A 282,391-nucleotide genomic window follows, 5' to 3' on the forward strand; every position below is an offset into this window, starting at 1 on the left:
GGCCAACCGGGAGAGGGAGCAGACCTCTGTGCTGCCTTGGGACCCGAAGAAACGTTTCCAGGTGCAAGAGGCTCTCTCGGCTTTGGAAGGAAAGAGAAGTTGATGACTAGCTGCTACCTGGGAGGGGTGGGTGGGGGAACCCACCAGGAGATGTGTGGAATAAAGTATTTCTTTAACCCACTGAGCCACCCAGGTGCCCCTGGAATAAAGTATTTCTTAAAGGAAACACTTTGGCCTTGACTTATTCTCAGGTCCGGAACAGGCAGGCCGCCTCCCTGGGTGATACCACTGCAGCTCACCAGCCTCCTGCCTCAGCTGACATCTTAAAGAAGCCTCCATCCGAGAAAGGCAAAGCTCTGATAGGAGGTTGTATCCCGAAGGCCACAGGTAGACTTGGTCTTTTCAGCTTGACTTCAAGAAAGGGCGCCCGTCGCTCTCTGCTCTCTGCTGAGCCAGACCCAATCTTGCTAAGCTTCTTGCTTTTCCAGAAATCCTGAACCTCTGCAGAGGTTGTATCCTGAAACATGAGGACACCATCCAGACCGGCCCCACTCCTCTCCCTGGGGCTAATCCAACCAACATCATCCCTTCGATCCCCATCAAGAACCTGACACTTCCCGGGCCAGGCCTGGGCTGGAGGCCAGCCCTCCTCTCTATTCAGTGAAGTCTCTCCCCCCCAGGGTCAGCAGATTCTGGAGCCTCTGCGCCCCGACCAACCACCTGAATGAGCCCCATGTCCTTGCGTGTAAGAGCTTGTCTACATCATGAATGTGCGGCGCTGCCAAACTTGGCACCCTAACTTCTTCCCCTTGGTTTGCCCTCCCCACCTAATTCCCCAGCTCCAAAAGTCAGCTGGCCTTTTAACCCAGAGTCATTCTTCCCCCTGCCACTTTACTATGAAAAATCTCCAAACACCAAAAAGTTGAATTCTCTGCTGCAGACCCCTAATCATCTGATACTCACAGCTATCCTTGACATTCTCTTGTGCTTGTCTTTGCTTACTATCTTTCTGTCTGTCCAACCCTCTCTCAATCTGTCAATCCATTTTCGTATTTGGACCCATTTCAGAGTGAACTGCAGGCATTAGCGTATCTCTCAAAATGTGTTTTTTCTTTAAATCACGTCCTGAGGGTTGCCTGGGTGGCTCCTTTGGTTAAACATCTGCCTTCCGTTCAGGTCAGGATCTCAGGGTCCTGGGATCGAGCCCCGCATCAGGCTCTCTGCTCGGCAGGGAGTCTGCTTCCCCCTCTCTCTCTGCCTGCCTCTCTGCCTACTTGTGATCTCTCGCTCTGTCAAATAAATAAACAAAATCTTAAAAAAAAAAAAAAAAAAACCCAATGGTGCTTCCTCCAGTCAGGTCTCCCTGACCACCTCCAGTTGGGAGCTGGTCCCTCAGCTTCTGTGCTTCTCCTGTTACATGATACATATGTATCATGAAAAAGAATACGAATATACATATGAAATGTGGATTTGAAAACGAAATGTATACCTAGGGATCCCCAAGTCCCTCTGGCTACTGAGCAGAAGAGGGATTTTGGAAAGCAGTCTTATTGGCAGAGATGTGGTCACCCCCAGAGATAACAGGAAAGGCCACTCCCAATGATGATCTGTATCTTGTGATATTCTCACCCACGTGTAGCTCTAAGCAGCTTCGTGTCCAGGAAACACAGGCCAAGAATCTAGGATGTCTCATTTTTCATTTTTTTTATTGGGGTAAGGTATACATAACAAAATTCACCATTTTAGCCATTCCGAAGTGTACAGTTGAGCGACATTTCGTACATCTACACAGTTGAGCAACCAGCACGGCCCTCCATCTCCACAACATTCTTGTCTCAAACGGGAACTCCTTATCCCTTACACACTCCCTTTGCCCCCTTCCCCCCACCCTGGCGACCGCCAGCTACTTTGTCTCCGTCCGTGCATTTGCCCACCCTAGGTACTTCCTGTGAGTGGAATCACACAGTATTTGTCTCTCTGTGGCTGGCTTCTTACGCTCAGCACAAGTTCCACAAGGTTCTTCCCTGTTACCGCAGGTGTCCGAACATCTGTCCTTTTTTGGGCTGGATAACATTCCATGGAACATATGCACTCCTGTCTTAGTCCGTTCGGGCTTCTATGACAAAATACCACAGATTTGGGGGCTTATAAATAACAGAATTTCATAGCTTACAGTTCTGGAGGCTAGAAATCCAAGATCAGGGTGACACCATGGCCAGTTGAGAGACCTCTTCTGGGTCGCAAACATCTCACTGTGTTCAGAAAGGGCAGGGAGCTCTCTTGGGGCCTCTTCTAAGATCATTAGTCGCCTTCATGAAGGTTCCACCCTCCTGACCTAAGGACCTCCCAGAGGACCCACCTCCCAATGCCATCACTGCCGGCTTTAGGATTCCAACTAATGAATGGGGGGCATGGCCAGACACAGACTTCAGACCACAGCGCCCACATTCTGTTCATCCATCCATCCATCTATTCATCCATTGGTAGTCACTTGGGTTTCTTCCACCTTCTGGCTTTTGGGAATAACGCTGGCTGTGAGCATGGGGGTGCAAAGACATCTCTGAGTCCCTCCTTTCACTCCTCTGGGGGTAGCTGCGCAGACGTGGAATTGTGCACCGGATGACAATTCTCTCCATCACTTGGGGAAGCCGTGGTACTGTTTTCCACAGGGCCTACACCATCCTACCTTCCCACCAACAGGGCACGAGGATTCAGTTTTCTCCGTATCCTCCCCAACACGTACCAGCTTTTCTGTTCATTTTTACAGTCGCCATCCTTACAGGTCAAGCCTAGAAGCAATTTGAACTCAGAAGTCATTGCACCTTTTTGCTTGCATCCCTTCAACAGGGTGTCAGGGACTGGCAGCCTTGTCCAAGCGCGCCGTTAAATTTTCAATTCCTGGGCGTCCTGCTTCTCCTGCCCACCCAGCATCTCCTGCGCCTTCGGGCCTTCCTTCCGCCAGTTTGGGCTTTATCCTGCTACCCCCCACCTGGAGGTAGAGGTGCTGAGACCCTGGGGAAGGCCCCACATTCATACCCAGAGGAGGGACAGTGTCAGACAACCAGCTTCGTCCAGAGGAGGGGACACCTGCTTCATCACCTCCTCTCCTCTGCCTTCGGTCCACTCCTTCTGTCCCCTTCCCCGAACCTCCCGCAGCTGCCTTTCAGGAGCAAACACTCCTCGAGGCAGGGCGACGCCGTGCAAAGGGCCAGAAGATCTGCAGACCTGCGGTCAAACCCTCAGTTTCAGCTCCACTTCAGACCAGCCAGCCGGGGATGGATAAGGGGCTGGTGGGGAAGCAGAGGGGCTGCTGGGAGTCCCACCTCCAGCCCTGACTCCTCCCAGGTAAGCGGGCTCCGCCTCTCTGAGCCTCAGTTTCCTCTTCTGTAAAATGGGGTGTTTGTTTCCCGAGACGGCTGGTTAGTGGCTGAAAAACAACACACACTTGTTCTCTCACAGTTCTGGAGATCACAAGTCTGAGACGGGTCTCGCTGGGCCAAAGTCAGGGTGTTGCGAAGCCTGTGGTCCTTTGGGAGGCTCAGAGGGAAAGTCTGTTCGCTTGTGTTTTCCCGTGTGGAGGGGCCCCTTTCTCTTATCAGAGCCAGTGAGGTGTCCTCTTCAGCGCTGACACTGAGCCTCCTGTCCCCTCTTTGACTTCTCAGGATCCCGGGGTTACAACAGGGCTTACCTGGATATCCAGGACCTCCTCCCTAGTTTCAGGGCAGCTGAAACACAACCTTAATGCCCCCTGCTCCCTTCCTCGCCCTTGCTGTAACAGAACCAAGTCACAGGGTTAGGACGTGGCCACCATCCGGAAGCCACTATTCCGCCTCCCACGGGGGATGGCACCTACTACCCCCCCCCACCAGGATAAATGAACTAAGCCATGTCACAGCACATGTCGCAAAGTAAGCCCCCGTCCACATTCACCAGTGGCATTGGTTAGAACGTGGGCGATTTCTCCCCAAGGGAGAAGAAAAGCTGCACGATCACGAGCTGAGTCTCCATTTTCTTATCTGGGAAATGGATGAGTCTCCTGCCTCTGTGGGGGGCTGAGCTGTCTGTACTCATCAGGAGTGGCTTCCTGGGGCTTAGCTCAGTGCAGCACGCAGCTGGGGTTCAGAGGGTGGTGAATGCTGAGCATTTTTCTCCGGAGTTGACCATCTGCAGAGAAGTTGGTCCGTGAAGCCTCATTCCTTGGGTTTCGCCTTCGTGCTTTCTCCTGGGGTCAGCTCAGCCCCCGCACAGGTGGGGCTCGGGTTGGGATTAGGGCTCTGGCTTAGAGCTTGTGACCTTAGGACCTTGGTGTTTCCGCCTTGATTCTATACATACGTGGCCCTGTTTGCCTGCAGTAAGGAGTAGGGGATAGACTCAAGTAAAGGCTTCTCAGCCATCTCCTTGGGGTGACCCGGCTACTGAGGCTTCGCCCTCCACTGAGGGCGGTGGGGGTGGGGGGAGTGATGTGCTCATTGGCCAGGCTTGGGTTACAGGTCCACCTTGGAGCCAAGCCGTGGAGGGAGTCTCTCCCTGTCACCTGCCTGTTTTCCCCAGAGGGGACCTGGTCCCCCTTCCCTGTCATCCTTCTAATCTTCCTTCATGCTCATTGTCACACGTGCATGGACCCGTCTCCCCAGGGAGTGTGCAAGCCACTCCCCAGAAGGGCTTAAGAATTGACTCCTAATGAATGCATCCTTCTGCTGTTATCTTGGGTGGCAAGACATTCCTTTATTCCCCCAAGCCTCAGTTTCTTCATCTGCAAAATGGATGCAGTAACGAAGCCAGGTGTCTGGTAGGGCATAAGGAGGGTCGAAGGAGCTAATTTTCAGGAGGGTGTGGTGCTGAAAAGGGTGCATTTGCTCCCACCTTGTTACGTCCTGTGACTCCGGGAACGCACCAGAGGCGGCGCCATGGAGCTCTGACTCTGGAGTTTGGCACGCAGGGCCTCAGTCCTGCCTCCTTGGTTGGTCTGAGCCTCTTTTTTCTGAGCAATAAATGGGGTTTGCGTCCCTGCCTAGGGATGCCTATTAAGAGCCTGGCACTGAGGGCTGGTGAATGATGGCTGTGCTGATTTTCCCGATAATGACAATCTCCAAGGGGAACCTGGCATCAGATCCCTGGGTTCAGTGTTGCTGTGGTGTTGCCTCTCTGGGCCTCAGTTTCCCTGTCTGTAAATGGCACCTCAGCTGTGAGCGGTGAGTGACAAACAGCGCTTTTGTCCTTCACCTCCGCCCACGCCTCCCTCTGAGCCACAGAGCTGCGGTTCAGCCTTTACTGACAAAAGACAGTTATTCAACGCTACTCTCTGAGAGTCTTGGCGTCTCCTGAACACGGGGTCTTCATTGGCAACAACTCAAACATCTTAACTTGTCGAGGGTCACATCCCACAAAGCCACTGAGCCGTCCTGCTCAGATGGCCAGCACCAGGCTGTGTCTAAAGGTGATGGCTGCTTGGCAGAAAGTTCCAGAACTAGGTAGCAAGTACTTCAAGATGGTCCTTTAAGACAAGCCCCAGCCTTGAGCCCTCCAGGCGGCTGTCTGGTGAAGAGTCTGGTCCTCGGGTTTGGGGATGCCCAGACACAGGAGCCGGACATCCAGCTGGTCAAGAGGGGACAGTGGTCCGAACCACCACTGCACTTCTCGGCATCGATGGGGCTGGAGGGTCCTTCTCTTTTACCTTCTCTTTTCCCGGGCCCGCTCTCCTATCCCTCCCACCCACAGTCTGCAGAATCCACCACTTGTGAAATCAGTAATTGGTAATGAGAGAAAAAAAAAAAGAAAGAAGGAAAGAAAACCACATAAAAACAGCCGTAGGGCAAGGAAGAGGCAAGCAGGTGCCAATAAACACACCACCTGGCAGCTTGGTCAGCCCTCTCACCAAGTGGGGCAAGCTCTACATGGTCCCCTTTGCTTTTTTTTCCATCAGTGTCTTAAATCCCAGCACGAATGGCCCCTGCCATCCTTCCCATTCCCATCCCAGTCTCCCCTTCGGAAGCCCCCAAGCCTGGAGCGAGGTACACTCCTGTCCTCTTGCGCGCATGTGGGAAGCAATCTGGATCATGACCAAGCAGTCAGAAACGTCTCTGGTCTCTGATTTAGAAAAAGAGGATGTCCCATAGTATCCCAAGAGCTTCTTGTTCTAAAAAAGCAGCCCAAGGCTCTAAGAGCCCGTTGACGCCATGAGCCCCTGGAGAAATTTAGGAGGAAGGGTTGCCGGGAGGCAGGCAGGGACCGGGGACTCTCATTCCGGGGCCGGGGTCCAATCGATGCTGCAGAGGGGCTCCAATAAATATAAATAAAGGTACACGGGGGCCCAGGGCCCAGCATGGCGCAGGATCTGTTGTGTGCAATGGTCTGCAGGAAAAGCAGGGCTGGAGGGTGGGGGGCGCATGCCTGTCCCGGAGTTCAGCCCGGGCCCGGCCGAGGGGAGCTGACGGTTCTGCTGGTTCTGCTCCTGGCCTCGGGAGGCCCAAGTGGATGCTTAGCCCCAGAGGAATGACTTCAAGGGCCTCCCCGCCAGAGAGTTCCCATGGCGCACCAATGCGTCCCATCTCAAAGGCGGGCTGCAGGTCCTCTCAGGAGCCCAGCGCGGGTGCAGGCTCCAGAAATCTCGTTCTCAGAAGTCACTCTCTGGGAGGAGCGTTGTGGGGGGGACGTCATTGAGGTCAGGGGAAGCTGGTGTGCCTGTCCATTCTCCTCTGTCCTTCTGACCTGAGTGGGGGGTGTTTGCCCAGAAGGCCTCCTGTGGGGGAGTGAGAGGGCCAGGGGCGCCAACAGGTGGAAGAGGCCTCACTTCCTGGTACACCGGGCTCCGGGGAGCTCTCTGTTAGGGGCTGGGGTGGGGGCAGGCAAGGCCATCACCTCAAAGCAGGGCTATGGGTTTGTTCCCTGGGGCGCCCAGGTACTGGGAGGAGGAGGTGGTGGCTGACGCGGTCACGCTGTCTGGGGTTGAGTACGAGGCATAGAGACCCGTCACCTGCAAGTCTGGGAAGGACTGGTCGCTCCCACCGGAGACGGGGGTCAGGCCCGAAGCCCCCAGCTCACAGCCAAGGGGAGAGTCTCCGAAGGCCCCCAGGGTGTCCAGGCTGAAGCCCCCATCCTTCATCTCCTCCCAGAGGTTCCCTTTCAAAGACAAAGGCATTTGGATGAGCTGGCTTCAGGACAGACGGACCCGAGATCGAGTCCTGTCTTAAGGAATAGGCAAAGACCGTGTGTAGGGTTCAAAGTCAGCGATTGCAGGGGAGGGGGCATGGAGAAGACAAGTTCCAGCCCCAGCCCGCCCCCTTCCCACTGGGCATCCCGGGGAGTGTCGCTTCTGAGCCTCAGGCTCCTTGGGATGAGTGGAGACAATCAGAGACTTCATCCCCCTCCCCCCACCCCCATTATCCTCCCAAGGTTTCAACAGGGGAATGTGTAGAAACATGGACTCTCCCTCAGGGTTCCCACCATGGCCCAGCCTGGGGACAAAACAAAAATTTCCCTACATAATAATCCAGGGGGACAGGCAGGGAGGGCAGAATATACCCTTTCACAGCTGTAAATAACACCCTCACTAGCTAACTCACAAACCTGCTAACCAGTCCATTCCCTCTCTAGACAGAGAACTCCCAGAGGGCAGGGGCAGGGAGGAGTCCTCGGCCCTTGGCTGGAGCACGGTAGGAGCTCCCGTGTTGTGAACAGACAAATCATAAGACACTTCCCTTGTCCGTGCAGGCATTCGATCAGCTCCTATATGCCAAGCACGACCGAGGGGCAGGCAGTGGGTCAGAGCGTGACCTGGCCTATGGCTGACACACACACACTGAAGTGGTTACTGAGTAAAAGTTGGGGGTCAGACAGCCCTGGGTGGAGGTACCGCTCTGCCCCTTACTAGCCGGGTGACCCTCAGGCCAGCGACCTCACTTCTTTGTCTCATCTCCTCAGCAGCAGAATAGGGACAGGAAATGGCAGTGGCCTGCCAGGACCATTGCATGGTGGGACTGGGGTGACGGCTAGGGCATATAGTAAGCACTCATGAAACGCTTGCCATAATTCACCAGCATGAGGCGCTTGGGAAGTACTTGTCCAAGGAATGAGCTGAGGGGTAAATGCAGACGGACCTCCTCTCGCTTGCCCGGCCCCGTCTTTCTGGCCCTGCAGCTTCTCCCACTCCTACCAACCCCTTCTGTCCCGCCCTACCCCTATTCCTGTAGCCTCACCCTGCAGAGCGAAGTCCATGATGCTGGGGTCCAGGGCGTCCACCTCGGTGCTCATGTCAGTGCTGACGTTGATGAAGTCCACGGGGGCCCTTCCCAGGGCAGGATGGGGCAGGGGGCTGGGGCTCAGGTCCGGCAGGGCATGCAGGGGTGGGGTCTGTGCTGGGGCTGGAGAATCTGGGGCCAGATGTGCCTGGGGCTGGACCTGGTGGTGCAGGGGGACTGACTGCAAGGACAGGGTCACCAGGGGCTGGGGTGGGAGCTGGGAGACAGCCAGGCAGCCATGGGCCATGGCCACCGTGGAGGCGTGAGTCAGCACAGTGGTCTCGGGATTGCCAGGCCGTCTGCAGCTTTCTGGTCGGTCCGAGATCAGTTTGTCCAGCTCCTCTGCAGGCAAGGGAGAGGTCCCTCAGCAGCCGGCCTGCAGTTCCCAGGCCCCCGTGTTAGCATGCCTGTAACCCTAGCAATTCCCTTAGATTCTCTGAACCTCGGTCTCTTCATCTATGAGAGGGCACCGTACACTCTGCACAGTGCTGTTGGGGAAATGTCATGAAATCACAGATTGCATAGGGTCTTTGAGGAATGAGGGAGCCTCACATGACAACGGTACGTCCTCTCTTTGGGACAGTGCTTTAGCTCAAGGACGTCCGTGAAGCTAACAGCTCTGCAAGAGGAAGCAAGGCAGAGAGGACAGGTCCCACGACACTGGGACAAAATGTATGAACGCACAAGGGGTCCTAGCCGCTCCCTGCTACTAAAGAGACATTAGGTGTTACTGTGGGTTGAAAATTGGATCCTCCTTGATGCTGTTGGTTATAAGCAAGAGAGATGATTACTCTGAAATTATATCTGGTTGGTGGCTTGAGTCTCCTTAAATGTCACACCAGTTTGAGACTGGACCACCAGGGTTCCGGGACCTATCTAAGATGGCACACATTTTAGAAAAGAGGACACTTATGGGCTCCCACATGGCTCAGTGGGTTAAGTGTCTGCCTTTGGCTCAGGTCATGGTCCCAGGGTCCTGGGACTGAGCCCCTTGTCAGGTTCCTTGCTCCGCAGAGAGTCTGCTTCTCCCTCTGCCCCTCCCCCCTGCTCATGCTCTCCCTCTCTCTTGCATGTGCTCTCTCTCTTTCAAATCTTTAAAATAACTTTGTCTGTAAACCTTTTGTTGGAATTTTTGATATCCTCAGCATACATTACCAGAAGTAAAATAACTGGACCAAAAAAGTAGGGAACAGTTTGCAGGGTTTTTATATATTATTTTGCCTTGGAAAAGTTTAACTGAGAATCTCACCTATCCTACTATGAAGGTGCCTGTTTCTCCACATCTTAGCCCACACTGGGTGTTATTATTTTATTATTTTATTGTTTTGAAACTTGGTGCCAAGGCAGTAGGCACAGTAAGAAAGTGATGTCCTCCCATGGTTGCTTAGTTTGGCATTTCTCTGTGAGAAACTAGGGGCTGTGTTGGGAGACTGAACAGCTTTCCATAGGCCTCTGATCAGACCCCTCCATGGACTTGCCCCGGGGAGGCATGTTTCCCGGGAGGAAAGGAGGAAAGTCCACCAGGCGCCCATGTCCCCACCAGCGAGGCCAGGACCTATGGGCAGGGACATGTGTTGCGGGTGGCAGTGGGGGTGTCTAGGCCTCACCGGGATTGGCCATGCTCCGGTGGATGGCAGCAAGGTCCTTCCTCTTCCACTTGTACATCTCCTCCTCCATCTTGTCGATGCGGGCCAGGTTAAGGGCCCACAGGCAGCCCTTGCGTGAGGAGCCGCTCATCTTGTTCTCTACCTTCTCGAAGCACTTGTTCAGGGACAGGTTGTGTCTCACCGAGTTCTTCCAGCCGTCGGGAGCCGTCTGTGGGGAGAGATGGACACACAGATGTTCTCAGAGACCTCCCTGTAAGCCCTTCCTCTCCAGGGGCATCTCAGACACAGGCCTCGAGGGGCAAGGCATGGCAGTGGTGGGGTAAAGTGAGTCTGAAGCCCGGCCTTGAGTTAGGAAGACAAGAGAGACTGGTGGGGACTGTGGCTCACCAGGAGGGCCACGCCCTTTTAAAGGGGCAGCCGCATATGAGCTCCAGCCAACAGTTACTATGTGAGAACAAGCCCAGGGATGCCAAATCATCCCCTCCTCCTCTCCTCCTTAGGAAGCAAGTGAGGAAGAGGATGCTATCATGCGGATAACTGACCAAGTATATTCAGTCGTGTTTCAATGCTCATACTTAATTGTTAGGAAATCAGATACTACGGTGCAGCTCACATTCTAGCCCCTGCCCCCCGCACTCGCACACACCACCATCTGCAATATTTCTGCGAGGGACACTGTCCAAGTCAGGGATCCTGCAGCTTGGTACCCTTTGACCTCCTGCTCCTTATTTCCCTTTGATGCCAACAAAAATAATGTTCGTGATGCCCAGTCACACGCCAGGAGCTGCCCCAGCCCTTTACCTGCAGAGGCCTCACTCCCCTGGCCAGCTGGCTACCATTCTCCCCATCTTACAGATGAGCAAACCGAGGCTCGGAGAAGCAACAGCTCTTGCCACGTCTGTGTTATGCATCAGAGTGTTTCAGGGAGTCTGTGAGGAATCACTAAGCTGACCTCGCCATCCTCTGCCCTCCCCCACTCCAGGATGCCCGGTGAACTCCGTCTCTGGGCAGAGTCCGGCTCCAAGGCCCCCTCTTCCTTCTGGGCTTCTTTGGCCATGCCTGTGTGAATGCACAGATGTCTATGGGCGTCACTGGTGACCTAAGACAGTGACCCATTTTGGTCTGGGGCCGTGTGAGGGAGAGGCCAGAGCAGCTGGCCTCTTAACACCCCTACACTCCACTGGGGCCCCTCACCTTGAAGTAGGGGAAGTGCTCCTTCATGAAGCTGTAGATCTCACTCACGGGCAGGCTGCCTGTCTTGCTGTTCTTCAAGGCCATGGCGATCAGACAGCTGGAGGCGAAGGGTGGGGCAGGCCAGGGGTAAAGGGGTCTCAGGCTGACAGCCCAAGGTCCCCTCTGCCAGGAAGTCTGCCCTGCTTGATCTCACCAGTACCAGCCCTTCCATACTCAAATAGTGTTAGCTCTGGTACCTTTCCATGGCCCTAGGTCTTGCCCACCCCTTGCCCTTCTCCTTGACCCGGAGCTCAGACAGTGGTACCAGTCTGAGAAAACTCTTTTCCTCTCTTTATTCCTTCCCCATAGTGAATGTCTGTGGGCCTTTAGACTTAACTAGGCTGCTTACCACCCATCCCCCACTCTTGCAGGGTACACAATATTATTTTGATGGCTTTTTACATCAGAGGGAATTAAGGCTCAGAGAGGCCAAGCCGCTTCCCCGAGGCCGCGTGGTTTGGGAATGAGAGAACAGAGCATCGGGCTCTGGGTCTGGAGTGGGTTCTCCACCCTGGGAGCTGATCCTTCCTAGAGCACGTCCCTTCTGGGGGCTCCCTACTCGCCAAAAGCTCCCCCCGCCCCCGCTTGCAAGTCTGAGCTGTCCTAAAGGCAGCCGTAGCCCCTCTCCTCCCCTACCCACCCCCACAGCTGCGGCCCATCCCGGACCTCACCTGTATGAGTAGATGGGCTTGGGGTAGTGTTTGGGGTGCAGTTCCTGAGATGAATGGACAGCCATGTGGGGCTGGGGGTACGGAGACCGTGCTCCAAATGGGGAGCCATACAGGCTCACGGGAGGGCACTTCCCACAGCCAGAGCAGGGAAGCGTGGCAGAGAGAGAAGGTAAGAAAGGACATAAGCCACTCACAGGAACACTACCCCACCCCAGGCTTGCTTTTTAGGAGATGCTATTTAGCAAGATGTGAAGTCACCGGCCCCAGGAGACAATCCTGTCTCTCTCTGCTCCTTGTGGGGGTTTTCGGGAACCCAGTGAACAACTCCATGGGCATGGCGAAAGCTATCCCTGTGTTGCAGGGGAGTAAACTGAGGCTCAGAGAGGTTCCCGGCCAGCCCAATGCAGGGAGGTGTGTCTCTGAGTCTAGGACCCTTCTCCCAGCCCCTGGTACCTGCTGCGGGCCTGCAGGGAGCGGTAACTGTGTCTGGGGGGTGGACGAGTACAGCTGTGGCGAGTCCTGCAGGCCGGATGAGGGCTGGCCCCCCACAGGGATCTGGCTCACCTGCAGGGGCCCCAAGAGGAAATAGAGGAGGTTAGGGTGAGGGTGGGTCAGCCCTGCCCTGGAGGACCCCCGCTCGAGCTCCCTGACCCCCGCGGTGATGCTTACAGTGGCTCCATGATTGGCTATGGGGCCCAGGCTGAGCATGCCTGGGGGGGCCACGCCAGCCGGGCCATGGAGCAGGGCACCTGCAGTAGCTCCCACGTGCAGGTCAGCCACCCTGGCCAAGGCACCTGCAAAAGGGAAGCACGGAGAGGCTGCTGGGCTGGAAGGATGGGGTCCGCGGGCAGAGCGGCTCCATCCCTGGACACCGCCAGAGGACAGAGCCCCCACCCCCACCCTTGGGACCAGGTGCATGGCAGGTGCTTGGCAAATCACCACTCAGAGTGCAGTGCTGAGCCGTGGGTTCCTACCAGCTGTGTGACCTGGGGCTTGCCTCAGTTTCCTCATCTGTGCAGGGGAGCTCCCGAGATCACCTACATATGAAGTTGTTGTGGGGGTTTCAGGGAGGTCATGTCTATACAGTGCTTATCACGTTGTTGGCTACACGACCACATCTCGGTAAACAGGAGTCAGTAACTAATAATAACGATGATGTCATTAGTATCTCCGTTCTTGTCCATTGTGAAGCCCAAACATCAACTCATTGTTCATCTCTCCTCCTCAGAATCATATCTTGGTTCCCAGGGCCACCAGGCTTCGCTCTGAATGCCTTTGTGCCTCCTCTACCCTCTGCCAAGCCCTGCCCCTAAGCTAGCGGATGTCCTCACGCCTGCATGCCAGCCACCCAGTCCTGGGCCCGGGAAAGACACTGCTCCTCACCACCATTCTGCTTTAGGGCTACCTTCTAGATTAAACCAAGCTGACCTGCAAGATGATCCTGCCCTGGGGCCACCTCTTCCAGGAAGCCTTTGGGGTTCCTCGGCTCTCTTCTGAGTCCTGGCCACCACCTGGGCTCATCCGTGGTGCCTTTGGTCTGTCTGCCCTGCCCTCTCTTGGACCAGACCCTCTGCTCCCTGAGAACTAGGACCACATCTTGTATGACCCATAGAGACAGGAGCGTGGGAGGGGTGTAGCCGCCCAGGGGAGAAGGGACGGGCTTCCTTCTTTCATGCTTCCCATCTCTTGCGTGCCATACAACACCTACTGTGTGTCCAAGGCACTTTTGGCATTGAATCTTTTCAACACCCCAGAAGGGCAGCTCTGCTATCCTTTTGTTGCAGATAAGAAAATAAGTCAGAGGGGAAAGTACTTGCCCAAGGTCACGGATCTGGAGGTTCTAGATCAGGGTTTGGCAAACCCTGATCCAGCAAAGATCCAGCCTGTGCCATGTTTTTGTAAATAAAGTTTTATTCGTACACAGCTATGCCTGTTCATTTACATTGTCTGGGGCTGGGCTTGTACTATAGGGACCCTATGGCCTACGGAGTCTAGATATTGACTACATGGCCCTTTACAGAAAGAGTTTGCAAACCCCTGCTACAGACGTTTTGGCCAAGAACAATTTGTTCAATGAAATAACTATTCCTAGACCCTAATTTGTCATCTATTGGCACTTTTAATGTACCTTGATGATTGTTTTCAACACTTCCTGTGTCGCTATTTTGTCCACTTGCTATCACAGCAGCTAGCTGCCATTTATTGAGCACCAACTGTGTGCCAGGACTGTCAGCACCTTCCAACGTATCCTCTCTCTGAAGATTGGAGTTCTGTAGGCTTCTTCAGTAAGGGGCCAGATAGCAAATATTTGAGGCTTTGCCGGCCGTATGGCCTCTGTCTTTGGTTTTTTTTACAACCCTTGAAGAATGCAAAACCATTCTGAACACAAGGGCAATACAAAAAACGGGCTGCAGGTTGCAGGCTGCCTTTGGCCTGCGGGCTGTAGTTTGCCAACTGCTTCAGCTGTTCACAAGCGGGGAAGGGGCAGAGAAGGGGCTGTCTTTATTCGTCACTGAACCCTGAGCTCACCCACAGCCTGGCACATGCTGGTGAGCACACGAATGCTCCCATCCCTCCGAAGAAGGTGTCATCAGGCATGTTTTGCAAATGCAGTAAGAGGCGCAGAGAGTGAGAGACCTGGTCACAGTCACCCAGCTGCTGGGGGGCAGTTCTGGGCTGCGCCCCTCCCACCACCACCCCAGCGCCACGCCTCTCCCCACCCCCCCACCCCACCCTTGTGCCTACCTGGGTGTGGGGGCGGCGCACCGGGGCCACCCAGGTCCATGCGGCCACTCGCCATCTGCTGTAGCCGTGGCACGTCCACCGCTGTGAGCCATGACAGGGACTGCAGGTCCCCAGGAAGGTCATCATCACTGCAGGTAGCCAGGAGCCTACAGGGAGGGGCAGGAGCTCGGGCGGGGCGGGGAGCTCAGGTCGGCTCCTGGCAGGGTAGGGGGGGCACCCCTCCACCTCTGGAATCATCCCTAGCCCCTCTCCTCCCTGAGCCACCCTCATGTGTCCATCTCTTGGGCTAGGCGTGGTCCCCGGATCCCCACTTTGGCAGCCAGATCCCACATCCTCAAATCATGCCTGTGTTTACTGTATCTTATCTTAGCCCCTACCTAGCCCCCAAATAATAAACACTAATGTTTGTTGAACACTTACTATGTGCCAGACACCATATCAAATCCTTCATGGGTGGTAAGTCATTGAACACTCCTCACCCCATGAGGCAAACGGTAGTGGTAGTATTCCCATTTTACAGATGGGGAAACTGAGGTGAGGAGCTCGGTGTTCAACAGGCACAGTCCTTTTCAATCCTGTTCAATCCCTGCAGCAGCCCTGAGAGGTCGGATACGCCCACAGGTCCCTCTTGTATTTGGGGAAACTGAGGTTTAGAGCACTGAGTCGCTTGCCCAAAGCTACACATAACAGGAAGTGGTGGGGCTGGGACCCAGGCAGCCAGGCCTGAAGCCCAAGCTCTTCACCATGCCCCCAGCAGTCCCTGGAGACCCCCTATAGGACCGATGTCCACCACCCCTCTACAGACTCTCCACAGAAAGAGAAAGGCTACCCACTGGGAATGGCAGGCAGGTCCCCCCAGTGTGGGGTAAACAGGCCTCCCCAGCACCCCTAAAGTCATGCTTGCCACACGGCTCCAAGGGCCCTGGGCTCCCACGACAGTGTCTTGTCCACGGGATAAGGTGGCTGCAAACTGGCCCAGAGCCCAGGCCAGACCCACCAGGCCACCAGGCCAGGGCCCTTCTGGAGTGTGGCCCAGAGGTCCCCAGTCCACATTCTGAGAGCCACGGTTTAAGAAAAGTCTCAGGGCTTCCTAGAAAGGGGGGAGAGAGAGAGCAGCGCAGCCTCCAGCCTTTTCCCGTGTGGGGCAGGGGACCCACCATGGGGCATCCATCTCAGCGCCCCACCCCGGGCCGCCCTCCAGCTGGAGGGCTCTCCCCGCGCTGTCCCGCTGTCCCTCCTCGCCTTTTCTCTCCCCCCTCCTTCCCACCTCGCCCGTGCTCGCTCTCTCTCCTTCTGTTTTAGGGCCACAATTAGCGTTGCCATGGCCACAACTGCTCCTTGGTGCGGGGCCTGGGCCCTCAGCCCACCAGGCTGGCATCAGGTGACCGTCAGGCTGCCCCAGCCATTGGCTGCCTTGTAGGAAAACAGGGCCTGGAAACGATTTGAAAACCCGGCCGGCCGTGTCAGCAGCAGCAGTTGGCCTGGCTGCTGTCCCCCGGCGGCCCATTGTGCGACAAACGACTGTTGCCCCCGTGGCACGTGGCCCCCATTGTCCTAGGGTCTCTGTGCCATTGTCGTTGTGGCCCCCCACCCCACCCCCGGCTGCCACTCCTGCAGCCTGCTCGTAACTCATCTGGAGAGGGACAGCCACAGCCCAGGCCTAGGCGATGCCATCTGTCCCCTCAGGCCCGTGGAGACCATGGGGTGAGACTGAGGGGCAGGGCCTGGTGTGCCGCCCACCGCATGCATGGGGGTGTCTGGCCGGTCCCCATCCACCCCAGGACTGGCCGACCTCCCAGCGTCTGGTAGTGCGAGCCCTGCTCCTGCTCCCTTACCTGCTGTAGCTCCCCAATGCCCCTGCTGCTCTGTCTGGCTCTGGGGCAGCAGGAAGGAATGGAGGTGAGCTGCTGCTGGCAGGTTTCTGAAGCCAGAGCCCCACCAAAGCCCCCTGAGTGGTGTTGGGGTGGGGCTTGTAAACAAACTGGCTTTCTGGGTGCAAGCAGGGTCTCTGCCGGCCGGTGACTGACAGATCGTCCACAGAGTGGTTAAGAGCTCGGGCTCTGGCTTCCAATCCTAGTCTTCACTTACCTGTGTACCAGGGCCACTGACTTGATCTCTGTGAGCCTCAGTTTTTCATCTGCAAAATAGGGCTAATAACACTTCCTTTCTCCTAGGGTGTCAGGGGGATTCAGCAGTGATCACACGGAAAGCCCTTGGAATGGTGTCTGACTCAGCTGCCATCAAGATTCATTCATACCAGTATTAATGTTACTATTAGCCAGGTCCCCAGAGAACTGGAAATCTGTGGAAGCTTTGGGCTCTGTGGTCTCAAGGACCCGCCTCTGTTGCTGCAACCACCAGCGGCTCCTGTGTGTTGAGCACTGCCTATATGCTCTCTCCCCATTCTGCAGACAGAGAGAGAAACTGAGACCCCCAAGCAGTCACTTAAATGCCTAAGAGCCTGTTTCCCCACGAAGGGAGGATCGCAGAAGGTTAACGATGCTGCTGAGCTCGTGGAGAGGGGGTGGAGGGGGTGGGGGGGTAAATGGTGCTATTCTGACTGTGCTTTTACGGGTTTTTTGGTCCTGCTGTTTGTGTGCCCCCACCCCGGCTCCCCATTCCTTCAGCATCACCCCCCGCACACACACACACCTGTGAGGAGCACAAGCAGCCTCCTGCGGCCACCCAGTGTCTGTTCCACCCACCCTCCCCACCCTGGGACCCCCGAGCATGGTCCCACCGCCATGTCTTAGCAATTCACCCTGCAAGGAGTGCCCCTCTTTCGCTTCCTTCCCCCCACACCCTTCAAAACGGTGCCCATCCCTGGAGGCTCACTGCACATTGTCTTCTGGCCTCTTACTGCGAAAGCGCCTTCCGACATCATCTAATCTCACCACACATTTGACCCATGGGGAAACGGAGGTTAGAAGGGAAACATTTTGCTTCTGATTCATAGTCCAGAGAAAGACCAAGGCTAGGGCTCCGGGCTGTCCGTGTGGGCTCATTCCAGCCCAAGAGTGACTTGTCATCCAGGAAGTCTTGGCCACCCCAACCCCAAGCTCAGGGACCCCTCCGCATCCTGGCTGCTCTCTGCACCTTGCCAGGGCCAGTGAGTTTGCACTGCTGTCTCTCTGCCCCTGCCCCCGCTGTCGGATCACTGAGGGCTTAAATGCCTTCTTGTCTGGTTGAAATAAGCTCAAGCCCAGGCCACCAACCCAGAGAATGGTGCGACAGTGGCTGTCATGTCCAGAACTTTTAACACCCACAGAGCCAGCCTCTGCCTCCCTGAGTCCTTGCAAGAGCCTCCGACAGAGATGGGGAGCAGGCAGCCCCACTATACAGATGGGGAAACTGAGGCGACCCAGGACTTGAACCCAGGTCTGTCTGCTGCAGTCTGAGGCTGTTCCTGTGGTAGGACAGGCAGAGAATCAGAGGGCCCCTGGGAGTGATGCTCCCCTGCCCCATGAACTTGGGGCTCACAAGTGAGGCTGTGGATACCAGCATTGCCTAGGACCTGATTTGAATGCAGAGTTCAAGAACCAGCCCAGAGCCTGGGGTCCCACCCATGAGCTGTGAGGCTGGGAAGCCACATTTGGCACCTCCCGGCAAAGCTCCAGGGGAAGGACAGCTCCAGGGTGGTGTGACAGGATCTTGGGCGGGCACAGTGCAAGCTTTGACTAGACAAATCTGGGTTCAAGTCCTGGTGACCCCTAGCTGTGAGACCTCAGACAAGCCACTTCTGGTCCCTGAGTCTCCATTTTCTCATCTGGAAAATGGGAGTATAACTGTCTCTATCTCCTTGGGTGGTTTCAAGGAGCCCACGGGCCAGTGTGTATTCCACCTTGAACCCAGGCCTGGTCCCCATTCTCCCTTTGGGGTCGGTGGCCAGGCCCCGCTCCCCCTGCTGGGCCTCCCTCCTGCCCGTGCCTAACACTGGCATTCCTCACCTCCGCCCGTCTCCTGCCATGGACATGGATGCCCCGAAGCTCTGTGGTGGGGGTCTGCTGGCCCTGAAGCCTGGCTCACTTCCCTCATCCCCCGTATTCAGACCTCTTCCCCGTGCACCCCAGGAACCGGGAGGCAGTGCGCCAGGCCCTAAATAGGTCCCGTTCCCATTGCCCAGCCCACGTCCTTACCCATCTGTCTCCTCCACTCCCTGCAGAGGCGAGTCAGCCCTCTGTCCACAGTGCTGGTGCTGTGTGAAGCACCTGCCACCTGTCCCTCACCAAGGCTAGAGTTCCCTTGTTAAAGATGCCCCGGTGAGCCCCATTACTACTCTCTTCTAGCACTTCCTTGTAAATGGCATAAACCACAGGGTCATCAGCTGGTGTCACCTGAGAAAGACTTCTTGGTTCGAGAACTACTCTGGCTTCCCGCCTCAGCTGTCCCACCTGTAAGATGGGTCAAGGGGTAATGACAGCACCGATTCCTTGTACCCACCCCCAGAGCTGGGGTGGTGGTGTATAGGGGACATGGTTTTTGTGGGACATGCACCATCAGTGAGGGTCTGGGATTCCTCCCTGGGGGATGTGTATGTGTGACCTTCTACCAGTCTCCTGAGTGGGTTTCCCCTCTGCTGGGAGAAGACAGGACATTTGTAATTCAAAGGAAAAGGCAAAATCCAGCCCTACCATCCTGGAGGTCTCCCTAGACCCCTCTTGCTCACTCTCTCTAGGTCTATCTTTTCAGTCTCTGGGTCAGGAGGTATTTCCAAAGAGGACAGGGGCTGTACCCCACCCCCAGCTCTCAGGCACCCCCAGTTCTGGCAGGGAGGAGGCCAGGACCAGGGCTAGGACCAGGGCTGAGTCCACAGCTGGGGGCAGGAGCCCCTAGAAGAACCTGATGCTGAAGCAGGGAACCTTATACCCCCTGAGGGAGGAGCTGTACCCCCAGAGCCCAGTACAGAGCCAGGCACACAGCAGGTATTCAATAAGTCCTCACGGATTGGACAAATGAACAAATAGACCCAGCCTTCTAGATGTCCCCATTCCCACTGCCCCCCTGCCCTCCAGGGCCAGGCAGGGGTGAAAGGCCCAGCTTAATTTTATTTAATTTTATAAAAGCCTATGGAAATGGCTTGGGGTGGGCAAGTCCCTGCTGTGTGCCCAGCCCGATCAGGCAGGTGTGGTTACTGTTACCGCCTTCCCATTTACCAGATGGGGACACTGAGGCCAGGGAGAAACAGGCCTGTCTACGGCCCCCCAGATGAGGACTGGGCTGGTTACAGCCCCATTGTCCTCTCTCCCTGCCCCATAAGGAACAGTTAAAGAAATATTTTCTGTGGATACTAGAAAATTCTAGCACTGTGCTATCCATAGGAAGCCACACGTGACTATTTAAATTTACTAAAATTAGGTACAGATTTCGCTTCTTCATCATACCAGCCACATTTCAAGGGTTCAATGGCCACACATGGCCAGTGCCTGCTGTATTGGACAGCATGGAATTGGAACATTTCCATCACCGCAGAAAGTTCTTACAAGACAGTGGTGGTCTGGAACATTCTTTTCAGTCATGACGGAAAAATCTGTGGTGTTTCCACATTGCCTTAAAATTGGAAATTTGATTAAGGTTTGGAAATTTCAGGAGCTGATTTCATGGAATTTTTGTTTTAGTATATTTCATTATAAAAAACTCCCCCACTTTACCTCCCACCAGGGAGGAAGTTATAGGGAGAGCTCTGTAAAAATGGGGGCCTTGTACTAAGGCAGCTCACAAAGTAGTGAGCTCTCTTTCATGGGGGGCATTCAAGCAGGAGTTGAGGGATGACCGGTCAGGCCCCTACTGGATGAAAGATGAGCCCAAGCCTCCTCCAAGTTCCCTTTGATGCCAAGACCCTATAGCTCATGGGAGCAGCCTGCATGTAAAGTCTCTGCTCACATTTCCAAAGTTCTATCATCTTGGGGAAGTGCCTCTTCCTCTCTTGGCCTCAGTTTCCCCACCTGTTATGCAACAGTGTCAGAGTAGACAATGGTTAGGGGAAGGCATGAACCCCAAGGTGGGTGGACCAGGGTCTGAACATTCCTGGCTGTGTGTTGGTCACCTGCTCTGGGGCTCAGTGTATAAAACAGGAATAGTAAAGACATCTACCCAAAAGTGATGGGCAAGAATGTCACCCTAGTTCATCAGCATCAGACCAGATGAAACATCAAGTTTTCCGCTGAAAAGTCAGGTTTAACTATTCAGTTCAGGGGTCCCAAAGGTGATCCCGGACAGGACTTCCCTTCTCAAACCAACTGGGGCATTTATCATCAACAGGGGGGTCCCTCCTCATTAACAAGTGGAGAGCTTTTGGGGCAAAATGAAAATAAAAAGACCTATCTGGCTCCCCAGGGTCCCCTGAATTCAGTAACAGCTCCCCACCACACACAGGGACGTATCCCTCCTTTCCTTATTAGAACCCCCCACCACACACACCCCTGAGGGGGGGTGTCGTCACCCCTGTTCATAGATAGGAGAGGTGAGGCCGATCCAGGAGAATTTGCCTCCGCAACCTCTGGCCAATGGCCTCAGGTACTCGCTCCAGCACTTTTCCCTGGGCCTCAGTTTCCCCATCTGGAACACCATGGGTCTGAGCCCTTTCCATCTCAGTGGGGCTGCCACTGGGATGGACACACAGCCTACAGGGCCACTCGGGGTAGACTGCAGAGGGAGTGGAGGATGCGGGAGGCTGTGGTTAGACCCTGGTTAGGAGCCAGGTGGTAGCCCGGGGAATAGTCTATCAGCAGTGTACTCATCTGGCCGACATTTTCCAAGAGCCTACTATGTGCTGAATTTTACGTGTCTCATCTGTGTGCCCTTGTGAGTTTGCTCATCGGAAGTCCCAAGCCTTCTGCAATACACTCTGAGCCTATCCCAGCTACCACCTCCCCACCTCCCCACCCCTGTTGCCTTTTCTGGGGCATTTCAAAGTAGGGATGACGAGTGTCGGCTCTGGGGTCAGCCAGGCCTAGATTTGAATCCCACCCAGCTACTTAGTAGCTCTGAGACTGGTCTGTAGGAGTCTACCTCTCTGGGGCTCAGTTTGCTCATCTGTACCATGGGGTGCTAACGTCTGTGCCCATTCTCACAGAGTGTTTGTTGCGGGGTGGGGGATGTGTGTTCCCAGCCCACCTGTGTGCACTGCATGGCAGTGTTTGCATGATTATAACCGTCTTCTAAAAAGCGAGAATCCAGCAGAGTGGGATCTAATGTAGAATACTAGCAGAGTGTCCCTGCACTCCTGAAATATTCCCTGAACTCCAACTCGCTGTGCTGGGTGGCAAGCACACAGAAGGGCCTCTGTCCAAGGAGATAACTTTCTAAGTGACCCAGGATGGAGGGTCGGTCCCCTAGCGTGCCTACCTCCCTGCCAGCCCTCTTTGGTCTGCACCTCCCTCAACTCTCAAAAGTCTGCGGGATGGCTCCTTAGCAAACCCATTTCTCAGATGGGATCACTGAGGCTCAGAGAGGCGAAGGGATAGCCCTCAGCCACACAGCATGGAAGCAAAAGAGCTGGGGCTTAAACCACCCACCCCGGAGCCTCTTTGCTTGGTCTCTCTGCCAGTTTAGCTGAAATAAATCAAGCTGTGGGCAGGAAGAGTGAGTCAGTATCCTCATTTTTAGAAGGATCAGATGGGCGCCTCTGTGGCGACCCTGGGCAAAGCGAGGCACCACTGGAGTCCGTGGCTATCATTCTATATGGACCAGGGGACCAACCTGATGACATTAATTAATAATGTCCTTAATTAATCAGCCGTGTCGCTGGAGGGATGGGAGCTGAGCCAAGAGGGCAGGGCACTGCAGGGGTGAGTCTGGGGACACCTGGATTCCAGGCCTGGCCCTACTCCTAACAGAGGTCCTTGTGCAGGTAACTCAATGCCTGTGAGATTCCACTTCCGCATGTGTGGACAAGAGGGGGGAATAGGGCCTGCTACTTGGTTCAGGGCAAACCACAGGAAGGGTATGGAACAACATTTGGCTCAAGGGCTAGACAACTATTTGTGGAGTGAATGGATTCAACACCTAGCAGTCAGAGTAGACTTTCAAAAGAGACGTGAGAACGTGGCCCTGTCCTTAAAACCCGTTAGGGGAGTAAGGGTCCAGGTACTCACCGTGGTCTGGCCTGGCCGCCTCCCACCCCCGCCTTCCCCTCCTGCCCTCATCTCCTCCGTTCTAGCAAACCTGTCTATCCTTGAGTTCCTCAAACATTCTAAGTGCTCTTTGCACATGCTGTTCCCTCTGCCCGGAATGCTATTCCATGCAGTCATTCGCAGCTGGCTCCTCCTCATGCTACTTAGCACAGCACAAATCTTTCCTCCTCTGAGAGGTTCCCCTGGCCACTCACACCCTGGGGCTTCTTCCTGTATGAGTCTGCAGAACATTAAGCATTTTTCAAGTATTCATTTATGTATGTTTCCAGTCTTTCCACGCTGAGAGGGTAAGGACTAGGAGGCCCTATGTTTTGTTCAGCACAGGGCCTGGCACCCTATGGGCATTTATTACCTCTTCACTAAAATAAGAGAAGGTGGAAGGATACCCCAGCCCAGCCGCCCAGCTCAACTAGAACGTGACTTGCATTGCCCAGTCTCTAGCCATTTCCTGCCTGGCTTAGCCATACCCCCACCCCAGGAAGCCTCCCAGACCCGTGCAGCATCTCCCAGTCTTTCCATTCCCTGGAATGATTAGAGCCTTAAAGTCTACATAGCATAGACCCCTGAGATCACCCATTAATTTTACTCAGGCATTGCCAAGCCCCGCCTTCCAGACACTAAACTCCCGGATGTCAGGGATGACTTTGTCTTATACCTGATTACAGTCCCAGAGTGACCAGCACAGCTTTCATTCTTTGACAAATATTTATCTCCTCTCCCCCGAGGTGAGCTGGACACCTGCCAGCCTGTTGCTATAAAAGTAAAACTCCGTGGAGCCCTTGCTAAGGGACTTGGCCATGCCTGCAGTGGGCCACCTGTACTGGGGGAAGGATTACCGTTTCTGCGGAGATTTTCACTTACAGAGCTCCAGTGCAAAGCCCGCAGTGAACTCTGTTTCCTATATCGGGGTTCCTTACTGTTAATACAGTAATTGTGCCATGGAAGGAAACAACCTTTTACGAGCCAAATCCCATCTCAACAAAGCTATGTGACCTTGGGCGAATCACGTCGCCCCTCTGCACCTTGATTTTCCCATCTATAAAATGGAATCATTCTCCTAATAATTTCCACCATGGAGGACAGCTGTGAGGATAAGATCAGAGAAGGTAGAAGAGAGCCCAGCACATGGCAGGTGCTCAGACAACGTTCCTTCTTTCCTCTCCTCTGGCTTTGCATGGTCCCTAGGAGGGGTTCCCACAGCAAATACTGTCTTTGGAGAAACAGGTTACCATCCCAGCGGAGCAGAAGACAGAGGCACATTCAGCCCTGGGACATCACTTCCGCTCTGATTACAACACGGAGGTTTTACCTGCCTCCTGGAGATGTGGTTGGTAGGAAATTGTTACATTACCACAAACTGTTCCTGTTTCCAATCCAAGCTTTACACAAAAGGGACTAAGCATCTCATGGTGGTGTTTATTTAGCTAACGTAGCTTTTGAAATCTTTTGTAACCGTTTACAGGAAAAAGAAAACCAAATGCAGTTTAGCAAGCTTGGGAATTCCGGGCCAAGAGTAAGCTTAGTATGAAATGATTTGATTAGGAGCCTGGAAAAGAGAATCTTTCCTTTCTAGAACTTGGCTGGGACTTGCTTGGTGGGAGGGTGGGCAGTGGGTTTGTGCATGTGTGTGCCCATGTTTCTTGGGGTGGAACCCAAGACCCCAAAGGAAGCCTGGACCCCCAGGAAGGCTACCTCTCTTTTCCTTGCCTGCAAGGTAGCCCGAGGAGCTTCTGGTCACCCGGAAAGAGATGGGGTGTACAGATGTGGGGACTGTCACTGCCCCTGACAGATGGAGCCCCCACCCTCCCTCCTGCAAGGAGGTCACAACCCATGGGCAGAGCCACACTGATGGGGGGAACCCCCCACCACACACACACGCAGCTCAGCAGGGGACTTGAGAGGAAAAGCAGGTAGCGTCTGCCCACCCTGGTCCACACGGCAGGGTCCTGTCATCATTTGAGTATAAACCTCCCTGCCTTTCTGTGGATGTGTTCTTACATGCCACTGAGTAAGCTAGCCATCTCCCAATGAATATTTATTAGGCATCCATTCTGTGCCAGCACTGTGGTTCAGAGATGAGAAAACCACTGTCCAAAGAGAGGAAGGGTTTTGTGCACATCTTAGAGGGGGATATGGCTCTGAGAGAAGGTGAGGGTCCAAGGAGCCAGCAGTCTACCTTCGTTTTCTGGGGCCTCAGTTGCCCAATCTGTAAAAGGAGGTGGCTGGACCTGACCTCTAGGATAAGTTCTTGAAGTTGGGGCAGGGGGTGGAAACCTGCTGTTCTGCGCCTTCCTGAATGTATGCCTCTGGACTCAGTCTCCTTGTCTTTGAATTGGGATCATGCCAGCACCTAATTTCATGGTTGTTATATGAAGACTGAAGGGGATGGGGAGCTTCCTAAGGAGTTTCATGGGTTTATGGCACACAGTAGGTGCTTAGGAAGTCGTTATTTTGCAGAACCGTACTTCCCTCCCAGCCCGGAGCCAAAGGGGAACAGGCTAACTTGCATCTAACATAAGCCGTTGCTGTCGTCCGTGGGGTCAGGGCTGGCCCTTGTCCTGGCCCCAGGCCCCAGCGTCACAGGCAGAGAGCCTGCTGCCAATTTGCTGTCTAAGCCCAGCCACTGACTCCCCGACAGCTCTCAGGGGGTGAGGTGGTGGGGGGGGCAGGGCAGCTTCCAGCTGCTGTCCCCCGGCCCCACCCCCTCCATCCCCACACGCAGCCATTGAAAGCTAACGGCCAAAGGCAGCCCTTGGGGATGGAGGGCTGTGTGGAGGGCTGCAAGGGGGCTGGGAACAGGCTGGACCAGCAGCCTGAGTGGTCCTTGGAGCCATTCCCTGGAGACACAAGAGAGGCAATGAGAAGCCCATAAACTTCTCCTTGGCTATTATTCAGGGAGAAAAATGGGAGTGGTTGGAAGGGGCCAGAGAGGTACTACGTGATCATCGAAGCTCTCCTCCATGAGAAAGCACTCTATTCCAGGTCTGGCCGAACTCCTTTTTGGCAGAAAAGTCACTGCAGAATCCTTGCAATAACCTTGCAGCTTCTCTCGTTGCTCCATTTCACAGATGAAGAGAGTGAGGCACAGAGAGGGATAGTGACTTGTCCGGGGTCACACAACGGCAAAATGGCAGAGCAACTTATTCTGTTCCAGCCCTTTCATTCTTCACCAGTGGGACATGAGAGTGGAGTGGAGGTGGGGGTGACAATACCCTCTGGGTGAGACAGCCTCTGGTTCAACCACCACTTTACCCATAACTGTGTCATCATGTAAAGCCACTTTAACAGGTCAAGCCTTGGTTTCCTCATCTGCAAACCGGGCACAGGCAGGCTACACTCATGGGGATGGCTGTGGCGCAGGTAGTGAAGGCTTAAGAGACCACCAGCTGCAATTCTTTTTATTACTACCCTGCCTTCCAGGCATGCTCGCTGAGGAACACAAGAAAGTCCTGGATCCACGCAAACAGGAAAGGCAGGATGCCCAGGCAACTCTGGATGGGGGGCTGAGGCTGGACTGCTCCTTGCTCTACTGGCCCCAGCCCTGCCAGCTGGTCAGGGAACTAGGTAGGTACTGAGAGTCCCCCCCCACCCCCCACCCCCGTAAGCTTATTGCCTGCTCTCTGCTCTTTCTGGACACAAGCAGCTTGCCCAGTGCCCCCAGACAGTTTGTGAGCTGGGCTAGCCAAGACACAGGGGACTGAGACCCCAAGGGTTAGAGCAGGTGGGAGTCCCTGTTGGGCAGTACCTGGGAGAAGATGAGGGTCCAAGGAACTCCCTAGACCCCCTCTCTTGCAGAAAGCCAGCCTCGTTGATGGAACTAAGTCATAAGAACAAGAGCACCTGCTGGTTCTGTGTCTCTTGCCCTATAAAACGGACTCAGTCCTTCCAGCAGCCACAGGAGGGACATGCCCTCATTGTGCTCACTTGAAAGGTGAGGAAACTCGACTTGTCCAAAGCTGGCTTTTGAACTTGCACACACATCCGACTCCAGAGCAGCTCCTGTTCTCATCCCAATTCCCTAACTCTGGGGCTTTTACAGAGTGCCTTAGGCAACAATAAGGCTCTATGGTACTAGGGAAGCACTGGCTTCCCTCACCTCCCAATGCCGGCTTCCAGCTGGGAGGACAGAGGGAGAGCCACCCCCAGACCTGGAGTGCCTCCTGTGGGCCAGACAATTTCATAGATATTGCACTTAAAATCAGTGAGAGGTAACTTTTATGAGCCCGGCTGTGCAGACAAATGAAGGTTCAGAAGGGAAATTGCCCAGGATCATGCAACTGGCAAGTGGCTGAGCTAGAAATTGTGTTTAATCTTTCTAATAACTCCATGCGGTGGGTACTATTTCTAGTCCCATTTTATGGATGAAGGAAACTCAGACTGCTCTACACAGCCAGAAGAGCTGGGATCATAATTGATTTCACAGCCCAAGCTCCTAACACCCTCAGGCTGCCCCTGGTCCACCTGCCATGATTTAAACCCGTTCAGGGCTGGAAAGAAGCCTAGAGGTCCGTGGTTGTGTGCTTTCCTGCTTTCCATTAAAGATTTTATTTCATTGCTCCAAGCCTCAGTTCTTCACTTGTACAGTGGAGGCTAATCAGAGCAGTTCCCAAGCTGGGCATACAGTAGGTGCTCAAAGAGTGCTGCATGCCTGGAGTCCATCTGGGGTCCTGGACCTGCACATGGTAAGCTCTCAGCAAATAGCTGTTTGCATTTGCGTCTTCATTTGGATCTCAGAAGGCAGCCTCCAGGCCCACAGCCCTGAGGAAGAACCTCCCTCTAATTGGGGGCCTTGGTCCGCCCCAGAGGGCACTGCTGGGGAGTTGCAGTGGCCCCCAGGAGGCCAGACAGCCCCTGGGTAAACAGGGCTGATCCGAGGTGACAGCCTGCTCTTCCCAGGCCAGGCCCTGTCCTGTCCCTACTCCATAATCTGGGCCATGCCCCCTGAACCCGTGAACATGCCTGCCATGATGGGTGGGGCACTGGGAACCAGTTCAGGCCTCCTGGGCTCAAGGGAGAGTGGCTGGGAGGAGACTCCAGATCATTCCTTTTTCTCTCTCTCTTTGCTATGTGACCTTGCACAAACCCTTTCTCCCTTCTTGGCCTCAGTCTCCCCAGCTGAAAAGCAGGGAACTGGACTGGCTGACCCCCTAGGGGCTGTTTGAGCTCTGAGGTTTGAAGACAAAAGGGCAAAGGCTCTGCGGAGCTTTCCCCCACCCAATTGTACCTTGCTTCATCCTGTCTCAAGAAATCGTTTATTTTGGCCTCAGACTCCACCAAATTTATTCCTCAAATACATGAGACCCAGGAGAGACCTTAATTTAAGAGCATCATTTAACTGACAAGCAAATGAGGCCCAGCTAAGAATTCAGGAGTTCCCACTCACAACTTTTCCAGCATCCAAAGAGGATGTAAGCCAGTTCCTCCCACCACCACGAACCCCCCAAAGCTTTTGGGGGGCATTTCCTGGAGCCCCTTTTGGGCCATTGTAGGGAAAGCAATCTATTGTCTTAACATTCACCAGGATGCCCTGTCTCTCACCCAGGAGGGGACCTCCCTTGGAGGAGACAAAAGGTTGGGCTTTGAGAGGTCCCATTTCCCCAGGCCACAAGCCCAGACACCCTCAGAGAGGCCAATTTTGAGACTGAGATCTTCTCCCTCTCTTGCAAAATCACAGAATTTAATGTAACAATAGTTCTTGGGCAGAAACCATAAACATTAGCACAGAAACACTTTACACAATTTGAAAATATAGCGACTTAGTTATTGCTGAAGCAACCCTCACCTGTACTCCTGCGGAGAGGGGTGGTGGTTTTGCCCTGAGTTTCGAATAATTCCTGACATCATGGATGAGATGTCACTTTCTATCATCTCCTCGGGGAAAAGACAAGAAGGGGAAAAAAAAAAACAAAAAACAAAAAACAAAAACTCCCATCAGTGACAATGTGGACAGGGTAGAAACCCGGTTTTCCCACAGTTCTGAAGGATGGAACTCAAACAACTAGCAGAACACTTCAAAAAGAAAAAAAAAAAAAAAGTGGTACTAGAGGATTTCTGGACATCACAGGTCACTTTCCCAGGGCAAGTCTACAGGGTTTCCAGAAGCAAAGGAAGAGAATGGAATGGAATTGCAGGTTCTTTCAAATTCGTGGGGGAAGGGGAGGAAGACTCTAGAATCCAAATGTCAAGTCTTGGAAAATGTCGACTAGCAAAATAGGAATCAGAAAAAACAGATTCCCTCCCAGCCTATTTTCAACCGCAGCTCTGTTACAATCACTTTGAAAATAAAAACATTTTTCAAAAAAAGGACAGCTTGATGTGTCCTGTATGTATCTCTGGGGGAACCAAATTCCCACTAGCAAAGGGAATAATCCCCGCTGGGCTCTCGCCCTTGAAATGCCTACAGAAATGCCACATACCCTGGCTGGAAAATCAGTCCAACCCCCACCCGCACCCTAGCCCCCTCCCCCCGCCACACAGAAACACAGTCTAAAAAACAAAACAAAACAAAACTTCCCTGAGTTTCTCAAACTTCAATCCTGAAACCAACGCAGAAACCCACCAAAAGACTCTCAGTTCCGCCCCAAAAGTCACTCAGGGACTCCCGGGAAGGAAAAAAGGGGAGCAGAGAGAGGTAGTCCCCACGGCCCCTGCACCCGGGTCTCCACCCTGGAAATGCAATGCAGGGCACTGCCCCGGAGGAGGGAGCAAAGCCGACCCTGCAAGGTGGTACCTGGCGCGGATCCTCGCCGGGCCGCCGCTGCAGGCGCTCCTGGGGAGGGCGGGGGTTTTGGAGGGGGGCTCCCTCGCGCTCGCCCCTCGCGTTCCGCAATTTGGCCGCCGTCGCGGCTCGAACCGTTTTTAAATTTCCCTCTCTGGAGCTGTCCAGCTCAGAGCATGCGCAGTAGCCGTGCAGGGGGCTTTTTTTCCCCAAGGGTCAGTTACAGGGCAGGGTCAAGGGGATTGCAGCGGGTGTTTCCCAGCAGCCGCGAGCCTTGCACGCCCCGGGGCTCCGGGTAGGGTGGGATGGGGTGGGGTGGGGCGGGGCGGTGTGCAGGGGTGGGGACACCCCTCTTCAAACTTTGCCAGCGGTGGCAGCAACTGCATGCTCGCGAGCAAGCTTTGAGGAGCAGTGGGAGGGTGATTTCGGCCAAAAGAATTAAGTTGCAAAAGGAGGCCGGGTGCCTTAAAACTTGCACTCCGTCACCTCCCCAGGGGGAAAGGAGGTGGGTGGGCGGAGAGCTCTGCCGAGACCTCCCCTCTCCCCCTAAGCGGGGACCGGCCAGGAGGCCGAGTCCGGGCTCCAGGTAGACGCGGATTCCGGCCACCTGTCCCTTTAAGAAAGTTGCGCCCGCGGGTTGGCGGGCGGGGGCTGAGGGGCCGGGAGCGCTCGCGCTGGGCGCCTCCACCTGCCGGGGCCGCGGGGGAGGGAGGACGGGCACAGCGCGGGGGCCGGGGGTGGAGGGCGCCGGGTTCTGCGCGCCGCGCGCCCCCAACCCCCGCCCCGCGTGGAGAGTGAGTCGGCCCGGAGCGCGCGCGGCTGCTTCGGGGCGGCGAGCCGAGCCTGCCGAGCCGTTGGGGACTGCGGCCCGCCGGTGCGCCCGCGCTCCCGCCTTCCCCGCCGCCGGGCCCGCGCCGCCGGCAGCCCCGCCCCGCCCGGCGCCCGCCGCGGGAAAGGTGGCGCGGACCGCGGGCGGCGGGCGGGACGCTCGCGGACAAAGGTCCCCGCAGCCCCCTGCTAGGGGCTGGAGTTAGCTCTATCCCCTAAGAAAGTCTACGTTTCCGGCGCTCGCGCTCTTCCAGCCTCCGCTGGAAGAATTTGCCCGAGTCACGACATTCATCATCGTCACGGTCACCCTTGATTGAGTTCCTTACAGGTTTCTGTCCCTTCGTTTATTCTGCACTCCAGCCCTTTGGGAGACAGGACGGTCCCCTTTGTGCCTATGGCGAACCCGAAGCTCTGAGCTGTCCCTGGTGGGCAGGGGCGGGCACGGCCAGGACCTGGCAGAACTAGGATTCGAACCCAGAGTGCCGAGACGCCATGGCTCCAGCCCTTGCACGTGGGCACAAGTTTGTGCCGCCCTGGCCGAGCCGGGCCCCAGGCCCGGCATCCAGTGCTTCTTGAATATATATCCCGCAGCGGGCCGCGTCTCCAGATCCGTGGTTGGGAAGGCTTTCCTAACTGGCGCTTGCGTCCAGGAAGGAGCCAGGTCTCCCTAGGCTGGATGAACCTGGATTTCATTTCTCATTCAAGTGGGCTGTGACCTTGGCGCTGGTCCACGTCCTTCTGAATGGTTTTCTTTTAGCACCTGGGCGCCCTTACTCCATTCTTCTCTGCCAGGAGTAAATAGATCAGCTTGCATTCTCTAGGGGGAAAGAGTGGAGTTTACAGATGTTAGTTAAGGTCACGGTCCTGAAACACTAAGTTTTCATTTCTCTCCGACCTATATAGATTCACGTTTTGCATTTTGCTTGCTTCTAAAGGTCGTTGACTTCGCTTTGAGTATCCCTTAGTGACCTATAATTCGTGACCAATAATTAATTTGAAGGTTAAGTTGTAAGAATTCAAAGTATTCAAGTTTCTTTCTGTTAATCCTTAATGGAGTTGTATGTAAATGGAGGTGACCTCACAACCTCCTTTTGAGATGACAGCCCTTTTCACTAAGGTAGAATTTTTTATCTTTAGAGCAGTTTGGAAAGTCTTCTGCAAGTTGACAGATTTAGTAAAGCTTTTTAAGTAAAAGGCATCAGTCATGCACTATGGAAAAGACAGGAAGGGACCCTTCATTAAAAGACCAAAAAAAAAAGAGAGAGAGAGAGATTCAGGGTCCTCTGGGCAGTCCTCAAAAACCTCCCTTTTCCTTGGAGAATTTGGCTGCTCTGCCTGGACTTTTGGCTGGGAATGGTGGCTATTTTACTAAAGATTGACATTTTAAGTTCTTAGCTTCAGGAATGGTTGTTGAAAATATTGCCTCTCCAACACCTACAGTTGAGTGCATGGGTAACTTAGCAGAAACCCTTCTTTTGTTACATTAATGCATTTTCCCCTTTTATAAATATATGGCATTTCTCAAGCCTGTTGAATTATAAGAGTCACCTGGGTGGAAATTAAAACCATAACAGGGAAGAGCTGGGGAATCTATGTTCAACAAGTGTCCCACGTGATTCTGCGATGAAGTAAGTGTGGGCACCTGTAGTAGGTGATAGGCCAACGCCCTTCTTTAAATGAAAGGGCATGAAATTCACTGGTGTCCATGGTGTTTTAGCTCCTTATCATTTGCTTCTGCGTCCGGAGCGTCTTAGATCACTCCTGACTTTGCAAACATATCTGCTTCTCTGCTAGGAGATTTCCGAAAGGCTCAACAGACACCCCGTTCACCAGACCCCTGATTTTTACAGAAAATCTGCGGGAGAGAACAAACAACAGGTATCTGGCTTTTCTGCTTACTCTCTGGGTTGATGTAGTGGAAAATGCTGTCATCTGGGCCTCTGATAAATTTTGATAGCTCAGCAGTACAGTCAGTTTTCCAGTCTGCTCGGAGTTAAGGTGCCTATGGCTATGTGCAAAATATTTGTTTATGAGGTTAATGACCTGCTTAAAACCAACTCGCTCATACCTGGGAGGACCAGTTTCTTGTGTGCACTATATGATTTAGTGTTTGTTTTAAAGGATTAAAAACTATTAATTCACTCAACAGGTTTAATGCGGCTTCTGTTTGCTCAAGCAGCCTGATCTTTTCTGTTATGGGGCCCTGACCATTTCTTCTTTAATCCCTCAATTTTGACTTTCACTTTGCTTATTGTTCGGAGTTTCCGACAGTAGGGAGAGAAAGGAAACATGGTCAGGATTACACAGTTTGTAGCAATCATCATTTCTCTTTCTTCCACTCTGACTGTGGTTCACTCTCTGAACCACAGGACCATCTATGAAGAAGAAAGCTCAAGGTGTTTTGTTTTCTTCGTCTCGTAAATGATTATACCACAAATAGATCCTTGAGACCACCGTGTCCTGAGCTGCGTCTGGAACGTAGTTGACAATCTGGAGATTTTCAGGCTTTAAAAAGTGTTGTCACCCCCCCCCACTCTCCCGCCCTGTCCATTGTTAGAAACTAGTCAAGTGGCATTTTCTTATCAGAAAGTTCTCAACAGAAAACATACCCAGTCTTTACTCCCCTAGGCTCGAGGCCACACTTAAAAAGTCACTTCTGATGATTTCCTAAGAGGTGGGTTCTTCAGCACTGTGAAGCCACTGTTCCATATCTGAATGCCGTTTTTGAAGATGGGAGCACAGAATTTGTTGTTTTCGTGTGAAACATGAAAGTACGCTAGTCATTGATCTCTGCTCCTGTTAGCCTGATTGATATGTGTATTATGGTTCTCTTTGGGAGCGCGTTCATAGAGGAACTGCTGGTTATAATTTTGTCCGGCATCTCATTTAATAAAAGGACGCCAAACCCTCCAGTGTTTCCAGAAAGGGAATACTATGACGTTTTCCTATCTGTGTGATCTCCTGCCTCTGCCCACACCCAGTTCCACCACTGTCCCGTCCTACTCTTCAGAAAGGTTGTTAGTAACTAAGAAATACATATTATGCCTGTTAGTGTGACTGTCAAATGTGCATCAAGCAAGTTGTAGGAGCTTTGCTCCGTGTTTCTGCTCTTGCCTTTAAAAAAAAAAAAAAAAGATTTTATTTATTTAACAGAGATCACAAGTAGGCAGAGGGTGTGTGGGGGGGTGAGGGAGCAGGCTCCCTGCTGAGCAGAGAGCCCGATGTGGGGCTCGATCCCAGGACCCTGGGATCATGACCTGCGCCGAAGGCAGAGGCTTTAACCCACTGAGCCACCCAGGGGCCCTGGCTTAATGTTTCTAAAGGTACTTCTTGTTCAGTAGCTGCATTCTTCTGGAAAAAAGTGAGGAATCGGTTGAGTTGCTCTGGGGGGGAGGTCTCAAATTTTGAAAAGCCAAGTCTGAATGTAGCTGTTCTCTAGTGATCTGAAGGGCTAGACACAGACTTATTCTGGCTTCCAGGGAGCATTTCCATTATGGGCCCTCCAGACCGTGCTGTGTTGGGTATGAAGATATATTTAAGGTCTTTGCCTTCTGCCCCAATCCATAATCGTACCGAATAAGCCCCTACCTTCATTCCATGAGTAAATCCCCCTGGACAATCACCATTTGGGGAAAGCTGTGTTGTCCCTAAATTCCAGAATTGATTTAATCTGGCCACTTGGTGGCTCCTGTGGCAGTTACTCATTGTGCCTGTCCCATTGCTCTCACCACTAGACCTATGTTACAGGTGCAGTTAACCTGCAATCCTACATGATATGTTTTGTCTTTTTCTAATGGTGTCTATCAGAGATCCTGAACCAGTGGTGTGCAAGCCACATTCAGCCACTGACAGGCTTCGTTTGGCTCAAGGACTTTAAAAACCAATAAAAATTTGAAAAAATTAAAAAAAAACCCCAAACCACTTGAATTAGAAGCCAGCATTTAAAAATCCTTCCAGCTGGGATTTCCAGCTTTTCTTGACAAATCAGAAAAGTTGGCCACATGAAGCCAACAAGCCCATGAGGTAGTCATCGGCTGGGACTGAACGTAGCTGCCCCCAGTTAGAGGGATGGCTCTATGCTCTTCAATTTGCCACAGGTCTGACCACTCCTTATTGCTCAACCGTAACGTCTAGGTCTTTACCATTTGACTTTGAATATGTTTTTTTTTTGTTATTTTTCTTAGAGTGAAGACAAAAACAAAATGTGTGTGTCCGTGCGCGTATGCACCCACGTTGCCATTAAAACCTGAGGAGGATTATCAGTAGCTAATAAAAATAATCTACCCTTTTTCTGCACTTCCTCTCCTCAGCAATGTGCTTTGCCCATCCAGCTCAGTCCTTACAGTACTGTGTCCTTAGCATTACTGCACGCATAGGAGAGATGAGGCACTCACTTTGATTTGGTTTACTTGATCTGTTCAGTCTGACCACACCAGGGGATGGGGAAGAAGTTGTTTATGGAACCCTCCCTTGTACTTTCCTGCACTAAGTGGCTTCTCATGGGCAGCGTATTTTAGGCCTCTCTTCTTAGGATGCATGGCTTGGGACAAAGCGGGTCCCAGTGGTAAGGACACAGCTACATGCCAGGGAATTGCTGGTCTTCACACTGGCCCCATAGAGGCCATACACTCCATTTATAGGCTAGATAAAAAGACATGGAATTGAGCACACTGGAAAGCGCAATGTACAGACCGCTTTATAACTCCTTTAAATAACCGTATCTAAAAAAAAATAAAAATAACCGTATCTAACTTCTCAACCGTCTGAACCCAAACGGAATATTTAGGACCCCCCCCCCCCCACAAAAGTATAGGAAAAATGAATTTGATATATTTGTTTTAATCTGATGGAAAGGCTTCATCCTTAGGAAAATAGTTGAAAATATTTGGAATCCTCACTTTGGTTAAACTTATTTCAAATACATACTCATTTGGGGGGTAATATATTTTGAAATGGACAGATACAACATTTGGAGTAATACCTTTTGTATAATTAAGACATGGGCGGGGAGTGTGCCTTTTTAAAAGGAATATTCTGCATGCTTCACGCCAGCTCTTTTTAATACTACAGACTGATTTGGGAGGGAGGGGGTTGATCTTCCTGTGGGCAAAAAAGACCTTTAATAGTTCATTGTTCAACAGAGAATCCAAGCTCCAGTTTTTTCACTGCAAGCGGCTCTCTCTTGCAAACACCAAACAACCCTGAATGGTTTTAAAGGATGGTTCAGGGAACTCCAAGTACCACTATTTCATGTTTAGATCCTGTTCCCCAGTAACAAAAAACAGCATTCTCACTTACTAAAAGCCCCTTCCCAAGGCTCTGGACTGTTGTTTGTTTCCTTCTTTCTTTTTTTCCCCCCCATATCTCTCCCCACTTGTGTCTAAAGCGAAGTGATTGTAAAACAGAATGACACATACACTTGTTCAAATATAGCACTTTGTAGACACTCTCTGCTTTTTATTGCAAGGTAACAATCCCAGCTGTTTGTTTTAGAAATGGTAATGTTGTATCATTGTAACAAATTATACTTAAAAATCATTTAGTGTGAAATTGCAGATTAATCCCATAGGGATGGGGTAGTAACAATCACCCAACCCTTTGGAGCATACAGATGGTGAATCTGGGATTTACAATAGGAACAATCACTGATTACATGCATGGGTATAACGGACAAAAAGACCTCTGCAGCTTTAGCTTGGAGAATACGGTGGAGGTCCTAGCGCCTGACTTGTTTGGGACTCTCCGTTCCAAAGAATGCCTGTTCGATCACCTAGCCTGTGTGAGATTCTGCAGCGCACCCTCTGTGCTTTGAAACCTACCAAGTGTTGTCTCCCTGGGCTTCCCTTCAACCCTTCTAAATTCCATTAGAATTTGTTGAAAGAGCGATTTCACAGTAGGGTGTGCAGCGGGAATTTGGCAGATGTGCCCAGGCAAGAAAGCTCATTATCAGAACCAGTACCTGCTGCTCCGGGAAGAAATTTGTTCTGCATGTGGACTGGGGGCCAGGGAGGGCTCTGCACTTCAGAAATGAATCTGTCCCCGAAATGGAAAGCACCCCTAAGTACAGTGCCCCAGAGTTTGAAACCCCTTTGGCAGAGCTCCTGACTGTGAACCCCATGACATGCATGCTAAGAAAACAGGGTACGTGTACACATAGTATGAGTACTGTGACTACGGACCATGGTACAGTAAACGACCACCCAGTCATATGCCTGGGACTCTGAACTGATTCAGCGACTAACCCCGATCTCTTTGAAACTACAGATTTGAAAACAACTCAGTAAATTTTAAAAATGAAAATGGCCATCACAATGGCAATTTAGATTCATATGCAACTTCTAGATCCATGCCTAGAAGTCCCCTCCCACATCTCAACTTTGATTTTTATTTTTTTGTTTGTTTTTTTTCAACTTTGATTTTTAAATGCAAAAGTAAGAAATATTCCTATTAAAAAAGAACAAGTTGGGGGTGGGGGGGGGGGACAAGTTGTCTCAGAAGAAAACCAAAAAGCTGGATGCTTCAAAGAATTTAATACAATTGTCTTGGCTTTCTAGGGCTTGTTTCTCCAAAACAAAACCCCTTTACCCGAATGAGTGTTTTATCTCAAATATTCTTTATTAAGACATTGTTTTGTCAACAGTGCTCGGAGCAAACGGAGCAAACGGGAGTGGAGTCTAAGTGGTTGTTGTCTTTGTCTAGAGAAACCGTTTTTGCTTTTAGGCAAATGGACCCCAGATTGGTTTTATTGCTTTTCCTGAACCCAGGGATTTGTGGCCCCGATGGGCTAGCTGAGTGCTAATGACCATGTGCTCTCTATCGGACCCATTAATGACTCTCCCAGGAGGGTGTTACAGCCCCATCTTGAGGGGACGCTTGTAAGCGTCTCAGGATAATTCCAGAGGTGATTTGCAACTGGCTCTTATTTTAGTCTTGACTCCTAGGAGCTGGGTTGGAGAACAGCTTGTTAAGAATGACCAGTGTGACCTTTGTCACAGTAGGAATATGGAGGCAAGGCTCATTCCTTGGAGAAAGTCTGTTTTATCAGCTTTGAGACCCCTTATGGCATCCGATATCAAGGATCTGGTTGGTGATACCCTCCTTTAAAAAGGAAGGATTGGCTGGGGGGCCTGGGTCACTCAATAGTTCATCAACAGACTCTTGATTTCAGCTGAGGTTGTGCTCTCAGGGTCTTGAGATCGAGCCCTGGGTCAGCCTCCATGCCCAGTGTGGAGCTGCTTGAGAATCCCTCCCTCCCTCCCTCTCCCTTGGCTCCACCCTTCCCCCTCCCACCTACCCCCCCACACACACCCGTCCCGTTTGTGCACGTATCGAGTGCTTTTCTCTTTCTCTTTACAAAAAGGGGCGGTGGGGTGGGGGGAAGGGGTTAAGGAGGTCACATGTGATGAGCACTGGGCGTTACACACAACTAATGAATTGCTGCACACCACATCCAAAACTAATGATGTGCTATATGTTAGCTAACTGAACATGGTAAAAAAATAGAGAAAAATGGAGGGGGAAAAAAAAAGGAAGGATTGGCCAAAGCTGAGAAACTTTGATTTTTAACCCACAGTGTAAGCTAAATATCCATGAGTACATTCCGATATAAATGATGGAAGACATAGATAAATGTATGAGAGACAAATATTCCTTTCAGAAGAATCCCAATTACTGTACACAGATGACCTCCATCTCCTGGAGGTGGGGTACAATTTCCCACTTCCCCTTCACTGTTGAGCTGGTCTTAGCGACCCGCCCTCCAACTTGCAGGATTTAGAGAGGGAAATAGTAACTTGACAGTGGAGCAGCCTGGCACATAGATGACCTTGACCAAGTGATGAAGGTTAATGTTGGCTGTGATGCCCTGGGGATCCCATGCACCCCCTGATAGGATGTGATGGGATGAGAAGGCACTTCGCCCCGTCCTACAAAACCTGTAACTTCAGACTACTCATTAGAACATTAGAAAATCCCAAACTGAGGCTCATTCTACAAAATACCAGATCAGTACCCTTCGAAACTGTCATGGTCCTGAAAAACAGCAGAAGTATGAGAAACTGTCCCAGACCAAAGGGGACTGCATAGGACATGGTAACTAAGGCTGCGTGGTATCCTGGGTTGGATCCTAGAGGAAGAAAAGGACATAGTGGGGGGGAGGGGATAAAATCTGAATCAATTCTGGAGTCTATTTATAAAAATGTACCACCATGGCTCTGACAAATGCACCTTTGTAATGTGAAAGGATGGGGGGGGGGTACTAGGGAGGTTATATGGGAGGTCTCTGTATCATTGCAATTTTTCTGTAAATGTAAAATGTTTCCAAAACCATTCATTTGAAATCAAGTAAATGACACCTCGCTGTTTGTAGCCGTAGGATGTCGATAGCTGAGAGGTGGACGCACCCTGAGTGCCCAGTAGTGGAGAAGTGGATTAATACGGTGTGGTTGCACAAGGGAACACTCAGCCTTAAGAAGGAAGAAAATTTAAAAAAAAAAATTTTTTTTTTAAAAGTTTAAAAAAAAAAAAAAAGAAGGAAGAAAATTCCAACACGGGCTACATCCAGGAAAAACCCTGAGGACATTTTCCTAAATAAGCCCAGTCACAAAAACATAAATGATGTAGGATTCCTCTTCTATGCTAGATCCCTCTTCTAGTCCGCTTCTAACCTAGAATAGTCCAATTCACAGTGACAGAAAACAGAATGGTGTTTGTTGGGGGCCGGGGGTGGGGGCAGGAATGGAGGGTTACTGTTTCATGGGCATAGAATTTCCATTTTGAAAGACGAAAAAGTTCTAAAGATTTGTTGCACAATGATGCAAATGTCCTTAGCACCACCGAACTGGAGCAAACATAATATGGTAAATTTTATGTTCTATGTTTACCTCAATTTAAGTTTGTTTGCTTTTTTAATCAAGGAAATGCATAGGAGAGCTACAAACTAGGAAAGCATTTCCTTATCATAAAAAAAGGCTCGTGGTTGGGTTCTTAGCCTTGGTACTATGGACATTTGTGCTTGATGATTTTTTTTTTTTTTTTAAGATTTTATTTCTGGAAGAGAGAGAGGGCAAGGGGAGGAGTAGAGGGAGAGGGACAAGCAGACTCTGCACTGAACGCAGATCCCACGACTCTGAGATCAGGACCTGAGCTGAAACCAAGAGTCAGACATTTAACTGACTGAGCCATTGAGGCTCCCCTCAATGATTCTTCGGGGTGGGGGGCGTCCTGTAAATTGTAGGATGTTTAGCCATATCGCTGGCCTCCCTACCACATGCCCTTAGCATGCCTCCCCCTATTAGGACAACCAAAAATGTCCTCAGACATTAATGTCCCCTGGGTTTCAGGAAGCAACTTGTCTTGGCCAAGAACCACTGGTCTACTGAAAGACTAGGGAAGAAAGGAAACAGATTAAAAAGAAAATTGTCTAGAGCGCCTGGGTGGCTCAGTGGGTTAAGCCTCTGCCTTTGGCTCAGGTCATGATCTCAGGGTCCTGGGATCAAGCCCCGCATTGGGCTCTCTGATTAGCGGGGAGCCTGTTTCCCCCTCTCTCTGCCTACTTGTGATCTCTCTCTCCCTGTCAAATAAATAAAATCTTTAAAAAAAAAAAAAAAAAGTAAAGAAAATTTTCTAGACCTTCACTGTCCAATATGGTAATCACTAGCCATATGGGGCTCTTTAAAATTTAACAATTTATTTTTTTTAAGATTTTATTTATTTATTTGGCAGACAGAGATCACAAGTAGGCAGAGAGGCAGGCAGAGAGAGAGAGGAAGGGAAGCAGGCTCCCTGCTAAGCAGAGAGCCCGATGCGGGGCTCGATCCCAGGACCCTGGGATCATGACCTGAGCTGAAGGCAGAGGCTTTAACCCACTGAGCCACCCAGGTGCCCCAAAATTTAACAATTTAAAGGAAAGTTGCCATACTAGCCCCATCTCAAGTGCTTGTTGGTCCCATTGTGGCTCATGGCTACCATATTGGCCATCACATGGTAAATGGTAAAGACCATTACCATCCTCACAGAAAGTTCTATCTAGATGTTTAGTTCAGTCACTGTATTTCTCCTGTCACCTGTCTGGTAGGTGTACTCCTTTTTAACGTCCTTTCCAGGCTGTCAGTGTGGGTGATGTTGCGAGCGAACGACAGAGCAGATCTGCCATTAGTCAGGCCAGTAACTGTTATCAAAGCTGCCCCTTGTTACTGCCCTAGGGACAGTGAATGGGGGACCAAAATTAAGTAACTTGTGAGAAGAACATACCTACCTGTTGGTGGTCCCAGTAAACACCTCTTAGAGCTCCTTTGTTTTTTGCCTCTTAAAAATCTAACAGCACCCATCAGCTGAAGACCATCCTGGTCAGCAATCCCTCCCACTTCTGACGATCTTGGTGTCTTCCCCAAGCAGTGGGACCTAAGGAGCAGACAAGCTGATGGAAGCCAAGGTCCCTTTGGCCCTGAAGATGAAGGGTAGAAGGATCGTGCACACAGTTAGAGCTTACATTATATGAGCACATTGAAAGGGTTTCTGGAATCTTCTACTATAGGTCTACTCTCCTTTCTTAGGCAAGTAAAAACTAGCTGTTCATATTCAAACACACCTTTAGGTCTCAGAATCGGGAGATGCAGACTTCCTCCTTCTCTTTCCCAAGACCTTTGAGGTCACAAAAATAGACACAGTAGCATTAGGCAGGGTCTTTCAGTGAGAAGATAGTTCTGTGAGATCTGACACTTGGTGAGGTTCTTGTGTGGTCTAAGTATGAGGGGAGTCCGTTAACTGTTTTTCTTTACAAAAAAAAAAAAAATTTCTCCTTTGGTTCTTGGGGATAGGATGAAGTCATTCTTGAATGCTCTATCTCATTCCTTGTTGGTGTTTTAAAACTCAGATGTGAAGTCACTGTCACCTTATTTATCCGTCAGATTCTGGAAAGGATTGGGCTCCTGGTGGGAGAGGAGGGTAGACGAATGGGGTGTTTGGTGTAAGGTGTTCATACACCTTTGGCTGATTTTATTTTTAAGTTACAAATTAGGATTTTAAAAAATATTTGAAGCGTACAACATCATACTGGTGACAAGAACCAAGAAGTAAATAGAAATTAGTCAGCCTTGAAGACATTACACTAAGTGGAGTAAGCCAGTCACAGAGCAACGAATACTGCATGGTTTTACATATGAGATCCCTAAGACAGTCAACCTTGTAGGAATAGTAGACCGGTGGTTGCCAGGGGTGGGAGGAGGGGGACATGGGGACTTGACTCACCAGATGTAAAGGTTGAAGTACATAAAGACGTTCTACAGCTCAGTACAACATAGTGCCTGTAGTTAACTGTTAAGAGTGGGGACTTCCTGTTAAAGGTTCTTACTGCAAGAAAAGTAAATGTTAGGGGCACCTGGGTGGCTCAGTCATTAAGCGTCAGCCTTTGGCTCAGGTCATGATCCCAGGGTCCTGAGATCAAGCCCCATATCGGGCTCTCTGCTCCTCGGGGAACCCGTTTCTCCCTCTCCCGGCTCCCCTTGCTTATGTTCCCTCTCTCGCTATCTCTGTCATAAATAAAATAACATATTTACTTTACTTTTTTTTTTTAATGTTACAGACTAACAGGAAAAAAATTCGCCAAAGAATACAAACCATTGTTGTTGTTGTTGTTGTTGTTGTTTCTAGTTTAAGGTATAACTGACAAAGTTGTAAGATACTTGAATGTATAGCATGATGATTTGACATGCCTGTATTTTGTGCACAGTTCCTCCCATCATGTTAATTGACCTGTCAATCATCTCACCTATTTTTTATATATGTGAGAACATTTAAGTTGTCCTCTCAGCAAATTTTAATTATACAACAGTGTTACCAACTATAGTCACCACATTTCACATTAGATTCTCAGACCTTACTCATTTTATAAGTGAAAATTGATACGTTTTGACCAACCTCTCCATATTCCAAGCCCCTCAGACCCTGGCAACCACTTTTCTACTGTTGTGTTGAGTTTGGCTTTTCTAGATAGCATGTAGAAGTGATACCATGCCTTATTTGTCCTTCTCTGGATAACTGCGCTTAGCATGATGTCCTCCAGGTTCATCCATGCTGTTGCAAATGGCAGGATTTCCTTCTTTTCTGAGGCTGAATAATATTTCATTGTGTGTGTGTGTGTGTGTGTGTGTGTGTGTGTGTGTGTGTGTGTGTGTATACACCCCCCCAAACACACACCCCACATCTTCTTTATCCATTCATCCATTGACAGACACTCGGATAGTTCCCGTACCTTGGCTATCGTGAAGAATGACACAATGAACACAGGAGTGTAGGAACCACTTCAAGATTGTGATTTTGTTTCCTTTGGATATATACCCACGAGTGGGCTTGCTGGATCCTATGGTAGTTCTACTATGTTCTTGAGGAGACGTCATACTATTTCCCACAGTGGCTGCACCAATTTATGTTCTCAGCAGCAGTGTACAAGGGTCCCATTCTCTCTACATTCTCATCAACCTTTGCTATTCCTTGTCTTCTTGATGATAGACATCCTACAGGTATGAAGTGATCTCACTGGGGTTTTGATTTGCATTTCCCTGATGCTCGCTCATGTTGAACAACTTTTCATGTACCTGTTGACCATTTGTATGTCTTCTTTGGAAAAATGACCATATAAGTCCTGTGTCCATTTTTTTTTTTTCATTTTTTTCTTTTCTTTTCTTTCTTTCTTTTTTCTCTTCTTTTCTTTCTTTGTTTCTTTTTGCTATTGAGTTGTATGGGTTCTTTGGATATTTCAGATAAGATCCCCTTATTGAACATAGTTTGCAAGTATTTTTTTCCCATTCTGTAGGTGGACTTTTAACTTTGTTAATGGTTTCCTTTGCTGTGCAGAAACTTTTTAGTTTGATGTAGTCCCAGATGTTTTTCTTCTTAATACCTTGCTTTTGGGGTCAAATTCAAAAAATCATGCTAAGACCAACATCAGGGAGCTGATCCCCTCTTTTCTTCTAGGAGTGTTATGGTTTCATGTCTTTAATCCATTTTTAGTTGATTTTCGTGTATGGTGTAAGATAGTGGTCCAGTTCATTTGCATGTGGCTATCCAGTTTTCCTAATACCATTCATTAAAGAGAGTATCATTTATTATATATTCTTGGCTCTATTATTGTTCATTAATTGGCTCCTTTTTCATTAATTGATATACTTATGAGTTTATTTCTGGTCTCTCTGTTCCATTAACCTGTGTCTGTTTTTATGCCATTACCATGCTGTCGATTACTAGAGCTTTGCAATGTAGTTTGAAATCTGGAAGTGGAATACCTTCTGGCTTTTTTTTTTTTTTTTTTATTGTTTCTCTATATTGCCTGGGCTATTGAGGATTTTTTGGGGTTTTTTTTGTTTTGTTTTGTTTCTTTTTTTGTTGTTGTTGTTCATACAACTTTTTAAAAAGATTTTCTTTATTTTAGAGTGAGAGCAAGAGCGAGCACAAGCAGGGAGGGGAGTAGAGGGAGAGGGACAAGCAGACTCTGTGCTGAGTGTGCGGTCTGGTGCAGGGCTCGATCCCAGAACCTTGAGATCAAGACCTGAGCCAAAATCAGGAATCCGACACTTAACTGACTGAGACACCCAGATGCCCCCGGTTCATACAAATTTTAGGATTTTTTTTTCATATCTATGAAAAATGGCATTGGAATTTTGATAAGGATGGTATTGAACCTATAGATTCCTTTAGGTTATAGGGACATTTTAATGATATTCTTTTTTTTTAAGATTTTATTTATTTATTTGACAGAGATCACAAGTAGGCAGAGAGGCAGGCAGAGAGAGAAGAAGGGAAGCCGGCTCCTTCCTGAGCAGAGAGCCTGATGCGGGGCTCAATCCCAGGACTCTGAGATCATGACCTGAGCTGAAGGCAGAGGCTTTAACCCACTGAGCCACCCAGGCACCTCTATTTTAACAATATTCTAATCCATGAATGTGGAATTCACTTCCACTTACTAGTGTTCAACTTCTTTTAATATCTTAAATTTTTTGGCATACTGATAGATCTTTTACTTCCTTGGTTACACTTATTCATAAGTATTTTATTCTTTTTGATGCTACTTGAAGTTGAATTGTTTTCTTAATTTTTCTTCTAGTTCATTGTTGCCAAGGAGTTTTACAGAGAAAGGCTTTAAATCTCTTAAGGTCTGGAAGGAAGACAGGAATAAATATAGGGAGAGATTTTTCATGGATGAGATAATTTTTTTAACTGGTGGTAGATATACATAAAATTTACCATCTTAATCATTTCTAAGTATACAATTATGCAGCATTCAGTATATTCACAGTGTTGTGCAAACATCACCAACATTCATCTCCAAAATGGAATCATTTTCTCAAATGGAAACTCTGTCCCCATCACATGCTAACTCCCATCTCCTATCTCCCCAGCCCCTGGTAAGCACTCTTCTTTCTGTACCCATTTTACTACTCCAGGAATCTCCTATAAGTGGGATCATTCAGGATTTGTCCATTTGTAACTTATTTTGCTTAGCATGATGTCTTTAAGATTCATCTGTATTATGGCATTTGTCAGACTTTTCTTCCCTTCCTTTTTAAAAAAATTTTTTAAAGATTTTTATTTATTTATTTGACAGACCGAGATCACAAGGAGGCAGAGAGGCAGGCGGAGAGAGAGGCAGGGAAGCAGGCTCCCTGCCGAGCAGAGAGCCTGATGTGGGGCTCGATCCCAGGACCCTGAGATCATGACCTGAGCCGAAGGCAGAGGTTTTAACCCACTGAGCCACCCAGGCGCCCCCTTCCCTTCCTTATTGAGGCTGAATAGTGTTCCATTGCACATGTATATAAATATATATTCACTCGTTCTATTGTCTGTGTTCACATACATACATATACCATATTTTATTTATCTGTTGATAGACACTCGGGTTATTTCTACCTTTTGGCTCTTGCAAGAAATATTATTATGAACATGGGTGTATAAGTAGCTGAGTCCATGAGTCCCTGTGTTCAGTTCTTTTGAGTATACTCTTAGGAGTGGAATTCCTGGATCATATGGCAGGAAACTGCTCTTTAAGACCCTGAGTACAGGATGTGGGCTAGTCTGCTCGGGCTGCTATGACAAAACACCGTGGACTGAGTGGCTTACAGAACAGACTTATTTTTCACTGTTCTGGAGCTAGGGAAGTCTAATCAAGGTGCCAAAAGATTTGGTTCTTGACGAAGACTTTTATAGGTCATCTTCTTGCTATGTGCTCACACAGCCTTTCATTCTTGTTCTTCTTATGAGGGTACAAATCTCACCATGGATGTTGCATTCTGGTGAACTCTTCTAAACCCAGTTTCCTCCCCAGAAGTGTTAACCTCCAGATATCATCACCTTGGGGATTAGGGCTCCAACACAGAGACTTGGGAAGGACACAAGCATATGGTCTAGAGTCAAATCCTTCTAGATTTTTATCCTAAATCTTTCACAACTTTCTCCCCTTAACTTATTTAATGGAAATTAACACCTGGGTTACATTCTCTTTGAGGACTATCTGTGTCCTTGAACTTCATCAGTTTGCTTGATGCTGAAAGGAATAACTTAATTACAACAGCATGTTTAACCAGTTACAGATAGGTTCGGGAACAAATAAAGGTGATACTTAAGCATTCAGTTCAACCTGTGGGGACAGAGGCCGGGAGGCCAGTTTCTCACACTTCACACAATGAATGTTGGTCACCTGGAGATCTTATTCAAAGGCAGGTTCTGGTTTGGTAAGTCTACAATGAGGCCTGAGATTGTACAGTTTGGAGTGCTCCCAGTTGGTGTTGACGCTGCTGGTTCGCAGATCTTTAGGCAGCAATGTTCTAGAAGGTCTCTTGCTGTTTGTTTTTTTAATTATTTGACAGAGAGAGAGGGATCACAAGTAGGCAGAGAGGCAGGCAGAGTGAGACAGAGCGGGAAGCAGGCTCCCTGCTGAGCAGAGAGCCCGATGTGGGGCTCGATCCCAGGACCCTGAGATCATGACCTGAGCTGAAGGCAGAGGCTCAACTCACTGAGCCACCCAGGCGCCCCTCTTGCTGTTTATGAGAATTCATCAGAGGTGGGTTTCCTCTCTGTGTTCATCAGGGTTGAGAAAGCAATGGTTAATTTAGGTGGAGGTCAGTAAGAGAATATATTTCTCATGGTTTTAGTTAATCCCGGGGAGTAATAAGCCATCCCAAACTTAGTGGCATAAAACCTCCTCCCTTTCTTGTTCTCACTGATTCTATGGGTAATGAATCCCAGCTGGTCTTGTCTTTGCTCCTTGATGTCTGGGACCTCAGCTGGGAAGACTGGAGGGTTGGGGTTGGGAGTGACTTGACAGCTGGGCTCAAAGTGTCTGAAGACTCATTCACTCTGAAGTCTGGCTCCTTGCTGGCATAGATGGAAGGACAAGACCCTACCATTCAGAGGGTCTGTATGTGGCCTCTCCACATAGCTAGGCTTCCTCACAGCATGGCAGCCCTGGGGCAGCCAGACTGTCAATGGCAACTGTGTCTTTGACCTAGCCCCAGAAGCCACACAGCGTCCCTTCTGCCACATTCTGTTGGTTAGAAGTGAGTCACAGGCCCATCTAAATTCAAGAGAGAGAATTAAACTCCATCTTTTATAGAGGAATGGAAAGATCTAGAAGAGCAGGTGGAATGGGACCTATTGTGGTGACTAGTTTTAGAAAGAAATCTAATCTGCCAAACCTATTTTTAAAACTTTTTTCTCTTCTAGATTAAAATATTTTTGACAAAATACACCTTTTCAGTACATCTCTTTGATATTAAAATCATTTTACTAGCAGTTAAAATCTTGCTCGGGGACCCAAGAGTGGATGATGGATTTACACTGAAGTCTTACCAAATGTATCACCCTGAGAGCACCTGGGATCTCCTCCCTTAAGGCGTGCTTGCTTTCCTCTTCTTCTTTTTTTTTTTTTTTCCTTTTAAAGATTTTATTCATTTATTTGACAGAGTACATGCACACAAGCAGGGGAAGCAGCAGTAGAGGGAGGGGGGAAGCAGGCTCCTTGCCAAGCAGAGACCCCAACTTAGAGCTCAATCCCAGGACCTTGGGATCATGACCCCAGCCGAAGGCAGACGCCCAACCCACTGAGCCACCCAGGTGCCCCCTCCTTTAAGGCTTTCACGAGACCATTGCATCCTTGATAACTATTCTTCATTCTTATATCACGGGCCTGTCCAGACAGGACCTCAGATGACACAGAAGTGCTATCAGCTTGCGGTGGCCTTTACAAAGAGGTCAGTCTGAGTCCTTGGGTACAACTTGCTTGTGTGCTTGTACCTATCCAAGTGTTCTCCTCTTCCACCAGGTGAGCAGTTCCATCACTGACCAGTTGCCCAGGTCCCCCGCAGTTTGTAACCCCAGCACTACTTCTGGCTGCCTCGACCCCCTATCCAATCCCATCTCTCTGTCTTGGTCTCACTACTTCCATTCCCAGGCTAATGAGTCTAGTTGACAGTAATGTTAATTTCACTTCTTTGTTGTGGCCAGTGTGCCAGGTTATGTAAGATGTTGTTGTTAGGGGAAACTGGATGAAGGATCTGAGGAAACCCTCTATTGTTTTTGCAACGTTTCTGTAAATCTATAAATCTTCCAAATTGTGTGTGTATGCATGTGTGTATGTGTGTGTGCCCCACATAAGCACAAACACGCGGACATACATGAAGTCAACCACAGTTCTTGGTGCTTTTTAAAAACAATCATTTAGGGCGCCTGGGTGGCTCAGTGGGTTAAGCCGCTGCCTTCGGCTCAGGTCATGATCTCAGGGTCCTGGGATCGAGTCCCACATCGGGCTCTCTGCTCAGCAGGAAGCCTGCTTCCCTCTCTCTCTCTCTCTGCCTGCCTCTCCATCTACTTGTGATCTCTCTCTGTCAAATAAATAAATAAAATCTTTAAAAAAAAAAAAAACAATCATTTAAATAACATAGTTATTCTTAGAAAGTTTTAATACTGGGGCTCCTGGGTGGTTCAGTGGTTAGACATCTGCCTTCGGCTCAGGTCCTGATCCCAGGGTCCTGGGTTCGAGCCCTGCATCAGGCTCCCTGCTTGGTGGGAAGCCTGCTTCTCTCTCTCCCACTCCCCCTGCTGGAGTTCCCTCTCTCACTGTGTCTCTGTCACATAAATAAATAAAATCTTAAAAAAAAAAACTTTTAATACTAAAAGACACAATGTTTGGCAAGCAATGTATCTCCGAATGTAGCAGATTATAAGTGGCTGATGGATGAACGTCTGTTGATGGATGAACGTCTTATGGGGTTATTCTACTTCCTTATTTAATAACTGGATTCGTAAGGGCTTCTTAAGCCTGAGTGACCCATCCTTTGTTGGCAGGCCTGGCCCAATGACCCCTACCAAGGCCCCTGTCCCAATTCGTCTATCAGAGAAAAATGAATCTATTTCGGGAGCTATCAGTCCTCATTATCTCTAATTGGGTCTGGCGGCTGGAGACGGGCCTCATTATTTTTAATTGGGGCCCATCCTTCTAGAACAAAACGCCACCCAGTTGTATGCAGATCATGGGGGTATATGTGCTTACAAGTTCAAAGTGAAATTGCATTGTGGGATTTCCAGGAAATCACAGTATTTTCTGTCCTTTTGTTTCACCTAGATTTATAGTCGTAGTCGTGGCTTGTTAAACCAAAAATAACAATTGAATGGGGACTGTCTGTGTTTGTGTCAGAGGGGTTTTATTGCTGTTGTTAGCACGTGCGTCACTGTAATAGAAGTTTTTCTTTCTAAATTAATGAATATTATAATGCTGGATATAATTTGGCAGATTGCTCATTTGAGTATCATTTAAATGCTGCTTTAGGCATGGTGTTATGCCATGGATAAATTTGCCTTGTTTCAAGGGACTCCTATTTGCTCATTCTAATTTACTACCAAACAGATAATCCTTTATGTATCCCATGCTTCTGTGTGTCATTGTTATCCTGCTAAATCATCAGTCAGTTGTTTCCTACCTTCCTAAAGTAGGAAGTCCATATTAGAAAATCCAGAAGTGTCCTCTGGCACCAGTACTGATTTCTTTTTTTTTTTTTTTTTTTTTTTTTTTTTTTTTTTTTTTTTTGGAGTTTTTGGAGTTTTTGGAGTTTTTGGCTGCCCCAGCTTTCAAAATATTTAAACGATCCAAGAGGGCAAATAATTTTTTCTTTCTTTTCTTTTTTTTTTTTTGACGAGCTCCAACGCCTTCCAAAGGCTCTCAGAGGACTTGTGGCCACTGGAGGTAGACGCTCTGAGGTCCAGCCTGGGTCCTATCCCCTGAGAGAGTGCGCCTGGTTGGGTGGGGCTCTCTCCCATCCTCAGAGGCCTTAGCAAATATTCAGGCAAAAATCTGGGCCCTCCTTAGAGCCAAGAGCTGTAAGCAAAGCAGACCACCCTGGAAGGAGGATTTTAGGAGCAGTTTCTCCCTCCTTTGCTTCCTCAGGGATACTTTTTAGACCTTTCAGAAAAGAAAGGCCGGGGCAGGCCTTCCATGGAATGTGAAAGGATCAATATGGCCGGGGCAGTTCTTCCAGTCCCCATGCAGTGATTTCCCCGCCCACACCCGGTTTTATGATGAGCTCCTGGGTTAGCTGGAGGTAAGGGCCTTTGCTATTAATGCTTTTCCATAACCTGGTAGGGATTTCTGCCACCCTCTCATGTCTAAGAGTCCTTCTGAAATCTCTCTTCATCTCAACTAGATAGTCCAACGAGGTGCTACGACTTTCAGCGACAAAATTACCCTGTGAAGTAGAGAGACTCACCACAGATCTTCCTGGGGTACTCTTGAGCAGCTAGGTACTTATTTCCCACTTTTTAAAAAACAAAAATAATCTGTCTTATGACCCCCTTTGTTATGTGGATACTCAGTGACTATTTAGCAATGAGGAGGAAAGTAGATTGGTGGTTAAGGTCTACAAGCATGGGCACTGTTGTCCCTGGATGGAGGCAGAACGTGTTCCAAAAATAAGTTTACTGGGCCCCTGACCACCTCCTGAAGGGGGAAATTTGTCCCCATTATGGAGTGTCAAGGCATGTGTGCATGTGACCTCATGAACCCTCATACCAATCCTGGGAAGTAAACCTTATCCACGTTTTTGCAAATGAGAAAACATGGCTCAGAAAGGTTAAGCAGTTAGCAAAGCCAGAACTAGATCCATTTAAAAACATCAGCCGAGGCTACTGTACGTCTCACCATCTCCAGCTGCCTCCAGCTGTCTCAGCAGCAAACAGCCACATTTCCTTCTCTTCTAATATTTAGTATCTTTGTTAGTTCTGTGGTGAATCTCTCCCGTGTTTGTTGCTGTTCTTTTGTTTCTTTAAATAACAGCTTTATTGAGATACAATTCACATACCATTAAAATATATTTATTTTACTCGTATTATTTATTTTCTAAGTACTCTCTACCCCTAACCTGGGGCTCAAACTCATGACCCCAGGATCACGAACTGCATACTCTATCATCGGCGTGATTCAGATATCCCCAAAATAGGTATTTTTAAAGTGTACCATTCAGTGAGTTTTAATGTATATACAAAGTCATGCAGCCATCACCACTATTGCAGAACATTTTTGTCACCTCAAAAAGAAATCTTGTACTCGTTAGCAATCAATCCCCTTTTGTGTCTTCTTTCAGTCCCCGGCAACCACTAATCTATTTCGTTTCTATGGGTTTGCCTATTCCAGACACCTCACATAAGTTTTATGTTTTGTGTTTATTTCATTGAGCACGAAGTTTCCAAGGTTTATCCATGTTGTAGCAGGTGTCAGGGCTTCATTCTTCTTTGTAGCTCAGTAATATTTCATTGCATGTATATATCCTCTTTGTTTATCCAAGTATCACTTGATGGACATTTTTTTTTTCATGCTGTGTAACTTAGTCCACGATTCCTACATGGTCTTTGGGAGGTTGGCTGGATTAGGAGACTTTGTGGCAAATGAAAACATTTCTTACAGCTTATGTATAAATTCCTTTGCTTTTTTGGACAATATTGTACAGAATTGCTCTTTTTATAGTGTAAAAGGGGTCAATCACAAATTGATTATAACAATTATAATTAATTTGTTATTATATAACAAACAGTTATATAAACTCACCAGTATTCTGCAATACATTTTTTTTTCAGTCCACATCTGTTTTTTTTTGTTTGTTTTTGTTTTTTTTTTTCAAATAAGCTTTGAATCACAACATGGCTGGGACTAGGGGGAGGCAAGTGAGGCACTTGCCTCATGTGCAGAATTTAAGGGATCACCAAAAAAATTCAAGATAATATTTTAATGCATTATTTTCTAAAAATCACAATGCAAAGATCCATGATGAATAAAAAATACTAAAAATTTAAATATAGTATTTCTGTGTACCATACAGTATGAATAAGTTTATTATTGGTAATATGCTACTTCTGAATAGTAACCAGACCTTAGAGAACTTTGGGTCAAAAATTCAGTATCTTGAGACTTCTGTGCTGATGCTGCCTGGTTACTATGAAGACCAGGATATAAGCGAGAATATTTGGAAAAGCACATCTCAGATATAGTTTTGCATGTTGGGATTGGGTGGAAAGGAGAAAAGAGAAAAAAAATTTTTTTCCTGAAATAACAAAGAGAAGGGCAAAGAACATTACAACAGTTAAAACAGGTAAGAGTTTATTTCTTTGGAAATACAATATGATTACCCTTGTAAGCATCAGAAACCTGTAAAACAAACTTGGAAGAAGAAGAAAGAATGGTTTTACATATTTTTTTGAATGTTAAATCCTATTTGCAAGAATAAGAAAAGTGCAAGAATTAATAGAAAGAAGACCGTGTCCCCTTTGCCCAGGTTCATCTATCGTTAACTGCTTATCCCATTTGTTTAATCATTTGTGCTTCCTTTACTCTAAGTCACTTTCTTTCTGGCATTTTCCCCCCATTCCAGTGCAGGAGTCGCTGTAGGGTCAGGGTTTACATTTAGCTGTCAGGTCTTCAGCCTCCTTATTTTTTCAACCTTTTCCCCCGTGCCCCCCTTTTTTCTTCTTTCCCCCTTTAGCCTCTTTTAACTAGAACCTTTTCTCTTTCTTTATTGACATTTTGAGGGGACCTGGATGGCTCAGTCAATTGAGCATCTGACTCTTGGGTTTGGCTCACATCATGATCTCAGGGTTGGGAGATGAAACCTCACTCTGGACTCTGTGCTCAGTGCTGAGTCTGCTTGAGACACTCTTCCTTTGCTGCTCTCCCAGCTAGCACTCCCTTTCTCTCTCTCACTCTCTCTTAAATGAATGAATGAATGAATCAATCAATCAAATCTTAAAATATTGACCTTTTGGAAGAATGCAGTCCCTGTCCATTTTATTACTAGAACATTCCTCGTGTTGTGCTCATTCCCTCACAATTCAATTCTGGCTGTGCATTCTTGGCCACAATGTTGCAGAGGTGATACCGCATCCATCTTAAGGAATCCCACCTGGAGTCTCCTAATGTCCATTTGCCCTCATTGGTGATGCTCACTTTTTTTTTTTTAAAGATTTTTATTTATTTATTTGACAGACAGAAATCACAAGTAGGCAGAGAGAGAGATTGGAGGAAGCAGGCTCCCCGCCGAGCAGAGAGCCTGATGTAGGGCTCGATCCCAGGAGAGCTGTCTGAGCTCTCCACCGTATAATTACCGTCTTCCTCCTTTCGGCTAATATGCTGTCTGCGGGAAGATACATTGCACCTCACTGAAGTTTTTCCCCTGGATTCAGTAGTCTTTGAGGATTCTAACTTGATCCCTTCTTTTCTAAGATGGTTGTAAAATGCTAATTTAACTCTTTTTAAGAGCCCAAAGACAATAGAACAGAAGAGAGAGAAAAAGAAACCTTTTGTTTTAAATATATCAGGACTGCTAAATGAGAGCCACCATACTTTCCAAGCATTCAGAGCAGCGGTTAAGAATACTGGATCGGATATCTGCCTACTAACACCACTGACTAGCTCTGTGACTTTGGGCAAGTTACTTGGTTTCTCAGATCTAAAGCTTGCCCCTCTGCAAAGTGAAGTTATTAATACTTGACTCAAGAAGATCCTAACAAGGTGTGATAATTAATTTTTGGTGTCCACTTGCCTAAGCTAAGGAATGCCCGGATAGCTGGTGAAGCATTAATTTCTGGATGTGTCTGTGTGACGCTTCCGGAAGAGTTTAGTATTTGAGTTGGTAGACTTGAGTAAAGTGGGCCTCATGTAATCAATCTACTGGGGGTCTGAATAGAACCTTGACCACCTATCACCTTTTTCTTCTTTAATCCTCTCCTTAGGGGCACCTGGGTGGCTTAGTGGGTTAAGCCTCCGCCTTCGGCTCAGGTCATGATCTCAGGGTCCTGGGATCAAGCCCCGCTTCGGGCTCTCTGCTCGGCGGGGAGCCTGCTTCCCTCTCTCTCTCTCTCTCTGCCTACTTGTGATCTCTCTCTCTCTGTGTCAAATAAATAAATAAAATATTTTAAAAAATCCTCTCCTTAAAGCATCTTACATTTGTGATTTGTCTCTTTCTGGAGGATACATTCTAAAAGCAAAGGGACATACACACGGTGGTTCGGGAAATGCCAAGTCAAAGAATGAACGATTGAGCTAAAGATTGTGATCCCAATACAGTCCGCTCATTATTCACTTGGCTGGTGAACTTCAGCTTTTTCAAACTCCATTAACACCTCATTTACTGGGGTTTGATAGTAGGAGAGACCACATTCTGAGATCTGGGAATCTAGAATCGACAGCACTCGCTAAGCTTATAAATTAGGATACTGCTGAAATGGAGACCTCCAAAGGGCGGAGCCTTCAAGATGATAGAAGCTGTTTCTCTCAATAGCCCAGAGATGAGTGAGTAGCCCAGTGTGGCTGGGTGCTTCTGTCCTACAGGGCCATCCAGGGTCCCAGGCTGCTTCCGTTGTCTTCTTCCTTCTCCCCGGGGCTGTCCTTGTTTGCATGGTCAGAGCTTACCACCAGGTCTGTAATCCAACCCATGGGAAGGGGAAGGGTGGAGGAGGAGACCACACAATTTCCTCTTTAGGAAACTGATGCAGAATGTGGACACCTCGCTTCTGCTCACGTTCCATTGGTGAGTCACATAGTTACTCCTAAGTGCAAGGGAGGTTAGGAAATACAGTTTCTATCTGGCCAGCCATGTGCCTGCCTAACAGCTGGGGAAGGATTCTCTAGTCCTCACATAGAGTCCCTGCTGTTTGCAACATGAAGAGAAAAGAGAGATGTGCTTTCTACATTTGAAAAACCTTACAGAGGACCACAGTAGACTGACTACAACGGACATGCCTAGCCAACCATTTGGTCCTAGGTATCCTGTGTTCCACCCAAATCTAGACATTTGCTGATTTTTCTGCCATTCTTTTTTTTTTTTTTTTTGGAGTGCTGGAAAGTATTTCTTACCCCATCCTTCAAAGACCATCTCCAGTATCCCCTCCTGTACAAAGGCTCCAAATGGATCTTGTTTACAGAAAGCCCCTTGCTCATGTCTTTCTCTTGGCCTGGTATATTGGTTACTAGTATTCATTTTTTTTTTTTTAAAGATTTTATTTATTTATTTGACAGACAAGTAGGTGGAGAGACAGGCAGAGAGCGAGAGAAGAGGAAGCAGGCTTCCCGCCGAGCAGAGAACCCAATGCGGGGCTCAGTCCAAGGACCCCGAGATCATGACCTGAGCCGAAGGCAGAGGCTTAACCCACTGAGCCATCCAGGTGCCCCGGTTGCTAGTATTCTTGTCCCCTCTGACCACATCTACATTTTACGCTTTCCAGTGGGTATTTCTGTGTCTTGTATCCCTGTACAGCAGGTGCTTACAAATAGGAGTGCCTGATATCGTGCGCCACCTTGGGCTCCATGGGCTAATTACTTCATTCAATCCAAAGACAACCCTTTGGGGAGGGAGGGAATACCGTTTTTTTCCCATTTCATGGATGCAAAAACTAAGTCTTAGCCAAATTAAGACACTTTCCCAAAGTCACCAGTCAAGGAAGCAGTGAAGACAGATCTCTCTCCCTACTTATTGGATTCTGAAACTCTTGGGCCTCTTACCCTATAGGCTTCCCTGACTGACTGATTGATCGATTAACTGATTTCCATTTTTTCTTTCCTTCTTTCCTTCCTTCCTTCCTAGATTCCATTAATTTATTTTGAGAGAGAGAGAGAATAAGCAAGTGCGGGGAGGGGTAGAGAGAGAATTTTAAGCAGGCGCCATCCACACTCAGTGCAGAGCCTGACATGGGGCTTGATCCTATGACCCTGAGATATGACAGGAACCAACTGAGATCCCCAGGCACCCCCTCCTTGATTTCTTGTAATGCATTGGATAACACTGTGTGCATGTGTGCACGTAGATATAGGTATGTGCACTGGGTTGGGGGGCAGGAGTGTTCCTGCTGTAGTACTTTTGTTTACAGGAGGCTTATATATTTTTCCATAAAAGGGTGGTTTGTTCCTAGCACCTCATGGCTTCTTCTGTAAATTTTTAGGCGGAAAGAAGGGCTTCCTATTAAAAAGTTAATGTTCTCACCTGGAGCCATTGTTGGCACATCAAAGTCTAGAGTGTTTAGTGTAGCAAAGGCCTTGATGAGCAAAATTCTAGACTAAAAGCCATTGAGAAAGAGACTTCAAATCAAGCTTAACTGTACTCAAGTAGAAAACAAATTTTGAAAAATCCTAAATGTCAAAGGGCGAAGAACAAACAGAGTTGGTTATTTGCAAACCATGTCAAAGGGCCAAATTCCTTAAGGTATAAAGAGTTCTTACAAATCAATTAGAAAAATCCATAATCCAAAAAGGAGTTGGGGGAGAGGGGGGGAGAGGAGAGAGATGTCGGATTAAAGATAAAGAAATTCATATGGATTTTAGGCATGTGAAAAGAGGCTTAACCTTCCTTACAATTAAAGAAATGTTCCTTTTTATCCCTCAGGTGACAAGCAAGACTTTTGGTAATACAAAGCAAGACACATTGTGATGGAAAGAACCTGCTCCTTTGGGCCCTGTTGGTAATGTAAACTTGTGCATTCTTGATTTGGGGTAGTGTGGCAATGTTGAGCAAAATACCAGTAACCTGTAAACCTTCACTTCACAGTTTCACTTAGGAAGTCAGTATTACTCTGCAGTTTTCCTCAAAATATTTGCACAAATATTTGTGCTTCAAAGTTAGATGTGTGATAAGTAATATAACAGCCTATAACAAAAGACTTATAACAGCCTCAATACTCACCTCCACTTCTGGGTCAATATTTTATCTTATTTTTAAAAGATCTATTTATTTTAGAGAGCGTGTGCAAGCTGGGGGAGAGGGAGAGGGAGAATCTCAAGCAGACACCCCGCTGAGCATGGAACTGGGTGCGGGGCTCCATCCCAGGGGCCTGAGATCATGACCTGAGCTGAAATCAAGAGTTAGATGCTTAACCGACTGAGCCACCTGGGTGCCCCCAGGGTCAGTATTTTATGGTGACTCAGCACAACAGGAACTCACGGGGCCATGAAAAAGAATGCACGACCGTATGGTTACATACGTGGAAGCTATCTGGCACCAGCAGAGGTCACTTCTATCATCTTCCTCTTCTACACAACAGAATTCTATTCTCTAGTAATCATGAAATGAAACAAATTTACAGAATTGTCAGAAAACTACATGAAAAGCAACTTGTTTCATTGAACGTTGTATATACAAATCATGCCAGTAAAACATTTCAAAATTAAAATATTACAGTTCAAAATAGGAAAAGAAGTAATGGATTGGTATTTTATTTATTTGACAGGCAGATCACAAGTAGGCAGAGAAGCAGGCAGAGAGAGAGAGGAAGGGAAGCAGGCTCCCTGCTGAGCAGAGAGCCCGTTGTGGGCCTCGATCCAGGACCCTGGGGTCACCACCTGAGCCGAAGGCAGAGGCTTTAACCCACTGAGCCACCCAGGCGCCCCGCAGCTGGTTGGATTGGTATTTTATAATTAATGGATCTTTGGACCAAAGGGGGTAAAAGTTCTACTGGCCTCTTTGTCACAATAATGAATATACACTTTACATTATGTTTTTAAGCTTTTACTACTACATATTTGTCAACTTCAATAGTGCTCTTTTTTTCATATGCATGTTCAGTAGATATAAAGCAACAGATATACAAACAGGGAAAGTTTTTTTTTAAGATTTTATTTATTTATTTGGCAGAGAAAGAGATCACAAGTAGGCAGAGAGACAGGCAGAGAGAGAGGGGGAAGCAGGCTCCCTGCTGAGTGGAGAGTCCGATTCGGGGCTGGATCCCAGGACCCTGAGACCATGACCTAAGGCAGAGGCTTAACCCACTGAGCCACCCAGGTGCCCCAAGATTTTATTTTTGAGTAATCTCTACACCAGCCCGGGGCTTGAACCCACAACCCCAAGATCAAGGGTTGCACATTCCGCTGACTGAACCAGCCAGGCAAGCCCAAGAAGGAAAAATCTTAAATAAAAGGGTAAATTTGGTAGAGAATCACAAAAACTCTTTTTCACAATACATCCCAGAAATGGCAGTGTTATCCATGTCTTTGTATCTTCAGGTCCATTCTTGTAACTTTCAGATGGCTCCATAGTTGAAAATTTCCCCCAAAACAGTTCATTAGGGTTCCTCACATTTAGTAAAAACTTCTGAAGTTTTCCTTCTACAGAAATCAGAGGATGACCACACACCTTGGAAATCTCCAAGTTCTATGTAGAATTCAATGCCTTTTAAGGGGTAATCCACAAAATAGGCTAATTTGAGGCTTACAAATACATTATGAAAACACAGCAGAAATAGTGGGGCTGTAATCATTTAAGACTTAGCTGAACAAAAGAGGCTTTCACGGATGCACTGTTCTATCCCTGACATTGCCTAGAATTGCCGGAGTCTCGGGACGATACAGAAGCAGACTAACTTTTAGCTGGTTTTATTATGATTTGTAAATACCCTATATATAGCCACCTGGGCCAGTGTGCCATTCCCAGTTCCCCACCAGTCTGCCTCTGGAAGTGGACTGGGACCACAGGATGACCCCCAAGAGTGGGTAAGGGAAGCCACACAAGCCAGGAGCACAGTACGTCTACATTGTATGTTCCCGGTCGGGCATCTTTAAGTGAGACATGCTCTTCCATATGCCTGGCATAGTTAAGCATGGAACAGCTCTGGGAGAACATAGAAGAATGACTCTGTGTCAAGAAGTCTGGGAAACTAAGGGGTGGGGTGGGAGATAGTCTCTGTCTCTCTGGTGACTTCTATTCATTGAGAGACCTACCTGGGTCTCAGTGGAGAGGTCAAGAGCATCTTCACGTTTCTCTAGCACAGCTCACTGAGAGTCCTGACTTCCGTGTTCTCAGACTGCTCTGAAATGTAGGTGACGAATCCAAGATCAGCAGCGGCTGTAATGTAATCCCTAAGGAGGTCCGGTTTCCAGTTCTTATCGCTTGCAAGCCACCCCATGTGCCGCAGGTGGGCAGCCATAGGGTCCAGTCCCTGCCTCCTATGATGAATTATTAATACTGCCCGCCCAGTGATCTAGAATTGCATCATAGCTGCTGCTATGCATTGCAGGATCATAAGCCAACAGGGAGGAAGTTTTGAATGGCTCAAGCGGAATAAGGCTCTCTCCTTGCAGGATGGCATCCAAGGTAATGTGACTGGGAGGCAGCCTCACTCCCGTACCTTCTCTTCTATCTGGAGCTGTGGAAACAACAGTAGCAGTCGGGTCTCCAGGATGGATGGAGCGAGAATGGGCTCACGGTTAAGATTCTAAATTTATTTGGCGATTGTGTTGAGGTGATCGGTAGATGTCCCACTTATATTGTTTGGGGAGGGCGATCATTTTGGACAGAAGGGTGGGGTGTTACCAATTCATTGGAGATTGCCCTAACAGCAGAGCTCTCGATAATTCTTTCTGTGATCATGGAAATGGTCTGTATTCTCAACGTCCAATGCAGTAGCTGCTGGCCATATGTGACTACTATGCTGGGGAACTGAATTTTAAATTTCATTTAATTTTAATTACTTCGAATAGCCACATATGTGTTGGGCAGCACAGATAGAACCTTAAAGAATAGGTATATACCTATAAAATCCTGGGGAATAATGACCCTCACATGTGAGACTATCCCAGGTACATTGTGTTTACTTTTAGATGTGCTATCCCCAAATTGTCTCAGGGAACAATCATCCTAAGAAGTTTAAACTGAGCTATTTTCCTAGGCACGTAGACAATGACAATAATTCTTCTGGGGCAGTGGAAGACAAAAGTTGAATATCAAGCCTACTGGCTTTTTCCAGGAGTTCATTAAGAGGTTAAAGATGTAGAAGGACAAGTTTTTTTCCTGATCTTTCTTTTTTTTTCTTTTGCTTGATCATCTCTAGTTAATTGTCCATTTGGAAGCATTATCTATTGGAAGGATAATTTCTCCTTTTCCAGACAGCCAAAAAGGTCACAGAAGCATTTATATATGTAGCTAGAATAATTTAGTAGCCAGCCACAGACTTCTCATGCACAATGAGGAAACTCTAGCCATAGCCTGTCATCGATCCATTCAGCCAATCCATTTCTATAGCACTTAATACCGTTGCCTTGGCAACCGGTAACTCCAAATGGCACTGCCCTTGACCAGAAATGTACTTGAACTCCCAGAGGTCCAGATTTTACCTGCCATTCCTACATTATGTCTCAGAATAGTAACTCTGGGAAACATGATTCAAGGGAAGAAATAATTTGGTTCATTGGAGAGCAGTATTCACTGTGGAGTGGGTCTCACAGAAATATAGCCAGTAGGTCTATCCTCAAGCAAGGTGTCATGTAGCATTTCCCATTGTCATGGCAGTATAAAATTCATGTAGAAGTATACACACAGATTCTGCCATATGTGTGTATATATATATATATATAAAATGAAGGCGAGTTATCCTTCCTTCACTTGTGAATTAATTCCCACATTCCTTTGGTAAACATTTGAGTGGAAATACTACTTCATAATAAAAACAAGCCAACAATTGATACTTCCGACATCTTGGATGAATCTCAAAGGCATTATGCTGTGTGAAGGAAAGACAGTCTCAAAAGGTTATATACTCCGTGACTCTGTTATATAGCCTTCTTGAAATAACATGATTACAGAGCTGAGAAACAGAGCATGGGTTGCCAGGAGTTGGAGAAACTGGTTGGAAGGACTTTAGGAAATGGAGCAATTCTGTGTCTTGATTGTCATTGTGGTTACACAAAGACACGCATGGGATAAAATTATATAGAAGCACATGACATGACTGCACATAAAAGTTAGTGAAGTCAGAATGAAGTCTGAAGATTGTCCTAGTGTTGGTTTCCTGGTACTAGAGTTATTGTTAACTTGGGGGGAAGCTGGAGGAAGGGTACGTGGGAACTTTCTGTACTAGTTTTGTAATTTCTTGTGAGTCTATAATTATTTCCAAATAAAAAGTTTCTTTAGAGCCTGATTTGGAAATATTAGGGATGGAGCCATTAGAAATGACCTCTGAAGGAGTTGGGCTTGATTAACCAAACAACATGAATGCTAATGTTGACTGAGCACTTGGTCCATACCACTCAAGTGAGTGTCATCCACATGTTGGCATTTTCAGGTCACGGGTTAATTTATTCAAAAGCTCAATTCATGCAAATCATCTGGGCAGTTGCCTCTTTCCTCCAAGTTAGTTGAATTGTAGGAACTTGTCGTTTAGTCAGAAATCAGGAAGCTCCCCTGCCAAGTAATGAGGAAGTGACTCGTGATTTCCAGCCATGTTCCATGTTTGTACAGAATGGATTCCACCATGTTTCTTTCATTCTTTTTAAAGTCTTTGTTTTAAAGTCTGGGTTCTCCAATATATGTATTGCTACTCTGGCTTTCTTTCGGCATCCATCCATAAATGTTTCACCATTCCCTCACTTTCAATCTGTAGGTGTCTCTAGGTTTAGAAAGAGTCTCTTGTAGGCAACACATAGGTCCTGTTTTGTTTTTGTTGTTGTTTTTTATCTATTCCAACACTTTGTCTTTTGGTTGGAGCATTTAGTCCATATACATTCAAAGTAATTATTGATAGAGGGGTGCCTGTGTGGCTCAGTCATTTAAGCATCTGACTACTGATTTCAGCTCAGGTCATGATCTCAGGGTCATGGGATTGAGTCTCCATGTCATGCGCTCGCTTGCTCTCTCTCTCAAATATATATTTCTTGCCATTTTATTACTTGTCTTGTCATTGTTTCTGGAGGTTTTCTCTGATCCTTTCTTGTCTTTGCCACTTTGATCTCTCCTCTGCTGTTTTATGATGGAATGTTCTGAATATATCTGCGAAGTCCATCTGGCCCAGCGTGCCATTGTTTCCTTGTAGATTTTCTGTTTAAATGTACTGTCCATTGATGTAAATGGAATGTTGAAGTCTCCTGTTATTATCAGTTCCTTTATGTTTGTTAGTTTATATATTTGGGTGCTTTCATGTTAGCTGTATAAATATTTACAATTGTGATATCTTCCTATTGGATTATCCCCTTTATGATAATATAATGCCTTTCTTTGTCTGTTTTGACACACCATGCTTCAAATAATAAGAACTTTGCCATAGTTCAAATATATTTTGGTGACTATACGTTTTTACAACTAGAACACACCAGAGACAATTGCATGGGTAGTTTTTTAATTAAATGCATGGGTAACTTTTTAAATAAATAAAAAATTATTAATTTTAAAATAATTACACTCACAAGGTTGCAAAAATAGCACAGAGAGGTCCCATGTACACTTCCTCCAGGGTCCCTCAATGGTTACATCTTATATAACTATCGTACAATGTCGTGCAGGATAAATGATGTTGGGTAGCGACATGCCATTTTAGCACATCTGCGGATTTGCTAAACAAAAGCCACAATTAAGAGTAATCCTTTTCGGGCGCCTGGGTGGCTCAGTGGATTAAAGCCTCTGCCTTCGGCTCAGGTCATGATCCCAGGGTCCTGGGATCGAGTCCCGCATCGGGCTCTCTGCTCAGCGGGGAGCCTGCTTCCTCCTCTCTCTCTGCCTGCCTCTCTGCCTACTTGTGTTCTCTGTCAAATAAATAAATAAAAATCTTAAAAAAAAAAAAAAGAGTAATCCTTTTCACCCTGGTTATCTTAGGTGCTAATTCACTGAGCTCCTTATGCCTAGGATAGACTCATTTCCCTGTCTGGGTGGGAGGCGGTGTCACTAGAAGACAGGTAAAGTAATATGTTGGATTCAGAGAATAGTTGGGTTCAATAAGCTGTTGGCTCTTATTTCTGATGTCTGCATTTAAAATTTTGCAACTTATTTTGGTACAGCTTATTTTTTTTAACATCTTAATTTAATTTTATTTTTTTCAGTGTTCCAAATTCATAGCTTATGCACCATACCCAGTGCTCCATGTAATACGTACCCTTCTGATACCCAAGACCAGGCTCTCCCAACCTGCCACCTCCTTACCCTCCAAAATACTCAGTTTGTTTCTCAGAGTCCACAGTCTCTCATGGTTCGTCTTTCCTCTGATTTTCCCCAATTCATATTTTTCCCTTCCTTCTCCTGATGTGCCCCATGTTATTCCTTATGTTCCACAAGTAAGTGAAATCATACGATAATTGACTCTCTCTGCTTGACTGATTTCACTCCGCATAATCTCCAGTCCTGTCTATGTTGATACAAAAGTTGGGTATTCGTCCTTTCTGATGACTGCGTAATATTCTATTGCATATATGGACCAAATCTTCTTTATCCAATTATCTGTTGAAGGGTGTCTCGGCTCTGTCCACAGTTTGGCGACTGTGGCCATTGCTGCTATGAACATTGGGGTACAGATGACCCTTCTTTTTTTTTTTTTAAGATTTTATTTATTTGGCAGAGATCACAAGCAGGCAGAGAGGCAGGCAGAGGAGGGGGAGAAGCAGGCTCCATGCTGAGCAGAGAGCCTGATGTGTGGCTCGATCCCAGGACCCTAAGATCATGACCTGAGCTAAAGGCAGAGGCTTAACCCACTGAGCCACCCAGGTGCCCCCAGACGACCCTTCTTTTCACTATGTCTGTATCTTTGGGGTAAATACCTAGTAGGGCAATTGCAGGGTCATAGGGTAGCTCTATTTTTAATTTCTTAAGGAATCTCCACACTGTTTTCCAAAGTGGCTACACCAACTTGCATTCCCACCAACAATGTAAGAGGATCCCCCTTTCTCCACATCCTCGCCAACACTTGTTTTTTACTATCTTGTTAATTTCGGCCATTCTAACTGGTGTAAGGTGGTATCTCAATGTGGTTTTGATTTTAATTTCCCTGATGGCTAATCATGATGATCATTTCCTCCTGTGTCTGTTGGCCATTTGTATGTCTTCTTTGGAGATGTGTCTGTTCATGTCTTCTGCCCATTTTTTGACATGATTATCTGTTTTGTGTATGTTAAGTTTTAGGAGTTCTTTATAGATCTTGGATATCAGCCCTTTTTCTGTAGTGTCATTTGCAAATATCTTCTCCCATTCAGTATGGTTTATTTTTAAAGCAAAACTTCATCTAAACAAAGCTGGTGTGGGATGTGTGTGTGTGTGTGTGTGTGTGTGTGTGTGTGTGTATTACTACTATAAAAACTCTTCTGGGGTACCTGGGTGGCTCGGTTGGTTAAGCGTCTGCCTTTGATCTCAGGGTCCTGGGATAGAGTCCCTCGGACTCCCCTCCCTGCTCAGCAGGGAGCCTGCTTCTCCTTCTCCCTCTGCCTCTTCCCTCTGCTTGTGCTTTCTCTCTCAAATAAATAAAATATTTTTAAAAAGAGAGAGAGAAAGAAAGAAAAACTCTGGAGTGTCTGGGTTCCTCAATCTGTAGGTAAAGCATGTGACTCTTGATCTCTGGGTTGTAAGTTGGAGCCCCATGTTGGATGTAGAGATTACTTAAAAGCAAAATCTTAGGGGCCCCTGGGTGGCTCAGTCATTAAGCATCTGCCTTCAGCTCAGGTCATAATCCAGGTCCTGGGGTGGAGTCCTACATCAGGCTCTCTACTCAGCAGGAAGCCTGCTTCTCCCTCTCCCACTCCCCCTGCTTGTGTTCCCTCTCTCGCTGTGTCTCTCTCTGTCAAATAAATAACATTTTTTAAAAATATTTTAAAAGCCACTCAACATTTTAATCTGATCATGGGCTTCTTAAGTTAACAATACAGACTCAACAGTCAACAGTTCCAAGAGTTTCAGCTGATTTGATTCAATGATTTCATTTTGTTTCTGCATAAACCAAGCATCTCACACAGAGGATCCCATGGTGGTCAGAGAAGCTGGTTCTAATTATGCTGTTTTTCATCACTGTCAGAGATGGTGAAACTCTATTTTGCCTCCCATTTAGTTCTCTAGATATTCAGGATTCTGTTAGATGAGATTTGCCCTCTTTCTTTGCTTTGGAATTTTACAACCGAACAGAACAAGAAGTTACTCTCAGTAGAACACAGGAAATGAAGGGTCATTATCATCTTTTCAGATGTCAGTGTCTTGTTACTGACGTCTGGCTCTGTTCCTAATCCCACTTTTAATTGAGTCTTTAAAAAAGATGATATTTATTGTTTTAACTTTTAATGAGGGCATCAGGGAAGGGCAGAGAGAATCTCAAGCTTGCTCCATACTGAGCGTGGAGCCCAACGTGGGGCTCCATCTCATAACCCCGAGATCATGACCTGCGCCAAAATCAAGAGTCAGATGCTTAACCGACATAGCTGCCCAGGTGCCCCAATCATGTCATTTTTAAAAGAGAAAAAAATCATGTATAAAACCTTATCCCAGTATTTTTACATACACACAAGCCTGGGGTGAGGAAGACTAGAAAGGAATATTCCAAAGTGAAAACAGTGGTAATTTCTGAATGGTGATGATTTTTATTCTCTTTTTTCCAGAATGTTTAAAATGAATATGTATTTCTTTTATAATCAGACAGAAAAAAGATACCATTTTAAAGAGCTATATCCATGGGGGACATTTAGTAGATGTTTATTTAATAAGTATATTTTTCATTCTCCTTTCCCTACTTAAGCTCATCATGAACCTATGTCAACAAGCAAATCCAGAAAAGGCTTTTTTTTCTTGAGTGTAGTTGACACATAGTTTACATTAGTTTCATGTATAGGATATAGTGGTTCGACAAGTATGTATATTGCACATTATGCTATCACCACAGGTGACAGCTACCATCTGTCCCCATGTGTTCCTACCCCGATGTCATGGACTCTGTTCCTTATGCTGTGCCCTTTATTCCTGCGACTTACTCGTTCTATAACTGGAAGCCTGTATCTCCCCAGAAAAGTAAATTTTAAAAAAACTTTACATATGTATCTTTATTTCATGTATATTTGTCCCTAGGGGGTACCTGTTACATGCTGTCTTTCTCCCCCTTTGCTATAAGAAGCCCTAGAAATCCCAGCCCAAAGACACCCAGAGTACAATTTGCTGGGGTATGTGCATAAGAATTCTACCCTTTATGGAGTGAACGTCTCCAATAAGTTTATCCAGCCCATTGTTAAAGAGCTTGTACATACGTTTCTTTTTTTTTATTAAAATTTTGGGACAGGAAAGGTATGTTTCTTTGGAAAGTGGAAACCGAAAGACTGGCAGTATCATTTGGGTTTTGGTATCTACCTACCCTTTGCTTTTATAGATTTGAGATGGGTCCATTTTGGTCCACCTCCCCAGAAGGAAAAAGGGGGGGGGGCAAGTCCAGTATCACAAAAGGGAAATGACTTGGCTGGCATTGGACATGGAGGAAGAAGGGTTGTAAAGTCTCCAATGAATTCCAGTCGTAGGAAAAGAGGACCAATTGAACTTGCAGTTTGTGGAAGCAATAATAACCTTTTCAGGTGCTGTTGATAGAGCTGGTGTACAGAGCACGCTGGAAGGAATAGGGTTCTAAGTATGGTCCTGGCCTTCCTGGACCTATTCACTGGGATGGCTTGGGCTACTTGTTAAACATCCATGTTCCTGTGCCCACACTCTGGGTTTTCCCAGGCTTCGCCTGGTGATCCTCTGCCATATCCAAGTTGGAGAACCACTGCCAGTCTCCACTGACAGTGATTTCTAAACTTGCTGGAAGTCCTAGCTGTTTTCACCAGAGTGTTATTTAAGCACAGATGTCAGAATGGGGACTAGTTAAAAGACCACATAGAAATGGTCTGCTGTGGGACATTTGTTAATTTCCTCATTGTCCCCAAAAGGACGTGGACTGAGATGGAGCAGGGCGGGGAGGGGGGTTGCTGGGGGATATCCTGGGAAAATTCCAAGCCACACTTTTGCATTCCTTGATCCAATTAGGTTTTAGTGTAATCCACGGTCAATATCCAATTTCTGCTAAATGTTTTTAAGGCTCCCAGACCATGAAGTATCTTTTGTTCCAGGGGAAGCTAGCTGAGGATGCCAGGAAGATTCTTAAGGCAAGAAAATGCCTCTTATACAATTTGGTCTCTAAACTCAGGAAACAGGATTTCTAGGTACATCCATGGACTTCAGGAAAGGCAAAAAATATCAAATAAATATTCTCAAATAAATATCCTCTGCTTAAAACTGCTGTGTTGCAGCATTATTAACAACAGCCAAAACATGGAAGCAATCTAGGTGTTGATCGATGGATGAATGGATAAAGAAAGTGTGTGTGTGTGTGTGTGTGTGTGTGTGTTGTTATTCAACCGTAAGAAGATTTTACCGTTTGTGACAACATTGATGGCATTACGCTAAGTGAAACAAGTCAAATAAAGACAAATATTGTATGATGTCACTCATATGTAGACCCTTAAAACAATGGCAAAACCAAGCATACAGATACAGAGAACAGATTGTTGGTTGCTAGAGGTTGGGGCTGGGTGAAATGGGTGAGGGGGGTCAAAAGGAACAAACTTCCAGTGATAAAATAAATAAATCCTAAGGTTGTAATAGATAGCATAGTGACTATAGTTAATAATACTATATTGTATATTTGAAAGTTGTTAAGAGTAAATCTTTAAAATTTCTCATCACAAAAAAGCATTTTGTAAATGTGGTGATGGATATTAACTAGACTTTTCATGATCCTTTCATAGTGGATACAACCATTGAACTATGTTGCACATCTGAGATTAATACAATATTTCATGTCCATTACATTTCAATTGAAAAATGTATATACCAGGGAAAAACTCTGCTATGAATCTTCCAAAATTTTTTTTTCTGACATGTATTTTAACTTCTAGTTGGGAGTTTAGCGAGTGACATATAGGTCTCGCATTTGGTATTTTCTTAGCGTAGTTAGCCTGGAAGATATGGTCTGTACTGTAACTGCAGATGTTTTCTCCACCTGCAACTCCCATGGGGCAATTAAGAACCCGTGAACTGCTCCATTTTTAATTAGGAGACCGTCTAATCCCTAAGGTAATTTAGGAGCATTATTCTGTTTGCTGATATTCATAATTATACTCAGTAGTGATTAAGAGGCTGCAGTTGGATAATAAAGCGCCAACAGTCCTCTTGTCCTGAGATGAAAAGACAGTCCCCCACTTCAACTGTTGAACTGTCACTGTCGAACAAATCAGAGACCTAAAACCCTGCGGTGTTATAACGCTTTTGTCGCTCAAGTTCGATCCTTGTCCGTTCCACAGCTAAGACCCCTCGAATCAAAATATTGGACTACGCTCTCTTAAGGGGCATTTGATTTAAATTTTAGCTGCCACCGAGGATGGTCATCCAGAATTTGGGGACAGCACCTTCAGAAGGGCTTCTTTTGAGAGCTAGATACGCCTGCCTGTCCGGGGAGCGGACACTCGTCAAGTTCTATGCTTGAAACTGCTACCTGCTGTTTGCAGTGAATTTCTGGTTTCTGTTTGGGAAGGGAACGTCTCCACTCAAGTTCTAAATGACGTCATTTGGCAAGATGGTCGGGCACCACAAAAGTGGAGCTGCTGGGAATCCAGAAAACCTTAACTAAGAAGTATCACACCTCCCGATCTGAGCGATGTATCAACAAACCATTGAACACTGGGAAGTGTTCTATTTGAAATTCCACTTTGATTCCCTTGGTGCGTGCAGTTTTGTTTTGTCTTTGTTCTTTAACTACCATTGATTCAGAGGTCTGGCTCCTAAGGAAAAGAGAAACGTGTGCCAGCCAAGAGACAGTGTGGAAATCCGAAACCTTGTTCTGTAAAGGTCCAGATAGTAAGTATTTCAGGTTTTGTGGGCCCCACAGTCTCTGTTGCAAGGATTCATCCCTCTTGGGAGCCACAGGCCTATATACAGAAACAGTGAGTGTGGCTGTGTTCCAATAAATGACGCTGAAATTGGAATTTCATGTAAGTTTCTCATGTCACGAAATATTATGTTCTTGATTTCCCATCACCCCATCCCCTGACCATTTAAAAATATGAAAACTGGGGCACCTGGGTGACTCAGTCATTAAGCATCTGCCTTCAGCTCAGGTCAGGATCCCAGGGTCCTGGGATTGAGCCCCCATCAGGCTCCCCTGCTTGGCAGGAAGCCTGCATCTCCCTCTCCCACTCCCCCTGCTTGTGGTCCTCTCTCGCTGTGTCTTTCTCTGTCAAACACATAAATTAAAAAATCTTTAAAAATATTTTTAAAATGTAAAAACCATCAGTAGCTTGTAACCAAAACAGGCAGCTGTCTGGGCTTGGCCCACAGGGCATGGTTTGCTCTCCTTAGACGCAGAACATCAAAACCAGTTTCTTGTTTTTAGAATTCCATTCACTGCTGGTGAAGCTTCTGCATACTGGCTTCGTTATGAATTTTGCTTTCTTCCTGAGTCCCCACTGATACCATCCATCACATCCTTGCTGTTGGACTGTGACTGGACCCAGTTTCTTTCCATAGCACATCATGATCATCCGAAGCAAGCTTGATGTTCAAACTTCAGGATTGCTGTGATAGGAAAAAGGATAGTAATCCAGGGACATGAGCCATTTTTGATCATCAGGGAAAGCCAATGCCTATTTGAGCCTGCTGGTTTCTTTTTTTTTTTTTTTATAGATTTTTATTTATTTATGACAGAGAGAGAGATCACAAGTAGGCAGAGAGGCAGGCAGAGAGAGAGGAGGAAGCAGACTCCCTGCTGAGCAGAGAGCCCGATGTGGGGCTCGATCCCAGGACCCTGAGATCATGACCCGAGCCGAAGGCAGCGGCTTAATCCACTGAGCCACCCAGGCGCCCCGAGCCTGCTGGTTTCTTATGGAAACCAACAAGGAGCATGTTAACAGGTGGCACGTACCCCCTGCTTTGTGGAAGCACGCCTAGGTACTGTCCACCCTGCAGTATGGGCAGAGTAGAAATGGCACGAGCAGGGCTGAGGTCTGTACCTATCCCTGTACAAGGAGCTACATCTGTACCTCTCATGAGACTTGCGAGATGGGTTTTCTCCCCGTCGGTGTTAGCAAAGGATCCCCCCGTGTTCCACTATTTTACCCTGTTGAGAACAACGAAGAGAATGGCTCTGTGATAAGTATTTCCCAGCCTTTTCCAGGAACAGGCTTCTGTTCGTGAAATCTGCAAATGGAGACATTACAGGAACACACATCCAACCCCTCGGGAGTTGACATGCGATCACTTTGCTGATGGAGCAAAGGTTTCAAACTGCGGTTATTAAAGATGGTTTTCGGTGTCCGCCTGGGAGATGGCCCTTCACTACGGGAGGGTGGGGGAGGTGGTTGGGGAGCTCCCCCACCAACCAGCCGAACTGCAGACCGGATTTCTGGCCTGAACCCAGACGTTAGAGCGCCTCATAGCTCCTAGGGAACCTGACAGGCAATTGTATTATGAAAGCTGACGTGCTGAATGGACCGCTTTTAACGATATTCTTTACCTGTCTCTTTGTGTTAAAGGGGGAGCAAGCAAAGGAGCAGAGTGGAGAGTCGGGGAAGGCGGGAGGGGGATGGCAGGTGGAAAAAAGTATTGGTGGTTTCATGTGCGGAGCTGATGTAGACGGGGTAACAAGAAAGGGTTGCACAGAACAAGTCTCTTTTGTTCCCTGTCATCTTTAAATGAGTGTCAAAGTAGGCAGGGGGGCCTTTGACCGTTAACCGCACAATTTAGCTGGCCTGTTGTGTCCTGTGGGCTCCACCTCCTTGGCGTTTCTCAGATTAGAAAAGAAGGCCCCAGCCCCTTATAAATGGGCCATCTCTTGTTCTTTGTGTCCAGACTGCCCAGTGTGAAATCCACAGTGACGTTAAATGTTTTCTAATGAATAATTCCTGAAAGGAAATGGAGGACTATATGTGTAATGGATTGTAGCGCATTAAAATGTTTTATTTTGCGCACAAAAATGTTGTCCTTCACAAGCACCGTGATTGTTGCAAAAAGGCCTTTGTGACGGACCTGTTTCAATGGATTATCTGCAAGCGTTTCCATCCCAAATGGGAATCAAAGGCTGCCTTTGGCAAACGAATGTTTTTCAAGATGGCAGCCATGAAACACAGTTAGTATTTAAATTTGCGGGTTTTAAAGGGATGTTTGAACTCGGGAGATTTTCTCACTTACTCCCCCCCCCTTTTGATTTGAGAAAGTGAAGCGGCTCCCCCCTGGACCTCTGTCCTGTTCTGGCGGCCGAATGGTCAGCCTTTGCAAGATCCTTGGAGCCTATTTCTTAGAGACGAGCAAGAGGTCCCAGGAATGGGTGGTGGGCACTTTTTCTTCAGCAGAACTTCATTTTTTTTTTTCCTCCTTCTTCTGGATGTGTGCGGGCAAATATGAGATGGCAGAGAATTTCAAATGACATCTTGTTGTGATCTTAAGTTCCTGGTGGGTTTCACTGGGAAAGATACTGGGATTTGACTGGTTCTTCGGTGTCTAAGTACAGAGACCCTTGGGTTTGTGCATTAACTCTGGTTTATACCAGAACTGATGGGGGTTTCTGGGCTTCTTGAATTGGTTTGTTGTCTACTTCAGTTTCAGGGCTACCTTGTTGCTAGTTGGTCATCCACCCTGGCAAGGGTCTGCCCTCTCCTGGTCTTGTCTCTGGAACTTTACTAGCAGGGAGCTAGAGACAGAACAGCTGCCCTTTGCTGATGCTGACAGACTCAGCTTCTGTGAAAGGTTTAGTCCAACTTTTTGGTTATCTCTCTTCCTAGGGGAGAGGGTAATTGTGCTTGTCCCCCCAGAAAAAGCCTCCTTGGCCCTCGTGGAGAATATGTGGAGTGGAGCCAAAAACATCCACCATTGAGCTTCTCTCCACGAGCACGACGGTAATGGAATATCCTCAGAGGAAAGAAACCAATAAGCGTTTCGCTTCTGTGAATTACAGATGTCAACAGAAGGAGGTCTTGACTGCAAGACTCTGCCCCAAATCCTTGCTGATTTTTAAGCTCCAGACATGGGACTAGCACAGGGTTCTGTGTTGGAGAAGAAATAGAAACAAAAAGTGACACTTCTGGAAAGGACCACAGAGAGCCGATCTAGTCGCCTTTCCAACACATGAACATAATTCCCATCTACTGATTTGTTCTCTTTTGACTTATCCTGTACATCTGCCATCTCTATAAGCTTAACTGGATTTCCACACAACACAAGACCTCTCAGCAGTTTGGCTTCCCCACCTACACTTTTATAGAGAACAAGTGAAAAATGAAAGCCCGGAATTCTTCACAGGGACTGCTGTGGTGCCATATTCTTTTCCTTGGGAGGAGATGCAACAGAATTAGGACCTGTGATGTTTTTTTGTTTTTTTTTTTTAAAGATTTTATTTATTTGACAGAGATCACAAGTAGGCAGAGAGACAGGCAGAGAGAGAGAAAGGAGGAAGCAGGCTCCCTGCTGAGCAGAGAGTCCGACGTGGGGCTCGATCCCAGGACCCTAGGATCATGTCCTGAGCCGAAGACAGAGGCTTCAACCCACTGAGCCACCCAGGCGCCCCAGGACCTGTGATGTTTTTAAAAGGCTTCTTATTGTGGGATATAACCCACCTACAGAAGAGTGCATAAAATAAAGTGCCGTGTAATTATTAGAAGGTACACACCGACCTAGAACATTCTAGTACTCCAGAAACCCTTCATGTGCCTCTTTCATGCCGTTTTCTTCATACCCACTTAAAGATAACCACTATTGGGATTTCCATGATCAGTTTTTGAATCATTTACTGAGCATTTGCAAATAACACTTACAGCCTTTGAGAAAAATCAGACTAATTTCACAAAGTGGAAGCCTCTAGATGGGCATTGCTGGCACGGAAATGAGCAGATATGTCTTAATGTGCATTATGGAAAAACCTAGCAACCCCAATACATCACTGCTTAGATACGATCACTTAGGACAAGATAAAAGTAGACCTTGTTAATCCCACCTCAGTGCATGTGCACACACAGAAATTCAAATGGAAGTGTACAGGCTTCATTAATAATTGTGTTTTTTTGTTTTTTGTTTTGTTTTGTCTTGGCGGGGGGTGGATGGCTTTCTGTTTGAGTTTGGAAAGAGAAAGCAGATTTCCAATGGCATCTATTGGTCAGCTACTAAAGGCTTTGTAATTCGTCCATGAGAATGCGAGCTTTTACCCCAATACTCCAAATCACCAAATAATTTTTGAGAATATCAGGGTAAGCCGTGGGTCCTTGGTTATTTCATTGAGGGAGGGCCTGGCTCCATTGACATTTACTGAACCCTGTATTCAATGTATGGTTTTACAGTTTGAGCTCTAGTTTGAGTCAAAACTTCCTCTTTTTTCCGAGTTTAAATTTTATTATTAAAAAAAAAACAACAACCAAAAAACCAAAAGAAAGGGAAAAAACCAAAAAAAACTCTATCCACTATGTTGTGTTTGGTTTCGTTGGTTACAAGCAACAGAAACCGTTCTCACTTATTCCAAAAAGGAAGTACTTTTTTTCTTGATCTGAGATGCAAGCGGTGAAGGTGGTGTGTCCCCAGCACACATCACACGGTCACTGTGGTCTTTGTAAAGCCTCTTTGCTGATTTGTTCTGCTGTGTTCATCTCCGCTGTTTACAGCCTCCCCAGCCCCAAGTGCACTTGGTTTGCATCTTTAAGTATGGCTAAATTCATGTGCAGTATACAGCTTTGCTTTTTGTTTTTTGTTTTTTTAAGATTAAGGTATTTGTTGGAGAATGTATCAGTGGGAAGGGGGCAGAGGGAGAGAGAGAATCCACAAGCAGACTCCTCGCTGAGTGTGGAGCCCAACATGGGGCTCTGTCCCAGGACCCTGAGATCATGACCTGAGCCAAAACCAAGAGTCAGAGCACTTAACTGACTGAGCCAGCCAGGGCGCCCCCGTGTGGTTTTGTTTTGCATGTGAGTTAGCCGCCCGTGAGTTAAATGGTACATTTTTTTTCCCTTCATAAGCATTTAATACCTTTCCACAATGCTGCGACACTCTTACGCAGGGTGCCTCTCCCATGTTTGCCCAGTCCCTAGTGGAAGACACTGAAGTTACTTCCAAACCGAGATGTCAGCAATGGCCATTTTTCTACTTTACATGCTTGGGATCAAGATCTAAGTGCCTGGAGAGTGCAGGTGGGAGGTCTGAGATGTGTCTTCCACCTCCTCCTGGCTAGAGATGGGTGCATCTTGTTGGACTGTCCCACCTGAGACCTTCCAGTTGGAAGAGGATGTACCCCCGGGGGAAGTCAAAGGAGGAGGTACAGGTGCTGCGAGGGCAAACACAGTTGTCTAGCATCACAGTGGGGAAAAAGAAACAAGAGTTTTCTCGGGCTCAGTGTGTGACCAGTCGGTGGGGAAAGTAGATAGACATTAGAAATGGGAATCCATTATCTGCACATACCACCTTCCCCCCATGACTGTGTCTCATCCCTGTCCCAGTCCCGTCCGGGTCCATAAGCACCCATAAGCATACAGATTTTGTAATCATAGTGTGCGAGAACACTTGTATTCTGTTGCCCTCTTTGTAAGCATTATTTTAATGTAGGACAATGTTGCCTTCTAAGGGCTAGTGAAAATTTACAACACTGCCTGTCATGCATTTGGTTCAATTTCATCTCAGCCTTGCCAGTATTGTGTATTATCATTTCCTTTGCCATTTTATAGTAATAACATGGTGCTTTTGTAGTTTTAATTTGTATGAATTTGATACCATGTGGAAGGACCAAAAGACTATCTTCAGCCAGTGTTCCAGGAACTGAACTGGTAGAAGCAATAATACAGCTCAACATGGGGCATGTTTCCTTATTCTAATTTTGTTGCCAAACTGAAAATGTTTCTCAGACAGATGATGGTATCTAGGCAAAACCAAAGTAGACCAAGCTTCTGTCTAGAAAGATGGTTTGGGGATGTTCCTCTGAGTACTTTTCTTCCATCTCTTCCTCCCCTGGGGCATCTGGAGCCTCCTTGGAGATGGTGAGCTTGGAGCCGGATGCAGGTGTCCAGAGTCAAGTGCTTGGTATGAATCCTGCCTCCCTCATTTACCGCCCTCCCCGCCCCCGGGTCCTGGATAGTTTAGCACAAGTTTTCCCTTTAGAACAATCGAGGTATCAAGGTACCAGCATTTATCTCCTAGGAGTGAGCTTTATGAGAACTAAAGGAGATGAGACCATCAAATGATTGAGGCTGTGGGCCTAGGGCCAACACATGGGGAGCATTTGTGACCCATCAGCCATGATAGGAGAGGAATGAACTGCCTCTATGGGCCTCCCCATTATCCCAGACGTGAGGGGGAAAACTGCATTTTCATACCCATTTTGTTGAAGGGGTAGTTGGGGGGATCTTTCTGATGCATGTTTGCTAATCTGGCTCTGCAAATTGTCTTTTAATCTAGCAGATCCTCCATTGTAAAAACTTCCTACTGGTCCTCTTGCGTAAAAAAAAAACAAAAACAAAAAAACAAGTTGCAACTGGCAAGATGCCCATGACAAATGGTCTGTGACACCAGAAACTAAAAATAACCTAATGTCCATCTGTATGAATGTCAGTTCCTCAAGGACAAGGCTATTTTTCTGGCCTGTTCATTGAAGCATCCCAAGTGAAGCCTCTAGAACAGGACTTGACACCAAAAAAAATGAGTTTCGTGAATGTTGGTGGATAATTGACGATAGCAAACGATGAGTGTGCAGCCACTGAAAAAATAAGGTCCTTCCCGTGGATATTCAAAGCTTTCTAGATGAATTAAGTGAGGAAAAAGCAAGAGGCAAAATTCTGTGTAGTATGTGGTTCTGTCTGCATAAACAGAAACATGTTACAGATGTGCCAGTGTTCAAGAAGGACACCAGTAAACCTTTGGGGAGAGGGACTGAGGTTTTAAAAAGATGAGGATGTCTTATTTATTTGGGGGGACAGACGTTTAAAAAATTGAGTGACCCAGGTGCCCTGTATTTGTACAATCAGTTTAGCATTCGACTCCTGATTTCGGCTCAAGTCATGACCTCAGGGTCATGAGATTGAGCCCCACATCAGGCTCGTCTGCTTGAGATTCTCTGTTCCTCTGCCCCTCCCTCCACTGGCACATGGGCACACACTTTCTCTCAAATAAGTATCTTTTAAAAAATTGTACAGTTATATTAATTTATGATAGTTTCCCTGTCCTCGTGGTGAAAAGTATGGCCAGATCTAAGGGAACTGGTGTATTATGGAACAATTAGTGTCTGTCCCTTTCTAGGACTGTTGATCCATGTCTTTGCATCTGTGTGGGCTAGCACGGCCAGCATCACTATGTTCATAACCTTGCAATTTCAACACCTCCATGGTGAAAAGAATGGAGTCGCTTAGATGCTCCTGGCTGGATTCTGTCTCCTCGTTTAGGTCCATTCACCTTCCCAGGGAAGAGCCATGCCCTGGCACACCCGTGACCAGTTCAGTTCACCTCTTCAGCTGGAATGGGAAGGGAGCAGATTCCCCTGGAAGAGACTGCACGTGCGGAGGCAATCCTTGTCAGCCCTACCATGCTGAGTTTCAAAGGGGGCAATGTCATTGTCAAAGTCATGCAGCAGTGGCGCTAGCCTCTAGACTGGTCCAAAGCCTGAGTCCTTTCTGCAACCTGTCATTTCTGTTTCGACTCTTACCAAGGGAGGAAAATAACTTCTATGGGATGAGTTGTCGTGGGTATTTCAAGAGATGGGTATTTGTAAAAAAAAAAAAAAAAAAAAAAAAAAAAAAAGCCCAGGGGCGCCTGGGTGGCTCAGTGGGTTAAAGCCTCTGCCTTCGGCTCGGGTCATGATCCCAGGGTCCTGGGATCGAGCCCCACATCGGGCTCTCTGCTCAGCAGGGAGCCTGCTTCCTCCTCTCTCTCTCTGCCTGCCTCTCTGCCTACTTGTGATCTCTCTCTGTCAAATAAATAAAATCTTTAAAAAAAAAAAAAAGCCCAGTTACTATGTACTGTGCATAGCACATGGTCAGTAAATAGAAAGGGCTATTACCCACATCCATATTATGTTTTATTGGCAGGAGGAATAAATTTGGGTAAACCAATGTTGATTACCTTTTTTTTAAAACTATGATATCTCCGAGACCAATGGCTTTCACTGCAATGAGGTCTTTTTGAATTCTTAGATTGTTTTTTTTTTTTAAGATTTATTTATTTGAGAGAACGAGTGAGAGAGCACAAGCAGGGGAACGGAAGAGGAAGAGGGAGAAGCAGACTCCCCACTGAGCAAGGAGTTTGATGTGGGTGGGGCTTGATCACAGGACCCTGGGATCATGACCTGAACCGAAAGCAGACCTTAACCAACTGAGCCACCCAGGCACCCTCTAGGTTGTTTCAAATCAACGCAAGGTACAGGGCTGGCATAAAATTCTAATTCACGCAACAAATTTCCTGAGTGCCTTTTAGGTGGCGAGAACTGAACTAGAACCACAACGAACAAGGTTGACTCTAGAGAGACTTCTAGAAAGGGTCAGCCTAAGATCAAGAAATCATGTAATTAACTGCAAGTTGTAGAAAGTCCTATGAAAATGGAATGCAGAGATCTTGGATATTAGGGACATTTACTTATTTATAACTTTTGTTTTTGAATAGATAATACAGATACAACATATAAAATCCAAAAGGCACAGACAGGTATACAATGTAACTTAAGCCTCTTTCCCCAGAAGGAGTCCCTGTTGCTAATCTCTTGAACATCTTTCAGGGAGATGTCATGAATTTATAAGGGCATATGTATTTCTTAAAAATTGTGGCATTCTGGGGCGCCTGGGTGGCTCAGTGGGTTAAGCCACTGCCTTCGGCTCAGGTCATGATCTCAGGGTCCTGGGATCGAGTCCCACATCGGGCTCTCTGCTCAGCAAGAAGCCTGCTTCCCTCTCTCTCTCTGCCTGCCTCTCCGTCTACTTGTGATCTCTCTCTGTCAAATAAATAAATAAAATCTTTAAAAAAAAAAATTGTGGCATTCTTTTCAGGAGATTCTTTACCTCTATAGTATTCCATTGTATTGGCTATATCATAATTTAATTTACTTGTTCCTTATTAGTGGAAATTTAGATTTTGTCTAATAAGGATAGAGAGCTTATTTATTAGGATAAACACCTAGAATGAAATTACTGCCTCAAAGAAAAAATTTTAAAATGTATTTTCTAATTACATTTCATAGAGGCTTTACGATATAGAAACCCTCTTTTAAAAATTTTTTTTTATTTGAGGGAGAGCATGAGCAAGAGAGAGCACAAGCCAGGGGAGCAGCAGAGGGAGTGGGAGAAGCAGACTCCCCTATGAGCATGGAGCCTGATGCGGGACTCAATCCCAGGACCCCAGGATCATGACCTGAGCTGAAGACAGATGCTTAACTGACTGAGCCACCCTGATGCCAATATTTCTTTGCTATACTCTCACCAAGAGCATGTTCTCAAACTTCTACTTATCGGATTGTGGAAAATGAAAAATGATATCTCAATGCACTTTAATAGAATTTTCCTTTGAAGTTCAGGGGGTTTTTTTCCCTTGTGTTTGAAAGACAAATCTTCCTTTTCTTTGATGTAAATTGTTTATCCTTTTCTATTTTTGATGTGTAAGTGTGTGTTTTTAGGAGGTTTTAGACTTACTGATTTATAGAAGCTCTTTATATCTTAAGGAATCTAGTCATTTGTCTAGTATGCAGGTTGCGAATTTTTTTTCTGAAATTCTTTTTGTCCTTTGGGCTTACAACATTTTTTCTAAGCAGAGATTTTTCTATGTAGTTGAACTGACCAATCTTTTTCTATCTCTCTATGTGGCTTCCTGAGGTTTCTAAAATTATACTCAGAAGAACATTTCTTGCTTTACCTATATTTTTTCAAGTATTTTTCTTTTTTAGTTTTCTTTCTTTTTTTTTTTTTTTTTTTTTTTTTTTTTTTTTTTTTAAAGACTTTATTTATTTATTTGACAGAGAGAGATCACAAGTAGACGGAGAGGCAGGCAGAGAGAGAGAGAAGCAGGCTTCCCGCTGAGCAGAGAGCCCGATGCGGGACTCGATCCCAGGACCCTGAGATCATGACCTGAGCCGAAGGCAGTGGCTTAACCCACTGAGCCACCCAGGCGCCCTAGTTTTCTTTCTTAATGTTTGAATCTTTGATTCATCTGGAATTTATTTTGGCATAAAGTATGAGGTAGATATCCAACCTTTTTTTTAAATAACATTACCCAGTGTCCTAACACTAATTTTGAAAGTTAGGTTAATAAGGTCTAATTTAGGGGCACCTGGGTGGCTCAGTGGGTTAAGCCTCTGTCTTTGGCTCAGGTCATGATCTCAGGGTCCTGGGATCAAACCCCACATCAGGATCTTTGCTTGGCAGGGAGGCTGCTTTCCCCTCCCTCTCTGCCTCCTTTTCCACCTACTTGTGATCTCTCTGTCAAATAAATAAATAAAATCTTTTAATTTATTTTATTTATTTTAATAAAGGTATAATTTATGTGCAGTAAAATTCATCCTTCTTAGACAAGCAGCTCTCTGAGTTTTCACGATTGGATAATGCCATTTGTTGAATAATTGATTTTCTCCCCACACATTTGAAATGCTACCTTAAGCTTTTATTTTTATTATTTTATTTATTTTATTTTATTTTTACCTTAAGCTTTTAATAAACCCACCCTTAATTTTGGGATAGGCTCTAGCTTTTCTATTCAGTTACACTGAATTGATTATCTATTCATGTGTAGTCATACACTATTAGATTAGTGTGACTTTATGTTTTAATATCTGTTTAGGCTGGTATTTTCCCATTAATCTTTTTGTGTATTTCAGAAATTTTCTGGATAGTCTTACTTACTTTTTCAAGATGAACTTTAGACTTAATTTTAGTACCCCAAGGATCATGGCAGTCAGTTTTAAGTAATCTCTATGCCCAATATGGGGCTTGAACTGAGGACCCCAAGATCAAGAGCCACATGCTCTTCCAACTGAGCCAGCCAGGCCCCCCTGGCAGTAATTTCAGTGGGATTTATTTATTTTATAGATGAACTTGGTGGAACTGAGATCTTTGTGATGTTGAATCTTCTTACATAACGTGGTGTGGTTTTCCATTTGTTTAAATCTTTTGTCATCTTCTGGAAGGTGTCAAAATTATTTTTATATAAACCTGACATGTTTGTTGGTAAGATCATTTCTAGGTTTCCTCTCTCTTGTGATATTTTAAGTAGCATTCTTTTGTCCATTACATCTTCTAACTAGTAAGTATCTGGTCGTGCTGAAGCTGTTGATTTCTGATGATTAGCTTTGTATATGGCTTGGATTTATATATTATGTATAATTTTTGGTCGATATTCTTGGGTTTTCCATATAAGCACTCAGACAACCTGCAAATACTTTAATTTCTTTTTCTCCAATATTTCTATTTCTTTTCTTCTTTTGTCTAATTGCACTGGTTAGTACTTCCAGAACAATCTTAAAAAGGCTGATGGGGCGCCTGGGTGGCTCAGTGGGTTCAAGCCTCTGCTTCCAGCTCAGGTCATGATCCTAGGGTCCTGGGATCGAGCCCCACATCGGGCTCTCTGCTCCGCCGAGAGCCTGCTTCCTCCTCTCTCTCCCTGCCTGCCTCTCTTGCCTACTTGTAATCTCTGTTTGTCAAATAAATAAAATAAAATCTTTAAAAAAAAAAAAAAGGATGATAGAGGACATGTGTCTTTTTCCTTGTTTTAATAGGTATGCTTCTATATTTACCATCGAGTATGCTGCTAGCTTAAAAAAAAGTGTATCAAGTATCTATTGCTTTTGATAAATGCAATTATCGAGAATGAAAGCTGAATTTTATCCAATGCCTTTTAAAATCAATGGATAGGTGTAATCTTTCACTCTTGACCTACTGATATAGAAAATCCATTATGTGTCTATTTTTAGATCTATAATCTATTATTTATTAATCTAGTACTTATTTTTCACTAATATATTTTCCAATGTTGAATTCTTTTTTTTAAAGATTTTGTTTATTTATTTGACAGAGAGATCACAAGTAGGCAGAGAGGCAGGCAGAGAGAGAGGGGGAAGCAGACTCCCTGCTGAGCAGAGAGCTCGATGCGGGGCTCCATCCCAGGACCCTGAAATCATGACCTGAGCCGAAGACAGAGGCTTAACCCACTGAGCCACCCGGGCGCCCCCAATGTTGAATTCTTATGACAACTGATTTTATTAATAAATTATCTAATACTGAATTTCCAGAATAAATCTGACTTGGTCATGTTTTACTGTTTCTTTATTATTTTTTAAAGGATGTCACTTTTTAAAAAAGATTTTATTTATTTGAGAGAGATGGGCAGACGGGAAGGAAAAGAGTGAGCATTCCGAGCAGACTCTGTATCGAATGCAGAGCCTGACTCATGGGCTCAGTCTCATGACCCTGAGATCATGACCTGAACCAAACCCAAGAAGCGGCTGCTTAACCCACTGAGTCATTCAGTCAGTTATTCCTACCCTTATTCCTTTATTATTTTATTAGGTTTGGTTTGCTAATCACTTATTGAGGACTTCATGTGGATATACCTAAGTGAGATTGGTCTAGTTTTATATTTCCATTAGAAAATATTCATGGTGGGGCGCCTGGGTGGCTCAGTGGGTTAAAGCCGCTGCCTTCGGCTCAGGTCATGATCCCAGGGTCCTGGGATCGAGCCCCGCATCGGGCTCTCTGCTCAGCAGGGAGCCTGCTTCCCTTCCTTTCTCTCTGCCTGCCTCTCTGCCTACTTGTGATCTGTCTGTCAAATAAATAAATAAAATCTTTAAAAAAGAAAATATTCGTGGAGAAGAGTAAATTCAATATATGCATAACTTAAACAATACTAAACACCTGGATGTCTCTACCCAGTGTGATACATGAAGCACAGTCCTTGGTTTTCTTGGTAGTTTTACCACCTAGGTCCGTATCCTCAAACAGTATATTGCTTGATTTTACTTGTTTGGGACACGGGTTACAAGAGAATCAAACTGTCTCTGTATTCTTCTGTGACTTGCTTTCTTTGAGCAAGGCTTGTTTTGAGATTAACCCACGCTGACGAGCATCATGGTGATTCATTCACTTTCACAGCTGTGTATAGCGTAATGGTTGAGTGAAACATCTTTGTTGAATCTTCCTACCCAAGGTTTGGCATGTATTTTTTTCTAGTTATTAATGTCTTCTCTGGGGTCCTTCTACAGTGTGTTAAAAACAACATGGATTCTGGAGTCTGGCTGTTGAGGTTTGAACCTTGGTGGACATCTACTAGTTTGTTACGCAGCAAGTTATTTGATCGCCCTCTGCCTCAGTTTCCCCACCTATAAAGTGAGAGCGCAAGTACCTATTACCTCCTAAATTTGTTGAAAGGTTTCACAAGAATTCATATATGAAAAGCACTTGAGACAGTGGCTAGTGCATTATAACTCTGTCAGATCTGACGACGCCACCAGACAACAGCTGTAATAATGTATTCTATTAATTGGGAATGTTACAAATGCTGCTGGGCACCTCTTGGGCTAGTCCCGCACTACACATAAACAAGGGGAATGAAGTTGCTTGATGACAGGAGATATGTCTTAAAACTTACCCGGCTATGTTAAATGGTTTTCCAAAGTAGTTGTGCCAATTTGCACTCCTACCCGTGGAGTGTGAGAGTTTCTGTTGCCCCATATCCTTTGGAGGAACTGCCAGGCTGTTTTTGCACAGTGCCTTGTGCCCTTTACCTTCCCGCCAACAGTGGGTGAGGTTCCAGTTTCCCCACTTGCTCACCAACCCTTGTTCTTGCCCGACGTTTTGATTGTAGCCATCCTGGTGGGCGTGAAGTGGTATCTCATTGTGGTTTTGGGTTTCCTCTTTCATCTCTTTGATTTTTTTTTTATTGACATGTCATCGATATGTAATGTTACATCAGTTCCGGATGTGCAACAGGTAATGGGACAATTGTGCTCTGCTTACCCCAAATGTAGCTCACAGCTGTCACCATACGACACTGTTACGATACCGTTGCCCAGACCCCCAGATTCATCTGACTGAACCTCACGCTCCCTCTCCTCCATTTTGCCCAGCCCCTCATCCCCTTTCTTTCATTTCTCTTAATACACAAATTCCCTTGTGCTTTTCTTGAAAAACACGTTGAAACTGGATGGTTTGTCCTATAGAGTTTCCCAGCCTGGGTTTAGGTGACTGTGTCCTACAGCATGGCTCGAAGTGTTTCTCATTCTTTGTTATCCTTCAAATGGGAAGGTAGTTGTAGGCATGTGCTATTGAAATTAATTGAAATTAAATTTCAATTCCTCAGTCTCACTCATCATTTTTCTTTTTTTTTTTAAAGATTTTATTTATTTATTTGACAGACAGAGATCACAAGTAGGCAGAGAGGCAGGCAGAGAGAGAAGGGGAAGCAGGCTCCCTGCTGAGCAGAGAGCCTGACGTGGGGCTCGATCCCAGGACCCTGGGATCATGACCTGAGCCGAAGGCAGAGGCTTTAACCCACTGAGCCACCCAGGGGCCCCATCATCATTTTTCTTTTTTAAAAGATTTTTATTTCTTTTTTTGAGAGAGAGAGAGCGCGAGCACTTGGACAGGGGCAGGGCAGAGGGAGAGGGAGAAGCAGACTCCCCGCTAAGCAGGGATCCCAATGACATGGGGCTCCATCCCAGGTCCCTGGGATCACAACCTGAGCCAAAGTCATCTCCTGAACCAACTGAGCCACTTCGTTGCCCCTCACTCATCATATCTCAAATGCTGAGGGGCCACGTGTGGCTGCTGTATTGGACAATGAAGCTGTGTATAGAACATTTCTGTCATCTCAGAGTGTTCTGTTGGGAGTGTTGACCCAGATGCTTGGTCAGACTCAGCTTTGTAGGACATAAATCCTTTGAGATTTGCCTTATGGGCTAGGCTGTGGTCATTTTTTATAAATATTCTATGTGCTTTTGAAACAAAATATAATACTCTGTAACGTTCTGGTGCAGTGCTATACTTGTGGTTGTTAATTGTGTTGTTCAGATTTTCTGTGTCCTACAGAGTTGTTGTTTTGTTTTGTTTTGTTTTGCCATAGTTTTCTGTTGGTTTCTGAGAAAAGTTAGTTAAGCTCTTCCTCGGTGGGACTATTTGAATAGTACATACATGCAATGGAGTACTTTGCAAATCTAAAAAGGAAAGAGGAGTGTCATTATAAACAACTTTGAAGTGGTCACCAGGAGATTTCCTAGTGAAAGACAAACTGGAAACGTGGAAAGTAGAATTTGCAACTATTTGCAAAAGAATGGAGGGAAACAAATCTACATGTGTTGCTAATACTTAAGAAAGAGTTTTAGCATTTTAATAATTTCTAAATGATTATTTACAGAAGATAGAAGGGAATAGGGCTGAAGGGACAGTGATAGGAGATAGTTCTTTGAATATGCTTTATTTTGTTCTAGGGAATCATCTAAAAATGTTTACATAGGGGCACCTGTGGGGCTCAGTGGGTTAAGCCTCTGTCTTTGGCTCAGGTCATGATCTCAGGGTCCTGGGATCGAGTCCCGCATCGGGCTCTTTGCTCAGCAGGGAGCCTGCTTCCCTCTCTCCCTCTCTGCCTGCCTCTTTGTCTACTTGTGATCTCTCTCTGTCAAATAAATAAATAAAATCTTAAAAAAAAAAAAAAATTCCACCTCCTTCTCACATTCCAAACCTTAGAGTAGTGGCCAGAACAGGTGGCAGAGTTGAACGTGCAAGAGCCATGACTCACAGTCAAAGTGCTGTTCTCCCAGTGGAAAAACCCTTTCCTGTATGTATATGAGTCAGGATCAGCAGCTGTCCGCTGCAGTAACAAACAGTCTGCAATTCTCAGAAGTTTGCCATAACAGGAATTTATTCCTTGCTTACACAAAGCCCACTATGGGTCTTGATGATTTTATTTTTTTGAAAGAGAGCGAGCAAGCATGGTGGGGGTTAGAGAGGGAGAGAGAGAGAGAGAGAAAATCCCAAGCAGGCTCCACACTCCGCATGGAACCCAATGTGGGGCCCGATCTCATGACCCTGAGATCGTGACCTGAGCTGAAATCAAGAGTCCGATGCTCAACCGACTGCATCACCCAGATGCTCCTGAGTCTTGATGATTCTTTAGAAGATCTTTCTTCCCTAGGATGACCCAGGAATCTAGGCTACATTGATTTTGGAGCTCGTCCATTCAACAAGCTAAATCTTCAGTCACTGCAGCCTCAAAGGAGTCCAGATAATCCAACGGAGGAGCTGGCCCAGATGTCACTTCTGTTCACAACCTGTTGGCCAAAAATAGTCATGTGAGTCCCCCTAAGTACAGGGGGAAATGTCAGGAAATGCATGGAATGTGTGGCAGGCGTTTTGGTCTCTGTCACAGCATTTAGCCATCTTGATATGCGCAGTGGCCCCTCCCACCCATGCGTACACACACTAGGTCAAGTGCTAGGTCATGTAGAAGGTGATAGGGTCAGGTCACCCTTGAGTGTATGAGGCTTCCAAAATAATGGTCCTGGTGGAAGCATCTCCTTGACCCTCCAACCTATGGATAAGTGAAATATCTAAACCTTCCGGGACAAAGGGTGGCTGGCTGGCTTTTGGCTAGTGTCCCACCGGACTGAGTACGTGCAATAGGATTTCATGTAAAAGTCTCAACCTCTGACTTTTCTTGAATAATTGGAAGGCCTGGCAACCCAGCCATACATTCTTCTCTGGTGTCACCTAGCAGAGCCGAGGAGTGGCTACATAGCCCAGATGCCTATTCATTCCCTCGTCTAAGTGGGTCCCCACTACCCTTTTAAGATATCTGGAAATGAACTAGATAAAAGGAACCAAAAGTCCAGCCCGAAGTGGATAGAGGGTGCTTTGGTCCGTTCATGTTAAAAATCACTATCCCATCCCTTCATCTTTGAGGTTTTGTCGGATCTTTTTGGGCTGCAAGTCACATAAAGCCCTAGGGACCGATGACAGGGCTCACTCTGGCAAGCACACACCTACCTCTAGGAGTGGGATTAAGAAAGCTTTTTAATTTCCACACCCACCGCCTGTGGAGATCAGACTGTGGTGATGTTTGTGGGCACAGCTCCAGACATGATTTCAGACTCCAGCCCACTCCCCATTCAATAGGGGGTCGCCAACTACTAGCCAGCACATTTTTTTCCACTTTATTTTCTTATTTCTAATAATCGTATTAGCAATACTAATGAGGCTAGAAGCAAGGGCTCACAGAGCTGACATTGTGTCTGGCGCTGTTCCAAGTGCTTTCCATGGTCTGTTCAGACCAACAATTCTGTGAAGTAGGTACAATTATGTTTCCATTTTATAGACATGAAACAGAGATGGGGCCTTGGAGAGGTAGACTTTCCCAAGGTTGTACCACCAGGAAGCAACAGAGGTGGGATTTAAGCCCTGGGTAGGCTCAAGTTCCGGAGTCCTTGTGGGTAATCACGATGCTAGACTGCCTCTTACACACACACACACACACACACACTTTAAGATGGGGATATTCAGAATCACTAAAAATATTCTTTGATCTACATGCATTGTTTCCATCTTTAGAGAGCAGGTGCTTGTTCTAACTCCGTTTGACTAGTGTAGAGAGACACCTGGTGGCCATTCTGGTTTTTTAAACTTTTTATTATGCAAAATTTGAAATACATACAAAGTAAACAGAACAGTACAATAAATCCCCCTGACACCCATCACCCAGCCTCAACAATTATTACCATTCTGCCATTCTGTATCCGTTTAGACATCCACCCACTCTCCATCCCCTTCCCACTTGCTCATTTTTTGTGGTCCTTTGTAAGATAACATTTACATATGTGGAAATATACAAAATCTTAACAAGATATCTTGACCAAGAGACACACCCATGTAGCTCACAGTCCTATCGAGACAAAGAATGTTTCCATCACTCTGCAAATGTCCTTTGTCAGACAGTCTCGCCAACCAGGCAACAATTGTTTGGATTTTTCATCACAGATTAGTTTTGCTTCTAGAATTTCATATAAATGGAACTGTAGGGCATGCCCTCTTTTGTGCCTGAGTTCTTTCACTCAGCATAACATCTCTGAGAGTCATCTGTGTCGTGCGTCCCAGTCATTTCTCTTTTAGCGCTGTACCCATTCTATTGTACAGATTCCACATCCATTCTCCTCCAGCTGATGGAAATCTGGATTGTTTCCAGTTTGGGGCCATTATGAATCAAGTGGCTGTAAACCTTTATGTTCAAGTCTCTTTGTGACTATATGTTTACATTTCCCTTATGTAAATAGTCAGGAAGGGAACTGCTGAATCAAAGGACAGGGGCACGGTTAACTTTATTAGAAACTGCCAGACCTTTCCCCCAAGTGATTCTATCATTCTGTATTCCCACCAGCAATGTAGGAGTCCTCCATCTGTTCCACATCCTCGCTCATGGTTGCTGTTGTCAGTCTCTTTCATTCGAACTGCTCTGGGGTTCTCTCACTGCGGTTCTAACTCTCATTTGCCTGATGACTAATGACATTGAGCATTTTCACACTTAGTTACCATTTGTCTATCTTCCATCATGAAGTGTCCATTCAAGTACTCTGCCCAGTCTTTACTGGGTTTGATTTTTTTGTTATTAAGCCGTAGGAGTCTTTTATTCTGGATACAAATCCTTTGCAGGGATATATCTTGTGAATGTTTTCTGCCAGTCCGTGGCTTGCCTATTTGTTCTCTTAATGGTGTCTTTTGGGAGAAGTTTTATATTTGATGAAGTCAGATTTCCTTTTCTTTTATAGTTATTTCTTCCCATGTCATAAGAAAACTTTACCTTCCTCTGGTTGCTGAGATATTCCCCTCTGTTTTCTCCCTGGAGCTTCATAGATGATGCATTTACATTCAGGTCTAAGATTCATCTCAAGTTTTGTATATATACAAGTAAAATGTTATAAAATAACATGTATAACATATACATGTTTTTATCAATTTATATCTTCATTTATTATGAAATAGGAATTTCTTATATATAAAATTTATATATAAACAGTAAGTTTTCTCTATATAGTTTCATGTGTCAGTTTATACAGTATATAGATATATAAAAGTTCTATGTAGTTTTACATATATAAATTTATACATTATATAGATATAGAGTACTACATATTGTTTTACATATTTAAGTTTATACAGTATACAGATATATTTAAAAATTCTATAGTTTTATGTATATAAGTTTACATAATATATAAATTTATTAAATCATGAACATACATTTTTAAGCTATATTATTAAAGTGCATTATTTTATAACTTATTGTATAATAAAAATATAAAAATATATTATGAGGTAGGGATTGAAATGAAATGTATTTCATTACAATATCTGGTTATTCTTGCGCTATTGAAAAGATTTTCTTTTCCTGTAAAGAATTGTTTTGGTACCTTTGTTGAAAGTCAACCAAGGGGTGCCTGGGAGGCTCAGTGGGGTAAGCCTCTGCCTTCAGCTCAGGTCATGATCTCAGGTTCCTGGAATTGAGCCCTGCATCGGGCTCTCTGCTCAGCAGAGAAGCAGAGAAGCTCTGCTTCTGCCTCTCTCTCTCTGCCGGCCTCTCTGCCTACTTGTGATTTCTGTCTGTCAAATAAATAAAATTAAAAAAAAAAAAAAAAGCCAATCGACACATGGTCTTGATTACTTCAAGGGAAGATGCGCGAGTCCTCCGGCTTTGTTTTCCTTTTTCAAAGCTGCTTCAGCTATTCTAGATGCTCTGCATACCCAAAGATAGCAGGTGTCAAGTTCCTTCCTGTCTCTCAGATCCAGATACATACTTCAGTCCTTGCTTTGTGATAACAAACTGGCCTCCTTAAGCGTTTCTCCTGGAAGGGAGCATATTAATCTTGGTCACTAGAGGGCGCTGGAGGGACACTGCGATAGCCAGAGGTTTGTCTTCCTGACTTCCTTTTCTATGTTTTGCTTGTTCCTTTCCCCTGCACAGCCATCTGTGCAGCACTATGTGGGTGGGGGGCATGCGTTGACTGTGTGTCCAGGGCACAGTCCCTCAGTGCCCTTGCAGCCTGGGCCAGGTCACTGCCTTGCGCACTCATCCCAACACAGACCTCACCCCCCCCCCCCCCCCGTGGCCCCCACTCTCTGTACACCCTCAGTTTCTAGCCTCAGCTTGCCGGACACCTAGGGAGCTGTTTCCCGCAGCCCTCCTGACTCAGTCAAGCACCAGGTCTCCTGCCCAGTGCTGATCTGATTCCCTTTGCACCCCTGTGCCCTCCTAGGAGGGTGGTTCTGGCGCCTGGTAACAGAGGACCAGTTCTGCAGTGAGAGTCTCCACCATCCAGTGGGCCTGCAACCACTCCTTTTCCAGGGAGGTCTGAAGCCCAGCCTTGGGGAGAGGACCCTCCAGTTTTGTCCTTCCTTGAGTACTCCCCAGTAACAAGAAATTCCCATTCCAGCCAAACTCCTCATCATTCATGTCAGAATTACACAGCAAGTTTGGGCAACTAACATCCAGTTGAGAAGGTGATGGTGAGGAAAGCAGGCTCTGGGGCCAAGCTGTCTAGGTTTGTATCCTGACTCTGCCTTTTGGCAGGACGTATGCATGTTTTTTAATGTCTCTGGCCTCAGTTTCCACATCTGTTAAATGGGCACAGTAATAGCACATAACTTCATAAGGTTAGAATGAGGGTTAAAGGAGATAATAGAGGCAGGTACATAGCGTAGTATCTAACAGGGAGCTGTTGATGTTACTGTAATGCTTTTACTACCATCCCCCTTGTATCTCTAACCAATGGTAAACTCTTAACAGAGAACAAATCTAATCTCCATGCTCTACCGTCCCCAGGGTTGGGTATCTTGCTATGCCCATATTAGATGAGCAATAGGAACTACAGAGTAAGTGAGCCGCTGAGGAATGTTCTGTTTGCTGCAGAAAGAAGAAGTGAGGAGGAAGCACATTCGTCTGCACATGGAAGGCGCGCTAACCGCCAGGGACAAGGTCGGGGTGCAGGATTTTGTGCTGTTGGATGCCTACACCAGCGAATCTGCTTTTCTGGACAATCTTCGCAAGCGTTTCAGCGAGAACCTCATCTATGTAACGTAGCCCATTTCTCAGCTGTTCTCCTAGACTGGTGGTTCCCCCACCCCCACTCCGCCCCACCCCCGCCTCTCTTCACGGCCTCAATGATAGCGAAGAGTATACCTCTATTAGGTCAGCCTCTAAAGGGACGGGTGAAGGGACAACTGCCAGATGCATCCCGATCCTTCGTGTTAGGCTTTTAGGTTTGCCAGTGACAGAGACCCAGTTTAAACAGGTCTGACCCCCAAGATGCAATCTACCTACCTATGTCACTTTAGGGACCAGAAACAGATCTAGGGTCTTAGGGTGATGAGTCTTGAAGAGCCTCGAGGACTCTTTCTCCATCCCGCTTCTCTGCACCCTTTTGCAATGGTCTCTTTCTGGGGCCGACTCTGAAAGGTGGCAAGGTGGCAAAGTGGCCCCCAGGACCAGGCTGATGTTGGTACAGAGGCGATAGCAAGTCTTCCCCAGAGACACAGATATTGGTTGGCTCTGATTGGCCCATTTTAGGTCATGTGCCTATCTCTGAACCAATCCTCCCGTAGCAAGGATGAGGAATGTTCTGATTGGCCAGGCTATTTACCCAGGCCCAGCCCTGGAAGTGAGGGACGAGGCAGGTGTGGACCTTACTGTAGGATGGGGCTGGGGAAGGTTCTTCAAAGGAATCTGCTGGAAGAAGGAGGTCTAGATACGAGACAGGCAAACGTAAGAGATGTCTACCGCATCCCATGAATCTTCAAGAGTCAAGACTGCAACATTTTACCAGAACTGTTCTTAGCTTGGTCTGGTTCCTTCTAGGGGCGGTCAGTTTTTAACTTCCCCATTAATCACCCCCCCACACACTTTGATCTGATTGGTCGGTTTTCAGGTAAATTCCTTTAGCGTAAACTCCACAGTGTGTGTGTGTGTGTGTGTGTGTGTGTGTGTGTGTGTGTGTGAGAGAGAGAGAGAGAGAGATGGGGTGTTATTAAATGCAATTAACTTTACTAAAATCTTACTAGCTTTTACTAAGAGTAAATTAGACAACCAAACCCAATCTAAAAATATTTGTCTTGCACCTATTTTGTTTTTAACGGTGACTGTGACTTAATCTGCAGTTGGAACCAAGGTTACTAGGAGAAATAAGCAAAGGGCTTTTCACAGTATATATTTTTAATTGTGGAAATAGATTTTATACATAAGCAAAGGAGAAAGAACGTGGTGTGGAGAAGTATACATGGGACTGTAGGATCATCGTGAATAAATTGTTTCCAGTTTGAACAGAGAGACTCTTCAGAAACTATATTCTATCCTGAAAGATTTCTACTGCTGGAAGCAATGCTGAATTTTCATCAAAATACAGTATTCTTATCTGTTCCCATTCTCTAACTTGATCCTAGAGATTAGAAATATTGGTGAGAATGATTTCAGGCATAATTAGTGTAATCTTGGGAACCTCCAAACTGCAGACTCTGGAATGAAAATCCAGAACAAACTCAGAATCGGAAAACTACAGATGCATTTTCAAAGGAGCCCACACATTTACTGTTTTCTCTTTCCAAGGTTAGAGTTTTGTGTCTTCATAACTGTGTTGGTCCTATTACAAATGGAAGCCCTTGAAAAACTTGACTCATAATAGAATCCCACACTGAAATCCAGGGAAATAGATGTGAGTGTTGGGAGTGCCCCCCCCCCCCGATACCCCTGGGATGCATACCCACCCTGCTTTTATTCAGTGGCCAGCGAGACCTCAGCGACATGTAAACATAAATCAGAGCGCGGCGGCCCCTTCTGAAAGCTCTCCATACAGTCTGAAGCGGGTATTTCACATCAGTAGGGAGAGTGATATCTGCACCATGCACTGCATTTGGAATAAATCCCCAGTTCTTCATGCCCTGTGTCATTGGAACTTGCTCCCTCTCGGACATCATATCTTACCATTTCCATTCTCCCCTCCCACACTGGCCTCTAGGACAGTCAGCCTGTCACATTTGTCCCTTTTCCTCCTTTTTTTTCCCATGAGTGGCTCCTCATCTTTCAAGTCCCAGCTCAGAGTCCCCTTCTTAGAGAAGACTGCCCTAAGCCCAAGAGCTAAGGTGGCCTTCCTTGGTCATTCGCGTTCTCATTACCCTAGGAACACCTTTCTTACCATCCTAATTGAAGCTGTCTTGATCCCTTGGTTGGTTGTCTGGGCCCCCACCCCCACCCCGTGCACACACATGGAAACTTCATGACAGCAGAGACACTGCCTGTCTTATTTATTATTTTATATCCCCAGCATGGAATGAATGTGTGGGGGGTCATAGCATGTGATGGTCTTTTGCTAAAGCTGTTTGCACCCCGGGATTCCTCACTAGTGCTTTGGTCTGTTCCTCTAGACCTATATTGGGACCCTCCTTGTGTCTGTGAACCCATACCAGGAGCTTGGAATCTACACTGTGAGCCAGATGGAACTTTATCAAGGGGTCAATTTCTTTGAACTGCCACCACATGTGTAAGTAGCATGTACGAGCGTCACCAATAGTGTTTCCCTATCTCTTTCCTTCCTCTTTTTCTTTTATCTCTCCCTCCTTCCTACTCACACATCCATCCACCCATCCATCCATCCATCCATCCATCCATCCATCCACTCACTCACCCATTCATTCATCCAAATCCTTGATGAATGCTCATTAGGTTTTATACCTCACTTAAACAGCTGCCTTCTTGTGAACTGTCTTTCAGTGCAGTAGAAAACATCAAATCATGGTTGACTCTCAGCTTAAATATCATGAGGGGTGGAATCTTTTGCACCTGCTGAGAGATCCAAGAGTGAGGCTTTGGAGGTGTCTTTTCTGTAAAGAGGTTTGCTACAGTGCCATCTACTGGTGTTTGAGTGTCATGACAGCTAAGGAGCATCCCTGCTGGTAGTAGGGCTTCAGATCCTGTCCCATCTATATGTGACTGGGGCTTTGCTGAAATCTCAGTTCTCCCTGGTTGACTGCTGGACTAATATTTAGGCTCTCCCTCCATTTTTCTTGGTGACTCATCTGTTCACCTCCTAAGGGATTTATAAACCTTTTTGCATCACTACTACCAACAATGTCCAAAATAACCAGCTTTCAAACTCAGCCACATGGGAATATTAGTGTCTCTGGAGATTAGTGTCTTCATCTTTGCAGATAAAGCCCTTATAATAGTTTTATGTCTCGTTCTGTAGATATCCCCGAGCTTTTAAGATTGTTTCAGTTTCTTGTCTCTATACTCTTACTACAGAAGGTTTTGAGGGAAAGAAGAAACACGAGATCTTCGTATATCCACCGAGTGTTTAAAATACTTAGATGGGATGTTATTTCCACCTACAGCTAATAGCACGTCTCCTGGGGATGTAAATTAATATCTGGTTTGTTCTTATAAGAAATGTTGGATTTTTTTCCAAATAAATCCATCCCACTATTAAGAAATGTCCACTATTATTCACATTCTCCGTTTTAACTCAGCTGTTTGAGTACTGACTTCTGGAATACTTTATGCATGATCAGTCAATGGGTCATGGTGAGAGTTTGGTATCTGAAGTCAGGGTTTTGTACCCCTTGTCTGGATGTGGTTTCCTGAGGCAGGGAGCTCTGATGATATCACAGGTGAGGGAAGCAACGGCATGGTCCCTTCCTGGTCCTTCCATTTCTGCCCCACTCCTCCAGCTATGCCATAGCTGACAACGCATACCGTATGATGTGCTCTGAGCTAAACAACCACTTCATCCTCATTTCTGGAGAGAGCGGGGCAGGGAAAACAGAGGCCTCCAAGAAGATTCTGCAGTATTTTGCTGTGACCTGCCCAATGACCGAGTCACTCCAAATAGCCCGTGACAGACTGCTGCTCTCCAATCCTGTGTTGGAGGTAAGTGATCTTTGAGGATTTGTGGAGGGGAAGTTCTAGGGAGGTCACTAAGTAAGGAGACTTACTTAAGGAGACCTCTGCCTGGGCAGATCATCATCTGGGTGTTAAGCAGAGGTGTCTCAAGGGCAGGATCATGGTTAAGGACATAACTTTGACGTCCAGCAGGCATGGCTGCTGATCCCAGGGCCACCGTGTGCCAGCAAGCTTCAGCAAATCACTGCACATCCCAGATTCTGTTTGCCTTTCTGTAGAATGGGTCTATTCGTAGTTTCTACCTCTTAGGAGTATTTGAGGGTAAAACAAGCTGGATGGATACAAAGCACCCAGCAGAATTAGTAGTCACTAAAGTCATTAATATTTTCTTATTTAACTGGAGTCATCTTGATGATTCCGCCATTGCAATTCACTGACTTGCTGGACGATTTCAAACAGGTTATTTTATTGTGGGTTTTTGTTGCCCTTCATGGTAAAGATGTTTGTGGCCGAAGGAATTTTCCCAATGGACCTATGGTCTGAACAATTCACCTCTTCAATATAAAAAGGGGTCTGGTACTATAGCTTCTGGAAGAGCAAGGACGTAGTTTCCTTGATATCTGCCCGTAGTCATGCCTAGACTGGATGCCAGAGAGAAGACACATTTCCCTCCTCTCTAGCTCCATCCCAGGATTTGACATCAAATCCTCTATACTTAGTGGTTTCTTCTTAGAAGATAAAGAATGGCTTTCATCCCTCGCCCCCCTTCTCCCCTCCATTTTCATAATCATGGCATTTGGGGGTAGGAAGTTGATGAGCACGGTGGACTCAAGTGAACTTTCATCGCAGTTTGGTTCAGTCTGTCCCTGTCTCCCTCACTTTGTATTCCAAGGCTTTTGGAAATGCCAAAACACTCCGGAATGACAACTCCAGCAGATTTGGAAAATACATGGACATACAGTTTGACTATAAGGTACAGTGAAGTTCCTATTACTGGTTCATGGGGACCCCTTAACCGGCCAGTGACAGCAGCCTGACCCAAGGTTCCTCAAGGGAGGAAGGGCTTTAGTGGTTCAAATAAGTAAAAACTCCAGGCTTAGTGCTATTTTGGGAGATACAAATAAAGACCACAATGAGATACTATGTCCTACTTTCTAGGGTGGGGGCAAAACTTAAGAAGTCTGGTGATACTAGCTGTTGGTGGAGATGTGGACCGTTAGGAACTCTAACCTGTTGCCAGTGGGGAGTACATGGGTGCAACCCATTTGGAAAATCGTACACTGTCTCATGGAAGTTGAAATCCGCATAAGCCATTCCTCTCCTGGAGATATTCCTGTAGATCTGCAAGCATGCCCACAAGAGCCCTGCTCATCATGGTAAAAGGACTGGGAACAGCCAACGCACCCAGAGGGTTGAGTGTCCATCAACGCAATGGCAGGTTGCCCACCCAGGGAAGCATCGCATAGCAGCAAGAACAGATGAATGGCAGCTAGCTGCACAGAACACGGTCGAGTCTTAGGAATGTCCTGTGTGTCGGGGTGAGGCCCGAGAACAAGCCCATGCAAACAATGTATTATTTGGGCATACATAATTAGATGGCATAGGTGGGCAAACGTTTTTGGATAGGGCCAGGTGGTCTGTGTTTTAGACTTTGTGGACCCTATCGTTTCGGTCACAAGTACTCGGCTCTGTTGTTGTGGTATGGAAGAAACCAAAGACCACACATAACGGGAGAGTATGGTCGTATGTTGCACAGAGCTTAAATAGGGCTGATGCAGGTAGGGGGCGGGTGGACAGAGTTCTCAAGGACATAGAATTCCCGGTGACAAAGCGCGTCACTTGGACCAGAGAATAGTCGCTGGAGGGGCGTAGAGTGGAGTGATGCAAGACTGGCTAAGGTTTTCCCGGAGGCCTGTACGTGGACTTCTGGCGAAGTGTGCCTAGACTTTGGAAAAAATGGAATAGTTATGTCTGTTTTAAAGCTTCTTACTGATATTCAACACACATGCTAAAAAGGACACAAATCGTGAGTACAGCTTGATGAGTTTTACTTGTGTGTATCTCCCTTTGATAACCACTACTTAGATCAAGAGAGAAAAATTTCTAGGGGCACCTGAGTGGCTCAGTTGGTTAAGCATCTGCCTTTGGCTCAGGTCGTGATCTTGGGGTCGTGGGATTGAGTCCCACGTCCGGCTCCTTGCTCAGCCAGGAGTCTGCTTCTCCCTCTGTCTCTGCCTGCCACTCCCCCTGCTTGTGCTCCCTCTCTTTCTGTCAAATAAATGAATAAAATCTATTAAGAAGAAGATGTACAAATTTCTAGTGCCTAGAAGAATCTCCTGCTTTTCTCTGAAAGTGCCTGCCTTCCCAGAAGTTACCAACTGTTCCAACCTCTATAATCAGATGAATTTGGCTGGTTCTTGAGCCTCATGTAGATGGAATTATGCAGTATGTTCTAGTTTGTGTCTGGCTGCTTTCCATCAGCATTCTACCTGCCAGTTTCATTCGTGTCACTTTGTGTAGCAGCTGGTCATTCTTGGCTTATGTGACCTCTTCACTATCTGTTAACCTGTTGATGGACATTTGGCTTTTCTGATTTGGGGCTATCAAAGAGTGCTCTGAACATCCTTGCACGTGTCCTTGAGTAGATATTGGTGGTCACTTATGTTGGGTGCTTGCCTGGAAGTAGCATTGCTGGGCTCTCACCAGCGATGTTAGGACAGTGCATGACAGTTCTCATGGCCAGCAGGGTTCTCTGTACCCTAATCAACATTTGATATTGCCAGTCCTCTTGGTTTGAGACATTCTGATCAAGTGCAGTGGTTTTCTGCTTTATGTTCGTATTTCCCTAATTATAAATGAAGTCCAGATAACTGGCCAATTAAAAATTTGGCGCTAAAGCCTTTTGCCCACTTTTAAGTAGGTTGTTTTTCTCATTTTGCTTTGCAGGAGTTCTATATATGTTCTGGAATACAAATCCTCTGCTGGAATATTCTTAAAAATAGTGTGGGGGCACCTGGATGGCTCAGTCGGTTAAGCAGCTGCCTTCAGTTCAGGTCACGATCCCAGAGTCCCGGGATGGAGTCCCATGTCAGGTTCCCTAATCAGCAGGGAGTCTGCTTCTCCCTCTCCCTCTGCCACTCCCCCTGCTTGGACTCTCTCTCACACACACATAAATAAAATTTTTAAAAATAAATATAATATATATTTATATATATAATATATATATTATATATATTGTATATATATAATATATATAAAAATATAATATAATATAATAAAAATAAATAAAAGTGTGCTATTGGCACATATAAACAGGGTATATAAACAGGCCAGTGGACCAGAATGGGGTCTGCAAAGTCCTCCACATAAGATATGGTCCCCTAGCTTATGACCGAGGCCCACTGTGACTGAATAGGGATAGGAGTGCCTTGCTGGTAAATAGTGCTATCATTTGAAAATCCATGTGAATAAGAAGAACTTTGACCCTCTACCTCACTCCATATACAAAATTTCAAGCACCAATTTCAAAACCTGAATGGTAAAATAATCCCACTTCTAGACAGAAGTACAGAAAATCTCTCTCATGACCTCAGGGTAGGCAAACATGTTTTTTAAAAAGAGGCCAGAAAACGCTAGGCTTAGAAGAACCATCATTCGAATTCAGAATTTCCCTGCCTCAGAAGACACCAGCAAGGGAATGGCTTAGTTATTATTGTCATTGTGCCTTTTTTGCTCTGTTCTCAAGGGCATTCCCGTAGGTGGGCATATCATCAGTTACCTGATAGAAAAGTCTCGAGTCGTCTATCAAAACCAGGGCGAGAGGAACTTCCACATCTTCTATCAGCTGCTGGATGGTGGTGAAGAGGAGCTCCTTGCATACCTGGGACTTGAGCGGGACCCCCGGCTGTACAAATACCTCTCACAGGTTGGAAGCACCTGGCTTGGGTGGCCCTTTGGAGGCAGCAATCAAGGGTGTTAGTGGGAGCTTCTGTGGGATGGCCAAGAACTTTCTCATTACCACTCTGGAGGTATCCTACAGACTGGTTTATGGACACTTACCATAACCCCTCTGTTTATGCCTGGCAGGTAGATGGTAGATCATCTTGGTAAAGTAACCGATCTCTAGGTGAGGGGTTCTCAGCACTGGCTGAAATTAGAATCACCAGAGGAGGTTTATCAATACACATGCACACACACGCACACTCTCTCTCTCACACATCTCTGGCCCCTACCCTCCAGCGATCCAGATCTAATTGGTCTGGGGTGGGATGGGAACCTCAGGGTTGTGTTATACACTCCCCCATGATTTGGTGTAATTAAGTGAATCCTCTGTGATTCTAAGTCACAGCGGGAGTGAGAACTGCTGGTCTAAGTGTGAAGGTAACTTGCTGTCCACCCATGTCCACAGCCCGTGCTGCATCCTGCTTTCAAAACTAATTAGGAAAAGGCCCTCCTCCTCCTCGCCTCCCATCCTGAGACTTGTTGGCTGCAAAATGAACATACTTCCTTACAGAAAGCATTCAGGCCATTCCTAGGATCCAGCGCTGTGAAAGGGGCTTTCAGAATGTAACCTCTCCCCCAACCATTACTCTTTCTGCAGCCAGCAAGAAGACTGGGGAAGGTCTAGATTGTTCAGCACCTACCAATCTTTGACGCCACTAGCACCTTTCTCCCCTGAGATCTTTGGATTTTTCTCTTCTTTACTGGGCCTGGCTTTGAATGGAGGTCTCTTGGCAGAGTGCCAGTGGGGACATCACTTGAGAAAGAGAACGAGGTCTTAGGAAGTGAATCTTGTAAAAGAAGGACCAACATTTCATAGTAAGTCATGGAGAAAGAATAGGCATGACTGAAATTTATCTTGAAAAATGAGGCGATATAATGAAGACAAAAGAATCCTATAATCTCCTTTTACAAACTTTGTCCTGATTGTTAGAATGAAGAGTAACTCAAATTTGATTTTTTTTTTTTTTTGAGGACCAAATTTTTCTAACAAAGCTGTGTGGTAGCGTCACACTTGACTTTCTATAGCCTGATCAGAGAGGGTCAATCTATAAAAAGTATTTGTGGGCTTCATTCTTTTACCCAAGGGCTTCTCCTAACCCTTTGATATTCAAATCATTCCCTTTTGGGATGTATCTTGTCTTCATCCTTGCAGATATTTTTCTGGTTCTGTTTCATTTGGCCAGATCTTCATGCCACGGCAGCTTTGGAAATGGTTCAAGGGATGCACCAGTATTATTTTGTTCAATTTTGTGTTCTCTCATAACTTTGACAGACTTCCTGACTTTGCTTGGCAGTATACCCATACTACTTCTGAACTTCTAGGTGTCCTGCAGGGACTGACCTAAGCTGGCCCCATCCTGGTGGGGGTGGGAACAGACGCTGGTTGAACAGGGAGGGGGGAGGGATATTTGGGAAGTTGCAGATTTAACAGTGATCTGTTCACTGGTGAATATTTTCATGCTACGGCCCCTCTGGTTTCCCTGTGTAACAGGAAAATCTTTGAAGATGACAGATCTTCAGATAGCCAGGAATCCAGGGATACCCTGTACTATAAAAGCAAAAAACAAACAAACCAAAAAAAAAAAAAAAAACCACGCAAAAAACCCCTCATCTAGATGTCTTCCCTTTAAATTGTGACATTTGGTGGTGTGTGTCTTATCTAAAAGACAACTTCTAAAGTGGTGGAACATCTCATCACATCTCTGCTGGGGATTGAATCCGTCAGCTGTCTCTCTCTAAATGCCAAACTTTTGTTTTCTCTAGTGAGGGTCTCTTTTCACTTCGTCCCACCCTGTAGTTTCTGCTGGAGGTTGTAAGAGCATCAAGATGCTTTCTGAATTTCAGGGCTGTCCTTTCCCTGCATATTTTAGCAGATGTTTCTTGAGACAAGCATCTTCTATTTATTTGGCAAATATGACAAGGAAAACTAAAACACACACATACACACACACACACACATATTCAAAGAGATATACCACTAATGTGTACCTTTCAAAGTTTTCCCAGGATAAAGATGAAATTCTAAATAAGTTTGAAAAAAGCAAATCACCCTCTGCTAGCTGATTAGCGAAACCTACCTTTTTATGATTTAGAACATTCTAGAACTACTAGCTCTTGTGTGCTTATAGAAAAAAAAAAACAACCTCCAATTCAAGGCTAGGTATGGGCATGGCTCACTGCCCCTATAAAAATGACATTAAGCAACCCAATTCTATGTCAACAGGGTCATTGTGCCAAAGAGTCATCTATTAATGACAAGAACGACTGGAAAACTGTTTCCAGTGCCTTTTCTGTCATCGATTTTACTGAAGATGACCTCGAGGTATGAGCTCCAAGGGCAGAACTGCTGGTCCGTGGGTCTGGGATTGACAAAACATTGCTGGTATCTTGGTGGCCACCTAGTGGGCTTGCCAGATTCAGCCAATAAAAATCCAGCACGCCTAGCTGCATTTTAATGGTCACCATCATTTGGAGGCACCATTTGGGACCAAAATTAGTCATTGCTTGTCTGAAATTCCAATGTTAAACTGTACATTCTGCATTTCATCGGGCAGACGAAAGACTTCCCGGTGCTGTATGCGAAGAGGAGGTCATGTTTCTTCCTTCTCTCAAATCTAATCTCAAATACTTAAGATGCCCTAGAACAGCAGGATTGTATCTTATTTACACTTCTATTTTTGAACAAACTGGAGCAAATTGTAAGCTTTATAAACATTGTGTTTTTACATCCTTTTTTTTTTGATGGCTAAAACTATTCTTTCAAGGGCCAGAATTATAATTTTAAAATATCATATTTATGTAAATATATATATCTTGGATCATGGCATTTGCATAGGAAATGGCTTATTGGTGGGGAGGGGGTAGGGAAGATAGAAAATAGAAGTGTCTTATCCTGGAGAATGGGCAAAGCTTCCTCTCCACCCTGTGCTGAAGCTCTCTACCCCTCTTTCCTTAACATCTGAGGTAGGTAAGAGGCTGATTTCAGGGGAAGGAGGAAATCAGCTTGGTTCTGTGAGCTCAGGACTGAAATTGGGACGGGGGTGGTTTTCCTTGTGATGACGTCTCCTGTGATGGCATTCACCAGTTAGGTTGCTGCCCCTCTTTCCCCCTTCTCCTCGCCCTTTCCAACGTTCTAGAATCTCTTTGGAATTATTGCCAGCGTCCTACACCTAGGAAACATTTGTTTCGAAGAGAATCACCAAGGCTGTGCCACCATACCAGACACCCATGAGATCAAATGGATTGCCAAGGTGACGTTCCACTTTTGAAGAGTAGAGGGAAGGCCTGGCCCTTTTTGGAGATGGAAGGGCAGGACGGGGGAGCTTGAGGCAGCTGGATGCCTAGGTCCCAAGTGGCTAATACCATGTCCATCTGGCTGGTACTGCCCAGGAAAATTAAAGAGCATGGGACAAGTGAGGGAGGGGGTAAAACCAGCTGGACATGAGATAGTACGTGATCTGTTTTGCATTTAATCAAGCTTATCAGTTAGAGCATATAATCCTGGGCCTGGAAATCACACCAGTTCTTTACACATTGGCAAAAATCAAATCCAATCACTGAATGGCATTTTGGTTTCCACTTTTTCAGCTCCTGGGAGTCCACCCCTCCATCCTTCTGGAAGCTCTCACCCACAGAAAGATTGAAGCCAAAACTGAGGAGGTAACAATGTCTCTAGGTGGAAATGGACCTGCCCTTCCTCCTAGGGCTGCTGCCTGCCTCATGCAAGAGGAGGAGGATGGTCCTGGAGGAGGCCAGACCCCAGCCTTCCAGCTTCTTCTGGGGCCTCCTGCCTCAGCCTCCCCATCCCGAACTATTACACCAAACTCCCATGCCTCCCTTTCACCATGCCTTTCCTCCATGAAGTCTTTGCACGTGCTATTCCCTCTGCTGGAACACTGTTCCCTGTGCTTCTCCCAACACCTTCTCATCCTTCAGTTCCTGGAGTCACATCCTCAAAGAGCCTTCCTGATCATCCCACGCCCTCCTAAAACACCATAGGTATCTCCTCACTTTGCTCTCAGCTTGCAACATGACTGTGTGCAGCAATGTCCCATCCCCCAACTGTGAACCCACAGAGGCTGGAATTATCTGTCTGGGTCAGAGCTGTATCTCAGCAGCTCCATGCCTGGCACGTATTGGGCTCCTGCCTGAACGCTTGCAAGTGGGGTGGTGTCTTCCCCTAGCACCTATCCTTCACTGGCCGTCATTAAAGGCTAATTTGAAAACTCAGAAAGGGATGGGCTTTTTTTTTTTTTTAAGCCTCTGTAATGATGCCCCTGTTGTTGTTCTCAGGTAATATGCCCATTGACACTAGAACTCTCTGTCTACGCTAGAGATGCAATGGCCAAGGCCGTTTACGGAAGAACATTTACTTGGCTGGTCAACAAAATCAACTCTTCCTTAGTGAACAAGGTTTGTCCACACATTTTTAGATGACTCACTCTCGGTAACATGGAAATGTTTTATGACTGACATCATCACTCTAAAGAATTTGTGAGCATCGGCCATCGGCCTCCTGATGGCCAGGGGTGGTGTCCTTCAGCATCTACATTTCCAGCACACAGCAGGCTCACAAAAATGCCCACTGAGGGCTCCTGGGTGGCTCAGGGGGTTAAGCCTCTGCCTTCAGCTCAGGTCATGATCTCAGGGTCCTGGGATCGAGTCCCGCATCGGGCTCTCTGCTTGGCAGGGAGCCTGCGTCGTCCTCTCTCTCTCTCTACCTGCCTCTCTGCCTGCTTGTTATCTCTCTGTGTCAAATAAATAAATAAATAAAATCTTTTTAAAAAATGCCTGCTGAATGATTGTGTCTCAAAGTGGGAATGCATGGTATTTGCAGTACACCAGATGGCTTTTAGTGTACATGGAAAGTTTTGACTTTAACAGTAGTATGTTTTAACATGTGTAAGAAAATAATAAAAGTCTTTCCAACTCACCCTAAGTGGACTTATTTAAGTAATAAGGGGGAGTTTATTCAAAGCTAGAAATTAAGGAAAGGGTACTGGGGCACAGACATAGATGTAAAACTCCAGGAGGTAGTATGTAAAGGACAGATTTGGAAGGCCTTGGCTCAAGACACCATACCGGATGTTAAATTGTGGCCCTTTCAGAAAAAAGCAGTCATATTCTCATTAAATATCCATCCTGTCTGACAGCTCTTGGTCCTGTGTTTAAAATGGTATTCAAACCACCCATCCTCTCTCCTGGATAAACATCTCCTTTGCTGCTGTCTCTAGAGGTCTCTTTCTTTGGGATTGACGTGGGCTCGGGAGACTGAGAAGGGCTGAAGCAAGGTTGTGAATCAGAAGGGGAAGGTCTCACATCTTGGGTGGCAGACATCGAAGCCGCAGTGGGATGCTGGCAGGCTTCAGGGCAGAGGAGTGGGCTGGGAAATTCCTTTCCATCTCATGATTCCTCTGTGAGCCAATGCTGAAAAGAGAGATGATGGGAGCTGTATAACCAAGTCCAAGTTTTGGAGGCAGCTACCGCGTTTTAAGAGTCATTAAGTAAAAGACCTAACAACAAGCAATGTGTGTTACTTTGACTAGGATTTCACCAAGAAAACTGTGATCGGATTGCTGGATATCTACGGGTTTGAGGTCTTCGACAAGAATGGGTGAGTTCGTCATTACATACTGGTCCTCTGTTCTCCTTTAGGGTGTGAGTCTGGTTTAAGGCATCTCTAGTGTTATAGGAATTGGTTTTCCCATCCTCAGAAATTGGAATCCCCAGAATTGGAATAACCATAAAAAATGCAAACGTCTTTTAGCTTGACTCTTCTGATCTCTTTAGTAAATGATATGACTAGTAAGGATTTTGCTTTCTCTGTTAAAAAGCATCTTCAAAAATAAGTAAATACAATTTTTAATTGGTCTACGCGTGTAGCTCTAGTTAATTAAATTTTTGCATCTCGAGGCGCCTGGGTGGCTCAGTCTAAGCCTTTGGCTCAAGTCATAATCCCAGATTTCTGGGATCGAGCCCCACTTCAGACTCCTGGATCAGTGGGGAGCCTGCTTCTCCTACTCCCCCTGCTGGTACTTTGTCAAATAAATAAAATCTTTTAAAATTAATTAATTACTAATTATTGATTAATTTTCCCTCTCTAGTTTTGAACAGTTCTGCATCAATTATTGCAATGAGAAACTCCAGCAACTGTTGATTGAGAGAACCCTAAAGGCAGAACAGGCAGAATATGAAATGGAAGGTATAGAGGTAAAACATTTTAATGTTTTCTCCTCATTTGATTTCTTATTATAGCGAAAGAGATTCACTTGAGCAATAATATTTCACTGGAGATTTTATCCTCATTTGTACTCAGAATTATTTTTCACTCTTTCTCTGAGTATTTCCTGGGAAATTACTTTGACCTTCAGGAAGTTTTGTTTTAAGTTGGAGGTAAAAATCAAGTTTTGGAAAATCACTTTATTCATTTATTTTTTTTTTTAGATTTTATTTATTTATTTGACAGAGAGAGATCACAAGTAGGCAGAGAGGCAGGCAGAGAGAGAGGAAGGGAAGCAAAGCAGGCTCCCTGCTGAGCAGAGAGCCCGACGTGGGACTCGATCCCAGGACCCCGAGATCATGACCTGAGCCGAAGGCAGCGGCTTAACCCACTGAGCCACCCAGGCGCCCGGAAAATCACCTTAAAAGAGAGATATTTTGGGGCACCTGGGTGGCTCAGTGGGTTAAAGCCTCTGCCTTCGGCTCAGGTCATGATCTCAGGGTCCAGGGATCGAGCCCCGCATCCGGCTCTCTCTGCTCAGCGGGGAACCTACTTCCCCCTCTCTGCCTGCCTCTCTACTTGTGATCTCTGTCTGTCAAATAAATAAATAAAATCTTAAATAAATAAATAAAAGAGAGATATTTTATGTTGATCTAAATCCTCCTTGGGGAATTCTTTGGTCTCTGTTGTTTTAGTGGGAACCAATTCAGTATTTCAACAACAAGATCATCTGTGATTTGGTGGAAGAGAGACACAAAGGAATCATTTCCATTCTGGTGAGAATTAAGAGACTTCATACGGTGTTGCCAATGCACAGAAGAATTTCCCCCAGGCTTCAGAGGGTTGCTTAGGATGAGCAGAAAACCAGAAACCGTAAAGGGAGGTTTTACAAAGAACGTCCATTGGTCCTGAGCTGAGACTTCTCAGGATGCACCTGTGACTTGATCTCGAGCCGTTGCACCTTCTGAGAACATCCCCGGCCGCCGATCCTCAGTTGTTCCAATTCAGACATCACTTTTTTAAATGTAAAGGCCGATCAGAAATCATTTCTTTGCCTTCCCATTGGCGATCATCTTCCTTCTAACGAAAATTAACAGGTCCCTTTTCTCCTCCTGCCCCCTCCTCCATCTAACTGTTGGGTGAACAAGATTCCAAAGTCCAGCAGGACATTGATGGGTGGTGACTGCAGTTGCCAGGGCACCATCTGGATTCAGATCCCAGCCCCTCCCCACACTTACTAGCTGTGTCAACTTAAGTGGGTGTTTTAACCCCTCTGTGCTCCAATCTCCTTGTCTTCAAGTGGGTGCGACAATTTGAGCCCTTATCTTAAGAGGAACTGTAAGGACGAGTTGAGATCGTATAGGCACAGGGCTTAGAATTATGCTGGTGTGTGGCAAGCCTTCAGACTCTAGTCGCTCAACAGATAGCATCAGTGCTTACTTGGTGCTATGATTTGGACACAGCAGTGGACAAAACGGATCAAAACCGCTACACTCACAAGGCTTTAAATTCTAGCACAGAGACGGACAAGGAACAGGTTAATGGGCAAAATAAGGAGGTTGCACGATGAAGAAAAAAACAGAAAAGATTAGATGTGGTGGGGAGGACGATCCAATTTTAGGTAAGATGGTCTGGGAAGGGCCGTGTGGACATCTGGGGACCACAGACTGACCTAAGCTATTCTGTGTGTACTCAATGCTCATACGGATTGCCAGACTAGTATTTTTATATATTTTAGTAGTAAATATTTGTTCCTGTGTGGTTTCGCATAGACGGAATCAGAAAGCCTAGAGATCCTACTTCAGAAGAGTCGTCTCACCAACCTGAACCCAGTTTTTGTTTTTTCTTGCTGTTTTAATAAAAGCTGCAGGGTTGATTCATTTTTTAAGATGGTCCATTAAATGTTAACAATGTTAAGGACCCGAAATAGAAAGTAGACACAGCTGGAGAAATGTGAAAAAATCAGATGTACCTGGTTTTATTTCTTTTTACCAGAAGACTTTGCTCCTAGTAAAAAGGAGATACGTCCTTAGTCAGCAAAGACTGGTTAAGAGAAAATGAGGTGGTATGTTTAAGTAAGTTGGTCATGGAGACTGTGGAGGGTCCTTGGAAAGACTCTGGAAGTATGACGAGTCCAAGAGTTGACTTGCCAAAGAATTTCCCATCCCTCTGAGACGCTAGGTGCCTGGAACAGATTGGTGCCCTCTCACCCCCAATATTCACCTGAACTTGTGCTCGATAAGAGAATTTTAGTCCAGTACATTCTGCCACAGCTGGCAAAGGCATTTAAACTTGGAATTGATGGCATGTTATGGAGGCTATGCATTGAAGCTTCTGTTTTTCTCTGGAAGGATGAAGAATGTATCCGTCCCGGTCCCGCAACAGACTTGAGTTTCCTGGAGAAATTGGAAGAAAAAGTAGGGAAGCATGCACACTTCCAAACGTATGTATCTCGCTTGGGAAGCTCTTGCCTGGGGAAGCTCATTGTAGATCCTCTTTCTTGGATATGTGGGCAGTGGACCCCATAGCCGTAATTCATATGCTGCTTCGTACGTTGAAACGTGATGCACCATAAGGATGCACCAACTCATATACATCATACCTTTTGTTAGTGGAAATCAAATTCAAATGAATTCTGGGTAGAATGTTCGAAGATTTTGTATCTGTGATCATTACATTTTGGATAGAGTCACATGCATGAAATAGTTGTTTTGTTTTTTATTATTGTTTTTTATTATGTGAGTCACCATACAGTATGTCACTAGTTTTTGATATAGCGTTCCAAGATTCACTGTTTGCATATAACACCCAGTGCTCCATGCAATCCATGCCCTCCTTAATACCCACCACCCAGCCAACCCATCCCCCACACCCCTCCCCTCTAAAACCCTGTTTGTATCTCAGAGTCCACAGTCTCTCATGGTTCATCTCCCGCTCTGATTCCCCACCACTTCATTTTTCTCTTCCTTCTCCTAATGTCCTCCATGTTATTCCTTATGTTCCACAAATAAGTGAAACCATATGATAATTGACTTTCTCTGCTTGACTTATTCCACTCAGCATGATCTCCTCCAGTCCCATCCATGTTGATACAAAAGTTGGGTATCCATCCTTTCTGATGGCTGAGGAATATTCCATTGTATATATGGACCATATCTTCTTTTTTTTTTAAGATTTTATTTATTTATTTGACAGAGATTACAAGTAGGCAGATAGGCAGGCAGAGAGAGGGGGAAGCAGGCTCCCCGCTGAGCAGAGAGCCCAATGCGGGGCGCAATCCCAGGACCCTGAGATCATGACCTGAGCCGAAGGCAGAGGCTTTAACCCACTGAGCCACCCAGACGCCCCTGGACCATATCTTCTTTATCCATTCATCTGTTGAAGGGCATCGCGGCTCTTTCCACAGTTCGGCTATTTTGGACATTGCTGCTATGAACATTGGGGTGCATATGGCCCTTCTTTTCACTACATCTGTATCTTTGGGGTAAATACCCAGTAGTTAGGTTTAAAGTACAAAATACATATAGTGATATGTGTAGCTCTGAAGTAAACAACCCAGCAAATCTTCACATTGTACGTACCTCCCTCATCACCAGCACCAGATCAAGATACAGAACATTGGTAGCAGCTCAGGAAATTGACTAGAAATTTAACTTGGTCTTTGAGACAAAAGGAGAGAATTACTTATCTCATGCTTTGGAATCCTAAAGCCCTGGTTTTGAATCCCAGCTCAGCCATTTACAAGACAAGTGACTTATTACTCGACCTAGTGGGTAACATTGTAAATGACTACATAAATCACCTAATACAATTTCTGGCCATGGCCAAGACTCCGTAGATGGTAGCGGCTTTATCGTGCTTTCGTAGAATATCGCCAGGATAAGTAAATGCATCAGAAATGGAAAAACAGATTGTGGTCTGTTCACAAATGGAATAATAGCCACAAAAATGCATCATCCGTGACTACATGCAGTGATGTGGGTAAATCACAGAGCATGTAAACAAGAGAAATCAGACACACAGAAAAGTGTATACTATACAATTCTGTTTCTGTCAAGTGCCAAACCAGATAAAGACCAGCCTGTTGTGTTAGATGGAGCTCATCTGGAAGGGGCTCAAGGTGGTGGGGGAGTGATTCTCAGGTAATACGGGTAATATTTTGTCTCTTGATCTGGGTGCTGGTCCCGTGGGTATGTTTCTTGTGCCCAAATTCACTGAATTGCATACTTAGGATACCTGCACTGTCAATATGTACGTATATATATTTCAAGAAAAGGTTATAATAATTATGAATCACCAGAATCCGAAAAATGATGTTTCATGAGTATTTTAGTCCCTCCACATCGTAAAAGTGTAAGGTAGCAAAATTGTTTCTTAGTTATCACCTGGAAGAAAGTAGAAATTATTTCATTGTGTAAGTAAGTGTTTCTGGGGCTCACATAGGTTAATTCCTCAGTTCTTCAGAGATGGATCTAATTTTATTTTGAGTTTTTATTTCAATTTGAGTTAGTTAACATACAGTGTAATATTAGTTTCTGGTGCACAATATAGTGATTCAGCTCGTCCATATGTCACCCTTGGTCATCACCCCGAGGACCCAAGGAGGGTCATGCCCTCCTTCATCTCCATCACCTATTTCTCCCTCCTGCCACCTGCCTCCCCTCTGCTCACCATCTGTGTATTCTCTATAGTTAAGAGTCTGTTTCTTTGTCTTTCTGTCCCCCTTTTCCCCTTCGTTCATTTGTTTCTTAAATACTAAATATGAGTGACATCATATAGTGTCCTTCTCTGACCTCACTTAGCATTATCCTCCTTAGCTCCATCCATGTTGTCGCAAATGGCAAGATTTTATTCTTTTTTACAGCTGAGTAATATTCCATTGTATATCTATAAACCATATCTTCTTTATCCATGCATCAATCAAAGGACACTTGGACTGCTTCCATAATTCAGCTGTTGCAGATAATGCTGTTATGACTATCGGGGAGTATGTATTTTTGGGAATTTGTGTTTTTGTATTCTCTGGTGGTGTGATTTGCTGGATCATAAGGTAGCTCTATTTTAACTTTTTGAGGAACCTCTGTACTGTTTTCCAGAGTGGCTGCACCAGTCAGCATTCCCACCACCAGTGCAAAAGCGTTCCACTTGCTGCACAGAGAGGGATCTAATATTAGGGAGACCTATGCGTGTTTAGTTTCCGGTGCACCAGTCAGTTGTCATGCTCCTAAACAACTTGTGAAGGCTTCTCTTTTGCTACTTCCTTCATATACTGGGGCATTTTGTTGCCCCAGACGAGAAAGTTTCAGTCCGTGTCTATTTCTGTCTTGCTGCAGCCGGAAGCTGGCAGGGCCAAAGGGCCGGAAGAGGATTGGCTGGATGGAGTTCCGGCTCTTCCACTATGCGGGGGAGGTCACCTACTGCACCAAAGGCGAGTGTCCCAGCCATGCAGGTGCCCCTGTGTCCACTGAACACATGGCTGCACGCCCTTCCCAAACGTTTGCTAGCCCTCCTTGCAGGCATGCCGTCTGAAGGGCTTTTTTCTTATTAGTTCTTATTATTCATGACTTCTCCTGTAACCACTCCATTTCACCCATTTAAAGTGTACAATTCAGTACTTTTTAACTGTATTCACTGTAGAGTTATGCAACCTCTTCACCCCAAAAAGAAACCCCGCATGCGTTAGCAACTTCTGTGTTTTCCCCAACCCCCTCCCCCACAGCCCTAGGCTCTGAACTCCTCTATTTTCTGTCTCTGCAGATTAGCCCGTTCTGAGTATTTTGTATTGATGGAATCTCACAATATGTGGTTTCGTGTGTCTGGCTTCTTTCACTTAGCATCGTGTCTTCGAGATTCTCCCATGTGGTTACTTTCATTGCTAAATAATATTCCATTCTATGGATAGACACCATTTTGTTTATCCATTGGTCATTTGATAGGCATCTGGGTTTGTTCACGCTCTTGAGCTATTACTAATAATGCTTCTATGAACATTTTCTTTCAAAAAATATTTTCATTGGTCACTTCTGCTTTAGGTTCTAAATTATTTTCACTTTTTTTTCTTTTTCTCTTTTTTTACATTTTTACATTTTAAAAGAAATTTAGTACATCATTAGTTTTTGATACAATGTTCAAGGATTCCTTAGTTGCCTATAACACCCAAGGCTTATTCTTTTTTAAAGTAGGCTCCATGCCCAACGTGATGCTTGAACTCATGACCCTGAAATCAAGAGTCGCATGCTCTACTGACTGAGCCAGATAGGCACCCCTAAATTATTTTCACTTCTAAATAATTAGTTTTTTCTCTAAGAATCTTTAAAAAGCAATACATTTTTTTCTCTTAATTTCCCAGTGGTATATAAAAACAGAAAGCATTTTAAAATAGGACAAGTCTCTCTGTAGACATCATCAACTGATTTTCGTTTAAAGGATATTATACATGTAAGGCTAGAAGTTGGGGTCCATATAGAAAAGTCCAAAAAGGAAACCGAAAGTTCCCTTTACTCCTAGCTTCTTCCGGAGGTAACCCCAAGAACCAACAGTTTCTTGTACTTTTTCGGGAAAATAGAAATACCTTCTCCATGTACATGTGGGGGCACATATACACATCCAAACACACACCTATGCACAAAAAACCAACACGGATTGTTATTTTGTGTTCTCTCTTTGGCAACTTTTCATTTAAGGACTATGAGAGATCACTTGGATTCCAGTTAGCACTCAGTGAGCCCTTACTGGGGGCCGGGACTGCTTTATCTCTGTTGTTCACTTAAACCTTGTAAAACCCTTGTATTATTAGTATCATCATCATCATCATCATCTCCCTTTTAATCTATGAGGCAACTGAGCTCAGAGAAGTCCAGCCACTCGCCCAAGGTCACTCAGCTTGTAAGTGGCAGGATTAGGGTTCAGACCCATGCCTTTTGCCTCCAGACCCTTGTCCGTCATCCATGCTCTGCAGCAACCCACAGATCCCACCACGTTTCTTTTGAGAGGCTACAGGCACTCGCTCTAGGGCTGTAGCCTTTGACCCATTTGATGGACACTGCTTGTTTCCAGTGTTGTCTCTTGTAAACACAGCTGTGTTTGGTATCTGCCTATTTCCATGGATGGCTGTGTGGGTGAATACAATGTGCTTTACATAAGCAGCGGGATGTTATTCGGTCCTAGAAAGGAAAGAAGTTCTGATACACCCCATGGATGGAACCTTGGAAACTGATGTTAAATGAAATCAGCCAGTCACAAAGGATGAAAGCTGTAGGATTCCAACGACAAGATGCCTGGAGTGGTCAAAGTCCGACTGAGACAGGAAGTAGAAAAGTGGTCATCAGGGGCTGGGGGAAGGGGAATGGGGAATTAGCGTTTAATGGGGTCAAAGTTTCAGTATGAGAAAATGCGTTTCGGTGACAGCTGGTGGTGATGGTTCACAACAATGTGACTGTACTTAATGCCACCAAACACTTAAAAATAGCTAAAATGCTGAATTTTTTTTTATGTATATTTTACCACAATAAAGATGTTAGTTCTGGTAGCTCCAAACAGCTTTCTAAAAAGATTATATCATAGATGTTTTTGATACATGTCTTTTTTAGCAGATTTTTGTTTTTATTTTTATTTTTTAAGTAGGCTCCATGCCTGGCGTGGAGCCCAATGTGGGGCTTGAACTCATGACCCTGAGATCAAGAGCTGAGCTGAGATCAAAAGTTGGATGCTTAACCGCCTGAGCTACCCAGGCTCCCTAGTGCTGATTTTATAATGTCATTTAGTTACTAACATAATGATTATTAACTGATTAGGTTTTAAGTGAGCACTTAATAACCAAGTTTTAAAGTCAGAAATGGCACATTCTCCTTTGTATGAGGATACATACTAGCATCTAGTCCTGATGCTTCAGTTTTGCTTTCCTCAGTGGTGGGGATGATTTTCTCACCTGGCTTCCCCAGGCCACTCTTGAAATTCAACACTCCATCCATTGTTTCGATGTCATTCCTTTTTTTTTTTTTATATTTTATTTATGTATGTATTTATTTTATAGGTAGCATGAAAGTAGGGGGAGGAGCAGAGGGAGAGGGACAAGGAGACTCCCAGCTGAGTGTAGAGCCCAACATGGGGCTTGATCCCATGACCCTGAGATCATCATCTGAGCTGGAAGGAAGAGTTGAACGTTCAACCAACTGGGCGACCCAAGCGCCTCTCAATGTCATTCTTTTTTTACATAGCTCTTTGCTACTGGATTAGGACAATACTTAGGATAAAGGCTCTACATTTGCGTGATAGCTAGGGAGAGGTTAGAGTACAGTGTGTGTGCCATAAATTCAATTCTGAGGACCTCCACAACCACAGGTAGGATTACTCATCCAGGAACATCTGGCAATGTCTAGAGACAAATTTGGTTTTCCCAGCTGGGGAAGGGGCTGCTGGCATCGAGTGGGTAGAGTTCAGGGGTGCTGCTAACCATCTTACAATTCACAAGACAGTCGCCACAAGAAAGAATTCTCCAGCCCCAAACATCCACAGTGCTAAGGCTGAGAACCTCAGATCTGAGCCTAGGAGATTATGCTCAGGATTTCCCTTTGCAGTCAGTTGGGATAGAATTGCATTTTTAGACAAAGCCAGTGATTCAGAAATTTTTCAATGTTTTACAGGATTCTTAGAAAAAAACAATGATCTCCTCTACAGACATCTGAAAGAAGTAAGTCTGGAATTTAACTATATGTATTTCTGATGGTATCACCCATGACACTGATTTGGGGTTGGTTTGGCCTTCTGGATTTTTCTGTACAGTGCTTTATGTTAGAACTCTAGCATGGCCAGAACAGATATTCAAGGTCATCTGTATGATATGCCCTTTTAAATTTTATTTTATTTTTTCAGTGTTCCAAGATTCATTGTTTATGCACCACACCCAGTGCTCCATGCAATACGTGCCCTCCTTAATACCCACGACCAGGCTCCTGTAACCCCCCACCTCTCTACCCTCCAAAACCCTGTTTGTTTCTCAGAGTCCACAGTCTCTCATGGTTCATCTCCCCCTCTGATTTCCCCCAACTCACTTCTCCTCTCCATCTCCCCATGTCCTCCGTGTTATTCCTTATTCTCCACAAGTAAGTGAAACCATATGATAATTGACTCTCTCTGCTTGACTTATTTCACTCAGCATAATCTCCTCCAGTCCCATCCATGGAGAAAGGGGAACCCTCTTACACTCTTGGTGGTAATGCAAGTTGATACAGCCACTTTGGAAAACAGTGTGGAGATTCCTTAAGAAACTAAAAATAGAGCTACCCTATGACCCTGCCATTGCATTACTGGGGATTTGCCCCAAAGATACAGATGTAGTGGAAAGAAGGGCCATCTGTACCCCAATGTTCATAGCAGCAAAGTCCACAATCCCCAGACTGTGGAAAGAGCCAAGATGCCCTTCAACAGACGAATGTATGATATGCCATTGATTCAAGAATGTATATTGGCCCTGTTGTGTGCTGGGCTAGTTCTTGTTCTCATGGGGCTTACATTGGGGGCAGGGAGGGGTCAAGAATAAATATATTAAAAAAAAGAATAAATATATACAGTGACCCTTAAACAACATGAACCTGACAATTTCCTGTACAGTCATAATTCCATGTATAACTTTCAACTCTCCCAAAATTTAATTACCAATAGCCTACTGTTGACTGGAAGCCTTACTCATACATAAATAGTCATTGAACACATCTTTTGTATGTTATATATTATATACAGTATTCTTACAATGAAATAAGCTAGAGAAAAGAAAATATTATTAAGAAAGTCCCAAGGAAAATACACTTAAAACCCTGTACTGTAAAGAAAAAGAAAATCTGCATGTAAGGGGATCCACATGGTTCCAACCCATTTTGTCCAAGGGTCAACTGTACACAAATAAGTTACCCATCGGTGAGAAGTGCTCTGAAGAAAATAAGAAAACACGATTGAGAGGAGCATTTTTAATCTAGTTTAAGAGATCAGAAGAAACACCCCTGTGGAGGTGACTTTGGGCTGAAACCTGAGTGAGAATGTTACTGGCCATGGAAAGATTGGGCTGACTCCAGGTTGAGGGACTGGCATGTGCAAAGGCCCTGAAGCCCAGACGATTTCAGTGTGTGTTCAGTAAGGAGTATGATGTTTGGAGAGGGGAATGAGCCCAGCAGGGTGAGGTCCCCAGGGAGGAGAAGAGATTTTTGTTCAGGTGCAGTGGGAATGTACTAGGGTAGCATGAACAGAGGATGAGAAAATTGAGACCCCGAGAAGTCTTGACTTGCTCAAGATCACATCATGAAGTGGGGCTGGAGCTGCGATTAGCCCCTGGGGCCGCTGCTGCAAGTTCCAATCTCCTTCCATATACCTCACTGTTCAGAAATACCCTGGGTGTTTTGAAGCCTTCCTTTGTATTGAAACAGTTGGCTATTTTATAAAAATTAGATTTTATTTCATTAGCTTGGTCTACAAAAAGCTTAAAGTTAGGGAGACCTTTTCAGAGCGAACACAGAGACTGTTGGTTTCAGGAATACCTTCTGGCTTTTCCAATCTTTCTCAGCCCAATCTCTGGGCTTCGGGATAGAGAACTATTCCTAACTTTGGATCTCTGCTCTAGGCCGGTGCTCTTTGGGACTGAGCATCAGCCTTGCCTCTTCCCAGCACGGGGTCTGGAGCAGATTTTCCTGTCGTTGTGGGGTGGGTCTGGCGGTGCCTCTTCCCAGGGTCACTGTGAATGACACAGGCGTAGAAGGGCCCAGATGGCACAAGGAACACAATACTCCTCTCCTGGCTTTGCCCCTGCGCACCACACCCATCACAAACCCACCTATGGAGGGTGCTTCCCATGGAAAAATCTGAGAGTCTCTCCCTTCACCAGCTAGGACTGATGCACCTGGCCCTTTCTTTTGCCTTCAAGATGGATCCTTTCTAGGGGCGCCTTGGTGGCTCAGTGGGTTAAAGCCTCTGCCTTCCGCTTGGGTCATGATCCCAGGGTCCTGGGATCGAGCCCCACATGGGGCTCTCTGCTCAGCAGGGAGCCTGCTTCCCCCTCTCTCTCTGCCTGCCTCTCTGCCTACTTATGATCTCTCTCTAAAATAAATAAATAAAATCTTAAAAAAAAAAACAAAACAGAAAAAACATGGATCCTTTCTAATGTGTTCACCCCATCCCCAAATTGCTCTTTTGTGACATCATTAAGAGCAGAATTAGAGTGGATTAAACAAAAATTTTTTTAAAGATTTTATTTATTTATTTGACAGAGAGATCACAAGTAGGCAGAGAGGCAGGCAGAGAGAGGGGGAAGCAGGCTCCCTGCTAAGCAGAGAGCCCAACGCGGGGCTCGATCCCAGGACCCTGACATTATGACCTGAGCCGAAGGCAGAGGCTTAACCCACTGAGCCACCCAGGTGCCCCAATTTTTTTTTTTAATTCAAAGAAACGTCGAATTGTGGTAAAATGCACATACCATAAAATGTACCATCACAATTGTTTTTAAGTGTTCATTTGAGTAGCATTAAACACCATTGATCCTCATACTCCCAATCTCCAGGATCCTTTTCATCTTGGAAAACTGAAACTCTGCCCCCTGTTTCAAACACTCCCTGTTCCTCCTCCCTCAGCTCCTGCAGCCACCACCCTACTTCCTATCGCTCTGAATTTGACTCCTCTAGGAATCTCATGTGAATGGGGTCATACAGTACTTGTCCTTCTGTGTCTCATTTCTGTCCCTTAGCGTGATGTCCTCAGTTTCATGCATGTCCCCACGTGTCACAATTTCCTTCTTTTTTTAAATTTCTTGGGTTTTTAAAATTGTGTTATGTTAGTCACCATACAGTACATCACCAGTTTTTGATGTACTGTCCAATGATTCACTGTTTACATATAACACCAGGGTGCTTGCTCATCACAACATGTGCCCTCCTTAATACCTATCACCGGGCTACCCCATAACCCAACCACATCCCCTCTGAAGCCCTCAGATTGATTCCTGGAGTCCATAATTTCTCATGGTTTGTCTTCCCCTCCGATTTCAGTTTTCCCTTCCTTCCCCTAATGTCCTCCATGCTATTCCATATGCTCCACATATGAGCAAAACCATAAGAAAATTGTCTTTCTCTGCCTGACCTACTTCCCTTAGCATAGGCCTCTCCAGTCCCATCCATGTCAATGCAAATGGTGGGTATTCATCCTTTTTGGTGGCTGAGTAATATTCCATTGTGTATACGGACCACATCTTTATCCATTTGTCTGTTGAAGGGCATCTCTGCTCCTTCCACTGTTTGGTTAATTTCCTTCCTTAAAGGCCGAAGAATATCTCATTATATGAATACAAAGAAAAGAATTTTAGTGTAGAATTAATTTTTTTAAACATTTTATTTATTTATTTGAGAGAGAGAGAGACAGTGAGAGAGAGCATGAGCGAGGAGAAGGTCAGAGGGAGAAGCAGACTCCCCGTGGAGCTGGGAGCCTGATGCGGGACTCGATCCCGGGACTCCAGGATCATGACCTGAGCCGAAGGCAGTCGCTTAACCAACTGAGCCACCCAGGCGCCCTAGAATTAATTTTTTTAAATTGAAGATCTTTGGGGCCCCTAGGTGGCTCAGTCAGTTGAGTGTCCTATTCTTGATTTTAGCTCAGATCATGATCTGAGGGTCATGAGATCGAGCCCCATGTTGGACTCTGCACTGAGCATGGAGCCCACTGAAGATTCTCTCTCTCTCTCTCCCTCTCCCCTTGCTCTTCCCCCACTCTCTCTCAACTCTCTTAAAAATATAAATCAAGATTTTTAGTAATACAAACTATTTTGAAAACTTGTGCACAGTGAGGAGAAATCAAACTGCACAAAAGCTGATGTCCTTGACCCCATATCACCAACTCTCTGAGAGCCAACTGTTTTAGCCATTTGATTGTGTATCCTTCCAGGGATGGTTCAGACCAAGGGGTGTGTGTGTGTATCCCTCCTTTTCCTTTCTCTTCACACAGTAATCACACACTGTACATGTGGTCCTTGTCTTGCCTTTTTTTTTTCCCCCCACTTAACACCATATCCTGGAGATCATTCTTGGAGAGCTGTTCATTCTTTATGGGCTGGACTGTGAACAAGGATAGCTTGACTGTGTCCAAGGAAAAACAATCAGACAGCCTCACCATGTAGACAGAGCTGTGGATCCAGTATTTAAACGTTTCCTTCCGCATTTGTCTTTTTTCCCATCTTCCAGTGCTCCCAAAGCAAATGGCTCTGGGCTGCGGTGCACACTTACACAGGTTTCCCAAAGACCCCTTAGTGACTTCCAAAGCAGTGAATGTGGGGCTCATTTCCTTTACTTGCAGGTGCTGTGCAGGTCCAAAAACCGCATCCTGAAGGAGTGCTTCCTGGTGGCCGAGTTAGAAAACCGGAGAAGGCCACCAACGGTGAGTCAGGGGAAAGCAGGCCCATGCGGAATTGGAAAAGGTAGTAAAAATCAGCCAGAGGGTACAAATATTCTCAGTTACCTGCACATTTTAATCTGTCCTTCCTTTTTCTGAAAGTGTCCCTCTCTAACACACACTGACTAAATACATATTTTCCAAGTGTAGCAACCAGTGTGTTTACTGTGTGTCAAGCGCTGCGTGCAGGGCGCAAGTTTTAGCAATAACAGAATGGACAAGATCCATGTTCTCATGGGGTGTATGATCTAATGGAAGAGAGGAGAGGACAATACCATCAAAGAAAGAAGGGACTTAACAACAGTGCAAGTGTCATAAAGGAAGCTTGGTAACCGGGAAATGGGAGGCTGATGGGGGTGATGGTCTCAATGGCGATACGGGCTCCTATGAGGTGCTCACCACATATTTGCTGAGTGAGGAAAGCACCCTGAACAGGTGCTTGTCCAGCCTCTGTTTGACCAGTCTGAGCTTGGACTTCTCAGACCAGAACATCCAAAACCTTTTTAGTGGGCGAGATGGTTATGGGGAGGGCAATCTGTCAGGAGCTGGGATAGAAAGACCTGTGCCCTAGCCAATCTTCTCTGTATTTACTGGGAGAAGCAATGTCTTTAGCTCATTCATTCTCTCTCTCTCTCTCTTTCCCTCTGAAGGTGGGGACTCAGTTTAAAAATAGCCTGAGCAGCCTTCTGGAAATCCTCATCTCTAAGGAACCTTCATACATCCGTTGCATCAAACCCAATGAGAGGAAAGAACCCAGTGAGTCATGAATCGTTCTGAACACTGAGCTCAGGGAAATGAGGCTGGGGGGAAAGCCAAGATGACAGTGGGTTAAGATGCTAAAAAAAAAAAAAAAAAAAAAAAAAAAGCCCCAAACACCCCATAGCCTTGCTTCTTGTCCTTTGTACATGAATCCATTTTTAAATAATAGAAGGAAAATGAAGAGGGATGGAGAGGTTTTTTGGTGGTCCCGAATGAGCATTGCTCAGAGCCTGGCCCATTTCAGGAGCAAGCCAGCTGAGCCAGACAGATGTCAGAGGGAGCAGTGTTGCTTCCCTCCAGCCAAGGAACTGTCTTCCAAGATGGTCTATGACTTGGGTATCTTCCAAGCTCACGCCATGGTCAGTGACACTGTTGTATGAAAGCTAGGCAGGAAGAGCAAATAAGTGAAGCAGACTGGGTATAAGGCAGTAGGGAGTGGAGGGGACTGTGACAAACAGCAAAGGGCACATCATGTCCAAAGCAGCAGCCCTATCCCCTTCCAATCAGTTGTTCCCATGTGGAACTCTAACCCAGAAGGGCCAGATATCATTTTTTTTTTCTAGAGAAGCCAGAAATACAGATTTTCCTATAAAATTCCCCCAATCACACACACACACACACACACACACACACACACACACACAGGGGACCTGACAAAATATGTCTGTGGCCAGACCCAGGCCACGATGGTCAGCTTGTAGCCTATGGTCTTTCTCAGTTGAAACAGAGCTATCGGGTCATTTACGGTCACTCTCCCTTCTGTATTTCCAAAGGCAAGTTTGACGACTTGCTCATAAGGCATCAGATCAAGTACCTGGGGCTGATGGAGCTCCTGCGGGTGAGACGGGCGGGCTTTGCATACCGGCGGAAATACGAGCATTTCTTGCAAAGGTAACACTTGTTTTGTTGATCCTATGCCAGTACAGGATCAAAAACCTACTGTGTGGGGAGTCTCTGGGTGTGGCGATGAGTAAAAGGCCATCCCCCAGGGAGCTCCGTTGGGTTCTTCTGTAATCGAGATGAACATGAACATTTTGGAGAATAGGAAACTGACTCAGGTTAGTTACCTCCTTCCCTTCGTTTCCCTAAACGTGTGACTTCTTGGAGGCAGGAAGGTCAAGGCTGATGCATAGACCTGCCACTAGGGGCACAGACATGGGCAGTGTACCCCTTGAGTCTGTACACAGTTGGGGAAGACCTGCCCCACGGGGATTGTAGGTGCTGGTTTAGTGCCATCAGTCTGGCAGTTATCCTCACAGCCTCGTAAGCTCTCCTGCGAAGCAAGTGTAGTGGTGGGAACCTGGACGGTGAAACCACAAAAACCTGGGTGGGACTCCCCATCCTTTCTCTTCTAGCTCTGACCCATTTCCTTACGGGTAACATAGAGATTAAATTGTTTGCTCTCAGGGAGTTCATCAGGACTTAATGAGATAACCCCACCGCCCCCCAAATTGTTTGTGCACTAATACTTCATTAGTGGGGGGCTGCGTGTGAATTTGTGCTACCAAAAAAAAAAAAATTAACACAATCTCACGCTCTCAAGGGAAGCATAATGTCGTAATGGTTATTTCTGTAGGTGGGCGTGGTTAAGTTTCGCATTTCCACCTGACTACTAGGTTTCTTTTGAACTACAGCTTTATAAAAGTCACGTCCATGAGCTTACATTTTTCATCTGATTTCTTGTATTTTGCAACTTATATCAAGGTTCTGCCTTTTGAAACTTGAGCATTTCCCAGCAGGTCTTATTTTTAGCCCCTGCTTTAGTGATCTCAGATCTTTCTTTACCAAGGAGCATGCTGGTTTTTCTTCCATGAGTCTCATGTCTTGGTAAGTGCTATCTGCTTATACATACTTATTGAGTAATAATCTATTTCCTCACTGTTATTTTTATTTAACTCCTAGTTAACCTACAGTGCAATACTGGTTTCTGGAGTTGAATTCAGTGATTCATCACTTACAGACAACACCCAGCGCTTATCACAACAAGGGCCCTCCTTAATCCCCATCCCCTGTCTAGCCCATCCCCCACCCATACCCCTCCATCAGCTCAGTTCTCGGTCACCAAGGATCTCTTATGGCCTGTTTCCTTCTCTCCTTTTTTCCCTCTACCCCCCCATATGTTCCTCTGTTTTCTTTCTTAAATTACACATGTGAGTGAGGTCCTATGGTATTTGTCTTTCTCTGACTTATTTCGCTTAGCACAATACCCTCTAGTTCTATCCACATCCTTGGAAATGGCAAGATTTCCTTCTTTTTTATGGCTGCGTAGTATTCCATTGTATGTATATACCACATCTTCTTTATTCACTCATCAGTCGATGGACATTGGGGCTCTTTCCACAGTTTGGCTATTGTGGACATTGCTGCTATAAACATTGGGGTGCACGTGCCCCTTCAAATCTGTAATTTTGTCTTCTTTGGGAAAATACCTAGTAGTACAATTGCTGGATCATAGTGTAGTTCTATTTTTAGCTTTTTGAGGAAGCTTCATACTGTTCTCCAGCCTCGTTGTTATGTTAAATGATTTATATTCCTGCTGATACCCTTTACCTATAACCCCCTTATATCCTTACCACCTTGGCCCCAGCCCTAAGCAACCACTCACCTGCTTCCTGTCTCTATAGATTACCCTATTCTGGAAGTTTCCTACACATGGAGTCCTACAGCACATGGCCTTTCATGACTGGTTTCTGTCACTTTGCTCAGTGTTTTCAAGGTTCATCCCTGTGGTAGCACATGTCAGTATGTCATCCCTTTTTAGGGCCGAATCATGTTCCATTTGTTGTGCGGAGAGACCCATCAGTTGGTGGGCATTTGGATTGTTTCCATTCCGGACTATTGGGAATAACGCTGCTAGGAACACACATGTTCAGGTTTTTATGTGGACGTGTGTTTTATGTTGGGGAGCTGTATACCCAGGAGTAGATTACTAGGTCATAGGATAACTCAGTGTTTAATTGTTTAAGGAACTACCAGCCTATTTGCCTTTTTTTCCCCCCTAACATACCTCCTTTGCATGCCGTTTTTGCTCATCAGCTACTAGTTGTTCATTTTTTCACTTGTTCCTTTTTCTGAATCTGACTTCCGGTGGAGACGGCCAGAATCAGCAGCGGCTGCCTGCCTGACCTGTGCATTTTGTGTTCCCATTTTTCTGCAGTTTTGCACTTTGTACAGCTTTATTTCTACTTTTTTGTCATCTGAGGCTCGTTTACTCTGCTGGTGAATGCTAACGAGGTGGAAACTGGGCAGGCTGGAAGACCAGCAAGTAGGGCTGGCATGGCTGCAGGTGGGCGGCCCCGGGGGAGGGGCTGGAGCCCCTGGGAGGGGGCACCCTGTGTGGCACCGCTTCCCTTGGCCAGGAAGCAACTGCATCTCAGAGTTGAAAAGGACAGAATTCCCAGTCCCTCTGCCTGTGGGTGTTGAAGATCTCTCCCCATTCCGCCCTTGTCTGGCCGCCGCATGTCTGGACAGCTTTGATGGCATGTGCTAGTGGACTGGACAGTTGTGTCCCTACTGCGTTACCTGGGGGAGGCATGCCCCTGCGCCTTTGTGTGTGTGCCTGGACCAAGAGAGGTCATCGGGGAGGAACAGGGGACACTTAATGTCTTAGTTTCGGGCTTGTGTAATAAAGCACCATAGACTGGGTGTTATAAACAACGGAAAAGTACCTTTCACAGTTTTGGAGGCTGGAAAGCTGAGAACAAGATACCAGCAAGGTCGTGTTCTGGGGAGAACCCCCTCTGGGTTGCACACAGACCGCCCTTCTTGTGGGTCCTCATGTGATGGGAAGAGGGTGAGGGAACTCTTTGGGGTCTCTCTTAGAAGGGTGATGACCCCATTCATGGGGGCTTCAGCCTTACAACCTTGTCAGCTCCCAGAGGACCCTCACCACCTAATACATGGTGGCTTAGGATTTCAGCCTGTGAGTTTAGGATGAGGGGAGGACATAGACATTTACTCCATGGCAATGCCCTTAATGACCTTTTCATGAAGTGTAGTTCTGGGAAAATCAACATGTTTCTAGCAGTTTAAAATGTGATTTTCATGGGGCTCAGTTGGTTAAGCGACTGCTTTCAGCTCAGATCATGGTCCCAGAGTCCCGGGATCAAGTTCCGCGTCAGGTTCCCGGCTCCATGGGGAGTCTGCTTCTCCCTCTGACCTTCTCCACTCTCATGTTCTCTCTCTCTCTCTCTCTCAAATAAATAAAGTCTTTTAAAAAAAGTGATTTTAAAATAAAACAAACCATGTCACAATATTAAGGGTAAGAAGCACAGCAGGAACAGTGTAGCTAACATTTTTTGAGGTCTTAGACTGAGCCCAGTCCTCTCCACGGGTTATCTCACGTCGACCTCATGACGGGCCCACGAGGAAGGTCGTGTCCCTTGTTCCCGTTGCAGAGGTGAGGAGACAGAGTGACTTGCCCAGCTCCTGAGCTCTACTTGAACCCAGTTCCTATAGCTGCAAGTCTACAGGCACGTGGATTTCTGCATTCTCTTATTTCATGATGTTGCAGACCTCATGGTTCTTTTTATAGGGAGCACATCCTCGCAATGTATGCTGAAATTGGGATCTGAAGTCCTCCCTGGGCCCACGTCCCTCATTATTTACCAGGCGTGGGCCCTTTTCTTCGTGTGCTGACCCATGTTTATTTTGTCCCTTCGTTCATCAGCAGACGGACATTTGGGTTGTCTCTGATGAATAATGTCACGGTGACGCTGTGTACGTTCTTGTGTAAGCTCATGTGTGGGCACAGGATTTCATGTCCCTGCGTAGAGTCTGTGGAGTGGAATGGGGTTTCTCGGGCCAAGTGTCCGATGATGTCAGGTTCTATGAAGACAGGCCAGACCTACTGAAATAGTTTCTCCCTTTTATCTTTCTTGCCAAGTGTCTATTGCTGAATTCAAGGAAGTTGGTGTGATGGGTCTGCTAGATTGTGCTGAGTGACTGGCATGCCACAGCTGAGCCAAGTGGGCCCCTGGCAGGGGGTGGGAGGCAAGTGTCCGGTCCAAGGGCTTTCTGGAAGGGCCTCTCCTCTCCCCAGGTACAAGTCCCTGTGCCCAGACACCTGGCCACACTGGCATGGGCCTCCAGCAGAGGGTGTGGAACGGCTGATCCAGTACATGGGCTACACACCAGAGGAGTACAAGTTAGGGAGGTAAGTGGCTAGGAAATCCCCGTTAAAAGGTTCTGTGCAGGGGCGCCTGGGTGGCTCAGTGGGTTAAGCCGCTGCCTTCGGCTCAGGTCATGATCTCAGGGTCCTGGGATCGAGTCCCGCATCGGGCTCTCTGCTCAGCAGGGAGCCTGCTTCCCTCTCTCTCTCTCTCTGCCTGCCTCTCCGTCTACTTGTGATCTCTCTCTGTCAAATAAATAAATAAAAATCTTAAAAAAAAAAAAAAAAAAAGGTTCTGTGCATTCTTCCATATGCATTGAGAGCCTGGAGACGAATTTTTAAAGGAGTCCATGTAGATTTACAAGCAGATCCTCCCATCCACTTGATTTAAATGCAGCTCCATAAAGAAGGAAAAAACCTCCTGCTCTCAGTACTTTGCTCACCCCGAGTACATTCCATAATACCTCTGAGAATGGCAGGGTATCCTGCACTCAACTCAGTTCTGACACTGTCTACCCCAGGTAGTGTTAGATGCCCAAGATAAGGACTCAGTCCCACAAGACTGTCTGTCCCCCCACTTCAGATGCCAGTTCTAAGTCTGCATTGTCACCTGTGCATCTGACGACCAACTGGACATCTATTAGAGTTCCCGGGACCCTCTCTTTGGGTTCAAGTGATTTGCTAGAGGGGCTCACAGAACTCAGAGTGACTGAATTCCCGGCTTATTACACAAGGATAGAACTCAGGAATAGCCAGATGGTTGAGATGCATAGAGTAGGGTATAGGGGAAAAGCATAGAGCTTCCATGCCCTCTCCCAGCACACCCAGATCATCAAACCACATCCTTTTTGGAGTCTTATGGAAGCTTCTTTACATAGGCATGATTGATAAAACCACTGGCCGTTGGTCATCATCCCTTCAACCCCTGGCCCTTCTCCCCAGGTGGGAGGTGGGGCTGAAAGTTCTGAGCTTCTCATCTCAAGAATGGTTCCCCTGGCAACCAGCCACCATCCTTAGGTTATCCAGGGACTTGGCGAACATCACCTCCTTAGCATAAACTCAGGTGTGGTGTGGCCGGAGGGATCTGCCTTAGATAGCAAGACATCCACTTCACTGTTTTCACTTTGAAACTATCTCAGGAACAAAGTCCAAATATTATAACCAAAGATGCCCCTACTGCCCTAATTATAAGGGTTTGGGGAGCTAGCTATGGCACTAGATGGGACCAAGACCAAATACATATTTCTTATTACAAATCACAGTATCACAAGCTCCAGGTGGTTGGAAGGGTGTTGGAGAAGATGAAGCTAGAAGGGAGACCTATTCTAAACCTGACCCAGGGCTGGGCTGCACCTCTTTGCCTGCAAAATGAGTTTGCCTGGTCTTTTTTATTGTTCAGATGCACGCAGGACCTCTCAGGGGGTCTATTAGGACTTACGTGAAGTGAAAGATCCCGTGGCATCCCAGAAGGTGTTCTAGAACTCTGAGCACATTGCTGTAGTGGTTGTCGTCCAGGAGCAGGAGACCTTTCATACACAATGATAGCATTGAGGCAGACTCTGTGGGGGTGAACTGGGAAGGTTTTAGTCTATCCTATTAATCATTTTGGTCAGGGTTGATGTGGTGGTAAAGACCAGTGCCTAAGGATGTAGACAGGCATTCCCAGGCTACAGAAAATTTCTGCCGTGGAATGCATCAATGGATTTGGCCCTCCCACTCCTAACTCCCACCTGGTTATAGCCCTCTGTGGCCACCCTGGTCCCTCTCCAGCCTTATGCTTCTGTCTTGGGTCCTGCTTCAAGAATTAATTACAGTTCCAAGCCAGATCCCTGAGAATGGGGTTAGCGCATCCTGAGGGAGGCAGACTGTGGAGGTAGGTCATAGGTGGTCTCTCTCCCTCTTCCGTAATCTGGGCTGGGGACGTGGGATCACGTGGACTGAGGCACTGCTGCCCGCTTGTGGCTGCTCTGGGAAGTTTCCCTCACAGGGTGGGTAGGGCATGCGGGAAGTGATGGACATTAATCATTGATCTTTGCTGGTTGATGGGATCTTTTATACTTAGACTCCTATTCCTTGTCATCAGTTTTCAAAATCCAGGGAGGTGACGTCAGGGTAAATAGTTTCCTGAGGCTGGATGACAAAGGCCTGTAGACTGGCTGGCTTAAAATAACAGGAAAAGTACACTTTCATGGTTAGTTCTCAAGGTTCCAAGTCCAACATCAAGGTGTGGGTGGGCTCTGCGGGAGGCTCCTTCCTCGACTCTTCCAGCTTCTGCTGGCTCCTGACATTCTGTGGCTTGTGGTCCCGTCCCTCCAGCCTCTGCCTGTCTTCACATAAACTGCCCTCTGTGTGTGTGTCCTTTTCTGTCTCTTACAGGCACACACACATTGGATTTAGGTCACACCTAATTCCATACACTCTCCTCTCAGTCCCTACCTTGATGACATCTGCAAAGACCCTACTTACCGATAAGATCACATCATGAGGCTCTAGGGGAGGGGACACTGTGGAAGCCAGGGCAGCTGGTAACTGACCAAATTAATCATCTCAACAATCTCTCTTTTCACTTCTAGAACCAAAATCTTCATTCGTTTCCCCAGAACTCTGTTTGCTACCGAAGATGCCTTTGAATTCAGTAAACATCAATTAGGTACGATTTTCTCTGTCCTGACTGCAGCAGAATGTGAAATGAACCAGCTTAGCGTGGGAGGGGCCTTACACAGGGTTTTTGGAAGAGTGTCAGAAATGTTGGCTTTGGGAACCCAGAACAAGATACGAGGCTATATGATAAGATACATGTGGATGTATGCCGTAATCTGTGTTTGGAGGGTAGTCACGGGTGAACACGGACACTTAAACCCTGGATTGCTGTCCCAGTTCTTGATAGGCCCCAACTCTTGCGCCACAGCAGGGCCTAAGCCTCCAGTGAAGTGTTGAAAACTTCATTCATGCCAGTATCTGATGTCGGAAGATGTTGCTTCCAAGCCTGCAGCCAGGGCAGGGTGTGTGAACCAGGAGAGAGAAAAGTTACTGGGTGGGGGCGGGGGAGGGCAAAATTTTTCTGAAACTACTGGAGTGGGGTGGGGCATCTCCCTTGAAATCTCGAGTGGTCTGTTGAGTCATCTGAGTGCTTGCTGCATATTAATTCCCTGGCACTTGGGACCTCGGTGTGTTCTTAGAACAAACCTATGTGGCCATATTATCTCCACTTCATTCCGGGAAACTGAGGTCCAAGATGTCATTAACTTGCTGAAGGCTGCATGACTCATAAGCAGCAGAGCTGGGGTTTGAACATGGGTCTCTCTAACTTCGGGATCTGGGCTTGTCACCACTGTGCTTGCTGATCTCATTTTTATTTCTATTTACTTATTTATTGGATCCTCACGGCAGCATGCCCTGATCCTGGGACCTGGGATGGGGCTGGTGCTGGCTGCAGGTGGGGCAGAGGGGCCTCCGTCAGTTTCTAACCAGCCTCTGGGGGGACAGGATGCCGCTGGTCTGCAGGGGTGGGGCGTGGTATTGAGGCTGCCTCTGACCTCCCCTCTGAAGAGCACAACTACACAGTCACACAGCTGAAAGCTGTTTCACCGACCCTTTTATTTCCAGTTGCGAGGATCCAAGCCACCTACAAAGCCTGCCTAGAAAGGAGAGTGTATGTGAAAAAAAGACAGGCAGGTAAGAATGAAACAGAAGTTTGCCCGTTCACAATGAGCCAGAGCTCTGCTCCGTCTCTCTGACCTGGGCGGCACCTGGAGGCAAGAGGCTCTGTTGGGGCTTTGCTCCCCCTGCCCGTCCCTCCTTGAAATCTGGGTGTGGCTTGTTTTTATTCTACGAACGGCCTTTCTAACATAGTGACCCATTGGGGTCCCACAGATGTGGCTTATTTGATCCCCAGCACGTGCACTTTTAAAAAATAATTTTATTTTTTAAGATTTTATTTATTCATTCGATAGCACAAGCAGGAGGAGTGGCAGGCAGAGGGAGAGGGAGAAGCAGGCTCCCTGCTGAGCAGAGAGCCTGATGGTGGGGCTCAATCCCAGGATCCCAGGATCATGACCTGAGTCGAAGGAAGACGATTAATCGACTGAGCCACCCAGGTGCCCAAAGAATAATTTTTTTAAAAGGATACTCACCCTGGGAGTATCCAGGAACTTGTCCCCTGTGGCTCTCCCATCCCTTCTCAACCCCGTACCTGCATCCCTCTCCTAAATTTTGCCTTTATCCTTCCTTTGCTTTTCTGGATAGCTTGACCATCCTCATTCAGTGATGGATGCATCACTAAATGATATAGTTAGTGGCTGGCATGTTTTGAAGTTCATAAAATTATACCATTTGTATTTTTAGGGACATTTTTGTTCCTGAAATTCAACCAGCCAGCGTTATATAGATTTGGTCATTTATTTTCACAGCTGCATAAGATGGCATGAGATCAGATGTTGGCAAACTTTTTCTTCAAGTCCTTTAGACTTGTGGGTCATCTGGTCCCGGTCACGGCTACTCAGTTCTGATGTTGCAGCAGGAAGGTATTTTGGCAATACATAAATAAATGAGCATAGCCCTGTGGCAATAAAGCTTTATTTACAAAAGCAGATGTCCAGCCAGAGGGCTGTAGTTTGCAGACCCCTGTGCTGTACAAGTATACCACAGTCCAGCTGTTCTGTTGATAGTCCTTTGTTTTTGGAACAGAAACAGTGCTGCTATGAGGAATAAAAGCATTTTTTAAAAAAGCTTTATTCATGCATTTATTTGAGACAGGGAGAATCTCAAGCAGACTCTGTGCTGAGCGCAGAGCCTGACTCAGGGCTCAGTCCCACGACCCATGAGATCATGGCCTGAGCTGAAACCAAGAGTCAGACACTTAATCAACTGGGCCATCCAGGCGCCCCAGAAAACATTTTTTTTAAATCAGAATACCGAACAAAATATGAAAACCATTTAAAAATTTGGAAACAAGCCAGAAATCTCTGTGTCCCAATTGATGTATCTCAATTTTTAAGCGTGGATAACTAAAGCACACACTACATGAGACCAGCCAAACACAGCCCCACGACTGATGTGCACCCCTCAAGACCTGGGGAAACTGACCCCCTCAGTGCAATTTCGGGGTTCTCCTTGAAGCCTCCCACACGGCCGGAGTTGCTCGGTCGTCCTAGTTCAGTGGCCTGAGCACCCTCAGATAGAAACTGGCGACACTCCACAACTTTCCATCTTGGGGGCGGTGGGGGGGGGAACTGGCCCAGGGCGGAGGTGGGCATCCAGATGTTTGGGGGAAGGGGTGAGCGGTTCTGAGAGAAAAAAAAAAAGCCTTTTGTATTTAAATGTGATTGTGCTCGCCTTCTAATGCCCCAGTGAACTCTTTCAGCCATCAGACTGGAGGCGCACTGGCGTGGGGCCCTGGCTCGGAAGGCGGCCAGTAGGAGAAGGTGGGCTGTGCGGACTGTGAGGAAGTGAGTTCTCTCCAGAAGGTGACCGTGGGTCTTGGTTGAGTTCTTGGGCTTTGTGCAGAAAGCTGAGCTTCCCCCCAGAATGCCAGGCCTTAGGGATTCAGCTCCACTTCTGTCCTCCGAGCTCCCAATCTGACGGTGATCACAATTCACTATGCTTGTGAGTTTCTCTCAGTTCAAAAGCCACGAGCGTCAGCTGCCTTCTGGTGTCAGTTGATGTCCACAACTAATTCAAACTGCTCAGGACAAAACCAAAAATGGTGTGGGTGAAACAGAATGTGTCTCTGGGGCTGACCTGACCTGTGGGCTATGTGACCGTCACCTTCCTTGGTGACCAAAGCAATCTCTGCCATTTTGGCCTCCTTTGAAGTCAAACAGGTGGAGAAAGTCTCAGCGCAGAAATCGGCCAGAAAGCTAACGAAACACTTGCCTCTTTAGGTTCATAAAGGGATTCATCAACCGAAACAAAGCCCTCTGCCCGGACAACGAGGAGTTTATCGTGTTCGTGAGGAAGAATTACATCTTGAAACTTCGGTATCATGTCCCAAAGAATATCTTGGACAAGAGCTGGCTGAGGCCTCCTGGCATCTTGGAAAATGTGAGGACCGAATGGGGACTCCTGTTGCAAGTGACTCAGGCACTGATGGGCTAAGCTTTTGTTGTGTTCGTGCACCCTTCTTGCCTGGAAGGGTCGCCTTAGCAAAGCACTTCTTTTTGCAAGGCTGTTACACAAGAAATGTGAGTCCTCCAAATGCATACTCTAAAGCCAACAGGGGTCTGTCTGCACAGAGCTCTTGTGGATAGTTCCTGTCCTGTTGTAGCCTTCCCAATAACTTCTAATAACTGTCACGGGGGAAAGTATTTCTCAAAAGTGGGTTCTGAGAACCCTCTGTCTAGAGCACAATGGGGGACACTGTAAGATCCTGGGTCCCAGCCTGGGTCTACTGAGCATCTCTGAGGGTCCTTTTCTCTTCTGCCAGGTCCTCAGATGACTCAAGCACATTCAAATTTAAGAACCAGTAGTTTAGGGCGCCTGGGTGGCTCAGCCATTAAGCATCTGCCTTCGGCTCAGGTCATAATCCCAGGGTCCTGGGATGGAGCCCCACATCGGGCTTCCTGCTCAGCGGAGAGCCTGCTTCCCTCTCCCACTCCTCCAGCTTGTATTCCCTCCCTCACTGTCTCTGTCAAATAAATAAATAAAATCTTCAAAGGAAAAAAAAAAACAGTAGCTTAGCAAGAGTGAGAAAGTAGTGCAAGACTGGCAAATTAACTGCTTTCTTGGAGTTTAAAATACTAATGCTGTACTTATTTTTATTTTTTTTTTTTATTTTTTTTTTTTTTTTTTTTTTTTAAAGATTTTATTTATTTATTTGACAGAGAGAGATCACAAGTAGACGGAGAGGCAGGCAGAGAGAGAGAGGGAAGCAGGCTTCTTGCTGAGCAGAGAGCCCGATGTGGGACTCGATCCCAGGACCCTGAGATCATGACCTGAGCCGAAGGCAGCGGCTTAACCCACTGAGCCACCCAGGCGCCCTGTACTTATTTTTAATAAAGATTTTTATTTATTTGACAGAGAGCACAAGCATGGGGAGTGGCAGGCAGAGGGAGAGGGAGAAGCAGGCTTTCCACCGTGGGGAACCTGACACGGGGCTCAATCCCAGGACCCTGGGATCAGGACCTGAGCCAAAGGCAGCCACCACTCAACCGACTGAGCCAGCCGCCTCCCTACTGCTGTACTTTACATGAGGCTGGATTCAACTGTGCTTTCAAAGCATCTGTCTTGGTGGCCACAGCCCAAGAACAGGGTGTGAGCGGGGCGGGTGGGACAGACATGTGTTCTCCGCACAGGCGTCCGACCTGCTCAGGAAAATGTGCACAAGGAACCTGGTCCGGAAGTACTGTTGCGGGATCACAGCGGAGAGGAAAGCACTGGTAGGGGCTGGGGGGTGGGTGGGGTGGGGGCATGGGCAGGTGACAGGGTCGGGGAGGGGCTAGGGCTGGCGCCTGCCCGCCATCTGATCTGGGTGCCAAGGGGTGCACTGGGCCCGTGCCTCATATGTGTGTTGAGGATTAAACACACCTAGACCACTTAACGCAGAGCCCTGGTTCAAGGGCAGCTGTTATGAGTAATGTGGCTCCTGGTGTTGCCATGGGAACCTGACCCAGATACTCCCCTAAGCTGCCCAGAATGCAGGACCGCTTCTCTGCTGCAAAGAAGTTCATGCTTACCCACAGGTCAGCGGACTTTTTCTGTAAAGTCCTAGAGGGTAACATCTTGGAGTCTGCGGGACCCATGAGTGCTGTTCCAATCAGTCCACTCTGCCGGCACAGCATGAAAGGATGGCAGAGCCATGCTGCTAACACACACAAACCCCCCCACCCGTGAAAAGTTAAAAAATTGGGCAGCAGGCTGGGTTTGGCCCTTGGGTTGTAGTTTGCAGATCTCAGACCTAGGTGGAAGGACCGGCTCTCTGAAATTCTGAAAATCCCACTTCTAGGGAGAAAGTGCAAGAGACTGGCCTTAGGTGGCCACTCCGGTCTCTGCAGTATAATTTTTAGGGCATCTTGGCCAAAGCCTGGAATGTGTTGTGATTTCTGTGCCAAAGGAGGCTGAGGCTCCTACAGCTTATCAAGGAAAGTAAGCCGTCCCATGGATCTAAGGAGCCTCTGTCCCAAGGATCCTCGCAGCTACTACTTTGTCCTTCCAATTCTGTATCACCAGATGCAGCAAAAGGTGGTTATGAGTGAACTCTTCAGGGGAAAGAAAGAAGGTTACGCAGAAGTCCTAAGCCAGCCCTTTGCCGACAGCCGGATCGGTAAGTATGTTTTTCCATCTGTGCACTCGCTTCTCCTATTTTAAGGCTTGAAAGAAGATGCCTGACTCTGTAGCATGTCCTGACCACAGCTGAGGTCCTGGTCACAGAGGGGCATAAACCCAGCGGATGCCAGTGGCTTTGGTACGAAGATGGTATTTGGTGATGATTCGCTGTGTTCTGGTTCCCTCCCCAGATGAAGGAGACATTAATCCCAAAGTGCTTCAACTCATTAGCAATGAGAAAATCCAGGTATGGAAACATGGGTCCCTGGGTCTGGCAGGATTCCCTTAACGGGGTCTGTTTTCTGTATGAAGAGCGTATGGAAAAACTGTTGAAATGCAGGGGTGCGTGTGGGTGGGCTGGGCTCTCCACCGTAATGCTCTGGGCATTAATTAAATTGTGGGGCCCATGTGACCTCTAGGTATCTGGTCCTTATGTCATCCTAGAAACTGGGTTTGGTTTTCTTTCCTTTTAAGAAGATTTTGAGAGAACATGAGCACGAGCAGCAGGTAGTGGGAGAGGGAGAAGCAGACTCCCTGCCCAACAGGGAGCCCAGTGTGGGACTCGATCCCAGGACCCTAGGATCATGACCTGAGCCAAAGGCAGACACTCAACTGGTTAAGTCACCCAGGCGCCCCTTTGGGTTTGGTTTCTGTGAAACTGAGTGCAGTGCAGCCATGAACTTCATCACTGAACGTCTCCTATTAGAAGCAATATGGCAGGGTGTCAGCATGGGCATCGTAACTTAGCTGTGTGCCATCCGGGCAGGTTCCTGAAGCTCTTGCCGTCTCTGTCCTTCTGTGAGTGGGGATGGCGGGGATAGTGAGAGGCCGAAGGAGTCAATGGTGGGAAACGCTGTGTGGTAATACCAGGCTACGTAAGCCTCTCTTTGTCTCTCTCTCTCTGTGGTAATACCAGTCTGTGTGAGCCTCTCTCTCTCCGAGTGCTTCAAGTAACTGGTCTTAGCAGAGTCTGGAGGAACAAGGAACTCTGTCCTCTGCCCTGTCCCCCTACGGAGTCACCTTGCCTTCCTTGCAGTATGGTATCCCGGTCATCAAATATGACAGGAAAGGCTTCAAGGCCCGGCTGCGCCAACTCCTCCTGACTCAGAAGGTAGCTTATGTGGTGGAGCTTGCCAAAATCAAGCAGAAAATAGAATACTCAGCCCTCAGAGGTAAGAAGCCAGCTGTCTTCAGACCGTTCCCTGGATTGACTTAGCTCCCCGGGCAGAGGGGAATGGGACGGGGACATACCAGTAAGGAAGACACCCTCTACTGGAAGACAGAAGTGTAGGGTGCCCAGAAAGCTTGAGGCTGGCTGCCCGGGCCTGGCCTGTTTTTTCCTGGTAAGTCAGGAAATGTCAGCGGCCGCCCCTTCCCCCAAGTATCCACGTTGGACGACAGTCACCTTCCCCGAGGACCTGTGTTGTAGCCCGAGCACAGCCCTTCACAGCCTCCTAGCAATGCTGACTGCTGGGGTGTGCCCTTTACCCTCTGGGGCCCAGCAAGGAGGGACAGAGGGTGGGGTGGGGGTGCCCCTAGGTACACCGCTTCTTTTTTCTGCGTGAATGTCAGGTTGTCCAGTTCCAGGTCCCTAACTCAGGAGTCTGTCCTCAGGTGTCTCTACTAGTAGCCTCAGTGATGGCATCTTGGTCATTCACGTCTCACCAGAGGACCACAAGCAAAAGGTAAGCAACGGCCACTGGTGTCTGCCAGGGGAGAGAGACCCTGCCACGCTGAGCTGCCCACCGGGAAGCCTCCGTAGGGAAGCATATTTTTCTTTGAAGCCATTGCTTCTGAAACCACCATGTCCTCTCTGCCTCAGGGCGATGCCGTCTTACAGTGTGAGCACGTTTTTGAAGCGGTCACCAAGCTTGTCATGCTGGCAAAGAGGGGGAACATTGTGAATGTCGTTCAGGGAAGGTAGGTGTTTCTTCAGCCATCCCTTGTTCTCCAAGGCGACCTAGGGGCTGATGGCCCAGTTCTCCAAGGAGGGCCTTCCGTCCCTGGGGGAAGCCATCAGCCAATGAAAGGTAGACCTCTGGGCCAGGACAGGTGACAGCTACACCTTCCCCTGGTTGAGGACTGTTGTCTGAGCACCATGGGCCACAGCCTGGCAGGCTGCTTACCATGGATGAGTGGCCAGGGAGAACATTTCTTTAGGGCATAGAGGAAAAATACTTGGCCCAGAGGGTGCTCTTACCGGAGTCTTTCTCAAGTCTGAAGCCACCGCCATGTTTTCTGTTACACGGGCACAAGGTGGTTGAGCAGCAGGCCCATGTCAGCTGGCTGGTCAGGGACAGTGTGGGGGTCCCTGAGGCTGAATCCCGGAGACTCCCAGATCTCCTACAGGCAGCCTGCACCCCTCTGCCCCCCAATGCTGCTGCTCTTAGTGGGTCTCAAGCCCCGGTAAACTGATGGGCAAATTCCTCTGTGCAAGAGGGAGAGAGAGTGGGGAGCACTTCCCCCACGGGAGCCCTGGCCATCCTGTGATGGGCCCCCTGAAGAACTAAACATGCTAAGTTGATCTGGAAATAGTCACAGAAAAAAGGGGTAGGTTTCCTGGTTGTGGCAATGGTTGTCTTTTGAGGACTCAAATATGCAGTAAAACTCTGTAATAATACAAACGGGAATTTGATCTCGAAGCCCCCCGTAAGTGAATTTCCTGAATGTCAGTGACTGATTACTTGGTGTGTTTTCAGTTTACAGTTTTATATCAGCCCTGGAAAAAAAGGCACGATCGTTTTTGATACAGGGCCGGAAGAACAAATCTATAAAGATAAAAATGGCCAGTTAACCGTGGTGAGTGGCTGTGGCGGGAGGTGAATTTTACCTGAAAATGTGGCCATTTTCAGCCCTCCTCTTTACTTTTCATGTCTCCCTCTATTTCCGATTCTACATCAAAACAACTGATGCCTGAGGCACACATTCACATAGGGAACGAAAGGGTTTGAAGAAAGCAAGCTTACCTCCCATTTCTAGTTGTTAGTGAACAGGATGGTGATGTTAAGTGGTTCTCAGTTTTAAACGTCCAAGGCAACTTTTCACTGGAGGGCGAAGGCTGAGGCTTTGTGGTGTCTCCCGCCTTGGACTCTCCTGGCCAGCTTCTAGAAACACCCATGCCAGAGTCTCGGCCCTGGACGCTGTGATGGGACTGGTGTGGGCTGTGGCCTGCTCTTTGCCATGGGAGCCATGTTGGGTCTGAAAAGCAGAGCTGACTGCTGTCTGGTGAAGTCCAGGCTGGGTGCTCAGTGCTTAGTCTTCCCCATCAGTCTCAGGGTGTGCTAAGCTGGGCATCCCCATAGCCTTCACTGGCAAGTAGTACACAGGGCTTAGTGTGATATCATCTTGCTAGGAAATGACCGATTAAAACCTGAAGGGGCTGAATCTTTGAGAGGTATTTTGTAGGTGCACGCTGTATTCTCATCTGATACAAATGTATGAGCCAAAAGTCTGTCAATATCTGGGGTGTCTCGTACATACTTATATTTGCATCCCCGCAACTTTGAAACTGTCTTTGTGGGGGTAAGTAGTACCCAAAAGGCTTTCCTAAAATAACTGCCCCTGAACTCCTTCAGGGAGAAGTTAAAATCTTTGAAGTATCATTTCAGCCTTTTCAGCTCACATGCCATCTTAGGGGTGTGACCTTTAAGGATTTGGCCTTGGGCAACACCCAGCTCAGCGCCTGACTTGCTGGGGCTGAAACTGCTAAGCAGCCTCAGTGAGTCCTTTTCTAAATGCTGTCTCAGCGGTAGATGGGGCCGGCTTCTCGAAGCTCGTCCGCACCGCCGCTGCCCGCCGCTGCCCACCGCTGGGGCGTGAAGGTTCTCTAACCTAACTGTGGGTGCTCTCCCGAGGTGTCGGTCCACGCCAAGTCCTCCTGACCGCTCCCGGGACCATCTCTGCTCCGGCTGAGGAAAGCACCCAGGAAGCAGGAGGCTGTCCAGGGAGCTACACCTTCAAGGAAACAGGGCCCCAAGGTTCCAGGCGGAGGAGCAGCTCTGAAGGAACTGAGTGGCATCCATCCATCTCCCAATTCTCAGCAGCCCTGGGGCACTAAAGGGAAAGGTGCTCCTCAGTGGCCCAATCTCAGGTCACCTGCAGGGATGGGTTGCTGTGTCCCTACCAGGTCCTTCCCTCGATGGGCACTTGAAAGTGTCATTATAGGGTGCAGCAGATCCTCTACCTTTGTCAAGCTGCCCCTGAGGGACCATGGAGAAGTATATATACACACATGGTCTGAGAGGGAGTCCTTGTAATTTGATAAAGCTGCGTGTTTTGAATTTTGCTTTAACTAAATGGAACTTAGGTGCTTTGGGTTCCAGATGGGGAGCCGTAGCAGAAATGTCACGGCTTTAAGTGTGTTTCTGTCTCCCCTGTCCCGCCTCCCTCGTGTTAACGCGGCAGCAACCCCAGCAGACTGACTCTGCTTTCCACCTAAGACTTCCAGCAGGGTCTCAGGAACAGAACAATGACCCCCGCTGGGCTCTCCCTGGCGACTTCAGGCAATAAAGCAGAATGAATGGAGGACAGAGGCCTTGCCCTCTTTGCTGTGAACCCCACCACACTGCCGGATTGTGCTGGGTGTTTCTGAAAAGACCCAGAAAACATTTAAACAGAAGCATTATGTAACTTTTATTTTACATGTCCACAAATGCTTGTACAACATACAGTGACTACTTCTAACATTTATAGCATTTTTTTATAGCACAAAAAGGAAAGTCAGTGACACAGAGGTGTGCTACCGTCACGCTGGGAGGAGCCCAGCTGCCGAGGAGAGCTGAGCTGCTGCCACGTGGGTCCCGAGCAGCTGCTGGAGGTGAGGGGGCAGGGGAGCCCACCTACCCAGAGTGTGGGGTCCCTGCATCTCGGCCAGTCTGCTCATCTGCTACCTACTGTGGGGGTTCAGCGTTGGGGGCAACAGAAGAGGCTACTCCAGGATTGTCTTGGGCACAGCCCCCCAGTCACCATAAACAAGGCCGCCTTTGAAAAAGCTATTCAACTGTATATAAACTCTTACAGTGTAATAAAACTTAACTCTCTTTACCAAATCTCACGTCAGTGTTTTACTTAGATGGTTTTTAAGTATAAATATGGGCCTTTGTTTGCCCCACATGCTAGCATAAAAATCAGTTCCTCATGGAATCCATTTGCTAACAGAGCTTGGACCAGCCAACACTCGCTGTCAGCTCCTGGCTATGCAAGCTAAGGGTGTTCTCATACACCGCGGAATGTTTCAGGAACCTGTTCCGATCCCAGGAAAGCAAAGACTCAAAATTACAAGTACAAAGTTAAGGACAAGTGTAAAGACTGCCAGAAACATTAGCTCATATGGTGTAGAAGCCCAAACACATCCGATTGTTCCACAAACTTACTCCTCACAGAAAGAGTTAAAAAAATTCATATGATGGCTTTTCCATTCCTACAGAAAACATCACAACTGACATTCACTTCAACTTTCTAAAAAAGTTCAACCCAAACGTCAGGGTTGGTGTTTAAAACTCAAACAGTATATAAAATATTTACGAAACAGTATTTAAGCCCCACCCCCCGGCACTTAATAAAACCCTAATGGCCTAATAGAAAGTTCCCCACACAACAGTTTAAAAGGCCTCGACCCCCATACATGATTTTTTAGGTTCAGTCAAGATTGTTTTAAAGTTTTATTGGAGACTCTGTTGCTCGATACAAAATAAAGGCATACCACTGTCCCAAGAAGGGCAGTATGTACAAAGCCTAAGCTGTAAAAACCATTTCAAAATAGAAACTTGTTTTTTGGAATACACTGTGTCGAAGGCTGCCCATGTTAATACCTTTGGTATAAAACAGTAACATTTCCCTTGAAGAGCAGACAAATACCATCCATCACCTAACACACGTTCACATCTCCTTGCAACTAGTCTACCTAGTCTAGTCGTGACCAGCCATATCAGTCACCACTCGCTTCTGTCCCTTCACAGGCGCGGAGGCTGGGAGGTAGGTAACCGAGAACATCCGTCCTCCATAAGCACCATGCAGACAGCCGGGCTCCAGCGCGGGCCCCCTGCACTCCACACAAACACATTCCCATCTACAGTCGCACACGTCCCTTAAACACGAACATAAACACTTAACTGGACCCCAAAGAAGCTGCACATCCTCCAACTCTCTCGCTGTGGCCACTCCACACCATGTAAAACTCAGAGGCAAAGACACAGAGGGGATCTCCGGGGGAGGGCTATGTACAGCAGGCGAGCTGCCCCGAGACTGCTGGTGTGAACGGGCTCCCTGCCTGGATGCCAGGCTGGGGGATAGAGGCCTGGCCATGTCCCCTTTCTAAGCAAAGGGCAGGACTTCTACTTGAGACAGGAAGCCCAGCTTAACAGGGAAGAAGGCCGATGAGCCCAGGATGTATGTGAGCTCCGTCCACAACCAGGCCATGTGGCCCTCAAGGACGGAGTTGGGTCAACAAGGGGGACAAGTGGAAGGGGCAGGAGGTGGGAAAGGAGCCAGGAACAGAGCTGTGCACTTCCTGCTGGGGCCAGCTCTGCCCTTAGCCAGGTGTGTGGGGTCCTGACAGGCCTGCCCCTCCAACAGGGCTGGGAACTGAGAGCTACACTCGAACAGTCAGAGGCACGAAGCCCATCGGTCCTATCTTTGCCACAAACTGCCATCATCTGCCGGTACCACAAGGGCGAAACCCAGGGGCAGAATGGACTTCTAGCAGAGACCCGGAGACAGCCCGGTCTAACGCAGGGGAATGCAGCCAGCACACCAGCCCAGAGGATTCTGAAACAGGGAGCTCAGGGAAACCTGTGGTGGCCACCAACTGCAGGGTCCCTCTCAGAGCAGCCAGACTGAGCCCCGATAGAATGCCACCCCAAAGCCCAAACAGGGAATCAGCACCCACCAAAATAAATACTGCAAACAAATTGCTCATGTCCACTTCATACCCATTCATACTTTTCTCCGAGAACTGAGAGAGCCTGGCTCCAAGGATTCTCAGATCCCCATGAAAGGGGGAGACCTTGGACACAGCTTGCTCGAGAACAGGGGTGCATTCACCTGGGGAAAGACAGTCACCCGGTTGAGAAGTATCAAAATAATCATCTGGCTTGTTACAGAAATGGATCTCCGGACTGCAGGGGACCTGGACGGTGCCCAAGAGTCCGCAGGAATCGGAGTGAAGAGCGGAAGAGAGGGAGGAGGAGGAGGGAGGAGGCGGGGACGGCCAAGGTCGGCCGGCTCACTGGTGCAGGTGGGCCCGGTCGTCTGGGCGCTTGATGTGGATCCGCCGCACACGCTCGATCCGCTCCCGCTCCCGCTCTTCGTCCTCATCCAGGTGATGCGAGCGGCCCGCTGCCCCGCCGGTGGCCTCCAGGAGCGCATTGTCAGGTCCTCGGCCATCCTGGGCCTCGTACAACAGAATATTGAGGGTCTCCTCATAAATCCGGGCCTCTGGGAACTCCACCTGCATTCCCACAACACGCAAGTCAGGGTCGTTAGCATCACACACTCCCCACCGCCTCCGCTGCCACCTGCTACTTCCGGCAGAGCCGCCAGCTCAGGCCCCTGGGATTCCTTCTGAGACCACTATTACTAGTTTTACGGTAGCTTTTATTTTCAATAGACAGTCCTTACGCATGGTGCTTACACAGGTAACAAAAAGGATACAGTGCATGTAAATATAGGATCATACACCTCTATATTCCCACGCTTTTTTTTAAGATTTTATTTATTGGGGTGCCTGGGTGGCTCAGTGGGTTAAGCGTCTGCCTTCAGCTCAGGTCATGATCTCAGGGTCCTGGAATCAAGCCCCGCATCGGGCTCTCTGCTCAGCGGGGAACCTGCTTCCCCCATCTCTCTCTCTCTGTCTCTGCCTACTTGTGATCTCTCTCGCTCTGTCAAATAAATAAAATCTTTTAAAAAATATTTGACAGAGCGAGAGAGATCACAAGTAGGCAGAGAGGCAGGTGGGGAGAGGGGGAAGCAGGCTCCCTGCTGAGCAGAGAGCCCAATGCGGGGCTCGATCCCAGGACCCTGACATCATGACCTGAGCAGAAGGCAGACGCTTAACCCACTGAGCCACCCAGGCGCCCCATATTCCCACACTTTAAAATGCACAAAAGGTGGCCCATCACACACTCCTCTCATCTTTTGCTTTCCCCTAACTTGGTCTTCCCTTCTATGGAAGGCTTTCCCCAACAACGTAACAATGCAATTAACCAATTAGGTCATTTCCAACAGGTTTCTAATAACATAGATCTGCACCCTTGGAGCTGCTCCACACCCATTTTTTTGAACAGGGACCAGCTGAAAAGAACATGACCCATCCTTCTTGGTAAAGCTCTGTGTCTGCTGCCTGCCCTTTGGGGTCAAGGCACTGGGAACCGGAGGAAGGCTGCCCAAGTAGGCCCTGGGCACCTGACTCACAGAGTAGAGACTTTGCTTTCAAGGGCAGGATTCTGAGGTTCCCAGAGAAACGGAGGCAGCACGCTCTCCTCTGTCCTTCGCACTGAGGCCACAAAACCAGGGCAGCAAGTGTGCAGCGGCTAAGGACTAAGAGTCATAAATCGTGGTAGATGGGATGGGGGAAAGACCAGGGTTTGGAATAACACCGACCCAGCAAGGAGTTTACTGCCCAGAGGGAGGTCAGTGCAGCCTGCAACCCCAGAATAAGCATCAGCACAGAGAGCTCCAGGGGGGCACTGGAGTCTCCAAACACCTAGAGAGTGTTCCCGGGTTTCCTCTTTCTTTTCTCTATTCTCTTGCACACCCGCTACCCCAAAATCTTGTGGCAGCAATGGCCAGAGCCCGGTGGAGTCAAAATTCTGAAGGGGAACGTTCCTTTCTGATGAGGACAGCTGTGGTCTCATCAGGGTGGAGCGGATCCCTTATGTTTTTGTCTCCCTTCTTCATGCCGCTGGGCTCAGGCACAGGTCAAGCCACAGGTAGTGCGTGGCAGATCGGGGACCTAAGCCCGCTTTCTGGCCAGATAACCGAAAAGGGGAGTCCCAGGGAAGCAGGAAGCACCAAAAGACGGCGAAGGACGGGTGCTTTGGAACAGCAGCTTCTTGTGGTTGAACGTGAACTCCTGGCCTTGAGTTCAGCTGCCAACCTGTCCCTCAACAACCCACGCAGAACTGAGCCATGAGAGAGAGTGCTGCCCCGGACACAGACCCGTCCTCAGTGCGGCCCCGATGTCAAGGCTTTGAAACCTGGGCTGTCACTGGCATGGTCACTGGCACTGTGACCCATGGCTGGTTGGAACTTGTGGCCTGAACCCAGCTAGGTCAGCTGCATGCTACAACAAAACAAAACAAAAAAAACAACGTCCTCGTTAGGATTTAAACAGGACCTAGAGCCCTGTTACATTCGGAATATCCAGGATAGAATTCCAAAGTTCCTGGCATAATCAAAAACCAGAAAAATCTCAACTCCTGAGGGAAAACATAATCAGCAGATACTGATGCCAAGTTCAAAATGATACGAGATGTTGGAATCATCAAACAGAGACTTGAAAGCAGCTATTAAAAAAAAAAAAAGTCATGATAAGGAAGGGCCAACTTTTTTAAAGCAAATGCAAACACAGGAAGTCTCAGCAAGGAGACATAACATTGAAGAAAGAAATGAAAACTGTCCAGCTGAAAACCAGTAACCAAGAGCAACAACAAAACAAAAAACCCCAATTCACTGGCAGGGTTCAACAGCACCGTGGAGAGGACAGGCGAGTCCGGGGACCTGAAGAAGTGTTACAATCCGAAGAGAAACAGAAAAACAGACCAGTAAAGGCCGTGGTTCTGTGCTCTATAATCACTGAGTCCCTGGTGAGTCAGAATCAAGGACCAAATAGACAACACGTGTATTACGTATCTACTTAAGCCTTAGTTTCGGCAAGCCATAACCTGTCCAGCTTAACTGACAGAAGACAGTTAAATGATTAAAAGAATTAGCAGAGCACCTGGAATGCTGTAGCAAGAAAGCGATACAAAAAAACCCCAACAGGAACATCTGCCCAGTTACCTGAAACAACAGAACACAGGTGTTGGCTCCTGTGAGCCAGAAGAAGCCACCTGCTCCAGTGAGGGCAGCCATCCCCTGACAGGCACCCCCTTGGAAAGCCAGTCACATGCTTCCCCCAGAGCAAGAAGAAGCCCAGAGCAAAGGGAGCCGTGGCTAGTGGCCCTGGCCTGACACCCTAGGCCCTGCCTCTCACCAGTTTCAAAAACACAAGCACAGGCTTGCTCTGGAACCTGCGGGGCTCATCTACAAATGGTTGGGATCAGACTTTGTGGTCTCTGAATCCTTTGCTCCCAGTTAAACTTGAAAATGTAAAGCCAGTATTTTAAAGTTTAATCATTTAGACGATTATCCTGTTAATATCCAAGGACAAAGGCAACCCATGTATATAAAACCAAACTGACAAGATGGGGAAGCTAGTTACAGGTGGAATTTGCAGCCCCCCAAAAGTTCACAGAACAGAGATGTGCATCTTGCTAATGTGGTAAAGGGAAGCAAGCGATTCTGGTCTCTCCGTGATCTTTGAAAGAAACCTTACGGTTTTTCCCTTCTTGGCTCTCTTAAAACAATATATATCTTTTGGAATATATTCTAAATACCAATGATAAAATGTTTTAAAAGTCTTCTTAAAAAAATGCTCAGGACTCTGGTTTCTACTTTGTGGTCTCATTTTTGCTCATTTGCCTTTTCTCCTGAGGCTAGTTCTAGAATCCCAGACAACTGTGTGCTCCTGGAGCCACAGTAATGATGGAAGGCTGTCCGGTGGTCTACAGATCTGTGCGTGAAAACCCACCCAGCAGACCCTCCACGTGTCCCAGGTCATCAGAGTTCCCTCGGTAGGTTCAGAGGAAGTGACAGTATATCATAGGATTTTTTCTAAGAAAAGGAAGAAAACCCAGTTACATGGCCTAAGAGGGTCAAGCCAGCAGAAGACCTGAAGGGAGTGAAGTTCAATTAAGAGCGGATCAGATCTCCAACAGCACCTTGGGGTATGATCTAGCTTCGCAGAATGGCACAGTGACAGAGGTCAAGCCTGTTGGTTTGAAGAAGATGATACAGAAGTACATCCAGAGTCCAGATCTGTCAAGAAGTCGTATGCTCAGAAGGAAGTCAACAAGCCTGTGAGCTAAGGAATGCCCAGCAGGCCCTTGAGGGTGGAGGACCACTCTAGGTCAGTGGGTCAGAGGAGGGCAGAGAGATGACAGTTAAGCTATAGGTCATGACTAGAAAGCCAAGGTCAAGCTCTTAAAGGCAGCATGATTCCTCTGATGACTGAAATGGGATGGCACCATCCTGGTGGGAAATGGTGATATGTGGAGGGTGAGGAACAGCACAGGCTGTGTCCCATCACTGACAGGAGATAATGCTGGTGGTATGAAGATACATCTGAATCCACATTTTTTTTTTTAATTTTACTTATTTATTTGACAGAGACACAGCAAGAGAGGGAACAGAAGGAGGGGGAGTGGGAGAGGGAGAAGCAGGCTTCTCACAGAGCAGGGAGCCCGAAGCAGGGCTCAATCCCAGGACCCTGGGATCACGACCTAAGCCAAAGGCAGACGCTTAACAACTGAGCCACCCAGGCGCCCCGATTATTTTCCTTTAAGGTTTTATTTTTAAGTTACCTCTACACCCACCATGGGACTAGAACTCGCAACCCAGAGGTCAGGAGTTGCACACTCCACTGACAGAGCCAGCCAGGCACTGCTCTGAATCAGCATTTATGGCAAAGACAGTGAGGTGCATGCAGTATGACTATCCCTGTTTGGTAACAGTCAAAAAGGAAAATGCCATTTTGTTTCTCCAAGACCTACACGTGACTGTCTCCAGGGTCCCGAAGATGATGAGTATTTTCACAGTGAGCAATCACGTGTCAAGGAAAGCATTTTTTTTTTTTTTTAAAGATTTTATTTATTTGACAGAGATCACAAGGAGGCAGAGCGCAGGCAGAGAGAGGGGCGGGGAGCAGGCTCCCTGCTGAGCAGAGAGCCCGATGCGGGGCTCGATCCCAGGACACTGGGATCATGACCTGAACTGAAGGAAGAGGCTTTAACCCACTGAGCCACCCAGGTGCCCCTAAGGAAAGCATTTTTAAAGCCTGTCCGTCTTTTCGTTTGTTTTGCTCCAGGGAAAAGGGGAACAGTTCCAGTACGCACTGCAGACTAGCCACCCAGAGCCGTGCCCTCAGAGCTCTTACCTTGGTCTGCTTCTTCTCAGTGGCGTAGACGATGGAGGTGCAGCAGACCTCAGCAATCTTGCGGCCCTGCCCGTAAAAGGACCAGCAGCAGATTTCGTCCCCAATGACATCCTTTATGAACAGGACCCTTCCATTAAAGCGCAGAGAGAGCTTATCAAAGAGCTCAATGTTTTTCAACATATTGTCGTCAGAATTGCTGTAAAAGAGCATTTGAGAAGGTGAGCGCCGGCTGGTCCTGACTGCGGGTGTCTCCACACCCCAGGCTGGGACGGCCACCGTGCTGTGGCCAGGGAATAACTGGGAGCGACTCGGGGCCTGTGGGCACAGGCACCAAGTGAGAGCATGGAGGGAGCCCTGCGAGCCCCAGGACTAAGAGAATGCAAATGCCCAAGGAAGACTTTTCATCTTGGGTCATTCTTGGGTCTTGAGGAACCTCATTAAACCCCCTACAGCTGAAACCACATGGTCCTGAGAGCCAGAAAACATTCTAGAAACCTGTATATATTGCTGGTGGGAATGTAAAATGGTGCAGCTGCTTTGGGCAAACAGCTGGGCAGGTCTAATGACTAAAACTAGAGTTACCAATGCACCCAGCAATTCCACTCCTAGGTACCCCCAAGAGAAATAAAAACCTTCATTTTTACATTTTTTACATTTCATTTTTTACATTTTTACATTTATTTAATAAATGTGCATACGGATGTTCATAGCAGTATCCGCAATGGCCCTGAGGTGGAAACCCTGACTGTGCCTCCACTGACAAACGGATCAACAAATGCAGAGAAGAGCCACACGCTGGAGTCTGACTCAGCCCTAAAAGGGGACGAAGTATTAACACACACGCCCCAACGAGGATGAACCCTGACAACATGATGCTAAGTGAAGGAAGCCAGTCGGGGGCAAGGGGGCAAGCGCTGGAGGGGAACGAAGAGTGACTGCTGATGGGTTTCTTTGGAGGGGATGAAAATGCTCACCAAGCAGGCACATGGTAACGGCTAAACAACTCTGTAAATACACTAAAACCCACTGAATTGTATACTTTAAAAGGGCACCCTTCGTGGTAGTGTGAATTCAATCTCATATCTATCACCTGTGTCTCTGGGCATCCTTGAGCAGGGGAGGGCCGTCCTCCCTGCAGAAGAACAGGGGGGCCAGGCCTGGCCCGTGTGAGCAAGGCTCTCCTAGCAAATGCGGTGGCCCGTCCCGCTGCCACCTTACCTGGTGTACGAGTATTTGTTGTTACTTCGGTTGTAGAGCAGCTTCACGGCTGGCTGAGCATGGTTATGAAAAAGAAAGGGAAGAGTCACTTGGGGTGGAGGTGCTGTGGGCTTCCACGGGGCTTGGCCCTCCCACCACGTCAAGGGGGCGGCCAGGCATAGCTGGCAGACTGTGGGAGGGGGCGGGCGGGGGTGCAGAGGGAGACTGCGGGACCTGCGGCAGGGGGAGGGAGGTCAACACAAGATGAACTGCGGTTCCATTCTGATAAAGGCTCAGGCCTTGCTCAGGCACTTCGACAGGTTTCTATTTCAAACCTTATTCATCATCTGGGTAGTGAAAGAAAGGCCACAGGGGTGCCTCCAACATACCTTATTTGAAGTCGCTATAAGTTTCTGCTCTTCCTTGGATGAGGTGATGACAGGAACTTTGCAGAAAGGCTCGTAAGTATCTTTGTTCTGCTGGAACAAAATATGCTTTCAGCCGAGGAGGCCTGCCCAGCATCGGGTTATTTAAGCTGGCCTGCCAGGCAAAGACAGAGTTCTGGCGAGGGAAGATGGGGCCACCAGCACTGGGAAGAGAGGAGGACTCTTACCACCAGTGATTTCGGGGAAGGGAGGGCCAAGAGTCAGGTTCTTTGGCCGGGGCGATCAGTAAACCCTAACAACGATGACATACTTCCCCAGCCGAGGGAGTCACTTACAAATAAACTCTAAACATGGCAGATGAAATATGATTGAAGCTCCCCACTGTAACAACTATAGAAGAATTTAAAAAGTCTGGGCCTTAAGGAGAAAAAAAAATGGGAGAAATGAGGTCTACAGACAAAGATGTCAAAAATCTCAGACTGGGAAGATGACGGATAACTGAGGGGAAAGAGAATGCTGCAACTTAAGTCCAAAGATGGGAAAGAATCCTGGAGGTTTTCAAAGAACAGTTCTGAAGGCTGGTTGGCAGAGGGCAAGGGCAGAGGATTGCTAGCCAGTCGGCAGAAACACCACTGAGAGCTGACCCTCCCACGTGGATCCCCTTCCCCTGGCAGAAGAAAGTCTGCTTTCCTAGAGTGGTTTGTACAGATGACGACAGGGCTGAGCCGCTCTTCTGAAAAGAGGGGGTTTCGGAGAATGGTCCACACACTATAAATGAGGGGTGGGGGGGGATGGGTCCAGCAACCCCCCTTCTCCTATTCAGATCCCAAAAGGCAGTCAGTCAGGCTTATCCCTACCAGGCAAGAGAGTAGAGGATTCCTCCACAGGAATCTGATCTGTCCAAGGAAAAAGCTTACAGATTCTGACACTGGGGGTTCCCACTGACGTATCATCTACCACTAAAGCCCAATGGACAACAAGCCTCACCCACACACATATAGCTTTTCAGAACCTTAGTCTTAAATTTTAAAAGACCAAAGATTATCAGATTATATGTGGAAAGCCTTTCAACATGAGACTGAAACCAAAATAAAGAGGAAAGTGGAATGAGTCATGACAAGGGCAGCAGAAAGAAAACTTCAAGACAGAGGAGAGCAGATACTGAATCCTATGAAACAAGAGCAGTGTTCTATATAAAAAAGAACACTCAGAGAACATGAAAAGGCTCTTGGAAATTAGAAATATGATAGCAGAAATGAAAAGTTCAAAAGAAGGGTTGAAAAGATAAAACTAAAGAAAACCTCTGAGAAAGTAGAACAGGAAGATAAAAGCAAGAGAAGCTGAGAGGAGGTCAGTCCTGGACGTTCGATCTTAAACTAACAAACTACAGAATGGGAACCCGAGAGAGCTTGTTTCTAATACAAAGAAGAAACAAAGATTCACTGGTGTGTCTGAACACGCCAGGAAGATTGCCCTTTCTGACCACTTAGGGATAAATTCGGGCTATGCACTTAGAAAACCAAGCATACAAAACAATGAGGCGATCACTAACTCTAGCAAACTGAAAAGCTGCACAATGAAGAAAATTTTCACTGTATACTTCGTGACTCAACTGCTAACAATATGAAGACATCACGATGTCAACTCTGAATACTGACTTAACCAAAGCTGTGGTAAACACTATATTGGGAAAAGAAGAGAAAGAACATGTGTACACGTTTGGTAGTGGTTGGGGCAGGTGGTAGTGCATGAGCTAAATTTTTATTTTCTATACACCAGAGCATAATGTTGAAAACTGAAATGTCAACAAACAGGAGTATAGAAATATGAAAGTAAACAACTGTTGAAAGAATTGACAGAGGAGGGACGGCTGGATGGCTTAGTCGGATAAGTGTCCACCTCTTGGTTTCAACTCAGATCATGATCTCAGGGATGTAAGATCGAGCCCCACGTTGGGCTTTGCACCTGGCGTGGAGTCTGCGTGAGAGTCTCCCTCACCCTCACCCGCCCCCCAAATAAACAAATACAATCTTAAACAAAAAAAGAATAACAGAGCAGAAAAGTATGATGTACATACATTACTTCAACAAACAAAAAGGAAATAAAAATACTAAAGTAAAGGCTATAGCATACAGTCAGATTTACAATGACTTCAGACTTTCAGGGTAGAGGTGGTACATGGAAATAACAGTTCCTCAAGGAGCTAGGCAGTAAAGGTACTGCTCCAGTGGAGGGCCAGCCAAACATGTGGCCTGAGGGAGGCACAGACAAGAGCCTCCCATATACAGATTCAATTCCCATGAAGACCAAAAGGGACTCTTATGAGTCCAGGCCATGTTGGAACTTTGCTTTATAAATAAATGGTGTTGGCTGCGGGCTACGTCCAGGAGCACTTTACTTTTATAGGGATTCTGCTATCACCAGACTTGATCCCAATGATCCTGCTGAGAAGTGAGGGATGTCTGAGTCTGCAAAGGTTACATAAGACTCGAAACAAGGACTGATGGGATGAGAATAAGTCCTGAGATGCATCCAGAAAGCGGATTAGGTTTTATACCCCATACCGAAGGGTTTCAATGTACATGGGAGATGAGCCAACGCCACGGCAACTAAAAGCCAGAGGGTAGTTAGGTGGCCTAAGCATTACAGGGAAGCCTCCAAGGAGTCACTGACCAAAGGAGAGAGAAGCTCTTGGCTCTTGGGTTATTTGTGAACTCTCACATCTCAGTGAGGAAGGAACTGCCCCCATTTCGTGGAGAAGGAAAATGAGGAAAGCAGGTGGGCCTGGTACCTCCCCACTCGTATGGGGAAAAAGGGTAATACCTACTTGTAAGGCTGCCTGGCATTCTTCCACCAGGCCCTGGACCAGGTAGTACTTGGCTTCTGCCAGCAGCTCCTCAATCTCCCGACGGCTCTCGGGCAAGGGGACCGCCCCGTCACGAAGGTAGTTGAGTATCGTACCAAAGTGCTTCCCACACCGGTCAATAAGGATCCAGCCTGCAGTGGAAGGAGGAGAAAGGGGGGGCCTAGTTACACGGGCACTCGTCTCCTGGGAGGTGAAGACAAATGGGGTTTCTGGGGCTCCCTCCACCACCCAAGGAAGAGCAGGACCACAGAGAGGGCAGCAGCTCCACCTGCCTTGCTATCAGCAAAAGGCTGACCTGTCTGGGAAGCACTGGAATGATCTGCAGGGCCCGCTGCCTGGAGACAACCACAGCCACGGACTCACTTGGTCTCAGGCTCTCTTGGATGCCAGGACCGCTGGGGCGTCAGAGAATGTGTCTAAAATATCTTCAAAAATCCCTTAGCCAGGGGTGCCTGGGTGGCTCAGTGGGTTAAAGCCTCTGCCTTTGGCTCAGGTCATGATCCCAGGGTCCTGGGATCGAGCCCCACATCGGGCTCTTTGCTCAGCGAGGAGCCTGCTTCCCCCTCTCTCTGCCTGCTTGTGCTCTCTGTCAAATAAATAAATAAAATCTTTAAAAAAAAAAAAAATCCCTTAGCCATTCCAAGAGTGCACCACACCTGGATAAAATGGGTCTAAATGACCACACCTCGACAATAGTGGGGAAAGCCGGAGGTAAAAATATCTACTCTCCCTCTTTCTGTGATGCTTTTTTCAGATTCTCAAATAACAGAGCCATTTCTAAGGAAGCAGAGACTGTAACCTCTGGCCCCCAGGGGGGATCCCCAACACTCACCACTACCACCTTGGGATGTTCCTTCCTTAACTCCCCCAAATAAGCACTTATTGGCTAGTGACAGCAACTGCAGAGAAGACAGTAAACGAGACAGACCTTGTCTCAGGCAGTTCAGTCTAGCAGGAGGAGATGGAACGTGCTTTCATTAATTATGGGAAAATGTGCCAACTGCTGACCAGAACCAAGCCCCATGAGACACTCCTGGGGGTGGGGACCAGGAAGGCAAGCCCTTCAGCTTCTTGATGACCTCTCCAATCTGGGGACTAGCCTGCTATACCTCCACTAGGGATGCAATTCCCTTTTCAGAAATGCAAATATATGGTGGGGGTGGGGAGGGTTGTTTCTTGCAGAAAGAAAGAAACAATGCTTAAGCCTGGGAAGTGGAAGTGGAGGGACAAGAGGAGGGGATGAAACAAAGACCTGCCTTGACAGAGGACAGAAGGCTCTAGAAAGAAGCCAGGTTGTAGAGAAGTCCCGCCTCCCCCAGGCCAGCAGGGTAAGCCCTGCAAGGGGCTTCCCTAGGTCTCTTATCCCCTATTACAGGTGAGAGGACACCAAGGCACAGGGCAGTTAGGTTTAAACAGGAATCTGTAATTTTTATGCCCACTTTCCTCCACTGTTGCTCAGTTTGGGAGAAGGGGCCCACATTTCCACTCTTAATACCATGGCACCCTGTCCCGAGTCCTCTGCAGACCCCCAGGCCTCGCTGAGACACAAAAGCCAAGAGCAGCAAAGATACCCCTTTCATATCCAGAGTCACAAGTCCACCCACCATCCCCTTCCCAAATCCAGCCCTGCCAAGTATGCTCTCAGGGTTAGAGGCACTGTATCTATTTGGCATTTGCAACAATCCCTAGGAGAGTTTTTAAGAAGGCCTTTTCCATACTCCTGTCCTATAAACTCCTCAGCCGATGTCTCCTGGACCTTTGGTTAAAGGTCTGCTCTTATCCCTCCAGAGGCTTTTGCTTGGTACTTCCCCGCGGTTATGGTTTCCTGACTATAGTGGGAAAAGTAATTCCCAGTGTGGCCTGGAGTTAAACCCTGGTTTCGAGGAAGGAAGAGGCCTTCACAGGTGTGGTAAATCACATCACCATGACAGTGACTGCTAAACCTCATCCCACTGAAGTATGGACGTGCATACACCTCAGATGCCTACGGGGTCCTGGGCCCGGGGGGTAACCAGACAGCATGTGCCCTGCCCCCTGGGGACAGGAGATGGAGAGTCTCTTCTTACTCCAGCCAAGAACAGCCAAGCAGGAAGGTGGGCCTAGGGCTGCGTGTGCCTCTGATATTCCCGGGGAAGCTAGAAATGTAGATTTCTCCATGAAACCTCTCGATTTTTAAACAGTGGTAAACCAAGAGGTCATTAATGCGCTCTAGGGCAAGGAAAAACTATCTGCAGGTTGCACGGGGCCTGCAGGCCAGCATTCTATGGCTTCTCTGCTAACCCTGGATCAAGTGACTTCCTGCCAACGAGCGGACAAGGTGTGGAAGGACCACAGTATCTTCCCAACAGTTCTTTTGGAAGGAGGCTAAGTCCCCTGCACTGTCCACAGATGACAACAGAGTCTCAGAGAGGTTTAGGGACATTCCCAAGTCAGGGAGACAGGACGAGACCACAAGCAAGTAAGAAACTCACAGGAAAGCTCCTTCCACCAGAACTGAGTAGAGCTTCAGTCTTCAAAGAAATGGCAACCCACTTAACTCAGCAGCTCTGGGAAGAAACTGTCCACGTTTCTGCCTTTGATGCATGGACAACTTAGCTGCTCTGAACGAGCAGGGGCCCCTGAAATCAATCATTCAAGTGACAGTCCAGAGTTTCCATAAACGAACAGGCAGACCGTGACACTGGGCTCCAGCTCAAGAATGCCATCAGGAAATGCTTGTGGTGAAGGAATCATACTTTGGACAAATAAGGGCAAAGGAGCCGGCTGTACTCGCCATGAGGTTTCAATTATCATTCTGATTTTAAAATACGTTAGCTACTTTCAAAGCCGGAATCTACCCCTTTGAAACAGCTTGAATGCCTAGTGTGTAGAAAAGCAAACGGAAGTCAAGCAGTGCCTTGCTTGTGGGGAGTCTGTCCAGCTGCCGGGGAGCACGGCTATTGCAGAAGGCTACACCTGCCAGGGCAGCCCAGCGGCCGGCGGCCCATCCAGCAAGGCTGCAGAGCAGAATAGGCAGGCACAGATCCAGAGGCTGTGGAATGGTCTGGGAGACAGAACCCAGTCCAGTGGTCAAGGGCAAGGGCCTGTGTTAGAAATCCAGTTGGGCCGCCTACTTGCTGGATGATATGGGTATCGAACCAAACCTCCTTGTCCCCCAGCTTCCTCTCCTAAATCTGGTCCCCCTCAGGGCTGGCACAAAAGTACAATGAGAGAATACACAGGGAAACATGTAGCACAATGGCATCACTAAATGTGGTCTTGGACAATGAGCCCTCCCCGCCATCTCTTCATCATCCCTGGAGAAGAGGGTGGCAGCAGTGTCCAGAGGAGGCTCATTTCGCCCTCATGAAAGTCCCTGTGGCTTTCAGGGTATCCTGGAGAAGGCTTCTCTCAGGACCCGGGACTGGGTGACAAGGCTTGCCCCCTCCCAGCCCCAGCTGCATGCCATGAACTTCTCTCCTTTCTCCTTTCCCTGCCCCCACCTCCAGGGGCAGGATGGTGTTGGTGGGGGGAGGGTAAGACAGGACACAGGGCATGGGGGACTTCGCTGACCTCTCCTTAGCATTGTAAGGTTTTTATACTCTCTGTGGTTCCCAAACTTGCCTGTTCGTAAGTCACCTGAGGTGCTTGTTACAAATTCAGATTCCAGGAAGCTGTGGGGCAGGGCCTCTCAGCCTCAGCACTACTGACATTTTGGACCGGATAATTTTTTGTCATGGAGCGACTGTCCTCTGCCTTGTGGGGTATGTAGCAGCATCCCTGGCCACTACCCACTAGGTGCCAGGAGCATTCCCACCCCTAAACTGTGACAACCAGAAGGGTCTCTGGACATTGCCCAATGTCCCCTGGAGGTCAATATCTTTCCTGGTTGAGCACCAGTGAGGTAGATCAAAGACCTACGTGAAAAAAAAAAAAAAAAAAGAAAACTTTGAAGCATCAAAAACAAACAAACAAAACAAAAAACCCACCATGAGGAAAGCTGTAACAAGTCAGACTGGGAGAAAATATGTACAAAACCACAAACAAATGGATCCAGAATACTTTCATAAAGCAGTAAGAAAAAAAAAAGGAAAATGTGTATGTAAAATGCAATCAGGCAGCTAAATGATAAAATACAAATGACAAAAAGCTGCTCAGTAAGCTAGAAACTAGGAAATGTTAAGTAAAACCTGAGTATCAGATCATAACCAGCAGACTGGCAATAATTAATAGGTCTGTGCCTAGGGTTGGCACAAACTGGGACGGTGGGGAGTTCTTAAGTCAGCACAACAGCTAATATCAACCCAGCCACAGATGCTAGCCCGGATTCCCCTCCTGGGAGTCAACTCCAGGACAGACCTCCCAGTGGTGGGTAAGACCTCAACATTGCAGCCCCTGAGGTGGCTGGGTCCACAGTCTCTTCATTTACCAGAACAGAAATAGGACTTTCTGTGTGTGCCATGATGCGGCAAAGGAAGCTCTGTCCCAGGGACACTCACACATGCCAGGGAGTGTTCAAGAAAGGTGATATTCCACATGGTGAACACTGGAAGCAACTGAAACAACTCTCACCAAAATATGGATCCATAAACTACAGTACATTCCCCAAACGGAATGCTAGCATGAATGTCTGAACTAGAACTATGTATTAGTCACGGCTCGATCTAACAACCATAACACTAAGAAAGCAAAGAGGCCACATACAATGTTAACACCATCTATATAATGTGGGAAAACACACCAACAATACATTGCTTAGGGACAGAAACAGGGCAGCAAAAGTAATTCCCGGACAGATACTCATTAGTGGTTTCCACCACTGGATGCACATTAGAATCCCCTGCAGAGCTCCTCGAAGTGCTAACACCCAGCGCATGGCAGGGGGTGCTTTTGGGGGGAGAATCCAGGCCTGAGGCTTTAGCTCCCAGCTGAGTCACTGTATTATAGAGGTAGAAATTCACCTCCTGAGCCCAAGGTCAGGGAAGTGGTTACCTCTGGAAGGGAGAGAGGCAAATGAAAAAGGTGAAGAGAGGCCCCATTAACCCAGGTAATGTTTTATTCCTTGTCTGAGTGGGGGTGCTGTGGAGAACAAAGGCAAAAGAAATGTAGAAAAAATTAAATCTCCTCACAACTTGCAGTCCATTGACAAGATGACCTGAGACAGGCATAGTGACCTTTCTCCCAGTACCCATCTGCCTCGATGTTAACACTTTGCTGGGGGCAAAGGCCTGATTAGCCTATCTCTAGGATCCTGAAAGTCTTAACACACAAAAATCCCTTTGGAAAGTTCCTTTACCTCTACCCGCCCCAAATGCATGTTGCCAATCATCCTCTAAACATAAGGCCGACTGAAATACATCTTTTTTAAAAGATTTTATTTATTTATTTATTTAACAGATAGAAATCACAAGTATGCAGAGAGGCAGGCAGAGAGAGAGAGGAGGAAGCAGGCTCCCTGCTCAGCAGAGAGCCCATCAGGCTCGATCCCAGGACCCTGAGATCACAACCTGAGCAGAAGGCAGAGGCCACCCAGGTGCCCTGGAAATTCATCTTAAAGGTCTCATGACTAAGGGTTTACTAGACAGTAGTAAATGACCTTATCCGAACAGCAGCTAGCCCCTAAGGTCCTGGAAACCTGACTTCCAAATCCCTTTTGAGACTTAGGCTACCCCTAACCGCCTCCCCACTTGAAAGTATATAACCAGCCATTCCTCAGGACCTCAGTGCAGCTCTTCCTGCTCACGGGGCCTGTCCCTGACCATGCGCGTTAATAAAAACCACCTTTTTTGCACCAAAGATGCCTCAAGAATTCTTTCTTGACCATTTGCTCCTCGGCCCCAACATTTCACGTCAGGGGCATGAGGGATTTTGTTTTATTAATCACATTTTGAAAGCTCTCAATGTATTCAGAATTTTATGGAAGAATGCATTCTAATTTAAGCAGGAGGCATGGAGATCTCAGGGAAACTACCAGGTATGATGGTTTTCCCACAATTCGACAACTGATTTCCCCATTGGTTTCCAGGGGAATGCATGCTGATAATAAGATTAATGATTCCCTTCTTTAATCTGATTCACATACTCCCTCATTCCAGAAACGTTAGCAAGACCAGAAACCACTGTGGAGGGGAGAGTGGGAAGGGAAGCTCTGTACGAAGGAACAGGGTTATGAAACAGGCAACCACAGGTGAGTACAGAAGCAGAACTCTTGTTAGGAGAGGTGCCACATCCACCCACGGTGACAAGGCATCAGGTAAAAATGCCACTACTGGAAGAGCCACGCCTCTCTGGGGAGGAGTCTGGAAAGCCATCCCTTGGGGGCAAGATAGAACTGCAGAGCACTCACCCCCAAGGCCAAGGCAGGCCCCTTCTTCCCTGGGCACTGCCAAGACCTGCTTCTCCAGCCCCTCACAGCACCCATCCCTCCCCCTGGCACACCCCACCCAGGCAGGCCGCAGCAGGAGTGAGCAGTTCCCACAGACCGAGTCTCCCAACTGTCGTGAGCTTCACCAAGAGCCTTCCACTGTTCATGTCCTCACTTAGTCCCGTCACAACCCTGGAAAGCATTACCCCTCACAACTTTGAAAAGTGGAAACAAGCTCAGAGAAAGTCACCCGCCCTCTGTCCTATTGCCAGAAAATGCCAGATGAGTCTACATCAGCCCAGTGCCACATACACAGCAGCTGTGACTGTAACCCTGGGACAGAACCAGGGCCCAGACCCACTCACTGCAAACTGCCCCGTTCAGGAACCGAATACACACAGTACAAATCGCCAACAGGCAGGAGGGTACGGGGCACAAGGAAGAGTCCATCACCCACCCTGGGGCCTAGGTCCTCCCCTCGGGCACCCTTCAGGGGTTTCCACCAGCTCAGTACCTCGCTGTTCCATGCCCTCGGAGCCCCCCGCCCCCAATTCCTCAGCCAGCAGGACACGCTCCTGCACCCACTCGCCTCACGGAGTTGCACTCGCTGCTTGGGCCTGCATGTGGCAAACCTCACTGCAGCCAACAGGCTTCCCACCCGAAGCCCTGGGTGCAGCTGTGAGATGCGGGACATTCAGGTTAATCTGCAGACCCAAGGGTATACCTTGGCCAACACTCAGGCCACCAGTCAGGCCGAGTGGTATACTCACCAGGGCCAGCAGGATGGCGCTGCCTGGCTCAGGGTGGGCCAAAGACCAGACACAAAGCTGGCGATGACCCAGTAGGCTGCTGCGCCCAGGCAACCTGGCCCAGGGGCTGGGCCCTCGGCGAACCAAGGCCAGCCCAGACTATGAGCCAGCAAGCCCTGAGCTCAGTGGCTCTATTTTTTTTTTTTTTTAAAGTCCCATAGCTTTCGAAAAGGATCTCTCACTTATTGAAAGGTAGCAACAAACAGTACCACCCCGGGAAGGGTGAAGGTGAGGAGTGAAAAACAGTGAGATGTCACACGGTGAGCATCTCGAGGCAGGCGGAGGGCTGGATGGAGCTCGAGCTCTAGCGGAGCCTCACGAAAATGTCCGGGGTCGGAGTGCCAAAGGCAGCCCTGCTTCCCCCGAGGGGCCATGGTGTCCAGGAAGCACTGGGGCCAGTGCAGCCTCCAGCAGCTGTTCAGAAGCCCAAGCAGGAGCCCGGGGAGCAACCCTGTGTCTCTCCCACTGTGGGATGGATGAGCCTGAGCACCAGCTTGTTCCCGGTGTGGCATTAGGACGGCAAGGAGATGAGGCTCCAACTTAGCTTAGCTCCAACTTAGCTCCAACTCAGCGACTCCGCCGCTTTTCCTGAGCCCCACCAGAGACTGGGGAGGGCGGAAGAAAAGCTACAACAATCCTGGGTTCTCAGATAAGGTCTGTTTCCTTCTGCAGCTGGGGCGCTATTGTCTTGGTCTCTACAAATACTCCCCTGGGCGATGCTGGGTGTGGCTCTGCAAAGGGGATCCTCCCACTCATAAAAAGCTCTGTGCTCTCTGGGTGAGACATGGAAGGAAGCTCTGGGGCTCCAACCTCATGTACCTGATGCTTGGCCAGAACCCCGAGTTTCCCTGGAAGCCCAGGGAAGCAGAACCTCAAGCCCCACAGCCCAGCCTTCTCTAGGACCCCAAGGGAAACACGCTAACTAGCGCACAGCTCAAGCTTCGGGTCCCCAATCCCACCTACCTGTAATAAAACTCGCCAACCTTCCCAGGAACCAATGTTCCAGGGAAGGCACGAGCATTAGCACAGCAGCCGACCTCAAAAACAGGTAAGGCAGGGTCCAGCCAGGCTGTGGTCTGGCCAGATCTTGCGCAATCTCAGGCCAAAGAAGCAAAGGATGGTGCCATCCTTAAACCCCACGTGACCTGCCCCGTAAACCCCGCCAGGCAAGACTGTTCCCCTTGCCAGGTGCTCTTGGATTGTTCCAGGTGCGGAGCAAGATCACTTTAAAGAATTCTTCACCTTTCACGAACATGACTTGCCATGAGGAAAAAGGAAAGAAAAACATGGACTGAATGTATGTATTTGGAATACTGCGCATCAACAGCCCCATGAAGCAGGTATCACTATACCCACGTCACCTGGCTGGCATCACCAGCTACTACACAAGAAGCAGTGACTCTCAGTCCAGATCTTGAGTGTCTGTCACGCCCCCATCCCGGGAGGACAAGGGTCCAAGAAAACATTCACGTCTCTCCCTCGCTCTAGCTCCACTCCAAAGTCACAGAATCACCGCTGAGAACTGGCAAGGGACCGACCAGGAGAGCTCACCCAGCCACCATTTCAGAGCTGAGGCTTGGACTTTCTCAAGGTCACACGGCCTATTGACAACTGGGTCAGGACTACGAGTCCCCATCCAGGTGACTCCAACTCCTCTTCACATGTCAGCTCATCTGTGACCTCCTCAGGGAAACCCTCTTTTACAACACCCCCCAGACTAGATCTGGTCTCCGGGGGACTCACTGCCAAGGCTCCCCGCACTCTGAGACAACACAGAGCACAGCTGGAAATCTGTAGCTGTGTGGACAATTACCCCTGTGCCGCTGGCCTTCTGAACCAGAATGAAGCCCCCGGGCCACAAGCCCATCTCCAGAGCTTGGACGGTGGACTTACCTTCACTGTCCGTGAGCACTTCCATGCGCCCGCTGAACATAGCTTTCAGCATGGTGTCCTGCTTGGTCAGCGTCTGCATGGTGGTGTAGTAGAGCGCCCCGCCCACATTCAGCTTCACGTACTTGGAGCTGGGGCTCGTGCCCTTGAAGGAAGTGGTGCGGGTAGCAGCTGCTGGCACCGCTGAACTCACCACACTTTCTCCTGACATCTCTTCCTGCCAGTGGAGAAGACATGGGGTCACCAGAGTCACGGCACCAGGCCTGCTTTACCTCTTGCAGCCTCTGGGCTGAATCTGGCCTCCAGAGGGGTTTTGCTTGGCCCATGTCTATACCGCATTTAAATCTTAAAGGTGGCTCCCAAGGTTGACAACACGGGAGAGTTCACCAAAAAACCCCTGGATTTCTGGCTCCTCTTAAAATCAGAGGCCAGGGGAGCCTGGGTGGCTCAGTGGGTTAAAGCCTCTGCCTTCGGCTCAGGTCATATTCCCAGGGTCCTGGGATCGAGTCTGATGGGCTCTCTGCTCAGCCAGGAGCCTGCTTCCTCCTCTCTCTCTCTCTCTCTCTCTCTGCCTGCCTCTCTGCCTACTTGCGATCTCTAGCTGTCAAATAAATAAAGTCTCAAAAAAAAAAAAAAATCAGAGGCCAACTGGGCCCCCAGACTCCCACAACTGGTGGGAGCTGGGTTACTGGGTGCCCCAAACCCCATCTGGATAGCCTCATAAACTGACCTCCCCTGCTGACCCTGTGACTGCAAGTTTATCACTTGATCTTGTGTCCTGACGACTTCCTTTCTGCCTGTTCCCCACATGCCAACACCCTGTACGCATACTAAAGCAGTTTCCAGCATTGCCCAGGTCTCTCCCGGTTTCCTTATTGTCACACTCAACCTCTGAACTGCAGATGAAATCAGGATTTATGAATCGAGTGCAATCCCAACTACCACTCCTAATCCTTCCTGTCAGGGGGATAAAGTGTTTCTCAGGACTACATGACAGACATTAAAAACACTTGGAAGCAAGTTATTACAAAATTAGAGACTTCCTGTACTAGCACCGCCCCAAACAGCAAGATCGGACGACAGTCTTCTTAATGGCACTGCCAGCTTGTGTCCCTCTCAAAGAAATGGACATACCATCTGATTTAAGCAGGCCTATGAAAGGAGGCTGTACTCAACGAGAACATTTGTTTAACAGGTAAGGGTCTATGGCTGGAGAAAATGTCTGAGAGCGGGACGAATCTCTATGAGTCTGGGACACAGTACAGAGGAAGTGGCCCCTAATAGCCAGGACCTGGGCCACCACTCATCTCTGGGCCTTGACGTTTCCTCTGAACAAGAACAATTCATACAGCATGTCATGATCTGACAAGGCCACTCAGTGGCTGATGGGCCAAGACATAAACAAGACTATTCTGTAATTAAGTCTGAACACAGACAAAAACAAGAACATTGCCTGAAACAGAAAAAGTGACCAAACCTTGCCATATCCCAACTAATGTGACTCCCTGATGCTTCTTTTTTTTTTTAAATTTATGTATTTGACAGAGATCACAAGGAGGCAGAGAGGCAGGCAGAGAGAGGAGGAAGCAGGCTCCCCACGGAGCAGGGAGCCCGATGTGGGGCTCAATCCCAGGACCCTGAGATCATGACCTGAGCTGAAGGCAGAGGCTTTCACCCACTGAGCCACCCAGGCGCCCCCTCCCTGCTGCTTCTCTACCAGTTAAAGCTCTAGCCCCATTCCATTCTTCCCTACCTTCAACATAGGAATTACTGAAGCCCCACCCAAGAATTAACCCTCCTTCCTGACAGCATTCAATACAGAGCAAAGCACCACTTTCCTGAATCCTTACCCACAATCACCCAAGGCAAGCCCCAATCCTCTTTGTGAAATGTTCAGTGGTTCTCCCTCATTGTCTCAACTTTGACTACAGGCCTGCCCCTGGGGGCGGCTGACAGGACAAAGCTTTAAAAAACAATACCCTGATCCTGAAAAAGGATTGTTTTTTAGATTCTTTATGCCTTTCTATCTTTTCAGGATCTCCCACAATTAACATATATTACATTTATAATAGGAAAAACACAACTGCTGTTTCTCAATGGGAGAAGGGACTAATGATGAGTGGCAACCTTATCCACTGATCAGTAATAGCACAGGCAAGGGCCATCCCTCCCAACCTCCATCCACCCAAGAGTGGCCCATATATCACCCACTGGGGGACTCTAGTAGGGGCCCTTGAGGAGGCGGCACAGGAAGAATGGGCTCCTGGAAAGAAAAGTGTTTTCTCAAGAAAGTGTTCTTGCTTTATCACCTGGTGTCTCTAGGGCCTAATGCCACAAATAAAGAGAAAGCAGTGATCCCTCCCTTCCAGCTTTCCTTTGAAATCAGTCCCCAGAAACCCTACACTAAAGGTTATCACCAACACTTCCCCCAGAAATACTCTGTCCACGGGAAGAGAGAAGCAACTGGGGACAAGAAAGAGTTTCTCAAAACTCTGAAGACTTAGGGGAGGTGGGGGAGGGTGAAGGCTACAGGTGTGGGGTTTTGGGGTTTTTCAGTTAGGGAAAATTGCTCCAAAATGGAAATACTTTTTAAAGCACCCTTTCTGATCTAAATTCACACAAAAATAATGTGTTTTGGAAAATGGTCTTGTGTTTTGTAACGCACCTAAGAAACAAACAAATCAAAGTATACTTCAATGTACTTTTACTTTCCAATACCTTTTTGAAAGATTATTTGCACATAGGAAAGTACATTTTAAGTGCGTGGTTTGAAGAATTTTGGTCAGTATATGTATCTGTTCAGCCACCACTCAGATCAAAATAGAGAACATTTTCATGGTTCCAGAAAAGTCCCTCCATGCCCCCCACTAACGCCCTTCCTGCCCCCACCCAGTAGGTACCAGTTTTCATCTCTACCACCACATACAACATTTAAAATGCAAACAATGCTGGAACGCAGCTACTGTTATTTCCAACGTAGATTGGGAAGTGACTGAACTTCTCTGGGATGCGCCTGCTGTTCCAAAGTGCCCTGGTACTAGAGGTGGGTCAGTGACAGAGCAAGGATGTGGGCAAGTCCCGTCCGGCCTTGGGCCCATGATTTTTATCAACATTCATGCTTGAAATATAAAGTGCTGGAACATATACATTGAGGAGGGAGTGCCCCACCCTCCCTTCTTTATTAAGTGCAAAAAAAGCCTTGAAAAAAGATGGGAGGCAATGTGTGCCTAAGGACTTGGGTTTTGAAGTCAGACTTGAATTTAAGGGCCCAGCCCTGCCATTTGGTTGACCAGTTGTGGGAGCCTGGGCGAGTCATCTGAGTCTTGTCCCATCTATCAGACAGGGACAACAGCAGTGTCTCCCTCCCAGGATGGCCGTGGGGGACGATGCCACAAAGCGCTCAGTGCAGCCACTGGCTCAGAGCAGATACCACAACACTAAAGACTCACACTATGATTATTTGAGAATGCGCTCAAAGACTCCAATTATCTTCTCTCTGAAGACCATTTCCATCTCTACCAGAACCCTACCTGAATCACTAAGAGATAAAGGCAGAAACCATCTGGATCTAGGCTGAGACTCCAGAACAGACAAAGAAAGCTGTGAACCTTTCCAGAGGCCACCCTTCCAAACGTCAGTCACCCCAATTTGGGAATGGCCCTTGGATAAAAGGTTCTGACTGTTCGTGTCCCTGAGCCTGCATGACACCGAGGTAAGGACACAAAGCAGCAGACAATAAGCCTCTTCCAGCTCATTGCTACTGGGATCCTCCTTTTTCACTTGTTTCAAAGATTTGAATTCATCATTAATGAAGTTGGGGAGGTGGAGCAGGGGAGAGCAAGAGTGGTTATAAGAAACAAACACGGGGGGGGCACCTAGGTGGCTCAGTGAGTTAAAGCCTCTGCCTTCAGCTCAGGTCATGATTCCAGGGTCCTGGGAGCAAGCCCCACATGGGGCTCTCTGCTCAGCAGGGAGCCTGCTTCCCTTTCTCTCTCTGCCTGCCTCTCTGCCTGATTGTGATCTCTGTCAAATAAGTAAATAAAATCTTTTATTAAAAAAAAAAAAAAAGAGGGGTGCCTGGGTGGCTCAGTGGGTTAAAGCCGCTGCCTTCAGCTCAGGTCATGACCTTGGGGTCCTGGGATCGAGCCCCACATCAGGCTCTTTGCTCGGCGGGGAGCCTGCTTCCTCCTCTCTCTCTCTGCCTGCCTCTCTGCCTACCTGTGATCTCTGTCAAATTAAAAAAAAAAAAAAAAAAAAAAAAAAGAAACAAACACAGCATTAATTGGTATTGGCTACCAATTCCATTCAATCAGAAGAGTTTAATCCAGTTAGATCTCTCCTGAGTATCCTGTTGCAGATTCTCAACAGCAGCTCTCCCCTTACAAAAAATACTCACATCAGGGTCCTATCCGTGTAAATTCTGATGTTAACTGGTCTGGGAACATGGCCTGGGCAACAGAATTTTTTTAAATTTCCCTAGGTGATTCCAGTGTGCAGTCAAGATTGCAACCCACCGCTCTAAGTAGTTCCATACACCTATTAATTTCATCCTCTGGGCGAAGGTCCCCAACTTCTTGTTCTATATGCCCAGTGAATTCCTGGCCGCACGTAAAAATAAACCAAAGTATCATGAACAAAACCCAGCCCCTATCTCACAGCTTCAGACCCACAGACAGGAAGCAACTGTATACATGCTTAAAAAATAAAAATCAGGCCAAGGAGGAAAAGTGTTGACCTGAAAAGAGGCTTGAGCAAGTACAATAGGAGAAGAAGGCACCAAATCCTTGACGCTTGCTCGTTTTCCATACAGCTCCCTGTGTAACTGTCTCTCTTGTGTGTTGGGGGGAGATGTGTATGTGGAAGGTTTGTTCAAAAGTCTGAGAAACCTCGAGTAGTCTCAGTTCCACCACTTCCTGTGCAAGGTTCAGACAAGCGTTTTAACTGAGTCTCGGTTTCCTTTCTTGTAAAATGAACGTAAAGCCATAATCTTCATAATAACCTTCAGGGAATGAATGTTAAAGTACTTGGCACCTGGTCCTTAGTGAACCTCAAACTTTCTTAAGACCAGAGGTCTGTATTACAATCACCTGGGTGCTTATAGGCCAATTCATCAGAATTGGGGGTGGGGAGGGCAGGTCAGCAGTATTTAAAAAGCTCTTCAGGGGGGCGCCTGTGTGGCTCAGTGGGTTAAAGCCGCTGCCTTTGGCTCAGGTTATGATCCCAGGGTCTTGTGATCAAGCCCCACATCAGGCTCTCTCCTCAGTAGGGAGCCGGCTTCTCTCTCTCTCTCTCTGCCTGCCTCTCTGCCTACTTGTGATCTCTGTCAAATAAATACTATTATGAATAAAATTGTTCTCTTAATTAAAAAAAAAAAACTCTTCAGGTAATCTAAGGTGCAGCCCCAGCTAAAAGCCACAGAGCGAAGGTGCTTCTTTAAGCAGCTTCATCAAGGAGCCAAGGCCTTTTTGCTAATTATAAAACTTCCCCAAACTAAGGGCATTTCTACAACTCAGGAAAGTCTGCTGTTACCTTTCAACCAAACTGCACCACATCGGCCACATAACCATAGTATTATTTTGCACCCAAAATTTGCTTATAGGGCACCTACTGCTATTTCCACGTGTCCTGCTAAATTATTTTCTCTCCCTCTGTGCAAGCTATTGGCCTCTTTCTCCCAGAGGTCCAGTGAAGAAGACATAATCATCAATCCCACTTTTTAGGGGAGAAAAACCAAAGAAACAGAACTACAAGTGTCCTCGGGACTCAGGCCCCTTTCATTACAAAGCCCAAATCAGGAAATCATTAATCTCCCGCAGGGCGTGTTAAAACAGATCGAGGCAACCGACCTGCAGACTGCTGAAGTAATCAGTGGGAGGGCTTGAAAATTTGGCCATTTCTAACAAGTTCCCAGGTGATGCTGCTGCTACTGCTGGTCTGGGGAGCAGTCTGAAAACCACACCGGTTTAACGCACCCTTCTCCTCAGATGGTCCTTATCTTGCATAAAATGGAGCAAAGTCAGATACAGGTTGGCTAAGTTTTCTCGGCAGTGTCCTTGAAACTGATCTTCTCTAAAGACTGTGTTTTCCAGGAAAGACAGGAGGCAAAGAAGTAAAAGAGCAAGGCGGAACGTTGGTCATTCCCACCCACGGCCAAAGGGCCATTTAATGCACAGACCCTTAAAGGATCACAAGCAAACAAAACCCTTCCCACAGCTGGATGACAGCATGACCCATTCCCAGCTCCTTAGGTGTGGCCGCTTCAGGCTCCAACGGAAGTGACTAGATAGGTACCAAGGCGCCAGTTAAGGGCGCTGGACTCCGTGGTGACGGTACCCTGACTTCAAGCCCCTGGCATCCCTCTAGAAACCGGATGCACATCTGCCCTCCAGCTCCCTCTATTTCTCCCCCTAGCCCCCCCTCGCGCCCTTATGTTTAGAAGCACCTGGAAGTCCTTTCTCGACTTTCCTGAAACCCAAAGACTGCAGTCACAACTTCCAAAAAACCCCAAACGCTCCGCCCCAAGGAATCTCACGTCGCTCTGTCACAACCTAACCGTTCTCTTTCGCAACACCCTCCATCCTCACTCTCCACCCCAATGTCCATCTTCGACGACCCCTCTTTGTTCTCTTCACAATCACCAATCCCATTTCCAATGAGCACTCGACTCAGAGACACCCCCCCCAACTCACCCACACACAAATCTACTCCCCCAAGACCAAACGCTCTTTCCCGATCCCCAACAGCCAAGGACCACCCCACAAATTATCCACCGAAACCCTTCCCCCACCCCCGGCCTCGCCCCCCAATCCCCCAACCACCTCTCCCCTTTCGCGACAGCCCCTCACCGCAACACCCCCCACCCTCGGCCCCTTCTCTACTCTGCCTCTGCGGGCTCTCTCGGCCACCCAGAGCCCCCCATTGGTCGGCAACGCCCTCCCTACCATGAAAAGTCGGAGGACGCAGGAGTCTCCAAAACCGGACTGAGAGAGGCAGGAAACACCCAGCTCGCGCAAGCCGGGGGGAGAGGCGGGGCCGGGGCGGGAACTTCCGCTGCCTCAGCCAGCTTCCGCCCCGCAGAGGGTTCCTTCTTAAAGAGTCCGTTCGTGAGTCTGCACATCGGCTGCGTTCCCTCCAGTCTCTGTGGCTGGAGTGGATTGCATCTCGGCTGGATCAAGCATTAACCCGCTCTTGAATGGTCCGCCTCTTTTCACCTTCCAAGGAGGAGGGAAAGATGCAGAGAGGTCGTCCTTCCCGGGTACAGAAGCTCTACGGAACTGTCGTTTACCGGAACTGGATAGTTGCTTCCCAGCGGAGCTCTGAGAGCGGACACCCTGGGGCAAGATGGCGGTCGATCCTCGGCAGCTGCCCCGGGTCTGGCTAAGCTCGAAGGTATTGGGCTGAGGCGGCGGTAGCTGCGGCCCCGACCCCGAGCGAGGGGGCTTCGAGCGGATAAAGGTCTACGGCCTGCGGGTAGCGAGTGGGAACAGGTTGTGGGTTCTCCGGGTGTGTTGTGGGGGCTTTGGGGGAGGTGGCCCTTTGGCCGGGTCCCTGCTTCCCCAAGTAGGAGGGCAGGTGTTGGGGACTGGCTTTCGTGTTCCGAGGGGCGGGGGAGCGGGGGAATCTCTTCGTAGCCGTTTCCACCCTTTTTCATCTCTGGGAAGTATAGACAGAGTACTTCTGGGTGAAAAAGATTTGTTATCATGGTTGTTGATCCCGAGGAAAGATGCTGGGCTCAAGAGTCACCCAAACCGGAGTTCGAGTCCTAGTCACTCGCTATATGACCTTGAGTGAATTCCCTCACCCCTCCGGGTTCGCTTTCTTGCTCTGTAAAATGGAGTAATTAGCTCGTTTCACAGAGGAGGTTGTGAAATACAGGTTTTAGTGACTGACACTCAGCTCTCTCAGTAGAGACAGCTGGTGTAAATGATTTCAATAAGAAAAACTTGGTCGTAATTGGACTCTAACAGCCCTAGCGGCAGCCTTGCATTCTCAGCTTTTCTTTGCTGCCCTGTGAGCTACGGAGTCCCTTGGGTCTTTTCGGTATCACTTAACTAATTGCTTTGGCTTTAGAGGTGGCTTCAAATTCGGGAGTCTAGTGACCTCTAAAAAGTCATGTCCACTCTACATTTCATTTTCTCTGTGGGAAGGTAGGATTGATAATACCATGCACCTAGATAGGCTGTAGCCTTCAATAAATGATAGCTGTTATTCTTCACAGTCTAAGTCCTGTTGCCTATTTAAAAATTGGATCACCGAGACCTGGAAGAGCTGTTGAAAAGACAGAGTTAGTTAAATAGCTGTACAGTGTTTGATACACGATCTGCCCTTAACAAATGGTGGTGGTCACTAAACTTGGCTGCCCAGCTCTTCCACCATAGGAGGAAAATCCTCTTGGGCTCAGATAGTTGATATTTATGATGCTTCACCTTTGGTCGGTACCCTCTGGACTCTTTCATAATTATCGAGGAAACTGACCACATCCAGGTAAGACTGATTTTGAGCAGATACCATGGGAATATAGAAGTAGAAAAACATCTGAGTCTGGTCTCTTAGTATTAAAATCTTGGCTCTGCCCCTTTCTAATTGTCTAACATGGACTAGTGAGACATAACTAAATGATCTCACATGGTTGCTGGCTTATGATATAGAAGGGACATGACACATAATGGATATTTAATCAACTTATTTTCCTTTTTGCTTTTTAAATAATCGTGGTTATCATCAACCTCTTATGTTCCTAATTTTTCCACATATATCATTGTTTCCCTAACTGGATGGTAAGCTTCTTGGATTTTTTTTTTTTTTTGCTTGTTTTTTAAGTCTAGATGATACAGTAAAGCTCAGTTACATGCTATCTACTTTTAAATACTCCTTGTTAAAATCTTCCCACTCTAATCCTAATCAGAGTGTCGTGTTGAGATCAAAATAGAAGAAGTGTAAATATTTCAATTCTTTAGCACCCCTAGGAGGTAGGTACTATTATCCTCAATTTACAGATAAAGTAACTGAGGCATAGAGAGGATAAGCCATTTGGCCAAATGAGGTAGAATCAGAGCTAGAAAGAACCAAGGGTATTTTGATTCAGGTTTTTTTTCCTATTATATACAGCCTTTTATTGATTGTGTCGAAGTTTGTGTAATCCTTCATTACAGTTACTTTGAGTATCTAAAGACTTCATAATGTATTTTATTTGTTTGATGAACTAGTAGATTCTAGGCAGGTAGAAGAGGTGAATAAGAAGGAGCTAGAAAAGCTGCAAAAGCTCTCTGCAAGGTCTCCTGGGAGAAGTGAAAGTTTTGAGATAGTCTTAGAGCTACTTTGTCACAGTTTGCCTATGCATCCTCCTGTTTTTCCATTGAGAAGAGGCTCCCTGTCCCCCACCCCCAAATGAAGAGCTTTCTACATGTTAAGGAATGATCATACCATTGTGCTCACGGCTTGGGCCCTCTCTTTTGCAGCTCTCAGAAACTTGAAGCTGTTACCCAATCTAAACAGGGTCATAGCCCAAATGATAGGACTGGTGAATCTTAGTGTACCCAGGGATAGGACAAAATTTAATGGGTGAGAAATGTAATGGTCCCAGCCTTATTTCCTATCCAAAGAACCTGAGTGTGCAGATGAGAGCCTCTACCGAAGTTTTAAGATTTTATTTATTTATTTGAGAGAGGGTGAAGGAGGACAAGCAGGGGGAGGGGCAGAAGGAAAAGCAGACTCCCCACTGAGCAGGGAGCCCCGACTCTGATGCGAGGCCAGATCCCAGGCCCCCCAGAATAGTAACCCAAGGCGAAGCAGACACTCAAATCAACTGACCCACCCAGGCGCCCCTACTGAAGAGCTGGAAAACAAACAAAATAAAACTCGTGTCTGTAAAGATAATGCATTGATTACTGTTGACTGCGCACCGTCAGCCACCATGACGGGTATTTGAAGTACATGATCTCATTTGGTTGTCCTTAACCTCCGCCAATAAAGAGATGAAGGCAGAAAGCCTCTGAGGCATCTCTCTCCAGCACCTAGCAGAGCTGGGGACCAGCTCCAGCTCTGGGACTCCAAAGCAGGTGTGCTTCTCAGTGCCATGCTGCCTCATCATGTGTGTTCTGCAGAAAATTTAGGAAACAGCCTAGTTAAGGAAGCAGAACTTCCTGTAATCCCTCTGCCTCAAAACAACCGCCCTCAACATGTTGGTGTGTTTCTTTTTCCCAGCTTTGTGCCTCTGTGTGCACATGCATTTTTCTTTTTCATTATGTAACTGGGATCAGATGGATCCACAGCCAGCTCTTTTTTCATTTCTCCAGCATAAACATTTTTCTTATGGTTAAAAAATCTCAAACATAATTTTCAATGGCTTTTTAACATTCCCTTCTCCTGTTCTGCTTACTGTCATAAAGCAAGTACAGCTTTCATTCAGCTTCTCTGGGCTTGTTTTCAGTCTGTTCCCTTTAGGCTGAAGGCCCGGGGAGATATCAGACATTCACTAAAAAGGACACTAGTGTTTAAACACTAGCTTAGTGTTTCAAACCAGAGGTACTTTTTAAAATTATTTTATTCAGTGAGGAAGATATAGGATGCCCTATCTATAAAACTTAACCCTGAATCTGGATTTTTTTTTTCCTTCTGCTTTTACCAGAAAAGACAAGCTCCTCTGAAGGGAGAAGCTGCCCTCAGCTGTGAGTCCTTGACAACATCACTAATGATTACCTGGCATTTCTGTATCACAGGCAGGTCCTCAGGTGAGCTCTCCAGGCTTTTGCTGAGCAGAGAGAGCAAGTGATTCAGAAGACTGTTATCTTTTCCTCCTCTGCCTTCTTCCCCTCCGTCCTGTGATCAGGTCGGCTTTGTTTATTTGTTTTGACAATTGTTGTTGATGAGAGACCCATGTGTTGGGAAAGCCCTGTTTAATAGACGTGAATCACTGTCGAAAAGGGACCACTGAGGCCCCTCACTAGGTTGATCTGGCAGGAGCCCTGAATGAGCTTTTTATTCTTTTTTTTTTTTTTTTTTTTTTTTTTAGATTTTATTTATTTGTTTGACCAACAGAGATCACAAGTAGGCAGAGAGACAGGCTCCCCGCTGAGCAGAGAGCCTAATGTGGGGCTCTATCCCAGGACCCTGGGACCATGACCTGAGCCAAAGGCAGAGGCTTTAACCCACTGAACCACCCAGGTGCCCCGAGCTTTTTATTCTTGATGGTGTTTTCACCTGGGCACTGCTTTGAGGGAGATAACACGGCAAAGAGATTGTTTCCCAGGGAGGTATGGATTTCTGAGTAATCCATTTCAGTCGTTTTGTTTGCTGAGCTAATTATATATTTGGGACAGAATGACAGTTTTTGAGCCTCCAAAGATAACCTCTCAGTGTGGGAGCCTCCATGGACCAGTGTTGTGTACGCTAGGCTGATAGCCAAACCTACCACTTTGGGAAAAGACAGTTACTGGTGACTTAGATAAAAATGTAATGGATAATTGGGAAGCTCTGTCCAAAACGTGCCAGTCAGTGGATGGCAGAGTTCTGGCCCAGAGTCTTCATCAGCCCATGGCAAGATGGGATCAGTAAGGATGGCAGAGTAAATTGTACATAAAAACAAATATATTCAATTTAGCAGATTGTTTTGCATTCTGGAATCACATTTAGCTTTTTTAGCATTAAAATGACCCTTTTTCCAGAAAGATTAAGGGTTTCTTTTGTGGTGGGCACAAAATAATTGCCAGTAAATATTTGTTGAGTGAATGGCTGAATGAAATAATGACAGTAAATAATTGTTTGATTTTTTTTTTTTCTTTTCCCCTTCCAAGTCTTAACTTGGCAAAAATAAATTTGACTGCTCAGTGTTAGAGAATCGAATTAGAGAATTCGATTATCTAGGAACCTTTGACCTGGAGGATGCCTGGTTTGCATTAGAGCGTTATGGATGGAATTGATTCATGCTTGCTTCATCTGTTAAACGATTACAGAGCCCATACCGGGCAGATGCTGTGCTCTTTCTCTTAAGCAGATGTAATTATTTAATACAGGAAAGAGCATGGCTGGTCTAGATGAGTTGCATGAGAAGAGCCAGTAGGAAGTTGGGACTTGTGCCAGGAGAGCTATTAGCCTTTTTTGGGGATACAGAAAGGTCCCAAGTAGCTCTCGGTTGCCCCAGTGCCTGCCCACCCTTGGCTCCTGAGCCCCTTTCCTGTGCATGTGTTTCCTATAATGGCCTACGGAGGCCGCTCACCATTTTCTCCACAGGGTTTGTGCAAGTTTGCAAATATGTTCACCGTTTCTCAGACCTCGAGAGCATGGTTCATTGATAGGGCCCGTCAGGCCCGAGAGGAAAGGCTCGTGCAGAAGGAGCGGGAACGGGCAGCCGTTGAGATTCAGGCCCATGTTCGGAGTTTCCTGTGTCGGAGCCGGCTGCAGAGAGAAATCAGGTGGGTGCCAGGGGCTCCGCACATTCTCCCTTGCTCCCAATTAGTAGCAAGAAAAGATGGTGTTTTCTCTTACAGTTCTTGAAGAGTCTTCCAGCTGCTGTGAGCTAATTTAAAATGTCTTTTTTTTTTTCTTATCCTTCCTTCCCCAGGAGAGAGGTCGATGAGTTTTTTAAAGCAGATGATGCTGAGTCCAGTAAAAAAAGTGCACTTTGTATTTTTAAGATTGCCAGGAAACTGCTGTTCCTGTTCAGAATTAAAGAGGATAATGAGGTAAAATAATAATAGCGAACACTCTGCTTACCCATCGGCCAGATCTTTTTAAAGTATTTTATAAATAAGAATTCATTTAGCCCTTATAGCGAGACCACGAAGATAAACTCTGGGACTGCCACATCCTGCCCTTTCTGTGTTCTTAGGATGTGTTTTGTAGGCATCGTGGCCAGTGCTTCTGAGAATCATCACTGTTCTTTTCACATTAAGTATGATAAGCCCTTGGAGTCAGATGTAAACTGGGAGCCAGGCAGGTTAGGAAAATGTGTGAAAGAAGCCATTTACAAAACAACAATTCCTAGTGAGCAGTAACGAAGGGAGGTGGTGGTGATGGAGGATGGTGAGGACATTAGAGGGAGCGATGGGGTCCGAGGCATGCCCACTCAAGGTGGGTAGCCACTCTGGGGCTGCAGCCAGAGGTGGACTGCTACTCTCATTTGAAGAAGAGGTACTGGAGATCCTGTGCCTGCTAGTAAGAATTGGTAGCTAATTTGAAATTCCTTTCAAATCCTATAAACCAAACAAAATGTATTGGTTGCACCTTTGGGATAGAGTGATCAGCCTAGAGCAGCGAGTTGTCTGTTCCAGTACACCCTATAGCATTGAGGAGTGCCTCTGTGCTCCCAGGGGTTAGGCATTCATTACTGCTAAGCATCCCATTGTGCCAGACCCTCCTGAAGGCACTGGGGGCCCGGAAGGAAACAAGATGGGCAAGGTCTCTAGCCCCGTGGAGCCCGTAGCCTAGAGAGAGGCAAAAGTTTGCTGGCAGTGGACACACAGACACATAGATGAGGACAGACAGATGAAGTGAGGTGACCATTGTTGATAGAGGAAACTATAGCTCTGGGTAATGAGGTGGCGGCCCAGGACCACAGCACTTTTGAGGGTGGATCCAGGGTTGGTATAGACAGTGTAATTTAGTTTCCACTTTCCTTCCTTTTGCATTTCAAGAGAAAAGTGATGATGTGACAGTTTGTGAGGCAGAAGTCTCTGTCCGAGGTGCTTACAGAATAGCCTCTGGGAGAGCACCACTCGGGGGACAGATGCCAGTCTGCAAAAGTGCAGGCCCAGATTGCCAGGTTGATTTCGTTTTTGCAAAGGAGGCCCAGTCTAAAACGCACGTGTCAGGCTCATCCAGCCTGTGGGCCACCAGGCTGAGAGCCTTCCGTTAGCCTCTCCGATCGTGTTTTTGTATCTGTGAGAGGGAATTCAATACACTCACACATGTGAGTCCCCTGGCACCATGTGAGTGCCTACATGTGCCAGGTGCCCATGGGACTCCTGCCTCTTTTCCATCTCAGCGTTGGTTGTGCGAGTGTATAACCCCTACTCTGCCTCTTTGCAGAGATTCGAGAAGTTGTGTCGCTACATCCTGAGCAGCATGGATGCTGAGAATGAGCCCAAGGTAAGCGGGATGGGAGCTGGGAAGTCTCCCAGAAGCTCTCAGGCCAGTCTCTTGGCTCTAAAGATCCCTGCTGAATGTTTGGATTTTGTTGGGTATGGCTTTGCATAGGCACACAGAGCCCTGTGTGTCAGTAACAGCTTGAAACATTAACGAACTGTAACTGATTTTTTTTTTAAAGTCTCTTCATTATCCAAGAGCTATGGTTTGCTCTTACCGCTTACTCAAGATACTAATTCCCTTCCTATTTTATCCCTGGGTTTAGCGTTAAAATAAATCCTACTCACTGCTTATTCACCCGTTCATCTCCGTTGCCTTCTCTGGCACTGGACCTAGCAAACGGGTCCCCTTCCAGTAGCTACAACATACGTGTTTTGGTCTCCTTGTAATGGTACCTGCCCATTACATTTCTCTCTCTCCTGCTTATAGGTGTGGTATGTGTCCCTGGCCCTTTCCAAGGATCTCACCCTCCTGTGGATTAAACAGATCAAACACATTCTTTGGTGTTGCTGTGAGTTTCTTGAGCAGCTCAAGGTAAAAACAAAATAAGACACCTGTGAATATACCCTCTTACTGGAGGCCTTTAGTACATGTTGAGAGTCCTTAGTAGGTTATTCCTTTGGAAGTTTGTCCAAGTCTAGTAAGAAATTATTAGAGCCCTTGTTCTGAAAGAGCGAGTTAGATCCTGTTATCAGAATGATCCTTTCTTTTCTGTGCAATATTTTGAACATTGGCCTGCACTTACCACAGTCTCCAATCCCTGGGAATCTGTTGGCTTTCTTTCCATTCTTTTGACACAACAGATAATTTATTGCTTATATTACTGTATTAGTCAGGCCTTTTGTTGCAAGTGCAGATACCAAACATCAGTGCAGCCAGTAATACATACAAGCTAAGTGAGAAAGAGACTGTCTTTGATAGAATATTCTCTGTAGCATGGCAGCCAGGGATGACCAGAACCAGGAGCTTCTAGGGTTCTCCTTACCCTTTTCTCTCATCCCTGCTCCCTTTTGAAATCGTGGTAGCCAGCAGTTCTGACCTCACATCCTTACCCTGTCTTGACCAACAAGAAAAGTGAGGATTCCCCCATTGGTTTAGAAATCTGAGAGGACTGATAAAGGCATCCTGGGAACCTGATCTCAACCTTGAGCTAGTCACAGTGGCAAGAGGGATGGGGTACTGCCACTGGCCCTTCCTGGTCCTATACTCACACTTGTGTTAGGAGAATGTGGGCAAGGGTGTGAGTCGTTGGAAACAGCGGACATTTTCACTTTGCACGATGAGGGAAGAGGTTTCAGGGGCAGAGGCTTAGCAGTGACTCGGGTCGTAGCTGAGTGATAGAGTAGAAGTCCCCAGAGCCCCCAGTGATCCATTCCTAGCCTTCTCCCTCAAGGCACTTGTGAATGACTCACTCGGCCTTGACCTGGCAACAAGCATGAATTGTGGTAATAATAATAGCCAGTATTCCATGGAGTTACCTATGTGCCAGGCACTGTTCTTAGTGCCTTATATACTTTAATCCATTCATTTCTAACAACAAGCTTATGGAGAAAGCAGTGGTCCTACTCCTTCGTCAACAGCCGAGGAAACAAGTACAGAGAGGGTGAGCAACTTGGCCTAAATAAATCACACAGCTAGGAAGTGGTAAAGCTAGCCATCTGAGCCCAGAGTCCCCTGTTGTGTTTCACCTGGATTTCTGCACTGCGGCTTTAGTGTACACGCATGCATATGTGTCTGTGTATGAACATACACAGCAAGCCAGCTCTAGTCAGCCTGTTTTCCAAGAATTCTCTTCTCCGTTCCCAAGAGCACTTCAGATTCCATGCTTGAGCACTAGTGTGCCAGCATCTCTGTCCGTTAACTCCCAAAGGGGTCATTTCCCAGAAGGAGAAGGATAAACTCGGACAGTCCTGACTCCCTTATTGGAGGCCAGCCTGCATCCAGGCCGGTTGTGAATGGATGCTTGGCTGTGGGAGACGGGAGGGCTTATGTCTCATCTCAGTCTCTTTATTGTTTCCAGCCCGAAATTTTACAGGACTCCAGACTCGTCACGCTGTACCTCACGATGCTCGTCACCTTCACAGACACTTCAACATGGAAAATTCTCCGCGGGAAAGGTCTGTGGGACTTGCTACAAAACCTTTCCCATGTGACATTTGCGTAGTGAGCCTGGGGAACTTTCACCTTCTTAAGAAGCATGTTTGCTGCCATAAGTCAGGGAGAGACGTAAAACCTTACAAATGAAGATGCCCTTGGCACTTCCATCAGATGGCGTTGGCAGTATCAAGAATTTGTTCAGTGTTCTAATAATTTCTCCTCTCTTTGCATTTATATTCAAAGGCTTGGTCCCTCTGATCTCATTTTTGAAAATTCCCCCAGCATCTCAGTCTCCAATCGATAATATTTGCTTGACCTTGTCATTCACATCAGGATCATTGAGCAGCAAATAATTCTGTTTTGCCCATGAACTTTGTGTCGTGAAGCTGCCTCCTTTTCCCCAGAGGGTGCGCTGAGCCTTACGTGTTTCGTATGTTCACTTCATCCTTCCGTTCGGCTAATAGCCTTCTCGGCGCCAGATACCATGCAGGCGCCAGAGAGACCGAGAAGATCGCTGCCCTCAAGGGGGTTTAGGAGCCAAACAACTGTGTGTCTGCCCTTCCTCACAGCTCTGGGGAGTCTGGTGAGGGGGACGGACCCCAAAGGGAAGTCACGGACCTGTGACTGTATGTGCAAATAGGCAGACAGTACCTGTGAACATGTACGTGTGGCCAGTGGTGCTTGGAAGGAGGGCTACAAGAGGGGAGAGCATTCAGTGGGTCAGGGAGGACCTGCCTCGCTGTGTCTGGGGCTCAGGCTCTCCTGCAGGAGCCATGTCTGAGCTAGGAGCTGGAGGGAGGGTTAGCGTTCAGAGCCAAGGGGAGGGATAACACTTTGAGAGCCGAGGCAACTGTATGTGCACAGGCTCCCAGCCAGGAAGGAGGGGTAATTTTAAAGCAGGGGAGTTGGTGGGTGGTTTAAAACTGGGTGAGTTCTGTCCTTGAGTTCCAGGGAGCTCTATCCCGGTGCAGGGAGAAGGCAGCCACAGAGAGCAGAGAGTGCCAGGCCCTCAGGGGGAATTAGGAAGGGTGCTACCAGCCCTTTGTGTTACCTCTGGCCAGGCAAATGATAGGACTCCTTGCCTAAGAGGGGACACCTGAGCTGGACCTTCTGGGAGAGAGAATTCTGGCGATTGGTCTCTCCCTGTACAGTAGGACCAAACCAAAGATGGGAGTAGGAAAGCAAGCCAGAGAAAATCTACTTTCTACTTCCTTTATGGCCTCGGGCCTGGGCCGTGATGTTCTGTCCCATGTATAAATGGTTCACAATAAGGCCAGTGCCTTTCTTCTCAGACTTTTTTTCTTTTTGTTCATTTAGGGGAGAGTCTTCGGCCAGCCATGAACCACATTTGTGCAAACATCATGGGACATCTCAACCAGCGTGGGTTTTATTCTGTGCTGCAGGTTTGTGACCCCATGCCTTATCATGGGACCTTGTTCTTCCCTACCTGAACTTGGATTTTTACAACTGATTTCTTTGGTCTATCTGGTGCCTTTCCCACAGAAACCTTTTTGCAAGAGGAGTTTAAGGCCTGGCATCCTGTCCCTTCCCCTCCCTTGAGTCCCCTGTGGTTTGTGTCAGGGGAGGACAGTGGCCCAGGGATCCCTCTATTGTGCTCCATCTTTGGCTCCAGGAATAACCCAGTCACTTGACATTTAAAGTCGGGAAGGACGCCTCCAGGCTTGGTTCCCTTGGGTTCCTTCTTGGGTGGTGTCTGGAATTACCTTTCTTGCTGTGTCTTCAAACACCTTCTGTCCACACCGCCCTTTACTGTGCCAGCTCACACCTCCAGGGAATTGTCAGAACTCTAACCACTGTTTAAAAACACTTTGGGATTGTTGAGTTTAAGAAGTAGCATTGATTTAGCCCGCCCTTCTGCCTGGTAGTGAGATGGGCCGGCTCCTTCTTGATTGGGTTGCCTTTTCTCCTCACACAAATCCTGTGAGCTGGCTTGCTGGCCAGAGGTGGTGTCATCAGCCATTCATCTCCATGAGAGAAGCTTCTGGATCCCAGAATACGGGAAGAACACACAAACGAGATTTAAGTCTGGTATTTTCACTGGCTGTAAACTTTTTAGCTCTTTATTATTTCAAAATTTTAAATACGATATTGAGAGATGGTGTGGTGTCATGAAGGCGATAACCCTTACTTTGCTCTCCCTTTGCTCTCCCTTCTTTTCAGAAGAATTTTCAGAAAAATTCCAATAGAGTTTTTTATCTGAAGCCCTCATTTTACTTCCATGCTGCTTTTTTACATACAAGTGAATATATAATTGGCGTTGACCCCTGACCAGTTGAAATGTTCTTTTTCAGGTACTGTTAACCCGTGGCCTGGCGAGACCCCGACCTTGTCTGTCCAAAGGCACTTTAACTGCAACCTTTTCTCTAGCGCTACGGTAAGTAGCAGATGCCGCTGAGGGGTTGGCACGCTTCGAGAGGCTTCCTCCTCTTGCTTTCCTTTTCTCCTGTTCCTTATGTTCGGTGTGGGCTTGCCTGCTTTATCAGAATTCACCGGAAGTGTCATTCTTCCGATGGTGACCATCTGTGGCAGCTCTTCTGTCTGTGCCCCTGAGGTTTTTGCATCATGATTCAAAGGAAGCTTTTCAAAGTGAATTGCTTTCATTGTGCCAAGGGCCTGAGATAAAAGCATTTGTCCTTTTGAGCTTTTAATTGATAGAACCTGAGAGCTGGAGGAGGACCATCAAAGGGCCAAGCAGAGGGTTAAGAGAGTAGTGTTGTGAACACAGGTTTAAAATGTTCGAATCTAGGGGTGCCTGGGTGGCTCAGTGGGTTAAGCCACTGCCTTCGGCTCAGGTCATGATCCCAGGTCCTGGGTTCGAGCCCCGCATCGGGCTTTCTGCTCAGCAGGGAGCCTGCTTCCTCCTCTCTGTCTGCCTCTCTGTTTACTTGTGATTTCTCTCTGTCAAATAAATAAATAAAATCTTTAAAAAAAAAAAATGTTCGAATCTAGAGGCCCAGAGAGGAGGTGCTGTTTGCCTTCACTTAGGAGATAGAAAATATGTAAGAAGCTAACTAGTTCCCTGTGGAAATGATGCCTGCAATTCTGAGACTCATCAGGTACACAGAGCTGGGTCTGTTTGGGTCCGGAACTTTCTTAAACTGTCAAAAGCAGCACTAACTTGGGGGAAGAGGTTAATAAGGTAACCCAATCACCTTAATCCCCAAGGTAATAATAAACTTAGGGCAGAGGGAGTGTTGTGATCAAATCAGCTTGGTAGAGTGCTCTGCTCTGCCCCCCTTGCTAATCCATAGGGCACTTAACCACGGGAAGCTCTCGACAAGTCTGGCGGTTCAGGAACCTTTGGGCTTGTTTAATCTGATGTTGGCCTGAACCTTCCTGAATGTGCAATAACCTCGCCTGATTTTTCAGTGCTGGAGCGTGTCTGTTAATGTCTCATGGAGTCTACGGAATACTGTTTTGGAAAATGATCTTCTAGAGGATCGGTTGGCACACCGTTTCTGTAAGGGGCCAGCTTCTACACATTCTTGGTTCTGTGGGCCACACAGTGTCTGTCACAGCCACCCTGCCATTGCAGCACACTGCAGCCTAGACAATTTACATACCCACGCGACAAGGGCTGTGTTTCAATAAAACTGTATTTAGAAAAATATGCGGTGGGCAGAATTTGGTCTGTGAACCATATGTGAGCCACTGGTCAAAACCGTGCTGTCCACTGATCCCCAGGGGCTGTTAGAAATACAATAAAATTAAGAATTCAGTTCCTCATTTCGCCATGTTTCAAGTGCTTCCGGGCCACATGTGACTTAGCAGTGATGACCTTACTGGACCATACAAATAAGGAACATTTCCATCATCATGGAAAGTTCTGTTGGACAAGGCTGGTCTAGAACAGCCTGGTCCAATAGAAATATAGTAAGAACTGCATTTAAAAAGTCAAAAAAAAAAAGGGGAAATTAAATCTTATGTAATTTTATTGTAATCTATTTTATGTAAACAAGTATATCTAGAATATAATCATTTCTACATGAAGTCAGTGCTTTTTTTTTAATTTTTTAAAAAATTTTTATTTATTTAATTTATTTGATAGAGATTACAAGTAGGCAGAGAGGCAGGCAGAGAGAGGGGGAAACAGCCTCCCTGCTAAGCAGAGAGCCCGATGCAGGACTCGATCCCAGGACGCTGGGATCATGACCTGGGCTGAAGGCAGAGGCTTTAACCCACTGAGCCACCCAGGCGTCCAAGTCAGTGCTTTCAGATCATTTATTTTAGTTAAAATTATAAACTTAATTTCTTTTCGGGGCGCCTGGGTGGCTCAGTGGATTAAAGCCTCTGCCTTCGGCTCAGGTCATGATCCCAGTGTTCTGGGATCGAGCCCCGCATACAGCTCTCTGCTCAGCGGGGAGCCTGCTCCCCCCCCCACCCCCACACTGCCTGCCTCTCTGCCTACTTGTGATGTCTGTCTGTCAAATAAATAAATAAAAATCTTAAAATTAAAACCCATCAAAAAAAATAGTTTCTTTCTTTTCATACTGAGTCTTTGAAACTTGGGGTGGATTTTATACTTAAAGCCTATCTGTCACTGAACTAACCACATTTTAAGTGCTCGGAAGCCACACGTGGCCACTGGCTACTGCGTTGGACAGCATGTTTCTAGAGGTGAGAGCCTTAAGACAGAGGAGCAGGTGTCAGCCAGTGATGCTATAATTAGTTCCAGAGGTAGACCAGGTTATTTAGTAAATTATACCTTCCTAGCAGACCTTGAAAGGAGTTATATTTAATGAGTCATAGGATGTAGGTAGAAGCAGGTTTTCCAGCGGGAGGTTTCCTGCAACTTCTTTTCCTGAGTCACCTTCTGGGGCGGCTCATTCCAGTATCACCCACCCTCTGCTCTGTCAGGGACAGCAAAGGGCTGACACATGAATGCCTGAGCTCTGGGGCAGCAGCAGCAGCAGCTCTGCCTCCTCCTCTGTCTCCTGAGAACACAGATCTTTCCTTCTATTCCAGTGTCCCTCCCCCGCCCCGAGAGGGTAGTAATTCATGGTGTAATTCACCAAGAGGGTCACAGCCAGCTGTTCCAGCATGTTTATTCTTCCTTAAGAATACAGTGGCATCCAGCGTTTTAGGTTTTTTTCACCCACTAGGATAGAGTCCATTGCCTCACTTGTGAAGGCCGGGATGCTCTGAAGCTCTTTTCTTCAACAGTGCGCCTTTCACCCCCCTCTGAATATATCTGTATGTAATTGAAAATGACCAGGACCTTTTAAAACAAGATATCTAGTGAATTTTTCATACTAGAGTATACTACTGAAAGTCTGCAAAACTATAAATAGTATGTTTAGATATGATCACCAAATCTTATGCTGCAAATAGCTAACATTCATGGGCCACACGGTTGTTTTAAGACTTCTGCTCACATTAACTGACTACTCACCATATTCTCCAATCTCAGTTTTATAGGTGAGGAAGCTAAGGCCCAGAGAGGTTAAGCCATGTGCCCCCAGTCACACAGCAGGAAGAGGCAGGCCAGGAGTTAAACCCAGGCTGCCTGACTCCAGAGCCCATGCTCTCTACTCCTAATACTTGCCTACTTGCCTCACCTATTGGACACATTTTTTTATTCTAGGTACAATATATGTTGAATTTGTGGCATGTGGGAACTTTCTCAAATTCTCCTCATTCCATTTATTACCCAGGCCCCAGGTTTGCCCAGGCTTGGTTTCTGTTTTTCCCATGTGCCCGTCCCGCTCCCTGGTTGCAGAATGAGCTCTCTGTTGGTGGGCACTGTGCAGTGAACCTCCCTTGTCCTCTCCTCCCCTGCCGTGCCTACCACTGAGACCCGCATATAAGGTGCATATAAGGTGCATCCTGCTAAATGTACCACTGGCAGGACACTGGTAGGATTTGTCACCTGAGGCTTAAGTGCAACAACTACAAGGCTAAAGGAAGATTTTGATGACCTCGTGCTGGGGCTATAGATAACCAGGCATTGACGGAAATGGGGTGTCTGGTGTGTCGGTGTGGTCTTTTGAGACTAGCCTCCTTACAGTCCTGTAGTGCCTCACTCCTGGTCAGTCAGGCAGAGTTACTTAGGGTGGGATCCTGCCCTTGGCTCCCCCTTGGAGATGCAGCTGTTCCCTTGCAAGCAGGAAGTGATGAGTTAAAGTTTTGGTGTCATTCTCTTGTGGTTTGCTTTTCCTCTGTCTGGGTAATTGCTTAGTCCTGATCCACACTTCTTTCTAACATAGAGAAAGTAACTTAATTCTCTTTTTAAAGAATTCTCTTTTGTCCAAGTCAGCTCAGTGAGTTTAGCTTGGTTGTTCAGCCTCCTTTAGACAGGTGGTTGACAGAGGCTCTGGTGTTTTGAGCATTTCAGCCGTACGTAGTTTTCTTGTCCCAAAAATGGTACCCTTGACAGTGAAAGTTTATAATTCAAATTCTGATAGTCTAAGTACCGGTGACATACTTGCTCGTTGCCATTGGAGCACAGTAGCTAGAAGATAATCAATTTCCTCCTGTAAGTTCTACCTCTTTTTTTTTCCTTGCACGACCTCTGATGTTTTTTAAAATAACTTTATTGAATTATAATTCACATATCTTACATTTCACTCATTTGAAGTATACAGTTCACTGGTTTTTATTTTTATTTTTTATTATTTTGTAAAAGATTTTATTTATTTATTTGACAGCGAGAGAGGGAATACAAGCAGGGGGGGTGGGAGAGGGAGAAACAGACTTTCTACCGAGCAGAGAGCCCGATGTGGGACTCAATCCCAGGACCCTGGAATCATGACCTGAGCCAAAGACAAATGCTTAACGACTGAGCCACCCAGGCACTCTTACAGATCACAGACTTGTGCAGTCATCACCACTATCTAATTCCAGAAATAAACCCCGTAGCCATTACCAGCCACATGCCTTCCCTCCCACTCCCACACCCTCCTCCCTCCCATGTCCCCAGCAACTACTAATCTATTTAATCTTTGGGATTTGCTTGTTCTGGACGTTTCCCATAAATGGAATCCTACAGTGTACGGTCTTCCATGCCTGGCTTCTTTCACTTTGCACAGTGTGTTCATCCGTGTTGTAGAATGTATCCAGGGGTGCCTGGGTGGCTCAGTGGGTTAAGCCTCTGCCTTCAGCTCAGGTCATGGTCTCGGGGTCTTGGGATCGAGCCCCGCATCGGGCTCTCTGCTCAGCGGGGGGCATGTTTCCCCCACTCTCTGCCTGCCTCTCTGCTTACTTGTGATCTCTCTCTCTCTCAAAAAAAAAAAAAAGAAGAAGAAGAAGAATGCATCCGTTCTTCGTTTTTATAGCCGAGTAATATTCTGTGGTAGGGCCATGCCACATTTGGGTTGTTTCTATTTTTTGGCTATGTTGAGTGGTGCTACTGTGAACATTCATGTGTAGCTTTTTCGTGTGGACCTGGTTTTCATTTTGTGTGTATTCCTAGCAGTGTAATTGTTGCATCAGGTGGTAACTCTGTGCTAAACTTTTAGAGGAACTGCCAGACTTTTCCAAAGTGGCCTTACCATCTTAAATTCCCACCAGTAATACATGAGGGTTACAGATTCTCCAGGTTCCCACCAACCCTTGTTACCGTCTTCATCATAGCCCTCTTTTCTGGGTGTGAGGTGATCCCTTCCTGTTGTTTTGATCCTGCAGTTGACCAGTAGGCCTGCGATGTTAACTGTCTTGTCACGTCCTTAGCAACCATTTGCTTTTCTTTCTTTGGAAGAATGTCTATTTAATGTCTTTCAAAGAAAAATGTCTTTGCCCTATGTTTAATTGGGTTGTCTTTTGTTGTTGAGTGTATGAGTTCTTTGTATGTTCCAAATGAAAGTCCCTTATCGGGAGATAATTTGCAAATATTTCCTCCCTTTCTGCTGGTTGTCTTTTTACTTTCATGATGGTGTCTTTTGAAGCCAAGAGTTTTAGATTTTGTGGTTTTTAAATTTTTTTTAAGAGTTTATTCATCCATTTTGAGAGAGAAAGCACATGCACATACAAGCAAGGTAGAGGGGCAGAGGCAGAGTGAGAGGCAGACTCCTGCTTAGCCCGGAGCCCAACTCAGGGCTCCATCCCAGGACGCTGGGGTCGTGGCCTAAGCCAAAGGTAGACCTTAACCCACTGAGCCACCCAGGCGCTCCAGATTTTTGTGATTTTTCTTTTTCCTATGTAAGAAATCATTGTCAAACCAAAGGTCACAAAGATTTACTGCTGTGTTTTCTTCTAAGAGTTTTACAGCTTTAGTTTTAACTAGCATTTAGGTGTATAATCCATTTTGAGTTAATTTTTATATATGGTGTGCAGTATAAGGGTCATTATTTTATTTTAATAACATCTTTTTTTCTTTTTATGGAGAACTGCATGCATATTGTATAAAACCTGGATGAAATAGGATAGTATAAGGAAGAAAAAATGTCTCTCATGATTCTGCAACCCAGACATCATTAACATTTTTTTAAAATCCGTCTTTCTTGGGTTTTTTTCCCTTGTATATACTTATGGGCTTATCGGTGTATGTACATATCTTAAGTATTATTATCATAATGTATACTTAAAATTGCTTAATCGAAGTGTAAATCGTTGGTGAGTTATCGCATAGTAAACCCCCCTGCATAAGTACCTCTCCCCAGCATTGTGCCAGCATTCCAGAAGGTATTTTCCTTCCTCCTGGTTATTATCTCCTCCCTCGCCTCCCATGGACATAGTTCCTTATTCTGTTTTGTTTAAAGTTTATTACAGCATGGATATTCTCTCATGTCAGTAAAACTTGAAAACAGGTATCTATCTCGTAGCTGTACCCTACGGCTATACTGTCCCTGCTTCAGCCACTCCCCTTGTCGGTGTCCTCATCGTCAACCTTTAGTTTTCCCAGAAGTCCTGTGAAGCAAAATTCCAGGGGAATTGGGGGCATTGGCAGAGTGGTTCTTTGGCTCTGGGGTGACTCACAAACCCGTGTGAATAAGGTGATCTGTCTGTGTCTAGCCCTGTGATTGCCGCACAATTTTCAGACAATCTGATTCGGCCATTCCTCATCCACGTCATGTCTGTACCTGCTCTTGTGACTCATCTCAGCACAGTGACCCCTGAGGTAAGTGACTCTGTGATGTCCCCCCGAGTCTGGGTTTGCCTTTCTTCTTAGAAATTGGAGAATAAATGTTTTCTCTGTTAATTTCCACTTCTGAGATTTCTTCTAAGCCAGTAGCCACTGTAGGCACACTCGTGTTAGCAGGCCAGAGAGCAAGGTTCCCATCTTTGTTGACTTTCTTCCTGGCCATGAAGAGCACGTCTGGCATCCAAGTGTTGATCTGCAAGCCATCAAGGTCATGCTCTGGTGGGAAATTCCTCCTGTCAGCTCTCACTCTAACCATCTACAATTGTTTGCAGCGCCTCACTGTTTTAGAATCTCATGACATGCTTCGTAAGTTCATCACATTTTTAAGAAACGAAGATCGATGCCGTGATGTATGTGAAAGCTTAGAAGGATGCCATACGCTCTGTCTAATGGGTGAGGATCCGTGGCTGGAATTTGACTGTGTTCTGGGTGTCGGGAAAAGTCCAAGTGTGTTTGTTTTTTACTGTTCTGGAGATCATGAGTTGTTTTTAGTAACACTTGGAAGTACTTAAAAGACATGTAATCAGGTAGATAAAACAGACACATAAAATAGAAAATTAATGGAAAATATATCAGCCTGGCAACCTAGTTGAGTAACTATAAATGAATGTTGAATTTTGGCACTTGGCTTCCTGGCAGCCAAGGGAAAAATGAAAATGCGATGAATCACCAGGATAATTCTCCTCTCAAGAAAGGAGGACAGGCCCAGTTCAGGGGTGTTAGATCAGAATAGGGCCTGCATCATCTTTTTAACGTTTTCCTTGTGATTGAAGACAGGACAGGAGCAAATGGAGAGAAGCATTTGAAATCAACAGTGGTACGTAATTCTAATCGCTTAGAAGCTATTTTACATAGAAAAAGCTTCTTGTGCAAAATTTTAAGAGAGTTTATGGTGAGAGTCCACACACGAGGCATATTAAATAACTTCCATGAGCGTTGAACAATGATTTCCCAGAACATTCAGATGCCCTTCCAGAGGTCCTTTTACACTGACTTGATCTTTATATCTTTTTTTTTTTTTTAAAGATTTTATTTATTTATTTGACAGAGAGAGATCACAAGTAGATGGAGAGGCAGGCAGAGAGAGAGAGGGAAGCAGGATCTCTGCCAAGCAGAGAACCCGATGCGGGACTCGATCCCAGGACCCTGAGATCATGACCTGAGCCGAAGGCAGCGGCTTAACCCACTAAGCCACCCAGGCGCCCTTGATCTTTATATCTTAGTGTAATAGTGAAGTGTTACTTCACTAAAAATCATACCTCTGTGGTTCCGACATTTTACGTTACTTCCCGTCATCCTCACCTCAGGAGTGGGGAGCCTTATTCCAGTCTTAGAATTGTGAAACAGATCGGAGAGGTGGGTTGAGGGGCGCGCAGCTCCTCTGCAGCAGGGCCGGGATTTGAAGCCAGGCACCTCTCCGCGTGGAGTTTGTTTCTGCACGTGGACATGGTTGCAAGAGCCCTGGGCAGAGAGCAGGGCTGTGAAGGTGACGCAAGAGGTCACCCGGCCCCACCACACTCCGCTTTCTCCACACTCTGTTTGTAGGCAACCTCCTGCACTTGGGCGCCCTCAGCTCCAGGGTGTTAGAGGAGGAGACGGACGGGTTCGTGAGTTTGCTCACCCAGATGCTGTGCTACTGTCAGAAGTACGTGTCCCAGAAGAAGTCCAACCTGACACACTGGCACCCCGTCCTTGGCTGGTTCTCGCAGTCAGTGGACTACGGGTGAGTCCTGGGGGCAAACTGCTGTCTTTCCTGTCCCCTGCCTGCCTCTCACCACCTCCCCCTTCCTTCCCTCCTTCTTCCAGCTTGACGTTGTGTTGTCTGTTACAAAAGTAATATATATTTATTGAATAAAATCTGGATAAGACCAAAAGAGAATAAAAACCACCCCATTGTTCCACTACCCTGAGACTACCCACATGAAGATCCCTTCAGTTTCTTTTTTTAACCTGTAAATATCAGCAATTGTTTGGGGGTCATTTTATTTTGTATTTAATTCTTTAGTAAATTGTGAATCTCCTCTGACAATACTATTTTTTCTTTTTCAATATCACTTTTCCTGACTCCCTAGACTGTTGTACTTTGGAGATGCTAAATTAAGATACATGATTGAAAGGGGATAGAAGTCCCCTCATCCTTTTTTTTTTTTTTTTTTTTAAAGATTTTATTTATTTATTTGAGAGAGAGATAGTGAGAGAGAGCATGAGCGAGGAGAAGGTCAGAGGGAGAAGCAGACTCCCCATGGAGCTGGGAGCCCGATGCGGGACTCGATCCCGGGACTCCGGGATCATGACCTGAGCCGAAGGCAGTCGTCCAACCAACTGAGCCACCCAGGCGTCCCCCCTCATCCTTTTCAAGAGGTGGAATATCAACTTAAAAATTTTTAATTACAGAACTCAAAAACTTTAAAAATGCTAGGCAAGAAGAGAGCAATTAAGACGGCATCATGAATTTGAAAGTGAAACCGTACCCTTCACTGAGATAAGGCGGGTCTTAGGAGTGAAGGCGGTTGTGGCTCCCAGCTATTTTTCTGTTCAGATATCTGCCTAGGTTCCTGGAAGCTGCCCTGGAAGCAAAGAATGAGGAGCAGGGAAGGAATTCCCCAGATTGCGTCTCTTCCTCATGTCTGAGAGCCGTCTTGTTGGAAAGACAATTGACCAGCTGATGGCAGGCCCCCATGTGACACCCCAGCCTGAAGAGGATGGAGCATGATGTGACTGGGACACAGGAGGGATAGTATGGGAGGCAGGAGGGGCAGAGGAACACAGCACTGTGCAGTCTGGTCTGCTCTGGGGGGGCTTTAGACAAGCCGCTTTACCCCACTCTCCAGGCCTGAAACATAGGGAAATATTCCCAGTCCCTTGGATAGTGTTGTTTCGAGGATCAAATGAGATAAGGCATGTCAAGGGCCTGCCTCTAGGCTTGGCCCATGCTCGTGGGTGGTGGCTCTTTCTCCTGTGATACTGGGAGCCCACGGGAGCCTTCATGGAATCTAGAGCTGGGAGATAAAGTAGGCAGATTTCAGGCGTGAGTCTAATGCTGGGGGTACTGCATGGAGTTGGGGAGGGAGTACTTGAAGGGAAGGAGACTCTTAGGAGGTTGGGGGTTACAGAGACTTACAGGCCAGCCTGCAGTCTAAGTGTGAAGAAGAGGACAGACAGTACAGCAAGCATCATTTAGCTTTTGTCGACTGGGTGGTGAATGGGTGGGGTCAGGATGAAGAACAGAGCCCGGGTGTCTGGGAGGACTATGCCGTGGGGAGCCTGGGGCCCTGGGTTGAGTAGGAATGCTGTCGGCGGCACAGGAAGCTTGGGAAGGGTGGCAGAGAAGACCAAGAGGACATTGCCTTATGCATCTAGGTCCTTGGTGGCATCTGTGGATCCCATTTCTCTTTTTTATCCTCTCATTTGCCATGTTGACTGGTAGGCCATAGCCCAGCCCTCCGAGTAGAAGGCCCACTAGGAGCTGAGTGGGCTGTCAGTGGCCATCCATCAGGTGGAACTGACATGCCTGGTCTCCTGCTCTCTCCTAGCCTTAACGAGTCCATGCCCTTGATCACCAAGCAGCTGCAGTTCCTGTGGGGGGTGCCTCTGATCCGGATCTTCTTCAGTGACATCCTGAGCAAGAAGCTGCTGGAGAACCAGGAGCCAGCCCTTGTGCAGCCAGCATCCCCCCAGAATGTGCTTCCTGTGAAGAGTGAGTGGCTGGGCCGGGGGGAGCCCGTGAGTCTTCTTAGCTCAGGTGCAGCTCCTGCTGTTCTGTGTGCCTGCGCCCCTCCACTTCTGTGACACTCGAACTTCTCCCACACAGGCTTTAAGATTGCTTCAGCAGAGTTCACATTTAGCAAAAGAGCAACAGAAAACCCTTAGGGCTAGGAAACAAGGACCAGGGAAACAAATAGATGACCCAGAACACGATCGTGTGTAGAGATTATGGATGTTCCCTCAAGGTTGCAGTGGGGTCTGTGAACTTCCATTTGGCTCAGAATTTCTCTTAGCTAGAATGAAAGGGAGTCTGTGGATCTTCTCTTACTCATTAACGCAAAGAAAGAAGGCCCATTTCTTAGGGGAAGTGGACCCTTTCTGACTCCCTATTCATGAAAATCTCCCATGTGGGGGTCTGTATGCAGAGGACGCTGGGTCACTGACCGGGCCACCCCCACATTGCCCCTTTGCTTAGTCATAGGTTCTGTGGAAAGGTTTCTTGTTGCCCTCTCTGAGAAGAGTTCAGAAAATGCCACTAACACGGAATCCGGTGGAGTCACCTGCCTGTGGCAGATTTCCAGGTTCAGGGTGACTTTTCTTCCAGTGTGGCATGGAGCCCCATCGTGCAGCTGTCCATGAGCAGGAGCTCAGTGTCCCTTCAGCAGGATGGAAATGTAAACAGGAAGGTCTAAAACTGAAGTCGAGTACAACCCAAACCAAGTTTGGCCAACCCAAACCTACTTGAGGTTGATACTGCTTCTCCCTTAAAGCCCAGAACCGGGAATCCCCCAGGACCACCTCCACCCCGCACCGTCTTCGCCCATCTTCCCCTAATATCATCCTCTGGACTTTTACCCTGTGGTTCTGAGGTCAGGTGACCTAGTGAAAGAATCCCGTGTGGGAGTCGAATAGGCCTGGCTTGGTCTGAGATACTTTCTGGTGTTCTGAAGAGGTCTCTGGGTTGCACCTAAAAGCCTATTGTTAATGGTTTTCTCATTTATCCCAGTGCGAGAACTTGAGTCAGAGCAGCTGCCCCAGTGTCCAGCCCTGGCTGTAAATCACTTTATTGAAATGCTCTTTGCAGAGTAAAACCGGGCAGATGGCTGAACGTCTGCTCACACATTCCTTCTCCTCTCCATGCCAGATCTCCTGAAGCGTGCATTTCAGAAGTCTGCATCCGTTCGGAATATTCTCAGGCCTGTTGGGGGTAAGCGTGTGGACTCTGCAGAGGTCCAGAAGGTCTGCAACATCTGTGTCCTCTACCAGACCTCGCTGACGACTCTGACCCAGATCCGCCTACAGATACTCACAGGTGTGCAGTCCTGGGGCGTCTTTGTCCATCTCTGACATTTGGTCGATGATTGTTCTTAGAAAAAGTGGATTTTCTTCCGGCTTTCTTGGCTCGGAAGATAGGTTTTTGAAGGAGGGTATTTTGAGCTGTTCTTAGAGGCTGATACACCTCCGTTAAATGGCTCACACTGACCTCTGTCCCAGTGCTGCCAGTTCATTCCTGTGACCTGGCTTGTATTTCCATGCATTTGCTTTCGGAAGGTAGCGCTTTTTCTGAATGAAAAACTGGAAAAGACAAGAAAAAGAAAACTTAGACCATATTTGATCCTGTAGGCCAAGGATAACCACCTGTTCCTGAGGGTACCACATCCACATACACGTATGTTTAGATGAAAATGCATAGTTTTACCCTTCCCTTTCTGTTCATCACTTTAGAAGCATTTTATCATTGTGAGCAGTTCTTCCAGAATTCCATTTTTGTGACCTCATAGTTGACCATCACTTGGATGTGCCTGTTGTTTTCCTTCTTAGCCGAGCAAGGAAGAAGGCCGTTTGTGTCATGAACACAGAGTTTGGGCATTTGGGGCTTCCCACGGCCATGCAGGACTTGTTCATATGAACAGTATGGCGAAGGACAGAAAGTCTGTAGGCCATAAAGCTGTCGACTACATAAAGGGTTACTACTTCTGTCTATTACACGTACTTGTTCATCTTCAGACAGTAACAGAGGAACTGTCTGTGCCAGGCCCTGAGAGTGAAGAGGTGACTAAGACAGCCAGGGTCCCTTTCCCAAGAGTATTCTAAGAGTGGGGAGGTGAGCTATAGGCAAGGGAAAAGAGTATTTACTTTTTTTAACTTTTTTTAGAATTCTTTCTGCTCTGTGACCACAGAAGTAAGGCGACAGTGCAGGCTTGGATTAGAGGAGGCTTTCCCAGCCTCAGCACTGCTGACATCTTGGGCCTGATACTTCTTTGCTGTGGAGGCCATCTCGTCCACTACAGGGTAGCGGCCCCTACTCCGAGATGCCAGTAGTGCTTCCCCCTCCCCAGCTGTGCCAGCCCTCCTGGTCTCCAAACACTGACAGGTGCCACCTGGGGGCAGCACGGTCTCTGGTTGAATAGCCCAGCCCTGGTGTGGTGAGGCTGGAAGCAGGGGCCTTGGCGTATGTTTTAGAGGTCGTGTCTGCAGGTCTGACAGGTCCATTGGAGTTGGAGGAGTAAAGGCTAAAGGCTTCAAAGATGAGGCCAGAGTGTTGGCCCAAGCAGCCTTCCTGAATGGTGGTACCATCTGCTGAGCTGGAGACAACCAGCTGGGGGTGGGGCTGGTGGGGAACGACAAGTTCTGTTCCGCTCTGAGAAGCGTGATGCCACACAGGCATGTGAGTATACTGTGGGTACAGACAAAGAGGTGTCCTGTAAAGCCTTGGGCCCAGAGCAGGCTCCATCAGGAGAATTCAGAAAGAGATGAATAGAGTCCCGGACCAGGCCTGGCACCCCAGCACCCACTGTGAGGGTTTGAGAAGCATATTAAAGTGACGTGACTTTGAGTTCATGGCCTGTGCTCAGCATTTTAAGGTGACCACAAATTCAAGCACCCCCTATTCCTGTGAGAGCACGCAGAAAGAAGTTTTCCTGGCTAACTTGAAAATCTGTCCTTTTAAGAAGGAGATGAACTAGTCTAAACTGTAGACTATTCGGTCTGTCCATCAACATGCAAAGCAGATTGTAGAAGATAATACACTTCTTTGCTCATGCTCCTCACGTGCACTTGGTGGCCCAGAGCCACATGCTGCTTCCTGGCAGAGCTCTCCAGAGCCCTGCATCTTCGCTTCTGCTGGAGTTGCCCCCCAGAAGCAGCTCTGGTTGGATCTGTGTCCGGGGCTGGCAATGAGTATTTTCGTCCACGCCTCGAGGACCGTTCACATAATGTGAAAGTAGTTGTTTTTCCTGATTGTCCCATGGGAGCATATTCGTGGTCTCCACAGTTTAACTACTCACTCTTTTTCTCTCTTAATCTATTTCTAAATTGCGAGGTTTCTGCATTCTTCTTTTTTTTTTGGTTTCTGCATTCTGTAACCACATTCTGCTACCTTGAAAATGTGGGTTCAAACCGTTAGGAATAATAACTAAGTGGGCCTTCCGTTTCTTTGCCTTCTCTGTGGCTCCTTCCGGCCTCCCTAGTCTAAGCGTTTATACCAGCATTGATTGAATCTGTCATTGTGCCCTTGCTGCAGGCAGATATATCTTCTCCAAGCAGTTCTTTGTTCACGATTAAGTAATTCAAGAATGCTCTGTAAAGTGAGAGGTATTCTAAGGACTCAAATATGAGGAATAATTTGAGGCACACACCTGACTGTGTGTTCAGAGACACGTGGAAGTTAGAGCCCAGGCTCTCTGAATCAGTAGCTATATTAACAGACTTAAAATGTAACAGCGATGTAGCCTGTGTGTCTGAGGCCTTGAGGCCATCAGGAGGCAGATCTAAAAAGTCTTCTGCTTCACCCAGGGTTAAATATTCATGTGACACTTCACAGGATCTCTGCTACCATCATCCGTTGCTCTCCCATTTTTAGCAGGGATAGAATAATAGAAGTAGAGGAAAGGAAAGCTTTGCTAAATACAGATGAATCTGAAAGATGGTTTAAAGCAGGGTCTGCAAACTGTAGCCTGGGGGCCAACTGCGGCTCACCACTTGGTTTTTTGTAAATGAAGTTTTATTGGAATACAGTCCCATCCATTCATTTACATATCGTCTGTGGCTGCTTTTGTGCTACGTTGGTAGCTTGCAGTAGTGTGACAGGGTGCTAGCCCAGGCCCACACAGGCTAAAAAATACTTAGTTTCCAGCCCTTTCCAGGAAAAATTTGCTGATCCCTGATTTTTTTTTTAATATTTTATTTATTGATCTGACAGAGAGAGATCACAAGTAGGCACAGAGGCAGGCAGCAAGAGAGAAAGGGAAGCAGGCTCCCTGCGGAGCAGAGAGCCCGCTGTGGGGCTCGATCCCAGGACCCTGGGATCATGACCTGAGCTGAAGCAGAGGTGTTAACCCACTGAGCCACCCAGGCGCCCCCGATCCCTGATTTAAAATAAAAACACAGAGTCATACAGACATGGGTTCTCTTCTTAGCTCGGCTGGGTGATTTGGGGCTAATTACTTAACCTCTCCCTGCTTCAGTTTTTTTTTTTTTTCTCCTCTTATAAAATGGAGGTAACATTGGGTTTCACAAGATAGAAAGGAGATAATGCATACAGAGTACTTAGATCGACATTTGAAACCTAGAAAGCACCCATGAAATGTTAGCTATTACTGTGATCATTACTCTCGTGGTGATAACGATTTTCTTTTGTGCACATTTAATGTCCACTGAGAAGGATAAGTGTTTTGTTCCCCCAGGGGGTAGGAGAAACTGTGGACCAAATAGAGCCCCCACCTGAAGCTTGGGTTTCTCTGTCCTTTTCCAGGTCTCACTTACCTTGATGACCTGCTCCCCAAACTGTGGGCGTTTATCTGTGAGCTGGGGCCCCACGGAGGGTTAAAGCTCTTCTTGGAATGCCTCAGCAATGACACTGAAGAGTCCAAGCAGCTCTTGGCCATGCTGATGCTGTTCTGTGACTGCTCCCGGCACCTCATCACGTAGGTTGACTGCTGTGGGGCTCCATTCCTTTCCTAGAACGTGGAGAAGCCAAATCACAGTGTCAGTAAGGAAGCTGCTGCCGATGTGGTTATCGCCATTGTTCGGACCCCTGCGGCAGGGTCATTAGAAAAGTTAGAGCAGAAAACATTTACAGCACAAGGTGGGCCAGCACATAACGGGGTTCAGCAGTTCTTAGTTCCCATCCTTCTAGTGGATGACCCAGACCCCTTCTGGGTCTCCCAGAGCTGGGTTCAAGTCACACCTCCACCATTTACTCACTGGGTTAGGTAGTTCCTGGAAGATTCCAGAGCCAGGGAGCTGGGAGGCAAATCCTGGGTCTGCCACTTCCCGAGACACCTTGGGCAAGGGGGCCTCGCCTCTTTGAGCCTCCATTTTCTCATCTGTAGATGGGAACAACAGTAGCCCATGCCTCTTGGCCGTGTGGTAAGGATTGAAAGAGGTAACAAAGTGCTAGGCAGAGTCCCCGGCACACAGGAAGGGCTGTGATGCTTATTATTCTCAAGCTGACCCTACGCAAGTTGCTTAACTTCCCTGAGCTTCGGTTTCCTTTCATAAAATGGGAATAATATTGGCAACCTGATAGGGAATAAATGAGAAAAAGAACGTCAAGTTCTCAGGTACAGTGCCTGGGACAGAGCGGGGAAATAGCAAATGTGAGTCCCATTAAGTTCCTTTGTTTTTTAAGCTTGTGTGTCTACTTTTGTGTTTAATACTTTTTTAATACCACGTTTTCCAAGAGGTTGGTAAAGAATTATAAGAGAGAAGGGGCCCCAGACAGTTTTGTCCAGGGTAGAAGACATTGGTCGGTAGGAGGAGATCAGGAATTGGAGGTGGCAGACTGGCTAAGAGTCATGGAGGGAGGGGCTTGGTGAGCTGTTGGAGGCGAGCTCAGGGCTCTGTGACTGCAGCTGAAGACACCCTGAATGGCTGGGTCCAGCATGATCTGAGAGCAAGTCATGTTCTCTGCTGCAAATGAAGCAGCCTTGGGAAATTTTCACATAGAGCCGTATCTTAAATGGCTCATTTCCTCACATGTTCTTTTAGGCATTCATTCATTCCCTCATAAATACTTTTGTTTATGTGGCTATTGTGAATGCAGAGGAAGGTTCCACAGCTCTCCCCTCAGTAGACCCAGACTCTCAATCAAGAGTCCTCAAATAGGCATGAGTTCAGGCAGGAATTAAGGGTGTCACAGTTGGATCCTTATAAACAAGAAAGATACAAAGGAGAGCTTCTGTTTTCCTGGCTCAATTATATTTTTAAAATTTTTACTATGGACAATGCAAATAAATAAAAAGTGGAGGAAATAGTAGAAGGAATCCCCACCTACCCATCCGCAGTGGTCAGCACTCGGCCACCTCTGCTTCCCTGCCACCCCCACAGGCTCTCCCCTCCGCCTTATCCTGAAGCAGATCCTACACATCCTGTCGTGTTAGCTCTAAATTTTATCTGAAAGATAAGGTTTATTTCTTGAGCTAATTTTTTTCTTGTAAGAGATAGAGATTTCCTATTTTCCCCCCTTTCCTCCGTGGGAAGCTGTGACTAATTTTCCATCTAATTTAGGATTCTTGACGACATTGAAGTTTATGAAGAACAGATTTCATTCAAACTGGAAGAGCTGGTCACCATCTCCTCTTTCCTGAACTCCTTTGTGTTTAAGATGATCTGGGATGGAATCGTAGGTAAGGTAAAGAAGCCGGCGGTCATTTCAGTGGTGCTACACACGCAGGGATGCTGCAGTCTGTACCACCAACTGATTCTCAGCTTTATTGCCCATCACAGCAAATTGGAAAGGCATATTTATTCACATAATTGGAAGGTCGTCTTAGATCTCCCCTCAGCATGTATGTGTATGTGTGGATTATTGATGCCAAGATTTCACCCTGCCTCTCCTTTTGCTCCTTCCAAATAGTTTCCATGACGTGTCAGGGCACACCTCAAACCAGAGCTCCCCTCCTGAAGTGCTGGCAAGTTGTTCAGAACAAAGCTTCAGTACAAAGCTTCTTAGGTTAAAAGGGTCTTTGGATCACCTGTTAGTGGGAGGCAGCATGAGTGATTGTGTCTGGGACACCCAGGTCCTGTAGACTCCTAGAACATACCGAGGGTGCCTTATAGTTTGTCGCTGCTGTGTGAAATCCAGAGTGAGGGAGATGAGGACCTTGGTGGGGCCTGGTGACAGACAGAGATGAGAAGCTGTCCTCCTGCCCCCCCCCCCCCACCAGCTCTGACCAGCTCTAGGTGTGCAGCTCCCCCATTCGTTTACCCCACAGAGAATGCCAAGGGGGAGACCTTGGAGCTGTTCCAGTCCGTGCACGGGTGGCTGATGGTGCTTTATGAGCGGGACTGCCGGCGTCGCTTCGCCCCTGAGGACCACTGGCTGCGCAAGTGAGGAGCAGGGCACAGAAGGTTCACAAAAGCCAGAGCCCCCTCTGTCACACTCCGCATTCATGCTCCAAGGCTGGGGGGTGTTCATCCCTCCTGCATGCCCTGTCTTCCTGGGGGACAGACGCCCAGCAGTCACATCTGTGAGGATGTGTGGACGCTGAGGGTGATGAGAGCGTGTTCGTGGTGACAGAGCCAAGTCCCATTTCGCAAATGGGGAGCAAGCTCTGGCTGAGCCGAGCAGCAGGTTGCAGTAGTTCAGCGGTGGTTTTATCAGCAAAATGAGCCGGACAAAACAGCTAGCTTTCTCGGGGATGGAGTGGGCAAATGCTCTTGCAACAACTAAGCGTAAGATGACTGCCATTTTTTATCAATGATGTGTCCACTCTGAGGTTGTGGCACTAGAGCGGGGTCTGGCAGATGCTTCCAGTAAAGAACCAGACAGTAAGCATTTCAGGCTTAGCAGACCAGATGATCTGTTTTGCAAGTGTTCTGCTGTGCTATTGTAGCGTGAAAGCAGCCAGAGACCGTATGTAGTGGTCGTGTTCCATGGAAGTGGATTTACAGAAACGGCAGCAGGCTGTGGTTGCCACTCCTGCGCTAGAGAATGGTTTCCATGTTGTAATAACCCCAAACCCATGCCTTTCCTCTGAAGGGATCTCAAACCTAGCGTCCTCTTCCAAGAACTGGACAAGGACCGGAAACGGGCCCAGCTGATCCTGCAGTATATCCCACACGTCATTCCCCACAAAAACGTGAGTTGCTTTCAGAGCTGGGCTTCTGGGCATCTTTCTGTCCCACCACATGGCACCTAACCTGCCCTCACTATAGCAGTTGGAGAGAAAGACATGAGCTCATTCACTCAGCAGATGCGAACGGGGATTGATCTCCTGCTACATCAGGTTGTTAAGCCAAGTACAGAGACTGAAGACCGTGGGAACTAGCAGTTCAGGCAGGTGGGTTGCATGCTGCGGGGCTCACCCAGTCAAGGGGACCTGCCCCAGCTGGGAATGGGGGAAGGGAGTCAGGAGAAGCTTCCAGAGGCAGAAGCAAGCAGTGGTTAAAGGCCTGGGTGATCGAGCGTTGGTGCTTCTGGAGGGCTGGCCATGTGGTCTGGCTATGGAGAACACACAGGGGAGCCAGGAAGCTGAGGAGGTTTACAGGAGTTGAAACTGGAAGGTCCTTGCGAACCGAGGGCGGGAGTGTGGATATTGGTTGGAGTCATTGGAGTGTTTTCAGCTTCAGGGGCCCCTGGTCAGACCTATGCTTTAGAGAGTTCCTTCTGGCCATGGGATAGAGGACTGGCCAGGGGCAGAGGAAAGACCATAGAATCATGAGAATGAAGACATTCAGAGGAGAGAGGAGATGGATTTCAGGTGGTGGGCATGTTTCTGGCCTGGGCTCCTGGGTGCTTATTGTCATCATTTCCTGGGGTAGGAGCACAGGCAAGAACAGGTCTGGGCAGTGCTGGTGAGGTCAGCTTTGAGTAGGCAACAGGCAAGGCGTCCGCAGCTCCTCGAGGCCGTTGCGCAACGGAGCTGGAGAGACACTCCGCATATGGACAGCACCCAAATCTGGCTGCATCCATGGCCGTGGACAGGACAGTCAGGGAGTCAGAGGGAGTGAGATGACCAGGGACCTGTCCTTGAGAGTGCCAGCACGAGGAGAGGACTAACAAAAGGAAGGACACCAGCAACGTGGTGTTCCAGGCTCAAGGGACGTGAGAGGCTCGGGAAGGATAGTGTCCTGTGGTGAGAGTGTCGGGAAGCAAGGGTAGGCACCACCCCGTCCCTGGTCCGTAGTGACGCTCCAGAAATGTCTGCTGGATGCTGCATACGGGGATCACTGAGAGGAGGTCTTCCTGTGCCTTTCTTTCCTTTCCTTCTTTTTTGACAGGACATTTCTAGAAAACAGCACAGGTCACATTTTTGTAAATGTGAACATTTATTCACCTTATTTTTCAGAGCTACTTACTTCTCATTGCTCTCTGATATTGTTTTGACCTTGACGTTAATACTCGCAATTGCTGTTCTTCTCCCTCGAGGAGCGATACGCAGACAGATGTGGCTATTTAAATTGTTATTTCACTTGACAGCAGAACCTCTCAGAAATGAAGGGATCTCGTGGAGATAACTTAGTGAAACGTGTCTCCCACCCCCTCTGCACCCCCACCCCCACTGAGGGAGGCCCTGACAGTAGTCCTGACTTTGCCTCAGATGGAGGCCCTGCAGCCTGGCAGAGCCAGCCGTGCTGTTGCTTTACTCTGCCCAGTGATGGAACGTTCTTCCTCACCTGAAGCTGAGTGATTTCTCTGTACCATCTACCCTTTGGTTCTTGAACAGCCACTGACAGTGGAATCTAAATCTTCTGAGATGCACAGATGACTCGTTTGCCCTCTGGGTCTTCTGTGTTCCGAGGATTCTGAGGAATCCCCCCCCCCCCTTCTGCAACCACTCTGGAAGTGTCTTCCAGGCCTTCATCTCCAGGCCCTTGTCCACTGTGGTGCAGTCCAGCTGCAGACACAGCACCTCGTCCTGGGCCTCCGTGCCTGCAGAGTGAGCCCTGGACCGTGGCATTCCCTTATTGTGCAGCCTTGGAATCCGATCTGTGTCTCTGCAGTTCACAGATGGCATCCTCGCGTGCCCCTGGGTTGTCACAGGGCAGTTTAAGTTTTTGAGAGGAGCACAGTGAAATCTGTTGGCCACTCTGTGAAGTACCAGCTTGAGCTCAAATTGTCAGCATTTCGCTTGAGGATGTCCTATTTGCTAAGCTGGGTTTTAAAAAGGTAGCTAAATTTGTTAATTTCAATGTACATGTATTTTTAAAATACGGCTACTAAGCCCTTAGCATACACTTACTTTTTTTTAAAGATTTTATTTATTCATTTGAGAGAGAGAAAAAGGACAAGCAGAGGAAGGAGGGGCAGAGAGAGAGGGACAAGCAGGCTACCTACTGAGCAGGGAGCTAGAGATGGGACTCGATCCCAGGACCCTGAGATCATGACCTGAGCTGAAGGCAGACGTTTAACGAACTGAGCCACCCAGGCACCCCGTGCACACAAACACATTCAGTGATTTAGGACCCTAGCTACCATGTAAATGGCTCTGTATTTCCTAAGACCTAGGAGTGCCGTGCAAGTCCTTACTGAGCCCTTGAGGGTGCTGAAAGCAAGAAGCCTGGGAACCTCTGAGATTAGTTGGCATGACTTGGGGGCTATAATCTAATCCTTGCTGTGCTTTTGATTTGGGGAGTTTTGCTGAAGATTGCCATCAGGGCTTTTGCTTGGTTCATGAACTCTTTCTTTCCCATCTCTTGGGACCTTTCCTGGCCCCTGGCCCCTCTCCTGATCCCATGATGGCCTGGGCAGGTCCAGGAGGGCATCTGTGGCTCAGTGTGTCACAGGGTGTCCCGTCCTGATGAGGCATGTGCTGCCCTCACGCTGACACGTCTTGCTGGAATGCACAGGGCAATAGGGTCTCCCCAGTCGGCCTGCTCTCTTGAGTCTGTCACTATGGCATTTGCTCTAAATGCCAAACCCTCCCTGTTCTTGATCTCACTCAAGTGGGTGGCTCACAACGCTGTTCTTGCTTCCCTTAACGTTTTTGAAGGCCTCAACTCTGCCTGGTTCATATACACAGCACTTCATTCTCTGTGCCGTCTTACGTAGCTTCTACTAGTCTGTGTGATTCATCTCCCGACTGGGACTTGAGTCCTTCCTCTACTGTTTGTGCCTAAAAGGCCTAATGCCCTGTGGGGTGGGCAGGGCTGTGTGGTGTGATGGGCTATGTGTGGGTCCTGGGTTTGAATCTGGCTCCTCTGTCCACCAGCTCTGGGACCTTGGGTGAGTGAGTCAGTTTCTTCATCTGCACAGTGGGTCCTTTCCCAGACGTCTCCTGTGGTCACTGAGGCCTCAGCCCCTTGAGCCCTGCTTACAGTTGCCCCCAACTGTCTTCCACGCCCCATGGAAATCAGGACCTTGTCCGGGGATTCCTGGGCGACGGGCAGTCCCTCAGCCACCTCTGCACTTCTGTTTCCGTGTATGAGGTCTCTGCCGCATACTGGGTTCACCCAGATGGGAAGCTCGTCTTCTGCCTCATGTGCAGGTGATCGTTCTACAGATTTGGGAGCAGAGGAAGTAGTTGTGCCCCATAGCTCACAAGTGAAAGACCTGTTTTGGAAGTCAGCAGTCCCCCGGCACAGACGGGACAGGCGACAATAGCCTTCACCCCATCATAGCTGCCCTCACTGTCGCTCAGTCTGTTCTTCCCTTCCATGTTGTCCTGGAACCCCTGGAGCTTCTGGTACTACTCCGAGCACTTCAGTCCTTGTTTCTGGACTCGCTGACCGGCCGCATCAGGCTGCTCTGCTGAGAAGTAGTTCCTCTGCTAAATAACCTTCCTCCTCCCTGGGAGGCCATTCCTGCTACAGCTATATTTATTTCATGGCCAGTTAAATGATCAAATGGGAACGCACTAGCCTCCCCTGTGTACAATTAATCCTTATTACCATTGTTACTGTTCCGACTGTCCTGTTTGTATTTAACAAAGCTTTTTTGACTTTTGAGGGGATTCTCATTTAAAAAAATAACAACAGAGCAGTCTTTGGATTTATTTCTTCATTCAGCTGATATCATCTGAGTGCTTTTACAGCAGTGATTCTCATATTCGGGATGGGGCAGAGGATCGTGCTCTCCTACAAGGGGCTTTTCAGGGTCTTGACCATGGGGGGAGAGAGGGTTCTTCTCTAACAGTGACTGAGAAATGTTACTGGGTAGGGGTGTGGGGGGTGGGCAGGCTTTTGGTGTGCTTGAGGTCAGAGACCTTTATTCTGTGGGATCATTTTTTTTTTTTTTTTAATTTCTGACAGTGAAAAGAATTATCTTTGAAATGTTTCTGTTTTGCAACCCATGACGTTGATCTCCTTTAAAGCAAGCACAGCTCTGTAAAGCACCCTGGGTGACCTGTCCTGCCACCAGGTTTTTGTAGTGATTTATCAACTGAATGAGAACGATGTTCTCTCAGACCATTGTTACATGGACTCTGGCTGCAGCCAGACTGTTCTTTCTGTGACCTTTCTTCCTTGACATGTATTTAGCTATAATTTCTATTTATTTTTTTTTTAAAGATTTTATTTATTTGTCAGAGAGAGAGGGAGAGAGAGCGAGTGCAGGCAGACAGAATGGCAGGCAGAGGCAGAGGGAGAAGCAGGCTCCCTGCTGAGCAAGGAGCCCGATGCGGGACTCGATCCCAGGACTTGGGATCATGACCTGAGCCGAAGGCAGCTGCTTAACCAACTGAGCCACCCAGGCGTCCCTAGCTATAATTTTTAATTCCCCAGATTTTGGGGGAACGTCTACTATTCTCCCAAGACACTCCTAACCTGCAGCACATATCAGAGAGTCTCATTCCGCTTGCCTCTTATATAACTGGTTTCACTAATCTTGTATAGTGTGTCTTCGGGAATCATCAGTTGTTGACCCAGTTTCTGGTCTCACCTTTGCTCATTTCAGAGAGTTCTCCTGTTTCGAAACATGGTCACCAAGGAGAAGGAGAAGCTAGGGCTCGTGGAGACCAGCTCGGCCTCTCCCCACGTCACTCACATCACTATCCGACGGTCCCGGATGCTGGAGGTGAGAAGCCCATCCAGAGAGGTGGACTTTTCAGTGTATGATCTGTTGCCTCCAACCATTCTTGTCACTCCTTGATCTGATAGCACTGAAGTCAAGGCTTGGGGTTGGAATGGGGCCATTGGTCCTGTCGTGTGCTCCAGAGAGCTGCCTGATTAAACGTGACCTCAGTGCTAGGGACCCATAGTATGGTATTCCCCTGCCTTTTCCCCATGAGGGCCCCAGGGCTGGAACATCAGACACTGTGCTCTTTGCAATGAGGACAGGAAGTGTTGCATGTGGGCATTCTCATGTCTGTGCAAACTCCCTTTGCCCTGGGAGACATCTTGCCCAGACTCCCAACCATGAATGTGGGGGGTGGAGTGTAGGTAGCAAGTTTACTGAGTCATACTGCAGGGGCGGGTGCATTTACTGCACAGCCAGGAGTTCTTTGTAGATGGGAACTTCGGAGAAACAGGGAAGTGGCCTGCCTCAGCCAAACCCAGTGTCCAGTGTGACCTGCCTGTGACAGGTGCCTGTCTTCAGAACACTTTACCTCCTTATGTCAGAAAATCATAATAACTGAATGAATTTGTCAGAACACGACACTGACTACCAACTACTGGAATGTTGTTATAGTAAATGTATTTGCCTATGAGGTTACTATGAGCCATTTCCTACCACCCGCCCCCGCCAGGGTTGTGCAGTGTGGAGCCTACCCAAATGTGCTGAGCCTGCCAGTGGTCAAATTGGTGACTGAACCTCAAGTCTACATGTCCAGGAGAAGCTGGACTTGATATAGTTGCCCCTGCTTGCTCTTTGGACCTTCTCTCTGGCTCTAGCCACAGCCCCTCATTAGCACATTTTGCGGCATAAGGCAGTTGTGGGGTCCCGGGACGGCACGTGGCCACATGGCCACATAGCCAGACACCAGCAAATGGCACTGGCAGCAGCCCTTCCTCCCCCTCCCCCACAATTTCATTTACCCCTTGGGGCATTCACACTCCTTCGCTAGAGAGCTGCTTTTAGTTCCCCTGAACCTTGGCGATTGACACAGGGGTCTGCTGAGGAGAGGCAGTGTGTGGTAACCGGAAGTTTTTGACATTCTTAAAGGTAGAGAGAAGAGACTTAAGTGCCTCCAGGGCCTCTGCTGGTCATGGGAATGGGTCAGGCTGGCTGAGTGTGTCCGTGCAAGAGCATCTTGTTTGCACGCTGAGCAATACGACTTGCACTGCTCCCTCCTGCTCTTCCTGAAATACAGCCTCAGTTTAGGTAACTGCTTAAGGAAGAGCCCTGCTCTTGAGGCGGCCGATGACACCTGACATCCAGCCTCAGGGCTGGCGAGTAGCAGAGAGGGCTGGGCAGCTGGGAAACTCGTGCCCCCACCAAAAGAGACCACCTGCTCCTCCCGTCCCTTACGGTCCCCAGTCCCTCTCGGACGTGGCCAGCACCAACAGGAAGGCTGGGGTGGTAGAGATGGGTGTGTGTCCTGAGAGTGACGGAGTCTCTGGCTCCCTCCTCAAGTGTCGCTGCTTGTGGGAGACTCACCACATGTCCCGGTTACCCTGGGCCTGCTTCCTCAAACACAGCCCTCAGAGGGTGTCGGTCTGTTCCTGGCCAAGTCTGCCTTTTTTTTTTTTTTTTAAATATTCCCTTAGAGTCCATCTTGTCATGAAACAGATTACTGTTGTTCCTTTTGAACTAGGAGCAGGGAGGGTCACACACTCAGTTACCCTAGTTCTCGTCACCTGCTGGTTTGGTTGTGAGAGGGGAGCCCAGTGGCATTTGCTTGATTTGGACACAAGGGGGCATCAAAAAACTGATCTTAGATACTCCTGTGTGATTCTGGCCTTTTATCCTGTCTCCTCCTCTGTGGTTTCACTGAAGGTGGTGCTTCCGCACTGTCCGTGCCGGTGTTAGTCTGAAGTCTTGCAGGAAGGCTTTCCCTCACAGAGGGTAAACTGAGGCCGGGACCCTGGCATCTCAGGACCGGGGAGAACCATAAACCATCCTCTGCCCAGCCCTGTCCCCGCAGTCATAGGCGGAACTGGGATTCACAGTCACGCTCACGGAGGTCTCAGTGGGAGAGCTAGGCTCTCATGAGCCAGTCTCATCCCCAGGTCAGAGTCCTCTGCCTCTGCTCTTTGAGGTGCAGGATACCCTCCTCCCACTCACCTTCCAAAAGGAAGGACGCAGATCCAGTTCTCATGTACTGACGCTCGTGCCCAGAGGGCGCAGCAGGAAATTTTGTCAGAGGAAGCAGCTGGCACATTCCGCTCTACAGCTCTTCAAAGAAAAGGCCAACGTGGGGCTGATAAAGAAGTAGGATTCGACTCCAGTGAACATTCCTTAAGCACCTGCCTTGCATGTGGCTGCGTGCTAAGTGCTTGCACGTAACACCATCTCATTTAATCGGCGTGATCCTGGCACCCCTGCCAACATGAAGTCAGCTTAGGGAGGCATCATCTCAGAGCAGAATGGAGGAAATCTGCAGGCAAGCAAGAATGTGCTGGAATTCTCCACCCATCCGTGACTCCGTGCCAGGATAATTACCATAAATGCAGGCAGAACGGTTTAACCATTCTGCTGCAGCTGCGTGCTGACTTCCTGTGTTCTATTGCTTTTCCTCTCACTCGGTGGTTCTCAGGCTTCCACTTCTCAGGTGCTTCTCGGGACTGCGCACCCAAAGCCTCTGCCTTCCAGAGTTTGTTATTATGGGCTCTTCACTTGGGAGCTTAACCTCAGGATAAGATCAGAAGCCACCAGGGACAGTCCTTTGCATTACGAGGGGACGTGATCAGCAGCAAGGCGGCAAGAGTTGCCCAAAGCAGTTCTTGGCATCCCGGCCCCGCGTGCTTAGTGATAGGGGACCAGGCCGGCAGGCAGGCGGCTGCCGTGGAGATGGTCTGTCTCATGTTAGCAGAATGTCTGATGGCACCACGGCTGTGACTGGGAGGGAGTCCCTCGGGGTGGCCTCAGTGGAGTATTGCAGTGGATTTCCTCCTTACACGACAGTACCTAAAGAGCTCGGTTGCACCCCCCAAGATAGGGCCTCTCGTCTTGGACCAGAAGGCTGCTCCCTGGCCACGGTCTTGTTCAGCACTGCTTCTGACGGTCACTCCTCGGAAACAAAAACCTAAACTAAGCTTGCTGATGCCAGGAACACGTTAGGTGACAGAACCAGGAGCACGAAGACCTCAACAGATTAGAATCGGGAGACGCACTAAACAAGATAATGGAGTGCAAGGACATTAAAGTGTCATCCTAGAGTTCTGTGTGGATGGCTGCATGCCTCGCGGGCTGGCTGCTGGCCAGGGGCTGTGCGGGGCTCCTCCCTGCTTCCCCCTGCCTCATGTGGGCCCAGCATCACTCCCGCACCCTTGTCCCTGCCATTTGCCCTGCTGCCAACAAAGATCTTTTGCCGTCCCATCTCACCCTGCCTGGACTCTTCTGTGGCCCCCCACTGCCTTCCAGGTGGACCCTGAATTCCTCAGCCTGACGCACCCAGGCCTTTCATGACCTGGGGAAGGCTACCAGGAGTTGATGGGGGGAGGGTATTTTCATTTTTCATCTTGAAGGGGTTTGACTGAGTTTGACTGATTTTTATCATGAGCTAAATAAGCTAGTCTTTGCATTGAAATGGGTGGGGTCTTGTCCCAGTAACTTCTGTCCTTTGACAGCCAAGAGCTTGTCACAGCTCATCTTGTCTGCCTTCCCCACCTCCGTGCTCTGCATTGTCTCAGGGCGGCCTCCCCTTGCCATGGAGCAGTGGAGTCACATCCCCAAAATGAGTTTCCCTTGTAAAAGGCTCATTTAAAAGTGGGTGAAAACTGCCTGTGCCCGTACCCCACATCCTGACTCGCATGTTTAGTAATGATGCCAGGAAGCCTAGACACAGGGGAGCCAGAGCCTTGGAGCAGCAGCCGTGAGTTGGGCAGAGGGCCTCCCCCTCCTAACGGGTTGCCATTCTGCCCTTGGCAGGACGGCTACGAGCAGCTCCGGCAGCTCTCCCAGCACGCCATGAAGGGCGTCATCCGCGTGAAGTTTGTCAATGACCTCGGCGTGGATGAGGCAGGTATTGACCAGGACGGTGTCTTCAAGGAGTTCTTGGAGGAAATCATTAAGAGGGTGTTCGACCCGGCGCTCAATCTATTCAAGGTATTTAAGGGGTGCAGGAGCGGGGCTGACGGCAGCCAAAAGCTCGGTGAGGAATGAGAAGCAAAGCACCAGGCCTGTGGGCTCCCTGCCTCTCTCTGTTCTTCTCCTTTGCAGACAACCAGCGGGGACGAGAGGCTCTACCCCTCGCCCACGTCCTACATTCATGAGAACTACCTGCAACTCTTCGAGTTTGTGGGCAAGATGCTGGGGAAGGCCGTGTATGAGGTAGGCACGCGCAGGAGCGTCACACCAGGAGGGAAAGCAAGATGCTAGAAGTCCCGGGGACTTGGTGCATGGTGTCCTGGCTGGGTCCAGCCACATAAAGTCCCTGTCATTAGGATGGAGCCCAAGAAAGAGGACGGGACCCAAGATTACTGAACAGAAACATTGGGTTTTCCATGTGCTGTGTCATTTCATCTTGCCTGTCCTGTGGCCTGGCTGCCATTGTCCCATTTACCTGCCGGTGACAGAAGTGAGGCTTCAGGAAGTCACTTGTCTAGAGTATCAGCGCTAGTTAAGTGGTAGAACCCAGATTCACATCCAGGCCAGCATGGTCCCATTGTAGGAGGGCAGCATTTTGTGGGGTGTGATAGTCGTTACAGCTGTTTTCTTAAATCCTTTGTTACTGGGGTGAGTGCTTCTGAGCAAACCACAGGCATCTCGGTGTTGCCTACGAGCCAGAGCAGGACAGCAGGTCGAGACCGGTCTTCCCTGGCTAGCCAGGAACTGTGCGAGTGCGGCCTGTTTATTTCTGTAGGCCCTCGCTCTTGTCTGGAAGTAGGGACAATAAAAGCTATGTTATTGGGTTGCTGCAGATAGTAAATGAGTTAAGACACCTGTGCTGCTTGGCTCGTTGGTCTTGTGGGGTCAGAGTGGCGTGGACTCATGTAGACAGCAGGAGCGGTCCACCCAGGTCCTGATCCCTGTCCACTGCAAGCCAAGCCAGCAGAACTCCCTCCAGGGACGCTTGGTCCCTACCCTAAGGGTCCTGCTCCCCAGGCCGGAAGGAAAGCTGCAGCAGGAGCTTGTGGCCTTCACAGTGGACTCCCAAACTGCCTGAGCAGTACTCCCCCTCACCCGGCACAAATCTTGGGGAAGGCAGAGCCAGTGGCTGGAGCAAATGGAGAGAGGCAGGAAGAGAGGCCATGTGGGGGCAAGCATCTGCATTCTCGGTGTCTGTGGCCTCAGTCCCTGGCCGGGGTGCTGGCAGATGCCCCATCTGCATCCCTGCCCAGACTCCCTCAGGCTGCCTCCCGCCCTAGATCAGTTGCAGGGGCCTGGGCTCCTTTTCTGTGCTTCTCTTTCCACATCTGCAAAATGGACGCCATTTCTCAGTTGATTCCCATTTAGAAAAGAAATCCCATGAGGATGTCCCTGGCCATATGCCACATTTCTCTTTTAAACATGTGGCTGTGATATGCCCACAAGAGTCGGACCAGTGACTTCTGTGAATGTCCTCCCCTATTCCCCTGGACCCAGCGTCTGTCTCCTCCCTCTCCAGCAGTAACAGTGCAGAGAAATTAGGACATGCTGGGCCCCATGTGAGGAGTAGCATGCATCAACTCACGTAACCCTCGCTGTCCTCTGAAACAGGTCATCATCGAGCCTGAGCCCCTGTCCCTTCTAAATCTCTCCGACTTACATGCTTCCCTCCACTTGGAACAGTCTGCCTCTTCTCCCCAGCGTTCCGCAGTGGTTTCCTTGCTGCATCCCTGCCTTCTGTCTTCCTCCTCTGGTCCATTCCCCACACCAAGTACAACCTGGCACGTCCCTGCCTGGAGCTCTCCTAGGGCTCCCTGCTGCCCTCCAGATAGAATTCTGACTCCAGGAGCCTCAGGAGGCCCCTCCAGATCTGGCCCTGATCCTTCCCTTCCCCTCCCTTGCACGCTGTGCTGTGTGCGGAGAGCTCTGTGTTCCCTCCCCGGGGCATCCCTGTGGGGCTTGTACAAGAGGCCTTGTGCTGCTTAGGTCCAGCTTGGATAGGTCTTTCTCCTGGAGACTACCCTGTCCTGGATCCAATGGAGAGCCAATGCTTTGCATTGCTCTCCACCCTGCTCATTTAAACCTTAAAATTGGGAGGCTGTGCCAGTCCCCATTTACAGATGAGAGATCGACGGCCTGCAGCCAGGCAGCAGCGCAGCTGGCTGGGTCCCTGAGCAGCGCAGCTCCGAAGCCTGTGCCTTTACCTGCTATGCTCTGCCGGCCCCCATAGGTGCTTGGCAGTGTCCTTTAGTTGGGAGGTACTGGTCTCCACCTCGAAAGTTTAGGAAGCACCCAGCGATGTCCTTAGCACCCTCAGAGCCCCTCTGCAGCCCCAGCCACCCTGACAGGGTCACTGAGATGGGATCCTATGTGGCAGACGGCAAGCTCCTATCTCCCCTCTTGTAGGGAATTGTGGTAGATGTGCCCTTTGCATCCTTCTTCCTGAGCCAGCTGCTCGGGCACCACCACAGCATCTTCTACAGCTCTGTGGACGAGCTGCCTTCACTGGACTCGGAGTTCTATAAAAACCTCACCTCCATTAAGGTCAGTGTGACATGGCGGGTGTAGCTGCAGGCTGGTGTCAGCTCTGTCAAGTGAAGGCCTCACGGTTCCCATGTGGTGGGAGGCGATTTCCTGCTCTGGTGCAGGGGCCACTCTGTAGCCTCCGGAGACTCCCATGTCCCCTTCTGGGAACTCCTACCTCCTTGCTCACAGTGACGATCGGCCTTTGCCTTTGCTTCAGGCCTGGTGGCGGCCACGGTGGTCCTGCCCACGCAGTACTGGGTAGGATGGGATGTGGTACAGCCTTCAAGGATATGGCCTTCTGGGTCCCAACACTTGCCCCTTCTCTGTTGCATTAGCGCTATGACGGGGACATTGCTGACCTGGGCCTGACTCTGTCGTACGATGAGGACGTCATGGGTCAGGTAGGTCGGCCTCTATGGCTCAGCAATTCTTTGCCGCCCTCCACTCGCTTCCTGGGACCCGCCCCATTCTTGGTTTTCCCCGGGAGGTCCACAAACCAGGGCTGCCTGTCCTCTGGTGCCTGGCCCCCTCGCCCATCCCCCAATTCCTGCCTAGCCAGCAAGGGGGCTGTTCCCCCTTCCATTCCCAGTTGACCTGGTCTTTGCCTCCTGGGCCCTCAGAGAGCTCCCCACAGAGACCCCACGTTGCTTAGATTGCATTTAGGGTCATTCCTGATGGGAGCTCTAATTCCCCATTTGTAACATTGCTTTTCGTTGCCATGGTGAAGATTAGCTATCACACATGGAGGCTTGTGATTTGCAGAGGGGAAGAAGCCACTGGAGAGGTGGCTCGAACAGAATCCAGTCCTTGCTCCGGCTTGTCCCATGGAGCAGAGCAGGGAGAAAAGACTGTCGACACTGTGACCGCAGAGACGTCTCTTCCCAGAGTTTTCCTTTTGGCTTTTCCCTGAAGTGCCCTCTGCGCCCTCCAGAGATGTCCCAGCGGACACCTGCATGAGCCTCTGTGCATCCGTGTTCTGAGGGCTGCGAGGAAAACCGGACCTAGAGCTGCGTAGTGCAGAGCTGGCTTCTTGGAGCCGAGCCTGCGTTGCCTCCAAGAGGTCCATCAGTCTCCCTGAGCCCCGCTTCTCTGGGACGAGGGTGACGCTGTGAACTCCCGCAGGCCGCACCCTGCAGAGAGCCCCTAGCACGCTGGTGTGGGAGCGCTCTGACTGGCCTGTGAGGGAGGAGCCTCAGCCTTCCCCCAGAGTGGTTCTCCGAGGTTCTCCAAATAATAGCACATGGACCAGGCGCTCCCTAGAGCCCTGTCTGGGAAACACCAAGCTGGGTCAGAGGCCCCAGCTTCAGAGTCCTCCGATTGCCCCAAGGTGTTCGCAGCGGTGGGCCTAGAGGCCACGATCGTTCCTTTCTGCATCATCAGAGACCCAGGATATCCTATTAGTAGAATTTCTGCTAAAATTAGCTTTGAAGTTATGCATTCTTTGATTTTTTTTTTAGGTGACCCCCAGAAATGCCTGAAGTTGAGGAAAATACTTGAGTCCGCAGATTTCAAATCTTTAATCAGATTTTGAGCTTTCCTCCTGAGAATTTTCTCCTCTGATGATAGAAACAATGCAAACTGCTAACCACAGATTCCACAATAAGATGAGCACAGTATCTGAAAAAAACCAGTTAGAGCACCAGCGCCCGGAGAGCACTGCTGTTAATGTGTCATCTGTGTGTTTTCAGAATTCTCTCCTGGGGCACCTGTGTAACTTTTTTTCCCCCAGAAACGGTATCATACCATGCGTGTTATTATATATTATTTTTTTCCCCCACCTTCTCAACAAATGCACGTTTTCATCATATTTTTTAATAGCTACACATTCCAGGTTACGGTTGTACCAACATTTATTTAACTGTGCTCCTAATGCAAACACGGTCCTCTCCACAACATTTCAAAGCCTCAGTATGAATGTTTTAATGAGGATCAGATGAGAAGAAGGCTTCCATATTGATTGTGTAGGGTCTGCTTGTTGATAGTTAAGCCCTGGCTTCTTGTGAAAATGATTATTCCAAAACATGTCCCATCTTCATTCTGTTATTATGGACATCGGTGGCGGGCCCTTTCATCTTCAGGAAGCCTTATTTCCCCGGTAGAATCCTCTCGACTAATTGCTCCCCATCTTTTCCCCTAGCTTGTTTGCCATGAACTGATTCCTGGAGGGAAGACCATTCCTGTTACGAATGAAAATAAGTGAGTATAGCAATTAGATTTTTAAGGTCAGCACTTGAAAAGACTTCATTCTGGCTCTCCGGTCTTACTTTGAGAATTTATTAAGATAGATTGAAGTAGAAAGAGGCCATAAATATCATAATGGAATTTACTGGTTACAGTTCATAGGCCAAAATTGTATTAAATTCGATTTGCAAAATAAGAATTGACCATTTATTTTTTGCAGTAGCACATCTAAGGTCAGAGGCACCCAGGCCATGGTGTTCCTAGGAATTTAATGACGGCTCAAGAGGCAGACAAATGGATTCTGAGCCACTCCGGCACGTAGTCCTGAAACCACAGGGCCCAGAGGCAGAAAGACACCTTGGAGGGGGCAGATCATTTTGGAATGATAGCATGTGGCAGTTGTATGAAATGCTGTTCCTGAGAAGACACAGTGATGAATTCAAATGCCACAGACACGTCCTTGGCGGGGGGGGGGGGGGGGGGGGGGGACTCGGAGGCCCAGCAGCTATTGTCACAGATAACGGGCTTTTAGAAATCTGTCGTAAATGTCAGCCTCTTCCTCTTCAGTACCTAGAAGCAAAACTCCTCAGTGCACTGTCTCCTCCCGCACTGTTCTCACCTCATTAAAACAGAAGAACCTGGCATGAGGAGTCAATATTGGCCCTTTTGTCAGTCTATCAGTCTTCTCCTGCCGCCAGGCTCAGCTGAGCATCTGAACTGTTAATCTGAGCGTCACTCTCCCAGTGACAGGGGAGAGCTCAGTCCCACCTGGCGAGTCACTTGGATCAGATGCACATTGCAGCCCAAGCGTCCCTCTGGGGTCAGGTGGGGGATCAGTCCGCCTGCTTGCAGAGCTTTCATTTAGATGGTCAGTGTGGTCAGAAGAGCAGGCCTGATTCTCCTCGTGTTGGAAGGACACCAGTTTTGACTCCTAGCCACAGGGCATTAGTTGGACAACTGAGAAAAGAGCCAGGAGCCTAGGTTGGGAGGTGCTGCCCGAGGGTGTCAGAGAGCAGGGCCGCATCCCATTGCTCCCTGCTGTGTGCCTATAACCATCCCTTCAGAGGGCTTCTTTGAGCTCATGAGTATAAAATACCTTTTAGGATGTCTGGTTCAGATGTCTGGTTCTCTAATGAGAGCAGTGAATGTCACCAGTGTCAGCACTGTGACATGTCTCATAGACCCCCATCACCCCCAGATGGGTCGTGTTTCACAGCATGGGTCACAGCCAGAAGCAGCAGGCCGACACAGCCTGTGCTGGAGTGAGACTCCTACCCTGCCTGACCTGTGTGGAAAGCCACTTCACAAACTCTTATATGTTCTCAGCAAAAAAGCTCGGCATAAGGGCAAGGGGATTCAGTTCCACAGAAGGTCTTAAAAGGCCTGTCAAGGCCGGTTCCGCCCTCCTCAGGAGTGATATTTGATCTTGCACTTCCTGGTGGGCATTAAATGGGAAAGCCCTCCAAAGTCCCCCTCTCTCTTCTGGTAAAATGGAACAACAGCAGCACCCTGCCTCGCAGCGTGTATGAAAGGGATATCGATCATGGAAAAAGTCGTATTTAGTTTTTCAGTGTGCAAGTCTGCTGCTGAATTTTTTTTAAATAGATGCATTTTCAAGGTCAGAAACTCAGGTCTGAGCACTTTGAGGTAAAATTTTTATTTGGACTGTGCTAATTTGGGATTTGGAGAATCATACCTGTGCTGGGCCCATGTTCTTTGCTAAGAAATCAGTCATGCTAGCAAAACTGGATTTAACCTGTTCAAAAGGTTTGTGTTGTATTTTACACAGTCGTAGATGAGGTCACTGTGCTCAGAAAAGCAGGCCCAGAAGACCGTCTGCTCGGAACCATTGTTAGTGCCCCAACTTCCTGTTGAACTTAAGTGTAAGCCAGCTGCTTTTGGTCACAACTTTTCTCAGGCTTGCTTTTCATGACTTAGAGTCTTGGCCCAGATTAGTATGGCTTTGATGGAGGTTTCCTCATGAAACCATTTTTTTCTCTGTTTTAAAGTTTACTGAAGGACAGAATTCTCTCTTAATTGGATGATAGTAAATAAAAGTCCAAAAAGCACCCTTTGTACTGAGAAGGGCCCTCTCCTTACCTGGAGAATGTCTCACTTGGGTTCTTGGTACAGGGGAGTGTTTCCTGATGTCTGACCCCCGAGTTTTGGGGGAGGAGTGAATGAGGTAATGCCCTGAACACATCAGGAGGGCTAGCTAGCATCACTGTCGTCTTCGTCATCAGCATCATTCTGGTGAAACACCCTGGTACCGTTGGTGTTTCTGTGAAGTGGTCCCGAAATGACTGGACTCCTCTTTCAGCCCACCCGTAACAGCCCAGCCTGGCCTATTAATTCCCACTGTTTTGTTCCTGTTGGCAACAGAATTAGCTACATCCATCTGATGGCGCATTTTCGGATGCACACTCAAATCAAAAACCAGACAGCTGCCCTCATTAGCGGATTCCGTTCCATTATCAAGCCCGAGTGGACCCGGATGTTCTCAACCCCTGAGCTACAGCGTCTCATCTCTGGTGACAATGCTGAGATTGATCTGGAAGATTTAAAGTAAGCAACGAGTGGTTGGTTGTTTGGTTGGTTGGGGCCGGGGAGTGGGGGTTGGTGAGTGAAATCTTTGGCCTCCTGGGAAGCAAGCTGTCCCCTTGCTGGGCTCCTTCTATTTCAGGAGCCCACCTCCAAGTGTACTCCTCCCTGATCCCTGGGCGAATCGCTCTGGAACAGAAGCTCCCCCACTTGTCTGCCTAGAGACTCAGAAGTGGAAGCAGAGACTAAGCACGTGTCAGGGACTGCTGGGCTCTCCAGAATTCTGGGAAATGGCAGGGCAGGACCTCCTGTTAGCTCTTGTTTGTGAGTCACAGGAGTGTACAGCTCTGGAGCTCCCCACCTGTTCAGCTTCCAGGGCCGTGGGTCGCGAAGGCATGAGCATCTTCCTTTAAGAGAAGTCAGGAGTCACCCAGGCCTGCCAGAGCTGGCTGTGCCACTTGGCTAAAGTCCGTCCCTGCCTGGGTCTGTAAGCGCCCATTGGAATGTGTGGCTGAACACGTTGTCTGCATTGTTTTCAGGAAGCACACGGTGTACTACGGTGGCTTTCATGGAAGTCACAGGGTCATCATCTGGCTCTGGGATATTCTGGCCTCTGACTTCACACCCGACGAGAGAGCCATGTTTCTGAAGGTATTTTAAATGTTACCTACATGTGCATTCATAGATACTCTCGTAAACCTAGAGGCCACTTGATGTAAGAATTTACACTGGGAAAAAATAAACCTTACCAAGAGGACCTCCTATCATGAGCGTATCCTCTCGCATAGGCCACCTCCATGGTGGGTCAAGCAGTAACCAGACAGGCCAGAGGTGAGGCTGAGTCACATGGGCCCCGGAGCTGCTGCACACCTCTCTGCAGAGACAGGCCTGCGTGGACGGGAGCTCGTTGGCCTCAGCACTCCGTCTTCCCCTTCACTGGTGCTGGCCTTGCTCACATCTCGTTTCTTCCTTCCTGTATAGAAGAAAATGGTGTTTATTACCTTAAAATTACAGACAAGCAACTTTTTTTTAAGCTTTGTTTTTAAGTAATTTCTACACCCAATGTAGGGAGTCAAACTTCTAACGCCAGGATCAAGTCACATGCTCCACTGACTGAGCCAGCCAGGCATCCTGAGACAGGCACACTTTTGAGTCTCTGTTCCTACTGTCCCGGGACTGCCTCTGTGTACCCTTTTTCTGAGTGGTGTAAAACATGCAGTGCCACACATACAGTGTGCCCGTAAAACACACGTGATTGAGTAGGCTGAGAGCAGGTGTGTGTTTCTGCAAACAGTGGCTGACATTAACCAGTTCCCTTATACCAGTGTCTTTGAAGTTGTAAACGTTCAGAACATTCCCCCCCACCGACGCCACTGTGTTGTTTCCTGTTATGTTGGTGAAGCCTTTCATGGGACGGTGGACGACATGCACACTTGTCTGTATTTGTTACACACGTGTACATGTTTATAAAGATGGAATCTTCACTTTGCCACCCACTCTCCTATTTGATATTTTACCATGAACACTTTGTCATATTCTGGGGGTACGTTTAAGTGCCTTGAGCTATTTTCCATTGGACATTTGGGTTTCAAGAATGGTCTCCAGTGACCTCTGTTGTTGAGTCAACACAAACAGTGTCACCAGTTGAAAGGGCAGCAGGTTTTCTTTCTCCTTTGTTTGTCATTCTGAGGAGAGTTCATTCCCATCAAGGAGGTCCCCACTCGTAGACACAGAAATGCCCGGCTCGTCCCCATGGGTTTTGAAGGACTTGGGGTAGGCAAGTAGACATAATTCCAAAAATTCTCAAGAGAATCAAGTCTGATTTTCAGCAGCACCTCTTATAGGCAAAACACCCCCTGCTGGCCTGTAGAGCCGCTCCTCCGTCTCTCCTAGAAAGAGAAGAGAGCCCGTGGTTCCTGACTGTATGCAGTCTGTCCCACACAGCGGGCATGTTCGTGTCTCTGGAGAGCCGGTTCCCAGACCTGCTGTTCCTGCAACCAGGCCCTGGCGCCAGGTGGAAGACCCACCCGCTGTACAGGAGTGGCCCTGACTCTGCTTTCTTCAGATGTCACGCCAGCAGATGGCAGATTGTGCCCTCTGCTCCTGCACCTCCTGCCCCAGGGGGATGAAAGCGGCACTCCCTCCATTGACCAGCCCCGGCTTGCGGCACATGGCAGGTCTGAGTGGCCTGAACTGGGATAGGCATGGGCTCTCCCGGGTCTGTCTCCTCATCCCTGAAACAGCGAATCACGCAGCTCCCGAGGAGTGATGCAATGAGGCCGGGTCCCAGAGCGCTCAGTGCGGAGCTCAGCCCTGCTTTCTTCATAGGAGCTGCTGCTGTGTTTTGGTTGGTGGAAAGTAAACCCTGCTGGGTAGTAGCCTCGGTACTTGGTATAAAAACAGTTTTTGAAACCTGCTGCACAAAAACACTCTGGTTGCCCTCAGGAATCTCACAGCCATTTAAAACACTGTTTCAGTGGTAATGGTTACATTAAGAGCCAAACACGCAGCTTGCCGTGAAATTTTGAAGCACATCTTGGCGTTATGTAGTAGGTCCAGTAGTAGGCCCATACATCCCCTGGAGAAGGGAGAGCGTTTCTAGCTGATACTCAGTTCTAAAAAGCGAGTGCTTTCTAAGACTTCCTCTGCAGGTCTGTTGCTCGGATTTCTAAGTCAGTCTGGTTCCCCTGTGTAGACACGAGCTGCACGTGTGGGGAGATAACACAAGTGCTGCCATCTGGAAGATGCAGGGAATCCCAGGAGTGTCGAAAGGGCGCATGGCTGGCTGCCCAGAGGCCCCATTCTCGGTGTCTGGGGCGTCAGTGCGTCCCCCTCAGCCTTGCTGGTGCCAGACGCCTGATCATTGTCTGCGTGCTGAGAGCAGGTTTGTCTGTCAGGGACAAAGCTCACAGAGACTGCTCCGTGACCCAGCAGGCCAGGGTGCTCAGATGAGCGCACCTGCACACTGTCCCCCGGCTGGCTAGGAAGCCGAGCAGGAAGCCAGGTGTGAGGAGAGTGGGCCCTCTCTCCTGCGCCATCCTTAGGGGCACCACCATCTCCCTCTGCCCAGTTCTCCTGTGCGTGGTGTCTCTCTACGCCAGGGCCCACGTGCCAGGCCCACTGAGATCGGTCCCGTGAGGGGAGTTTGTGTTGTTTCTGAGCTGTTCAGCTACACATTCTCTGCCATCCCCTGGGTTGGTGCGCACAAATGACTGGTCACATCTGCTGGTGTGGCTTTCGTGTGTTTTAACTAACTTCGAAAACAACATCCTTAAGGGAGACATGAGACATGTACCAGTTCTTGGGCCGAATGCACGGTCTGTCACCTTCCACTCTCCAGTCATACTGTGACTGGAGAAAGCAAAAAAGCGCAGCTCGCCTGCCAGGGGCGTGTTGCTGAGGGAGCAAGAGCCCCACTCTGTCCCCTCAACCTGCCTTGTGTTGCAGTTTGTGACCAGCTGCTCCAGGCCCCCGCTCCTAGGATTCGCCTACCTCAAGCCTCCCTTCTCCATCCGCTGTGTGGAAGTGTCAGACGATCAGGTACCGCTGCCGGGGGGGGGCGAGGCACCCGCTCTTCGGGGTGGTTTGCTGTGCACGCTGTGGAGAGCTTCACACCCGGTCTGGGTCCGTGGGGCGGGCCGCGCGGCTCCTGGGAGCAGGGTGAGAAGGTTCTACAACGCTCCAGCCAGGAGAGCAGTTGGGCCCCCAGAGGATGCCCTGGGACTCGGGCTGCTCTGGGGCCTCAGCTCTCTCGGGGTCCCTTTCTCTTTCCTCCCTCAGGAAAGGGTACCTGGGGGTGGTTTAGTAGCGGGTGGCTTGGCAGGGATCCAGGCTGAGAGGCAGCTGCGGGAGGGGTAAGGCTTAGGAATGGGGCAGGCAAGGGCTTGTGTGCTGGCCCTTGCTATCTGGCAGGCCGCATCGTTTCCTCGTCTGCAAGAGAGAACAAACGTCTCGGGTTGTCCTGCCCCATGGAGGGGTGCTTGAGAGCAGCCGTGGTTCACTGTCTCAGCCCCTCTCCCCCGCCGGCAAAACCCAGCGGCCTCTGCACATAGCTGCCTCTCGGGATGCTGCAGGCTGGTCTCCAGGTCTCGTGTGACGCTAGACAAGGCTCAGTCCTCTTAAGGAAGGCTGCCCCACATTGCAGTCTGCCCTGGGCCACGTGCTGGCAGCAGGAAGTGGGAGGCTGTTTTTGGACCTTAAGTGTCTACAGTAGTCTGGCTCTTTGGAAATTGGTTAACCGGTAACTAGCAGTTAACCTGAAGCCCCCTGAGTGCTTACCTAACACAGGGGTCGCCCGCGCAGGATGGAGCTGCTTCTGTGTGCTCAGCACTCGGGGCCGGGTCCCCTCCGTTGGGGGGCTAGTCTCGGGCGGCAGCGCGCTCTCACCAGCCCGGCCGTTCCGCTTGACGCCCGGGGCTAGCCAGGTCCTCTCCTGGGTCGCCCACTCTGGCAGCCCCCTGGGCTCCCTCGCCAGGTGCCTCCCAACCGAGGCTGTGGTGTGTGCTTGCAGGACACAGGGGACACCCTGGGCAGTGTCCTCCGGGGCTTCTTCACCATCCGCAAGCGGGAGCCGGGTGGCCGCCTGCCCACCTCCTCCACCTGCTTCAACCTGCTCAAGCTGCCCAACTACAGCAAGAAGAGCGCCCTCCGGGAAAAGCTGCGCTACGCCATCAGCATGAACACGGGCTTCGAGCTCTCCTAGCTCCCGCCCCCGCCGCCTGCCCTGGCCGGCTCCTGGGATCCCAGGGACCTTCAGCTCCAGGGGGCAGGGTCGCTCTGGGAGTGGGTGACCCACCCGCCAGGTGACCTCGCACTCTATAGCCATGAGACTCCCCTGTGGCCTCAACTACTTGGGACGCACCTGACGACTCCGTAGCGCTCTCCAGGTGACACTGATGGGAAGGGTGTTGAGAATAAACCTCCAGGTTCCGCCAGCGCTGGTCCTTTTCTCCTGCTTTCCGGGGCCTGAAGCCAAGGCCTATGGTCACAGAGGGACTTCTCCTTTTGATAGTTTGGTTTTTTGGTGAGTCTTTTCTTTCCTGAACTTTCTGAATGAGCTGTGCATGAACAAGTAAGTGCCCGGAACTCCAAGGGTCCAGAGTGGTTTTCACGATACGGTCCTGAGTGCAGAGCCCACTAGGGCTGAGACGCCCTCCTACCTTTTCTGAAAACTCTTTACTCAGGTAAGGCCTCACCAAGCCTCTATGCACTTGACAAAGTCTCTGCCTCCGTCCCGTCCACAGCGGCCCCTCTGCAGACAACCAGGCCTGCCTGCTCCCCAGGGAAGCAGAGTTGCCGGCCAGGAAGGCGGCAGAGCCCAGGAAGTTCGGGGCACTGCCCCCACCTTGAAACCACGCATTCCACGGGCGGCAGTGCCCCCCCAACACACACACACACACCCAGTCTCGCCTCAGATGCTCTGAGTCCTTAGCAGGTGGGGTTGCTTGGAGGCCCCCCACTGGCTTGATCCCATCTAATGTGTTCACACTGGCGGCCTGGCTTTGGGAGAAAGTACCTCTTGGCCCTTAAGAGCAGCTCTGTTTCCAGAGGGTGCTGGCTGTTTCCCAAAGCCTGCTGATTCCTAAGGGGACAGCTGCCATCCCCTGCTTCTTTGCCCTGCTCTTGTCTTGTAAGGAACACTATCTGAGTTACCCAACCTGTTGGGGCAGTGGCTTCTCTCCACTGATGGTAAAATCCCAAGAAACTTGGGTCTTGCCCCTCATTTTTCTTCAGCACGGGGAACGGGCACTTTGCACTGATGGAAGCTCAAAGGGCTGAGGAAACGCTGGGCTGGGTTTTTTGGCTCTGTTTTTTTACTTCATTTTTCTCTTCCAACCCATTGTGCTCCTCTGCCCTTATCATGAGAACTTCATTCTCGATCCAGGGAATTGAGACAGAGGCCGTGTCCGTGGTCTGTGTTGACAGCCATCACCCTTGCCCCCCTCATCAAGCTCCTTGGGCATCCCCACCACCAAGACTGAAGCCAGGAGTGCCTGGTCCCTCCTCTGTTCTGTGGAGCCGGCTGGGGCCTTCCAGCTTTCTACCAAGCAGCAGAACATCTTCTGGCAAAAACCTTCATGTTGACGGCAAAGTAAGCAGGACTGATCTCCGTGGCCTCCCTCAGAGGTTGCCACTAGGTGCCGTGTCCCGCCCGGGCCCAAGCCTGGCTACGTGAGAGCCCCTGGGCTTCTGCAAAACAGTTTATGTTTTACTTTGATGGAAGGATGGCAAAGAATTTAAAGACAGGAATTTATTATTATTAAAGATTTGTAAGTAACCTCTGATTCTCTGGATTTGCCACTTTAAACACTTCTCTGAAGATCTCTGAACGTGCGCGCGCGCGGAGCGGGCGTGCACATTTATGCGGGGGCCCAGAGGACCGTCGGCCCGCACGGATGCTTCCATCTTGACTCCGATCACCCGCAGATCGGCCAGCGTGCCGCTGCGGAGAGCGGAGAGCGTGGTTTCTAAGCACCGACACCAATTTCTTTTGACGAGGAGGGGTGGTTCAAAATTTCATTTAAATTGTTCTCTTCAGTAGCTGGAAATATTGCACTATCTAAAACACTGAATCTGTGCTTTTATGGCCGGTGTTTGTTGACACTTCGATGGCTCTTGATGGCTCTAAAAAGTTGTGGGGGGTTTCTTGGTTTCATAGATAACCTAGGGATTAAAACGTGATCAAAGGCTTTATTAAATTTCTACTTCCACATACGATGGCTGTGTTCTGCTTTTTATCTGAAGAAGGAGCGCTTTAGGACCTTGGGCCCGGGCAGCTCACTAGGGGGCGCCTGGAGCTTAAAGGGCACGAGGCTCCCTCAGCAGAAGGGTGATTCAGAGGCAAACACAGCAGACCCCCAAGTCTCGCCCGGGAAGCAGTTAGCAGCTGACAATGTTCTGTTCACTTCCAGTTCTGTTTTGAGAGGGAGCACGTTCCAGATAGAGCCCAGGTAACCTCCAGCACCACCGGGCTCTTGTCCCTCCCACCCACTCTGCAGGGGCGGCCACCGCCCCGGATTCCATGTTTTATACCAAAACGGATACAAGCCCTAGATGTGTGTTCATTGAAAACCATCCACATAACTCACAAGCACATGAAAGCAGATTTTCCAGCTGCATCGGGGTCTGTGCAGCTTTGCGCCCTGAGGATCGTAGTGCGGGACACACAGCCAGCCCTGTGTCCTCCTGTTCAGCCCACCTTTACGCTCAACAGAAAACCCATCTCTGACCGCCCGTGTTTCCAGCTTCACCCTAGGTGGCTTCTCCCCTCACCCGCCCCTGCCTCTGGCCTGGAGCCCTTGAAGGGTCGGAGCAGGAGGCTGGCCTATTGAAATCCAGGGACTCAGGAGAGATGGCCCTTTATAACAGAATGCGTGGGCACCCAAGGGGAATTCGTGTGTGCTGGGTTTTCTCACACAGATCATCTGTACCGCCTCCCCAGAAAATGATAGTAGCATCCAGTGACACACTCCCGCCTACAAATCCAGAGCCTCGTTCTGTGACATCTCAGCCTTTCCAAGTTACCACACCAAAAAGAAAGTTCTTATAACTAGGAAAAACAAGTGGGCTTCTTAAAAATTGGTTTAAATGAAAACGATTTTAGTGCACTGACAGAACCTGCAAGTGCCTGAGAATATTGAGGTGGAACCCAGTTTGAGAAACACCGGTCTCCACTGTGTTTCAGACAGCGAAGCCGTCTGCATGTCCTTGTCCTGCTGACTTAGCAGAGGTCACGCTGCCAGAGGTGTGCATCGGGGTTATGGACAGACTGGTTGTCTCTAAGGTTGGTTCACCTGGAGATGCAGGCCCCTAGACCTCAGATCTAATTCCTGGTAACTGTAGGTTAGTCAGAGCCGCTGAAGAAAACTGGTTTGTTCGGTTCATCGAGGGCGCAGGACCGCAGAGACGCCTGTGAAACCTCCCTTCCTGGCTCGGTGCTGGGCTCAGCCTATGCCTCCCGGGAATCTCGGCGCCAGCTTCAGGGGCTGCGGGGATTCCATGAAGCAACATGTGACCTGCACCCCACTCAGTTCCTCGCACCAAGTCAGCATCAGACGTCAGTCTTCCTCCTACATTTGCTCACCTGCACCAGAAGAAAACAGAGCTGCCCATGGCCGGTCCGTCAGGCCCTGGCCCAACTTCTAGTAGCTTCCGCTGCCACCACAGTCACAGCACAGCAGTGAGAAATCCTATGGAGAGGTCTTGACTGCGGTCTCCCAGGGAACTTCTGCAGAATGGCGGGAAGGCACACTCCCTCCTACCCCCTGCCTGCGGGAAACCAGCTGGGGCATTTCCAGGCTTGGCATGGCCTCCAGCCACCTCACACTCACGGAGGCCCAGACAGGAGCCGTGGGTCCCTCCAGTCTTCAGAGTCAAGATGAAGTCACTTGCTCATTATAATCATCATGAGAACTAACATGTTTTATAAGCTTGCGCTTGTGTCGTGACTGACTCTGGAGCCTGAGCCTGAGCCATCGGGGCTCTGAGCGCACTGGATAGCAGGTTTGGAGCCTCTACAACAGAGTTCCCAGCTCTGGTGCTCGCTGGCCAGGAGGCTGGGGACAATTTCCTGGCATCTCTGGGCTCTACTTCCCTCTTCCATTCAATAGGGGTAGAAGCAACCACCACTCAGTGTGGCCTGAAGAGCCCAGCCTGTGCCAGGCCCTTTGTGGATGGTCGATGATTTGTGGCTGGTGTAATTGTCACCATTATTTTATTCTGGAGACCTAACTGATGTCCTCTCTGGAATTACTTTTGTTTTTCAGGGTCCTTGCAAGGAAGACACCCCAAGGGGCTTCTGCTGGGCTTTACCCTCAGCCCCAGGTTTTTGGCTCCTTTGCCTGAGCCCCCACCATCTCCTGAGCTTCCACCACGCACTTCAACCCAGCCTCTCCCCCAGCCTGGGACCAGCAGCCACATTCCCTACGTGGTTTTCCCTACCCGTGACAGTTGCGTGGTCTCTGAGCCGTAAGGAGACTCAGAGACTTGGGGAGACCAGGATGGGATCTGTGTCATTTTTCAGACCCTTCACCAAGAGAGCCAGACAGAACACTCAGTGATGGCAGGAGAAACCCCATGGAAGATGTGACCCACCGCTCTGACCCCAAAGAAGCCTCCAGAGGAAATCAAAACCTGAGCTTCCCAAACATCCACATGTCCATGAGTCACCAGGGAGATGCTGATTCAGCGGGTCTGGGGCGCCCAGGGTAGAATGTAGGATTCCTGACTACTTTATGCTGTACTGCAGACCACACTCAGGAGTCCACCTGGGCCCGGTGTTCAGGCAGGTGGGGTAAGACCCTGAACTTGGCATCAAAATCTAGTTCAGGTCAGCTGAGTGACTCTGGACAAGTTTCCAACTCCCTGAACCTTCTTTTCTCATCAGTAAAATTACCTCTAATACTAATAACCTGATGGCCTCACAGACAGCTGGGAGCAGTGGGGTCACACAGACCTGGGCACCAAGCCCAGCCTCTCACTGGCTGTGGGGCTCTGACGACCTCTCCCAGCCTCGCTGTCATCTGGAAAACAGGCATAAGTCACATCCTAAAATGTGTCTCCATGGTAATGGGACAAGCATTGCTTCCAGGGCAAAAGAGAGGTCCTCTGTGTTTAGGGAGAAGGGGGTCGTAAAGGATGTGTTCATTTTTATCTGGAAAGAGGGTTTGCCCTTTGGAGACAGGAAGGGAGGCATTTGGGACGGAGGAAGCAGCCAGACCCAAGGTGAGGTGGTGAGCCACGGGAGTCTCATCCCATCTGTCACTGAGGGCAGGAACGGGGGCGACCTACCACAACTAGTGCTCGTCCTCCAGACCTTCACCACAAGCAAAGCACTGCACTTGGCCTTCTGCACAAGTTCTTCACGATCTCCACCTGGGACCCTGGGCACCAGCGGTCCGTTCTGGGATGAGGATGCAGAGGTTCGGAGAGCTGGTTGCACTGGCATGAGACCACACAGCTAGAAAGCACCAGAGGTCGGATTCGGCTCTGGGTCCCTGTGATGACAGAGGGCCCCCTTCAACCTCCACTAGCCTCACTGCTGCGGGGAACAGTCACAGGCATCCCCTGTGGCGGGGAGCGCTAGTGTGGAAGAGCTGGGGAGGGCTGGAAGTCATTGGGTGCGAGCCGAGACCAAGGGGGCTGTAAGAGAGGGGTTGGTTCCCTAAGGCAGGCTAGGGGAGACTAAAATTGAAGGCAAAGAGAAACGGGGCAGCGTATGACAGTTACGCTTTGTCTTCTCAACACATTGTCTGCTCTGGGCACCTGCACCAGACATCAGGCTCCATGACCCTCTCACCAACCTGCTTGTGTCCTCCCAGCGACTCTGTGCGGGGAAGGGAGCGCCACCCTGTGTGGGGCATTGAGGGTCTGCCGTGCAGCCCAGGTGGCCTTGTCACCATCACAGATGATGCCCGATGGACCCAGCAGTTGGCGGTGTCCCAGCCAGCCCAGGGAGCCAGATTGCTAGGGAGTTCGGGCTTGCCTCTGTTCATCCAAAAATAGGCACACAGGCTGTGCCAGGTGCTGGGAGCACAGCCAGGAGGAATGCAGACACCTCCCTGCCCCACCGCGCTCACTCTCAGGTTGGCCGAAGAGATGCTGAAGCACATACTGTGATCACTCCCCCTAGTGCCACACTGTCCAGATGCCCACTTCCCAGCTCGGCAGATTTGTTGACGGTAAGACCCATGTCCAAGGTCCTAGAGTCTGTCAGTGGCAGAGCCAACATGCAAACCCTGGCTTGCCGCTCACTCCAAAGCCCTGACCAAAGTTTGAGCAGGCAGAAGAGGAGTGGGAGAGCCTTCTAGAAAATGGGATCAAGATTGAACAAAGCCCTAGGAGCTGTTCTGTCCCTTCTGCCACTGGTGCTCATCCCTGTCCCCTCTCCCCTTGAGGGGACTGCAGGAACCCATCCTCATTCCTATCATGCCAGTCTTCAGGGAAAGGGCAGGCAAAGAGGAAAGACTGAGCAAGGCACTGATGTCATTCTTTCATTTATTCATTCAGTAAATGTTGTCAGGCACCTGCTGTGTGCCAAGCCCTAACTAAGGCCTAGGATGCGGTCGATTTTGGGAGAGACAGACACTAACAGGAAACCCATAAGATCATTTCTGATGTGTTGAAAAAAAGACAGACACACACACCCCTGTATCCTATTGGGAAAAGTAAATCCCCAAAAGGGAATTGAGGCATGGCTATGAAGAGAAGAGGGACTGGATGTGGAGATCCCCAAACTTAGCAAATATCCACAAGATGGTTCCTGCCATTTTTAAGACTTGGAAAGCCTGCTCGGGTGCCCAGGGTGGTGGCAAGGATTCGGGTTTTGGAAGTAGATTAGACTTCATATCTGGTCCCAGCCACTTCCTTACAATGACCTGGGGCAAGTCCCCTAAACTTTGCAAGCCTGCAAAATGGGGATGATAATTCTTCCCACATAGGGTTGCTGTGAGGTCACACGAGGTCAGGCATGCCCCACACCTGGCATGTAATGAGCACGCAGTTCAGTTTCCCAACCAAATATTCGATCACGTCCCATGTGTGGGATGTGGGGACACAGGCATGCAAGGTGGGTCGCTAAACCAGGTCCTTGAGGTTGGGGGCTTTTTTTGCTGACCCTCCAGCATATTCCATCACAGCTTTACTCTTTTAAGTTAGATTGTTGAGTTTAGAGTTTTCTTCTTTTTTAGATTTTATTTATTTATTTATTTTTTTCAGTAATCTCTACACCCAATGTGGGTTGTAAACTCACAACCTCGAGATCAAGAGTCATGCTCTGGGGCGCCTGGGTGGCTCAGTCAGTTAAGCATCTGCCTTTGGCTCCGGTCATGATCCCAGGGTTCTGCGATGGAGCCCTGCATCAGGCTCTTTGCTCAGCGGGGGCCTGCTTCCCCCTGCTTGTGCTCTCCACTCTCTCTCTCTCTCTCTCTCTCTCTCTCTCTCTCTCTTTCTGACAAAAGAATAAAATCTTAAAAAAAAAAAGTCGCGTGCTCTACCAACTGAGCCAGCCAGGCACCCCACAATTACAGCTTTAACATCATTCCTTCTAGATCAAAGTGCCTAACTACAGAACTGCCCCTGCTTCCTTGAACCACCCCCCAAAACGCCCAACACACACCGAAGGAATTCTCCTCCTGAAACAACCCACGTTTCCCCAGGGTGTGTGTGCGTTCTTGCTGGGAAAAGACCATCTGACGTTCAACTACGGGTGCGCACTTCACGGCCTTCAGTGGGTTTGGGAGGGGCATTGTGAACCATAAACCCAGAAGTTTCCCCCTAAACAAACTCTTTGCCTCCACTGAATGCAACACCACAGGGAGGGGAGCCGGACCTGGTGCCTGGCACAGCGGGAAGCAGCCCAAAGGGGAACCGAGAGAAGAAACAGCCAAAGGGATGGCTTTGGGATCCCTGCCGGCTGACAGAGTGTGGGCAGCGGTGGAGATGATTGTGGCAGAGGCTGGGGGATGGGAGGTGTCACACTATCTCTCACTGGTTTTAATCTTAACTTTAATGTGAAATGTAATTACAGATTCTGAATTATGGTGGCAAGCTCATGAGGGCTGACTCATCAATTAGCCAGATTTATACGCTCGGGGTTCTCAGATATCTATGACCCTGATGTGTCACCTCAAAGCTCTGAGACATCTGTTCTGCCAGTTCACTCTCTTGGGGAACCGTGGGGTCGAGAGAGCCACTTTTAGGGCCGGCTTGGAGGGACAGCCTGACCACACTCAAGCAGCCTGGAGACCGTACGTGCCTCTGCAGTCCCCACTCTTTGAAATCTGTGAGGGCCTTGGCCTGAGAATCCAGAAATGTCAAATACACATCTTTAGTCCCACTACCTCCATTGGAAACCATGCGAGACATCACGAATGGATTACCAACACCTGCTGAATCGGGACCCAGCCTCGGGCTCCTTCTTAGCGCAGCCTTCCAGGCAGCCCCTACCAGTCACCTGGCCCTTGCATGGTCTCAGCAGAAGCATAATCAAAAAGGAAGCTGTGGGTTTTGATGCAGAAGGCCCGGGTTGAGTGCTGGTTTTGCCACTTGCTGACTGACACATTGGACTCCTCATGGTACCCACTGGGGTGCCAGTTTGTCCAGGTGAAGGCAGGGTGAAAATCCATATGAGGTAATCAGTGGGAACGTCCTTTGTCTACTCTCAAACCCCATGCAAGTGAAAGATGGCAGCAACCAACAGAGGAGAAAGAAGGATGCCGACATCCCCAGCATCCTGCGGAAAAGTGGGCGTGATCCCCCTCCACAGCCAATCCTCAGTGGGGCTGTGATCAGCTTTCTGCCCTCCTCTGTTGCCCTGGAACAGAAGCCAAGCATCCACGTTCAGACCGCACAGGAGCTGCACCCCGGGCAGCCAGCTGGCTCCGACAGAACGGCCAGGGGCGTGTTCTCCAGCCTTCTATACTGGAGGGGCCCCATGGCTTTGGCTTCCAGAGGGCCACCTCCCCTGACTCCAAACATCCCAAGAGAGGTAGAGGATTTAGGAGAGGCGTGACAAGCAACTGTCAGTTTGTTCTCTCTTTTGCCCTCATGTTTATTACACAAGTAAGCCTCTGTCAAATCCAACCCAAATACGTTGTTTAAAAAAAAAAAAAGAGTGGGGAAATCCAGACAAACAAAAGTGGAAGTTAACACCACCGGTAATCCCATGATTTAGAGGTATTATTAACACACAGAACAGATCCTTGCATTACTTTTTTTCCTGTGGTGTATATCCACACACCTATTTCTTTTTCAGGAATTAGGTCATTCTATACTATACCATTGTATAATTTGGGTTTGGTTGTTTTTGTTTTTTTCACTTAAAAGATGGTGAATGCTTTTCCATAGTAATAACTATATGGACACTGTCTATCTATTTCAACAGTTTTGTGTTTCTTAGATCCCCTTACTGTTCAGAATTTTCCTTATTTGACAATTAGCTCTGTATTGTTGGACCAGGCTTCCAGTTTTTCACTGTAATGAGCAGCTCTGGAAAAAAAAAAAATCCCACTTGGCTTCACCAATGTATCTGCTTCCTTTGGTGAAATTCTCAGACACAGGATCACCGGGTCATAAGGACGAACATATCCAGGACTTCCATATCCCCCGGCCAAATTGCCCTCCTGAAAGGGCATACCTAGCTCCGATCTCCCCAGCAGTGGGAGTCCCCGTTTCTCTCTCCTCGTTGAAGCCTGCAGGTAGAGAGCCTCAGGCCCAGAACTCTCTCCGGCTGCCGGGTCCTATGGCCGGACCCCTGAGGGTTCTTCCTCTCCCGCTCTCCCTCTCCCTCTCCCGCCGCTGAAGCTGGCCCGAGAGAGTCCATAGCCAGGAGGGGGCAGGGTCCTGGTGCCACGTGGCGCGGCCACCCGCAGACCCTGACCACCTTCCTTTCCACCCACACCCCCAGACGCCTTTTCTCGAGGCGGGCTGCCCACACCTTGTGACGGGACAGCAAGCTTTTGAGCTATCATCAACCTTATCTTCCTTTACAGCTCCTATGGAGTTAACAGATGTACGCACGTCTGAGGCAGTCATGCGGCAAGAGACTTTGGGGCCAATCCTTCCCGTTTTGACAGTGTGTAATCGAGGTGAAGCCATAAATTTTATAAACAAGAATAAATGACCCTTAGCAACATATGTCTGCTCGACCCTTCCAAGGTGATCGTAAATAAAGGCACCTGCTTGCTGGGGGAGGGACATGGGCGCTACAGATGGCCGGCAATGAAGGCTGAAGGCTCTGTGCCTTGGGAGCATCTGGTGGGGGACAGGTCACCCTGCCACCCCCAGGTCCTCAGTCAGCTGGATGCCTTTCTGCCATTTACTCAGTCATTCCTGCAGGCTGCCTTTGCCTCTATACCCCCTACCCCCAAACTGGTGCCTGCTGCTCACCCTTCCCCAGAGAGGTAGCTTAAAGCAGGGGTGGTAGGGTCCCCTCCCCCAGGGTTTACGATACCCTCTTCTCCTCCCCTCCCCTACTTCACTGTCAATTGTGACCTCATCACCACTGTCCCAAGCCAGCCCCGAAATGGGAATCTGAAAACTGGGATTCTCGTCCCAGCTCCACTGCTGCCTGCAGGGAGACCTCAGGCAGCATGAGTCACTGTGGAGAGGTAAGAGTGTGCTAGAGGTGGACAGATCCAAGTTCAAGTCCGAGTATGGCTTCTTACTTGCACACCACCGCCCAAAGTGCTTTCTCCCCGGACCTCAGTTTCCGTGTCTGCATCTGCAACAAAGCTAAGGATTCCTGCCTGAGGGGGCGGTGGGGGGTGGGCGGGACATGCTAAATGCACAAGCTGCTCTCGTATCACACCATAGAATATTCCTCGTGTTGCTCGAGAGCTCAGTAAGCGTCAGCCGTTTATGAGGATGTCATCATAGTCATCACGTCCCCCTCCCCCAGCGGACCCTGTGGGATTCTGAGCAAGCGACCTCACCTCTCCGGGCCTCATTGTCCTTACCTGTAAAATGGGGAGACTACGTGCACAGGCCTCAGTGGGTTCCGAGAAATAGGAGACATCGAGGTCCACCTGAGCAAACAGCTGAGAGTTGAGAAAAGGTTAGTTGTGGTGGTGAAGGGCGTAGAGCCCTGACTTCAAGCCTAGCTCCACTTCCTAGAGCCATGTGACCTCGAGAAAGCCGTTTCTCCCAGCTGTGCTGGTTTCTCACTGGAATTTACAGATGACAGCGATGTTCATAGTACCACCTTCGTGGCTGGGTGGAAGAATTAAATAAGCCATTGCAGGTAAGGTGTTTAGCAAGATACCTGGACACAATCACTACTCAATTTGTGGTCATTTTTAATATTTACTTACTAAATTCTCTCTTGGCCTTAGTTTTCCCATCTGTAAAATGGGAATGGTGATCTCTGAGATCCCTCCCGGCTCTTACCGCTCTGTCTGAATACTGGAGCCAGGGCCCCTGGTCTGACTGGGACCGCCCCGCCGCCAGAGGCCACGTGTGTCCCCCGGCCTCAGCAAGTCCAAACCAATGAGGGGCACTGCTTAGGGCTCTTTTGAGCTTCACCCGTGCCTGAGCTCCTTGGAAGTGCTTTAAAAAGGAGAAGACAAAATCAGCGATAGCTATTTCTTTCTTGAGCAGCTCCCACGTGCCAAACCCATGGACTTATTCCCTGAACCATTGGAAGCTGAATCATCAGCCCCAGTCGTAAAAGATAAAAGGTTCAGCCTGGTAGAACAGTTTACTGGAGGCAGCTCAGCTGTGAAGCCGCAGGGCTGGAACCTGAATTCAAGTTGTAACAACAACTATGAAAACAGTTAACTTGGGGCGCCTGGGGGGCTCAGTCAGCTGAGTGTCTGACTCCTGATTTAGGCTCAGATCGGGATCTCAGGGTCATGAGATCAAGCCCCTTGTTGGTCTCCGCACTCAGCATGAAGTCTGGTTCAGGATTCTCTGTCTCCCACCTGCTGTCCCCTCTCACTCGTGCTCTGTCTCTCTCAAATAAATAAATCTTAAAAAAAAAAAAAAACAACAGATAACTTGCTGGGGGTTATGCTAAATCCTTTTTTTTTTTTTAAGATTTTATTTATTTTTTGACAGAGATCACAAATAGGTAGAGAGAGAGGGAGGAAGCAGACTCTCCGCTGAGCAGAGCCAAGAGGACTGAAGGCAGAGGCTTTAACCCACTGAGCCACCAGGCGCCCCCTAAATCCTTTTTTTAAAAAAGATTCTTTATTTTAGAAAAAGAACGTGAGGGGGGGCAGGGGCAGAGGGAGAGAAAATCTCAAGCAGTCTCCATGCTGAGCACGGAGGCTGACTCGGCACTTGATCTTACAACCTAGAGATCATGGCCTGAGCCGAAGCCAAGAGTTGGACACTGAACCGACAGAGCCACCCAGGCACCCCTAAGTCCTTTAAAGTACCACCTTATTAAACTCTCTTAGTGGCCTCTGTCTATGGGGTCGATATTATCGTCCTTCCTATCTCACAGATCAAGAAGCGGGTCTGAGAAAAATGGAGTGAGCCACCCAGAATCATGAAGCTAGGAAGTTTCAGAGCTGGTCTTGAACCCGAGTCTGCCTGGGCTGATGCCCAGCTCTGTGTCTGACTGTTCACTGCCCTCCATGGTCTCAAGCATCAGAGACCTGGCCTCCCCAGCCTACCCTGCGAGGCTGGAGCTCTGTGAACTCCAGAGGCAGGCAGTCTGAGAGTCGGATTGGCTCATCAAGAGTGAGCTGTGCTGGTTATTTTATTTATTTTATTTTTTAAAGATTTTTATTTATTTATTTGACAGAGCATGAACAAGCAGTGGGGAATAGCAGGCAGAGGGAGAGGGAGAAGCAGACTCCCCACTGAGCAGAGAGCCTGATGTGGGACTTGATCCCTGGACCCTGGGATCATAATCCGAGCTGAAGGCAGACGCTTAACCCACAGAGCCACCTGGGGGCCCCTGCACTGGTTATTTTATTTTATTTAAGATTTTATTTATTTGACAGGCAGAGATCATAAGTAGAGAGGCAGGCAGAGAGAGGAGGAAGCAGGCTCCCATCAGAGTAGAGAGCCCGATGCAGGCCTCTGGGATCATGACCTGAACCAAAGGCAGAGGCTTGAACCCACTGAGCCACCCAGGCGCCCCTCCACTGGTTATTTTAAAGAAGGGATACATCCCCAGGACTTCTGTGGTCTGCCTCAAACTGTCCACGTCCTGTGAACACGTGTGTGCGTGTCTGTCCTGAGAGAGTGTGCACATAGCCTCTGTCAGAAGTGTCTGATTCTGTGGAGTGGGAGAGAACACAAGGAACATCCCCAAGGCCTAGATGTCCTCAGCCTGGCTGTCCCCTGCCTCTGCTTGGGCTCAAGCATGGCCTTCCACGAGGGACTCCGGGAGAAGGAGGACAGCATGCCCAGTTGGGCTTGCAAAGGTGAGTCCCCTCAGTAAGCAAGACCAGGACAGCTTGGTTACAGTATTGCCAGGAAGACTCCTAAGCCCGGGTGAGGGAAGGGAGGGATGAGCCACAAATCCTTCCGGGTGCTGATTTATGTAGCATTCATGCGGAATTTATTATACAAGGAATTTTATTCAATTAAACTTGAAGTGCGTCTGGATTCTTAAAGGTTCAGTAGTGATAACTGGGACAGAGCGATCATAAAACTGGATGGGCTGTTGGAGGAAGGTGTCGTGGGGGAGGAGGCGAGGGTGACATTGCAGCTGACGGGGAATTCGGAACCGGGACATTTGTCATTGGGATGTGTTACAAGTTCAGGCTGAGAAAATTACTCGGTGAGAAACGCACATTAACAATAGCCAGGAGATATCAGTTAAGGGAAACTAGGTTGAGAAATGAGACAGGAGAATCTATTAGCGTCTGACATTGTTCTTGGCAGCCCAGGTCGTGATTAAAACGGCTGTCAAGGGGTGCTGGTGGGGGGGCAGTCGCAAGGCCCCGTCCTGGGCTGGCACCTTGGTGCTGACTTCCGGACTGACTCCCGGAGACAAGAAAGGGGCTTCCCTCGAGCCTCAGTCTTCTCCCCTGCAGAGAGTGCCCGTTTCGGGGTCGCTGTGAAGTCTGAACGAGCATGCGGTCTGTGGGGTCCCTGGATCGGGGCCTGGCCGGTGGTAAACCCCTCCCGGGTGCTGGCTGGTGTGAGGATTCTCTCACTATCCAACCACCAGCGGGGGAACTAAATGTGTCCCCGCCCCGAGAGTCTGGCGGGGCAGGGGAAGGCAGGTGAGCCAGCATACCGGAGTGCCCATACCCCAGAAGTCAGGATAAATAGAATTTTCACATGCTATTTTTAAAAAATCCAAGTTATGCAAAAGACCTATGATCAACAGGGACTCACACGTTTTTAACTTTTATTTTTATTTTTTTTAAGATTTTATTTATTTATTTGAGAGAGAATGAGTGAGAGAGAGCATGAGAGAGGAGAAGGTCAGAGGGAGAAGCAGACTCCCCAAGGAGCTGGGAGCCCGATGCGGGACTCGATCCTGGAAGTCCGGGGTCATGACCTGAGCCGAAGGCAGTCGCTCAACCAACTGAGCCACCCAGGCGCCCTTAATTTTTATATTTAAGTACTCTCTCTGCCCAACATGGGGGTCGAACTTACGACCCCACGATTGTCGCACACTTCTCCGACTGAGCCAGCCAGGCGCCCCGAGGCCTCATAATTTATAAGTAAAAGCAGCCCACTGTTTTCTTGCTGGAGCCTGCCCTCAGGTGCAAGGGGGCTAGATCTTGGAAGCTTTCCCAGCCTGGTGCAAACCTTCAGGTCCCACGGGCTTTGTGCCTAGTCGTGTGTGTTGTTGGCGGAGTTTTGCATTCACGTTTCCCCGCCAGGCTCCAGATACGGGAGGCTATTTTGGGGAGTGCATGGAGGGGTGCGCAGGCTGCCTTTTTCTTTGGGCTCCGCAAGGCACCGCAGAGGAGCTAACGTTCCCATCCAGTCCGTTCTCCGGGCCCGCAGAGCCGGCCTGCTGTTTTCTCCAGGCTGGCGATGCGGGGGGCCCCTCCCGAGCTGCCGAATGGGCCCTGCGCCCAGGCCATGTCTGGGGGCATGTCTGCGGGCCAACGCCAGGAGGAGGCTGAGACGGCCTGGGACCTAGAGGGAGAAAGTCAGGACTGTGATGGCTCCTCCCGGCAAGGACTGCTGGGGCCCGGGATCCAGCAATAGGCCGACTGCTTTGTTTCGAAGGCTCCCTCGATGCTGTATTGACTCACAGAGCTTCTCTTGTCCTTTGCAGGGTGTCTTACCATGGCTAGGGGTGTGGGGTTGTCGTTTCGGTAACTATGTCCTGCTCCTTCAGCAGGATCTGAAGGGGCAGGCAGAACTGAGTGAGGGGAGTGGGTCCCTGTCCCTGCGAGCTCCTGCCGCCCCAGCCTGAGCACCGAGCCCCTCCTGACATGCTGGTGCCTTCGAGGCGTTCAGCTCTGCCCCCCAGCACTGAGTACCTGTAGTGTACCAGGCCTGGTGCTAGCCACTGGGGAGCCCTCACCCTCACCCACGCTCGCTGGGGCCTTGGCCACACCTTCTTGGCTAAAGAGGGTCAGTGTGTCCTGCTGGGAACCCAAGGACGGACCCAGCAGGACGCACTGTCCCTGTTCCTTTGGCAAAACTAGCAGGCACATGGTGGTAGCAATGAGAGCCAAAGTCTGCACGTGACTGATGGTCTCTGTGGTCGCGGAGCCGCTGGCCAGGAGCCAGTGTGACCAGGCTCCCTGAGCCGGGCTGGTGCCTGGTGCTGAGCTGGGGCTGCTCGGTGAGTGAGTGATTGCTGCCGGAGTTCACCAGGCGGCTCGGCCCTGACAGGTTCGCAAGAGCCTGCCCTTCCGGAGTAATTTCCTGCCATTAGCAGCGTGCTGTCTTCACGTTCTCGGGGCCGCCTCCTTACCCTGCATAAGTATCCCCTTCCCAAGGACACAGCTGGCACTGGCAGAGTTGTTTCGTGTGGGGGCAGGGGGTGCGGGTGCAGGGGTGACAAGAGAAATGAAGTACAGCCATGGCACGGATCTCAGAGGCCGAGACCAGCAGAGAAAGAAATCCTCTGCTGAGCAGTGCTGTTCCCTCTCACCAAGGTCTCTGCCCCTCGTCCCTCAGCACTCCCCCACCAAGGAAGGCAGGCTCCCCTCCAGGAGGGTGGTTGGTCCCTGGGCTTCCCCCCTGCTGTGCACACGCCTCGCCTCGCCTCGCCTCGTGGGTCTGAACTGTCCCCCCCACGCCCCCCCCCCCACATGGGCGGGGATGGTGGCTCAGAGGCTACCAAACTGCCAAATCCCCTCCACCTTCCCCTTTAGAAACATGATGTTTACAGTCTGCGTGGCCAAGCTAAATCTCAAGTCCATTTCCAAGGGCCTCCGGTTCCATTCCAAATCCCCACGGCCCCTAGGCTTGCAGCGGGCACACACACGCACATGGCTCCAGCTTGTCCCACTTTTATTTTTTTCTACGTGGCTCTTCCTTGCAGCAGTCACTTGACCTTTCGGCAATACTCCATTCATTCACTCCCACGTCCTCTGTGACCCGGGAAAGGCCAGGGGAGCAGGCAGGAGGCTCGTGCAGCCCCACCCCGGCCAGGATCTTCAGGAATTGGGACGGGAAGGACACACCCTTCACCAGAGAGAGAGGTCTACAGATCTCCCCACTTTGCGTTATTTCCACATGCCTCAGGCTTGGTCCGACGGGTCATTTTTCTTGTATATTTTTTCCTGATTCCCCTCTTTCATGGCCGCATATCTGGCTAACGTGAAGAGATAGTCGCTGAGTCTGGAGGGGCAGAGAGAAGTCAATGGGATGATTTGAAATGAGAGATCAATGCTAACCGGGTCCTTCCCATATTAGCCTTCAAGGAGGAAATATAAATCATGCCCTAGGAACACTGGGCAGGACAGGGGTACGCAGCCAACTCGGCCTTGATGGATGGCCCTCCAGGCCCTCTTTTGTGACTCGGGTGACAGGGCTGAGGCCGGTGCTGCTGGACGAGGCTGCTACCCCCACCCAACCTCACAGGGCTGATGCACCTGATGGCTGGCTTCTGCACCTGCCAGCAGCTGGGAATGGGACACCCCAAACTGGAGAGGCCCAGCCTGCCCTAGGATGGCCGCAGTGAGTTCAGAAAGCCGCCTACCTCTCAGTGGTTCCCCCACTTTTCCTTGTACCCATGTTGAGTACTGACCACCACGCTCCTCCTCCTCTCCCGCCCCAATCCTACTCTCTTGAGGCCAGCTCCGTGCCAGGTCCTGCTGGAACCTTCCCAGACCCACGCTCCCACTGGGATCGTGCCCCCTCTGCCAATGCCTGACTGTCTCTCTGGGGGTGGGGGTTGTGACCAGTGGAAGAGATTCTGCTCTGGGGGTCCCCCCCTCCTGGAGGGTGGTGACATACTTTTATCTCACGTGCTCAGTGCCGCTTTCCTTGCTGAGGGAATGAACTGGCTCGGCCCACACACTCTGGACTATAATGTTCCCCAGAGATCACTACCATGGTGAGGAATGGAACCTTCCTCATTCCCTTTGGGCCCACCCACTTCCCAGGAAGAATGGAGCTGCTTGGGTCATAGCCCAGTGGGAAGAGTAACCACAGCAAGGGGCCAGACCCTGGCTGTGAAGTCACTTTCTGGACACCCAGGACAGCTCCCAGGGGCCCCTGGGTTCTCAGCCTGCCCCGGGGCCCCCAACTGCATGAGCCAAGGCTTTAACGGAATCTGGTGGAGCCTCCCCAGGGCCAGCCCAGCTCACCGAGTTCTGTGCGGGGCGGGGGGGGGGGGGGGGGGCGGCGCCCTGGGCTCGGATGGCCCTGAGCCCGCTTGGCCATGCTGTCTTTTCTCAGTTCACATGGCCCCAGGGCCTTGCAGGGAGGAGCTGAGAGATCCCAGCCTGTGCTCCCTGGTCCCTCAAACCTGAAAGTGGGCCCCTTGCTACACACTGTCCCTTTGTTTTTATGTTTTGTGCTGCCGGTTTTTTAACAGCCTCTCCCAGTGAAATCATCACCTCCCCAGGGAAAGGGACGGTGCCTGCCTTGTTCTCAGCAGCATCCCTGTGGCTGGCCCAGCACCCAGCACGTCGCAGACCCTCCATGGGTATGAAAGGAATGAAGGAGCATGTGGGGCCCCTGGCCTTATTGTTACTTGCCACAGTGGGCCTAGTTTTTCAGAGGGAGGCCTGGCATGCCCCAAATTCCATCTGAGTACCTGTTTAAGAACTTGGCCACGTTAGCGTCCGTCTCACCCATCTGGACAAGGGGCACCACACTGTAAGGGGAGGAAACACCACATTATGTGCACTCCGGGGTCCCGGGGCTGGGTCCCACACCAGCTGCTCCTTGCCAGTCTGGGTGCAGACGTACCAGACAGTGGACTGCCATCTGCCCTTGCTAGGCCCCTCCTGCATGTCCCCTCTGCCGCAGAACCCTTGCTGGGAGGTGCTCCCCCCAAACCGAGGCTCTCCGTCTGTGGCCCCTGCCCAAGTGGCTTTTCCATCCCTTAGGCACGTCTCTACCTCCCTGTCCTATGTACCGAGCACCCATCCTCCGTAGGGGGCCCATTGCTGGGCCTTTGGGTTTCTCCAATTTTTTGCTATTATAAGCATTGACGAGGTGGCTAGTTTTGTACAAATAACTGATTTGTTCTTTTGAGGCCGGAGCTCTGTTACCCGGGAGCTCTGTTACCCAAGATCGCTCTGGCCAACTGCTTGGGCCCAAGAACCTTACATGAGTGAGGAAAGTTTTATGATGGGAGGCTGTGGACAGAGCTCAGCTCGGGAGCAGCTGGCTCACCGCTCTGGCCAGACGTCACTTCTCTGAGCTCCAGTTCCCTGACTTCCATACACTGGGGGCTGCGACAGCCTCTCTGCCAAGGTTATCACGTGGCACCAATGAAATAAGGAACAGGAAGTGCCCAGCACAGCCCTGCCGACTCTCCAAGTGGGGCTTTCCTTCCACTTCTCTGGAAAGCTGGCTGGCAGCTGCTCTCCGTGTCCATGGAGGCTTTGCTGTGAGCTCTTTTAAAGTTTCTCTGAAAAGGCTGTTGGGAGCTCTTGGGGGACCCCCCACCCGACTCCACATCAGAGGTGTCGGCACAGTGGCTGGTGGGTCTATGGCGAGCTTCCCCCTTAGGCCCCCCAGAGCCACAGGGGCTCCTCTGGGTTCTTTTCTACCCAGCAGCCGGCAGGGTCCCTTCATGTCACCCCATGGCCTAAAACCCATCATCCATGGCTTCCTGGGGCTCTTAGGACAGAGGCAGACCCCTCTGCACCGATGAGGCCTCGCAGCCTCTGGTCTCACCGTGCCCCACACGTTCTCGCCCTGGACCCTGACACTCAGCTTCCTTTGTGTCCATTCCGTGCAGGGTCACCTCTGCCCCGACTATCCCCTCGCACCGAACACTGCCCCTCCCCACCCCCCACAAGCCTTCAACTCCTGCCTCACAAGGCATCCCTGTGCCCACGCACGTCCTTCACAGCCCTGCTCATGGTGTGACATCCCCTGAGGACAGACACCTGGTATGGCAAAAATGGCAGGCGAAGGTCTGTCCACTGCCGGCTGCAAGGCACAGAGCCAACCCCCCCCCCGGGGCCTGCCCCGTCCTCTCCCTCGGCCCCCTTACCGTCTCTCTGCTCGGCGGCACACAGCCCGGCAGAAGTGCAGCACAGAGCTGCTCTTGCCTCCCGACTGCAAGGAGAAAGTGGGTGTTGGCAGGGGTGGAGGAGGTGGGAAGCCGGTGTGGGGGGGCAGGCGTGCCCACAGCAGCCAGATGGGCTGGCAGATACATAGGGCCCTGTACCCTAGTGGGCAGTGTTCTGCTTCCAGGGGCCCTGCAGGGGTGGGAGAGAGACTGGTGAGGGTCTGGAGGGGACTCGAGAGGCTGGGGGCGGCTTCTGTCACCGGCAAAAATTAAAGAGAGGACTCAGTCAATGTCTGTGTTTCCAGGAACATGCCTGGCTGGCAGCCACCCCCTGGGTGAGACCCCCCAGTGCCCACCGGCAGGATGAAGGCTGTGAGTGGGGGCAGCTGGCTGGAGTACTTGTCGATCCACTGCTCCAGCTCCAGGATGCACCCTGCCTCGAATGTGGCATGTCCTGAGGGATGGAGAAGCAGAAAGACACGGCCATGACATCCACGGCCCACAAGACCAAGGAAACCACCCCGCGTCCCTTCTGCCCAGGTGTTCTGCAAACCCCTCCCATGGGCTCGGGAGGTCCTTCCTTCTCAGGGTGTAGGGGCCAGGCTGCCAGGGGACCCAGGGGACACCTAGGACAGAGTCCCCCCCACACCACCTCGGGCCCTCCAAGCACAGAGACATTACTTAAGTGAGCCTCCCTGGCTGAGGAGCGTGGCGTGGCCAGAGCAGAGCCAACATCCTGCAGCGAGCACTGGATCTGGGGAAGCAACAGAGGGTGAGAATGAAGATCCTCTTGTGGCAGGCCAAGCAGAGATGATGGGCTCCGCATGCAGAGGTGCTCCCTAGGCAGGCCTGGCAGGGACGCTCCGATCCCTTAGCTAGCTGGCATCTGGAGGCTGATGAATTAACAAGGTCGGCCTGAACACTATGCACGCCAGCTCTGCTGAGTGGGGCCCTGGGTCCCTCGGGGATACCCGGGTCACACCAATGACGAGTGACAAGCACCCAGTGACGGCCCAGTGACGAGTATCTTCTCAACCCGTCTTCACCTCCCTCGTGCCTAGGTCCCTCGAGGTTTTCCCCTTTTCTCTAAACTGACAGCTTTGGTTTTCCACTGTAGGACAGCTGAGCCAAGACACCAAACATGACAGTGCTTTCTAAACCACGAAGGACGAGCATCTGGGAGAACGTGGTCAGCCCCTGCATGACGAGCCACAGGCACCCGTGCCAAGGACACCCGCAACACCACCTTGGACCCTGTGCCTAGCCAGAGTCCACTCAAGCTGCGTGGGGGGCTGTCGGGTGGGTGGGGGCCTGCGGCCTCTGTGAACACAGTCACGGTGACAGCCTGCCAGGAGCAGGACATGGTGGAGGAGAGCAGAGGCTGCCCACCCAGCAGCGGACCAGAACCCTCCTTGGGCTGCGACTTGGGTGAGTTACTTGAGTGAGCCTGGTATCTCTGGGGCTTCCGGGGGGAGGCAGGTAACAATATTACCCCAGGGCTTGGCCTCCTGCAGCGTCTGCCCCTAGGACTGGAGGGAGCTGGCACCGGTTTGGGACTAGGACCCCAGCTCTAGTTGATTCCCGACCGGCATCCCCATGCAACATGGACAATGACCTCCAGCTCAAGTGCTTTTGCGAGGAGGGCAAGGCCCAGGCAGCGCTCCTGGGTAAAAAGTCACAGGCTGCACCCTCAGGGGGCCCTGGCCAGTGGGGAGACAGAAGGATCAGACCATCTCACCATCTTGGTGGTGCCCAAGGGGGGCCAGATGGGTAGCCCAGGCCCCAGAGGAGGTGATGTCAATGCTGTGACCCAGAGGACAAGGGCCTCAAGCACAGGTCAGCTCATCATGTCACTGGCCCACCTTCCCAGACTTTTCCCTCTGCAAACTCTGCTCAGAGATGAGCACATCTAGAAATGACCACCGGGGATATGGGGATATGACCATTTCTCCATTGTGAGGCTACAAACTATCCTCCAGTGCACAGAGGGGCCTTGTTCATAGAATGTTCCAGCAATTGAAGCGTCCCATCCTTCTGCAGCCCCCTCAGTACCCTCCATCTGTTCCCAGGAGCCTAAGTGGGCTCTGGCCTGGCCTGGAGGACTGCAGTAGGCTTAGGGCTGACCTGCAAGGAGCAGTTTCTAGTCTTGGGTCACCCTGTAGACTCTAACCTTGTCTTGCATGTTTGGGGGTGGGGGGGCGTGTCCCTCTCCACTGCTGAAGGCCTGTCTGGGGGCCAGAGCCTCTATGCTTCCTAAGTTGCACAACATGAATACTAACAGCCACAAAGTCCGAGGGTGGAGGGCTTACTGAAGCTGGCCTTCCTGGCTTTCTCCAGCCCAGAGGCTGCTGATGTCTGGGCCTGGAGCACTCTCTGGTGTGGCGGCTGTCCCATGCACTGTAGGATGTTACCTGCGTCCCTGGTCTCTGCCGCCCAGATGCCAGGATCGCCCCGCCTCCACTTGTAACCACCAAAAATAACAATAGATGCTGCTGAGCATCCCCTGGGAGGGGGCAGAATTGCCCTGGGTCAAGTCCACTGCACATGACATTTGCCCCCCAGGTACTGGCCTCACCACCTGCCTGGGAGGGAGGATGGTGTGTGTCCCTGTTTGGCAGGTGGAGAAACTAAGGCTCCCAGAGAAAGAGCGATTAGCCCCGGATGGCAGAGAGAGGAAGAGATGGTCACATGGCAAGTGCGGTCACGGCCGCCTGGCCGCACGGATAATAGCCCAGTGCGGGGTGAGACGGTATTACTTACTTTCTGAAGCTCTTCAGCAAACGGGTGGCCTTTCTCAGTGATGAATTCCAAAGCAAACCTATGAGGAAAAAGAAAAGAATCTTCCTCTAACAGAACGTGCCTGGGCCCTGCCTTACATGAGGCGGCCAGTTTGCTGGGGCAGGTCACCCAGCTAATACTGCTCAAACACATGGGGTAATTTTCTTGCTGACAAGAAGAATGCCAGAATCTTTCACTTGGTTAGCAGACGTGTGTTGCTCAAAATGCCTTTTCTCATACCCATTACTCAACCAGTCAATGCTTCCATTTTCCGTGCCAACTCCGGCCCAGTCCAGGCAGGTCTGTATGAGCGCAAGGGACACAGGCTCTGTTCGGCAGGACAGGGAGATGACTGCATGTGAACTGAGGTCAGCGCTCCGGAGGAAAGGGCCGGAGTCCTGTGAACCTGGCCTTGGCTGGGGTTCAGGGAGGGCTTCCTGGAGGAAGCAGTGCTAGAGGTAGGACTCTGAAGGCTGAGTAGGAGTTCCCTGGGAAGGCAGGTGGGATGGGGAAAGCCAAGCACCCCAGGTGCAGATCAGGACCCCAGCTCCTGTTTCCCTCCAAACTTTGCACCCTCTCTCTGCACCAGGCAGAGTCCCGGCAGGGAAAAGTCAGCGGTGCCTTTGCAGGATTCCTGGAGGAAACGATGGCAAAGGGACTATGAAAGAGTATGGGAAGAGTTCTGGAAACTGACACTGGATGGCAAAGATGAGGAAAAGTAGGGGCCTGAAGGGGCAAGGGAGGGTCAAAGGTGTCACTACCCCAGGAGAGCTGGAACCCCAATGTGCAGGTGGCTGGGCAAGAGTCGCTGGGGAGCAGGAGCAGAAATGCTCCCACACCTGCCTCCACTAATGTCCCATCTGCTGGTGCCTCCCATTGGTTGGACCCACCCAGAAGCTGAAGAATGAGGGGACTGGGGCTGACAGTGTTACCATGTGATGCAGGCCACGTCCTGGGCACACCAGCGAAGACAAGAGTGAACGGCCTCCGAAGGGCCAATGAAGAAACCCCAGGGCGCCTCGGTAGCCCATCTCACAGTGAGAACTAAACAGACATATGTGGCATTTGTCATCTAGTGTGGGACAGCTCTGTATGCTGGACACCGTCTGCCCTGGGCATAGCACTAGCCTCCTGCCTGGCACAAAGCAGGGGCTCATGTCCCTGCGACACAGGCCAGGCATTGGCCCCTCCTCGGAGCTTAGCGGCATCAGGCCCCCACTGCCTGCAGATGTCCCTCTAGTGTCTGTCTGCTCCCCAGCCCCAGAGCTGGGCTCTGGGAGCATGGGCTCCATGGAGCACGGGGGCTGAGGCGCTCTGCTGGGCATGCCTGGCACATGGAGATGCTCATTCACGTGCTGACAAAGAAGCCACCGCTGAGGCATCCCCGGTCTCCTGCCCACACGGACTGGGGGCTGATGGTTTGCTGAGTTGCTTGACTCAGACTGTGGATACACACCTCACCATCCTACCCCTCGGCCCACATCATCTGGTGTCTGCCTCTCCCTGCCGCCCTCACACACAGACCAAAGCGTCTGCCTTCTCTACTCTGCTGGCCAACCATCTGCATCTGCTGTTATCCGTCCTGAGCACCACACCTCATACTCGCCTGAAGAGTGGGGGAGCTGGGGGTGGGGTGGGGCGAGGCAGCTTCAGACAGGAGCAGGCAGGGCAGAGGGAAAGGAGCCTACAGCCCAGGAGCCTCAGGGACCAAAACACAGGCCCTGCGCCACCAGGCCAAGGCGGGTTCCTTGAGGGCTGGCAGCCGGACAGACCAGCCAGCACTCTTGGGAGCTTCACGTAAATTACGCAGACTGAAGCCAGCTCAAAATCAACCTCAAGGCCAATCCCGTTGGCCTTACCCAATAGCTGAACTTAATTCATCCGTTGTTCCCACGGCTTCAAACACTTGGTCATCTTTCGATCTCCTTTCTCCAGTGAAGGTGCTAGAAAACCCTGTGAAAAAATGTTTAGCCACTCAAGTGAAGATTTTTAAAATTTTTTTGATATGCTCCTTTTAAAGAAATTTTCCAGTAAGTAAATAAAATCTTTTTTAAAAAAAGAGGGAGGGGGGCACCTGGGTGGCTCAGTGGTTTAAGCCTCTGCCTTCAGCTCAGGTCATGATCTCAGGGTCCTGGGATCGAGCCCCACATCGGGCTCTCTGCTCCACGGGGAGCCTGCTTCCTCCTCTCTCTCTCTGCCTGCCTGTCTGCCTACTTGTGATCTCTCTCTCTGTCAAATAAATAAATAAAATCTTTAAAAAAATTTTTTCCACCTGAAGTATAACATATACGCTGAAAAGTGTTCAAACCGTAAGAGTACAAGCTAGGGGCCTCTGGGGGGCGCAGTCAGTTAAGGGTCTGCCTTCGGTAAAGGTCATGATCCTGGGGTTCTGGCATTGAGCCCCGCGTTGAGCCTCCCGATCGTCATGGAGTCTGCTTGAAATTCTCTCTCTCTCCCTCTGCCCCTCCCCCGGCTCGGGCTCTTTCTTTCTCTCAAATACATAAAATCTTAAAAAGAATGAAGTGTACGTGTTGAAGAATCACCACTGCCTGAATATACCCGTGATCAGCAACCACATCGAGAACTAGAATAGGGTCAGATCCCCAAAGCCTCCACGGACCCCGTTTCTGTTGCTACTCCTAACAGTAAACCCTACCCTCACTTCTTTCCTGATACACTTTTTTTTTTTTAATTTAAAGCCAATAAATTTTTATTTAAGGAGTTTTTACATGGGATTCTTCCACTGCCAGTCACTGCTCATCACCATAGTTCCTCCAAAGTTAGAATCCTAATCTTCAAAACAGCCCTTTTGAAAAGAACTTGATCAATCCACAGTTGTGACTGTCACTCCAGAGTTCTTGCAGCTGGGTTTCTTGCTTCTCCATTTGAATACGGACATACTTTAAGAACTCCCCACCTGTAATCTTTGGTATCCAATGTCTTTACTTCAGGGCCCTAGAAGTCAAATTGTCGAAGTACACTGACTGCTATTTTGGCAAACAGATCTAAAATCATTCCTTAACTATTTCTAATGCTGAAGTCTTATTTCTTCCACTCTACTCCACGAGCCTAACAGAAAATGTTACAGGCCTCATTGTCACCACACTTTTAAATCCCCCAAATCATGGACGAACCATCCTGCTAAAGAAATGAGACACAGAGGGGCATATTATGTATACATCATAATTATATTTCACATAAAATCAAAGTCCTCTGTATCTCTGCCTAGGTCACAATTTGCCTGTTCTCCCCTAACCACAGAGAAAGAGCACACCTGCTCCCTGAAGCCGGGAGCAGGCCTGGCGCTCACAGACAGGCTGTGGTGTTCTCCTGCTGGAACTCGGACGAGTTCAAGGAACACCATCTTACCGAGGTCCAAACGAGAGCCTCCCTAATTATGTCTGAGCCCAGAACACTGCCCAAACTGTAACCATGACCAAACATCCCCATTTTCTGGCCAAGGCGAAGGACCACTGTTTCTCTATTATAGCTGTAGCCTCTCTTTGTCTCTCCCACCTTCTAGCTCAGAGTGATTTAAGAAATCCAACTATAAAATTAGCCTTGCTTCCTACAGCATCCAATCCAGAGCGAAAGCCCCACTTCCTGGAACTCTCCCCCAGTCACCTACCATAAGCCCAGTCCTACAATAGGTCTTTCCAGTATCTTCTCACTGAGCCCACGATGTGCTATGCAAGGAGCTAAATGACCCAGCTTGACTGGACCACATTGTCCTTCGGGGTCTCTGCTGGAGGGCATCAACACTACCTTCTGCTTGTTGTCTCTGGGCACATTTTCTTTCCCCCCTTTTTTTTTATTGTGATAACATATACGTAACACAAAATTTACTGTTTTAACCATTTCTAAGAGTATAGTTCAGTGGCATTAAGTGTCTCCTGTACATGTTCACACTTTTACTACATAAGTATACATCCACCAAAATATACATACACTAGTAATCTGCACAGTTTTAAACTTTAGAAAATGTGTCAGACTGACATGTTCTTCCACATCTCACGTTTTTTTCTGTATGTTACATTCCCGTATTGTTTATTTTTTTTCCAAGATTTTATTTTTTTAAGATTTTTATTTATTTATTTGACAGATCACAAGTAGGCAGAGAGGCAAGCAGAGAGAGAGAGAAGAGGAAGTAGGCTCACCGCTGAGCAGAGAGCCCGATGTGGGGCTTGATCCCAGGACCCTGAAATCATGACCTGAGCCAAAGGCAGAGGCTTTAACCCACTGAGCCACCCAGGTGCCCCCCCAAAGATTTTACTTATTTATTTGACAGAGAGAGATCCCAAGTAGGCAGAGAGGCAGGCAGAGAGAGACAGAGGGAAGCAGGCTCCCCGCTGAGCAGAGAGCCCGACGTGGGGCTCAATCCCAGGACCCTGAGATCATGACCTGAGCCAAAGGCAGAAGCTTTAACTCACTGAGCCACCCAGGCGCCACTGTTTATTTTATTTTTTAAAAAGATTTTATTTATTTGTCACAGAGAGAGGGGAGCAGCAGGCAGAAGGAGAACAAGGCTGCCCGATGAGCAGGGAGCCCAATTCGGGACTCGATCCCAGGACCCTGGGATCATGACTTGAGCCGAAGGCAGACGCTTAACCAACTGAGCCACCCAGGCATCCTGTTCTGGTATTGTTTAAATAATCAAAGTAACATCCGCTCATTACAAACAATAACAGGATAGAATAGAAGTATGTACCATAAACAATGAATACTCTTCTGTTCGTTCCCTCTCAAAACTCAATCCCTCTCCCAGGTGTAAGCTTTCAGACTATTCTATGCCTATCTGAACACATACATACATACACACACAACACAGTTTTATCGAGGTGGATTTCAATTACTTGGATTGTCCTGCAACTGGCTTTTATCACTTAATATATCTTAGGCATTATCCTGGGCATCTAGGGTGCTTGGGTGGCTCTGTCAGTTAAGCGCCTGGCTCAGGTCATGATCCCAGGGTTGTGCAACTGAGCCCAGCACTGGGCTTTGTGCTCAGGGCAGAGAGTCTGCTTCAGATTCTCTCTCCGTCTCCCTCTGCCCCTCCCTCCCACTCGTGCATGTGTTCTCTCTCTCAAATAAATAAATCTTTAAAATATATATATTTTATATAGGTCTTAGGCATCCTTCATTTCATATAACATTTAATATTTATTGAGATCCATTACATAATTTTTAAGGACTGGGAACAATTTGGCAAAACTTTTTTTTTTAAGATTTTATTTATTTATTTGACAGAGACACAGAGAGAGGGGGAACAGAAGCAGGGGGAGTGGGAGAGGGAGAAGCAGGCTTCCTTTTGAGCAGGGAGCCCAATGCGGGGCTCAATCCCAGGACCCTGGGACCATGACCTGAGCTGAAGGCAGACGCTTAATGACTGAGCCACCCAGGTGCCCCAACAAAACTTTAAGATGGAGCTGACTCTTTTTATTTTATTTTTTTTTTTGGGTGCATGTTTCACTTGCCCCTACCTTTGTCTCCTGTTTTGGTGTATATCTTGGGGATCTTGGGTGTCTTCGAGGAAGACTGCGGCCTGAGGAGAAATAGACATCAAGACATGGTGAGTGGGAATGGCTTACCTAGTGTGACACCACCCTCGGTGGGTCTCATCTTGCTGCTTGTAGCCTCAGAGGCAGCATTTAACCCTCCTCGCATTTAACCCTCCTCTGCTGACACCATTCCCCTCTTTCTTCCTAGTTCTACCCTTTGTGGGTGGGTTCTGTGTCTTGCCCACATCCATAACTGCAGAGTAGCTCATGCTCAATAAATATTCATGGAGTTTACTGATCACTTTCCATAGTCTCTCCACTGTGTTGGATTCCTGGCATTATCTCCTAGAATCATCCGTGGAATCTTTCCACAGCCCCAAAGTTAGGAGTTACCTACACCCTTCATTTCACGTGGAGAAAACTGGAGTTCACAGGTCGAGACTTGCCTTCCCAGGTCACCCAGGAACACATAAGGCTGGATTCATGCCCAAGACTACCTTACTTCCCCCAAACTCCTACTTCCACCCATCCAAACTCTTATCCTCTATTCCACAAGTCTGGGCTTCTCAAAGAGAAAGCCTATCTAGGCCACTAACATTCTGTGAAGCTTCAGGTACACTCAAAAATGAAAAATTGCTAAAACAGAGTCAAATTCTGGCATTTTCAAATTGCCACATAAAGCCTTTAATACAGGCTTCAACACTGAAACCCGCCATTGCGAGGTTGTTCAAAACGTTCTATTACTGGATCTATGAACTATATGGATCCATTATTAATTCATGGTACGCTTCAGGTTCTGAGGTCCAGCGATGGGCTGCAAATTTAAAGGTCTATGATGACAGCCATCTTCAGAGGGAGTAGGTGTATCTCTGTGTCTTAAAGGAGAAACCGCCGCGGATATAGGTCAAAATCTGAACTGAGGCCCCACCTGACTGCAAGGCCTGGCACGATGGCCCTCCTGCCCCCCCCCCCCCCCCCCCCCCCGCCGCCGTGGGATAGGCCCTGCCTGGACGCCTGAGAGCTGGGCCGCCTTCGGACCTGTGCAAAGAAATCTTGGTCTCAGGCTTCTACGGTGCCCGCGTGGCCACGTGACCGCTTAGGCCTAAGAGAGGACGTCACCCGACAGCGGCGGCGGTGATCTCATAGCGGTGTGACGTCACCACAGCGACCACCATTCACGGCAGGTAGCCGAGCTGCCCGCCCAGCAGGCACTCACCCGTCCCCGTCTTTCACGCCCTGGGGGCGGTGGCTCTGGAAACGGGGACATAATAGCCTACCGGCGCCGACACCCCCGAGCAGGCCCAGGCGGCACCCTAAGCCCCACACAGCCATGCGCCAGGCAGCTAGTCGGGTGCTGACCCCGCCAGGCTCCCGTCCAGGTCTGGGGTGACTCCACCTACCTCAGGCCGCGCCACCGTCTGCCGCCATTTTCCATTGGTCGGCGGCTCTCGACCGAGGGCGGGACACTCCCAGGGGCTTGTTTTCCATTGATTTACTGAAGGGGCGGGGAAAGCCATGACGGAGCGTGATCCCCACACCTATTGGCCAATGTTCAAGCCAACTGGTAAAGGGACGCCCCGGTCGCGCGTTTTGATTGGCAGAGAGGTGGACGAGCCCCCGCCCCCCCACGGGAGGGCCGTGCTCAGGGACTAGATCCCGAGCCGCCAGGACCCGGGGTGGAGGCAGGTGAGAACCCGGGGTTGGGGGGCCGGCTGGGGAGAGGTTCCGCCGGGCTCCCGGCTTCTCTGGCTCAGTGTCCCCTACTCTGGGGATCTGTCCCGAGCGGTCGGCGTGATTTGGAGCTTCGGACAAACGTAAGTTTCCCGGTTCCGAACCTCAGTTTCCTCCGCTAAGAAGCGGGATCACGGTGGTAACTTGGCTTGTAGTGCGGCTCGTGTCATATATTAAGGTAACGCATGCGAGGCCTATAATGGGTGGTAATTCTGCAGAGTATGTAAAAATCGAAACCGCGCACACCTGCAGACCCACCCAGCAAGTCACTTTCTAAGACTGTATTGTGGAGATCCTGGCTTACGTTTGCAAGAAGGGGTTTGACCGCTGTTTTCTACAGCCTATGATTTATCATAGCGAGGCTTTGGAAACAGCCTGAAGGTCCAGGGAAGCGTTCCTTCTGGCCCATGATTGCATTTAAATTTCTGCCTTCAACAGTAGCAATAATAAAAGCTGCAACTAAGAACAGAGCCCGTAAAGATAAATAGATCAGGAATAGAATGACTGTGATGTGCCAGACATTGCCAGGTGTTCCTCTTGCATTATGTAAGGTAACCTTTCCTAAAACCCACTGAAGTAAGTAGGTTCTTGTCCCCACATAGCATGAAGAAACCGAGATTCCTAGCCCCTGGAGTAGGTGAGCGAAGATGACCTCACTGGAGAGGGGAAGAGCTGGAATTTGAACCTAGGGCTTTCTGTCTAGTGCGTTGACTCACTGCACAGTCTTTGGGGCACATCGCAACTGCTGAATGGTAGCTGCCTATTTTGTTCGAATGATGAGTTTGAACTAGGCATTCTCTTAATATACTAAGATCTGGGGACTTTTCATCCTCTCTCTGGCTTTTTCCTTCAGGATTCTTAGGATCCATGCTGTCAGAAGTCCTGCTGGTGTCCGCTCCAGGGAAAGTCATCCTTCACGGAGAGCATGCTGTGGTTCATGGCAAGGTAAAGTTCCTCAGAGCCTTTGAGAATTGGGTACCTCTTCTCCCCAACCCTACCCTTAAGCCAAAAGGAAGCCTGGAGGCATAGCCTGGGAGTATGTAGGAGAGGAGATCCGTTTGTCTGCAGTGAAGCAGGGAAGAGACAGGCCTTACATCCATTGAAGGGCTTCCCTTCAATGGCCTCACCCAGTAAGAGAGCACAGAGTTGAAATGTAAAGTTGTGCAGGTGGAATGACACAACCTGGAAGGTGGGCTTCGGTGGAGAAGAAAGGAGGTTGGAGCCCTGAGCCTGGGGGCACCCCAACATTCAGAAGTGGGGAAGCTGAGGAGGAAACAGCAAAGAAGTCGGAGACATGCATTATCTCATTCAACTTGTAGGACGCCCTCCATGGTTAAACTTTGATTATCCCATTTTGCAGATGTGGAAGCTGAAGCCTAGGAGAAGCAGCTTGATCAAGGTCCTATATACCTTAGCAGAACAGGGAATGAACCTAAGTCTGTCTGAACTCACAGCTCATGCTTTTTCCACTCCTGCCCTCCTCTACTCCTCATCATTCTTTATGTTCCTAGCTTACATTTATCTTTGCTGATGTGGTGATTGTGGGGAAGCTCTTCGATGGTGTGCAGGACCTCTGAAGTTTTACAACAGGAGGGCAAACATCAGTAGATATTAGTTCCTAACTATTGGTAGAGGCTGTGCCACTTAGTGGGAGAGCATGCCAAGGTTGATCAGCGGTGTCTGCCAAGGGCATTTGTGGGCATGTGCCTTGTATGCTAGTATGTGCTCTCTCTCCTCATTGACATTGACCCCTCGGTTTAAGACTGGAGCCAAACTCTTTGTGCCTGCCCCCACCCCCACCCTCCATGCTCAGGCTCGTTGCTTTTGCCCTTTATTCTACAGGTAGCACTGGCTGTGGCCTTAAACTTGAGAACATTCCTCCGGCTTCAGCCCCACAGCAATGGGAAAGTGTGCCTCAACTTACCAAACATTGGCGTCAAGCGGGCCTGGGATGTGGCTGAGCTTCAGCTGCAGGATACGAGCTTTCTGGGTAAGTGCAGCGAGGAGGGACCAGGTGTGGGAAGAGCCTGGGCCCTGCCTAGAGGGGAAAGGGGACAGACAGCTGGGTAGTTATTCTAGGCTGTCTCTGAAAGGGCCAGAGACTAGCCACTCTGGGGGTGTTTTCTCTCAACCCCATAAAATTAGCTTAACTCACTTATTTGTTTTAAATTTAAGAGCTTCAGTGCTCGCTTCAGCAGCACATATACTAAATTTAAGAGCTTCAAATGATGGACTGCATCTGTGTGGGCTGTGGTGGACTGATTGTCAACACTTGTTGTTGGATGAAAAACCACAAGATGCAAATAGCATGTATGTAAGGAAAGACCCAGATTATGTACCAGTACATATGTACACACAGGGATGATTAGTGACCTCTGGGTCCTAAGGTCTGAGAGTGGACAGAGGGCGCCTTCCTTCTGTAGGATGGTTTTGACAAGGAGAAGGTATTGATTGGCATTGGGTGTCATTAAAAATAAAAGTAATGGGTGCCTGAGTGGCTCAATTGCTTAAATGACTGCCTTCGGCTCAGGTCATGATCCCAGAGTCTCAGGATCGAGTCCCGCATTGGGCTCCCAGCTCCATGGAGAGTCTGCTTCTCCCTCTGACCTTCTCCCTTCTCATGATCTCTTTCACTGTCTCTCTCTCTCTCAAATAAATAAATAAATCTAAAAAAATAAAAAATAAAAGTAACATACTTATTAATTGGAAAACAGAGTCAATAGTGAAACACTATCAGTAATGAAAAAAAGTAACCTGCTACCACTGCCCCCTGGCCACCGCCCCCTCCCCCTCCGTCCGGCCCATAACTCTCAGCATTTTGGTGTTAATCTTTCTGGATCATTTTCTGCAGGTGGATAATTAGATTGAGAGAGATGGGGGGGATATCTTGTCCCTTAACCAAAATCTGATCAGGCCATACAAACTTGTCAGACATGTGTGTTTTTTTGTTTTGTTTTGTTTTCTTCAGTGTATCAGGACTTTCTTTCCTTGCCAATAAATAAAGTCCCCTGTCCTGATTTTTGATAATACTGTGAATCTTGTGTCCCCTCCTAAGCAGGCAGGGTTTTTCATCTGCACAGTTGCTCACCACCCGCACCAGAGCTGAAGGGTGTTTTCTGTCCTCCGTTCATTCATTTGTTATCTCCTTGCCCAACTGATGCCTCATTGTTTGGAACAGTGTTTCTCAGCCAGAGTGGGACAAGTGGGAGTGCTCTGGGGGTCTTTTCCTAACTGCTCCCTGTTCCCTGGGAGGATCAATCCCCAGCAAGCCACTTCCAAATATTGCAGGAAGATGGGGGAACCAGTGTAAAGCCCCATTTCCCAACCAGTCAGGCCTTGGGATCCCCTAGGGAGGTTTTCATTGTTGTTATTGTTCTTAACAATAGGGACAGATATCTGATCCAGCCCCTCTCCTATTAAGAATGGGGGTCATGGTGGCAGGAGACTGGGCAGGTGAGGTGTTTTTTTTGTTTTTTTTTTTTTAAGATTTTATTTATTTGACAGAGAGAGACAGCCAGAAAGGGAACACGAGCAGGGGGAGTGGGACAGGGAGAAGCAGGCTTCCCACTGAGCAGGGAGCCCGTCGCAGGGCTTGATCCCAGGACCCTGAGTTCATGACCTGAGCCAAAGGCAGATGATTAAGGACTGAGCCACCCAGGTACCCCCAAGCAGGTGTATTTTGAAAGAAGCTCTCTGGGTGATTCCAGTAACATCCACAATGAGGACTTTTGGAATAGACCCATACCCCTTACTTTCCATGGTGCACCGGGCTCCCCTCCCCGAGGTTGGAGATGTTCCCTTGCCTGTGTGAGCCTGGACAAGTCATTTAACCTTCAGAGCCTCCATGAGCAGAGTCCTGTGGCCTGGGAGGGTTGCTGTGAGGATCCAACTGGATAGCAGGTGGCCCAGGGCTGGGACGCAGTGTGTAGTATGTGTGTGAGGACTTGTGAGTGATTTCCCCAAGGAGAAAAAGGAATATGGAACATAAACCTTCAGAGACCTGTTTCCTACTAGATTTCCAGGCTCTTCTGTCTTTTTCTTTCAGCGTTCTCTGGTTGCTTCCCAACAGTTACAGAACACCGGGAACATTTCACTGGGTACCCTTATGTGTGACAGGCACTGGACCAGTATGTCATGGTTGTTGGCGCTCTTAGAATCCTCCAGGCTGCCCTGGACCCAGGTGGTGGTATCCACCCCATTTTATGGATGAGAAAATGGAGCTTCAGGGGCCAAGTGGCTCAGGTCACACGGCACTGTCAGGGATGCAGAAAGGATTCACACCCAGATCGTTCTTAACTCTCCAAAGTCATCTTTTTTTTTTTTTTTTAAGATTTTTATTTATTTATTAATTTGAGAGAGAGAGAGCATGAGCACAGGGAGAAGGGCACAGGGAGAAGCAGACTCTCCACTGAGCAGGGAAGCGGGGCTCAATCCTGGGATCGTGACCTGAGCTGAAGGCAAGAGCTTCAGCTGCTCCTAAACTCTTCAGGCGCTCCTAAACTCTCCAACGCCTTAATGAGTCATCCCATTTCCCTCGCAGCACTCCGAAACGTCGTGCTCTCAGCAACACTGTTAACTGGCTCGGCTGCCTTTAGTGTGTTGTTATCTCATGGCATACATAGGACTTCTTGTGTACCCTGCCCTAACGCAGCCTCTGGCTGCTGCCCACACCAGTGTCAGCACTTCGCGTTCTCAGGTTTCGAGTGTCCCGTTCTCGAGAGTTGTTGGAGAGGGATGCGTCTGGGGATTAACTGAATACCGCCTTTGGTTTAGGTTTTGTACCATGGGGGTCAGACCCAGACCTTCGAGAGGGGGAGCTAGCCTGCACTCTGTGTGTGGACGTGGGTTTCAAGACGACCATTAATTCAGCACGTACTACACACCAGGAGCTGTGCCGTGGGTTTTATGTCCCTTATTTTAGGTTATCTCGGAGGAGGTACCGCTACTCTCCCCGCCTACCAAGAAGGGGAACTGAGGTTCAGAGAGGGGAAGTCACATGCTCAAGGCCCCAGAGCCAGTGAATGGTACTGTTGGGATGCACGCCCAGGTCTGCATGCCCGCAAAGCCCGAAGGCGCCGGCAGATGCGGCCCTGGCGCTAGGGCCGTGCATCCTTGTCCTCAGATGCTGATCTCACGCCGGCTCGGGTTTCTGTGTTCTGTTGTCTGTAAGCGCTTTCAGGGATCACTTCTATAGTTTGTTACTAGAGAAGTTTCTCTGAATGTGTAGAGTACCCTGCGGCCCTCTCAACTGAGCCACCTGTGCTTGCTTGTGACAGAGCAGGGTGACGCCACAGCGCCCACTGCAGAGCAAGTGGAGAAGCTCAAGGAGGTGGCTGGCATCACCCAGGACGGCGCCAAACCCGATGGTCTGGCTGTGCTGGCCTTTCTCTACCTGTACTTGTCCATCTGCCGGAAGCAGAGGTGCGTGCATGGTCTGGGGAAGGTGCGCGTGAGGTCTGGGCCCAAAGCCAGGTTCCTGCCCCAGCCACGTGGCTTCTCCCAGGCCCATGTCCACAGAGGTGGCCCGCTGCACATCCTGCCGGCGCCAGGAAAACTCTACAAGGAGCAGAGTGAAGACTGTGTCTGCCCCACCCCTTAAGATAGGATCTGGGCAGTCTGCCTTCAGGGAGGCCAGCTCCTGGGGGCTGGCCGTGCTGTGGAGGCCGTGTCATGTGGTGATGGAAAACCAGACGTGTTGGGGCCAACCCCACGGCGTCTGCTTACCAGCTTCCTTGAGGTTCTTACCCTCCCTGGGCCTCAGTGTTCGCCTCTGTAAATGGGAGTAAGTGAGAGTCCGTACTTTATAGGCTCCGTGGGAGGGTGAGTGTGTTTATTTATCTAAAGTGTGTGACACAGAGCTTGTCACACAGCTTGAGAAGTATGAGACATTAATATTCTCCTAAGAAAACTACCGGAGGGTTAGCAATATTATATATGAAGTGAGCCTAGCTCTGTCCCTAGCCCACAGTGATTTTCACTGTGATTTTTTTTTTTTTTTTTTTTTTTTAATTTTTTTGGTCCCAGGCCCAGTGGGAAAGCCTTAAGGGACAGCTCTTAACTGAGACAACAGGTACTGGTTGAGCAGGTCCCAGGGGCCAGGCACGGTGCAGCGGGCACGTTCACAAATGTCCCAACTCATGCTGTCTGCTGTGGGATTTTCAACTTGAGCGAGGGGGCACATCCCTTTCCGGGAAGGGGTAAGCGTTTCAGAACCTCCTGTTCTGAGTGGGGTGGGCATGTGTAGTTTGAAAAGCAGATTTGGCACTATAATTTTATAAATGGAAAAGTTTATGAAATTTATAAAAGTTTATAAAAATTATAAAAAGTTTCTATTTTTATAAAAATATTAAAAATTATAAAAAGCTTATAAAAGTTATAAATTTTATAAATGGAAAATCTTATTAATGGGAAATACAGAACGTGAAGTTTAACAGTAGTCCTTGCTTGGGGGAAATACAACAGGGAAAGCATCCCAGAGAAGGCCATGGTGGGAAAAGGGGCTCAGTGAGGGGAGCTAGGAATGGGTTCTGTGGGTGGCCAGGAGAAGCTTCCCGTGGAGAGGACATTTGAGAAGGGTTTTGCAGGATGGGCAGGCATTTGCCTGGGGGAGGAAGAGGCACAAGGCTTTCCCAGGCAGGGATACAAGCAGACAATGGCCACGGAATTTTCCTGAGTAGGGAATATTTCCACAGAATGTTCCTGTGTAGGGAACAGGAAGGAATTTAGAGAAATGGTCCATTCACAAGGGAACCTCGTGCTTTAAATGATTCTGGTACCTCTTTCCAAGCTGTCTGACTCACCATGACTTCCCGCCCATCCCGTAGGGCCACTTTTGGGGTTGGCATATGTCTCTGAGTTCGGAAACCTAGGCTGAAGGCTTGGAGTGAGGCCCTGCCAATGTCCAGTTCTGGGCCTCGACTGCTAATTTGATCTCAGGAGAGTCATGCTCTGTACCCCTACTGTGTTTCAGGGCCCTGCCCAGCCTGGACATCACAGTGTGGTCACAGCTGCCCACTGGGGCCAGCCTGGGCTCCAGCGCCGCCTACTCTGCGTGTATGGCCGCCGCTCTCCTGACCGCGTGTGAGGAGATCCCAAACCCGCAGAAGGACGGGGTGTCTGCCAGCAGGTAGTCTCCGCCCTCTCCCTGCTCGCTGTCCTTTCCAGGCGCCAAGACCCGAGTGTGGGTTCTCACTCAGAGGACTCCCCGCCAGAGGTGTCATGTGGCCATTGTACAGATGGGGAAACTGAGGCACAGAGGCCAGAAGGCGGGCCCAGGCTATGCAGCCAGGGATGGTAGAACGAGACTTGCACCCAGGCAGCCTGAACCCAGAGTCTGACCTCTTTGCCCCTTAGCTAAGCCACTTCATGTCCCCCACCCCTCACCCCCACCTTGCCTCATTTGGGTTCAAGCGCCCGTGATGTGGCAGAAGGAACCTGAGCCTGGATGTAGAGAGCCATTGGGCCCACTTCTGCCGTCAGCTCACTGTGGGACCTCAACCTTGGCCCAGCCGCTGTACCCCTCGGGGCCCCAGCGTCCTTATCTGTAACAGGTTGGATGGTTATATGAGAAAAGATAAAGAAGTAGAAGATGCCAAGAAAGAAACACAGGGGTATTAGATGAAGGCATCGCCCTTTGTAAGAGCGCTTGTCCTCATTCCATGGAAGGGGCATTGCCTCTGCTGTTCCCACTGTAAGTCAGTGAGGCCAATCGGGACACTCGCCAGCAGCCATGTCTGTCACCTTGAGCAGCCATCCCAGGCATGGAGGTGATGCTGTCTGTCCTGGGCCCCACCTCGGGAGTGATGCCAGTCCAGAATCCAGCCTGGCAGCTTCTTGGTGAGGTCTGTCCCTGGGCCTAGAGGGCTCAGGGGGGCCCTCCCACTGGTGGCCTTGGGTACCCACTGTGTGCCATGTTGAGGGGACCGCTGGCCGTGTCTCTCCCCCAGGGCAGCTGGCCGGAGAGAAGGCTGCTCAGGCTGTGCTGGGTGCCAGGACGGACGTGGCCGTGTGTTTGCTCCCAGAGCGGTGCTCCCATGCCCTCCCTGCCTGCTGTGGGGACCCAGGCTAAAACAAGGCCATGCTGCGCCAGCCTGCGGTGGAGGACCTCTTTCCTCCTCCAGAACTCAGTTTGGAGGTTTCCTTCCTCTGCCCTGAAGATGCCGTGCTTTCCTGATGGCCTGGCCCCGCTGGGTGCCCTGTCTGGTCTGTTGCTTTCTCTTCTGACACATGGAGGTTAAAATACAGTTGAATTCACACTAAGGTCCCTTGGATCCTTGTGGCCGTGGCGGATCCCGGGGGGCTCTCGATGGGGTGTGTCTGTCAGCATCCTTCACACTTGCTTTGGTTGGTTCCAAAGCAAGAGGACATTGCATGGAGAGAAGTGGGAGGGGTGGGAAAAAGGTGGCTTTTGTTGGGGGAAGAATCCAGAAGGTGATGAGAGATGCACCAGTAGGTAACACAAGGTGATGGTTTTCCGGAATTTCAGTGAGGTTTGACTGGTAACTCGCTGCAGGCCATTGCTTACCCCTTCTTCTGTCTGGGCTCTGTTTCCTCCTCTGGAAGCGACTCCTGATGGGCCTTTGGGGGGGCCTTCTAGCCTTGATGTTTGGTGATTCTGTGTTACCATGGTGCTCGTTAGCATGTGCTAATCACGGATTATAACCTAGATCAGTGAAGGCCTGCTTGCCCTGGGTCCCCTGAATAGACTTGTATGTATGGGGCATCAGACCAGCTGTGTTGTTCAAAGGGCACGTGTGACTTGTGAGTGTGTGCGCGTGTGTGTGTGCACGGCTTCCTTACAGCCAGCTCTGCTGCCTCCCCTGAAGACCCAGTCTTTCCTTTCCAGGCCTCAATCCCTGCCCTGGCCCCAGCATTTCCAAATCCTACAGAACTGGAACCCAGTCTCCTCTGAAGAGGGGGGTTAGAAATCCAAGCCCCTGAAGGATGAACAGTGCGCAGAATGGGAGGGAGATTCACCTCTGTGGAGGCGGCCAGGTCCAGGGCTGGGTCCAACTGCCTCTTTGCCCCATCGTTCACTCGCTCTGCAGTTCCTGGAAAGGCCTGACTCTTGCCCAGTCCCAGCTGCTACGCGGCCTCGGTCTGGAATGTTTTCCTTGCACGTCTTGCCTTGTTGACTCCCCTCCACCCCACCCCCGCTGTCCCTCAGGCCCTCCCCTTTCCAGATGTGGCACACCCGATGCTCCCGAATCGCATCTATCTCCTGGGGGTTGTAGTTAAATACTGATTGCCGCTGGGTACCCCCTGTCTGTGAGATGCCAAGCCTCAAGCTGTCAGGGGCCATGTCTGGTTCATCCCCTGTGTGAGCTTAGTCACAGGCCTACAGTGGATGCCCAGTAACTATGGGACAGACGAGGGAATCTTGTCGGCACCACGGAGCTCAGTCTTGGGAGCTTGGGCCCCAGTCCGCAGGTGTGGTGCTGGTGTAGTAGTGAGCGGCACCAGCATCTGCTCTACCCACCTGAGTGTCAGTTTCCTCTTCTGTAGGAGGGGATAGTAACTGTACCTTCCCTGTAGGGTTCTCATGGGATTCCAGGAGATGGCCACTAGAGAAAGGCTTCAGCTCAGTGCTCGGCATTTGGTGATAGCTTTGAGCCTCTCAACTCACCATGCGAGTTAGGGAGCATCACATCCACATTTGGCCAGTGAGGAGAGAGGCTCAGAGGGGGCGATGGCCTTCCCCAAGACCCCACAGCAAATGAGCATTGGACCAGGCACAGGGAAGGGGCTGACCATATTCCTTATTAGGTAATTCATGGACCTGGGGTCTGCTCACCCAAACTGCATGAGCCTGCACGTCTCCCGAGCAAGACAGCGTGGCTGCATGCTTAGGAAAGATCCAGAGTTGGTCCATGCTCACGGGACCCCTGAGGGTGTCTGGGGCTCCTAGAATCACATTCCTGGTGGGCTTTGGGAAGGGTCACACATCTGCTCCCTGGCCCTCACCGCTAGGATTCCAGAGCAAATGGGTATGTGGGCGTTTGTGACAGTGGTAACTACTGCCCGCCACTCGTGGACACCTTGTTTGAGACCTCTGCAGCCAGCCCTGGATGGGTGGGACCATCCTGCAGATGAGGACAGTGGGGCTCAGACAGGTTATTTAATGGGCCCAGAGTCCCTCGCTGCTAGGGCTGTGTGCATTCAAAGCCTGGTCTCACTCCACAGTGCCGGGTGGAGGGGCCTCCAGAGGCAGAGAAGGTATGGCACGCTCTGAAGTGGAGAGGTTCTAGGCTGTTCTATTTCTGCTTTTGAGGCCCAATCCCTCTGACTTTTTTTTAGTCTCCACCAAGCTTAACCTGTAGATCCTTTGCCCTGCTGCCCTCGGCGACACTGGGTCCACACTGTCTTCTGAGGTACAGATGAACTCCTGTGTCTTCTCCAGGTGGGCCGTGGAGGATTTGGAACTAATTAACAAGTGGGCCTTCCAGGGGGAGAGAATGATTCATGGCAACCCGTCTGGAGTGGACAACGCTGTCAGCACCTGGGGTAGGAGCTGCCTCAGACTCATTTTTCTCTGTTTTTAGTATTTTATACATTCTTAGGACCATCGTAGACATCCAGGCCCTGTCAGTTTGGATTCTGAGGGAAATAGTATTTTCCTGTTCAGGGGTGGGGGGTAAGAGAAATTTCAGGGCCCTGCCTCACATCTGAATCTAATCTCTGGGGGGGTCGGAGCAGAGCTTGGGAAGCTACAGTTTCGGGGAGCTTCCCAGGAGGGTCCCTGTGGTAAAGCTACAGAGCTACACCAGCGGGACTCCGCTCCGGTGAGGACTTATAGGACCTGGCCGCAGTCCAGGCCCTCCCTCCCCACTTGGCTGGTGGTGTGAGGCCATGCAGGCCAGAGGGCAGGCAAGCCTTTGTGCCCTCCTGGACCTTGTGTACCTGGGCCTGGGATGGGGGGCAGAACTCTCATCCGAACCTCAAGCCCCGCTTCTCTGCCAAGAAGCAAAGATGTGTAACTTGGCCTACAGCTCTGACCCACCTCTTCTTGTCTTTAGGAGGAGTGCTCCGGTTCCAACAAGGAAAGATCTCCTTCCTAGAGAGGTAATTCTAGGCCGGAGCAGTAGCTCCTGGCACGGCTATGGCAGTGAGTCCCAGGGCGGGGGAGGCGGGCCTCTAACCTCATGGTGAGGGACACATGTGGGCCACGTGTCCCCGGGCTTTCTCTCTCCTCCCCTGTGAGGCCTCTCACCTTCTGGGCTGCTGCTCTCAGATCGTCAAGGGCTTAGAGGGAGAAGCCATGCACGGCTGTGAATGTTCACCTTCAGACCCCACACCCCCGGCCTCTCAGTCATTTAATCCATCCGCCCACGTGTTCATTTCGCAAACGAGAACTGACATCTGCCTGTGTTCCTGACGATTGTACTAGGGTCTGGGGCTCTAAAAACGAGATGACAACTTTTCAGCCCATTTCACATCCCCTTGGAGGGATTAGGATCACCACCGAGCGTGGGGAAACTCAAACACCCTCTCTTCTCTGCGGACTCAGAGTGGACATGTACAGTGGACATGGGAGCACGTGCTTCTTGGCAGTTCCTTGAGCCCCGATTGAGTCGGTTGGTGTTTGTCCCAGGGCACTTGGCCACCTTGGCGACCTCTCCGTGGGGATGAGGGTGAAGAGGGTTATTTGCATGAGCTGGCATGAGCTTCCATGTTCTTGCTCCCACCGGCTCCTCTGGGATCTCCCTGCCTCCGCTCTGTTGTCTTCCAAGAGCCGAGCCTGCCTTTCTGATGGCCGACATTAGGGTTTCTTTAACCTGGGCGCCTCTGACACTGTGGACTTGATCATTCTCTATGGTGGAGGGCTGCTCTCTGCAGCCTGTTTGAGGTGTTTAGCAGTACCCCTGAGCTCTCCCCCACAAGATGCCAGCAACACCTCCCCCATCTCCCAGCTGTGACAACTGGAAACATCCCCGGACAGTGCCGCATGTTCCCTGGAGGGCACAAACCGCTCTGCGCCAAGGAGGAAGTAGGGCCATTTAAGAGAGTGGGACCAGCTTTCTCTGGCTGCTGTGTGCTCTGGGCCCTGGAGCCGGGGGGCCCAAGAGGGGAGGGGGGCTCTGCCAGGTAGACCGATGCCTGGTGCAGTGACAGCAGGAGTCAGAGTGAGACTCAAGATGCCAGAGCTGGGCCTGCCCGCAGGGCTCCTGGTCATCCTCAGACTGGCGCAACTTTCATCCTCAGAACGAAGGCATCCAGACAGTTCTGAAGATGCTGTGACCGTGAGGGGGGTCATAAGTCAGGGTACAGATTTGGGGGTGGTAACGTCTTATTCAGAGTTTCCTGAGAGCTTGTCGTACCCTAAGCTCCAAACTGGGCCCCGGGGAGAGAAAACCAGCCAAAACATGGTGTGGACACATCCATATTCTCCTGGACAGATTCTCCTGGCTTTCCAGGTAGGAGGAGGCAGGGGAAATGGCCCCAGAGGCGTGTTCGGTGGCCAACGGTGGTGGTGTGCGGGACGGAGGCTCTGGGGTCTGTGGGCCTTGCTTGGGGCCTAGTTCTGCCACTCATGAGCCGGGTGCCCTTGACCGGTCGCTTTTCCTGAGGCAGACGTCTCCTGCTTTATGCAGTGAGGATCCTGAGCATGAAATCAGAAACCTTTATCTGTAGAGTGCTTTGCCCTTGGCCGACCAAATTTAATTCCACAAATATTCCTGAGCAGCTACCGTGTGCTGGGTGCTGGGGCCGCCGCAGGGAAGAATAAGGCCTGCTTTCAGGGAACTCACATTTTGTGGGAGACAGCAGTCAACGAGTGGCCCCGTAAGAGCATGGCTGTCATTTGGGCGCATGACCAGGGGAGCCTCTGATGAAGTGACATTTGAGCAGGGACCTGAATGGAAACCCGAGGGGGAGGGTGAAGAGGAGATAAGATTGAGGCATTGGCCAGGCCTAGCATGCACAGTCGCTTACAGAGCAGAGCCTGGGTGGTGGTCTCTGGCTGCCCCAGGGAGCCCGGGATTTTGTGGGGCTGGCGGGAGCTGGCAGCAAGCCTGCAGAGGACTTGCCTAAGAAAGATGAAGACGAAATATTCAAATTCCTCCCACCCCATCGATGGACAGGAACACAGAGCAAACCGACCTTCACTGCAGGCCGCAGGGCACCACAGAGAGCAGATGGCGGATTCTCTGAGAAGCCGGGAGGCCAGACTCCGCGTTAATCCCCACCAATGGCTTCAAGAGGAACCCTTTCCCCCCAAACCACACATGGTGCTTCTCCATGAAAAAAAAAAATACATTGTTTGCAAAGTGGATCAAGATGCGGCCTCCCAGAACGCTGCCCTTTTGAGGAATGGCTTGTCTTTAAGGGGAAAAGAAAAGCCAAATAGAATGTTCTTCTTTTGTAAAGTTAAAAAAAAAAGAAGCCGACCTCCAAGGCTGAGAATCGATATTAATTTCATGGGCTTATGGGCGGCCTTTTGCAGCCCTGTTGGGTTTTACAGTCTTGGGTTGTGAAAAGAAAAACGGATAAAGGTATCAAGAGGTCTGCATGTCTCCAGCTGTCTCAGGCCAGAGCTCGTCCAGATGCTCCGTCCTCCATCCCCGGCCCACAGTGCTCTGCAAGGCAGCTTGGGGATGACAAGAAATGGGGCTCGGAGTCCCCAGAGGCTGCCAGCCATAGGACAGTTGTGATTGTGACTTCCGGAGGTATTCGGAAGCTCCAGGGGTTTGGCAAGGGCAGCTTACCGTGGCCTCCCTGGGCCTTCTGTTCTCTTACCTGGGGCAGCCAAGCAGGGATTACTGACTCCCTCTAACCCTCTCTGGCTGAGCCAGGGCAGCAGGTCCGGGTGCCATCAAGGCAGGGCAAGGATGGGCCCCACCTGCTGGGAACCCAGCACCCGCACAAGCCTTCCCACCCCTGGCTCACTGTACCAGCCAACCTGGGCATCTTTGCTCCCTGCGTGCACCCTCTCTGTGTGATCCGCTCCAGATCCCGTTGCTTTTCTTCCTAAATCTCTAGACCCTTCCACTCCACCACGCTGGGGTGGCCCACAGGACAGAACCTCCACCCTTTCTTGTATCCTTGGCTGCAGTACCTTTGAACTCCTCAAACCACGTGAACTTGGCGTTTTCTGCCAGCTCCAGGCTGAGCCAGGCCCCCTCACGTGTGCCCAGCCCGTAGCAGGTGCCCCACTGAAGTCAGGTGGGTGGGTGACAAGCCAAAGGGAAGTATCTATCTGCCTGGGGGCTGGAGTGGAGACGCAGCTGTGACTGGCAGCAGGAGCCTCCCACTCCCCTTTCCCTCTCCAGCCTCCCAAGGACCCCTCCCTGGGCCTCTGCTTCCTCCTCTGTGACAGGGTGGGGTGACTTTGGGCCCTGGCCCTGAAACCTCTTTTCTGTCCTGAGCTCAATGGGGCCCCTCTTCACCCCACAGGCCGCTGGTTCTGAAGATCCTGCTGACCAACACCAAAGTCCCTCGCAGCACAAAGACTCTTGTGGCCAGTGTCAGGAGCCGGCTGCTCAAGGTGCCCTCCTGGTCTGCTCCTGGGCGGGGTTATGGCAGGGCCTCAGCAGCCAGGTCTGGGGGCTCGAGCCTTCCCTCTGCCCCATGGGTTAGTGGAGGGCTGGGATGGGCAATGGGGACTGGGGGAGGCAGTTGTGGCAGACAAGGAGCTGCTGTGTCATCGTCGCCACTCCCCACACAGCTGGGAAGCAGCACAGGAAGTGTCAGGTGTGCCGGCTTGGTGATGAGAATCCCCCACTCATGTCAGGGTGCTGGGCAAGGCAGATACCTAGGGGGGATGGAGAGGGGGTTTCCTCGGGGGGGCAGGGAGTGGGCTGGGGGGACACCTGTCTCTCCTCCCATGCCCCAGGCCTCATGGGCCCTTGCTTCCTCTCCCTCCAGTTCCCAGAGATCGTGACACCCCTGCTGACCTCCATCAACGCGATTTCACTGGAGTGCGAGCGGACGCTGGGGGAGATGGCTGTGGCCCCGGCACCGGAGCACTACCTCGTGCTGGAAGTAAGAGCCTATCTGCGCGGCACAGGGCCTCTCCAGCACCGCTGTCAGGCAGGGACTCCCCATCGGCACTCAGAATCCCCCGAGCCAAAGCAGAGAGGCTGGGCCCAGGCCGGGGGTCCCGTGTGTGCCAAGGCCAGCAAGCATGCCTTCTTAACCCTCTTCCCAGGCGATTTAGAGCCGCGGAGAGAGTACATGCAAAGTACAGAGGGCAGTGCCCAGCGCGTACTAGGCATGTGCTAAGCGCCAGGGGCTGGGCTGGGGTTCCTGCCTGTGGGGAACAGTGGGATTTTGCTGACACTGTCTTTTGTCGGTCCAGAAGCGATTTCTTGCTCGCCCCCCTCTCTTTCCTGCTGTTCCTGCTAACTGCATCTGTTCCTCTGGTGACTGTTTATCACCAGCATGCTTTGGCTCAGACATTTTTATTTATCTCTTTTCAAGAGGGAGAGGGTGAGCTGGGAGGAGGAGCAGAGAGAGAGGGAGAGGGATAAGCAGACTCTGCACTAAGTACGGAGCCTGATGTGGGGCTCGATCCCACGACCCTGAGATCGTGACCTGAGCCAACATCAAGAGTCGGATGTGTAACCAACTGAGCCACCTAGGTACCCCAGTTTGGACATATTCTCACCCCATTCCTTCTTCACCATTCCCTCAACCACCACCCTCTGCGTAATTCTCATGTAGAGGCTGAGACCTCACACCTTGGGTTTGATCAGGTCCCAATCCGAACCCCAGCTTCAGCCTTGTTGGTCTCACCGGAACATCCTAAGAACACAGCAAGGCTGGGTAGGTGACATACAGTCCCCAGCACTCCTTAACTGCCACCCTGAGCTGCTGCAGGCTGTCTGCTGCCTCTCTGTCCCACTGGAGGCATTCGAGTTGGCAGCCCTCGTAGTGAACGGAAGCAGCTCCTAGGCCATGCCTTTTCACAAATGACTTTTCCCTTGATCTCTAGAACCACCTGCCTGGGAAGTAGGCTGTGCCCATTTTACAGATACAGAAACTGAGGCCCAAAGAGCCACTTTCTGTAAGGTCCGCCAGCCAGTGAGTGGCCATGACAGGCATCCAGCTGACTGACTTGCTAGTCTCTTTGGCCAACAGATCTTGAATAAGCGCCCACCTGCACCAGGGGTGGGGACCCCCATTCGCTTCTGTGCTTTTGCTCTGATTTCCATAGCTGTCTGCCTCCAGTCTCCCGGCGTTTGCCTTGCTGGCTTCAATTCCTTTCCATAGGAAGGAGGGAACACAGTCCTCCTGAGTAGGAAATTAATAATGATAGAGTACTGCCTGAAATATACCCTGTTGAGCCCCTGGAGAATGCCACAGAACAGCATGTTGATTATACATTGTGTATATTTTTGGCTGTGGCAGCCGCTGAAATGCGCAGCTCGGCTCCTGGACAGCTTTGTGCTCAAACCAGCGAGCTGTTCTCCTGTGTCACAACCTGTCATCTGATCCTTGACAGATTTTGGATCAGAATGTGACAGGTGTCTAGAACCTGCCTCTGCAACGTGACACCTGGCGTTCAGGCACAGAGAGCAGCCCCCAGAAGTTTACCCTCATATCCAGCCCTTGGGGCTGGGGAAAGGCACCCAGGGCTGCCACCGGGCCATCACGCCTGTCTGCTCATTTGTCGGGAGTGCTGGCGGGGGGGAGGGTGTGAGGCGGGCTGCAGGGGAGGGCTAACCTGAGTCCACCCGACAGCCTAGGGCAGGGGAGCCAGGTGGGCCTCAGCAGACAGCTCGGTGATTGGCAACCCTGCGGGCGCAAAGGCACTCCCCGCCCCTGGAGCAGAGCCGCGCGCTGTCAAGCCCCATGCCACAAGAAGTAGGTGGCAGCCAGAATGCCGAGGGCACTCTGGGAGGTGGGGTAGATGGGAGCTTTGCATCGGGCAGACCCGGCTTCCAGGGCTGGCTTGGTACCTTGCCAGCTCAGCAACCTTAGGCGAGTCACTTTCCTCCCTAAGCCTTAGCGTCCCCTGAAACGAAGAGGACGGTGATGTGACCATAAAGTGCTAAGAGCAGCTGATGTTCCTGAAGCCCTCATCTCAGGCCAGGCATCATGCAAAAAACTCACCTTGTCTCGGGCACCTGGGTGGCTCAGTGGGTTAAGCCTCTGCCTTCGGCTCAGGTCATGATCTCAGGGTCCTGAGATCGAGTCCCACATTGGGCCCTCTGCTGGGCGGGGAGGCTGCTTCCCCCTCTCTCTGCCTGCCTCTCTCTGCCTACTTGTGATCTCTGTCTGTCAAATAAATAAATAAAATCTTAAAAAAAAAAAAAAACCCTCACCTTGTCCCATCCCCATGGCAGTGAGGCAGAGCCTCTTACGATGCTGGTTTTACAAGTGAGGAAATTGAGGCATGGGGTCAAAGCCTTTGCCTAGGACCAGGAGGTCACGGAGCTGGTGCTCAAACCCAGGCCCCCCCCCCCGACTCCAGATCCCACATGCTTAGCTTCCCCGTGGCAGGGACAGTAGCTGCGTGCTCGTTCTTAGAGTCCCAGTGCCTAGCACGGTGCCCGGCATGGTGAAGGTGTTTGGCAAACACTGGTGGGGTAAATGAAAGGTTGTAGGGGGATGCCTGGGCTCTGCTAGCTGTCAGTTTTGTTGTTTCATCAACCTCCATGCCATTTGAGCCTCAGAAGAGCAGGAATTTGATGAAACAAACACATTTAGCTCTTTCCCCCACTTGTGACCTTGTTAGAACAATAAACCAGTTCTTTTTTTTTTTTTTTAAAGATTTTATTTATTTATTTGACAGAGAGAGATCACAAGCAGGCAGAGAGGCAGGCAGAGAGAGAGGAGGAAGCAGGCTCCCTGCCGAGCAGAGAGCCCGAAGCGGGGCTCGATCCCAGGACCCTGAGATCATGACCCGAGCCGAAGGCAGTGGCTTAACCCACTGAGCCACCCAGGCGCCCCAATAAACCAGTTCTTTTTTTTTTTTTTAAAGATTTTATTTATTTATTTGACAGACAGAGATCACAAGTAGGCAGAAAGGCAGGCAGAGAGAGAAGGGAAGCAGGCTCCCTGCTGAGCAGAGAGCCCGATGCGGGGCTCGATCCCAGGACCCTGGGATCATCACCTGAGCTAAAGGCAGAGGCTTTAACTCACTGAGCCACCCAGGCACCCCAATAAACCAGTTCTTAATTCTGAAAATAGGTGCACCTAAGGCAGCTGTGGGATGGAAGAGTACTTCAGACTTCTGCAGGTGATAGAAACCCATCCCAACCAAGCTTTAACAGAAAGGGAATGTATTGGCTCATAACTGAGTAGAGACCAGCAAGAACAGCTTTAGGCGTAGCTGAATCCAGAGGCCAAAACAACTCAGTCTGAAATCTCTCTCCATCTAACATATAATCTCTGACCACGTGCAGGGCAGGTAACTCTGGCGGCTTACCTCTGAAGTCAGCCAGTTTTAGCACTTCCAGGGCAGAGGCAGAGAAAACCCCAGGAGGGCTGCGGTTGGCCCAGCATGGGTCACAGGCCCTCTCTGGCCAGTCACCATGGCCAGAGGCTGCTTTGGACAGGCGTGGGCCATGTGTTCGCCACCAGCTCCGTCCCAGCCCCTTGGGGAGTCCTGTAGGAAGGAGAGATTCTTTGAGCAGTGGAGAGGGACACGGTGCTAGCTTGTCTAAGCTATTTGCCGTCCCAGACCAGTGGCCGTCAACATGGGTGGGGTGGACATGGGACCTTGGCTTCAGGCACCCCAAGTGAGAACAGATGAAACCTTCTCCTCCTCCAGGAGCTCATCGACATGAACCAGCACCATCTCAATGCCCTTGGCGTAGGCCATGCCTCACTGGACCAACTCTGCCGGGTGACCATGGCCCATGGACTGCACAGCAAGCTCACCGGCGCGGGCGGCGGTGGCTGTGGTATCACGCTCCTCAGGCCAGGTAGCTGGGGGCTGGGCAGGGTTGCCAGCCAGGGGTCAAGCAAACATTCTACTCAGGCAATTCGTTCGGGAGGAGGAGGACGCTGGAGAACAGCCTCACCTCTGCTGTGTGGCCTTGGTCAAGTTAATGAACCTCTCTGGGTCTTTGTGGCTGCATCAGTAAAATAAGGATGCTCACATCTATTTTATAAGATCGTTGTCTAGATTCGAGGAGAAAAGTGCATTTAGAATGCCCAGCATAGGCCTGGGGCTCCTACTGGGGTGGCTGTCCCTACCGTGTCCTCACCTGCCAAGTCTCCCACAAGCTCGAGAAATAACCAGGACATTGTCATCACTCGTCTCCCCTGCTGTCACCTCTTGATGCGGCCAAGATGGGACTGACCTTGCTACAGAGCAAAGGGCTTTCTCTCCCTTTAGCATCTGGGGAAAGAGCAAGGCTTGGTAATGTGCCTGGGGCCAGCAAGGGACTCCTGGTTGTGCTCAGTCAACATACCCTGCCCTCAGGACCGGGCCCTCAGAGCTCCCGCCTCCATTGCCTTTCCTTTGCCCCCGCCTCCTGGTCTTTCTCTCCCTTTCTTTACCTTCTCCTTTCTCTTTTTGTCCCACCTTTCTCTGTTGCTTTGTGGTCAGCCCACAGTGGTCCCAGCGGCTCCCCTCAACTTTAGCGTGCCTCAGCATCAGGACGTCAGCACAGCCAATGGCAGACTTTGACTGTTGGCTCCAAGTTCAGGGTCGGGGATGATAATGAGAGAGAGGGCTTCTGGGGCGTGTCTGCTATGCCAGGCGCCTTATCTGCATTCTCCCATGTGAGCCTCACAGGGACCCTGCGGGGGTATGTATTGGCCCCATTCCTAGATGAGGAGACTGAGGTTCAGAGAAGGGAAGTCACTTGGCTGAGGCCCCGTGGCTGATCCATGACAAGGCCAGGTCTGTGGGCCTCAGGAGCCCATGATTTTAACTGTTGGCTCTGTAACCACCCCCCGTCTCCCCTCCCAAGGGTGCAAGCCTTGACATTCCAACAGGAAGACCTGGTTGGTCCCAGGCCTTTCCCTGGATGGACAGTCTCTAAGGGAGCAGACGACTGTGGGGTGACCTGCTGCTTTCCCTCCCCCAGATCTGGAGCAGCCGGAGTTAGAGGCCATGAAGCAGGCTCTGAATGACTGCGGGTTTGACTGCTGGGAAACCAGCATCGGGGCCCCCGGCATCTCCATCCACTCGGCCGCCTTCCTGGACCCCTCCGTGCGCCAAGCCCTGGATGGTCCCTGAGATGAACCTGTGCTGCTGCAGCCTCACCAAGAGGCCACCTCCTGGGGTATTCTAGGTGCCAGAGTCAGCTTCTGTGCTGGCCAGTGGACCCCAAGGCTCCGTACGCCGGCCCTCCCCGCGGCCACACCCCTCCATTTCTAGCAGTGTGATCTGGAACCAGCACTGGGCTGGGGTCCCTGGAAGACCCGGCCTGTGTCCTGCCTTCTCTTGAGCTGTCTAGGCAGTGGGGCCATGTGGGGTCCTCTGTAATGTGAGGGGATTCCTTCCTGTCCTCCCTGAAGCTCCCACACACCCATCTGCTTTGGGCCGCTGCCGCCTTGTCAAACCCTCTGTCCACTTGGTTGGACACTTGGATGCAGTGTGCCTTCTCCCTCCCTCTGCCTTTACCCTTCCACCCGTCTCTCACGGTTTGGTCCCTCCCACCTCCTCCGGGAAGCCTTCCCTGACCACCGCCGGGATGACCCTGGTCCCACCTTCCTCCCTGCATGTTCTGCCCAACATGTTTGAATCCTTCAGCATTTCGTGTGCTCTGTTCTTCTCTCTAGCTAGACCATGGGCCCCCCAGCAGTTGTGTAGGTGGTGGTCTTTGCTTTCTGTCCTCCCATCCCAGGGCTGGCTGAAGTCATGGTTAATGTACCCAGTTTCTGCCAGTCTGTACCCACAGGTTTTGCAGAAAAGATGGCAGAAAGGAAATAAAAAGCTCTTGAGTAAACCAGGGCTTCCCTGGGAGTCCAGAAAGAAGGGTGACAGTCGGATAGAGTCTCCAGCCCACCCTAGCCTGCCTCCTTTGTCCCTTCTCCAGCCACTTTCCCCATAGTGCTCTTAAGGAGTTGAAGGAAAGAAGGGCTTTGGGTCACTCGGTTTTGTGTCTCCAGGACACTGGGGTTTTTTTGTATAGCCCTCTGTCCTCCGGAACACTTCCTACCTGCTTTTCCAGAAAGGGGAGTTTTAAGCTTCCTGGCCCCTGGAGCTTGAGCACCCAGCAAGTTCACAGACTTTTGTGAGCCCTGGAAACAAAAACCTGTAGATTCTGGAATCTTCCTTTTTTTTTTTTTTTTTTTTTTTCCTGAAATTGACCGTGTGGGGAAAAAAGACTCAAGTGCTTGTAAATCCCAGTGCCTGGCACATACCTGGCCCTATTTGAACTTTGTATTAACAGTCAAAGCTCCTTCTGAAAAGGCAGAATCCATCAAAAAGCCCCTGTAGGTAGCACAGTGCCACGGGGATCTCTGGGACCTGCGGGAGGCACCCAGGGAGGTGGGGGCTGGGCAGGGAGTTCAGGATGTGGTTCAAATGGCCCTGCGCTTCTGCCCTTGGCCACTAGGGGGCAGCGGGTGCCTTTCCCAGGGTCTTCACTGGGAGGGTGAGCGGGGAGCAGGCCTCAAGAGCAGAACCCGAGCTCCACACACGGCCCCCATCCCCCAAACCCCGCCCGCCCTGCCAGGCCTCTCCGGCTGTGCCTGGGCTCACTGCCAGGGACGTGAGGGCAATACGGAGGATGCCTGCCCCGGCCTCACCGATGGGGGTTGCCTGCTTCTCTTCAAAACACAAATAATGCATAAAACAATAATGTGAATACTGAGCTCTTCCTTCGTGCTGGGCACTGTCCTAAACCCTGTTGATCCATCATCTCCTTTCATTTGCCTCTGACTTGGAGAACAATTGCTAGTCTCAGCCCCATTGTAGAGATCAGGAAACTGAAGCTCAGAGAGGTTGAGTCTTCCAAGGCCACACAGCTAATCCACATCAGAGGCAGGATTCCCAGTCCGACAATGTGACTGCAGCTGCTGCCCTCAGCCCCTGCGTGCTTCTGCCTGGACACAGGCTGGGGTGATTCTTGCTGCTTTCCACACGCAGGCTCATTATTTCCTCTGGATTCAGCCGTATTTGGTCCGCCTGGGCGGGGCCTGGGTATTTTCAAAAGTCGCCCACATGATTAGAGCATAATATGAGCAGCCGGGTCTGAAAAGTGCTTTCTTGGGGTGCTGCTTGACCACATTTCCCCGGGAGGCTAGCCTAGGAGCTCCCCGGGGTGCCCAAAGATGCCCATGGCAGGTTTTCAGAGGCTGAGACTCACCCCGCTGAAACTAGCTGCTCCTTGAGACGCCCCTTTCTCACTCCCCGGGGGATGTGTGTCTGTCCCAGAGCAGAGGCCAACGCATTGCTCATGTCTCAGTGCTTGCCACCTGCATGCCTCCACCCAGTACAGCCTTACCCCAGCCACCACCTCCCCCGTCCCCTGCCACTGTATGGGCCTTGTGATGCCCACTCTTGGCCATGGATCTCTTGCAGGGGGCATCTCCCCCATCCTCACCTTCTCCTTGCCTGGGGTTCTCACTCCCTGCTGCATGGCAATACCACCGGGGATACCTTTTTTCCCTCAGTGTTTGGATAGAATGCATCCCAGCAGAACGCAGCCCTGAGTAGCTTTCAGGAGCTTCCAGGTGATTCCTCCAACACTGGGTCAAGGTTGAGGACACTGAAAGAGATGACCCCAAAGGTCAATTCAGCTCCCACCTGGCTTCCGGTCCTCTCCACCGCCCACTGGCCATGTGACCTCAGGCGAACAGGCCACAGACCCCTCCCCTGGGAAGGGGGACAAACTAGTGATACCCACCTGAGAGGGGTTTCTTGAGGACTGAGTGTGAAAGCACACATAGACCCTGGGGCACACAGTAAGTGCTCATGAGTGCTCATCATGGCATCTGCCCATGCCGAAAGCTAGAGTGCTTTCTCAGAGCGCGGGAATTTCGGAGCAGTGCCCAGAGCCAGTTAGAAGCACCCAGCCCAGTGTGTCCAGACCACCTAGATGGGAGAGCCCCCCCGCTCCCGGGGGGGTGCGGTTGCTGCTGCAGAAACACAGCTAACGCCTGCTGCCTTTCCATCCTCCCTCCTGACTCCCTCCCCGGGGAGGGGGAGGACCCATGAGCACCAGTGCCTGCTTTGCCAGCCGGAGACGAGCAATCTCTCAAGTCAGCATTTGGACCGCTCCCAGCCTCTGCTGCCTATAGTGGATTTAACACCCACCGTCACAGCCCCAAGTTCACAGTTTCTGCGGGCTGCCGGAGGTCTCACGTGGAGAGACAGGCAGCAAATATTGTGAGTCATGGCAGACAGATGAGCTGCTGCAGTTTGCACCCGGGCTCCCTCTGTCGGGGCGGATTGGCTCTCCATGGACAGATGGACAGACGGCTGGCAGCCCAGGGAGGTAGGGAGGGGGCTGCAGGTCCCGCCCTGCCATCCCAGTGTGCTTGGACCAGTCCCTCTGCCCAGGGATTAAGCACACCTTAAACATGCCTACAATATGTTTGCACCCTAATCCCCAGGTCATACTTACATTTCACCGAAATTGTCACCTGAGTCTCCAGAATCCTGTTTAGGACCATACGTGTGGCTGTTAGAACCCTAAATTCTCATCTCTCTCTCTCTCTCTCCTTTTCTTTAATTTTTATTTGTCAGAGAGAGCGCACAAGCAGGGGGAGGACGCAGGCAGAGGGAGAAGCAGACTCCATGCTGAGCAGGGAGCCCAATGTGGGGCTCGATCCCAGGACACTGGGATCATGACCTGAGCCAAAGGCAGACACGCTTAACCGACTGAGCCACCAAGGTGTCCCCTAAATTCTCTTTTAGTCTACACAGCACTTCTACACACACACATACCTTTTTCCTCCATTACATGGCTTACTTCAAGAGACCCAGCCTTTTAACCTGCAGATATGTCCCATTAACTGTGTTCATCCATCAGTCAGCCCCCTCCTGGTGGCTTTGTCAGCTCCTAAATCGCCAACAGCCAACCTCTGGGAGCCTCATGGCCAGCGTGGCGCCTAGTGCTTTGTAGGTCTTACCCCTGTGAACCTGCTCAGTTCAGTGAGATAGCTATCGTTCTTCCCATTCAGTTGATGAGTAAACTGAGGCCCAAAGAAGGGAAGTGACTTGCCCTAAGTCATAAGGTAAGCAAGTGACAGTGAGATTTAAACCCATGTATCTGCGACTTCAGAGCCTTGTTCTTAGTGACTCTTCTGTGATGACGAGGGACCTCCCAAAGCCCCTCTCCAGTCCCTGCCCATTCGTCTTAGCTGAGATGTCCCTTCTGCCCCAGAGATGCTGGCTCAGGTCACCCCTCCTGCCCCCTTGGCCATCCCTGCTGCCCACACCTTGGACCCCCTGTGGTCCTGCCCATGCTGCAAACAGGCCAAGTGACCGAACTGCCGAGGAGATCAATGGGTTCTCCTCTCTGAACTGCCCAGAGCCCCATGAACCCCAGGCACTGGGTTGAACAAGTGCCACACCCTGTGTCTTCTCCAAATGGACGCAGACAAGCCTCAGTTTCCTCTGATGTAAATGCCAGGCAGTGTTTTAACCCCTCAGGTGTTAATCACAACAACTCCGTGCTCCTGGTGTAGGACGCCAGTCCCTTATCTGAACCCCTGGGGCCCTGTGACTTGGCACTCCGAGTTTGCAGTTTTAGGGGATAGACCGCCTGGGCTTCCATCCTTCAGGGCCCCTGGGGCGACATTGCTCCAAACTGCAGCCAAAGGTGTGAAAGAGGAAAGATCGTACAGAGGCGGTCAGCTCATGTTCCGTGTCCTTCCAGATGAGCTTCGATGCCAAGCTTCTGGGCTCGAGAGCACCTTGGAGTTGCGGGCCTGGGTAAATTCTCCCACTTGGCAGAGAAATAGACCCACACTCCCTCAGAGAGAAGTTCAGGGACTCTTGCCCAAGGCCTCGGACCTGAGAGGGGTGAAACCCAGCCTTGAACCCCACCCGACAGGCTGGATACCACCAGGCCTGTCTTTGTCTGATTAGAGTCGCAGGGCCCTGCATGGACCAGCCAGCGGGGGCTCAGATGCAGTCTTCGGTGGTGTGGGCCAAGGCCAGGGGCGCTGGGCCCCGGGTACACTGGCTCAAGCTAGTACATCAAATCTGAGTCAGTCAGTCTTACTTTTTTCCCCATGTAAAGTTTGTAATGTGACAAACCAGGCTGCAGACAAATGGGTCAGTGTGGGGGTTAGGCTGGGGTTTGGGGGACAGTCTGCTTCTTCCTGTAAACCGAGGAGAGACGGAGCAGGAATTGGGGAGCCACAGGTCAAGGGAGAGAGAAAGGCCCTTTCTGTCCTCCTGGGGCGCCCCCAACCACCCTCTCAGCAGTGGGGAGAAGGGGGAAGACCCAAATGTCCCCATTCTCCCCACTCTCTTGGGCTGACAGAGTGGGGACCAGCCTAATCACACAGACAGGGGAAGAGATGAGAATTGGACTTGTTTTTTACAGGCTGCTTTGCCAGACCCTTCCCCTGCTCCGGAAAGGAACTGAGTCTGTTCTCGTACAATGTTTTAAATCTGATAATGAAAACATCCATTTCGAGGCACTTGCAGAATGTACTCACTGAGGCCTATGCATCCCCTGAATGTTGATGGGGGCAGCTGGGCTGAACCTGGCCTCTTGGCGGGGTGTTGGGGGACGGCCTCCTCCCCGCCTGGAGACAAAGGGTGCTCCTCCCCACGGTCCTGGCCCTGAGCTCCTGGAAGCTCTTATTCAACAAATACTACCTGCGTACGTACTACCTGCCAGGAACTTGGTGGAGCTCTTGGGAAGCCAGGTAGCTGGAAGGGCTGCCTAGGTGACCCCTGGGCACCCCCGCCTGTGGCTCTGGGTGCCTTCACACCCATGCCCTCCACCTGTACCCACAGCAAGCCTGTGAACAAAGTGTTGGGAGCCCCATTTTACAGGAAACTGAGGCTGGGGTTGGGGGTGGTTGGGGAGGGCTTCCAGCTCCAAGCCGCGAAGTCGGCAAGGGCAGAAGCTATGCCCTGATGGGTCTCTGGATTCCAGATACAGTGCTCTTCCTCTGACACCCCAGCTGTGAGGAGAAAACCAAAAGGTGCCTTGCTGTGGGAACTCAGGCAGGTATCTTGCCCTCTCTGGGCCTTGGTTACTCCACCCATAGAAACAACAGTGCTGGGGCGCCTGGGTGGCTCAGTGGGTTAAAGCCACTGCTTTCGGCTCAGGTCATGATCCCAGGGTCCTGGGATCGAGCCCCGCATCAGGCTCTCTGCTCAGCAGGAGGCCTGCTTCTCTTCCTCTCTTTCTCTGCCTGCCTCTCTGCCTACTTGTGATCTCTGTCTGTCAAATAAATAAATGAAAATCTTAAAAAAAAAAAAAAAAAAAAGAAAGAAAGAAACAATAGTGCCCTCCTGTGCCAGGGTTTCTTCCCTTGTGCCTTCATTTCCTCTTGCCAGTGATCACTGTTTTGTGGCTCTGGGGTCAGGCAGGGTTGGCCTTATCCTGTGGCTGATCACCTGTAGCTGTGGGACTTGGGCAGGTCACCTCCCCTCTCTGAATGCCGGGTTCTTTGGCTGCAACGTGGAAATGCCAGGCAACAAAGCACATTACACAGAGCCTGGAGCCTGGTGCATGGCGTGGGCTTCCAGGAAGCGGGAGCTGCTGTCATCATCCCGGATGGGGGAAACTGAGGCTCAGAGTAGGAACGTGACCGCCCAGAGGGAGCCAAGCTGGAACCCAGCAGCCTCTGGCTTCAGAACCCAGGCTTCCTCCACTTTCCTTGCCAGGCAAGGCTAGGTTGTCTGGTCTCATCCTGCTTCCAGAGGGATAGGCAGGACTCGGGGCATGGAGGTGGGTGTGGCTGAATGGCCTCCTACGCTGTGGTCCCCAAGGCAGTGATCATCATGGGTCTGGAAATTAAGGATGTGGACTCTGGAAGAAGACGCTCCCGTCAGTCCAAGCACCTGCCTTCTGTTACCAGGATAGCAGCCCCAACTGCTCTGTGCCCCCCTTGACTTTCACAGGGTGGGGACAGCTCGTCACCGTAGCTGGGCTGGAGGTGGGGAGCATATGTAACGGCCCACAGTGCGTGTGGCTGGTCTTGTCCTTGCTCAGCGTAGACTGGAAGGGCACATACTACACCCCTCCACACACACACCCGGTACCCATGTCCTACCACCTGCTTTGGTGAGGCGGGAGCACCATTTGAGAGGGGATGTTCTCCTATCAAGAGCATTCCCTGATAGAGCTAAGGGCCTTATGCTCTGTAGATGGGGAAATGGGGGTGCAGAAGAATGGTGACCCATCCATAATCACACAGTATGTCTGTGGCAGAGCTGGGACCTGAACCCAGGCCCCATGACGGAAGGCACTGGCTTGAGTTGGGGCATTCCGGTGGCGAGGACTGCGGACGTGTCTTTGCCTGCCCTGGGAGATGCCCGTACCCTGGAACCTGCCTCCGGAAGGGCTGACAGCACATGTACAGTACAGGAGTCTTAATGGGCTTTGATGGGGAGCAGGAGGGCCAGAGTCAGGGCCACCTCCCCATCTCTCTCCTGTGGTTGAGAAATATACTGTCCACAAGTTGGGAGATTTCTGAAATGCTGTGTGATGTAGACAAGTGGCTTCCCCTCTCTGGGCCTTGGTCTGCTCTTTTCTGAAGATACTTCCAGCCCCATGAAAGGTGCCCTGGAGTTTTCCACCTGCCCCTCAGCACCCCTCCAAGGAGCTCTGCCCACTGGGAGGCCTCTCGCCTGCAAACCTCCAAGGCCCAGGCAGGTGAGTCAGATCAGGCTGCGGGGAGGACGTGGGACCCCCACCCTAAGCTCCAGCCGTTTGTTGCTCTGTGGGTGGTGGGCCCACTGTCGCCAAACCTTCCAATCCAGTTTTTAAGGAGAATGCAGAATCTAGATTTTTGCATAAAACACCCTGTTTTTAAAATACTGTCAACCAGTAAAGAAAAACCAATTAAAAGGCAAACGCAAATAGCCAAATCAGGCTCTTCTTCTGCCGACGGAAAGCCGCCCGGGGCTGAGACCTCTTTCAGAGACCGCCTCCTCCCTGGCTTTGGTGAGTGAGCTCGGGAGTGGGGGCACCACCTGTGGGAGGGCACCCTGCCTCCCTCTGGTGGAATCTGATTACCCCTTGGCGCCCCCATGAAATGGCAGGCGGGCGGGGGCACCAGTGGTTGGGTTGAGAGCTCTTCCCCGGGAGGCACAGATGGTATTTTTTTTTTTTTTTTTTATCAGAGTCAGCATTGGCTTCTTTCTGCTCTGATGAATAGATTCTAAAGAGGCAGTGACATTATTTGAGATAACAGAGGGAACAGAAAAAGGGTCAGCAATGGAGAGAAAATGGCAGAGCCAGCAGATAAAGGGGAGGCTGGAGGGGGAGGAGTGCCCTGGCTGGGGCGCCCCTCCAGCCCCCCTCCCTGCAGCAGGGGGCTGGAGTGCGGCCCGGACAGAGCACGGGAGGCCCAGCCAGCTGCGCCCGCCTGCACGCCCCTCATCCCGCCTCCATGGCCTGGCTGCCCATTCCGCCTTTTCAATTCGATTCAATTAGGCCTCCCGCTCGGAAGCTTGTCTCCTCTGATATCCAGTTTAACTGACAGGGGATTAGAGCTGTTTGTATTACACACACTCTCAGGCCGCTAAACCTCCGGCAGGGCCCAGGGACCTGGGTTATTTATGGAGCCCGGAGTACCATCTCTTTAGACCTGCTTCCTTTGCAAGGGAGGGCCGGGGGCGGGCAGCGGGGTAGGGGAGGGGAGGTGCTGGGGGCCCTGCTGCATGGCCCCTGCCCCTCACCCCACCCAGACTCCTCCACTCCAGGCCTGGGCAGTGGAGAGAAAGAGCCCAGGCAGAACAGGGTCAGAACCCCAACTCTGTCACTTGCTGGCTGTGTGGCCTTGGACAAGCACCTTCATGTCTCTGAGCCTCAGTGATCTTTATCAGACAACCAGTTCACCAGGTGATTTGTGGGGATCAAGCCAGGAAACAGATGTAGGAGTGACACCTCTGAGCCCAGCGCTGGTCTGAGTCACCAAGGAAGTCATAAGGGGCCAAGCAGACCCCATGCCTACCTTTAGGAAGCTTACATTCCAGTGCAAGAGGTAGGGAATAGACTGATTTGTGGGACTATGTGAGTCTACATAGGGGGTACCAGGCAGATGACGGCAGAGACGGTGACCATGACGACATGGTGGAATCAAGTGCCACCACAGGGCCTTTGCTTCTGCAGTTTCCTCTGCCTAGAACACGTTGGCCACCTCCCATCTCTGCTTTTGACTCATTTCCAAATCATGCAGTCATTAGTTGCTACATCACCTGTCACCCCAGTAAACCACCAACCCCCCTCCTGAGGGCAGGTGTCATGGCTCTCCTGCTATTGTCTCCCCAAGTCTAACAGTGCCTGGCACATAAGAGCTCAAGGTTTTCTGCATGAATGAATGAATGAATGAGGAGAACGAAAGTAGACAGGAAGTGGCCCCTCTTGCCTGCAATATGGATGGCTACTCCCCTGGGGGACTTGGCTGGCCCAGCCCTCCAAAGGGGTTTGCTGAGTTTGGGAATGGGTGGGGGTTGGGATCTTGCCAGAAAGGGGTGGGGCACTTCTTTTCTTATCTTTTCTTCACTCAAAGGGCCGGAAGGTCCTCAACAGACCCTCCCTCTCCAGCTGCATGGGCACTGGTGAGACAAATAGCATTTCTAAAGTCCTTTGAAGTGCTGGGCTGGAAGGCCCCAGGCATAGGAAATGTCTTCTATGTCAGGGAAGGGGGTGATGCTGCCAGCACCTGTCCACACCCCCTTCCTCACTCCATTTACCAGACTTGGGGCGGGGGGGGGGGGGGGGGGTGGCGCCTGGCCCTGGGGCAGTACAGGTCTGGCCTTTTATCAAATTCAGGACAATAAAATAACCACCATCACTTCCTGCACATGTTCCCCATGTCAGGCTTGACACAACTTCTGTTCACTCTCAACACAATTCTCTGCAGTGGACATCATCCCCATTTTCCAGAACAGAAAACTGAGGCTTGGAGTTGTGGTGGGGTATCGCCAATGTCACCCAACCAGGGAAAGATGGGAGCTGGGGTAGAGCCCAAGACCAGGGTCAGAGGCCTGCTCGTCCATCCAAGGGCTGTGTACCAGGTACTTTCATGTGCATGGGCGCCTGACATACTGGGGAGTAGGTATTCTGTCCCCCATTCTGCAGAAGGGAAAAACCAAGGCTCAGAGAGGTGAAATGGCTGGTCCTCAGCCTCTCAGCCTGTTTGAGGCAGAACCAGTTGGAAACAGGACTGGCTGACTCCAAATCCAGTTTGCAGTCACTGCCCTGCACTTTCCTCCCCAGCTCAGGTGCCCAGATTGTTTCAAATTTGTATTAAGCCCTAAGCGGGCAGTGAGGGTTTCAAATCGATCGAGCAGCAGTTGAGTCCCTCAAGGGCCCTTGAAGTATGACATGGTCCATGCTGGTAAGGGAGATGTCATCCAGTTGGGAGGGTAACATATTAATATGTAAAGAGTTATAGAAATTAAATGACAAATAGTTACAAGAATTAAATGACAAACACTCTCACAAGGGTGCATGTATGATTCACAATTCTGAGGAGTTAGGGAAGCTAGGGAAGCTAGCCTTGAAGATTTTGAAGCTAACCTGAGACTTTGAAAATGGAAGTCCACATGATATCAGAATTACAATGAATCATTTATCATTATAATGACAATAACCATTAATAATCATTATAATCAGGCCCAAAGTTATAGGCCTTACTGTTCACATTCCACAGATAAAGATTCTGAGGCTCAGAGAGATGAAGTGATATCCCCAAGGCCAGCCAGCAGGTAAATGGGACTTGAGCCCATACCCTCTGACCCCAAAGACAGTTTCTCTCCCTTGACCCTGGGCAGTCTCAGGATGTCACAGGCAGTAGGCTCTTTGGCCCAGGGTTAAATGGCTGGACAAACATTGCTTCCCAGAGTGAGCTTCTTGGTCAAGGAAGCCAGCATACTACCTAAGTTCAAACCATGTGCTGGGCGCTGGGGTTCCAGGGGTGAATGAGACCCATCTCTGCTTTCCATGGCTCCCAGGGCAGAGCCAGAGAAGCAAACTGGCAATGACAGTGAAAGAGCAGTAGGTTCTGAGTTATTCATGGGGGCCCAGGAAGGGGTGGTACACATCCCAGCTGTTGTGTGGGAAGGGGATCAGGGAAGGCTTCCTGGAGGAGGAGGTGCCTAGGCAGAATTTTGGGTGAGCTGGGAGGTGAGGGAGGGCATTCCCGGCAGCAAAGACACTGAGTCAAGCAGTGCTGGAGCATGTGCAGAGAAGCCACAGGTGGTTTGGTGTTCAGATGGCACCTGGAGCTTACACAGGCAAGGTTTATCTTGAGGGCCCTGGGAGCCAAGGTGGGAATTAGTCCCAGGAGGGCAGATCACAGCTGTGCTTTAGAAAGTCCTCTGCCTGTGGCATGATGCATGGAGAGGGTCAGTGGGGGGTGAGAGACAGCAATGTCTGGAAGAAGGCAGTGGCCTTAGGGATGGATGGAGAGGAGGTGACGAGAGGGGAGGACAGCCAGGGTGCCTGGAGAGGCCTTCCAGTTTGGGGGTCCAGTTTATCTCCTCTGTTCAGGGAGGAGGTACACTCCTTTTCTGATGGTCTCCTGCCAGGGGTAGGGTCTCTGCCAATCCCCTAGTTGCATGGGTGGCTTTCGTTTTAGTGCCCTTGGGCTGCCACAACAAAGTGCCATGACTGGGAGGCTGGAAACAAGACAAATGTATCCTCGCGTGGATCTGGAGGCCAGACGTCCGAGAGCAGGGTCTCAGCTGGGCCGGGCTCCCCTAAGACTCGGGATGGAATCTTTCCTTGCCTCTTCAAACTCTGGCGGTGGCCACCTGTCCTTGGCATCCCTTGGCTCGCAGCTATGTCCCTCCACTCTCTGTTTCTGTGGCCACATGATGGCTTTTCCCTGTGTCTCTGTCTCATGCAACATTTCTCCTTCTTATAAGGACACTCATCACATGGGATGCGGGGCCCCACCCTAATGGCCTCATTTTAACTCAATGATGTCTGCTAAGATCCTATTTCCAGATAAGGTCTCACACACACAAGTACCAGGGATTAAGGCCCCACTGTGTCTTTTGGTGGGGGACACAATGGAACTCAACACCTTTAAGGGCATGAGTTTTCCTGGTTCCCTTCTTCATCTGCCAGCCCGAGCACAGAGCGTGGTGAGTGCTCAGAAAGGGGTCATGGGTTGAACGATGAGCTGATGAAGTCAGGGTGTCTGGCCTCTCCTCTGTGCTGACCCCCACTCCCCTGACAACCGCAGCAGCCTGGGCCCAGCTGGCATCTGGGCGAGACAGGTCTCTGGGGCCGCCTTTCCCGTGGGTTGTTCTCCGGAGGAAGTGGTGTTGATGTCAGCAGATGCCTGTCACTTTCCTTCCCCAGCAAAATCTCAACTGTCAGAGTAAGTGAAATAGTCATTGCCTATCCCTGCGTTTGAGATTTTATTGACAGTTTCATTGTCACCCAAAAAAACCTCCTTTTCTCCCTTGGCATTTTCATCAGGTGATTCTGGGGGCAGGAGGGCTGGCTCTGGAAAACAGGTTTTGGCAGGTGGTGGGCGCTGGTTCCCCTGTCCTGGGGCCAACAGGGGCGGAAGACCCCCCACCTCATGCCTCTCTCCAGGCAAAGACTGTTTGGTACACCCTCCAGGGGGCAGGAGGGAGATGAGAAGGACCGGAGGGCCCCTGGAAATAGCCCTGGGGGCCAGATGGGGCAGCCCAGTCTCCATGGTGCCCCTTTAGGCCCCTCTCCTGCCCTCCCTGGTGGGGATTCGGGAGGCAATGGGAGGCTGGGGTGAGAGTATGTGAGACCCCTTGGGTGCAGTTCTCAGCTCAGCCATGCGTACTGTAGGACGGATCCTCAGTGGCCACATCTGTTAAATGGGGGTCACAGCAGGGAGCTTCCATTGGCTGAGGCTTCATCTGGACCAAGTACCCAGTATCCAGTCCAGTCCTCACCAGAACCCAGAGAGCTGGGTGCCATCAGGATCCTCACATGAACAGGGCGGAGAGATGAGGCAGCCTGGCCGAGGCCACCACAGCCAGGAAGGGGCAGAAGTGGTTCATACCCAGGCTTTGAGACTCCCAGCTGGGCTGTGACTCCAGCTCGTCGGATCTGTGGGAGAGTGTAGGCAGCAAAGTGGCCCAGTGCTAGCACGTACAAAACGCTGTCTGCTATTCCTCTCGTCGTTGGCGTTGCTGGCATAAGCATGCATAAAACTGGGCCCTTGGCCGCCCCCTGTCCCAAGGACGCTCTAGACATCCCTGGGTGGTGTTGGCCCAATGGGGCCTGGAGCCAGCCTAGGAGGTGCATGGGGGCTGACGACCCAGCCAAGAGTTCTACTGTGCTCCACACCATGACCCCTTCCGCGCACCCCCTTCCCTGGTCCCCAACAGAGCTACGATGGGTGGGACGGTCAGCAACTAAGGGGGCAGCTGGCCATGGCGTCAGACCCGGGCCTCGCCATGCCGCGTCACCATATCCAAGTTGCACCAACGAGAAACAGGGGCCCGGAGAGCCGCCCCTGCTTCGGGCTGCCGAGCCTGGCAGGTGAATAACATACAATAGTTAAAACAATGGATGCTGGAGTCAGCCAGAGCTGAGCCTGAGTTCTGGCGTGGCCACTGCCGGCTGGCGACAAGCTATGGAGCCTCGGCTTCACGCTCTGCACGATGGGATCACTGAAGTGACCCTCGAAGGGGCACGGTCTGAATGCTGCCCCCGAGAACGCGTTCGTGCAAGGCTTGGCACACCGCGGAGAGAAGACACCGTCTCAGCCCATCAAGGCTCCTTCGAGGTCTCAGCTCCAGACTCTGGCAGGTGCACAGGAGGACACTGAGCACCATCCCCACCCCCAGCCCCCTGCAGAGCTGGCGCTTGCTTCTCGCCTCCGGACCCCGGTTCCACCTCCCCACCCGGCTTCTCTGCTAAGTCCCCGGCCTGCCTTCCTCCCTGTGTCTCGGGCTCCCACGGCTTCCAGAGCCGGAGCTGCGGGCCCGCAGCGAGGACTGCCATTCTCCCTCTCCCCAGCACACTGAAGGTTTTGAAAGTTAAAGTATTACCGTCGGCTTTGTTGTTGCCTAACTACGACAGACAAATTGAGAACCAGTTGTCAAAATGTCAGCGCACAACAAATCAACATGCGAACCCAGTCACAGCGCTCTGTGGTGTATAATTAAACAAAAAATCCCTTTTAGAAATTTCAGCGAGCGTTGGTTCCACTTTATATTTGTCTGTGTGATTAATAAAGGCAGCTAATTTTCAGACTTTAAAAACAGCTAGAAAATAGCTCCTAATTACATATTAGGCTCCTAGCGGCCCCCGCTGAGCTCCGCCGGCATTGGTGGGCCGGAGAATTTGGCAGAGCCTTAATTGCATTCTGAGCATCATCTAATTTTAGTTAAATGTAATGTAATCAGCAGCAGATGTCTGAAATAAAATATGAATTATGAATATGATGAAATTTCATTCTTGAATAAAAAGTAATTTGCTATTTAGTTCATTAAAGTCTTAGAGGTTTATTAGGAACAGGTACATACAGCCCGGTGAGGTGATGTAGTCAATGGTATTTGGGAGAAGGAGAGAAACCCCAGAAGGATGGGAAGCTTTAGCCAGGAGGGTCCGCTTTGGATCAATTACCGTGGGGCGTGGGGGAGGGTGCTGCGTCCTCCCCAGGCCCGCTGATGACTCCCTCGGGCCCTTTGAGGTGGGCCCGGGGTTTGGGGGGCAGGAGAGCTTGGAGTGGGAAGCCGTGAGTGCCTCTGAGGCCTGCACCACCTCTGGCATCCCACCCCATCTCCTTCCCACCCAGGGCTCGTACCCTCTGGTGTTAGAGTTGAGCACATGGAGGGCTTGTTCCTGGTGACAAGGCCGGGCTTGATGACACCGTGTAAGGCAGAGCTTGGCATCCCAGGGCAGGATCTCTGTCTTGGCCTCTCGCTGTCTGGGCACCTTTAGGGCCTTAGTTTCTCTTTCTATAAAATGGTGATGGTAATAGCGCCTATCAGACACTCTCAACTCTGCCTGGAAGGCGGCAAAGCCCCCCTTCAGTGTTGGCGTTGTTATTAGTTGTAGAAGTCATAGTCAATCAGTATTAAAATGCCGCCTTTTGTTCTGTCTTTAGAAGCAGCCAGAAATGATAAATTCTATTTTGCTTTTCAGCAGAGGCTCAGAGAAGTTAAATAACGCTTCATAATTGCTGGAGCTGGGATTCAAACCCAGGACCATCCCAGCTCCCGGTGTTTTCCCATGCGTCCCAGAGCAGTGATGGGAGAGCTGGCCTAGAGGTCGTAGGCTGAAGATTCTGGAAGAGGGCTGGGTAGGAGCCAGGAGGGAACAGGGCTCATTGCCCCAGATTAAAGCAGAGAGAGGTGAGTACAGGGTGGGAGGCAGGGTTGAGGGTCGAGGCCAGCATCCTGGGTTCTGCCAGAAGCCACTCTGGGCGGGTGGGGGTGGGGGGGAGCAGAGGCTGCCTCTCTCCCCCTGCTTCACACGAACCAATAATTCTCTGCAATTATCTGGAAAAGATTAATTAGCAAAGTGCACCATATTGACTCGAGGCTGTCCTGACGATCGATAAAGTCGGGAGAGTCTCCCAGGTGCCTGGAGAAAGGACCAGAACTTGAAAGCGGGGAGAGAAGCTCGCCTTTGACAGGTCTGGGCCTCGTTTTCCAGCCCAGGGGAAGGCTACTCAGCTTCAGGGGTTGGGGCCCGGCTCTGCATGACATCCTGCTGGCTTGGAGCAAGAAAGTCCCTTTGGTTCTCTGAGCCTCAGTTTCCCCATGTGTAAAATGGGGGCTGGGCTGCCCTGAGCCAAGGATATTCCTTCTGTTCCCATACATTCTGGGAGGAGGGCAGGATCCCTGGGGATACAGGGACTGGTGGGGTGGCTCTTCTCTGGGGCTCCACCCAGCCACCTGCTGGGGGCCAATGAAGCACAAAGCTTCCTTCCATAGCTGCCTTTTGAAGGTGAAGGAAAACTTCTGGTCTTTCCGGAGAGCCATGAAAGTACAACTCTGTAGAGCTGCCTGCTGGTTCTGGTTTCTGGCTGGGACAAAACTGAGGGGGCAAAGCTACAGGGGGGTTAGAAGGGTGGGATCAGAGTTAGGTGGACTACTTTCAAATCCTGACTGCCCCCCACCCCCAACAAGGGCCCTCTACCACCACCTCCTGGCCTCTCTTGGCTGCAGAGCTCTCTTCTGATACCCAGCAGTGGAGGCTTTTCAGTGGGTTAGTGGCTGCCCTCAGCCCAGCCTAGCACCTGCCATGGAGCAGGTGTGGGGCGGACAGGGGCTGCCAGCATGCTGGACCAGGTGTCCTCTCCTCTTGCCTCCATGAGCATCCAGGCAGGGCTCGCTGAGTCACTCAGAGGGCGCAGGTGAAGAGATTTCAGGCAGGGAGTTCTTGTAGGAAGGCACAGACCAGACCAACAGGGCCTGGGAGCAACAGGGACCCTGTAGAACTAAAGGGACAGAAATGGAGTTACCAGAGCCCAGTAGCTGGGGAGGCACAGAGGGAGTGCCATGAGGCAGGAGCTGTGGGCTCCAAGGGTCACAGCCTCTGTCAGTGAATGCCACGCTGCCAAGCAGGGCCATGGGGCTCCCACATCCCTTTTTCTAGCCATCCTGGTCTCCCCTGGGATGATCCCTCCTGGGAGACTATGGAGGTCAGCTTCCCAGGGCACGGAGAAGAAAGGCGGCACAGGTAGAAGGTGGACCAGTAGGAAAGGGAAAAACCCAGCACAGCCCTCATCCCGGGAATTTGGAAAAGTTTTGGAGGGGAAGGAGCCTGGCTTCTAGGTGGGAGTGGAGATGAGGAAGTCCTAAGCAGGCATGATCTTCACCCCAGACGCGGCTTCACCTCCCCTCTCTCTCTTTGGGAGGGAGGGAGGGCCTCACCCTGTCCAGAAGAATCTCACTTCCCATTAGTGCTCCCCAAACAGTGCTCCGTGTAAGTTGGAGAGGATGGCCAGCCAGGCCTGGGTTCACTAGTTCCCAACAGACTGGTGTCCTGGGCTTAGCAGCTTTACCTCTCTGAGGTCAAAGAGTTTGTATCTGCAAAGTCAAAGCACAGAGCACAGTGCCTGACACACAGTGGGTGCTCCAGACCCCATCTGCTTCCTCCCTCGGTCTGCGCTCTTTCCAATAAGCCTCCGTGACGTCACCCATGGCATCACGAGCTTGTCTAATAGTGCCTGCTCTCCTGCCATGTGCCAGGCCCGCACCAGGCCCCGACCCAAGCGGTAGAGAAACCAAGAATCATTTGTTCTACAATGAAAACTGACAGAGCATCTCCTACAAGCTTGGCTCTGGGGACACAGCAGTGACAAGACGGTGCTGGACTCTGCCCTTGTGAGGTCCACGGTGTCTCAGGGAGGCAGACTCCAAGCTGGAGTTTCCGGAGTCTGGCTGCTGTGTCGGGGGTGGCCCCGAGGGCTTTGGGGTGGGTGTCCTGACATCTTCAGCAGTCCCCCAGGGGCTGGGAAGCTCTACCTGGACGGCAAGCACAGCATGCAAAACCCCAGGAGTCGTGTCCTGGCATGGAGGGGCCCCCCACCCCCTCCGAAGGCCAGATGGCTCATTCAGGTACCTTCCCCTCCCTTGACCTCCCCTCCCCCCTCTCTCCCCTACCGCCTTACCTCTTTCCAGGCCCAGAGGCCGCCCGGCCCACCACCCACCCCAGCCACTCCCCGGTCCAGGTCAGCCTCCTGTCCCTGCTCTATTCATCAAGGGCATGACAGCTAAAATTCATTTGAAGATGAAGAAAGTGCCCGCTAATCCGTTCTGCAAGACATTGATAGACTAGCAGCTCAGGGAGAATTGCACAGCAGTAATGAAATTAGGCTAAAACTGCTGGCGGATTGCAGATAATTGCCCTTGTCTGTCACTCGGAATAACATCTCCCAAATCCAACACAAGGATTGTTCAACTTGCAAGAATTCCTTTTCTTTCTTCCTTTCTTCCTTCCTTCCTTCCTTTTTTTTTTTTTAAAAAGAGAGGCAGAAGCCACAAAGCCAATCCAGGGCTTTGTCTCACGGTGGCCCATGCAGGTGGAATGGAGGTCACGCTGGTGACGGCCTCCCCTGCCCCTGGAGGCCCCCCGGGGAGCCCCAGACTCAGCCGGAAGGACAAGGGGGTAGAAGAAGGGGGTCCCAGGACGTTCCTCCCACCTCCCCTTGCGGGGGGTTCCTTCCCAAGCCTTGATCTCTCCTTGATGCTCCCTCTGGCATGTTCTAGCTGCCAAAACCCTGGGTGGAAAGTGGGGAGCAGGGAAGTCTTGCAAAACC

The 282,391-nt window shown here is 49.2% G+C and overlaps 6 protein-coding genes and 2 long non-coding RNA genes across 24 annotated transcripts; 5 read left to right on the forward strand and 3 right to left on the reverse strand.

The window, feature by feature from the left end:
• Positions 1-6,765: 6,765 nt before the first annotated feature.
• FOXN4 (forkhead box N4) lies at positions 6,766-29,463 on the reverse strand. Its single transcript, XM_047697828.1, has 10 exons — positions 29,356-29,463; positions 28,408-28,496; positions 14,494-14,639; positions 12,418-12,542; positions 12,202-12,312; positions 11,749-11,876; positions 11,039-11,135; positions 9,845-10,052; positions 8,196-8,579; positions 6,766-7,119 (listed from the first exon to the last, which is right to left on the reverse strand). The coding sequence occupies exons 2-10, from the start codon at positions 28,491-28,493 to the stop codon at positions 6,860-6,862; spliced, it is 1,545 nt and encodes a 514-aa protein (XP_047553784.1). The 5' UTR covers positions 28,494-28,496; positions 29,356-29,463; the 3' UTR covers positions 6,766-6,859.
• A 1,330-nt stretch (positions 29,464-30,793) lies between these two features.
• On the forward strand, positions 30,794-135,129 carry MYO1H (myosin IH). The gene is made up of 33 exons (XM_047697180.1): positions 30,794-30,875; positions 31,966-32,049; positions 89,316-89,477; positions 91,820-91,935; positions 93,122-93,320; positions 94,186-94,266; positions 97,039-97,218; positions 99,520-99,618; positions 100,433-100,546; positions 100,884-100,955; positions 101,589-101,708; positions 102,842-102,909; positions 103,400-103,505; positions 104,211-104,291; positions 105,867-105,958; positions 108,849-108,943; positions 112,158-112,204; positions 116,839-116,919; positions 117,585-117,690; positions 118,467-118,584; positions 122,735-122,848; positions 125,377-125,453; positions 126,410-126,478; positions 128,166-128,250; positions 128,686-128,845; positions 130,096-130,179; positions 130,970-131,063; positions 131,257-131,312; positions 132,102-132,237; positions 132,680-132,750; positions 132,888-132,985; positions 133,765-133,864; positions 134,920-135,129. Exons 3-33 carry the CDS (start codon positions 89,352-89,354, stop codon positions 134,944-134,946), a joined length of 3,072 nt encoding a protein of 1,023 aa, XP_047553136.1. The 5' UTR covers positions 30,794-30,875; positions 31,966-32,049; positions 89,316-89,351; the 3' UTR covers positions 134,947-135,129.
• Positions 135,130-135,672: 543 nt separating this feature from the next.
• KCTD10 (potassium channel tetramerization domain containing 10) lies at positions 135,673-163,801 on the reverse strand. Of its 2 annotated transcripts, none has more exons than XM_047697178.1 (7): positions 163,691-163,801; positions 156,753-156,966; positions 147,669-147,838; positions 144,845-144,931; positions 144,477-144,529; positions 143,259-143,454; positions 135,673-138,512 (listed from the first exon to the last, which is right to left on the reverse strand). In XM_047697178.1, the coding sequence occupies exons 1-7, from the start codon at positions 163,691-163,693 to the stop codon at positions 138,288-138,290; spliced, it is 948 nt and encodes a 315-aa protein (XP_047553134.1). In that variant the 5' UTR covers positions 163,694-163,801; the 3' UTR covers positions 135,673-138,287. The 2 variants fall into 2 exon arrangements, with proteins under 2 accessions (XP_047553134.1, XP_047553133.1); XM_047697177.1 differs by having other exon boundaries at positions 144,845-144,934.
• Positions 163,802-164,057: 256 nt separating this feature from the next.
• UBE3B (ubiquitin protein ligase E3B) lies at positions 164,058-216,772 on the forward strand. 10 transcript variants are annotated; one of them, XM_047697169.1, is made up of 28 exons: positions 164,058-164,204; positions 167,377-167,479; positions 168,978-169,159; positions 169,309-169,429; positions 170,775-170,834; positions 171,261-171,365; positions 172,852-172,948; positions 174,246-174,331; positions 175,241-175,323; positions 181,899-182,004; positions 182,301-182,421; positions 183,574-183,751; positions 185,562-185,725; positions 186,878-187,045; positions 190,487-190,658; positions 192,244-192,362; positions 192,951-193,065; positions 193,718-193,817; positions 198,572-198,691; positions 202,649-202,825; positions 202,940-203,050; positions 205,214-205,351; positions 205,669-205,734; positions 207,471-207,529; positions 209,897-210,079; positions 210,595-210,706; positions 213,503-213,595; positions 214,566-216,772. In XM_047697169.1, the coding sequence occupies exons 3-28, from the start codon at positions 168,999-169,001 to the stop codon at positions 214,755-214,757; spliced, it is 3,207 nt and encodes a 1,068-aa protein (XP_047553125.1). In that variant the 5' UTR covers positions 164,058-164,204; positions 167,377-167,479; positions 168,978-168,998; the 3' UTR covers positions 214,758-216,772. The 10 variants fall into 10 exon arrangements, with proteins under 10 accessions (XP_047553125.1, XP_047553121.1, XP_047553124.1 ...); XM_047697165.1 differs by having other exon boundaries at positions 164,061-164,219; XM_047697168.1 differs by having other exon boundaries at positions 164,062-164,236.
• Positions 216,773-225,082: 8,310 nt separating this feature from the next.
• Positions 225,083-238,892, forward strand: LOC125082047 (uncharacterized). Of its 4 annotated transcripts, none has more exons than XR_007121869.1 (5): positions 225,083-225,608; positions 225,731-225,794; positions 227,747-227,931; positions 234,431-234,665; positions 235,243-238,892. It is a non-coding gene; the product is annotated as an uncharacterized LOC125082047 (long non-coding RNA). The 4 variants fall into 4 exon arrangements; XR_007121870.1 differs by having other exon boundaries at positions 225,101-225,162; positions 225,453-225,794; XR_007121868.1 differs by having other exon boundaries at positions 225,083-225,794; positions 234,431-234,897.
• Positions 230,925-243,775, reverse strand: MMAB (metabolism of cobalamin associated B). Its single transcript, XM_047697179.1, has 9 exons — positions 243,618-243,775; positions 242,384-242,445; positions 238,763-238,856; positions 236,886-236,943; positions 234,807-234,879; positions 234,482-234,579; positions 234,108-234,172; positions 232,695-232,754; positions 230,925-231,271 (listed from the first exon to the last, which is right to left on the reverse strand). The coding sequence occupies exons 1-9, from the start codon at positions 243,731-243,733 to the stop codon at positions 231,172-231,174; spliced, it is 726 nt and encodes a 241-aa protein (XP_047553135.1). The 5' UTR covers positions 243,734-243,775; the 3' UTR covers positions 230,925-231,171.
• On the forward strand, positions 231,190-232,267 carry LOC125082048 (uncharacterized). The gene is made up of 3 exons (XR_007121871.1): positions 231,190-231,398; positions 231,515-231,610; positions 231,909-232,267. It is a non-coding gene; the product is annotated as an uncharacterized LOC125082048 (long non-coding RNA).
• Positions 243,776-244,047: 272 nt separating the features above from the next.
• MVK (mevalonate kinase) lies at positions 244,048-265,852 on the forward strand. Of its 4 annotated transcripts, none has more exons than XM_047697176.1 (11): positions 244,048-244,087; positions 244,986-245,077; positions 245,975-246,122; positions 249,409-249,553; positions 251,103-251,258; positions 254,532-254,635; positions 255,148-255,193; positions 258,524-258,614; positions 258,995-259,111; positions 262,848-263,001; positions 264,115-265,852. In XM_047697176.1, the coding sequence occupies exons 2-11, from the start codon at positions 245,000-245,002 to the stop codon at positions 264,264-264,266; spliced, it is 1,191 nt and encodes a 396-aa protein (XP_047553132.1). In that variant the 5' UTR covers positions 244,048-244,087; positions 244,986-244,999; the 3' UTR covers positions 264,267-265,852. The 4 variants fall into 4 exon arrangements, 3 of the variants coding, with proteins under 3 accessions (XP_047553132.1, XP_047553131.1, XP_047553130.1); XR_007121866.1 differs by lacking the exon at positions 264,115-265,852 and adding an exon at positions 262,265-262,473 and having other exon boundaries at positions 244,084-244,215; positions 262,848-262,982; XM_047697175.1 differs by having other exon boundaries at positions 244,084-244,215; positions 262,826-263,001.
• The last annotated feature ends 16,539 nt before the right edge of the window (positions 265,853-282,391 follow it).

The sequence above is a fragment of the Lutra lutra genome, chromosome 12, assembly GCF_902655055.1.
Source record: "Lutra lutra chromosome 12, mLutLut1.2, whole genome shotgun sequence".
In the NCBI taxonomy this organism is placed as follows: domain Eukaryota; kingdom Metazoa; phylum Chordata; class Mammalia; order Carnivora; family Mustelidae; genus Lutra; species Lutra lutra.

What these genes read in the sequence shown, in the direction of transcription:
- FOXN4 (XM_047697828.1), bottom strand. Translation starts at nt 28,493, where the DNA reads ATGATAGAAAGTGACATCTCATCCATGATGTCAGGAATTATTCGAAAC. An exon ending in TGCGCCGCCCCCACACCCAG is followed by an intron (nt 12,543 to 14,493) that starts GTAGGCACAAGG and finishes TCCCTTTTGCAG; the next exon opens with GTGCCTTGGCCAGGGTGGCT. An exon ending in TCCCTGCAGGCCCGCAGCAG is followed by an intron (nt 11,877 to 12,201) that starts GTACCAGGGGCT and finishes GGCTGTGGGAAG; the next exon opens with TGCCCTCCCGTGAGCCTGTA.
- MYO1H (XM_047697180.1), top strand. Translation starts at nt 89,352, where the DNA reads ATGGAAGGCGCGCTAACCGCCAGGGACAAGGTCGGGGTGCAGGATTTT. An exon ending in TCTCCAATCCTGTGTTGGAG is followed by an intron (nt 93,321 to 94,185) that starts GTAAGTGATCTT and finishes TTGTATTCCAAG; the next exon opens with GCTTTTGGAAATGCCAAAAC. An exon ending in AAAATGGCCAGTTAACCGTG is followed by an intron (nt 133,865 to 134,919) that starts GTGAGTGGCTGT and finishes TGCTCTCCCGAG; the next exon opens with GTGTCGGTCCACGCCAAGTC.
- KCTD10 (XM_047697177.1), bottom strand. An exon ending in AGTGCTCACGGACAGTGAAG is followed by an intron (nt 147,839 to 156,752) that starts GTAAGTCCACCG and finishes CTTCCACTGCAG; the next exon opens with GCTGGATCCTTATTGACCGG. An exon ending in AACAAATACTCGTACACCAG is followed by an intron (nt 143,455 to 144,476) that starts GTAAGGTGGCAG and finishes GCTCTTTTACAG; the next exon opens with CAATTCTGACGACAATATGT.
- UBE3B (XM_047697164.1), top strand. Translation starts at nt 167,936, where the DNA reads ATGGTGTTTTCACCTGGGCACTGCTTTGAG. An exon ending in CGGCTGCAGAGAGAAATCAG is followed by an intron (nt 169,160 to 169,308) that starts GTGGGTGCCAGG and finishes TTCCTTCCCCAG; the next exon opens with GAGAGAGGTCGATGAGTTTT. An exon ending in ACGTCATTCCCCACAAAAAC is followed by an intron (nt 193,818 to 198,571) that starts GTGAGTTGCTTT and finishes TGCTCATTTCAG; the next exon opens with AGAGTTCTCCTGTTTCGAAA.
- MMAB (XM_047697179.1), bottom strand. Translation starts at nt 243,733, where the DNA reads ATGGCTGTGTGGGGCTTAGGGTGCCGCCTGGGCCTGCTCGGGGGTGTC. An exon ending in TGCCGCCGAGCAGAGAGACG is followed by an intron (nt 232,755 to 234,107) that starts GTAAGGGGGCCG and finishes CTCCCCTTACAG; the next exon opens with TGTGGTGCCCCTTGTCCAGA. An exon ending in GTGGCCAAGTTCTTAAACAG is followed by an intron (nt 231,272 to 232,694) that starts GTACTCAGATGG and finishes CTGCCCCTCCAG; the next exon opens with ACTCAGCGACTATCTCTTCA.
- MVK (XM_047697176.1), top strand. Translation starts at nt 245,000, where the DNA reads ATGCTGTCAGAAGTCCTGCTGGTGTCCGCTCCAGGGAAAGTCATCCTT. An exon ending in GCAGGATACGAGCTTTCTGG is followed by an intron (nt 246,123 to 249,408) that starts GTAAGTGCAGCG and finishes TGCTTGTGACAG; the next exon opens with AGCAGGGTGACGCCACAGCG. An exon ending in AAGATCTCCTTCCTAGAGAG is followed by an intron (nt 255,194 to 258,523) that starts GTAATTCTAGGC and finishes TTCACCCCACAG; the next exon opens with GCCGCTGGTTCTGAAGATCC.